Genomic DNA, 244,550 nt, shown 5'->3' on the forward strand with positions numbered 1-244,550 from the left:
TGGGTGGAGTCTTCCATGATGCTGTGGGCTTTTGTCCTGCACCTGCTGATGTAAATATCTTCAATGCAGGGCAGACCTAATAGCAGCGACTGGTTAAATAAAAAAATAAAAATAAAAAATACCCGCCTACCATCGAGCTGCAAGGTCAGATGGTTTCCACAAAGTGAAACTGGCTGATGAGTCAGGCTAATGGCAGTCCTGACCAAGACTAGAAACAACCTCATGAAGATGGGTCCCCAGCGCTTAGGAGATCGAAGGACGGGTCAAATGCGGAGGACAAATCTCTGTACAGTCACAATAGAGTGTCCCTTAACCTCACGCCACACTGAAGTAAGACCTTCATGCTTTGAGCTTATTTTTGGGCTTTATTAACCATTTGTATTCCATAACGGTCTAAAAACCTGAGTCTCTACCTCCCTCTTTCCTGCACGCTCATTCATGTTCAATCATTCATCATTACCTTCCTTAGAATCCTCAGCAGAGCCATCGCCTGATCTGTTATGAAGATGCGGACGGCTGCTCGTTTCATTAATGGACAAAAGCTTTGGCCTGTCCTTGAACACTGTCAGAAAAGCACAAATGACCGTCGGGCTGCTCAAGAGAGTCTTTCCTCGCCCAATTTTACCGTCAAATTCCATCGTTTAGTCCCTTTGCAGTCATCTTCCCAATTTATTAAGTCAATTATGTGCGATGATAGGAGCACTAAGGAATCTGTGAACTGCTGAGTGTGTTGATTATTATTGTGGGCTTTGAGAGACCGAGCGAGGAGGCTTTTTAAATTATAATTATGGCTTCATCAGGAAATGTAAAAAAAATAAAAGTCTAGGTCAAACTGATGTGTTCTGCAAAGTGGACGGTAAAACAACAGGGAATTAATGAGGTGCACTGTGTAACTTTTCTGGATGAAGGCTTGCATGTCTCGTCTCCATGGGGATGTTATTGTTTCGTTTGGAATGTTCCAGCGTATGGCATTTGACATATTACCGAGCTCCAATTTTCCCCAGGGAAAAGCCACTCAGACACGGGGATAATGTGCAAACTCCACACAGTAAGGCCTGGGGGACCTGAGGATTGAACCAGTAACCAGTAACCATGCATGCAGTGTATGGAAGGATGCAGGAAGCTTTATTCCTAATAAACTGAAAGCCCATTCTTTGTGCATTTGACAGATCAGTGATTGAGACTACACTCGAAATTGCAAAGTTACAAGTGTGGTTTGCCAAAAACAAATTGCCTGTAAATATCATGAAAACAAAAACAATGTTCTTTGGAAACCGTGAAATAAATTCGCAAACACAAATTAAAATTGAAATGTAACCATAGAAAGAGTACTTGAACACAAATTTCTTGTAACTCTTGACGACAAACTTTGTTGGAAACCCCACACTGATAAAATGAAAATTGTAGTCTCCTAAATAAGAAAGCCCTGTACATCATTGACTGTTCTTTTATATTACCCCATTTAAGTTACTGTGTGGAGGTCTGGGGAAATTCTTATAAAAGTAACAAAGACGTGTTGTTTAAATTACAATAAAAAGCAATAGCTCACTATATAGACACATAGAGAACATACGAATACACATTTTTGACAATCAAAGATAATGAAATTTGGGGACCTTATTTAAACAAATGAATTTTAAAAAACAATTCTCTCGAACCACTCTCAAAATCATGTGTGTCAGCAGACGTGGAGTAGACTTATGGAAAAGTGTAGATATCAAAGCTTCTAGTAACTTGGTGCACTTAAAAAAAACAATATAAATATCAAACCTTACAGAAATATCACATGCTTTTTTTAAACATTACCTTTTATTTTGATACGATCGCAAATGATAAATTTTGTGCCTTCTTAATCATTATTATTAGTTTGTACGACAATAAACGAAAACAAAACTGGCATCTTTAAAAAACGAAGATAAGGACTAAAAAAAAAAAAGAAGGGTTAATGTATGAAACAATCTGAGTGAAAAAAAAAAAAAAAAAGTTTAACGCTATAGAAGCCTTTAAAAGAGTATAAAGTGTTATGTTTTGAAAGATATAGAGCTCTGGAATGAATTAATATTGCATTAAATTTTGTTTGTTTAATTTATATTTTGTTTCATAGATATACAGTAAGTCGCAAGTGAAATTGTAAATGCAAACTTGCTGTTCGTACGCTGCCTTTCTCTCTTGTAATTCTGTCATTGTTTAAAAAAGTTAGGCATTAGAAGTACTTTTTTACTTCAGAATAAACCCTTTCGGTCATGATCCATTGGGTTGTAGTCTATGGCTACGTTTATATGGTGACAGAAGACGCAAAAGTGGCGTCGCATCTTCACTTTTTAGTCCGTATTTAGACAAGCTTTTTAGGGAGGAAATCTGCGTGCATACAGTGATGCAAAAGTGTTTGGACTTTGATTGGGTATGTATGCCAGGTGGCTAGGTGGTGACGCTAGGTGGAGATGTATGTGACGTAAAAGCATGAGCAGATCTGACCAGAGTTTTGCGTCTTGGGCAGTGTAGACACAAACGCTACGGCGGTGCGTATTCAACTTTTCCACTCTTGAGGATGGTTTCAGATTTTTGCATTTTTAAACCCCAAAAACGCTGCCCCCGTCTAAACAAAAGACACTTCCGATAAAATATTTTGTCGTTTTTACCCGCAAGCGATGTTGTTTTAACAGGCCCTGAGTTTTGTTTTGTAATGTTGCAAAAAGACCAAATAAAAAACTACTACTACAGATCTAATTCTTTTCTAAACCTTTTGGAAAGCTTGGGACTTATTGATATCTTATTGGCGAGTTTCATTGTTGACAAAAGCGTGTGTTGCATGCTGGGAATTATTTTGGTCGGTGGCAATAAACACTAATTCAACATGACGGATGGAGCGAGAAAGCACGTAAAGGGTATTGATCCCAGTTATTTATCCACTCTTAACAGCAGAGGACCCAAGACCATTTGACCAGAAATTATCATAAGCATCGATGGACGACAAATTTAACCCCTACAGAGCCTGGACCAAACCAAATTTCTGGTCAGAATCACCAACTACCTGGCTAAATATTCACTTTGGTGATATCCACAATGACTTGGTGGAAACTCCTGGGCCATTCACAGCAGAAAAGATGAAAACCTCCAAGAGTCTCGATGTGTTGTTGAACTTGTTGGAGTCCACGGTTTGTTAGGATCTTCTACGTTTGCTCTGCGAATGTTTGAAAGCCGTTTAATTCACCGTTAGCGGTTCTTTTCACTCAGAATACGAAAAAGACATTTTCCTTCTTCCGTGCTTCTATTTGTGCATCCGATAATACAGCAGGAATTTAACATTATCAGGGATAAATACGCGAGGTTATGCACTGTGTTTGACCGCTAGCGTGTTTCTTGCCTCCGACCAAAATATTTCCCAGCATGCAACGCGGCCTTTTAATAACAATGACGTCAGCTGAAACTCGCCTATTTAATATGGCAATCCTGAAACGGTTTGTGTTTTGTTCCATACTTCAAACCAAACTCCACCCCTGCAACCAGTTATTTGTAATCAGGGCAGTCTTGTGTGATGTCACCAGGTACTTAAACTTGCAGTACATGGCCACCGGAGGCAACACACACTGTACTTTGACCTAAAATTTCCAAAGCAAACAAACAAAAAAAACCTACTAGGAAGACAAGGAAATGCTATTAAAACACCATGTGCACAGTTTAGTTGCACAAAAAGTTGATGTTTTTGTTTACTTCCACTTTAAGCTTCCCTTTCTAATCATCAGTCTGCTGCCACCCCAATCCAGAGTCCCCCCTCCGAACCATGTCATTTATTAAATCGCCGGACTGAGTAAATCTTAGCTGCGAATTATGTTCCATTTTACAGCACATCTCGGGAGTAATTGGAAATTGCCAATTGTTCCTGCCCCTTCCAGCCCTTCAAAGAGTAGTATAGCGCGCTGGTGGCTAGTAATCACTGCTCCTCACCTGCAGGGTATTGTGGGTAATTGAGGCCAGAAGGAGGTTCGGAAGAAGAGGGAATTTCTGCCAGTGAAGCTTAATTTGGCTTATCACAGCTGAAGCACATGAGCTGCTCGAGCTGGTCCAAGCCACACTGACACTTGGAGATAGAAGTGTATACGAACCCGCTATATGTCATGATCTTCCCCCGAACTGTCGACGGACGCGCAAACTTTATAACGCTCAAGCTGAAATGTGCAGAACTTGGGCTGTGTAACTGACGGAATTTGAATTAAATCGAGATCCAGTAATAATGATGAGGTCCACAGCCGATCCTCTGGCAGGAAAAGCACCTAGTTTGGAGCAGAGTTCAGAATTTGGAAGAAGAAATTTGTAGAGAAGGCATTAAATCTCAATATTGATCTATGGTTAAGGTACACTTGAGGAAAATTTGTCCCTGCATTTGACTCATCCTTCAAAGATCTGGAGATGGGTCCAGATCTTGGGCTAGTCTTGGTCAGGACTAGGGGTGTAACAGTATCCAGATCTTTCGGTACGATGCTCAACAATAGGCTCTATTCACACTTACATCACAAACCAGGAAGATGTTTGGAAACATGCGATGACAACTTCCAGCTAGAGCCCTGCAATCCCACGGGACCCGACGCAAAACAGTGCGGCGCGGGACACATTTTGAAAGCTCACCGCGGTTGGGATGATAAACTGCAGTCCCAAGAACTAAATATGAGTGTAAAGTAAAATATACAAATGATGAATGTAAGCATATCGTGCATAATTTGTGCTGGATATTTTATTTGGCATTAATAAAAACATTTTAAGCAGCAGACCGTCCCCCTGTCCTGTAGGCCGCACGGACAGTCCTCCCCGTCTCACTAAACCAGAACTAAACCAGGACTAAACCAGGTCTAAAAACAGGTCTAAAACCAGGACTAAAACAGGATTTAGCCAGGACTTAACCATGCCAGCGGACCGCCTACCGCTCCTCCTCCCATACGCAGCCCAAGTCCTTTCACTTCTCCGTGTTTGATAGAGCTTAAGAAAGCAAAAGTTCCCGTCCTGCGGGACTTGCGGGCGGGCGCGGGATAAAATATCGCAGATGCAGGCGGTAGCTGGACTGAAAATTACAATTCTTTTCAGGAGCGGGACTGAAAAGCGCGCTCTTCCAGCATGCGGTAGTAAGTCTGACAAAATCTAGGAAAAATTACAAAATGTCCCAGTTTTCTTCATCGACTTGTCGTTGTAGCATTTCATTATGTTCGACTAATGAACAATTGCAACTGTACTTCAGTTTTCTCCAATTTCTCTCCTCTGACACACAACTCTGAGCGCACTGGGTACATGTGATTAGAAGAAATGAGGCACCAAACTCAAGATGATTCCAAACAGCACATACATAGGCAGTCTTCATTTTACCACTAATGACATTTACTTCAGTGGGTTTTATCACAGTCGGTTGGCAAGCCCAGTGTCGGGAACTACATCAGAAATTGCTTGTTATTTCTTCATGTAGTCTGTGCTGAAACGGAGCAAAGGATCATGGTCTATGTAGTTTGTGTTGTTTTTTTTGTTTAGCTGTTGCTGCACCATAACTATTCATTCAAGCAAAGAGACTTGTAATTTGATATATTGTGATGGCCCACGACATTATTGTGAGACTTTTGACGATACAATATTGCGATATTTCGGTTATTGTTACGTCCTATAGTCAGAAGTACCTTAGCTGTAAGTTTTGACCCACTGTGCATGTTAAGGGTTGATGGGGGAAAACAGTAACATGATTCTGCAGCATTAGGATTCGTTCGCTCGACAGTAGGCGGGTACTTTTTTATTTAACCAATCGCTGCTATTTAGTCGTGACGTATGTAATGCGCCAAATCCCATAGGAAGAAGAGCAATAACGTCTTTCCCCTTGATAAAATTCACCAAACATTCTCTTTGTTCCGGCTTTAAATCTTCGATCTCGGGAATCGTTGCCAACACAGAATGTAGATCCATCTGGGCCGCTTTGTTTACTGTTGTCCTGTACTACAAAAGGGACCCAGACAGGCGCTTGAGTTTGACGTCATGGCTTCACATCTTTGGTTGATCTTGTGAACCGTCTAGTGTATTCTGATTCCTGACTTAGTCGCTGGAGAGAAATGAAATTGAGCGGAGGCACTAGGCGGCACCAGCTTGACTAGGAAACCAGAGTGACAAAAGGAAATCCACGCAGACAAAGTGAGAACACGCAAACTCTGCAGAGAAAAGGCAGATGGTCATGGGAGTTAAGCTCAGAACCTTCTTGCTGTGAGTCTATAATGACTCTATAATGACTTTATTCATGGATGTTAAAAGAATCACTATGAATAGATGAAAGAGCTTTAAAAAAGAAGAAGAAAAGAGTTTAGTGGGCTTTCAATATATTTAATACATGAAAAAAAAGAAAGAAAAAGCTCCCATGTTTAGCTTCTCGTCGGTTGTTTATTTCTGATGTACCACTCGTTCACTAATTTACAAAAATCCTCTAATCTGTAAATATTTATAGATATAGTGCAAGCTGCTCTTAAGATAAAAATATGCCAAGCTCTTGATCCCCAATCCCCCTTTAACAGTTTAACCTGCTCCGTGTTAAGCAGACATTGTGTGGAGATTGTCTGTGTGCGCTTTATCATGACACCGGCACTTCTGAGTGTTTAAGTAATGTATGGATTTAGCTCTGAGGTCAAAGCTTCAGCGGAAAAGGCCACGTCTTCAGCAGCACAGAAGAGCGATTCGTTATATAGGGGTCTGCAGCCTTCTAGTCACTCAGAAATATAGGAGGTTTGTAAATGTTTCCCGTCATTTCCTTGCATCCATTTTGCGATGCCATGTGCAGTTCAAGAGTTAATCGAATGTCGGAAATGTCCATTTATCCCCTACGGAGAAAACGTAATCACAGAACGCCAATGCAGAGCTAAACATCCTCTTACAGCTAAGAACTACTGAGCGAAAATGAGATACAGAACAACTTAACGGTAATCAAAAAATCCCTCCCTTCTGAGACCGCCGTGTGCCGTCTGCATCTAAAGCCTTTTTTTTTTATCAGTGAAGTGCTCTGTTTGCATGCTAGTTGTTTTTTAGCTTCACAGTTATGGTCAAACTCTGACTTTGGAGTTGTGAAAAACTCGGCATAAATGAAAAACCCGGTTGTGGTGAACAATTTGAATAATAACTGAAGAACGGGCGTCAGTCGCTCAGTCGTTAGGCCGTTTGTCCGCTGACCCACAGGTTGGCGGTGTGATTCCAGCTCTCACAGATTAATGACCCACCTCGCCCCGATCTCTGTGTACACTGGTGTGTGAGTGTGTGTGTGAATGAGCGAGTGGTTCTTTTGTTGTATAGTGCTTTGAGTCCCTTGAAAGTGGAAAAGAGCTGTATAAAAATGTGACTATTTACCATTTAATAATAATTAGGATGCTCAAAAAGTATTATCATATCAGATTTATTTCTATAGCACATTTAGCTCACCCAAGTGCTGAACAACATTTACAGTGAAATAAAACATACAATAAGCAAAACAAGCAGAATAATAATAATAAAAAATAATAACAGCAAGGTGCCAAGGTGTCTCTTCCTTACTCTGGGCAAATGCCAAGGAGAAAAGGTGCGTTTTGAGCAGAGATTTAAAGTGCTCCTGTAACTGTGCAATGGCAAAGTGTTCCACAGTCATGGACCAACAACAACTGGAACATGGAGCTGAAGGAGTTCAAATAAATAGGAAGGTACCATGCCATTAAAACTCTTAAAAACAATCATTCAAATTTTAAAATGGATTCAAAAATTTGCAGGGAGCCAATGCAGGGATTTAAGAATAGGAGTGATCTGCTTCTTTCCAGTTAAAAGGCGAGCTGCTGCATTCTGGACCCCCTGATGGCGGATGAGCTGGGAGAGTTACAGTAATCCAGTCATGGGATCACAAATGCATGAATGACCATTTCAAAGTGCAGATGTGGAATGTACAATTTGATTTTGCTTAAAACTCTTAACTGATAAAAACCTGATTTAAAAACAGAGCTTACTTGTTTTTCAAATTTAAAATTGCAATCAAAATTCACATCAAGATTTCTAGAAAATACTTTTTCATAGGAGCTGAGAGGAACTATGGCACTGTCACAGTTCATCAACACATCACAATGACCAAAAACAATGATTTCTGTTGTCTTCTTATTTTAACTGAGAAAGTTTGACTATATCCAATCCTGAACACCCCCCCCCCCTCCAGAAAATATTAGGAAAGTGAGGAGTAACTTTGGACCATGGATACCGGTTATTGACTTTAAGACACGTTAGAATATTGTTATCTCATCAAAAACATACCTGGAGTTTTTTTTTTTTTTTTTCTTCACACGTTTGAGTAAATCTTTATTATTAGTTTGTCTACATCTCCAAAACTCAAACTGAAAAAGTTAACAGCTACATTTGACCTTTAGTCCAGCAGCTTTTGGGAAATCCAGGGCTGAAATCATCCAAATCATTATAGAGAGGGTTTATGGAATTTAAAATCACAGTGGATTTCCTGTATAACCACCTGGCACGTGTGTTTTCTGACAAGAACTCAGCCTAAATATGCAGGGGAAACATCATGTGCCCTTTCATTTTAACTTTCATTTTAACGTGTAAAAGTGTATTCTGGATTCTCTCATACTGGACATCTGATAAAAACATTGCAGTTCTGTTGCTCAGTTCTCTTGTAACACTCGTCTCCTCTGTTTGTTTCTCTTCAGGACCTTGGTGGAGTGAGTCCTCCTCAGAGGAACTGGAAGGGCATCGCCATCGCTCTGCTGGTCATCCTGGTGGTGTGCTCCCTCATCACCATGTCTGTGATCCTGCTCACTCCAGGTACACGCTCACACCGGAACACGAGCGCGATTAGTCACATTTAAAGCTCCTTTATTACGCAAAATTAACTCTTGAGAGATTTTAGCCGTGTTAGAATATTGTTACCTCATCAAAAACATACCTGGAGTTGTGTTTTGGTTCATACACAGTCCTGCATGTAAAAAACGGGGTGTCAAATACAGTCCAGTATATACAAATATTAATAAACTACACTGAAAAAACTAAAATCTTGCCAAGTTAATCGTTCATTTTATGTTATTGGGTTCTTTTTTCAGACCAAGAGTTTGTTTGTTTTTTTCAGACCAAGAGTTTGTTTTTTTTTTAGACCAAGAGTTTTATTTTTTATTTTTATTTTTTTCTGACAGTTTCAGGCATGAAAACAAATTCTTGGTCTGAAAAAAAGAACCAAATAACATAAAATATCAGAAGACCAAATGAACCTTATTGGACTTAAACGTATATTGTGTAACTTTTCTGTTGGAGGGTCAGTCAGACACTTTTCTTCGTGGAGATATTGTTTTGTCTGGAATGTTTCATGGAGACCAGACCAAGTTACAGGTCAGATCTGTGGAGAGGCGACCCCGCTCACAGTCAGAATGCCTGTTTTTTATTTTAGAGCTATAAAACCACCAGTAGTAAGGCAGAGCTGTTTAACGTCGCACTGTGGAATGTTCCAGACAAAACAATGATGGATTCCAATCAAAAAGTTACACAGTGCACCTTTAAAATGACTTGACTTAAGAAAATGTTATCTTGATTTGAGAACATTTCACATGACGAGTCAAATGACCCAGTGGAACAAAACGATTCATACTTAGAAGAAAAAAATAACTGTTGTTACACAGAAGATAAGAAAAATAACAACTCTTTGCACTTAAAATAAGAAAGTAAATCTTATTTAGTTTGAATTGAGGAAAAAAAAAGTAATAATAATAACATGCCAAGTCAGATCTACTGAAATCAAGTTAAATGTTAATGTTAATTTGAGTAGATATTACTGTTTGCAGTGTATGTAGGTCCAGCCCAGGGGTGTCAAACTCAAATTCACAGTGGGCTAGAATAAAAATTGTCGTGGGCCAAACTAAATATTTATTGAATGTTTTCTCTTCTTTCGAGATATGTAATGTTAAAATGTTTTCTTATTAAAATAAATGTTTAATAATAGTTTTGCTCAAACATTCTATCTAGAACAAGCAGAATATAAAATAATATCAAAATGTTCAATAAATAATGTCTCTATAGCCGGCGGGCAGCTCTAATACATATTTGATATGATCTCACGGGCCAAATATAATTATGTTGTGGGGCAAATTTGGTCCCCGGGCCTGAGTTTGACATGTCTGGTGTAGCCCATTGTTTCCCAAAGACTAGGTTGCGACCTTCAGGTGGGTTGCAAGAGATTTTTGTGGTCGCCTTGTCACAATCTGCATGTAGGTCTGCAATATAAAGTGATATGTGTGTTGGGCATTGTTGCATCCCGGTCTGGAACACGCTACAAAAACGCAGACAGGCCCAGCTATCTTATTAGAGATGTTGAAATGTTAAGACATGTTTTCTAATTTTTCACTTTCTTACGTCCATTTTGCGATGCCATGTACAGTTCAAGAGTTAATCAAATGTTGTATATGTCCATTTATCCCCTACGGAGAAAATGTAATCACAGAACGCCAATGCAGAGCTAAACATCCTCTTACAGCTATAAGAACTATTGAGCGAAAATGAGATACAGAACAACTTAACGGTAATCAAAAAATCCCTCCCTACTGAGACCGCCGTGTGCTGTCTGCATCTAAAGCATTTTATCATCTGTGAAGTGCTCTGTTAGCATGCTAGTTGTTTTTAGGTTCACAGTTATGGTCAAACTCTGACTTTGGAGTTGTGAAAAACTCGGCAGAAATGAAAAACCCGGTTGTGGTGAACAATTTGAATAATAACTGAAGAACGGGCGTCAGTCGCTCAGTCGTTAGGCCGTTTGTCCGCTGACCCACAGGTTGGCGGTGTGATTCCAGCTCTCACAGATTAATGACCCACCAAACCCCCAGTGTGTGCGTACACTGGTGTGTGTGTGTGTGTGTGTGAATGGGTGAGTGGTTCCTTACTGTAAAGTGCTTTGAGTGCCTTGAAGGTGGAAAAGTGTTATAGGTAACACTTTATAATAACTAAACCTTACTTAGCCTTAATAAAACATGAACAAAGACTTAATTAATAACGAACAAAGACTTAAACAATAATGATTCAGGCTTAGTAAATGCTTAATAAAGGATAATGTATCTTCACTTTAGAAAAACTCTCCAAAAGACTTACAGATAACAGCCGCCTGAATGATCATTGGATTGTATTATTAGTAAATCATTCTCTCATCGCTTACTAATGATTAATAAATGCTCAAATACTTAGTCCATGAGTAATTAAGTATGAAATAATTATGAGTAACTATTTACAGCACAGGCAAATGAAGTGCAAGTGCTAATTAAGGTAGTAATTAAGTAGTTACTAAGCGTGAATCATTATTAATTAAGTCTTTGTTCATGCTTTATTAAGGCTAAATAAAATGTGACTATTTACCATTTACCAATAATAGTATAATAGGATAATCAAAAAGTATTATCAAATCAATCATACATTTTTTGTAATTATTTTATTCACTATTTTGTCCCAATATTGCTGCTTCAATTAAATCTTGAAAAAAAAGAAAAAAAAAAGAAATGGGCTACATTTAATGTCTAAACAGGCGACTTGTGGATCCTTTTATTTCTGCTTCAGTGACTGCTTTTCGTTGTGTAAAACTTGAGTAATACTAATTGTTCAGAGACACGATCGCTCAGTCAACAATAAAATATCCACATTAATGCTCAAGAATGGTCAAACTAGGGCTGGGCGATATGGATCAAAAAATATATCTCGATATATTTTGCTATATTTCGATATACGATATATATCTCGATATATGTTCAAGAAAAAATAATCCCCTAAAACTGAAAACTGCAAAAACAAATCTGCCAATTCCACAAGGTCCTTTTTTTTTTATTGAAGTGTAAGAGGTCGGCAATTCATATAGGAACATTTAAGATTACAAAAAACCCTAATCACATAAATAATAATTTAACTGTAAAATAAAAGAAATAATACATATATCTCAACACAAGCTCATCTTTGCATTAACTCTGTTATCCAAACCAGAACCAGAACCATGAGCTCATTTAGCAGAAGAAACTCAGGATGTTCCTTATTTCAATAGATCCATGTTATTATCCAGCAGTAAGGAGCTCTGAGGTTTAATCTCACAATCCACTGCAGATCAAACCCAACGTTTCCAAACACTATTGTACAAGTGACACTGCAGCAGATTATTCATTAAAATCTTCTGCATAAATAAACTTGACAATATATAAAACATAACGACTATAGAGCCACATCAGCCTGTTTGAGATAATAATGTGTTTAATGCAGTTTTGCGCACGTGTGTTTACATTTAACAGAAACAAAACTTAAGCGCATGGCTCATTTGCATAAACAGCACTTCTCCTGTAGCTCAACTCGTTCAGCTTCTTTCGGGCTAAAGGACGCGACTCGGTGGAATATGAGGATGTGCTGCTGGTGGTTTTGTCTGTAAATGGTGGAAAAGGTTCGTGGTGCTTGAAGCTTTTCACTGGCACCAACTTTCTGCGTTCACGGCGACAGTGACGAGTGAAGGAGACACGAGCGAACAAAATCAGGGAGGCGGAGGCGACGAGAGAGAAGGTAAACAAGCGAAGCGGCGAAATCAAAATTGAATATAAGCATTATATCGATATATACGATATGTCAGAATCCATATCGAGTTTAAAAACTATCTCGGTATATTTAAAATATCGATATATCGCCCACCCCTAGGTCAAATCCATCTTTATTTTGTGATTTACCAATAACGTCTATTGACTTGGGTTGCGAAGGTTTGTGACTTTTAAAATATTGGTCCTGAGAAGATAAAAGTTTGGGAAACACTGGTCAACTTACTCCAATTTGTCTCGAAAATGGCTCAGCGTATGTCAGAAATAACATATACTCATTTGAACTATAATTTGTATAAAAAGTGCTGTTATTAAACTGTTATCGACTAAATATTCGTGTCCACCCCAGGTCTGCTCGCCTGCATAAAAGTCACTGCATACTGCTATTAACGCAGAAGCTCGTAAAAGCTGAGAGTTGAGATAATATATCCCCTTTAAATACATCGAGTTAGTCTCCCAGAAATAAGAAATAAGACAGGTAGAGTGTGTCAGTGGAGCCCATACGGGACTTTATGAGACAAATAAAAACTAACTACCGATTTAGCTCCTTCTCATTCATCACAATGTAACCATCCTTTAAGACGCCGCCGCCGTCACGTTTTGGGCGACAGGGGCTCAGGTGGTCGAGCGTTTGTCCACTGAGTCCTGCACGGGTTCGTTTTTGGAGACCTGCACCCGCTCGAACCCTCGCAGTTCAGCACCGCGCCCGCCCGTTAACCCGTCATTTGATCAAAGTTAGACCCGTTAACATTTCACCCGTTCCCCGCCCGTACCCTGTCATAAATCACACACAGATTAAAAGCATTCTAACTGAAACATCCACCAGAATACGAGTTGGAACGTTACGACTTCAAGAATTACAATCACGAAATGAAACGGTTTCGCTTTCTTCAGTACGAACACGAATTCACAGACGCGACTCGACTGTCATCACTTCACAGGGAGTATTTACTGAGCAGAAGAAACACTGATCGAGATGCCGGACTTTTGCGCCGCACACGTCACGGACTGAACCAAGACTAAACCAGGACTGAACCAGGACGGAACTAGGACTAACACCAGGACTTAACCAGGACTAACCCAGGACTGATTCCAGGACTAAACAGGACGAAACCAGGACTTAACCAGGACTAACCCAGGACTGATTCCAGGACTAAACCAGGATTAAACAGGAGTGATTCCAGGACTAACCAGGACGGAACGAGGACTAAACCAGGACTTAACCAGGACTAACCCAGGACTAAATCAGGAGTGATTCCAGGACTAAACCAGGACTAAATCAGGAGTGATTCCAGGACTAACCAGGACGGAACGAGGACTAAACCAGGACTAAACCAGGACTTAACCAGGACTAACCCAGGACTAAACCAGGACTAAATCAGGAGTGATTCCAGGACTAACCCAGGACTGATTCCAGGACAAACCAGGATGGAACTAGGACTAAACCAGGACTAAAACAGGACTAAACTAGGACTGATTCCAGGACTAAACCCGGACTGATTCCAGGACTAAACCAGGAAGGAACTAGGACTAAACCAGGAGTGATTCCAGGACTAACCCAGGACTGATTCCAGGACTAAACAGGATGGAACTAGGACTAAAGCAGGACTAAAACAGGACTAAACTAGGACTGATTCCAGGACTAAACGAGGAAGGAACTAGGACTAAACCAGGACTAAACCAGGAGTGATTCCAGGACTAAACCAGGACTAAATCAGGAGTGATTCCAGGACTAACCCAGGACTGATTCCAGGACTAAACCAGGATTAAACAGGATGGAACTAGGACTAAACCAGGACTAAACCAGAAATGAACCAGGACTCAGTGTCGGGACAGGTCTCGAGATAAGTGCAGCTTCGCGGACACCCTGCTCCACCGGCTCGGGGTTCTCTCTCTCTTAAGTCCAAGATTAGTCCTGGTTTAGTCCTGGTTTAGTCCTGACCCAGTTCTGACCCAGTCCTGACCCGCCCGTGTGTAATCACTCCCCACCCGCACACCCGCCTGTCAAATTCCACAACGTTAAAACCCGCCCGTTTCAGCAACTATTTGCCCGAACCCGACCCGGTGCAGGACTCTGATCTGACGGTTGCCCTTTCGAATCCTGCTCTCCACGTAAACACGATCGGTTGAGCGATTAAATCCACCGACCCGCAGGTTGAATGCCGTCACGGTGTCCTTGGGCAAAACACTTATCCCGCCTCTGCTCTAATGTCTGCGTTCCTTTCGTAAAAATGCGCTGAAGGTGGAAAAGCGTCGCATAAAACGTGAGTATTTGCCATTTTCACATCAAGGACAGCGGCGGTACAAACTCACACCGCACTCCAAACATTTACACGTAATGTACTTTTTCAAATGTTCAGCAGTGACAATAAAAAGAGTAAACGTTGTGCGGCCCGTCCTGTTTGCTCCGCTGAGACCTCGCGCTTGGTTAGGCTTCGCTCACTTCATAAACAAACCAACTGCTCCAGCGATGGGCACACGCCAACATGGCTGACATTCAAATCACTTGGCCCTCCTCTTCTTCTTCTTCTCTGTCGCTCTGCTCTGTCGCTCCGTCGCTCTCTCCCCTCTTTCCCTCGTCTCCGTCGTCGCCCTTTCTCGCCTCTCTGCCCCTCTGTCTCTTCGTCTCTCTCTCTCTCACCCTCTTCTCTTTTCTTCTTCTCCATCACGTCCCCTTCTCGTCTCTCTACTCCTTTATCTGTTTGTCTCTTTCTCTCTCTCACTTTCTTTTTTTCTTTTTCTCTGTCATCTCCCTTTCTCACCTCTCTACCCTCTATCTCTTCGTTTCTCTCTCTCTCTCACCCTCTTCTCTTTTCTTCTTCTCCATCACGTCCCTTTCTCGCCTCTCTACTCCTTTATCTGTCTGTCTCTTTCTCTCTCTCACTTTCTTTTTTTCTTTTTCTCTGTCATCTCCCTTTCTTGCCCCTCTACCCCTCTATCTCTTCGTCTCTCTCGTTTTCTCACTCTCTCCTCTTTCCCTTTTCTCTGTCATCTCCCTTTCTCGCCTCTCTACTCCTCTATCTTTTTGTTTCTCTCTCTTTCCTCTCTTTTCTTCTTCTCTATCATCTTCCTTTCTCACCTCTCTACCCTCTATCTTTTCATCTCTCTCTCACACTTTCTTCTTTTCTTCTTCTCTATCATCTCCCTTTTTCACCTTTCTATCTCTCTATCTCTTCGTCTCTCTCTTCTCTATCATCTCCCTTTCTCGCCTCTCTATCCCTCTATCTCCTCGTCTCCCTATCTCTCTCTTCTCTTTCCCTCTTCTCTATCGTCTCTGTTTTTCTCGACCCCTCTCTCTTTGTCTCTCTCTCTCTCTCTCTCTCGCTTTCTTCTTTTTTCTTCTTCTCTATCATCTCCCTTTTTCGCCTTTCTACCCCTCTATCTCTTCATCTCTCTCTCTCTCTCTCTCTTCTCTATCATCTCCCTTTCTTGCCTCTCTACCCCTTTATCTCTTTGTCTCTCTCTTTCACTTTCTTCTCTTTTCTTCTCTATCATCTCTTTTTTGTGCCTCTCTACCCCTCTTTCTCTTTGTCTCTCTCTCTTCCTCTTACTTCTTTTTTCTTCTTCTCTATCATCTCCCTTTCTCACCTTTCTTCCCCTTTATCTCCTCGTCTCCTCGTCTCTCTCTCTTCTCTATCCTCTCCCTTCCTCGCCTCTCTACCCCTTCTATCTCTTCTTCTCTCTCTCACCCTTTTCCCTCTTCTCTATCATCTCCCTTTCTCACCTCCTTACCCCTGTATCACTCCATCTTTCTCTCTATTTCTCTCTCTCTCTCTCTCCTCTTTCCCTCTTCTCTGTCATCTCCGTCTCTCGCCTCTCTACCCCTCTATCTCTTCATCTCTCTCTCACTTTCTCCTCTTTTATTCTCTCTATCAGCTCTCTTTCTTGCCTCTCTACCCCCTCTCTCTCTCTTTCTCTCAGTCTCTTCTCTGTCTCTCTTCTCTATCATCTCCATTTCTTTCCTTTATATCCATCTATCTCTTTGTCTCTCTCCCTCTTTCTCTGTCTCTCAGTTTCTCCTCTTTCCCTCTTCTCTATCACCTCCCTTTCTCGCCTCTCTACTCCTCTATCTCTTCATCTGTCTATCTCTCTCGCTCTCTCTTCCCTTCTCCTCTTTCTGTCCTTTATCCCTCCTTCTGTCCACTTTCCGTCCACTCCATTTCTTACGTCTCCTCGCTCTCATCCCACGCTTCCTTCTCATCTCTCCTCATTTGCCTCTCTCTCTCTCTCTCACTCTCTTTTCCTGTCTGCGTATTCCTTCTCTCTGTTTTCCTTCTCATCCCTCTCTCTTGCCCGTCTCTCCTTGGCAAAATGAAAAATGTTTTTGACAGCCTCAATAAAGGTCTGTTCAAAATCAAATATCCCTCTCTCCCTTTCTTCCTCTCTCTCTCTCTCTTTCATCTTTTATACATCTCTCTTCTTTCCTCTAATCCTTTTCACTCCTTCGTTTATATCTTCCTCTCTCTCCTCTTTTCCCTTTCCGAGCTATCTCTTTTCTCCTTTTGTTCCCTCTCTCCTCTCTCTCTTTCTTTTTCATCTCTCCATCTCTTCTCTCTCTCTCTCTCCCCTCTTTCTCTTACACATTTGTCTCCTAGCTCCTCTCTTGCCTCTTATAGTCTTTCCTCTCTTTCTCTCTCTTTACCGGCTCTGTCTCTCATTCTCTTTCCCTCTCTTTCTCTCTCCCCTCTTTTTATTTCCCCTTCTCTCTGTCCTGTCTCCCACTCTCTCTTTCTCTCTCCCCTCTCTTATTCTCTCTCCGTTCTGTCCCCCAACCCTCTCTTTTTCTCTTTTCCTCCTCAACTTTTCACTCTCTCTCTGTTCACATATTTTTTGTCTCTTATTTCCTCTCTAGTCTTTTTCACCTCTTCCATGTTTCTCTCTCCTCTCTCTCTCTCTCTCCCTCCCTCTCTTCTTCTCCCTCTCTCTCTCTCTCTTTTCTCTCTCTTCTCTCTCCCTCCCTCTCCCTCCCTCTCTCTCCCTCTCTCTCCCCCTCCCTCTCTCACTCTCCCTTTCTCTCTCTCCCTCTCTTTCTCTCTCCCTCTCTCTCCCCTCCCTCTCTCTCTCTCTCTCTCTCTCTCTCTCTCTCCCTGTCTCTCTCCCTCTCTCTCTCTTCTTCTTTCTCTCTCTCTCTCTCCCTCTCCTCTCCTCTCTCTCTCTCTCTCTCTCTCTCTCTCTCTCTCTCTCTCTCTCTCTCTCTCTCTCTCTCTCTCTCTCTCTCTCTCTCTCTCTCTCTCTCTCTCTCTCTCTCTCTCTCTCTCTCTCTCTCTCTCTCTCTCTCTCTCTCTCTCCTCTCTCCCTCTGTCTCTCTCTCCTCTCTCTCTCTCTCCTCTCTCTCCCACTCTCTCTCTCTCTCTCTCTCTCTCTCTCCCTGCTCTCTCTCTCTCTCTCTCTCTCTCTCTCTCTCTCTCTCTCTCTCTCTCTCTCTCTCTCTCTCTCTCTCTCTCTCTCTCTCTGTCTCTCTCTCTCTCTCTCTCTCTCTCTCTCTCTCTCTCTCTCTCTCTCTCTCTCTCCTCTCTCTCTCTCTCTCTCTCTCTCTCTCTCTCTCTCTCTCTCTCTCTCTCTCTCTCTCTCTCTCTCTCTCTCTCTCTCTCTCTCTCTCTCTCTCTCTCTCTCTCTCTCTCTCTCTCTCTCTCTCTCTCTCTCTCTCTCTCTCTCTCTCTCTCTCTCTCTGTCTCTCTCTCTCTCTCTCTCTCTCTCTCTCTCTCTCTCTCTCTCTCTCTCTCTCTCCTCTCTCTCCCTCTCTCCCTCTCTCTCTCTCCCTCCCTCTCTCTGTCTCTCCTCCCTCTCTCTGTCTCTCTCTCTTTATCCCCCTCTCCTCTCCTGTCGGCAGCTGTCCCGTTCGCCCGTCGCACATACTTGGCGCTCCTTCCTTCCCGAGTTCAGCCCAAAGCGTTGTGTTTTGTAATTAAAAAGAGAGAGTGAGAGACAGACAGAGAGAGAGAAAGAGAGAGAGAGAGAGAGAGGGGTAGATGTCCTGGGGCAGTGTGGCTCCAGGATTACGGCTCCAGTAATGATTGTGTTAATGAACATATGAAAATGCCGTTGGAGGAAGAGTCAAAAACGGCTCCATCTGTTGGTTTGGATGGTGAAAGGTTGCGGCGCTCACACGAGTTATGAAAGAAAAAAACAAAAAACTAAATATCCCCAAGAAAACACACAGCTGGGTCCGAGATCTACAAGTGAGCTCATAAATATGGATCAGGATTTGGTTTAAAGGTGCACTGCGTAACTTTCCGGCTGGTGGTTGGGAGATGTTATTGCTTTGACTGAACGTTTCCTTGTACGACATGAAATCTGCAGTGTCCTGGTTTCATCATGGGGCAGGTAAACACACAATCCCATTTTCAGTGTCCAGGATAAGTCACTATCCAGTTTATGGGAAACAGGGACTAATACAGGACTAAACCAGGACTAATACAGGGACTAATACAGGACTAAACCAGGACTAAACCAGGACTAAACCAGGACTGAACCAGGACTAAACCAAGACTAAACCAGGACTGAACCAGGACTAAAACAGGACTACACCAGGACTCAAACCAGGACTAAACCAAGACTAAACCAGGACTGAACCAGGACTCAACCAGGACTCAACCAGGACTAAACCAGGACTAAACCAGGACTCAACCAGGACTCAACCAGGACTCAACCAGGACTAAACCAGGACTAAACCAGGACTAAACCAGGACTAAACCAGACCTAAAACCAAGACTAAACCAAGACTAAACCAGGACTAAACCAGGACTAAACCAGGACTCAACCAGGACTAAAACAGGACTAACAGGACTCAACCAGGACTAAAACAGGACTACACCAGGACTAAACCAGGACTAACTACAGGACTCAACCAGGACTAAACCAGGACTGAACCAAGACTAAACCAGGACTGAACCAGGACTAAACCAGGACTAAACCAAGACTAAACCAGGACTGAACCAAGACTAAACCAGGACTAAACCAGGACTGAACCAGGACTGAACCAGGACTAAACCAAGACTAAACCAGGACTAAACCAAGACTAAACCAGGACTGAACCAGGACTAAACCAGGACTAAACCAAGACTAAACCAGGACTGAACCAGGACTAAACCAGGACTAAACCAAGACTAAACCAGGACTGAACCAGGACTAAACCAAGACTAAACCAGGACTGAACCAGGACTAAACCAAGACTAAACCAGGACTGAAACCAGGACTAAACCAGGACTACACCAGGACTAAACCAGGACTAAACCAGGACTACACCAGGACTAAACCAGGACTAAACCAGGACTACACCAGGACTAAACCAGGACTACACCAGGACTACACCAGGACTACACCAGGACTAAACCAGGACTAAACCAGGACTAAACCAGGACTGACGTAGCATCTGCAGTGAGTGGAAATGAAGATAACCATGGAGCTAAGTCATCGATCTGATCTGTGTATGTATCTATTGTAAAACTATTGTATAACTACTGTAAAACTACCAAAAGTGACAAATCTGATCAACAACTAAAAGGTTATAAAATTGATTTCTAAGTACAGTCGTCCAACACTTCTTCCACTGAGCGCTGACTTCAAATTCAAACACAACTCTGAATACATTTTGGCTCTACATTGTACCAAAATATAAAACTACCCCCTGGTCTTCTATAGTCAAATGAACCCGAGTTGTGTTCTCAAACCTTTGTTAATCAGATGATAATTCCATGCTAATACTATGTGTCCATGTCCATTGAAGTCAAGAGAAGCAGCAGTCGTATGAATTCAAACAAGTTCTGAGGTGCTCTCCCTTTTACAACATTCAAAAAGGAAATATTCATGAATGAGGGTCTTTATTCTTCTTTCTCTTTTTATCAGTAATCTTGTAAAATTCATTACTATTTGCCATGTAACTCCAATAAGTTTGTGTATTCAAAATTAAATACATTTACTTCATTTGGCTTCGGGTCAGTGGACGTTTTCACATTTTTAAACTGCTCTAACCTTTTTAAACGCATGAATATTTGAAATTAATTTGAAGTTGTGGAAAAAAAACAAAAAAACAACTGTAAATTGATTTTCAGGCCTGCCCGAGTGAAGTAAAACTGGGTCAGACTCCTCGCCCACGGGTTGTGTGATTTTAAACATATTCCCTTCTTTTCATGAATATTTTGACTTTCAAATGTTTACTTTTCGCATTTGTTAAGATGGAAGCACAGCTGGAGGCGGCATCGAAAAATAAGACATGGACAGGGTCTTATTAAACAGAGCATTTGTAAAAAAAAATAAAATAAAATAAATAAAAAAAAATAAATAAAACATAAAAAACATGACAAAAAATACATAAAATAATAATAATAATAATAATAATAATAATAATTGCTGTTTTATACAATTGCAATTTCATTTGACAACAAAATGGTGTACACGATCATATTTCAAGTCTTGTTTTTTGTTATTCCATGTCATGCTTGGATGTTATGTTAAAGAATCTGTGTATCATTCATTCATTTGTTTTTCAAAATAAAATCAAAAATAAGAAAATCAAAAAATATTATTATTTGTCTCTAAAACCAAAATGAAAAACGGATAATGATTTGTGTTTCCAGTTTTTCATTTTGTGTTTGAATGAATAATGGAAAAAAAAAAAAAAAAAAACCTGACTGAACCAGGACTAAAACAGGACTAAACTAGGACTGAACCAGGAAAAAAACAAAAAAAACTGACTGAACCAGGACTAAAAGAGGACTAAACTAGGACTAAACCAGGACTAAAGTAGGACTGAACCAGGAAAAAAACAGGACTAAACCAGGACTGAAACGAGATTAAAACAGGACTAAACCAGGACTGAACCAGGACTAAACTTGGACTAAACCAGGACTGAACCAGGACTAATACAGGACTACACTAGGACTAAACCAGGACTGAACCAGGACTAAACTTGGACTAAACCAGGACTGAACCAGGCCTGAGTGTCAGGATGCGCCTGCGCACACTGTCAGGTGAGCAGAACTGAGACCCGGACCAAACTGGGACCAGACCACAACTGAGACCAAGACTGAGACCGGTTTAGTCCTGGTTCAGTCCATATGCAACGCAAAAGTCCGGCATCGCAGTTTAAGTCACAGAAATGGGATGGCTGTTATCTTTTTTTTTTTTTTTTTTTTTTTTTTCATTATTCATTTAAACACTAAATTGAAAACTGAATAACAAATCATTATCTGTTTTTTCATTCTGACTTTGGAGACAAATAATGAAGAAAATAATTGTTTTTTCATTTTCTTTTTTCGTTTTATTTTGAAAAACAAATGAACAACACTTTATTCTGATCTATGTTAGAATGTTATTTCCTCTTCAAAAACAGATCTGGAGTTGTGTTTTGTTTCATTCACACAAAACCTGCATATTTAGGCTGAGTTCTTCTCTTACACAGAAAACCCTCATGTGGTAATACAGGAAGTGCTCCACTGTGTTTTTAAACTTCATAGTAGAATCAATAGAATCATTTGGATCTTTTCAACCCTGGAACTTCCGATCTTTACTGATCTAAAGGTAAAACTACCGCTTCATGACATCAGAAGGACGACCAGCGCATTCTGAGTTGTTGAGATGTAAACAGACTGATAATGCAGGATTATTCAAACATGTGTGAATGAAACAAAACAACTCTGGGTATGTTTTTGAGGAGCATTTTAACATGACTAAGAGCTTACAGGAGTCAATTTTGTGTAATATAGGACCTTTAACCCTCTCCAGGCAGGTGTTGCAGATTTTGCAACAGCTAAATTCCAGTTACCTACTTACTCCACATTCATACTCAGGAGCCTTTTCTCCCATCCATGCTGATAAACGTGGACGATGCAGACTGTGCAAGAATGGCTCCACGCAAACGGCCTGCCAGAAGTACAAAGTACTTTTTTTGTTCACAAAGGATAAAAAAGTCAGGATTGTATATTACTACCCCATAATATAATTTTCCCCAAATATCAGATTTTTCCTGATACTAAAAATGTATTTGAGCCTGAGAGGGTTAATGCTACTGGCCCCTGTTCTGAGCCAGATTTCTCCATTAGGACATGAAATAAGGGTCTGGTTAAGTGGTAACGGAGGGAAACAGGGGCACATTTTTACATTCAAATGTCTCTTATTCAGAAACTAGAGGGACTATTGAAATAAGTAAAGTATCAGAATGTAGGAAAGAGTTACACTCCAACAGGGTAAAGTTAAACCTGTGATATTCTTTCAAGTTGTTGACAAAAAATTAAAAAACTCATGTCGGTAGGTAACGGAGGGAATGAAATATGCAGCACTTTTTGAGCAATAAATACAATCAGTGATAACTCTTGGTTCTCACTTACATATCCTTAACAAACTGGTTTGAATATTTGCTTCATGTAGTTTTCTACCATATGGGACAAGATTAGGTTGAAAAACCTAATTTTTTATTAAAAAAGGTCATGGTAACGGAGGGAAAAGTAACGAAGGGAAAATTGTGCAAACAAGTAGAAGGTGCAGGATTTTGCATAATTTGTCAACTTTTTCTTCTGAATACTTTAATAATACTTCAAAATGAAAGGAAACTATTTCTATAAAATATGTCAGTCCTTCCAAGCTAATTTTTATCATTTTATATAAATTTTTTTGAAAAATCATGTACCTTCATCAACAGTTCAAAGATGGAATAACACAAGATATGATGAAATACATCAATTTATTGACAGGATTTGCAGGTCTTTGAAATGTGTGGGAAATAATTTTTTGTTCCATGTTTCATACATGGTCTGTTTAAAACATATGGAACTTTAGAACCAAAAATGGTACAGAAAAAAGGTCAACAGTTTCATAAACTAGAGTACATATGTATCTGTTCAATACATTTTTATATCAGATGCATTAATTTCAATTTTTGGCCTTGTGTTTACTTCTGCTTGACCGGGCCCATAAACAAAACCTGAAGTATACTCACTATCTATTTTTCTCAGTGAGTTTTGAAACAATTTTGGGTTATCCACTCAAAAGCCAGATTAATTTAGAGATACATCAAGTAGGCCATTTGTCTTGTCGTATCTTGTTATATTAAAAAGAGTTTGATGTTGATGTTTGATCACTGTTGAAATGGCAATAAAAAACAACCAAACTCCACTGTAATAAATTAAGTTTAGGTAACACATAACGTCTTTTCAGAGCAATGAAAATGATACTGTAGCTCTTCAAAATGAAGTGTTTGCCGGTTCTAATTCAAATTCTGTCTTTGCAGATGACAATCAGGCTGGCAGTGACACTAAGCTGACAGTGGAGGACCTGTTCAAACCGGAGTTCAAAGTTCACGACCCCGAGGCCAAATGGATCAATGGTGAGTGCCCTAACACATCAGCTTCTGTGGCTTATCCTAATACTGGCTTAAGCGTGGATTGACTCCTCACCATGGAAAGTCTTGTGGCAATTCTGAACATAGAAGCTACTGTGAGATTGAGTTAAATATCCCAAAGTCTAAACTGCTGTGATTACCTTCCTGTAAGTAGCATTAGGAATTTGAAGTTTACGTTTGACCCTCAGAGGCCACTGTTCCTTTTGTTTGGATTCTTAAAGGTCCTATATTATGAAAACTTGACGTTTAACAATCCGTGTATCATTCTTTCATTAGTTTTTCAATATAAAACCAAAAATAAGAAAATGAAAAAATATCATTTTTTTATTTGTCTCAAAAACTAAAATGAAAAAAACGGATACGATTTGGTTTTCCAGTTTTTGATTTGTTGTTTAAATGAATAATGGAAAAAAACAGATAACGGCTGCTTCCAGTTTCTGTGAATTAAACTCCGATGCCGGACTGAACCAGGACTAAACCAAGACTAAAACAGGATCAAACCAGGATTAAAACAGGACTGATCCCAGGACTGAACCAGGACTAAACCAGAACTGAACCAGGACTAAACCAGGACTGAACCAGGACTGAACCAGGACTGAACCAAGTCTAAAACAGGATCAAACCAGGATTAAAACAGGACTGATCCCAGGACTGAACCAGGACTAAACCAAGACTAAAACAGGATCAAACCAGGATTAAAACAGGACTGATCCCAGGACTGAACCAGGACTAAACCAGGACTGAACCAGGACTAAACCAGGACTAAACCAGGACTGAACCAGGACTGAACCAGGACTGAACCAGGACTGAGACCAGGGCTGAAACTGGGACCAGACTGGGACTGAGACTGGGACCAGACCAGGACCAGACTGGGACTGAGGCCAGGACTGAGACGGGTTTAGTCCTGTTTTAGTCCTGGTTCAGTCCAGCATCAGTTTACGTCACATAAACTGGAAACGGCCGTTATCCATATTTTGCATTATTCATTTAAACACGAAATCAAAAACTGAAAAAAAGTAATCATTATCCATTTTTCATTTTGGTTTTAGAGACAAATAATGAAGAAAATTGTTGTTTTTTCATTTTCTTATTTTTTGTGTGTGTATTTTGAAAAACAAATGAACTAATGATCCATGGATTTTTAAGCCATGTTAGAATGTTGTTCTCATCACCTCATCAAAAACATACCGAGTTGTGTTTAGTTTCATTCACACATTTGAGTAACTTTATTTACTATCTTTATTATTAGTCCGTCTACATCTCCAAAGCTCAAAATGCTCTGTTCCACCTTGTGATGTCATGAAGCTGTAGTTTTTAAGTTTTCAAGCTACCTTTTACCTTTTGATTTAGTAGAGATTAGAAATTCCAGAGTTTATTCTAAAGATTCTAGTGAAGGTGTATGATGTACACAGTGGAGCACTTCCTGTGTTACCACATGACATCACAGGGTGGAAGAGCGTGTTTTCTGTTAGAGAGAAGAACTCAACCGAAATATGAAGACTTTGTGTGTTAAATTTGTGAATGAAACAAAACACAGCTCGATATATTTTTGAAACACAGTGTGATGTGGGGCCTTTAATGTTTGCTTGAATGGATTTTTGACCTTGCCAGCTCCCGTACGTTGAATTTAAACGCTGAAAAATGCTTTCGTAGTTTGCTGCGTTGATAATTTGTTGACGCCGTGTGATGCAAACATGTTTTGTCTGTCCCAAGGTTGTTCGAAGCATCCATGAATTTCTTGAATAGTCATTTGACGATACATCTAATTACATTGCAAATATTAAGTATGATTGACACCTTGCTGCTGCTGCTGTTGTTTCTCTCTGGGTTTAAATGTGCATTGCTAAAGAGCTTTCTGCTACTGTTGCTAATGAAGCTTGATTTATTTCCAAATGCATCCACTTCTTGACTCAATGCACTGTTAACCAAGTGTGACGTTGTTAGCATGAAGATCTGGATAGCAGTGATTTGATTGACAGTTTGAACCCTGAGATCACCATGCTTTGGGACTCTACTTGATGATTCTTAGCACTTTTATTTTCTACTTAACATGGAAGAGACGGGAGTTATATTTTATTGAGTACAGCTGTCAGACCTGTGATGGTTGCAGACAAGGTTGCCCTCTCTCACCTTATATATTTATATAGCGGTTCAATTTGTCCTAGAAAATGTGAATATAATGAACTAGTTCTGTCATATGAGTGAAAAAGCGCACTGAACGTTGAATTTAAATGTTAAAGACCATATATTCTGCATTCTTGTGGCTTTAATTTCCTTTAAAACATGCTTTTGGTCACCTTGGGATAAGCATTTCACATTTTCTACTTAACTTAAAATAATGTCTGCATTTGGAAAATATATGAATATGAACTTCACCTCCATTTCCAGTGAGGCATTTAGGCTACGTTTATATGACGACGGTCTGAAAAGAAGACGCAAAAGTGGCATAGCATCTTCATTTATTACTCCGTGTTTCAGTGACGCAAAAGTGTGTGGAATTCGATTGGTTATGCATGCCAGGCGGTTCGGTGGTGACGTATGTGACGTAAAAGCGTATGCGACGTGAGCAGATCTGACCAGAGTTTTGGGTCTTGGGCAGTGTAGATGGAAACGCTACGGTGGAGCGTATTCAACTTTTCCACTCTGAAGGGTGGTTTGAGATTTTTGTGTTTTTAAGCCCCAAAAACGCCGTCACCGTCTAAATGAAAGGCACTTCCCATCAAATATTTTGTCGTTTTTACCCGCAAGCGTTCTCGTGTAAACAGGTCCTTAGAGGTTGGTGCTCCCCCTTCTGTCAGCAATGGAAATGAACATGGCACACTAAACAAATTAAAAATGCTATGTTAACAGTGTCATGTGTTTGTTGTGAACGCACATGATGAGTTCAGTGATGTTCTATGGGCTTAAAGGTTACACAAGATCGACTATTACAGCGTTGTCACCTCCTCAAAAACATACCTGGAGGTGAAAAAATGAGCGATATTGGAGTGCTGTACTGGATCCAAACTCACAAACACAGGTGCTCATCAGACCAGGAGGCTTGAATTCTTGCAGAGATAAAAGAGGATGGCAGAGGCACAGTGTTTATTTGTGGTCACGCCAACGGGTTTTGACTACTTATGAGTCTATCAGGGCTGATAGAATAAGCAGCATGTGTGACCCTGTTTATGGGACCCCTATAAATAGAATATTGTATGAATACAGACCATGAAAGTGGGGCCTTCTGACTTTTAGAGTTTTAAGCAGGAGGTGTCAGAAAAGTTGCCACAGGGATAAGCGGCTTGTGGCAGCCAAGCGTTCATAGTGACGTCACAGCATTAGGACGACGGTAGACTAGTATTTTTTTTTATTTAACCGATCGCTGCTATTTGGTTGTGACGTATGTATTGCACCAAATCCTGTAGGAAGAAGGGCAATAACGTCTTTCCTTTTGATAAAATTCACCAAACATTATCTTTGTTAGAGCTTTAAATCCTCAATCTTGGGAATCGTTGCCAACACAGAAAGTATGGCTTTGTTTACATCCATCTCGACCACTTTGTTTACTGTTGTGCTGTACCACAAAAGGGACCCAGTCATGGCTTCAGAGCTCTTTGCTGATTGGCCGGTGTGCGATCTACAACTTCTGGGGTTCTTACAAACCGTCTAGTGTATTCCGAATCCTGACCTAGTCACTGGAGAGAAATAAAATTGAGTGGAGACACTAGGTGGGCCAGCCTGGTTACACTGGATTTCCCCAGATTTCTCCAGTAGGACATGAAATAAACAAAATCTGAAATATACTCACTACTTCATTTTTATCAATGAGTTTTTGATCCTTCGATGTTGGCTCTTTCTATCATTGTGAAGCAGAATTCTCAAAGTGTTGGATTCTTGGTGAATTTGGTCAAACCCTATAAATAAGGTGTGACCAAATTATCAAACAAACAACAAAACAAATTGTCCATATACATTATAAATGTTGATTTCCAGTATTCTGCTCCAACACAACAAATAAGAAGCACTGTTTTGTATAGGTAGGAGTATAGTCAACAATACATATTTCCCTCAGGTTACACAGCACACTTCATGAATATTTATTTAGAAAGCAGCAGACATTTTGTAAGAAGTGTTTATCAAAAATACACGGGTATTTGATGACTAATTGTTAAGAGGGGGCTTCTTGTCTCCTCTTAACAATTGGCAACAACCTAATATAGAGACATAATATACTGGGGGGGGGGTGTCTTTATTGAGACCAGGGTGGACCGTAGCCCTCAAAGTATAAATCCAGAATGTTTCTCTTTGGAGAAGATGTTTTAAACGCTTTCCTCCACGAGGGTCTTGAGGGATGACCTCTGTCACCATCACCCCTGAGAGAGTTAGAGCTACTGTGCCAACCGCTTTATAATGTTTTAGCATCGGATAAAGTATGTTGTTAATTTTAATGGCATATTTATGTTCAGCCAGTCTCTCTCACAGCCACACTCTCTCTCAAAACAGCCACACTTGAATTTGAGCCTGTATACAGTTTAAGTTTAACTCTGATATGTGTAAATCTTATTGCTTAAAGGGTCTATCTCATGCAAAATCTAAAAGCTTTCTACTTCTAAGAGTGATGTGTGAGCCTTGTATATGTAGCCAAAGTGGTTTTTAGATTGATTCAGTGTTTTTTTTTAACAAATTGCAGCATATTTCTGACACCCTCCCACGTGACAATGAGCTAAAGCTGCTACAACGCTGACGCGCCAGATACACCAATGATGCGTTTGACGTAGCAGAAAGTACTTCGCACCTGCCCCCCTCCCCGCTCCACCGCCTCCGCCCCGCCTCCACCCCACATCGGCTGACAATTCCCACATAAACACCTAAACAAAAGCGACAACATAAGCTAATTGTTCTACACTGCATTGTACACGACATAATAAGTTTATCTACTAGTGTTTATTAATACTTTACCAATCAGTAATGTTCAGCTGACGCGGTGCTTGAGCTTCGTGCACCTCAAAGTCCTCATCCGGTTCCAGGTCCAACACATGCGGCTGAACGTGCTGTATCGCCATGATGAGTAAAAGTTTATTCCTACCGCTATCAGGGTGCACGCCTGTTTCCCCCTCCCTCCCTGAGATGGGCGGAGGAAGGGCGGCTCACTCAGAGCCTACGTCACGTTTGGAGGGTGGAGCCTGTGCTTTCTCAGGACGGGCGGGGGGATGAGCAATAGTCGGCCTTTCATAGTTCCTGGTCTGTGACTGCCTCCAAGAAATCAGTAAGATTTCATAACTACTGTGTAATGGATGTTCCAAAACCCAAATTGTGCTTGTAAATGTGCAGAAGATAAAATGTGAAAAGAGTTATTTTGCATGAGATGGGCCCTTTAATACATCTGTGAAGGTGTTGGATCTTAAGACATCACCGCAATTTATGCATTCCAGTCTTTTTTGACAGCCACGTCTCTCTTCTTGTCGGGGTGAGGTGGCTGGAGTTGTGTTTTGTTTCATTCACACATGTTGAGTTATTAGTCTGTCATCTCCCTGGCTCAAAATGCCATTCCACCTTGTGATGTCATGAAGAGGTAGTTGTCAAATTAGCATCTATCTTTTACCTTTTGTGCATTAGAGATGGACAATTCCAGGGCTTAAATTGTCCAAATGATTCTAGTGATGGTGTATGGAGTTTAACCACACAGTCCTTCCTTCCTTCCTGTATCACCGCATGACATCACAAATTGAAACAGAGTGGAACATTTGTGAGTTAAACAAAACACAACTCCAGGTATGTTTTTATCGATGATACAACTAAACTGCGAAAATGTAAACTGGCTATTTCGGGTGCAAAGACAATGCTGGATTAATGGATGAATGAAACAAGCATGAATGAAACTCCAGAAAATAAAACTCCAACTATGATTATAACATGTCTAAAAACTGCTAAAGGTGCTTAAAAGTGTTCTGTAAAACTTGTAAAAACATAGAAAATGCTGTAATTCTGAAGCTTCTGTATATATATTTTGTGACATTACTTCTTCTTTGCTATGTTGTCCTTTTATAATTTAGCCCAGATGCCCAAACGATGCTCTTTTTGCTCCCTCCATATCCAAGGACAAACACAGGATTCTTTTTCCATTTGTTTTTCACACCGGCAGCACTCACCATGTTCAGCTGTGGTGTTGTTTTGTGGCCCGTTTTAGTTTAGGACATCCAGGTCATGGTGACATTTCCAAAGATTTTATTTATTTATTTATTTTTTAACAATTTGTTATTTTTGCTGCCTGTCACTGTAACTGTGTGGTCATGTCCTTCCTAAATTACTGATGATGTTCCTTTTTGGATTTTACTAGATTAATATTGAATTAAACATTGCCTTTGTTAATGCTCGAATTGATATTAGTTTAGTCTTTTTTCTATTAAGGATCTAACAATGACCAAAATATCTGGATATATCGTCACAATTCTCATTATAATACCTTTATAATAATAATAATAACAGACTTTTTGTTGTAATACTTGATAAAAATGCACCGTCTTAGTCCAATGTGATGTCCATATCAAATAATAAACCAATCATTAACATTGAAAGAAATTATGGAGCTTCACATTCACTTCCATTATATCAATTGGAAATTTCTGAAGATCCATTTCAGCTGTTTAAATTAAAGGTGCATTTTGTCACTTTTCTGGTGGAGGGTCAATTTCTTTTCTGTATGGTGATGTTATTGCTTTGTCTGGAATGTTTCACAGTATGGTATTAAACATTTCTCTCTTCATGGAGACCAAACCAAACCATGTTGCAGATCAGATCTGTGGAGAGGCGACCCCACTCACCCTCACCCTCACCCTCACCCTCCTGCCTGCCTGTTTTCAAGGTATTTCTGAGCTATAAAACCACTTGTATATATCTGTATCTGAATAAATGTAAGGCAGAGCTGTGAAACATCACAAGCAGAGCAGTGACATATCCATAGAAACAAGCATGTGACGGACTCCCAACTAGGAATATGCATGATTAATTGACTAATCGATAATTGATCATTAAGAATTTCATCAGTCACGTTCATTTTTAATCGAAAAACTGAATGTAGGTTGCTGTGTGTAGCAAGGAGACGAGGCTGCGTCTGACACAAACACTGGAGTTGCGCCTCACAGTCCCATGTTTGGGCTCTGGTACACCTCCTTGGAGATCACTGTACCACTCAGTGAGTGTGTTTACATGCACAGTGTCCCGGGTATTATCGGGTTTTTTGAGTATCCCGGTTTTGTCATGGTGCGTGTATATATGCTGTATCCCAGTTATGCAACATAAAGTTGAGTGCGCATGCATCCAAAAGACAAACACTTTTGAGTCTGTTCATCATAACAGTAGCCAACATAAATAAAGTGACCAACATAAATAAAGTGACCAACATAAATAAAGTGAGTGAGTGAAATGACTGTTAATAAAGAGCTGCACTAAACCTGCACACGTCTGATCTCTGAAAATATGAACAACACAACACACACACACAGAACAGACTCACCATCATCATCATCAACATCCCTCTGTCACAGAAAAAACACTCATATTCCACTGAGTCGTGTCCTTTAGTCTGACAGAAGGTGACGCATCAGCACACAAAGAAAGAGATGTTTTTTTTTCAGTGCTTATAGTTTATACAAATGAGCCATGTGGTTTTAAATTTTGTTTCTGTAAAACATAAACAAATGTGTCAAAGCTGCATTAAACACATTATAATGTCAAACAGGCTGATGTGGCTCTATAGTGGTTATACTTTATATGTTGTAAAGTTGAGTTTATTTGTGCAGATTAGTAATAATAATAATAATAATAATAATAATAATAATAATAATAATAATGATCATTTTTTAATATAAAAACATTAATGATTAATCAAAAATTATGCTGTCTACGATCGACCAAAAAGTTACATCGTCCACCTTTAACTTTTTGGAACTTTTTACTATGTTATAACGGCTTTTAATCAAAAGCATGTCTTAAGATATTTTAAATGTCACCCATGCTTGTTTGAGTAATCTTGCGATTTCTCTGTTAGCTGTAAGATTCTGTGCGACGCTCCGCCCTCAAGCCTACACCACCCATGCTCCCACACATCCCAGTTTTCTATAAATATATAAAAGCATGATGTAAACAATCAGACTCAGAGCGTAACATACAAAACTGTAGCTTAAACTCTGCAAATATACCATTTTCAAAACCAGAAAAGGTAAAACTGTAATATTCGGTGGTATCTTCTCTTTAAGCCTGGCCACTCTTCGCTCCAAACAAACTGCAGATAAACCAAGTGAAGCATGGTGCAAGTGAATGTGATTAGGCCTGGCTGGGAGCGTATACTAGACATTATAAAACCCCCGAGGTAACAAATGGGGTGTATACAGAAGCCTCCTCCACCCCTCTTTCTCTCCTCTCCTCCTCTCTGCTGTCTGCGTCTTCCTCCGTGGATTACTCTGTTTGTTTTGGATTTCCTGCGCTGTGGTCTGCGTGACTTGTGCCGTGTGACGCTCCGGGCGAGCTAAAGCCATTCTGTCTGTCAATATCTCATTCCCAGGTGACATTTCTCCACTATCTCCACCTCGTCATTCCCCGATCTGACCCCGGGCGAGAAAAGGGAGGGTGTGAAAGGAAGAAAGAGAGAAAGCGAAAGAGGGGGCGGAGGTCGGGATACAGAGAGATCCAGCTTTTTCTGCTCCAATACTTCGATACTAGAGACTGAAAATACGGTATATTTATTTTCTTTAAAGGGCCCATGTTACGCTGTTTTATGATCAGTGTTGGGAGTAATGTATTACAAAAGTAACGAATTACAGTAATGTATCTCTTTTTGCTGTAACGCAGTAAAGAAAGGCGTTACAGGGGAAAAATTTTTAATATTTTACTCGGTACAAATGTCAGTAATGCACATTACAATGTTTTATTAACCTGGATTAAAGTGGTGGGTTTTTCTTCATACAAATTTGCTAAAATCACCGCGATATCAGCAGCGGTGAAACGCTGGAGACGCGGCCGCTTAGACCTTCAGGTAACCGCGGGCGAAAGGACCGACAAAGAACTCCACTCTGTTTAGACCTGGTTTAGACCTGGGTCAGTTGTGGTTTAGACCTGGTTTAGACCTGGGTCAGTTGTGGTTTAGACCTGGTTTTCAGTCATCCCTCGCTCTATCGCAGTTCACTTTTCGAGGTCTTGTTGTTTCGCAGATTTTTTTTTGTGCAATTTTGCATACAGTACAAAGTGTGTTCAGCTGCCAGATTTAAATAAATATTCAATCTCTAGCAGATTGTGAAATGCTGTATGTTTGTAAGTTTTCTCCCCGACAAAACCCACAATGTCGACGAAATGTTCTGCACCGACAAAGGCTCCTGCGCTCACACCCAAAAGGCAGAGGAAGATGCAAACCATCACACACAAAGTTGGTCTTCTGGACACGCTGAAGGAAGGTAGAAGTTACGCGCTGTAACAGAATCTTGCACCAGGTCTTGTACTCGCAAACAGTTGCTGAAATCAGGGCCGCGAGTCCGCGCAGCAGGGTGTCCGTAAAGAGCGATCGGGCGACAGCCGCTCTTACCTCCGTGAGGTGCGGAGCAGAGCCGCTCCTTTCTCCTGCGGTCACCTTCGAGCCCGTCCCTACAGTGAGTCCTGTTTTAGTCCTAGTTCAGTTCTGGTTTAGACCTGGTTTAGTTGCGAAAGTTCAGCATCTTTGCAGTTATTTTGGTGAGAGTAACTTAAAGTAATGCAATAGTAATGTAATGCCTTACTTTTTAAATGCAGTAATACTGTAATGTAAATGACAGTAATAAGTCATAAATAACGCATTACAGTTTTAAAGTAACTTGCCCAACAGTGTTTATGATTCATTCGAATAGGAGAAAGAGAGTGAGACAGGAGTGTGAAAAGAGGTGGAGAAAGAGAGCAAAGAGAAAGGTAGAAGAGAGTGTGAGATGGCGAGGGAGGGTGGTAGTGAAACAAAGAGAGAGCACAGGAGAAATTGACTGAGATAGATTGAGAGATAGAGAGGAGATAGAGAGAGAGGGGGAATGTATAGAGCCAGGGAGAGAGGGATGAGAGAGGGAAAGAGAAAGTTGCGTGTAGGAGGAGAAGGAGACATCAATAGAGAAGTGTGTATGAGAAAAAGAAAGAGAGAGGGGTGTGTGTGTGCGTGAGAGAGAAATGGATAGACACAGATTAATAGGTGAGAAAGATAGATAAAAAGAAAGAGAGTAAGAGGAAGGAGGTGTGTATGAGAGACAGAGAGAGCGGGAGTGCAAGAGAGGCAATAGTCGGGTTTATATGGGCTTTGGTTTGTGGATGGATGGGGCAAAATAGACTTCAGACAAATGGAGAAAGATAAGACGGACAGACGGGCCAGCGAGGAGAGATTGATCACCGGGATTTAGAGCAAAAATGTGATTTGGTTTCGGGAGCCGCAGCTTTGAAGGTTGCACCGAAGAGAGCGGCGTGTCTGCTGCACGACGTGAATGAGGAAATCCAAAATGTGATCGATCATTAAAGTGCAAATGGGGAGTACACAAGACGAGCCGCGGGGCCAAAACGCAGAGAAACGAGAGAATCCGAGGGAACGTTATGTTAAGTCTGAAATCCTAGAATCCACAGAGCTATAGGACGAGGGATGAGATGTTTAGAATATTAGTGATACAATTGCAGTCTAAATATTATTATCCTAAGTTAGTATATGTATATCCTTTATTATTTTGTGCTGTATTTTGTTTTGCCTCTTGTCTGCAGCGTAAACCACCATTTCATTTCTCTCCAGCGACTAGGTTAGGAAACAGAACACACTAGACCAGGGATCTCCAACCTGTAACTCTCTACCCCTTCCAAGTAGCTCGCCAAAGGATTTTTGAATTTTACGTATTATGCTCAATAGTCAGAGTTGGGGAGTAACAGATTACATGTACTGGCGTTATGTAATCAGAGTACAAATTATGAGTAACTGTATTCAGTTACAGTTACTGTTTCAGTGAGTGGTAATTGGATTCCAGTTACTTTGTTGAAATAAATGGATTACACGGTTTTCACATTTTAGACTATATCCCCCTCTTTTTTTTTTTTGGTAATTCCACTCATTGCTAGAAACTAAACCAGGTCTAAACTAGATCTAACCTAGATCTAAACCAGGTCTAAACCAGGACTAAAACAGGTGTAAACCAGGACTAAAACAGGTCTAAAACCAGGTCTAAACTAGATCTAAACTAGATCTAAACCAGGTCTAAACCAGGTCTAAACCAGGACTAAAACAGGTCTAAACCAGGACTAAACCAGGTCTAAACCAGGACTAAAACAGGACTAAAACAGGTCTAAACTAGATCTAAACCAGGACTAAAACAGGACTAAACTAGATCTAAACCAGGTCTAAACCAGGTCTAAACCAGGACTAAAACAGGTCTAAAACCAGGTCTAAACTAGATCTAAACCAGGACTAAAACCCGGTCTAAACTAGATCTAAACCAGGACTAAACCAGGTCTAAAACCAGGTCTAAACTAGATCTAAACCAGGTCTAAACCAGGATTAAATAGGATTTAACAGGATTAAACCATTCTGTGTGGACATGTCTCCTCTTCTATCAATAATATTTTTAATACCGTGAAGTAAAGTCTGGGCATTTTCTTTTCTTTTATCAGACAAATTATCTTATGTTACGATATATCTTAGTCTTTGCTTCTCTACAGCAAATCAAGTAATCCAAAGTATTCAGATTACGTTACTCACCTTAAATAACTTAATGGATTCCATTACAAACTACATTTTGGGGTATGTAATCTGTAATTTGTAGGAGAATACAGTTTAAAATTAACCTTCCCAACACTGTCAATAAGTAAAGTCTGATTGATTAAATGTAGGTGACCAGACGTCCCTGTTTACCCAGGACAGTCCCACTTTTGAACCCTGTGTCCCCTGTCCCAGCAGATTTATCCAAAACCATTGATTTTCCCAATTTTATACAAGAAATGTCCCAGATGTCCATATTTTTGACCAATTTGACCCCTGCCAACAGTAAAGAGAGACATAAATTGTTATTTGTTCAGGTAAAATACAGAAAATCTTAAAAACGGCCAAAACACAAAGAAAATGTGGCTGTTCTGACTCATGTTAGTCATGAATGGGCCGAGTGCAGAACAGTTCTCCTTAATTACACACTTGATTCACAGTTCACAAGGATGTCCTAGTTTTTGATTTTGAAAATCTGGTCATCCTAATTAAATGCCCATTACCACTGTAAATGTATAATCTTGATGCTTAAATTTGTACACTAATAAATGTTGAATGAATGAGTCTAATTGTACACTTCTAAGGCTCACCCTAGCTCTTATATTTATATTTATTTATTTCTTGTGACCCCTAAAGCTAGTAGCTCTCTAGCATTTTCGTTTTGTAAAAGTTGCTCACCGGAGGAAAAAGGTTGGAGACTCCTGCACTAGATGGTTCACAAAAAAACAATCAGTGAAGAGCCATTCATTCCGTGTTGGCAATGATTCCTGAGATTGAGAATTTAAGGCCGGAACAAAGAGAATGTTTGGTGAATTTTATCAAGGGGAAAGACGTTATCGCCCTTCTTCCTACGGGATTTGGGAAAAGCTTAATATACCAGTTAGCCCCATACATCACGACAAAATAGCAGCGATTGGTTAAATTAAAAAAGTACCCGCCGACTGTCGAGCGAACGAATCCTAAAGCGGCGAAGTCAGACGGTTTCTGAGGAGTGAAACCAACTGATGAATCTGGCTAAGGTAAACTACCTTCTAAAGAAAAAAAAAATAAATCTAAAATTGTATGTAGTATGCAGTAAATGAACGTTACATCTTCATTGCAATAACTTTTTCACATCTTAGATATTGTGTTGTGTTGTCTGTACAGTATATGCACCAAGTGTGACTATTTATATAAGAGCTGTAAAAATGCTAGTTTTCCTTTTTAAATGTTTTGACAGGATCTTAGTGTGAATCATTCTGGTTAGAATAGAAAGAATTAAGATTAAAATGCAGTTATTTTGTCATGTAGTCTGTACTGAAATGGAAGGATCGTGTTCTGTGTAGTTCCCTCTGTTTTACTGTATTGTACTGTAGATTATTAACCTAATTCATCAGACGGTTTTACTTCGTTTCACTTCGTACAAACTGTCTGACCTTGTAGCATTGGATTTTGTTCGCTCGACGGTAGGCGGGTACTTTTTAATCTTTGAATGAATCGCTGTTATTTGGTCGTGACATATGTAATGTGCTAACTGGGCTAACTGGTATATTAAGCTTTTCCCAAATCCCGTAGGAAGAAGGATAATAACGTCTTTCTCCTCGATGAAATGCACCAAACATTTTCTTTGTCCCGGCTTTAAATCCTCGATCTTGTTAATCATTGACAACACTGAATACATGGCTCATCGCTGATTGGCTGGTGCCTGAACTTGCACTTTTGGGTTTTTTGTGAACCGTCTAGTGTATTCTGATTGCTGGCATAGTCTCTGGAGAGAAATGAAATTGAGCAGAGGCACTATGTGGCGCCAGCCTGGCTAGTGTACTACTGTAGTACATTTGAGAATACCTCATCACAGTACTTCAATTACATCCAAGGTAACAAATAGAGAAGTGGGAGCGACATGTTCCAGTTTGTTCCTGTAAAATTAAGCACCGCATGTACCAACTGTAAAGAGAAAAGTATTTCTAAAAACACAAACTGTTATTATTTAAAAGAAGCATCAGGTGTTTTCAAGTCACGGGGCTCAAAACTGAGTCATGCCCCAAGTCATTGACCTTCAAGTCCAAGTCAAGTAACAAGTCTTAGTCCATTTTATCAAGGCTCAAGTCCTAAAAATAGTGACTTGTAAATCCCTTCCTCTGGCTATCGGTGCTCGAATCCATATTCTTTGGAATGGCCCAATCGCTTTTGTTGACAAGTCCATGATTGTTTTGCCGTTGCATTTGAAGTTGCCCATTGTTTACATTTTGTTCTAAGACTCTGGCCTCTCCTTGTTTCCTTGTACAGTTGCACAGAGCACAGTGGGACAGGTTAAATAGAGAAATGCCACAGGCGAGCTCCGTCCTGTGTGATGGATGAGTGCTGTTTGTGTCCATGTCATCAGCGCAGTCTGCCTCCAGGAGAGACGGGGAGACGGAGAGAAAGAGAGAGAAAAGATGGGTAGGACGTAGGGAGCGAAGGAGGAAGCAAGAGGGAGAGAGAGATAGAGTGAAGGAGACTAAGAGACGATGAAGAAAGATGGGAAGTAACAGAGAGAGAAACAGCAAAGGAGAAAGAGGGAGAGAGGAGAGAAAGATTGGAAGTACATGGGCAGGACATAGGGAGTGAAGGAGAAAGCAAGAGGGAGAGAGATAGAGTGAAGGAGACTAAGAGAAAGAGGAAGATGGGAAGTAACAGAGAGAGAAAGAGAAGAGAGAAAGAGGACATAACCAAAACTGGAGAAAGAGAGGAAGGAGGTAGGTAGGAAACAACGTAAGTAAGAGAGAAGGAGGGACAGACGGAAAGATAAAAGGAGAAAGAAAGAAAGACAGGACAAGACTGACTTTGACTTTAACAATACATTTATTATATCACTTATGACACAGGTGTCAAACATATGGTCCAGGGGCCAGATCCGGCCCTCCAAGACCTTTAATCTGGTCCTCAGCTGATTTTCGACTAAAATATTTTTATTAAATTTTCTATTAAAATATTGGTAATTTTCTGCGGTGCTGAGCAGAGCAGCGTCTCCAGTGTCTTTGTACGTGGCCCCTCCCACCAGAGCAGCACAAATGAAGACTTGTCTCTTTCCAAACGCTCTTAAAGGACGATCGTTTTGACTGTTGACCGTGACATCCTCATCAGAAAAATTCGAAAATGAAAAGTGCAGGATTTTCCAGGATGTTAAAACATTGTGTTGAAATTGCATTTTTCTTAAAGTTTCAGGTTGTTCTTAATATTATAATATTTTGTGAAAGAAAGAGTTCAACAATTAAAAAAGATTTCTGTAGTAGATTTGCGTTTCTCTGCACAAATATTTGAACTTCTTGTTATTTTTGGGGTATATATGCCATGAGTTTTCTGATCCGGCCCCTTTGGCATCAAAGTAGGTTGGATACGACCCCCGGACCAAAATGAGTTTGACACCCCTGAAGAAAACAACAACAACAACAACAACAAAAAAACAATACTCAATCTCCCAACCCTCCCCTACAGATGTAAAATCAACTGTCCCTCCCCCTCACTGAAGACAAACACCTGTTCACCGCCCACACTGCCACAAAATCCTCCACCTGCCCCACCAGTGCACTGTACATAAACTCCAACCTTGAGTCGTGCCCCCACCAGTCTCTTCAACAGGAGTTCACAGTCTGTACATCCTGAACCGACCATGTGGTTCCTCCTGCTGAGCCACACGCTTATCTTTGCCTGACCCAGTGTTACGACCCAGCTCGTTTGGGGTGAGGGAAGTAACAAAAACAACCAAGATGGAAAAATTGAATAAATGAAGTAATGTTTAATTAACAGGAATGTAAAAGTAAATCAACAAAACAGACTAAAATATATACAGAAAATAACCTAAACTAAGAAACAAAACAGCAGACAACGGGTTTTGTGTCACAAAACGGATTGCGCAGGCTTACACAGAACGAGTGGTTAAACTAAGGGACACACACTAAACTAAAACACAAGTTCCCCAAATTAAACCACGTAAGCCCACAAACAGAATCGAGTGACCAAAATAAAAAGAGACACGAAACAGAACTACACTACACACAACAAAATGGCAGACTGGTCACCAAGGCCAGCAGCCCCGATCAGGTGCTGATAATCTCCTTAAGTAGGGGGCGGTGGCTGGAGGTGAGGTGGGCGTAGACATGCCCCGCCAATCACGCGCCAGGGCTCCCACAGCAGGAATCAGGAGTGTTCAGCAAAATAATTTAGAACACACAAAACAAGTTACCCCAAGGACCAAGTTCACAAGTGGTACAGTCCCGCCCTGGGCCACAGAGAACTTGGGGCCAAACACAAAGAGCTCCCGGGTCAGTGTTTGGCCCAAAGTGTGCAGCCATTGGCCCAAGAGAGTAAAGAGGGGAGCCAGGCGGGGACAAGGCAGCCACAGGTGTTCTAGTGTCTCTTCTTGTTGTTAGAAGGCACAGTGTTTGTCTGATCTTGGGTCAAGGTGGGCCACGTGTCACCACCCTCCATCGGCGCAGCGTTTCTCTATGGGGGGGCCGGTACAGGGACCTCACGGAGAAGAACGTGACCACCCGGACTCTGGGACACCGGACAGCTCGGCTCCGTGGACGAGATGTAAAAGTCCTTTTTTCTTTGTTGTGGACATGTCTGAGAGGACGGGGGTGTCAAAGGACAAAATTCTTCCATTGCGGTCCTGTGACCCTCCGGCGGCTCGTACACGCAACGGACAAGGACAGGACTGGAGGATGGAGAGAGAGGAGACAGGACACAGGGAGTAAAGGAGAAAGCGAGAGAGGAGATAGGACACAGAGTAAGAGAGGGGGAGAGAAGAGAGAGATGAAAGAGTGGGAGAGACTGAGAGATGGAAGGTAAACGAGATCGGGAAAGAGTAAAGAAGAAAAAGGAGATAGTAAACAGTAAGAAAAACAGAGAGAGGGGAAAGAGTGAGCGATAAGGAAGACAGAGAGAAAGAGAAAAAGAGAGAGAATGGGGTAAAAGAGTAAGAACAGATGGAGAGAGAGAGAGACCCTGGCTGCTTTCTGCTGGCTGTGCTGTGAATGTAAACTAGCGCGGGCTCACTGCGTGTGTGATTTGAACATGACTTGGAAACGTTAAATTGGCTCTTTTCATGCGCTCATCAAAAAGTCGCCCCCTCCGCTGTAGATGTATAGTCGCCATGGAAACGGGATCGTCCTTTACACTGTCAGAGCGAGAAGTGAAGCAAAGGGAGGGGAGCAACAGGCTTTACACGACCGTATATTAGTGCATTAATGAACTCGATAAAGACATCATTAAGGCTACGGAACTGTAGACTGCGTAAAGAAGTGGACAGTCAAGTGAAGCTCATCGAGACCTGCGGTTATGGGAGCAAACTGGGAGCTGTGTTCCGTATTTGGAATTCCGACCGCGATTATCATAGCAACCAGAGAGCCAATCGAGCGAGGTTGTAGACGGTAACGCCCCATCCCGCCCACACGGCTACTTACTTAGCAACACTGTCAATCAAACTTCTCTGAAAGTAGGTGCCTAGTTTGTCTGTTATTAAAGGGACAGTTCGGAATTTTGGACATAGGACCTCATTTCCTAGTGAGACAGAGTGCTGGAGACATGTGGAGACACTTTTTAAAATATTCCATCCAGTCCTTGTATTTGCAGAGGTCGCTGGTGCTAGGCTAGTGCATGTCAATGGCCATAGTTATCCTGCCGCTAAAAAAAATCTTACCCATTCCACAAAGCACCCAAAGCAAATCTATTATTACGCCAGACTGTCGATGTGAATGTCCATGTCAATAGAATAATTTTTGAAGTAAAACCAACCGTACATTTGAAGGATTTATGTGTGAGCAGCAGCAGCGAGTTATATATACGATATATGAGAAAATAGTCCCTCAACATGCATCAATTCATGCGATGCAAGGTTAGTTTTATTTCAAACATTATTCTGTCAACACAGACATTTACATTGACAGTCTGGTGTAATAATTGTTATGCCTCGAGTGCACTGTGGTAGCCTGATGCATCAGCAGGTTTCACTTTATGGAAACCGTCTGACTTCACAGCATTAAGATTTGTTTGCTGGATTGGTACTAGGTTGGTACTTTTTTATTTAACCAATTGCTGCTCTTTGGTCGCCAAATTCTGTAGGAAGAAGGGCAATAACGTCTTTCCCCTTGATAAAATTCACCAAACATTCTCTTTTTCTTTCTTCTTTCTTCTTGAGTTTGATGTCATGGCTTCACCGCTCTTCATTGACTGGCCGGTGCGCGGTCTACAACTTTCAGGGTTCTTGCAAACATCTAGTGTATTCTGATTCCTGACCTAGTCGCTGGAGAGTAATGAAATTGACCTCTGTAAATACAAGAACTGGATGGAATATTTTAAAAAGTGTCTCTACACGTCTCCAACCCTCTGGCTCACTAGGAAATGAGGTTTGATGTCCAAAATTCCGGACTGCCCCTTTAATACAAACATTTTAAGACCAAAATGACAGCAGCAGTTACATAAAGAGGGTGTGAGTTTTTCAATAGAAAGTGAATTGGAGCCAGAGTCGATGGAGCCGGAAGCATGGCCATGTTCACTTCCCTTTTGGAACAGAGATTCTAGCGGGTTACCTATGTCCATTTAGACATACATCACAGTCTATGTAATCAAAACTACATGGTCTAATTCAGGGGTGCTCAATACGTCGGTCGCGATCTACCAGTCGATCGCCAAGGTCGTGTGGGTAGATCACCGTGTCTCGTCTCGGACTCGCGTTTGGACTTGGTCTTGTCTCTCATTCACTCAACAAGTGCGATCATATTTCATTACGGCCGCTGCTGTTGGCAATAAACTTGTAGCGGGGTGCAGGAGCGTGTGGGGCGTCTCAGTGCAGCCTGTGCGCTCATTTGAAACCCGCGGAGACTCTACGGCACATCACAAACACACACGCTCCCTATGCACGGCTCGTCTGCGACAGCGTGTGCCCTCGTGTACCAGCGTGCATCACAGGGCAGGTTCAACTTCCTAAACATCCTACCTGTTCATCTGCCTCACGTCAGCACGCCGCCCCTCGCCTTTTCACGCTCTCGCTCCTTCCTGCGTACAGCGAACACAAGCCCCTCCCACAGTGCGGCTGATTAGAAGAGCAAGACCAAACGTGAAGCAAAAACGAGTCTAAATTTGTGTTCCAGTGTTGGCACAAAGCAGGTCTACAGCATAGAGCGGATCTACAGAACAGACCTACTGCCACATTTGGCTGAAGTTTGCCTAACAAAAGTGCACAAATGCATCTGTGTTTGTCACGATGTGTGTTTGGTTTGGTAAATGTGCAGAGGCTGGTAAATATCACTGCAAAACCAGAAAAGAATGCAACTCCAGTTTGGAACTTTAAAAAACAGGTTTAAAAATCTTCCTTCACTTTTTTCACAGTTTTGTGTAAAGTGCTAGAGGAAGTTCTCTTAAAGAAGAGGTTCTCAAACTGTGGGTGAGGGTCCAAAAAAGTGGCACAGAGTGTTTCAGTGCAGTTTGTTTGACTTTGTATTAGGTAGATCTTTATATGACTTGGTCATTTTGTAAGTAGCTCGCATGCTGAAAAAGTGTGAGCACCCCTGGTCTAATTGGACTTGTTGGCGACTGTACGGTACATGAGACCCTATATAAAATACATGTTATTTGGAACTCATATTTCCCTGCCTTTTCATGTACATACCAATGATAGCAGCAAAACATTGAAGTCCCATCATTACACATGAAAAGAGTGTTATTTCCCTATTGGTACGCTCTATATACTGGTGCACACTGTGTAATTAGAGTGTTGGGGATGTAATCTTGTGTAAATGACTCGTTGAAGTGTAGAGGAGAGGAGAGGAGAGAGGAGGCAGAGACCCTACTGAAGCCTATTCACACCGAGGCAGCTTATCTGTACCATAATTACAGGCGCTGATGTCATACACTTCAAAGTACTGTATTTGCATATGTAACTGCGCAGCTTTCATAGCACACCACGTGGATCAATCAGGTTCATTTGGGATTCTGATAATTTATTCCAGATTTTTTTTTTTTTTTTTCAGACCTGTGTAAATTAGTTTTTGATACAGTGAATAGTCACATGATGTTGCTGTGACCTGTCTTACCTGCTGATTTACATGGGCTTTGGTGCTGGTCTTTGTGCCAGTAGAGGCAGGACGATAGCGCCACCTGCAGTCCGGCTTATTCAGGATTGTATCCCTTGTGTGTGTGAGTAGAAAGCCCCCTCGTCCTGGTCTATAGTCCTAGCCTGATTCATCAGCCGGTTTCGCTTCGTGGAAACCGTCTGATCTCGCGTCATTAGAGTTTGTTTGCTCGATGGTAGGCGAGTACTTTTTTATTTAATTAATAGCTGCTATTTGGTCGTGACGTATGTAATGCACCACTAACAGGACTAACTGGTATATTAAGCTTTTCCCAAATCCCGTAGGAAGAAGGGCAAAAACATCTTTCCCCTTGATAAAATTCGCCAAACATTCTCTTTGTTCCGGCTTTAAATCCCCGATCTAAGAAATCATTGCCAACACAGAATGTATGGCTCTTTGCAGATTGGCTGGTGCCCAGACTCACACTTCTGGGGATGCATTCCTATTCCTGACCTAGTCACTGGAGAGAAATGAAATAGTGGAAACCATCAAGATTTCACTTGCCTATATGTTTTTTGTTCTTTGTCCCAGTGATGTTGGCTCTCCATACTGTGACTTATCAGAACATACTGTATTTGGTCTTACTCACAGCGTTAAAATTATTTCATTCAATTGTAGGCGAGTACTTTTTTTATTTTACCAATCGCCGCTATTTGGTCGTGACGTATGTAATGCACCGCTAACGAGTCTAACTGGTATATTAAGCTTTTTCCAAATCCCGTAGGAAGAAAAGAAAGATATTCACCAAACATTCTCTTTGTTCTGGCTTTAAATCCCCGCTCTAGGAAATCGTTGCCAACACAGAATGTATGGCTCTTTGTTGATTGGCTGGTGCTCAAACTCGCACTTCTGGGGTTTTTGCAAACCATCTGTATCCGATTCCTGACCTAGTCGCTGGAGAGAAATAAAACTGAGCGGAAGCACTAAGTGGCGTCAGCCTGGCTAGTTCTCAATTGACTTATATGGTAAAATATTGAATAAATAAAAAATAAAAAATAAATACTTGTATTCATATGAAGTTCTTCAGAAGTAATTTGAAGGATAAATAACACAGTTGGATCTCTTGTACTAGTATCAATTAGTATCAGGTCTTGGCAGATACTTACGGTCAAAGTATCAATATCAATATCAGTATCAGAACTGAAAACGCTTCATCAGTATTAGATTTTGTGAGCGGTTACTTGTCCTCAGAATGACAGTGTGTAGCAGGAAGCTGAAAGCCTGTGTAAATGTATTGCGTTGCCACAGTGCATAAGTGATGGCGACAGGAGCAGAGTTACAGATGGATTGAGACTTGAGTGAGATTTTTCCTGCGCTGCAAAGTGACGTTAAAGCTCTAGATTAATCAGAGCGGCGCCGAGCTTTCACACTAAATTGGCTGCTCACCGCGATTGTACAACATATGTCATTCAACTCGTCTTCGATCCTGCCTCTGTCACACACACTGGTGCACGCCTGTCATGATAACCAATCTGAAATGCAATATATGGACTATAATACTGAGACTAATTTATGCCTCTGACAATAACCCTAAAGCAAAATTATCCCAAAGAATACTCTCATTTATCAAGCGTTTGCTCATGTGGAAACCAGCTAACCGTGCTAAAATTGGAACCAGTTCCTAAAAGGTGCAGCACAGTTTTACTCCTATGAATGAATGAATGAATATGCAAAACAAGGCATTTTGAAACAGAGGAAATGCAAATGAAGTGATTTAGCAAGCGCTCACAAATTTATTACAACTATGATAGCAAATACCGTGTGATAATATAGTACAGTAACCTGGACTGATAACTGAAGCCCTTCAGGAGCAACGCTGTTAGAAACAATTTAGAGCAGAATGAAGCACTTTTGTAGTGAGTTTACATCGGCATAGTGACTCATAGATGTCATTTAGAGATAAATAACTAAATGTTCTGCACTGGTACAAAGAAAAAGTATGCACGATAAATACTGACCCCCACCCCCCTAGAAGTCCAGTTGTCCAAATGTTGTCTATAGAGATATATTCTAAAAGCAGCTCTGCTTTGTGACCAAGTTTCAGGACAGACCTGTGGAGAGGCGACCCCACTCACAATCACAATACCTGTTTTTCAAAGTATTTTTTGAGTTATTAAACTACCTGTAATTCAATAAATGTAAAGTGTAACTCTTTAATATCACACTGTGGAACATTCCAGACAGAGCAGTGACATATCCTTAGAAACAAGCAGGTGATGGAACCCCAACCATAAACTTACATAGCACATCTTTAAGAGTCAAAATGAGATTGCTGTGTGATTTCTGTATCCAGAGTGTCTTTATTGGCTGTGAATCAGGAAGTAATGCTGGTGCGCTGTTAGCATGCTCGTTGTTCAGTGAGATTCTGTGCCGGCGAAAGTGAGGAATGCGTCGCGACGACTGTTGTTTTGCGAGGATTGACGTGGTTCGGAGGGACATAGTTATTTGTTGTCAAATAACTACAAAGCACTGCAGGAAACAATGCCACCCCAATCACGCATGAGTTCCCTCGTGAATATTAAAGAGCAAAGCCTTTTGTGTAGCTACACATGTAGTGGCAGAATGTAAACACACACAAATTGCGCAAATTCACTCATGCACTGCCCTGCACCGAACTGCACGTCCCGTACCAAACAGTTTGGCATGAATACATGAACTGTTACACTCCTCTGAACTAGTAATATATTTTTCTCTGATATAAGCTTTTAATGGCTTGAGCATCAAGTGTTGGTTCTGATAATGTGCATTTACTATTGCCTGTACGTGGGCGTTAATAACATACTGCTCAGTTGGTACATATAATGAACGGCAATTATGAATACTTTCTTGGGAAAACTAAGAAATTATAAATTAAATTACTACAATAAAAGGTTTTCTGAATACTTGTGTACGCCCACTCTGTTGTTGACAGTTAACAGCTGTTACCAGTTAGTTGATATTGAAATTATTCCTGCATTATAAAACACAGCTTATAATATAGTGCAGGATACTCACATTTCAAATTGGTCTTGATACTCAACTCCTGATTCCAATACTACCATGAGAAATAAAAACATTTTTTTAGACAACAGAATGTCATTTTCAATATTAAATCATAAGTACTCTCTTTTATATTACCATGTAATCTTATATGTGTGTAATCCTTCATTCGTTCAGGTGGGGTCCATACTGGTCCATGGGCGTATACAAGTTTATTTATTATAATATTTGTACTGATACAGCTCAAGATCAGTTGAAAACTATTCAGAAAAGGTTCATTTCTGTGCTGTGAATGTGACTTTTTTAGTATCAGTATCTGTTCAAATGTGCATCTAATTTCGATACTAGTTTTAGTATCGATTAGAATCTGATTTGTCTCAAGATTCATATGCTATTAAGAAATTCTTTTAGCAAACATATCTCTTGTTTGACTGCTTTTCTTATTCTTTTCCTTCTTTCTGTGAGGTTACTTTGGTCACTACAGCCAAAATACATGCTGCCATTGTGTTGTTGGGCAAGACACTTCACCCTCTCCACCTCATATGAATTGAGGACCCCTAAATCACAGTACGTCAAATTGAATGAACAATAGAGTTATGAGTGTGAGAAAATCAATGCCTCATTCTTTTTCATCCGTATGTTTTTTTGTATTCTTGAAGGAGGGTTAAAAAAAAGCATAAAAAAGAGCAAAGATCTGGTGCTGATGCAAGTGCTGGTAACATCAGAACACCACAAGACAACATTTAATCAAACACACTTTTAACATTTAACTGGTCTTGTTGGATATGCAGTAATCTCTCCGCTGTGAAGGCCGTCTCGAGCCCTGGAGCAGAGTGGGCGTTTCTCCTCATTGTCGGGCTCCGGTTCCGTGGGTGTGGACGTTACTGATGCCTTCACACATCAGAAAGGACTCATGCTCATTTGTGGAAGTCACGATCTTCTCCAATTTTTTCTCACAAAAGCGTTTAAAGGTGCATTGTGTAACTTTCTTAGTGGAGAGTCAGTCGAAAAGTTTTCTTCTTGGACATGTTATTACTTTGTCTTTTTCTAGACCTAAGAGCAATTTTAGTAGATTTGTCCTTGCCTAGATTTTTTTTTCTTAATTTTTATATTAAAACTCCCCCTTTTAACCCTAATGAAGTGTTATATGTCCTTTTTTATCAGTACAACCAGTTATTTCACAATCTGTATGCTGTAGTTGTGTCATATGGCTGTAATAAAAGCTACAGGACCATAAATACAAATGGAACAAATAAAATTCATACTCTTTCATACAAAACACACAGCAAATATGTGTAAACAACTTTTTGGACATGAAAAATGCTTAATTTAGGGCCTTAGCTACAAAAGTGCAAAATATCAAGTATGTAAGTAAATTATAAACATCTTCATTGCCCTCAAAACAGAAAAAAAATGCAATGGCCCCGTGACTTTCCTGATATCAGTCATGGAAACAGCTGGTGTCAGGTCCAGGGCACAGAGCCACATCACTTCCAGCATTTCCATGGTGTTTTTTTTTTGTATTTGTACATTTAGTGTGAAAAAAGCTTCCAAATAAAAATAACAAGGGACACACAGTTACGTAAACCAAGATGCATAATTTGCCATTTATTTGAGAAATAACTGCACTTAGACCAGATTTTTCGATTGTTACGAACACAGGCGCTCAGAGCAGTCGACCATCTTGACTCACTACACTCTTTGGCAAAGTTTGGGCCAATCAAAATGGATAGAGCACATGTGTTTGGTGGAAAACAAAGTTCCTATTGAACACTCATTTTCCCTACATCATCACGCAGCATGTGACGTAGAATAATGCCGGAAATATGTTCGGAAAGCAAAAAAACAAGCAAGTTTCTATCTTTTATGGTTGGAAAGTTATGTGTGGTTATATAAAACATATTCCCAGGTATCTTATTCAATAAGTAATAAAAGTGAACTGCGATAGAGGGAGGGACGAGTGTAAACCAGGTCTAAACCAGAACTGACCCAGGTCTAAACCAGGTCTAAACAGCGTGGAGTTCTTTGTCGGTCCTTTCGCCCGCGGTTACCTGAAGGTCTATGAGGGCGCAGCTCCGGCGTTTCACCGCTGCTGATATCGAGGTGATTTTAGCCAATTTGTATGAAGAAAACCCCACCACTTCAATCCAGGTTAAAAAAAACATTGTAACGCGCCTTACTCACATTTGTACCGAGGAAAATATTACTACTTTTTCCCCTGTAATGCCGTAACATTACTGCATTACAAAACTGCATTACTGCAAAAAGTAATGCATTACTGTAATTCGTTACTTTTATAACGCGTTACTCCCAACACTGCAAACATACATATACACATCATAGATATCCAGTAGATATACTCGATATAAATGTTTACACACATAAGCATATCAACATATACACACATACAGAAACATATTTTCGTTTGTAGTCGTACAAACTAATAATAATGTTAATCTAGGCACAAAGTTTATCGTTTATGATTGTATAAAATAATGGTTCTATAAGCTCACAACAATAAAAAAACAAAAACAAAAAGCAGTTCTAGTAGGTGTGATGCTGTCACCTCCATATTTGATACTAAAATAATAAGTTAATATCTTCGCTGTCGTCCGGTTGTTGTGTGGAGCTGCATTTCCCTACAACAAAGTCACATTAACCCGACTGTACCACGTGAGCTCTGCCTCCTCTCCTCTCGACTCCATCCTCATCCTCTCCTCATCCTCTCAGGGTCACTGACAATCTGCTGAGAGGAGAGAGGGAGAGAGAGTGGCAGAGAGGAGAGGGGGTGGAGAGGAGAGAGAACAGAGAGCAGGAAGAGGAAAGAGATGAGGTGAGATTGATAGGAAGAGAGGGAAATATGGAGAAGAAGGAGAGGAGATAGAGGGGAGAGAGAGAGAGAGGAGAGGAGAGGAGAGAGAGAGAGAGAGAGAGGAGAGGGAGGAGAAAAGAGAAAGAGAGAGTAGTAGACAGGGTGAGAGAAAGAGAGAGAGGAAACAGAGAGAGTAGTAAAAAAGGGGGAGAGAGGAGAGAACGAGAGAGAGGGAGCGAGAGAGAGAGAGAGAGAATAATAGACAAGGGGAGAGAGGAGAGAAAAAGAGATAGAGAAAGAGAGAGTAGTAGACAAGAGGAGAGAGAGAAAGAGAGCAAGTAGTAAACAAGGGGAGATAGGTGAAAAAGAGAGAGAGAGGTAGACAAGGGAAGAGAGGAGAGAAAGAGAGTAGTAGACAGGGTGAGAGAAAGAGAGAGAGTAGAAAACGGAGAGAGAAAGAGAGAAGAGTAGTAGATGGGGAAAGAGGAGAGAAAGAGAGCAAGATAAAGAAAGAGAGTCGTAGACAGGGGGAGAGAGGAGAGAAAGAAAGGGAAGAGTAGTAGATGGGGAAAGAAGAGAGCAAGAGAGAAAAAGAGGGGAGAGAGCAGGGAAAGAGAGAGGAGAGAAAGAGAAAGTAGTAGACAAGGGGAGAGAGAAGAGAAAGGGAGAGGGTAGTAGATGGGGAGAGAGGAGAGAAAAAGAGAAAGAGAGAGGAGTAGTAGATGGAGAAAGAGGGGAGAGAGAGAGTAGTAGACAGGGGAGAGAGGAGAGAGAGAGAGAGAGTAGTAGAGAGAGAGAGAGAGAGAGAGAGAGGAGAGGAGAGAGAGAGAGAGAGAGAGAGAGAGAAGAGAGAAAGAGAGAGAGTAGAGAAGGGGAGAGAGGAGAGAGAGAGAGAGAGAGAGAGGAATAGTAGATGGGGAAAGAGGGGAGAGAGAGAGGAGGGAGAGAGTAGTAGGACAAGGGGAGAGAGGAAAGAGATAATTGTAGACAAGAGGTGAGTGAGAAGGAGACAAGCGGAGAGAGGAGAGAAAGAGAGAGTGACAGACAAGGGGAGAGAGGAGAGAAAGAGAGACTGATAGACAAGGGAAGAGAGGAGAGAAAGAGAGACTGATAGACAAGGGAAGAGAGGAGAGAAAGAGAGAGTGACAGACAAGGGGAGAGAGGAGAGAAAGAGAGAGTGACAGACAAGGGAAGAGAGGAGAGAAAGAGAGACTGATAGACAAGGGAAGAGAGGAGAGAAAGAGAGAGTGATAGACAAGGGAAGAGAGGAGAGAAAGAGAGAGTGATAGACAAGGGAAGAGAGGAGAGAAAGAGAGACTGATAGACAAGGGAAGAGAGGAGAGAAAGAGAGAGAGATAAAGAAAGAGAGTCATAGACAGGGGGAGAGAGGAGAGAAAGAGAGAGAAGAATAGTAGATGGGGAAAGAGGAGAGCAAGAGAGAAAAAGAGGGGAGAGAGCAGAGAAAGAGAGAAAATGATAGAGAGGGAAGAGAGAGAGGGAGAGAGAGAAACACACACACAAAGACATAGAGACAGACAGATAGAGATAGAGAGAGAGAGCGAGGGCCCCCGCTGTGGCCCATCACAGCACATAACACGTCTGTGGCTGGTTTAAACTCCTCAGGCTCCCACATCCAGAGACACAGAGACACAGGAGACACAGGGAGCACAGGGAGCACTCACATCAACTCAACACACGGGCTTTGTTTGCACGCTGCACTATACACACGTCACATGTCATCTTTTACACTTCCACTTTCTATTCACTATATTTAGTCTTTCTGTACGTACACATTTTAGTAGACGCGGTTCGTGTTTTTGTGTGAATTTCGCTGAAGGGCCCATACCACGCTACTTTCTGATCCCAGTTACAGTAATGTTGTTTCCGCTGGAGTTGTGTTTTGTTTCATTCACATATGTTTAACACACAAACCCTGCATATTTATTTAGAGTTTTTCTCTCAAACTAAAACGGCTCAGTAGCAAAAGGTAGCTGTTAACTTGAAAACTACAAAATTAATACAGGAAGTGGAACTATACACTAAATCACCTTTTTCTCTTCACTAAACTATGAATATTGTGGGGTTTTTTTTGTTTTTTTTTTAGTATCGTCCATCTCGTACACTATGTATCTTTGCAGCTGTCTGGTCGAAACACGTAAAACTGGATGTGTGCTGAATCCAGTGGCCACTTTACTTTCAAGTACTATGTGACATTACATAAGACTGCCCTGTTTGAAGTGTACAGTGATATCCATTAGACTGATCACACTGTTCTTTTCACCTACAGACCCCCTTACTCTTCTCTTTAGTCCTCCAGGTACTGCTCAGTTTGGCAGCTTTATTTGTGTTTTTATTTTTAGTCCCATTTTTAACTGACAACGGAAATACCGCATTTTAGTATTTAGATTCTAGTAGAAATGTTTTAATTTTAGCATGATCATGACTATTCATGTATAACACTTACTGTAATTTCCGGACTACTGAGCACACCTGATTATAAACAAAATTTTAAAATTGTACATATATAGGCCGCACCTGAGTATAAACAAAATTTTAACAAAATTTTAAAATTGTACATATATAGGCCGCACCTGAATATAAGCCGCAGGTGTCCACGTCTTCAGTAACATTTTGAAGTTCAGGCCGTCTGCTTTTATCCCCCATGAAAGCTTTTGTCGTCTTTTTACACCGAGTCAGTTGAGACCTCTGACCATTGACTCATTGATGCCGAGCTCACGTGCAGCAGCTCGATTTTCTTCTTCGACAGCCACATCAATTGCCTTTAACGCAAAAGCTGCATCATCTGCATTCCTTTGTGTGTTTTCCATGAGGAGGGTCGAGGGTGTGTGCATGAAGTGCAAAAAAACTGTTCAAAACACAATCAAACTAACATCTTTCTCGACGCATCACCCCCGTCTCTCCCTGCGCATGTCTCCTGCAGATAGAGCCACCATCCTGTCTGTATCATGTGAGTGTCTTGTAAGATTTCAGCAGATTTCAGGCTTTCTTGGGGGCAGGGTTATTTGTATCGATCAGGTATGAGTGGATGTCCGACTACTGAAGTTTGAACTGTTATTTCTCGTCATTTACGCACCCACCTGCATTTAACACATATGGGTAAGACGTATCCCCCTCACTAATGTTTATTTAGCATCATAAATAAACTTCTTGCAAACCCTAGATCCATGTGTAAATCGCACACACAGCGGCGTTTTCTGCACTCATATTGCGCGCACATACTCTGTGTTTCCAAACCATCGGCCGTACATATGAATGGACAATGTATCAGATAAATAATCCATCCATATATCGTTCGTTTTATTAGTCGCAGGGTTCAAAGTGTGACAAAAAAGTAGCGGCGTATAAAAAATGACGGTATACGGTATACACTGAAACGCTTGTCTCATCTTTATCCCAGCTCTTTTGATTTTGAATTTTGACTCTTTGTGAATTGCGATTTTTCTGACAAACATGATCTATTTTAACCCATATCTCTTTGTGTTTTACTATGAGGAATGGTACAGTCACCCATTTGAAGTGTGTTGCTCAAAGAGAAGGTCTTGCGCTCGCTTATGTTCTTTGCCTTGTTTGTCCTTGATGTATATAAATGGATGCTGTCTTTGTTAAGGACCATATGCTGGAGGCTATGTTCTTCTGACATTCAACCATGAGCTTGCCAAGCACAATGCTGCACCATGTATATACTGGTTTCAAAGGCAAGGACACACTATTCATGTTAGAAAGGTGTCTGTCGCTGCAAATTGTGGTGCTATTCCAGATTATGACTTAAAATGACTTTATATTTAAGGGTAAGATACACTTTAATGTCTCCGCAGAGAACTTTATCTGCTGCATTTGAGCCATCTTTTAATCCGGCTGGGGCATCTCCTCAAGAGCACCCATCTCCAGATCTTTTTGCTCGTTTTGGTCAGGATTCCCTTGAGTATTTGACCCATGATGCATGTTTAACATTGATGGTAGAAACCTGAGTGCCTGGAGGAAACCCACCCAGAGACAAACATACAAACTCTGCACAGAAAGGCCCGGGAATCGAACCTGGAACCTTCTGCCACTGTGTCGCAGTTCCAGTTATTCCTCACTTATCTTTTGCATTTCAACAAAAACAGGTACCAACAAAAAGCATTCTAATTCACACTTCCTGATTATCAGTAAAATGCTTTATTCAAGGGACAGTCTGGAATTTTGGACATAGGGCATCATCTTCCTAGTGAGCCAGAGTGTTGGATACGTGTGGAGACACTTTTAAAAAATATTCCATCCAGTCCTTGTATTTGTAGAAGTCGCTGGTGCTAGACTAGTGCATGTCAATGGCCATAGTTAGCCTGCCACTAAAAACAGTCTTACCTACTCCACAAAACACCCGAGGCAAGACAATTATTATGCCAGACTGTCAATGTAAATGTCTGTGTCAATAGAATCATTTTAGAAGTAAAACCAACCTTGCATTTGAAAGATTTATGTCTGAGCAGCAGCAGCAGCGAGTTGTACTTCCTGATAGAAAGCTTGGCAGCGGCTGACTGATATATGAGAAAATAGTCCCTCAGTAGTCCCGCGACTGTTCATGCGATGCAAGGTTAGTTTTACTTCAGACATTATTCTATCAACACAGACATTCACATTGACAGTCTGGCATAATAATAGACTTGTCTCGGGTGCTTTGTGGATGGCGTAAGAGCAAGTAAGTAATGTTTTTACTGGCAGGCTAACTATGGCCATTGACATGCACTAGCCTAGCACCAGCGACATCTGCAAATACAAGGACTGGATGGAATATTTAAAAAAGTGTTTCCACATGTCTCCAACACTCTGGCTCACTAGGAAATTAGGCCCTATATCCAAAATTCCGAACTGTCCCTTTAAATGAAACCCGGGCACAAGAGACAACAGACTTTGCTTATACAATATATGGAACGGAACCATAATACTGTTCATTCAGTACTCTAGTGTTTACTATTGGTTTAAATGATGTCTCTATCTATGATCTTTATATGTCCTCCACCTTACACTGCACATATATAGTACACCACTCTATCCACGGCCGTGTATGTTGCTTCTCCCTCAAAGCAGCAGCAGCAGCAGCTTCTCTCATTGACAGTGGAGTCCATACCTGTTTTCCTTTTTATTTTGAATCCATTTAGCGATCAATACTTCAGATACTGCACACTTCACCTCCTCTCTGCTCATCCATGGGATCTCTCAAAGTGACACAAACACTTATGTCAATCCAATAGTGCTTTTAGCTGTCTGCCTTTATCTGCTAACACGCACTCAGACGTAATAGAGCAGCCAAGTAAGTGAGAGTAAGTAAGAGTACTGTTTCTTCAAAATAATATTTATTAAGTAGGCTAAGGTCCAAGAATTTACTCAAGTACCAATAAAAATATTTGGGGAAACTTTTACTTGAGTGATAGTAAGAATAACTGTAACTCATCTGCTCATTATAACCAGTTAAATCTTCTTGTTTGGCTGCATTGTGGCGTAATCATTTTCGTAATCCGTCACCAAGTGCCTCTGCTCAATTTCATTTCTCTCCAGCGATTAGGTTCAGGAATCAGAATACAATAGGCAGTTTGCAAGAACCCCAGAAGTGTGAGTCTGGGCACAAGCCAATCAGCAAAGAGCCATACATTCTGTGTTGTCAAAGATTTCCGAGATCCAGGATTTAAAGTTGGTGTGGTGTAGAATTTTGACCCCGCGGTGAGGTGACCCCGTTGTCAACATACCATATAGCGTTTTGGGTCAGAATCCTATTATGGTCTGTTGACCCCCCCATAGAATATTGACCACCCCATGAAAATCTATATTTTATTAATAAAGAACTTGAATTCTATAGAAAAAAAAAAACGTTGAATATTAATACAATATCTGCAAATTAAAACATACTGACATATTTAAAGTGTTTTTTGAAGAACTCAGATGCATTTTTTATGTTGACTATAACTTTTGAAATTACTTGGTTGTTTAAACACATGAAAATGAGATAAGTAGTTATTAATGAGTTTGGTAATCAAAGTGATGTATAATGATTTGGAATCTTGTTAAAGGGGGTGATCAATTGAGTAGTTAAATAGGGGAAACCTATGGCTATAGTAATCTGACCCTGCAATATGTTTATTATATTTATGATGATGTAAAGTGAGAAGTAATGTTAGTTGAATATTGAAAATGATCAATTATATATTGTTACGGCCTCAGGCCTTAGTTCTAATATTTCTGCAGAGTTCTCTTGATTCCTGCTGCACGAGCCCTGGTCCGTGATTGGTGGGGCAGGTCGACGCCCACCTCACCTGCAGCCACCTCCCCCTATTTAAGTAGATTACCAGCACCTGTTCGGGGCTGCTGGCCTTGGTGGCCAGTCTGTCATTTTGTTTTGTGTGTGTGTAGTTTAGTTTAGTTCTGTTTTGTGCCTTTTTTGATTTGGTCACTCAATTCTGTTTGTGGGTTTATGTGGTTTAATTTGGGGAACTTGTGTTTTAGTTTAGTCTGTGTCCCTAAGTTTTACCACTCGTTTTCTGTAAGCCTGCGTGACCCCTTTTGTGGCACAAAACTCTGTTTATTCTGTTGTTCTGTTTCTTAGTTTAGGTTGTTTTCTGTGTATTTTTTTGTCTTTTGTTAATTTACCTTTACATTCCCGTTAATTAAACATTACTTAATTTATTCCATTTTACATCTTGGTTTTTATTTTTGTTACTTCCCTTACCCAAACGAGCAGAGTTGTAACAATATAAAAAAAAAAAGGTCAAAATCCTATGACTATAGTAATCTGACTCCCCAATATGTTTATTATAACACAACATGACGACAACAAATTCAAGATGATTATTCTTACAAACCATTGCCTAAATTGACATTATGATTAAGGATTATCTGAACATGGCAAACTAAAAACCATAACAATGTAAAATACAATATAAAAAGTGACAAGATTGCTGTGTATATGCAATTTTAATATGCTACATTTACACAAAATACCAAGTCTTTATCATCAAAACATTCCTAAAAATACTTTAAAGATAGTGAATATGTAGCAATATTTAATAAAAGTAAATGACATGAGAAATAATAATCAGAGAACTAACTACTGAAGAAAAAAGTAAGGAGAGTCAAAATCCTATGGGGGGGGGTCACTTTACTATAGCAGTATGTTGACCCCGGGGTCAGTATACTATGGGGGTCAAAATAATATCTCACACTAGAACAAAGAGAATGTCTGGTGAATTTTATCAAAGGGAAAGACATCATTGTCCTTCTTCCTACAGGATTTGGAAAAAAGCTTAATATACCAGTTAGCCCCGTTACACACGTTACATACGTTACGACCAAATAACCAAATAGCAGTGATTGGTTAAATAAAAAAGTACCTGCCTACTGTCTAGAGAACAAATCCTAATGCTGTGAGGTCAGACAGTTTCCACAAAGTGAACCCGGTTGATGAATCAGGCTAGAAGCTTCCTGTTTTGCCTGCCATATTAAAGGATATATACAATGCAAATTACTTTACAATTTCCTGCTGTCAGTCTGTGCCATCTGCGCCTCAAATCACCACCAACTGCTCATAACCATGGATTAAATGTGTATATAACCTTTTGTATTGTCTGAATTATAATGTCTTTATGAAACAAGTCTATTTAAGTTTAATTTTATTTAAGTTCTGTTGAAGTGTTCTGCTTTAAACAAATATTTCAGGATGTGAAAATGTCAACGCAAAACATATTTTTTGTGTGAGATCTTTACTGAACTGTACACAGCTCTGAAAGGGAAGTATTAAAATGAGATCTCTGATGCTGGTTCAAATATAATAGTTTAGTAGATGACATTTGTGAGATGTAATTTAATATGGCCTTGCAGCTGGTAAGTGCTTTAATTTTGTCTAATTACTGACATTAAATAATTGTTCATGCATCAATGTAACTGCACTCCCACATAAAGCGACCACACTACCTGTGATACTCCAGAGACCAGTCTTCTGCCTTTCAATTAACACAATCCATTATAACGACCCCAAAGAAAATATGACTTTTCAGCTTAACTGTTAGAATAAACTGTTATACATTCATGGGTTGAATTATGTATATTATATATATTTATAAATGACATTTTTTGAAGGATTTTGGTCATTCAGATTTCATATTTAGTTTTGAATGGTGTCAACATACATTATCTACGGAAGCCGAGAGGGGTCACAACAAACGCAAACGCCGCAACAAATACAAATACCACTGCTGATGGTTTTATATTATAAATACACTAAAGCCATTCAGCCTGGTCTGCCACCGTTCCTCGAAACGACCAGGAAATGGCACTTGTTTCCAGGGCAACGGACGTCCTGGATGCGTGTCAAGTACTTTTCTCCCGTTCGTCATTCATTTGATTCACTTGACCCTTCCGTGTGTAATCACTACCCGCCTGTAAACCTGCCCATAAAATTCCAAAACGTTAAAACCTGCAAGACTCTGTTCCATGGAGACAAGCAGGTTGCGAACCCTCTACCAGACAAGTTACATATTGCACCTTTAAAACAGTATATATCCACCATCTTCTCACTATTATGCTACAACAGTGTAAAAAGTCCGTTGGCGTGCTGGTGTGTGTGCGTGCTTGGAGGTGCAGTGTCCCTGTGTTGACCCAGGGCTGAGTACAGTGGAGATTCTCACTGGCCTTGTGCATTATGCATGTGGACATAGTGTATACTGGAGGCTACGGCCTATAGAAATATACAGCACGGTGGCTCTGAATGTGAAAGGGCGTTCTTATCATGTCGGAGATAATGGTTGAGTCAAATGTCATGATTGTGCTTCCATGTAAATCACGAGAGAACATTTATTATGTGTCACATATACACAGGTTGTCTAAAGTCACTGCATTGTTAGTTTTATCCTCAGAAATGCATGTAATAGTTGTTTTTTATGTTCCTTTTTTAAAAAATCTTTTGGCCTTATCCTTGTATTCACTCAGGGTTACCAATGAACAGTACTTTTAAAGCAGATGCCCTTCCTGTCAACCAGCTGTCTACTGTACTGCAGCAACCCTAAAAGGCAAAAATGGAAATTGTGGTTTAAAAAAATACAGTAAAATCATGAAATTGTTAAAGCTGCACTATGTAACTTTTGGTGGGTGACTGTAATCTGCTTGTCTCCATGGAGATGTTGCTTTCCCAGGAATGTTCGTCAGTATGGCACAGAACCTATCTATCTTGGCCTTGGCATCACCTGCTTATGAAAGATAACACCCTACACACACACACACACGCATGCACGAACGCACATGCACACATGCACGAACGCACACACAAGCATGCACACGCACGCACACACACATGCACGAACGCACATGCACACACGCACACACACACAAGAACGCAAGCACACACACACAAGAACGCAAGCACACACACACGAACGCACATGCACACACACACACACGAACGCACATGCACACACACACACACACGAATGCACATGCACACACACACACGCATGCACGAACGCACATGCCCACACACGCACACACACGCACACACACAGAGAAGAAAAGTTACACAGTGCACCTTTAAATATGCCTCTGCATGTGGAATAGAAAATGCAGTAGTTGATTTGGAGCGGGCTTTCACACAATGTTCACCAATAAGGACTTGAATAAGACTAATCAAAATCCACAGCAGGACTAAAATGTGTTACGACCAAATAACAAGAGTGAGCGCTCCCTTAGTCTTCATGACATTCTAATAAATGGCCCCAGTGAAGAGTACAAACAAGTGTTTGGATGTTTGAGAGGGAGACCGAAGAGTGTGTGTGAGAATATATTGTCAAACATGGATAAATCTCTTTTATCTCAGACTGACTAAATCAGATCTTAATGAGAACTAGACCGGATTGGATTTTGAAAAATAAGTAAACTATAAAGTGTGTTGCAGTTATGTGTCTGTGTTCTAACATATGGAGAGCCCACTTTGTTTGGAGGTCCAGATTGTTGCATGAACTTCCAAAATAACTAAAAACATTCTCTGTATACAAAGTCTGTCTAATTAACAGCACCATGTAAAGTGCATATGAGGAGGACAGATGCTTAAAGAATCCTCCAATCCTTTCCTTGTCAGCATCTGTTTTCAAGGGGCAGGATGTGCTACGTTTTATGCTAATCTCTCCTGTGTTAAGATGAATTAATTAAAAGATGTGATTTTCTGTCACTCTTTTTGTCATTCTTTTTTATGATATTATGGACAAATGTGAAATTTTACACTATGACTCTTCATGTCATCCCGATCAAAAAAGTCATTTGAAACCATATGGGATTTTTCACTAGGTTGCCATGGCAATGCACAATAGCGCCCATGTTATCCTAATGGCAAAATGTCCTACTTTTCTTTATCAAAGTAATAAAACAACTTATTAGTTTCACTGAAGAATGTGAAATTTGGAACAGTGACTCAGATCATCCTGATCAAAAAGTCTGGGGAGTCACACATGTAGTGTGCACAGTGTTTCCATGGCGATGAAGCGAATCAGCATACCTTCACGTGTTGACTTACTCTGTCCAGTCACAGATACAGTTCAAACCCGCAATAACACAGAGACAAGTGGAGCATAGGTGCCATCCTTAATAGTGAGTCCACTGAGTGCGAAGGGCGGCCTCCGAGGATCATTCGATGCAGCTTTAATTTTGTTTTTTTTCTGTTCTTCACAAACTGCCACTTAGCTGATGTAAAATTCTGTTGGGTATTTACCACAGGTGCCGTCCCACCAAAACAAGTCACAATTAAAAAAATATATTTATCTGTCAAATCCACTTGAAATTGGTTTGACCACTGAGTAAGACTACGTTCAGACTGCAGGGCTAAACGCTCAATTGGAATTTTTTTTGTGAAATCCGATGTTTTTTTGTGAGGTCGTTCACATTTCCAATTAAATGCAACTTAGCCTTAGGCTTAGGCTACATTCAGACTGCACCCAAATCTGATTTTTTGGCCCCTATGTGACCTGTATCTGATCTTTTAATGACAGTCTGAATGACACAGATCCGATTTTTTTCAAATGTGACCCAGGACACATGGATATGTGCTCCTAAAACCGATACATATCCGATCTTTTGAAATGCGACTTCAGTGTGAACGGCCAAAGCGCATTCATCCACCTACACGTTATCAACACAAACGTCACTATTCTGCGCTGAAGTAGGCGAAAATTGTTAATGAACTCCGTGTCACTGAAGCGAAGCACATCACCACTCACCACTCTTGGCTCCGTCTCCACATCCACACGTTCCTTTCAACAGATGTTGCTCCCACAAAACGCCATGGCCAAAAACCTCGTCCTTCTTCTTCTCTATCTCCTCCTTAAAACAAATAAGTTGTTCATGTTCTGACTTCAGTACGAGAGGAACTTTAAAATCACCAGGTGCTCAATGCTCGCGTCCATGTTTGGACAACGTCCGTAAACACAGAGCACGCTCGCTGTGGTTGACGTTGTCGTGTCTCCAGTGCACATGCGGGACACTTTTGGGCCGTTTAATGTTCACACTGGAGCCACATACAAGTCGCATTTAATTGGAAATGTGAACGACCTTGCAAAAACCGAGCGTTAAGCCCTGCAGTCTGAACGTAGCCTAAGAGCACAGCCATTACCACAGAGGCAAACTAACTTTAATAGAAAACCGTACAACTGTAGTATTAGCATTTTACTGTCACCCCATTTTCAGTTCTGTTCAGTTTCTTAACTAACCAAACGATCATGAAGATTATTCTAAATTCCCTTTGCTTTGAGCTCAGGTAATGTTTTTTTCTTTCGGTGATGGAGGCCAGTGAACTGCAAAATGGCTGGTAATGTGTGGATTGCTGACAAAAGCTGAGTCTAAAGAGCCAAACGAGGATGTGCAGTTTTAGCCTTTGCATGTCTGCGCAGTCATTTTCGGGGTTAATTGGGAATCGCACGCTCCACCGTCTCTCATTAATTAACATTAGAGCCTCCCTGAGCTGCGCTGCCAAACAGCACGAAGGCAGCAGTGCGGTGAGGGCACAACATGGCAGCTCTAAGCAGGTCTGAGAAACTTACAGCTTAACGTTATTACCAGATTTATTCATTTGAGATAGTTTAAAGAGAGGGTATTATATTTTGGGTATTTGTTGAGAAATCATAACATATCAAATTGAAAAAGCTAGATTTGTTGAAAATGACATATTAAAATATATATATTAATAATGTTCAGTTAAATTTTTTGGCCTCCCTTTACTCTTCCTTCATAGCATTACAATAAGCATGCATCCCACCAATGACCTCTATGTCAGGTTTGTGAAGTTGTAGTGTATTGTTTTGTATATTTATGGAAATTGTCATGTGGGAGCAGTGATGACGTATGTTTGTGCGCTGAGCATTGGACAGAATCTCACGGCTTTAACTGTAAGGAGAGTTTGAATAGTGCCTGGGAGAGATTGCTATATTACTCAAACATGCATGGATGACATATAAATCCAATTCAGGCATGTTTCTAACGAGGAAACAACATAATAATATGGTAGAAAGCTCCAAAAAGTCCATTCTGCATTATAACCTCTGATTAAGGGATATAAGTCGCTCCAGAGTATAAGTCACCCCAGCCAAAAAATGCATAATGAAGAAGAAAAAACATATATAAGTCGCACTGGACTATAAGTCGCACCTTTTGGGGGAAATTCATTTTATAAAATCAGAGATCAGAAACCAACATTTCATTTTGAAAGACAAATTACAGCAATAGAACAGAGAACAACAGACTGTTAACGTCACATATGAACATTTCTTCAGATAACTATAACATAAACAACAGAACAAAACAAGTTTACCAAACTGTGCAGAGCACCGCTTCCTTTTCTGTGTAGCTGTCGTCAGACTTAGCTTCAGTTCCAGTTAGAATTATTCCGACCTTTCTGAATACTGACAAGATGGTTTCAGTTGTCACTGAAGTCACTTAAATTTGACATTTTCAGTGATACAGAAGTAATGGTGTGATTGACTGACATGGTACAGACAGGACAGTGGCTCTTTCTGCAGGAGACATGCACAGTAGAGCTTGAAGTGACAGTGGTACAGGAGTAACAGAAAGAGCAGATACTGAGACACAAGCCTAAAGTTCCCTCTCGCGGCTGTCAGTGTGAAAGTCACACCCGGAGTATAAGTCGCAGGTCCACCCAAACCATGAAAAAAGTGCGACTTGTTGTCCAAAAAATACAGTATCTATTGGATGTAATAATATAATGACATTTTCAACACAAAATCAGTATAAAGAGTAGTTGTTTTTTTTGTATGTGTTCTTATATAGTATTGATATAGATTGACTTTTGCAGTATTTCAGTCTATGTTCAGTACTACTTTGGATACTAATTTGAGATATTACAATTTCTAAATGGTTTCCCCTGCCCTGCCCTGGCTTACTTTACACACATTGTACATATTGTATCTACTGAATTAAACTCCTCATGTTAAAACAGCGCACCTCTATTCTTCTACTCTCTTTTTTCCCCATTCAATTTCTCTTAGTTGAGTGTATTTTTGACGGGACCATTATCAGAGCTCAGAGCAGCCGGGGACAATGATTAAAGACACGTTGAGTTCACACTGTGGATCTGTGAGCAAAAAAAAAATCAAATAAAACATACAGCCCAACTCTGCTATTAGACTAATATTAGCACTATCACTCTCCAGACGCTTGTATTATCCTGAGTGGAGTGGTAGGGGTGCCAAAAACATTTCACAAACACGAAAATTGGTTTAAATTTGAGTTTCGGAGCAGGTGTGGTGCATGCTGGGAGAAATGAGGGACTCTGAACAACTGTGCTTGAATTTGAATGAGCGCAGGAGGTATATTTATGTACTTAGAGCTTCCAGTTGTGTAATCATAGTATTTGTATATAGACTTTGCAGCTGATGTCATCAACACTCCCTGGAAGTGTGAAGCTAACTGAAGGCACTGCTCTGTCTGAAGCTCGGATACTAAAGTTAGAGTTTAATCTGAGCTTTGTTTTAACACAATCTGACCAGAAAAGAACTGACTAAAGTGGATAGTTGAGCTGATTTGGTGGTGAGCTGGTTGGTGCTGTTAAACAAGTCTCTCACACATAAAATTACAATAATAAGCTACCAACAGTTGTTCAGTTAGTCACTCTCACCTTTTTGTTGAAAATCAAACTCCTAAACAGGACTATGAACACTTGTATTTATCACAGGCAACTGAAAATGTGTTTTTGAATCCATTTTGTATTTTTTTTTTCTTGTGTTTTTGGCAGTGTTTGCTAGGGGTGTCCAAAAAAAAAACAAAAAAAAAAATTGATATATCGTTTAATGTGTGAGTATGGATATCGTGGGCTGCTGTATTGATATATCACCAAGATTATGTTTTGGTATATTTTACTAAAATTAATTAAATTTACTAAATTACTAGTTTTGTTGTTTGTTTAGTGGAAGGAAGCTCGTTTATGCGACACATTTGACATATTCACTGTTTTGATAAAATGGGCGTGTTTCATTAGTGCCTCCACTCAATTAAATTTCTTTCCAGCACTAGGTCAGGAATCAGAATACACTAGACAGTTTGCAAGAACTCTGGAAGTTGTAAACCGTGCTCCGGCCAATCAGCAAAGAGCTGTGAAGCCATGACGTCAAACTCAAGCGCCTGTCTGGGTCCCTTTTTGTGGTGCAGCACAACAGTAAACAAAGTGGTCGAAATGGATGTAGATGAAGACATACATTCTGTGTTGGCAACGATTCCCCAGATCAAGGATTTAAAACCAGAACAAAGAGAATGTTTGGTGAATTTTATCAAAGGGAAAGACGTTATTGCCCTTCTTCCTACGGGATTTGGCGCATTACATACATCACAACCAAATATCAGCGATTGGTTAAATTAAAAAAAGCGCCGCCTACCGTTGAGTGAACGAATCCTAACGCTGCGAGATCAGACAGTTTCCTCGAAGTGAAACCAGCCGTTGAATCAGGCTTGTGTTTCGTATGAACTTTGCACAAGAAGTGGTTTAACAAAGACTTTTAGTATCACAGCCACGATTCAGCCTTTATTTTTTATTGAACCGTAACAAAATTATTTGAAATATATCGCATCAGATCGAAAGTGCACTGTACGGTATGTAGGTATCGTATCGGAAACTTCTTAATTGATACCCAGCCCTAGTGTTTATTAATGTGTGCATTGTGTTACCATGATAACCGCTGATCATTCCACCATACAGATACATGTAGAATACCCCCAACGAGATGTCACTGCAAAGTATCTATAAACGAAATCTTGAAATTGTAGCCATTAACCTGATTTTGGAAGTTGCCTTGGGTTCCACCAATGTCACTGGAGTTGTAGGATTTGGTATAGGGCTGCTAATCTCATCAGCAAATACGTTCTATATAGACTACAAAGCCAAAGCACCCAGAAAAAGGTGCATTGTGGACTAGTTGGCCCATGTGAACATTGTTTTGCACAAACCTTAGAGAGAGAGAGAGATTTTATTGATCCTGAGGGAAATTCAAGTTTTACTGCAGCATGGTTTCCACTGCGCTTCTCAGTCACTTTTGTGTCTCAGTCAAAGTGCAGTTTAACAGGAAGACTGGTCAGCTGGTCTGCAGCTTCACAGGTCGAACCAGATGAACACAACAAGAAAGGCCTCACTTTTACACCGCTCTGTTGGTTCAATTAGTGAAGAAATGATTAATTCCCTCAAAGTATTTCTCTGGAAGGTCTCAGAGTTGATTCTTCTGGACATGTTTAATATGTGAACTTTGGACAGAATCCTATAAAAAAATAAAAAGCATGTTATGAATGTATTGGTCAATGTTTGATTGTCTGTACATCTTGTATATTATGAACCTGTACCTCAGTGAATAATGTGCTGTACCAGATCCAAATGGACCATATGCACCAAATGTTTGTCTAAAATGAATAAATAGTAACTTTAAGACCAGTAAAATCAAATAAAAGCAAAACAGAAAGCATATACAAAATATAAAATAAATAAATAAATAAGACCCCATGTACCACCAGAAGTAGATTGCATATAGTTTTGACAACTACTGCCTCACACTACTGCACTTTGTCGCTGATTTTCATAATGCCCATGTCTGGGTCCCCTGTATATGACACCAGTGCTGTGACCTCCTCTGTCCTCACCTGAAAAGCCCCCTTCATATTTGCCCCTGTCCCTTCAAGATCTCTAAATGTCACCAGAGCCCTGAAGAAAAGGAGAGGCTGACAGCTCAGATCTTATCTCTATGAATACAAGGATCACGCAAGTGTTCAGGAAGGATCCATCACTTTAGGTTTTACATTCTTTTTCATTTTTCTCTCCTGAATAAAATCTGCGACTTGTTGAATATAATAAAAATGTGTTTCATATATTTATGTATTATTAACAAATATATGTTATGATTTTTATAATTAGTTGTTGCAATAGTAGATGTAGTTGTAATACTAGTACTGTATTTTTCAGACTAAAAGTCTCACTTTTTTTCATGGTTTGTGGTCCTCTGACTTCTCCTCCGGTGTGAGTTATATATTCAAATGTTCACATTGAGAGTCGTGAGAGGCTCGAGGCTAGTGTGCCGGTATCTGCTACTCCTATTACTCCTGTACCATTGTCACTTGGCTCTACTGCGCATGTCTCCTGCAGAAAGAGCCTCTGTTCTGTCTGTATCATGTCAGTCGATCACACCATGACTTCTGTACCACTGAAAATTTACAATTTAAACAAACTTATTAAGACAACTGAGAAGAATGAACACAAATGTTCCCCAAAAGAAATGTATATTTTACAGATTACAAGCTGCAAGTAGCCAAATCTGCAACTGAAAACGATAATCGAGCAGCAGAAAGAAAGAGGTCATGGAGTTGCTCAGAAGTGACACCGAGGATGAAGAATTCAATGGATTTAGTGATTTGGAGTGAGATGGAAGGTTTACAAAACTTGTTCTGTTCTGTTGTTTATGCTATAGTTTATCTGAAGAACTGTTCATATGTGACTGTGTTTCTCTTTTTCTGTTTTTATTTCTATAACTTGCCTTTCAAGATGAAATGTCGGTTCCTGGTCTCTGATTTTATAAAATACATTTCCCCCCAAAAGTGCAACTTATAGCCCGGTACAACTTATATATTTATTTTTCTTCTTCATTACATATTTTTTGGCTGGTGTGACTTGTGACTTATAGTCTGAAAAATATGGTAGTGCCTGTAGTAGCAACAGCAGCAGCAGTAGTAGTAGTAGTAGTAGTAGTAGTAGTAGTAGTAGTAGTAGTAGTAGTAGTTGATGGTGTGGGGTTGTCAAAACTCATTTCCCAAATACTAACTGATTCTAAAACAACTGATTTAAGGTGTATCAACAACAAAACATACACACATATACACGCACATAAATGGGAGAAATTTGTGCCTTTCCTGAATATTCTTTAGAATGATCTTGATTTATATTAGAAATGATACAGTACATGGCAATATTTAAAAAGCTAAAAATAAAAAAAATACATTACAAACATTAAAACATTATAAAAACTTTTCAAATCCATCATAGTAGTAATCATAACAGCACCAGTATTTATTTTTATGTTCATTTTCTTTTCTTATGTACTTTAACTTCTTGGGTTCTTTTTAAAGACAATACAGTAAAGTGTATTTACCTTGTTGACATGTTTCGGCTGCGAGCTGCAAGCCATTTTTAGAACTGTCACCCCGTTTTGTTCTGTTTCTGTGATTTTTCTCAGCGTTAAATTGCATACCCATTTATCTGTAGCCTTTGTTAGTGAGGTTCTGATTTCACGGTGTTTTGAGCCATGAGGTGAACAGCAGTTTCGTTATATATGTATTTTTTGCTATTGTATTTGTTTCTGTAGAGTAAAATAAGACCTCAGTTGCCGTTTGGCCCGTGCTCTGATAGTGGCATGATGGAGTTGATCTGTATCGAGCTGTAGCTGATATGAATGTCATAATTAGATCACACGTGTCCGGGCCAATCACGACGCTGCGGGAATGGTGCGTTTTCAAGAAGGACGTTTATCGATCGACCGGCCTCCACCTGCAGAGGAAGAGAGATGGACGGAGAGACAGAGCAGAGGGAGGGAGAGAAAGGACAGACATACATACCTGCCACATCAGTTTTAAAAAGTCCTTTGCCTCTAAGTCTAAAAAACCCTCACTTAGAAATTTTCCAGGATTGTAATGTCACAGTTAGAGATCCTGCACAGTTTTTAAGTCCATAAATCATATCCAGGTTTGTCAAATTTCATCCATTACTACTGCATGCTTAGATAAACATATAAAACATGAGTTAAAAAGACACATTAGTTATCTTACTGTAACACTGATTTCTGATGAGAACATTATTCTTTACTTGATAGAATTCCTGCGTCATGACAAGAAGGTCACAGGTTCAGTTCCCTTGTTTGCAAAATGACAAAAGCATGTGTTTCATTTCACCTAGTGTCGTAGTACTAGTGTCGTAGTACTAGTGTCGTAGTACTAGTGTCGTAGTACTAGTGTCGTAGTACTAGTGTCGTAGTACTAGTGTCGTAGTACTAGTGTCGTAGTACTCGAGACTCGCTTTTATACAGTCTTGGTCTTGCCTTGGACTCCAGCACATTTAATGTCGGTCTTGTGTCGGTCTTGATGGTGCTCAGTCTCGGTGTTGTCTCGGATTCGAAGTCTGAAGCTCGACGAGTGTGATCGTATTTCATTACAGATGGTAAATGTGCAGAGGCTGTTCAATATCACTGCAAAACCAGTAAGAGAATGTAACTGTAAATGTTATAAACTTCCATTCTTCCATTTTCTTCCGCTTATCCGGGGCCGGGTCGCAGGGGGCAGCGGTCTAAGCAAGGACTCCCAGACTTCCTTCACCCCAGACACATCCTCCAGCTCCTTCTGGGGGACCCCAAGGTGTTCCCAGGCCAGCCCAGAGACATAGTCCCTCCAGCGTGTCCTGGGTCTTCCCCAGGGCCTCCTCCCGGTGGGACATGCTCAGAACATCTCCCGAGGGAGGCGCCCAGGAGGCATCCGGAACAGATGCCCGAGCCACCTCAACTGGCTCCTCTCGACGTGGAGGAGCAGCGGCTCTACTCCGAGCTCCTCCAGTGTGACTGAGCTCCTCACCCTATCTCTAAGGGAGCACCCAGCCACCCTGCGGAGGAAAACTTATGAACTTGAAAAAAACAAAACAAAAAAACACTTGATTAACTTTGAAGTTGTTTCTGTAAAGTGCCAGTGGAAGTCGGATTAAAAAAGGGCTTCTCAAACTGTGAGTTAGGGTCCAAGTTGAGTGAAGTTTAGGTGCAGTACAGTTTGCTTGGCATGTTTTAAGCCTAAATGAACATTAACCAAATCAGTTGAAGATAGATTTATAAAAAAAAAAAAACATTGATGTGTCAAAATGTGAAAAAAAATATAAAATACAAATAAATGTAGAAAATGGCAAAGATGGTCTCAATTTGGTCTCGTCTCAGTCTCGACCTTTAAAAGTCTTGGTCTTGTCTCGGTCTCGGGACCTGGTCTTTGACTGGTCTTGGTCTCGATTAGTGCGGTCTTGACTACAACACTAATTTCACCTAATTATTTCATTCGTCTTCACTGTGACTTCGTTGGTATGGTCAGATCAGATTCATGTCATGTTTACAAATTTCCAATAAAAAAATAAAATACAGTTATGTTTTAATTTGAAAGCTGTATTTATTTATTTTATTTATTTATTTAAGAAAATAGGGACAAAACACATTAATGAACATATACATGATATGTAAATATGTTATCAGATTATAGCCCAAGGCTAATTTCCATCTGCTGTCCCTAGGCAGGTTGATGTAATCATAAAACAAAATCACAGTAAAAACAATACACCCCGACAGACAATACAATAATACAAATAGACAGACACAAAGAGCTGGTCAGTCACAAGATCACAGACACGTCAAGCAAAGGATGTTGGATTATTTGATCAAAATTGCACGCTGCCTTGTTTAGTTAAGATGCCAGTGTATAGATATTGCACACAGCCCATTGCTAAAATGACTATAAAGTGCTTTTCTACAATGTATTGCACGTGCCCTCGAAGGTAAAATTCTTTAGTATATTACATACTGCCCGTAATTTAAATATTAAAATACTTAATTAATAGTATCTTCTTTTCAAGTTTCAAATTACAGGCGCACAACAAATCTAGCTACAGACATAAGGCTTGGTGGTACCTTGAAACTTTTTAGTTTATTCAGATAACGCAAATGGGTCAAGTGGTAACGGAGGGAAACAGGGGCAGATTTTTGACATTCAAATGTCTCTTATTCAGAAACTAGAGGGACTATTGAAATAAGTAAAGTATCAGAATGTAGGAAAGAGTTACACTCCAACAGGGTCAAGTTAAACCTGTGATATTCTTTCAAGTTGTTGACAAAAAATTTTAAAACTCATGTTGGTAACGAAGGGAATGAAATATGCAGCACTTTTTGGGGCAATAAATACAAACAGTGATAACTCTTGGTTCTCACTTACATATCCTTAACAAACTGCTTCATATAGTTTTCTACCATATGGTACAAGATTAGGTTGAAAAACCTCTTACTTTTTGAGTCATGAGATTTTTTATTAAAAAAGATCATGGTAACGGAGGGAAAAGTAACGGAGGGAAAATTATGCAAGTAGAAGGTGCAGGATTTTACATAATTTGTTGCTTTTTTCTTCAGAATACTTTAATATTACTTCAAAATGAAAGGAAACTATTTCTATAAAATATATCAATCCTTCCAAGCAAATTTTTATCATTTCAAATACATGTTTTTTTTTTGAAAAATCATGTCCCTTCATCAACAGTTCAAAGGTCGAATAACACAAGATATGATGAAATACATCCATTTATTTACATGATTTGCAGGTCTGTGAAATTTGGGAAATAATTTTTGTTCCATGTTTCATACATGGTCTGTTTAAAACGTATGGAACTTTAGAACCAAAAATGGTACAGAAAAAAGGTCAACAGTTTCATAAACTAGAGTACATATGTATCTGTTCAATACATTTTTATATCAGATGCATTAACTTGAATTTTTGGCCTTGTGTTTACTTCTGCTTGACTGGGCCCTACTATCAAATTTTGTGTAGTTAGAAAAATAGCAGATCGCGGCTACAAGTGAATGGACAAAATGAGTTTCTTGTGCAGGGTGGCAGGGCACTCCCTTAGAAACAGAGCGAGGAAAAGAGCCGCTGTGTAGAGAGGAGCAGCTGAGGGGAGGGCATCTTATTATCATTATTATTTTAATGTTATTATTCTTTTCTCTTTTTTTTCAAGGATGGAGTCTCTCGTTGGACAGGTCAGGTTAGATTTGGCGATTAAGTTTTAGACGAGACTGTAGGTGCTCAGCTGTGCTTTTGTCTGATGAAAACCACTCTGGAGTTTCAGGTTCTCATTTAGTGCACAATGAAATCAAATTGGATTAGTATTAGTCATTAGTTTCAGGAAATCAAAGCCTTTGTTCCTTTCTCAAAACAACCAAGTACAACACGAGGGTCTTTAGAACGAAAGGGTCACTGCACACAATATCAGTCTCTCTCTTCCTTTATCCATTTCTACTCTCTTTTCTCTTTCACTCCCTTCTTTCCAACATCTCTTCATGCACCCATCCAGTTTACCCAATATTGACCGATACCAGTGAAAAAATGGGGAATGGCGCTTATTTATTTAACATATTACACAAGAAATCCAATTGTGTTATGCAACTTCAATTTATTCTTCAAGTTCAAACGTTACGAGACGTTCTAGTACAAAATAAGTCTGGAAATGTATTACATCACAGCCAAATCACAATGTTACAGAACCGATCGGTGCTGATATTCAATCCCAGCATCAGTACCAGCCAGTGTTGGGGAGTAACAGATTACATGTACCAGAGTTACGTAATCAGAGTACAAATTATGAGTAACTGTATTCAGTTACAGTTACTGTTTCAGTGAGTGGTAATTGGATTACAGTTACTTTGTTGAAATAAATGGATTACACAGAGGGATTTTCCTGTCTAAACTAGATCTAAAATTAGATCTAAACCAGGTCTAAACCAGGTCTAAACCAGGACTAAATCAGGTCTAAACAGGACTAAATCAGGTCTAAACCAGGACTAAATCAGGTCTAAAACCAGGACTAAACCAGGTCTAAACCAGGACTAAATCAGGTCTAAACCAGTCTAAACCAGGTCTAAACCAGGACTAAACCAGGTCTACTAAACCAGGCTAAACCAGGACTAAACCAGGACTAAACCTGGACTAAATCAGGACTAAATCAGGTCTAAACCAGGACTAAACCAGGTCAAACCAGGACTAAACCAGGTCTAAACCAGGAACTAAACCAGGTCTAAAACAGGACTAAACCAGGACTAAAATCAGGTCTAAACCAGGACTAAACCAGGTCTAAACCAGGTCTAAACCAGGTCTAAACCAGGTCTAAACCAGGTCTAAACCAGGACTAAATCAGTCTAAACAGGTCTAAACTACAGGTCTAAACCAGGTCTAAACCAGGTCTAAACCAGGACTAAATCAGGTCTAAACCAGGTCTAAACTACTAAACCAGGTAAACCAGGATAAACCAGGTCTAAACCAGGTCTAAAACCAGGTCTAAACAGGTAAACAGGTCTAAACCAGGTCTAAACCAGGTAAACCAGGTCTAAACCAGGTCTAAAACCAGGTCTAAACCAGGTCTAAACCAGGTCTAAACCAGGTCTAAACTATGTCTAAACCAGGTAAACCAGTCTAAACCAGGACTAAACAGGTCTAAACCAGGTCTAAACCAGGTCTAAACCAGGTCTACTAAACCAGGTCTAAACCAGGTCTAAACCAGGACTAAACAGGTCTAAACCAGGTCTAAACTATGTCTAAACCAGACTAAACCAGGTCTAAACCAGGACTAAACCAGGTCTAAACAGGTCTAAACCAGGACTAAACCAGGTCTAAACCAGGACTAAACCAGGTCTAAACCAGGACTAAACCAGGTCTAAACCAGGACTAAACCAGGACTAAATCAGGTCTAAACCAGGACTAAACCAGGTCTAAACCAGGACTAAACCAGGTCTAAACCAGGTCTAAACCAGGTCTAAACCAGGACTAAATCAGGTCTAAACCAGGTCTAAAACAGGTCTAAACCAGGACTAAATCAGGTCTAAACCAGGTCTAAACTATGTCTAAACCAGGACTAAACCAGGTCTAAACCAGGACTAAACCAGGTAAACCAGGTCTAAACCAGGTCTAAACCAGGTCTAAACCAGGACTAAATCAGGTCTAAACCAGGTCTAAACCAGTATAAACAGGTCTAAACCAGGTCTAAACCAGGACTAAATCAGGTCTAAACCAGGTCTAAACTAGGTCTAAACCAGGACTAAACCAGGTCTAAACCAGGTCTAAACTAGGTCTAAACCAGGTCTAAACCAGGACTAAACCAGGTCTAAACCAGGTCTAAACCAGGTCTAAACCAGGACTAAATCAGGTCTAAACCAGGTCTAAACCAGGACTAAATCAGGTCTAAACCAGGTCTAAATCAGGTCTAAACCAGGTCTAAACCAGGTCTAAACCAGAACTAAATCATGCTGTGTGGACATGTTTCCTCTTCTTCTATCAATAATATTTTTAATCCGGTTCAGTAAAATCTGGGCTTTTTATTTTCTTTTATCAGACAAAACATCTTATGTGAAGAATTTCTCGTCTTTGTTTCTCTACAGCAAATCAAGTAATCCAAAGTATTCAGATTACGTCACTCACTTTAAGTAATTTAATGGATTACGTTACAAACTACATTCTGGGGTCTGTAATCTGTAATCTGTAGGGGAATACATTTTAAAAGTCACCTTCCCAACACTGGTACCAGCGCGTCCCTATTTATCTGTTTCTTTCTCTCCTTCCCTTTCCTTTCCCACTGTCTTCCCTCCCTCCTTCTCCCTCTCTCTCTCCATGTCTCTCGGTTGACAGGGGGACACAGAAATAGCTGTTAATGGCCCCGTCACAGTGACATAAATGACACATGGTCCTGATCTGAGCTTTGGTTCTTTGTGTTTTTTTACCCCAGAGCTCGGTCGGATCATCTCCAACCACACGCTGGAGATCGGACTGAGGTTCTAGGCAGTTTAACATTAAGTTTTAACAAAGTAATCCACCATTAATGAGTAAAATAATATGTTTTAGACCAATTTGGAACTCTATTAAACTGTAAGCGCCACTTTTCTTGCATAAAAAGAATTAGTGTAATGACGGTGAAATTAGCACCTTACATTTCAATCCAATGGGTGTTGTAAGTTAATGAGATGTTTAATTAATTCATATTTTTAAATGGGATTGTGAAACGTGGAATGGTTAAAATGGTGAGTAAGGACACTTTGCAGCTGGAGGCCCTGCTCTGTCTGAAGTACACTGATCTGAGTTTAATTTGAACATGTTCTGACCGGAAAGAACGGACTGACCACAACAGGGCCGCGCCAAGACTCGTTACGGATCCGGAGGTGCGCCCGCGTAGACCGTTGGGGGACCACAGGCGCAAGGACCGACGCAGAGCTCCGCCCCCACGAGATTAAGCGCAGCCGTCGCCCGATCGTGCTTTGTGGGGACCCGGCGTAGGCTTGGGGTTCTCTCTCTCAAGTCCAAGATTAGTCCTGGTTTAGACCTGGTTTAGACCTGGTTTAGTTCTGGTTTAGTCCTGATTTAGTTCTGATTTAGTCCTGGTTTAGACCTGGTTCAGTTCCGGTTTAGTCCTGGTGAAGACCTGGTTTAGTCTCAGTTTAGTCCTGGTTTAGTCCTGGTTTAGACCTGGTTTAGTCCTGGTTTAGATTTAGTCCTGGTTTAGACCTGGTTCAGTTCCGGTTTAGTCCTGGTGAAGACCTGGTTTAGTCTCAGTTTAGTCCTGGTTTAGTCTTGGTTTAGACCTGGTTTAGACCTGGTTCAGTCCTGGTTCAGTTCTGGTTCAGTTCTGGTTTAGTCCTGGTTTAGTCCTGGTTTAGTTCTGGTTTAGTCCTGATTTAGTCCTGGTTTAGACCTGGTTCAGTTCCGGTTTAGTCCTGGTGAAGACCTGGTTTAGTCTCAGTTTAGTCCTGGTTTACTCCTGGTTTAGACCTTGTTTAGTCCTGATTTAGACCTGGTTTACTCTTGGTTTAGACCTGGTTTAGACCTGGTTTAGACCTGGTTCAGTCCTGGTTCAGTTCTGGTTCAGTTCTGGTTTAGTCCTGGTTTAGATTTTGGTTTAGTCCTGGTTTAGTCCTGATTTAGACCTGGTTTAGTCCTGGTTTAGTCCTGGTTTAGACCTGGTTTAGACCTGGTTTAGTCCTGGTTTAGTCCTGATTTAGACCTGGTTTAGACCTGGTTTAGTCCTGGTTTAGTCCTGGTTTAGACCTGGTTTACTCCTGGTTTACTCCTGGTTTAGACCTGGTTCAGGTCTGGTTTAGTACTGATTTAGTCCTGGTTTAGTCCTTATTTAGACCTGGGTTAGACATGGTTCAGTCCTGGTTCAGTTCTGGTTCAGTACTTGTTTAGTCCTGGTTCAGTTCTGATTCAGTCCGTATGCGGTGCAAAAGTCCTGCATCTTCGCTCGCTGATTCTGTAGAAAAGCTTTGGTCATTGACGTTCAGTGACTTTGGACCATGGAAGCCCAGTACCAAGATGGCGGCAGTATTAACACATGCCAAAACAAGATCTGCCATTCAAATCTATGAGTCACTCTCACCTTTTTGTTGAAAATCAAACACGTAAACAGGACCATGAACACTTGTTTTGGTCACAGGCTGATGAAAATAAATTGTGTAAATCCATTTTGTCTTTTTTCTTCATGTTTCTGAAAAAGGGTGACCAGATTTTCTCAATCAAAAACTGGGACACCCCCGGTCTGTGATGGCTCTTAATAATAAAATTGAGAAACAAGTGCATAATTACGGAAAATTGTTCTGCTCTTGGGCAATTCGTGACGAACATGTGAGTCAGTATAGTCACATTTTCTTTGTGTTTTGGTCATTTTTAAGCAGCTTTTCTGTATTTTACTTCAACAAATAACAATGTATTCCTGATTTTACTGTCGGCAGGGGTCAGATTGGTCAAAAATAGGGACACCGCGGACATTTCTTGTATAAAACTGGGACAAATCATTGGTTTTGGATAAATCTGCTGGCACAGGGGACACAGCTTTCACACATTTGGCAGTTTCAATCAAGAACTTGTATAATTTCTCAAGAAACTATACAGCCATCCACTTATAAACTGCTGGAATATTCATGCAGACATTGTGTAACTTCTGGTGTAAGGTCCTCCAGGTCCTCGACTCCGTGGTGATGTTATTTCTTCGCCTTGAGCTTTTTTCTGTCTGGCATTTGCAGTGTTGGGGAGTAACAGATTACATGTACCGGAGTTACATAATCAGAGTACAAATTATGAGTAACTGTATTCGGTTACAGTTACTGTTTCAGTGAGTGGTAATTGGATTACAGTTACTTTGATGAAATAAATGGATTACACAGCGTTTTTTTTTTGTTTTTTTTTTGTCGTCTGGTAATTCCACCCATTGCTGGACACTAAACCAGGTCCAAACCAGTCCTAAACCTGGTCTAAACCTGGTCTAAGCCTGGTCTAAAACCAAGTCTAAACTAGATCTAAACCAGGACTAAACCAGGAGTAAACCAGGACTAAACCAGGACTAAAGCAGGACTAAACCCAGGCTAAACCCAAGTCCAAACCAGGTCTAAACCCAGGTCCAAACCAGTCCTAAACCTGGTCTAAACTAGGTCTAAAACCAGGTCTAAACTAGGTCTAAACCAGGACTAAACCAGGACTAAACCAGGACTAAACCAGGACTAAACCAGGTCTAAACCAGGTCTAAACCTGGTGTAAAACCAGGACTAAACCAGATCTAAAATCAGGTCTAAACTAGGACTAAACCAAGTCTAAAACCAGGTCTAAACCCAGGTCCAAACTAGTTCTAAACCTGGTCTAAAACCAGGACTAAACAAGACTAAAGCAGGACTAAAATCAGGTCTAAACCAGGTCTAAAACAGGTCTAAAACCAGGTCTACACCAGGTCAAAACCAGGTCTAAAACCAGGATTTAACAGGACTAAACCATACTGCGTGGACCGTGTCTGCTCCTCTTTTATCAATAATATTTTTAATACGGTTAAGTAAAGACTCTGTCTTTCCGTTACAAACTACATTCTGGGGTATGTAATCAGTAATCTGTAGGGGAATACATTTTAAAAGTCACCTTCCCAACACTGGGCATTTGTATCATATAGCTTCCGTTTACATTGTGGCTTTCAAAAATCAATTCTTTGCGTGGGTGATGTCATCTCTCCTCAGATCTGACCTGTAACCTGCTGCTCTTCACTCAGATAAACAAGTGTAAAGAAAAACTGTGGAATATTTCAGCCAAAGCAAGAGGTTTAAAGATTCTTGGTGAGCTTTAAGTCGTGTTATGATGTTAATACCTCATCAAAAACAGACCTGGATTCACAAAACAGAGTCATATAGACGCTTTAAAGTAACAAACAGGTGGCAGACCTTTATCTAAATACAGACGCATAAGTTTGATGTCTCTGTCTCTCTGTTGTCGTCACTGTTGTTTGTTCCATCTCTGACAGAAAAGAATCACAGCAGGACTCTTTTCTGTCTCACTATACCACACATTTCACACACTCACTTTTACACCGTTAGTCGAGCTGGACGACGTGAGAGACACACAACTTTCAATTCAGTCTCTCTCTCTCTGTCTCTCTTTCTCCCTTTCTCAATCTCTCTCTCTCTGTCCTTCTCTCACCATCTACCATCTCTCTCTCTCTCTCTCTCTCTCTTTCTCCAGCTTGCTCTATGTCCTTCTCTCATCTCTCTCTCTGTGTGTCTCTCTTTGTCCATCTGTCTGTTTCTGTCTTTTTCACCATCTCCCTCTCTGTCTCTCTTTTTCTCATCTCTCTCTGTGTCTCTCTCTTACCATCTCTCTCATCTCTCTCTTTCTCTCATCTCTCTCTCTGTCTCTCTCTTACCATCTCTCTCTTCTCTCTCATCTCTCTTTCTCTCTCTCTCTCTCTCTCTCTCATCTCTCTCTCTGTGTCTCTCTCTTACCATCTCTCTCTTTCTCTCATCTCTCTCTCTGTCTCTCTCTTCTCTCTCATCTCTCTCTCTGTCTCTCTCTCTCTCTTTCTCTCATCTCTCTCTCTGTCTCTCTCTTACCATCTCTCTCTCTCTGTCTCTCTCTTCTCTCATCTCTCTCTGTCTCTCTTACCATCTCTCTCTCTCTCTCTCTCATCTCTCTCTCTGTCTCTCTTACCATCTCTCTCTCTTTCTCTCATCTCTCTCTCTGTCTCTTCTCTCTCTCTCTCTCTCTCTCTCTCTTACCATCTCTCTCTCTTTCTCCCTTCTCTCTCTGTCTGTTTCTCTCTGTCCTCCTCTCTCCCCCTCTCTCTCTCTCTCTCCCTGTCTGCCCCCCCCATCTCTCTATCCTTATATCTGTCTGTCTCTCCCTCTCTCTCCCTGTCTGTCTCTCTGTCCCTCTCTCTCTCCCTATCTCTGTCTCTCTCTCTGCCCGTCTGTCTCTCTATCCCTCTCTCTGTCTCTCAGTTTGTCTCTCTCTCCCCCCATATCTTTCTCTCCCTCTTTCTACCGTCTCTCTCTCTCTTTTCTTTCTCTCTCTGTGTTGTCTTCATATAGAGAGACATTCATACACCTCTCTGTCCTCGTACCTCACTTTGGACCCGTGACATTTCCCTTCATTATGTTCCCCCACGTCAGCTTCTCCTCTGCACACGGCACTACGCACACACACTGCACACAGCACTACACTCGCGCTGCACTGACAAAAATGGACCCGAAACACAGAATTCCCACAGGCGACAAAACATGTAGAGCTTTGTACACGAGATGGTCCAGTGACACGTCTTTACTGTTCTGAATGACAGGGAATGTTGTTCACAGGAAACTACCATTTTGATCAGTAAATAAAACTTTTCAAATAGTAAAGCGCAGCAGTAACAGTTCCAGCATGAAGTTTTACTCAATCTTTATATTTCTGACAATAAAAAAACTAACTTGTCCACATTGTCTACAGTAAGTGCAGATCTGCTGTAGTTACATTGAGTGTGTATACATGCACATCAATAACCCGGTTATGATCGGGTTTTTTGAGTATCCCGGTTTCTTGATGGTGCATGTATACGCAGTAACCCGGTTTCAGTAACCCGGTTATGGCAGTATCCCGGTTATTAGAAACCGGGTTACTGTAGCTGGTTTATTCCAATAGTAACCAGGTTACTTGTGTCATGTATACGCAGTATCCTGGTTACTGCAACATAAAGCTGAGTGCGCATGCGTCCAAAAGACACTTTCCAGCCTTTCACCACAACAGTAGTCACATAAATAAATTGACCAACATAAATAAAGTGACCAAATGAGTGAAATGACTGTAAAATAAAGAGCTGCGCTAAACCTGCACACGTACAATCTGCACTCGTACGACCTGCACTCGTGTGACGCTGAAAAGCTAAAACATGAACTATCTCCTAAACTCTATACGCACGAAACACACTTACCATCATTAACACCTCTTCTGTCACAGAAATAACACACATAATCCACAGAGTCGTGTCATTTAGTCCAAAAGAAACTGATAGCATGATAGGAGCGAGTTGTTTTTATCGCCTCTAACAGTTTATGCTAATTAGCCTACGGCCTTAAGTTTCGTTTCTGTAAAACATAAACAAATGTGATCACAGCTGAATTATATGATCAAACAGGCTGATATGGCTCTATAGTGGTTATGGTTTATATGTTGTAAAGTTGAGTTTATTTATGCAGAAGATTTTAATGAAGAATCTGCACAGTGGATTGTGGGAGATCTCGTAGCTCCTTAGCTTCTTATGCTAAAGGAGCTCACGGTTTGTATTTTTCCTGGTTTATGAAATTGATTTAAGTTAATTTTTGCGCCTGCGCATTTGTAAGATTATGTCAAGAAACCGGGATACTCCATTTGATCATGTATACGCGAATATGAGTATCCCGGTTTCTCAGTGCGCATGTAAACGCAGTAACCCGAATACTGACATAACCGGGATATGGCTAATAACCGGGTTATTGATGTGCATGTATACACACTCAATGTCCCCAGAGGTTGAAAATTTCCTTTCACTAGGGACAAAGGTCGCGGGTATGGGGGGCAGGCGGAGATTCTGTGCCAGTGAAAGGTGAAAGTGAGGACAGGGGTCAAAAAACATGGTTAATAATAAAATATTAATTTTTCATTTTCTATTGCTGCTACATGCACAGAGATATGGCCATATAATTTAGTATATTTTTCTGTATTTTTCCTTATTTCAGTGTACAGTATAAGGAAGTAAAAAACGCACTTACTTGGGTACCACCTATGACATCACAAAGTGCATTTAAGTTTTGATCTTTGTGTAAACACAACTCCATGTATATTTTCTTATCTTGGGTTTAACATTGCATAGGCCATTTATAGGTCCTATATTATGCACAACTGACTCCTGTGAGCTTTATGACTCTTAATGCTTAATGCTGTTCAAAAACATTTAATGCTTAATGTCTTTAAAAACACCTGTGGAGTTGTGTTTTGTTTCATTCTCAGATGTTTGCGTGACCCTTTATTATTAGTCTGTCTACATCTTCAAAGCTCCCAAGTTAACAGCTACATTTCCCCTTTTGTTTAGTAGAGATTGGCAATTCCAGGATGGAAATTATCCAGATCATTCTAGTGTAGGTTCATGGAGTTAAAAAAAACAGCAACAACAGTGGAGCACTTCCTGTATTACCACATGACATCGCAAGGTAGAACATAGTGTTTTCAGTTTGAGAAAAGAACTCAACTCTAACCCTCGATATGCAGGATTTGTGTGTTAAACGTGCGAATGAAACAAAACACAACTCCAGGTAAGTTTTTGATGATGAAACAACATTACAACATAGGCCCTTTAATTTCTATTTCCTAGTCTCTTTCTCCAGAACCCAGCGCCCGCGTGATCGGCTCCTCTTGCTTACCTTGCGCAGGCCCGGCTGAGCTGTCACTGTTTACACGCTGCTCCTTAAGCGGGGCTCAGTCAGATGCACCAGTCTGACAAACACACTGTAATAGAACTAATGTGGAGCCGTGGAGCATGTCTCAGCCACCTGTCCATCTCGAGCGCAGAACGCACGGGGGAGGGGTGATTTACATATTCATCACACAAAAGGGACCTTTGTAAACACGCCATTAAAATGAACTGACCGTAAAACGCATTGTAACATGAATCTGAATTGATATAAATGTAAATAAAAATGGATGTCTTTACCGTGACAACACAAGTCCGCTCTGATATAACGATGCTGTACCAGAGATCTTCGAAATCTTTGGTTGATTCAACTTTTGAAGGATGAAGGGTGAACTGGTTTTGAGTTGGTTCTGTCTGTTCGCTTTTTCATCACATCTGTCCCGCTCTCTTTCTCATTTCTCATTCCCTCGTCTCTCGCTCCTTGTCAAACTGCACAAACGTCGGCCTGGATTTCGTCGTTTCTTCTTGGCTACACGTGAAGAGTTCCATTACAGCTTCACTTTTAAGCACAGCGGAACCTAAACTCCGAACGTACTATTGCAAATCGGGAAGGTGTCAGGAAACTTCATTCCCCGGGCGTTATTAACCAGGCTCTGCACTCCACAGCCCGCCTCCTCTCTGTCCACGGAGCGACCAGGAGAGAGGAGGGGGCAGTCCTGTCTTTCGTCTCGTTCCTCAGATCAGAATGACCGGAAACGTTCCGTCGCCCAAATCAAACTCTTGTCCTTGCTCGCTGTGGCTCTTCTCTCGTTTAATCCGATTATTAAAAACGTCACACTTTGAGCCCGTTTTCTGTGATGTCGTTGCTCCATTGCTCTGGTCTTCTAAGAGTCACCACTTAAACTTCAGGCCTGAAATAGCTTTGGTCACACTCAGGCTTATTTCTGTCATGGAATGAGTTGAGGTTTAAACTGGAGATGGAGCGAGTTTCGGCTCAGGATTTCAGGATAAGCCTGGACTTTGTAAGCGACTTCTATAGAATACTAGCCTGATTCATCAGACGGTTTCCTCGCAGCGTTGGAATTCGTTCGCTCGACAGTAGGCGGGTACTTTTTTAAGTTAACCAATCACTGCTATTTGGTCGCGATGTATGTAATGCGCCGCTGGTATAGAAGGGCAATAACGTCTTTCCCCTTGATAAAATTCACCAAACATTCTCTTTGTTCTGACTTTAAATCCTCGATCTCGGGAAACGTTGGCAACACAGAATGTATGACTCTTCGCTGACTGGCTGGTGCCTGGACTCGTGCTTCCGGGGTTTTGAGGTTTTTGTGAACCGTCTAGTGTATTTCGATTCCTGACCTAGTCGCTGGAGAGAAATGAAATTGAGTGGAGGCACTAGGTGGCGCCAGCCTGACTAAAGAAATACCTCCCTAGTATTGAATGTACAATAACAGAGAAGCTATGTTTAAACAAGATACTAGGCCCAATTTAATATCAAACTAAATGGTATGCCATATATATAGTCAAGTCCATGCTCAAGCTCTCCATTAGTTTGGGAGTGCCTGGCCTGAAAAACGCTGAAGACCCCTGCTATATACAGTAGGGTGACCAAATTTCCGTTTGTGAAAACCCGGACACCTTACCGGGGGTGGGGGGTGGAGCCTCGACATTGAGCTAGTCTCACCTCGCAAACTGTGCACATGGCCTCCCACTTGAAAACGGGGAATTTCTTGTAAAAGTCATTGTTAAACGTGCATTTGTGCTTCAACATGTTGCAGACTGACCGACTGTTTGTGTGTGCTCGCTTTTTCTGAGTGCACAGAGAGCTACAAGAGCCGCTCCGTTTAATGGCACCAATGAAAGATCACGAAAACCCGGACATTTACATCACTTAAAAAAAAACAAAAAACAGACGGCCAGGAAAGACGCAAAAAACTGACATGTCCATTGAAAAACAGACGGTTGGTCACCCTAATGTACAGTATTACGCAAAACGGATTCTTGTGAGCTTTAAAGGTTGTATAGAAGATTTTCCAAGGAAAGAGAAATGCAGCGACTGTTTGTCCATTTTCAAATGTCACGCTTCGCTCCTCTTCCCCTTCTCCTCTTCTTTCAGAGACGTCAAAAACAGACTTTCTTTTGTGGCAAACTGGTCGTGAATTCTTGTCTGCCATTACAGCAAACTTTGTGTGAGAGGAAGCTACAGTTCGAAAAAGACGCTAAGAACCGCTGTGTTGGTTGAGTAAACAGCATCAGTGCGTGAGCGGCGAACGTAAACCACGTAATCCCAGCGCACCGGCAAGTCAGTGACGCTAGAAATATAGGGAGTTTGACTGACAACCCAGCAGCCAGTAGATAAAGAGGTGGCCTTATTTTGTATTGGCTGATGTTTATCTGCCCCCACCATGTCCACAGTTGATGGATTTTCATTCTTTTTTTTTTGGTCATCATAATTACAAGGCTGCTGCATCTCTATAATTTTATTTTGAACTTTCATCGACAATTTGAAAAAAAAAAAAATCCTCCATACAACCTTTAAGTCCTGTTCTAATGCTGTTAACTCCTCAAAAACATATCGGGAGTTGGGTTTTGTTTCTTTCACACATGTTTATCACACAAACCCTACATATTTAGACTCTTCAGCTCTTCCTAAGCAAAAAACACCCTAGTCCACCTTGTGATGTCATGTGGTAATACATGAAGTGCTCCACTGTGTTTTTTAAACTCCATACACCTTCACTAGAACAAGAAGAGAGACTTTAAAATTTTGGAGATAAACAAACTAATAATAAAAAGTTACTAAACATGTGAATGAAACAAAATACGACTCCAGGTATGTTTCTGAGGATGCAACAACATTCTAACATGACTTAAAGCGAGTCCATGTTACGTAATATAGAACCATTACGTTAATTAAGAGCCCACACTGACGCCAACATCACACATTCCACGAACAAATCAATAGAATGATTTGTATTTTAGACGAACATGAACCTGGACTCATTTACCGCCACGTGCGAGCCTCAACACTTAACTTCTCCCCGCACCAGCTTTCCCATGATGCAGCGGGGCACTACATAAATAAGTCATTGTTGAGTTTGATGGCTGCCGCACAATTACTGGTGAAATTGCGTTGTCGACAGGCTGGTTTTATTAGCTTCCCGGGCGCGCTGCTGTGGAGTGGAGCAGCCCCAGATAAGAGCGCTCTCTTTTACTCACGACTCTGCACTCGCCGCTGCTGGGAACTAGAGCATGCAAATCTGTGATAAAACTCCACCTGTTTAGATAGAGCTACACTTTCCAACTAAAACTGTAGAAATAATAACAATAATAATAAAATAACTTGATGCTGTAACTTAACAAAACATTTACGTGGTGATTGTTGGATTTTCCTTTTACAACGTGTTATAATCGAAGAAAAGCTGTTCAATACAAATGTTGTGTACTATTTTTAGGACTTGACTTTATAAAATAGACTAAGACTTGGGACTTGAAGCTCAATGACTTGGGACTTGACTCGGACTTGAGGCCTGTGACTTGAGAAGACTTAAGCTTCTCCTATAAATGCGTTTTTTTCTCTTTATAATTGAGATATGTGGTGCTTCATTTTACAGAAACAAACTGGAACATGTCTCTCCCACTTTTGTTTGGTACTTTGGATGAAACGGAAGTACTGTGATGTGGTATCCTCAAATGTACTACAGTAATATACAGTACAATGCAGTAAAACATAGGAATGACATAGAACATGGGTGGGCAAACCTTTTGACACATGGGTCCTAAAATTTGATGGAAGGAGTTTTTTGGTAATCTACCTCATCAGAGAAAAAAGAAAAAAAAAGAAATGTCCCATAATTGAAAATCATTACAAAGCCTTACAACAAAATATCTGTCTTTCAACGGCATTTACTATTTATTGAAATGACTTTTGAAACACTGAAAATTATTATTATTAATATTCAAGTTCAGTGTGACGGATTAAAAAGAGTAATGGACCGCATATGGCTCCTGGGCCGTAGTTTGCCCACCCCTGACATAGAACATGATCCTTCCATTTCCCTGCAGACTACATGACAAAATAACTGTTATTAAGCAACTCTTACATCTGAATTCTTTCTGTTCTGACTGTAACGATTCACACTAAGATCTTGTCTAGACATTTAAAAGGAAAAAATAACATTTATACGACTCAGTCTCATATATAAATATACCATGACTTTTGAAGTACAATTTAGTTTCAAATTCATATAAATTGCAAAAAAATCTAAAGACTTGAAATGACTTGAAGCTCAAAGCAATTGACTTGGACTTTCTTATATTTATGGGTCATTCACTCGAGACTCGACTTGGACTTGCCTGTCTTTGACTTGGGACCTGACTTGGTTTTGAGGTGAAAGAAAAACTTGAAGACTTGAAAAACTTGAGACTTACTTGAGACTCGTAAAACGACGGCTTGGTCCCACCTCTGGTTACGATGCTATAGCCTGACCGTAAACTTGTGATCTTATTGATACTTTGCAGCTGATGTCGTCAACTTTCCATAGGGATGTGAGGCTAACTGGAGGCTCTGCTCTGTCTGAAGCTCTGTTACTCAATAGTCCAGTGAGGTTCATTTGGTCTTCTCATAATTCATGTTATTAGGTTCTTTTTTTGGGGGTCATCCCTGTATTCCCTCAGCCTTATGTTCCCTTACTTCTCCCTTACTAATGTCTAAGCTTTTTTCTCAAAATTTAAATTTAAATCTAAATCTTTTTTTTTTTTTTTTTTTAAATACCGTATTTAAAGAGATAATTCAGAGTCATTTCAACCTAGGATCCTTTGAACCATGACCTCTACTTTACATCTGTAGTCAGTGTTGGGGAGTAACAGATTACATGTACAGGAGTACAAATTATAGTAGAGTCTGTTAGAGTAACTGTATTCGGATACAGTTACTGTTTCAGTGAGTGGTAATTGGATTACAGTTACTTTGTTGAAATAAATGGGTTACACGGCGATATTTTCCTGTTTTCACATTTTGGGCTGTATTGTAACCCCCCCCCCCCCATTGAATTCCATTCATTGCCGGAAACTAAACCAGGTCTAAACTAGATCTAAACCAGGACTAAAACCAGGACTAAATCAGTACTAAACCAGGACTAAACCAGACCTGAACCGGAACTGAACCAGGACTGAACCAGGAGCAAACCAGGAGTAAACCAGGACTAAACCAGGTCTAAACCAGGACTAAAACCAGGACTGAACCAGGTCTAAACCAGGTCCAAACCAGGTCTAAACCAGGACTAAAACCAGGTCTAAACTAGATCTAAACTAGGACTAAACCAGGTCTAAACCAGGTCTAAAACCAGGTCTAAACCAGGACTAAAACAGGACTCAACCAGGTCTAAACCAAGACTAAACCAGAACTAAACTGGGACTAAACCAGAACTAAACCAGGACTAAACCAGAACTAAACCAGGACTAAACCAGGACTAAAACAAGATTTAACAGGACCATGCTGTGTGGACGTGTTTCCTCTTCTTCTATCAATAACATTTTTAATCCGGTTCAGTAAAGTCTGGGCTTTTTATTTTCTTTTACCAGACAAAACATCTTATGTTACGATTTCCTAGTCTTTGTTTCTCTACAGCAAATCAAGTAATCCGAAGTATTCAGATTACGTTACTCACTTTAAGTAATTTAATGAGTTACGTTACAAACTACATTTTGGGGTATGTAATCTGTAATCTGTAGGGGAATACATTTTAAAAGTCACCTTCCCAACACTGTTTGTAGTCAACTGCTGCTGGAGAATAGGTTGGGTGTAACTGACGACCAAATTGGGAGAATTGAGGATAAATTCTGATGCAAATTCATGATAAAAGAAATGTGGGAACATAGGGCCTAATTTTGGAAAGAGAAAAAAAAAAAAAAACTAAAAAATTAGGGTTGGGGGAACATAGTCACTCTATCCTTTTTTCAGACCAAGGTTACGTTTACATGATGACGGTCTGAACAGAAGACGCAAAAGTGGCAACGCGTCTTCACTTTTTCTTCATTTTTGGGAGGAAATCTGCGTACATACGGTGACGCAAAAGTGTGGAATTCGATTGGGTATGTTCGCGACGTGAGCAGATCTGACCAGAGTTTTGCGTCTTGGGCAGTGTAGACGGAAATGCTACTTTCACTTTGGAGGGCGGTTTTAGATTTTTGTGTTTTTAAGCCCCAAAAACGCCATCACCGTCTAAACAAAAAGGCACTTCTGATCAAATATTTTGTCATTTTTATCTGCAAACGCTCTTGTGTGTAAACAGGCCCTTAGATCTGGTAATACTTGGAAATCTACATCTCTACTTTGGTCGTACTTGTTGTGAAAAGTTGGAGTATTTTTCAGTATTCATTTTATTTGTGTACGCGGTGAAAAGCTTTAGAAAACACTGGATGGGAATAAGTTACCTTACTGTACTCTGAGTTAATTGTACAGATGTTTTTTTGTTTTTTTTTGCGTGTGTTTTAGTGTTTTATTTTGTGGACTGTTGCCGTGGAAACACATGATTACAGGCTCCAGCTCAGTCCATCAGTCAGCTTTAAAACATAGAGGAAAATATAGTGAATTAAATGGGCTGAACTGAAAAAAGTGCTTCACCTTTTGCATTTTGGTCTTTTTGAAATCACTGTTTTGGTGTTTTGTTTTAAGTTGTTGTTGCCCTGGTACAGATATATTGTAGAATCAGCTCTCTCTCTCCTCTCTTTTTTTGGTTTTGCAGTCATCTCTCCGTTCTCTGCTTCGCTCTCTTTCCTTCTCTCCCCTTCTATTTGTCTCTCTCCTCTTCTCTCTCTTTGCTTCCCTCCCCTGTCAACCTCTCTATCCTTCTCTACCCTTTATCACCTCTTCCTCTCTCTCTCCCTCCTTCTCTGTTCATCTTTCCTCTCTATCGCTTTTTCTTCCTTCATCACCTTTACAACCTCTCTCTCATCTTCCTTCCTCTCTCTTTCCTCCTCTTGTCTCTCTCTCCTCTCTCTCTCTCTCTGCTCTCTCTCTCTCTCCTCTCTTTCTCTTCCCTCTCCTCTGCTGTCTATCATCTCTCTCCCTCTTCTTCTCTGCTTTCTTTCTCTTTCTCTCCTTCCTCTCTCATCTGCTTTCTCCTCTCTCTCTTTCCCTCTCCTCAGTCTCTCTCTCTCTCCTCTGTCTCTTCTCTCATCTGCTTTCTCATCTCTCTCTCCTCTCTTCTCTGCCCTCTCGTATGCTTTCTCCTCTCTCTCTCTCTCTCCTTCTCTCCTACCCTCTCCTCAGACCTTTCTCCTCTCTCTCTTCTCTATCTCTCTCCTTTCCCTCTCCTCAACTCTCGCTTCTCGGTCTCTCTCTCCCCTCTCATCTGATTTCTCTTCGCTCTATCCTTCCCCTCTCCTCTCCTCTGTCTCTCTCTCCTCTCCAGTCTCTCTTCTCCCTCTGTCTCTCTCTCCCTCTCTCTCTTTTTCCCCTCTCATCTGCTTTCTCCTCTCTCTCTCTCCTTCCCCTTGTCTGCTTTCTCCTCTCACTCTCTTTCCCCTCTCCCCAGTTCTCTCTCCTTGGTCTCTCTCTCCTTTCATCTGCTTTCTCCTCTCTCTCCTTCCCTCTCCTCGGCTCTCTCTCCTCTCTCTCCCTTTCCCCTCTCATCTGCTCTCTCCTCTCTCTCCCTCCCCTCTCGTCTGCTTTCTCTCTCTCCTTCCCCTCTCCTCAGCTCTCTTCTCTCCTCTCTTTCTCCCTCCCCTCTTGTCTCTCCCTCCTCTCTCCTCTGCTTTTACCTCTCTCTCCTTTCCCTCTGATCAGCTCTCTCCTCTCTCTCTCCTTCCCCTCTTGTCTCCTTTCTCTCCTCTCTCTCTCTCCTCTGTCTCTCTCTCCCTCCCCTCTCATCTTCTTTCTCCTCTGTCTCTCTCCCCTCTCGTCTCCTTTTTCCTCTCTCTACCTCCCTTCCCATCTGCTTTCTCCTCTTTCTCTCCTTCCTTTCTCCTCAGCTCTCTCTCCCTCCCTCTCCTCTCATCTGTTTTCTCTTCTCTCCTCTCCTTCCCCTCTCCTCAAGTCTTTCTCCCCATTCCTCTTCTCTCTATCTCCTTATCTCTCTCTTCTCTCTCTCTCTCTCTCTCTCCCTCCCCTCTCGTCTGCCTTCTCCTCTCTCGTTTCTCTCCCTCTCCTCTGTCCTCCTGTTCTTCCTCTCTCTCTGTACCAGTCGTAGCGTGGCAGTGGAAGGACCTTGAGTTAATGAAAATGTTTGTTCGGTTGGCACAGGGGAGAGGCGTGGCGCACACTCAAGTGCTGAGTGCACACATCCAGACGGAGGCAGGTGCGGCCCGGACACTTACCCGCAGAACGGGCTCTCTTGTGGGGACGCTTTCGGCGCTGCGCGGGGCTCTTCTGGGACAGCTCCGGAGCCCCTTTAGCATCATTACGTCTCGGGGGGAACGCGCTGTGCTTTTGGGGGTGATGGAGTTAGAGACAGGAGCAAACATGTAATTGGTTGTTTTTCAGATGGTGCGGGGTGATGGGGCCCCTCTGTCAGTTCAGGGAAGGACCGAGGATGTCTCTAGCCATTACATGTTATTTTTATTAGGCACGCAATAGAAAATAGTTGAACCAGGTCATTTTTGAAGCAAAGACTGTGCCCGAATGTCTCCCCCACAAGACCCTAACCTCTCCTCAAACTCACTTCACCAAGGGCCACATTTGGATCATGTTTGTTATCAAAGAGCCTGTTGTAAAGTTAAGACTGCAACTGTAACTGTAATATCGGTATGTTACAAAACTGTTAAAAGTCTCTGCCACCAGCTGGACATGAGGAGGGAATACTGAGGACGTGAGGAGGGAATAGTGAGGACGTGAGGAGGGAATAGTGAGGACGTGAGGAGGGAATAGTGAGGACGTGAGGAGGGAATAGTGAGGACGTGAGGAGGGAATAGTGAGGACGTGAGGAGAGAATAGTGAGGACGTGAGGAGGGAATAGTGAGGACGTGAGGAGGAATAGAGGACGTGAGGAGGGAATAGTGAGGACGTGAGGATAGTGAGGACGGAGAATAGTGAGGACGTGAGGAGGAATAGTGAGGACGTGAGGAGAGAATAGTGAGGACGTGAGGAGGGAATAGTGAGGACGTGAGGGAATAGTGAGGACGTGAGGAGAGGAGGGAATAGTGAGGACGTGAGGAGGGAATAGTGAGGACGTGAGGAGGGAATAGTGAGGACGTGAGGAGGGAATAGTGAGGACACACAAAGCCATTCAAAGTGCTTTACAGAAAAAAAAAAAAAAAACATCAAAATCACAATACAAACAAATCAAAACATAAATAATGATTATAAAATTAAAACGAGAGAGACATTAAATTAGAGAGAAAAGTGCAGAATGAAAAATGAAAACCTTTCAGCCATACACAGCTAAACAAAAACGTTTTGAGCCTGGATTTAAACAGTCAAGGTAGAGGCTTTCAGTAAGACTGCTCCAAGTTTTAGCTGCATGAATCTGAAACACTGACTCCCCGTGTTTAGTCCTGACTCTGGGCACCAGTAGGAGACCAGTCTCTTAGATCCTCAGAGTGCGAGATGGTTCATATGACACTAACATGTCACAGATGTATTTTGGTGCTCGGCCATGGAGAGACTTGTACACAGGTAGAGTTGCTTTAAAGTCTATTCTCTGAGCCACAAGAGCCAGAGACCTGAGCACAGGACGCATGTGCTCGTACTTCCTAGTTCGAGTCACGACCTGAGCTGCAGCGTTCTGGAGGTAGTGCATCGTTCTGGAGGTACTGCAGCTGTCTCACAGCTCCTTTGGAGAGGCCAGCGAGCAAACCGTTACAGTAGTCTAACCTACTGGAGACAAACACATGGATAAGTTTCTCCAAGTCTGCTTTAGACAGTAAACCTTTGATTTTTGCGATGTTTTTAGATGGCAAAAGGCTGCAGATATTATTGATTTGATGTGACTGTTAAAGTTCAAGTCTGAGTCCATTATTACTCTTAGATTTCTAGTCTCTTAGATTTCTAGTCTGAAAGTTGTTTAAACAGTTTTGAGAGAGAGAGACTGATTTGATGTGGCTGTTAAAGTTCAAGTCTGAGTGCATTGACTCTTAGTCTTAGATTCTAGTCTGATTTGAACGTTTTAGAGAGAGAGACTGGAGGTGACTGCTGACACTGTCCCTTTGTTTCTGTGAGCCAAACACTATGACTTGTGTCTTGTCTGAGTTTGACTGGAGAAAGTTGTTTTGCATCCACACACTGATCTGTTGGACTCAGTGGCAGAGTAATAATAATCGTACAAGTTTTTGTCACATTGGATCTCATGGAAAAGGACTGGATTATTCAGTTTTATGTCTGAGATGAAACTATTGATCCTTTAACAGCTTGAGCTAAGGAAAGTGGATACTGCTTGCACCTTTACACCATAACAGTTTATTTAAGAGGTTTTGTTTTTTTTTATTATTATTGATAATCAGGATCAAGAGTGCCATAAGCCATAGCTTCGGTTAAAGACCCGTTTCTGTCCACTGGTGTTTTTTCCGAGTCTTGCAGTGCATTATGGTCTATTGACTGATCTAGTGGCCACTGACATGAGGAGAGAATAGTCAGGACATGAGAAGGGAATAGTGAGGACGTGAGGAGGGAATAGTGAGGACGTGAGGAGGAATTAGTGAGGACGTGAGGAGGGAATAGTAAGGACGTGAGGAGGAATTAGTGAGGACGTGAGGAGGGAATAGTGAGGACATGAGGAGGGAATATTGTGGACATGAGACGGGAATAGTGAGGGTGTGAGGAAGGAATAGTGAGGACATGAGGAGGGAGTGAGGAGGAATAGTGAGGACGTGAGGAGGGAATAGTGAGGACGTGAGGAGGGAATAGTGAGGACGTGAGGAGGGAATAGTGAGGACGTGAGGAGGGAATAGTGAGGACGTGAGGAGGGAATAGTGAGGAGGGAATAGTGTGGACATTGGGACAGAGTCAAAGTCTATTATCCAGGTGTTTGTGTGCCTCATATTGTGTTTCAGACGGCATCCCAGCATTCTATAGGCCAACAATATTTCATACATGAGTGCAAACAAAATTATTCAGCCGTTACTATTATTTATTTATTTATTTTCACTTTTTCTGGGGCTGGGTTGAGAAAGCAGCAGTCTAAGCAGGAGAGACTTCCCCTCCACAGACACGTCCTCCAGCTCCTCTGAGAGTTGTAATACAGTGAGTTCTGAGCTGTAGTTAATAATAGACACGATCGGGTTCAGTGACCTAATGCTGGGGGTGGGACGATTCCAGTGTTGAGGGGACAGAAAACTAGCATTAAGTGAGATATGAGTCTAGCTGAGTAAAAACTGCACATGCATTATCTCTTAAAAAATGGCTTTCTAATTGTTTTGGAAGATAAACAAGATCTTTAACCATCTCAATTCACCACAAAAAAAATAAAAAATGCTTCCACTGACAGAGGATTCACAATGGTTTCCATATTTATTAACATGTGATTGCGCAGAGCAAGTTAAACTGTATCTGTCAATACAGACTTATAATCTCTTTTCACAAATATATCGACTGCACTGACCGTTTTATGATTACTGCTTTACATTACTATTGTAGCAGGAAAATTGCAGTAGTAGTAGCAGCAGCCGCAGCAGCCACAGTAGTAGTAGTAGTAGTAGTAGCAGTAGTAGTAACAGTAATAGTAGCATAGTAGCAACAGCACTAGCAGCAGCAGTACTAGTAACAGCAGTAGTAGCACTAACAGCAGTAACAGTAATATTAGTAATAGTACTATGAGTAGTAATGGTTGTAGTAGTAGTAGTTGTAGTACTAATAGTAGTAGTACTAGTAACACTACAGCAGCAACAGCAGCAGCAGTAGTAGTAGTAATAGTAGTAGTAGTAATAGCAATAGTAGTAGGACTAGCAGCAATAGCAGTAGTATTAGTAATACAGCAGCAACAGTAGTAGCAGTAGTAGTAGTAGTAGTAGTAGTAGTAGTAGTAGTAGTAGTAGTAGTAGTAGTAGTAGTAGTAGTAGTAGTAGTAGTAGTAGTAGTAGTAGTAGTAGTAGTAGTAATACAGCAGCAACAGTCGTAGTAGTAGTAGTAGTAGTAGTAGTAGTAGTAGTAGTAGTAGTAATACAGCAGCAACAGTAGTAGTAGTAGTAGTAGTAGTAGTAGTAGTAACCGTAACAGTAGTAGAAGCAACGGCAGTAACAGCAGCAGCAGTAGTAGTAGTATTAGTAGTTCTAGTAATAGTATTAGTGGCGGTAGCTTTACTTCATATGCCAATTACAGTATTACATGCTATATAATACCTACTGTATATTTTTATACTTCAGTCTTTAATACTTTCACAGCTCTAGCTCATTAATCATGCATCTTTATCAGTACAGTCAGTGTTATAATCTTTTCACAAACTTGATTTCTTATAATTATATTTACTGTGGCAAGTTTACTCTACATACACTATACTATACACACTATACACACTGTACACACAATCTCTCATTACTTTGTCCATTCCAAACATAAACAAACCTGACTTGTATAGACTGCATTGAGAGTGTTATGATTACTGTTTTGTATTACCCCATAAATACACTTCCTTACTTTACATCGGCTCTATTTACCGAGCGCACACACAATCACACAATCACGCAATCACGCCGCCCGTCAACGTCAACAAGTCCATTTAAATCACCGAGAGCCCGCTAATCACGAGCGAAGCAATTAATGAAACATATTATGGATGTTGTCTAAAAGGGTGAAGGTAGAGCTTTGCCGCTAATCTGTCTGCTAATCTTGTTATTTAATCAGGAAGTGAGAGGCGTGCGTTTCTCTTGAGGTATGAAACAGACTTTGTAGATGTTGGCTCGAGGGTCTGGGGGCGCCGGGGCTAATTTAAGGTTCTGTCTGCGCTGGTTTTGTCAATCACGTTCGATTCGGCGCTCCATGTTAGAAGAGAAAGAGCCAGAGCATAAGAAATCAACACGGACGCAGTACTATTGTTGTGTTCTTTTGTCATGCTAAATATACAGACATTTGTGGATGTTATGAATGGACACGGGTCAGAGTGAGTGTGGAGAATGTGACAGCACTGTCTGATACACAGAATTAGACAAGAATGACTTCACAGATTAAGATTAAGATGTTACATTTGGCGAGTATTTACTGTGTTGTCTGTTCTCTGCACGATACAAGTGGTGGTATCAGTAGTAGTAATAGTAGTAGTAGTAGGGGTGGGCGATATCTCGATATTTTAAATACAAAATGGATTCTGACATATCGTATATATATTGATATAATGCTTATATTTAATTCCGGTTTCGCCACTTCACTTGTTTGCCTTCTGTGTGCTCCCCCCACGTCTTTGATTTTGTGACCCTTGCCCTCATGTGGTGTCTCATTCACTCCTCACTACTGCCCTGAATGCAACAAAATTAGTGCAACAAACCTTTTCCATCATTTACAGACTCACCATCAGCAGCACATCCTCTGTCACAGAGAGAACACTCATGTTCCACTGAGTCGTGTCCTTTAGTCCGACAGAAGCTGAACCGCGTCAGCGCACAAGGACAGAGCTGTTTTTTTCACCGCTTATAGTTTATGCAAATGAGCCATGTGGTTTTAAGTTTCATTTCTGTAAAATGTAAACAAATGTGCGCAAAGCTGCATTAAACGTGTTATAATCTCAACAGGCTGATGTGGCTCTGTAGTGGTTATGCTAAAGTTTAGTAAGGTAAAGTTTATTTTTACGCAGAAGATTTTAATGAATAGTCTGCTGCAGTGTAGAACTTGTACAATAGTATAGTAGTTTTTCTTGGAATTCTGTCTTTGTTTAATAGGGTTAGACATTATAAGTACTTTTAACTTCAGCCTAAACCCTTTCAGTCATGATCTATGGGATTAGGTCTATGTCATGTTTTGTTTTGTGTTGTAGTGCTGCAAAATGACCAAATAAACTGCTACTAATACTACTACTACTACTAAAATTTTGGGTTTGATCTGCACAGTGTTGTGGGATACCTCATAGCTCCTTACCACTGGTGAGGAACATGGATTTATTGAAATAAGGAACTTCCTGAGCTTCTTGCGCTAAAGAAGTATACTGGGATTTTAAATTTTTTATGTCACAGGAGCATTTCGTTCCTACATGAACTGTCCAACTCTTTGCACTTCAATAATAAGACCTTGTGGAATTTGGCATATTTTTTTTTGCAGTAGTTTTTGGAGATATATATTGTATATCGAGATATAACAAAATATCTCGATATATATATTTTTGCTCCATATCACCCAGCCCTAAGTTGTAGTAGTAGTAATGATAGTAATAGCAGTAGTACAACATTGCATTAGGTTTTGTACAGTTTTCGCATGCTAAGTAGTACCTACACTTTTATACTTCAGTAGTGATTCTCATAGAAGTTACAGTTATTAGAGAAACAGCGGTGCAGTTTATTTTGCTTTACTTTACTTTGCATAATTAAGAAATCTGTAAAGGTGCAATGCTGGTATTTTGAGCTGGTATTTGTCTTGGAGATGTTATGGCTTTGCCCAGAATATTCCACATTATGGCATTAAAGTCAGTTGTCTCTTGCATTGATTCAGTTACAGGTGTTTTAATGCTCAAAAATAACTTCCAAAGCGTGCATTTGCGTTGTGAGTATAGCTCCATCTCCACAGATCTGACCTGTCACTTGGCCGGATGGTGTCATACATTTGTCTTTATGGAGCTAGATAAGTTTAATGTCATAACTTGGAACATTTCGAGGTAGGCTGATATAAATATGTTCTCCACCAGCCTCCTTTTTTAAGAATGGATGAGGCGTACAAAGGCCTGTCTCTGCGCACACCCACACCGGTCCAGTACAGATGAGCGGGGAGGCTCTGATTGCTCCTGATGGCGCTTCCTCTTGAGATCTGGCTCCGTTTCTCTGCTCCATCTGTGTCCATTGTCTCCAGACCTGCCACATGACCCCTCTCATGTACACAGGTGTCCTTTTCACAAACAAACACTCTACAAACATGCGGGGATGAGAAGAGGACGAGAATGCGCTTTGAATTCCGATTCAGCCAGCATCTTTCATATTTTAGCTATTTAATCTTTTGTCGCTTGTATGTTGTGTGTTGTATGTTGGAGGTATTATTTCACAGTATGAAAATAAGCTTGGTCATCACAATGGAGACAGATTAATTGCCAGATCTATGGAGAAGCAAGCCTGCACTCTGTTTTCTTACGGTATTTTTGAGCTATAAAAATATATGCTGTCAGTTAAAAAGCCATAAGTTTGTGGAGAGAGTCCCAAAAACATAATGTTCATAATTTCTGGATCATAACTTTGCATATTTCTTTTAAAAACAACAAGTCTAGTATTCAAGGCCTCTGCCCTACTTTTGAAATTGACATAAACATGAACGCAACCTAGTCTTGGTCAGAAATACCTTGCTGCAAGAGGATTAGCCCCATACAGATCGACCTTTAAAATGAAGCGTTGCAATAAGGAAATACAGTACAGAGATAACAAAATATATTATGACAAATAGGGGATGTAACAATAACTGAAATATCGTGATATCATATTGTCAAAATTCTCACAATAATATCATGGACTATTACAATATATCAAATTACAAGTCTCTTTGCTTAAATTAAGAGTTATGGTGCAGCAATATAAAAAAGACAGATGATCCTTTGCTTCATTTTAGTGTAGACTACAAGAAGAAATAACAGTTCTAAGCACTTTTAAGTCTTTGTTCTTTGGAATTAAATCTTGTCAATAATATTATTATTGTTATTGTTGTATGATGGATATTGTTACATCCCTAATCGTGAGCCTCCCCGCCATATCGTGAGCTTTTCCCACGATATCCCCATGATTTTTTCAGAGTTTATTTTCATACCTGACAGTTTCAACTGCTCACTAGCAGTCTTTCTCAGAGTGGTTACATGATGTTGCTGTGACGTGTCTGCTCAGCTGATATATTTATACAGTCTTTCTACCGGTGAAGGCAGGACAACAGCACCATCTGTAGTCTCTGTCCGCGACTTGGGACAGAGGAAAACAAACACAGTCGCTGGATTAAAGAGGCAATTGAAATTCAGAAACCTGCAAAGGGGACAATAAACCGGGACGAGGGGGCTTTTTCACTCTCACACACCTGGGATTCGGTCTTGAGGAAGTCGGACTGCAGATGGCGCTGTCGTCCTGCCTCCACCTGTAGGAAGACAGCACCAAAACCTGTATACATCAGCTGATCAGACATGCCTCAGCAACATCACGTGACCACTCTGAGGACGACCGCTAGTGAGCAGTCTAAACTGTCAGGTATGAAAACAAACTCTTGGTCTGAAAAGAGAACCTAATAACATAAATTATCAGTGGACCACATTAAACTCTGTAATGAATCCATCTTGTAAATTCAATTGCAAGTATTTTATCACTTTAACTATTGAAAAACAAGTATTCTCACTGTTAGTGGACTAGCCTCTCCACGGATCTGGCTTGCAACTTGGCCACCTGCTTCTCTCCATGGAGATCAAGAAGCTAAATGTCAAAAAGCTTCCAAGTCTTGTTTATTAAAAGTCTGTTTCCAAACCCTTGCTCCCCGCAGAAGAGGACTGTCAAACCCACCTTCGAGCGAGGGACTTCCTGCGCACTTGTGGATTATGGACGGTGGCACCAGCCGGACGAACTTGTCACAGTCACAAAGCAGATGCGGTTGCGAGCGGCAGAGTGGTTAGCCCTGTTTGTGTGTGGTCTTTGGAGGGCTGTCGTCATGACGATGCCACCTCATTAATCTCCGTCTGGATTTGGCAACTCTTCGGCCGGGCTCATTTTTCCACAGTCTGAGGGGAAGAATATATTAGGAATGAAACCAAAACATGACAGATTTAGATCAAATTAATTATAAAAATGCCATATTGTAATAAAAATGTTACACAATGAAAGAAATATCTAATTCGATCGTTTAAAGCCACAATATGGAAGTGCAAAATGAGAAATGTAATCGTAGTGCAGAAAAGGAACAAAAACTCGCCTACTGGTACAAAGACAACACACCTAGGATAAAATATTGACCCCAAAATAATACTTCAACAATAAGTCTATATAGTAATGTGGTGACAGGCATAGTACAGCAGCCATCTTGTGTCCTGTAGAAACAATAGAGTCGATTCTTTTGTGCTGTTGACTGTGAGCAGCTGTGACACGGTGGTGACCTCGGGGACTGCAGACAGATCCACTTATGTAACTTGTTCAATTATTCATCCACACCTCTGCATTTCACATCCAGCTAAAACCTACCCTCCAGATCCGTCTCCTCGCTCGCTTTGCTTTGCTGCGTTTTGCTTTGTTTAAGGAGATAAAAGAGGTGAAACTTTTTTTTTTGTTTTCGAACAGTGAAAGTTTGGGTGGTCTTGCGATGTTAAGGGTCTTATATGATGCAAAATTGACTCGAGTTGTGTTTTGTTGAGGTTTTTTTTTTTATTATTATTAGTTTGGCTTCATCTCTCATGTTAAAAATGCTCTGTTCCACCTTGTGATGTCATGAAGTCGTTGTTTTCAAGTTGCCTTTTACCTTTTTTTCAGTAAAGATTGGCAGTTCCAGGGCTGAAATGATCCAAATGATTCTAGTGGAGGCGTATGGAGTTTAAAAACACAGTGGAGCACTTCCTGTATTACCATATGACATCATGAGGTGGAGTGGAGTGTTTTCAGTTTGAGAGAAAAACTAATCTTAAATATGTAGGGTTTGTGTGTTAAACATGTGTGAATGAAACAAAACACAACTCCAGATATGTTAGTATGGGCCATCTAAAGCTGCACTATGTAACTTTTCTGATGAGGTGTCCACCGTTTGCTTGACGCTATGTGGAGATGTCACTACTATGTCAAGATAGAAGGTTACACAGTATTTAATGCATTTATCTTGTATTTTTGCAGTTAGGGTTGTTTTTTTTGAATGAGGTTGGCACATGTAAACTGGCCTCACCTGCTTGTTTCCATGGAGATTTACATAACGTCCTTGTGCGGAATATTCAGCGCAAAGCAATAACATCGCTGTGGATACAAACAAGTGGTAGATCCTGTCATTCCACAGTTTGAGTCAGAGTAAAATTTGGGTCAAAACGTTTACTACACTTACTACAGCAACACATATTCTATCTATTTTTATTCTTCTTTAGAAATTATTTTAAGTTAAATCTAAGCCCAGTTTTGTGTTAACACCACATTTAACCCTTCTAGACCGACGGTATCGAACACCTGATACCTGGGAATATGTTTTATAACTTTCCAACTGTAAAAAATAGAAACTTACTTCTGACTTCTGTGGGCTTTTAAAGCATAGCCCCGGCATTATTCTACGTCACTCGCACACTGCGTGATGACGTAGGGAAAATGAGTGTCCAATATGAACTTTGTTTTCTGCCAAACACATGCGCTCCATCCATTTTGATTGGCCCAAACTTTGCCAAAGAGTGTAGTGAGTCAAGATGGTCGACTGCTCTGAGCGTCTGTGTTCGTAACAATTGAAAAAGTCACTCTAAGTGCAGTTATTTCTCAAATAAATGCCAAATTACGGATCTGGGTCTGTGTAATTGCGCATCACTTGCTATCTTTATTTATTTCACTCAAAATGTACATATCCAAATGTAATAATCACCATGGAAACGCAGGAAGTGATGCGGCTCTGTGCCCTGGACCTGACACGAGCTGTTTTCATGACTGACACCAGGAAAGTCATGGGACCATTGTACTTTTTTGGGTGTTTTGAGGGCAATTAGGATATTTTTTGTTTACTTGCAGACTTGATATTTTGCACTTTTGTAGCTAAGGCCCTAAATTAAGTGTCTAAAAAGTTTATACATGTTTTCTGTGTGTTTTGTATGAAAGAGTGTGAATTTGATTTGTAATTCTGGTCCTATAGTTTTTCTTAAAGTCATATGACACAACTACAGTAGCAGATTGTGAAATAACATGTTGTATTGAAAAAAAAAAGATGTATAACACTTCATTAGGGGGTAAAAGGTAAAAGAAAAAATCCAGACGAGGACAAATGTACTAAAATTACCCTTAGGTCTGAAAGGGTAAAATGCTACGAAGCTGCCGCAAACAGAAACATGGAGGCTTACTGATTTGACTGTAATATTACTATATATCATGTCTTTTGTAGATATAGACAACATTTTTATCTGTTTTTGTTGAGTAAAATACTGGAAATACATCACACTAATGGCTTGCATGATGAACGCAAATGTAGCTCTCATGCAAACTACAAAATTACAAATCCTCCTCCAAATGTATTATGTTTTTTTGCCAGAACATGATGCAAAAACATTTCCAGGTAGTGATTAGCTGGAAATACTCTCTACTCTGTATAATTATAAAGTATAATTTGAGAACCAAAGTACAACATTTCATAAGAATATATACAAAGAATAAAACATTTAAGCACTAAATGAACTAAAATCTTTCAAATTAGCAAATTCAAAAAGTATCAACACTAACATACCTTTTGTCACGCCTGCTTAAAACTATTTTTTAATATATTTTCGAGCCTGACCCTCTATTTCTCTGTCTCTCTGGCTGCGTTGAAAGTCCTCACTGGAGAATATTGTGCTTTGATTTATAATGCATAAAAGTAGACTCTAATCTAGTCTTCAAATAAACTATAGATAAGTTTCAAGGACAGGCTGCTGCTCAGAGACGGGACACTCTGAATCTTGAATTTCACTGCCGCAATTTCGTTCAATTTGGCTCAGGTCAGCGGGCGGCCATGTTGGAATGGGCTGCTCCGATGTTCACTATTTTCAGAGGGGAAATCAAATAGTGTTGAAATGGGGTCAGGTGGGTGCATTATGAACACGCAGCTTTACAGATGTGCTCTGCTTGGGTTAGTTTAAAGAAAGTAAGAAGAAAAAGTTATATTTTGTACTTTTTAATATCTTGTTGTAAATGACTGTTAATATAAATAGGCATTGGGAATGACTTTAAAGGCCCTACAGTAAACAAAATGGACTCATGTGAGCTTTAAGTCATGTTATAATGTGGTATTGTTACTTCCTCAAAAATATACCTGAAGTTCAGTGTGAAAACTCCCTCAGTCATCCAGGTAGAATCTGTGGCAAAAGAGAAAGTTAATTTGTCAACTGGACAAAGTTTATTTGGTCGAATACATTTCTTCAGTTCTGGTCAGATTGTTGGTGGACACTTCCTTATATTTGGCTGAAGGGAGGAGCTAACAACACTGAAACTACTCTGAAACTAAGACACCTACCTTATTTTACAGGCTATTAGACACGCTCTTCAGCCTTCAACCCCCTCAAAAAACGTCAGCGCGCCCCACAATCCAGAGCACCCCATACACGAATCCACTCAGGTGTCCCAGCATGACTTCAGTAAACTACAAAGCCGCACCACCTGCAGCGCACGCAAACACACACGGAGCAGACAGCGTCCGCGCAGCATAACACACCCGCAGCCACACTCATCACTCCACGTGGACGAGGAACGGGGGAACGAACCGAAAAAGCGAGTGCGATGTGCCACTTCTAGACACAACTGAACAATTGAGTCACTGCGAACACGCCGACAATCCAGTGGTCCCAGACAGCACCCTCCCTACACACCACAACTGAACAAAGCCCAGAGTCACTGTGAACACGCCAAACAAAGTCCCACTCACCCATCCAACTGTTGTGTTTCGTTTAAAGTCCAGTGTGGTTTATTTGTGAAAAAAGACAGTGTGTCTTATAATCCAGAGCTCCTAATAGTGCGGAAAATACAGTACTTGTTTACAGTTTCTGTTAGTTAGTTAGGCCTATAGAACTGCACTGATTGTTGAGTCTTATTAGCATAATCATTCAGGCCCCTGATAGGTGCTTTCACACCTGTGGACCTGCCCCGCCTATCCCTATTGTTCTCTTGTTTGTTTTGATTTACGTTTGAGGATGGAGATAGATGGTGTCTGAGTCCTTCGTTTTTGTTTAGAAAATTATTCTTTTTCTTCACATGGCTTCTTTAACTCTCAAATCAATTATTTTCTCTGGCTAAGATCTGTACCTCAGTGTCCTCAAAGGAGTGGCCCGTGGATGTTAGGTGGAGATGTACAGCAGACTGAGGTCCACTATTGCTTTCTCGTCTGTGTTCGTACATCCTCTTTTAAAGTGGCTGTTTTGTTTCTCCAATGTAGCGTTCACTGCAGTCTTCACTACGCTGAATGGAGTAGGCCACATTGCTTTGTTTGTGGCTCGGTGTTTTGTCCTTTGGGTCGACTAGTTTCTGTCTTAAAATGTTTGTAGTTTTGAAATAGACTGAGATTTCATGTTGTCTGAAAATCCTCTGTAGTTTTTCAGAAACACCAGCCATGTAAGGAATAGTTACACCTGAAGTTAACAGCCTGCTCAGTGACACCGCTACCTACAAATGAATAAAACAAGACCCCATCAATGGGTACAAAAAGAAGATCACTGACAGCTTGCAGAACCTGGAGAAGGAAGAAGTCTTTGATGGACAGATGTATTACAGACTGTATCTTGGTGGCTCCATTCCGTGCATCTGTGGCCTCCCAGAGATTCACAAACCACTCAGGCCCATTGTTATAGCAGTATTTTCTGTTTGAGAGAAGTATTCAGTCTAAATATGCAGGTTTGTGTGTTAAACATGTATGAATGAAACAAAACACAACTCCAGGTCTGTTTGTGATGAGGAAACAACATTACATCAGAAAATAGCACAATACGAGCCCTTTAATATGTTTATAATTTAATAAATGGGATCTTTTGGTTGCCTTTGTATCAGTATTTTGTGTTATAACAAATAAATCAAATGCACAAAAAGCAGAAGCAGGTGCAAGAACTCTGTGAGTAGTTTAAAGGTGTACTGTGTAACTTTTCTGATGGAGGATCTGCCATCTGCTTGTCTTGATACTGAGATTTTCCACTGTATGGCATTAAACTATTTTTATTTCTCAAATCTACCATAAAACATGCATTAGCAGTATATATTATGTGAGTAGGCCCACTTCTCCGCAGATCTAACCTGTAACTTGGCCTGGTGCTGGTTCAATTAAATTCCAGAAAGTTGCTTAAATTGCGCTCAAAACAATAGCTGCTTGTTTTGAAGTGTTTCCAAACTGCATAGAGAAGATGTATCGACTTTGGACTTCAATACTTCTGATTGAACAATGTAATAAATGTTGAAAACAAAATCTCACTGGAGGTGTATATATATCGAGTAAACTTGATTCCCTCTGTAGTCTATAACTGCTGTACCTACCTGAAAACTCCAATCCAATATTCCCCCACATTCAATCATTGCACAAAATGTTAAAAGTTGTGTACTGTAAATTCTGCGGACAACGATGTATTATTTAAAACCCCGTTGGCTTCTAGTACTTCAAATGACTTTACACCACTACGCCTTCCAGCAACGTTCAAACAGGTCCAGCCCTATATAAAATGTGTACACTTTTTTTTTTTTTTTCTTTCCCTATAATGCAGTAAATCTATGGAGTTTACAGGCTTGTGAAGGCAGAAGTTGTCAGACTGGAGATTTAAGGTACAAAATCTTGCCCCGGGCTCCAAATTGGTCTGAGCCAGTTTCAGACCAGAGGGATCAGTGACAGTGCCAAGGAAAAGTGGAAATATGAGACGACCGTAAGAAACAGTGTGTCCCTATAGTCACAATACAATGTCATAATAAATGTAGACTGATGCTTTAAAGGGTTCATATTATAACGTTTTCTGATCTATGTTATAATGTTTCCTCCTCACAGACATACCTGGAGATGTGTTTTTTGTTATTAATAGTACCGTATTTTTCAGACTATAAGTCAGACTTTTTTCATGTTTTGGGTGGTCCCGCGACATATACACTGGTGCGACTTATATATTAAAATTTTCACACTGACAGTCTGAAGAGGGCGCTCTAGGCTTGCTACTCCTCCGCATGTCTCCTGCAGAAAGAGCCTCTGTCCTGTCTGTATCATGTCAGTCAATCGCACCATTACTTCTGTACCACTGCTAATTTTAAAATTTAAACAAACTTATAAACAGAACTGAGAAGACTGAAGACAAATGCCCCAATAAGAAAATCGTATTTTGCAGATTACAAGCTGCAAGTAGTGAAATCTGCAGCCTTTAGAACTTCAGTGACACTGAAACCATCCTGTCAGGATTCAGAAAGGCTGGAATAATTGTAACTGAAACTGATGCTGAGTCTGACGACAGCTACACAGAAGAGGAAGGGGAGCTCTGTTTACCTCCAGAGGTCGCAGAGTTGCTCAGAAGTGACACTGAGGATGAAGAATTCAATGGATTTAGTGATTTGGAGTGAGATGGAGAGTTTGCTAAACTTGTTCTGTTGTTTATGCTATAATTATCTGAAGAAATGTTCATATGTGATGTTAACAACCTGTTGTTCTCTGTTATGTTGTTATTACTATAACTTGCCTTTCAAGATGAAATGTTGAGTCAGCCAAAAAGTGCGACTTATAATCTCGTGTGACTTATATATCTGTTTTTTCTTCTTCATTATGCATTTTTTTTATGTGACTTATAGTCAGAAAAATATAGTACATGTTTAACACTCAAATTCTCTAAATTTAGGCTGAGTTCTTCTCTTACACAGAAAACACTCTGTTCCACCTTGTGATGTCATGTGCTCCACTGTGTTTTTAAACTCCATACACCTTCACTTGGGTAAGTTTAGCCAGGAATTTGCCAGTCACTCCAGCACTAAAGGCAAACTGTATGTGTTAGCTTGAAAACTACCACTTCATGACATCACAAGGTAGAACAGAGCATTTTGAGCTTCTGAGATGTACACAGATTAATAATGCAGGATAACAAAACAAAGCACAACTCCGGGTATGTTTTTGATGAGGTAACATCATTATAACATGACTTGAAGCTCACAAGAATCAATTTTTAGATGGTGCCAGCTAAAATGAATTTATTATTAAAATGCATTGCGTAACTTTTCTTGTGTAGGGTTTGTCAGATGCCTTTTTACCATAGAAATCTTATTGCTTTGTCTGAAATGTTTCACAGTATATTACTGAACCTTTCTATCTTCAGGTCAGATCTGTGGAGAGGCGACATCGCTCACAGTCAGAATGCCTGTTTTTCTAGACATTCTTTAGTTATAAAACCAACTGTAATTGAATAAATGTAAAGTTGACCTGTTTTTTGTCATACTGTGGAGCAAAGACACATCCATAGAAACAACAAACCAACAAGTTACACAATGCAGCTTTAAAATGGAGGTTCAACACTTGTGAATTTTCTTTAATCAATGGCGACATCACATTCGACCATCTTAAAACCGCCTTTTAATAAAGTCGCAAATGTGTGATTGTTATGGACTGGAAGGGCATCTGGGTTAAATGAGCTTCCACGCCCACGCCCGCACCGTTTTATCACCCGTCAGTGCCCTTTAAAAGTGTCTAATTAAAATCACTGTGTCTTTACTGTGTCCCATAGTGTGTAATGAGCCCAGTTATCCTTTAATACTGCCTGAAGAGCCTCGGACATATTCATCTCTTGGTCCTGACAGCTCAGACAGTTATGTGGGCTGCAGTCTGCGCTCTCAAACCCCCAAATATAAATCTCCACTTTTCAAACTGGAAATTACATGGGGTCTTTGGGATTTCGGAAGCCGTCATTAAAACCGAGCTATTATAATTCTCCTCCAGGCCTGTCAGGATCACAGAGTTACACTGCGATAAACGATAATACTGAAACTCATTTTGCCACTCATATAATAAAAATAATGCTTGTTTTCCCAGGAGATTTGTTGGAATGTTTCACAATATGGTATTAAATCTTTCTATCATCATGGAGACTGGACCAGACTGAGTTACAGGTCAGATCTGTGGAGTGGTGACCCCGCTTCAACAGGCAAATTTTAAAATATAAAAAATATTAGTTTCTATTGAACTTTTTCAAATATTTCCCATGTTATGTAGGTATAAATCTGTGTTTAACATTCATATTAAGTGTTTTTAGTGTTTTTTTATGTACATGAATTGACTACGACTTTAAAAAATGTCATGTGTTTGGGATATTAATCTAAGGTTATGTTTACACTGAAAGGAATCACCATATCACTGTATTGGAAACAATTTGAGTTCAGACACGTCGTTTCTGTTTCCGCAAGCCTTCCCTGTCCACACAGCTTTGCGCATATTTGTTTACATTTTACAGAAATTAAACTTAAAACCACATGGCTAATTTGCAAAAACTAAGCGTTCAAAAAGACTGCTCCTTGCTCAGCTTCTGTTGGATTAAAAAGGACACAATTCAGTGGAATATATGGTTCTTTCTGTGACAGAGAGGTGTTCTGCTAATGTGAGTCTGTTCTGTGCAAGTAGTTCTAGCTATGCTGCTTCCCGTTTGTCTCTGGTTTGTTTAAATCAGGAGTGTCCAAACTTTTTTCATCAAGGGCCACATATCTAAACACAGACGAAGCAGAGGGCCGATTGAGGGCAGCAGACTGATGCTCAATACAGGGAGTAATTGAAATGTGTGCATGTTTAACACGTTAGAATGAGCCATCAGCCTTTAATCATGCTAAGATCGTTAAAATATAAAATAAAAGGTCCTAAATATTAAATATTGGCTTTATCAAGGTAGATTTTTAAAAAAAACTTGCAGTAAATTTTTTTTTTTTTTAAATTGATGCAAGGTAATTTGGACCAATTCACCTGGAAGCCTGAGGGCCAAGAAAAATTTGTCTGAGGGCTGCATTTGGCCCCCAGGGCATAGTTTGGACATGTTTGGTTTAAACAGTTTTCTGCAATAGCGTCACATGACTGATGTCACGAACCCAGTGAATCACGAAGGAGCAAGTCACAGTGAGGTGGTCCAATAAGGACGGTAACTAGAGCTCCGACATCAGCATATCAACGTTTTCAGGCATCCACATGGTGCTGGATCAGATCTGTACTAAGATGAATTCGTGGGAGCCGGCGGCCCCAGATAATTTCGGCTCTGGAGCCGTTTTCCATCGGATTAGTGTGGACGAACACTGTATCCGCAATGAAAACGACTTGAATACATACTAGTGTGGATGGGCCTAAGTTCTGAGTAATATGAAGTGTATAGAAACAAACTGTTGGCATTTCTTTTGCTTTTTGATCCATATTGATATTTTCTTCTTTGTCACCTGCTTGCGTTTAATTAACATAGTAACATGAGTAATGGAAAGTATCCTACAATGGCCACACTACATGATGTTTTTTAGATTCAGTCCATGTTTACAGGCAGAGCATTAGCCACTGCAACAAAACTGTCTGGTGTCTCCCAAAAGGTCACCTTCAACTATATTATCAAAATATACATTTGTAAATAAAACTTCATTATTGTTTTCTTTTTGAGGTCATACTACATGACATCCAAATATGGCAACTGCGTCCCGGCTCTTAACAACATGACTTTTTCGGTCATGGTAAATCTCGAGCCCCAAGATGTGATGTTCCAGATTTCATATATTAAAGGCACACTCTGTAACATTTCTAGTGGAGGTTCTGCCATCTGCTCCTGCTCCTGTCCCCATGGCGATGTTATTGTAGTGCTGCTCGGTTATGGAAAAAAATCATTATCACGATTATTTTGGTCAATATTGAAATCACAATTATTCAAATGATTATTTTTTTTGTTACACTTTGCATTAATGCATTTATTCAGCATTTCACTCTCAAAAAAACCCACTTTGATATTGATAATTTACACAAAACCTTCAAATTGAAAACAAATATAGGCTACAAATATTAACCTTAGAGCAGTTTTGTGATGTATAAAACATAAAATAAATAAAATATACTTTGAACATGAAATAATGCATAAAAAACATAAATATATCCAAAATAAACTATATATCCAGCTGTTCTACACTCTCTACTTTTAAAAAATAAAATAAATATACTTACACAAATCGAAATTGCGATCAAAATCCAATTAATTGCACAGCCTTATGCACCTTTAAACAAAAAGTTGATATAGTAATTACCGTGACAGGCCTATTCTCCTCATCCACTTTGAAATAAATACTGACTTGTTGTGATTCTAAAGTTATTGTAGTTATTTGTGCTTTGGCCAGTAGTTAAAGTGACAGCCTCCATTTTTCTGTTCTTTCTTTCAACTGTACCACTAATGTGTTTTTCGAAGTATCCCCATTGTCATTATATATATGTTTTCCTATTACTTTTGGAACCTCGTCCTTATGCGTACTATGGATTACTCTGAACTACAAAGAGCTGTCAGGGAGCGTGGAGTTTGTACGTTTCTTAGGAGGTTGTTAAGATGCCTTCGGAGACACTTGAATGATTTTCTTGCTTTCAAATAAACAGGGGAGACTGGCAACTATCCGCCATACAGTAATTGTGAGTGAGTAAATGGCCGGTGCTGTCTGCTCCTTTCTCAGAAGTCTGAAAGCTTGTTTTACTTTCACATAAATTATTCATGAAGTATAGATTTTTCTCCTTAAATTCCGACTGAAATTACCGTAGCGATTTGACACAGGATTGCGTGCACGTAGGAGACTGTACTGGATACTTGGACTGCTCGAGCATTGTTTAAAGCTCCTACAGATCACAAAACGAACTCTTGTGAGATTCAAGACATGTTAGAGGGTTTTTATCTCCTCCAACAAACATGGAATTGTGTTTTGTTTCCTTCACACATGTTTGAGTAATACTTTATTATTTCTCTGTCTACATCTCCAAAGCTCTGCTAGGAGTAGGAGCAGTAGCACTAGTAGTAGTAGTAGTAGTACCAGTAGTAGTAGTAGCAGTAGTAGTAGTAGTAGTAGTAGTAGTAGTAGTAGTAGTAGTAGTAGTAGTAGTAGTAGTAGTAGTAGTAGTAGTACCAGTAGTAGTAGTAGTAGTAGTAGTACCAGTAGTAGTAGTAGTAGTAGTAGTAGTAGTAGTAGTAGTAGTAGTAGTAGTAGTAGTAGTAGTAGTAGTAGTAGTAGTAGTAGTAGTAGTAGTAGTAGTACCAGTAGTAGTAGTAGTAGTAGTAGCAGTGGTAGTAGTAGTAGTAGTAGCATTAGTAGTGGTGGTAGCAATAGCAGTAGAAGTAGTAGTAGAAGCATTAGTAGCACAAGTAGCAATAGTAGTAGTAGTAGTAACAGTAGTAGTAGTAGTAGTAGTAGCAGTAATATTAGCAGTAGCAGTAGAACTGGTAGAAGAGGCAGCAGTAGTAGTAGTCGCAGTAGCGGTAGCAGTAGAAGCAGTTGTAGCAGCAGTAACAGTAACAGTAGCAGTAGTAGTAGTAGTAGTAGTAGCAGTAACAGTATTAGTATTAGTAGTAGTGGTATTTGTATTAGTAGCAGTAGAACTGGTAGTAGAGGCAGTACTAGTAGCAGTAGTAGTAGCAGCAGTAGCAGCAGCAGTAGTAGTAATAGTAGTGGTAGTAGTAGTAGTAGTAGTAGTAGTAGTAGTAGTAGTAGTAGTAGTCACAGTAGCAGTAGTAGTAGTGGTATTTGCAGTAGTTTTAATACAATTGTTCTATTTTAGGCTCAGTTTCTACTATAGTCTGTCTACATCTCAGAAGCTCAAAATGCTCTGTTCCACCTTGTGATGTCATGAAGTGATAGTTTCAAGTTAACATTTCTTTTTAGCTTTAGTTCAGTAGAGACTGGCAATTCCAGGCCTGAAAAAAGTCAAAATATGAGTTGTTTATTACAGTTTTCACCTCTGTTGCATTGAAACAGATGGAGCAGCACCATGGACAGCTCCACATATGCTCCAAGTGTACAGGTGTATTTTACCAGAGCATTTTTGCATGTAGCTCATTGTATTTTAACATGACACTTTTCATGATCCTTTTTTTTTTTTTTTTTTTTGTGTGTATGTTTGGTTTTTTGTTTCATTTAGAAATATATTATTTGTAGATATACCTGGACAATTTGATTTATGGTCATTTATAATTCTCTAACACATGAACATGATCAAATCCCATGAAATGAAGCTTTGAATTTAAATTATGAACAATATAATCAAGGTGATGAAAGACAGACGTATTTCAGGTTGTTACAGCAGCAATACCAGTACTAGTAGAATTAGTAGCAGCAGCAGTACTAGTACTAGTAGCAGTAGTAGCAATAGCAGTAGCAGTAGTAGTAGTAGTAGTAGTAGTAGTAGTAGTAGTAGTAGTAGCAGTAGCAGTACTAGTAGTTGTAGCAGTAGTAGAAGTAGCAGAAGATGTAATACTAATAGCAGTACTAGTAGTAGCAATAGAAGTAGTAGTAGTACTAGTAGCAGTAACAGTAGCAGTAGTACTAATAGCAGTAGCAGTCGTAGCAGCAGTAGCAGTAGTAGTAGTAGTAGCAATAGAAGTAGTAGTATCATAGTAGCAGCAGTAGTAGTACTAATAGCAGTAGCAGTACTAGCATTAGTAGCAGTAGTAGTAGCAGCAGTAGCAGTAGAAGATGTAGTAGCAGCAGTGGTAGTACAAGTAGCAGTAACAGTAACAGTAGCAGTATACTAGTAGCAGTAGTAGTAGTAGTGCTAATAGCAGTACTAGTAGTAGTAGTAACAGTAGCAGCAGAAGTAGTAGTAGTAGTAGTAGTAATAGTAGTAGCAGTAGTTATAGTAGCAGTAGTAGTAGTAGTACTAATAGTAATAGTAGTATTTTTAGTAGTACTGGTATCTGCAGTAGTTTTAATAGAATTATCATATTTAGACACATTTTACACCAAACAGAATCAGATCTAAAGCAGGTCTACATTTCTTTTATAGACCTGCTTTAGATCTGACTCAAAAATCCAAGTTTTTTTCTTCCACGTCCTTTGAGTATGAGCATGAGATCAGCAGTACAGTATATTCTTGGATCCGTTAATATTTAGTTACTCACTCGTCTATAAATAACAGCAGTACAAGTGGTGCATCATAGACCTCGTGTTTATACATATTTAATACCCGTCACACATGGACACGTCACTGCTCCTCTTCCTCACATGTGAACGCCGCGCACGCTCGCCTTATTACTGCCCCGGTCCGGCTCATTTGACCAAAGTATAAAGCAGAAATAGTCCTCTCTTTACATAATTCACAGGGTTACAGACGTACAACATTACTTATACATGACAGTCTTAACTCGCGCTTTTTTACCACCAAATCTCCATTATTAAAGCGGACAAGTGCAGAGCCGAGTGAACCCGGGCCCACGCTATGTTTTAATGATTACAAAAATGTCTGTCTTTTTATTAGCCCTAAATATTCATTCTGGGTCCCTGCGGCGATAGGCAGGCTTCTGGTTTTTAGCTCTGCAGGCTGCTCAAATTATATTATAGTTATGTTTGGGTAGGGTTATTGTTTAGTTTTTTTTTGCTGTGTTGTTTTCGTTTTGCGGTGTGGTCTTGTGCTAGTTTCGATGTGCATTGAGTTGGCTTTGATGTTTGATGTCAATCAGGTGTCGTTTTGGATGGTTTCATGATTGTTATTCGGCATTGGTGCAAATTGGGATGTGTGTCCATTTTTAATTCTGGTTTAGGTTTGCCTGAGCAGCCAGTCCCTTCTACATTCTGTTTAGAATCCAGAAGGGTCTGGAACAATACAGAGTGAAAATTCTCCGCCCTAATTTGATCAAAGTGTAGCTGCTAATAGGTTCTTCTCATGCTTACGTCACAAAGCCGGAAGAAACATGTGGATCACGACTTCCTTTGGCTCTGTTGGTGAGAAGATGTGAGTATGTGGGCAACAATAACTCATGTATATATGTACCGAAGTGCATTTTTACTATGTGATGTTTTAAAAATTAATAAAAAAATAAAAAATAAAAAAAAAAGAAATGAGAGGAAAAAAGTAGAGAAGACTATAAATTTATAGTAAGTTGGTTGATATATAAAAAAAAAAAAAGTGAATTAGATAGTGGCCCAGTGGTTCAGTTTGATTTCCAGCCCTTTCCCAACATGCTCGTACAGATCACGACTGTTAACTCTGAGTTGTAGCGCTGATCTGTTCAAATGCAAAAGTCCGAAGTAGCACCCAGTAGGATGTAACTACACAAAAGTCACAGTTCGGTATGTACCTCAGTTTTGAGGTCATGGTTCGGTTCATTTTCAGTACCATATCGGAACAAAATGCAAAACCATTTGTTTGTTTATTAAACCAACAATTTGTTTTAACATTATACAAATGGGAAAATAAAATAAGTGCAAAGTGCTGCTTGGTAATACCCAACCCCAGCCCTCCGTGAGACAGTCTATATACTGCTTTTTAGCTTTTATTTGACAATTCCTCTGTTCTTGTATAGGTTGTTTATTGCTCTCTGTAAAGGACGTTGTGATTTATTTTATTTTATTTATTTACTTTTTTCAGTGAAAGGTGCTATATAAACAAAGGCTTACTTACTTACTTACTTAATACTAATAAGTGAAATAAAATATTCTCAAATAAGCAACAAATGTTTGAAATTGATTAAAATTATTGTAAACAGTAAACAAAACTTTTCTTAAAGTAAAGAGCAGTACTAACAGTTCCAGCATGAAATTTTACTCAATCTTCATTACTCAACCTTCATACATATCTTCAATTGTTGTCAAGGTGGTCTCCCTAACTATAAAGCACTGCGGGAAACACTGCCACCCCAATCACGGACGAGTTCCCTTGTGAATATTAAAGAGCTGAACCTCCATGTAGCTGCACATGTAGTAGAGGAATGTAAACACACACAAATTGCACAAACTCACTCGTACACAGTCCTGCACCAAACCAAACGTCCTGTACTGAAACAGTTCAGCACAAATACATGTACATCACTCGGGTGCACTGCTTGTAAAGAGGCTATGTGTCCTTGGGCAAGACATGCCGTCCAACCTCTGTGTGTGAATGTCTGAGTGTGTCTGTGTGATTGGTGATAGTTAGAAATGTAATAAAAACATTTTACATAGAGCTGTAGTTCTTGTGTTTTCAGACTGCAGATTGAATTGCGACTGTGATGTTCTGCCTGTACTTGTTTCTACACTTCCTGACTCATCGTAGAGACCTGCTTTTATTGTATTTCTTTACAGATTTTTTGTGCCAAGCCAAGGGAAACTAGCACCAACCCTGTATGCCAAGACGCTCGGTTCATTTTATGTGCAAGTCATTGTTGTCTGTAGCACAGCGCTGCAAAGAATCAGCTCAAATATAAATGAACTAAATGAATAAACGGTTGTAAAGAGAAGGCAGATCTTCTCCTTTTTCTAACTGAATGGCAAACCTCACCATTCTAGTGTAATGGTGTTTATTTTAATCAATGATATTTTTTTAAATTTGCAAAACAGAATTATAGTGGTGGCCTACATTTATTTAAGTAAGAAACTGTACTTTTCTAGCAGCATACTTTTACTCGTACTTGAGTAATATTCATATTGAAGTAATAACAGTATTCTTACTTGAGAAAAAGTTTAGTTTTTCTCAACAAATGACAACAATTTGTTATAATGTGAAATGATTTGAACATTGTTTCTTGCACTGCTCCCACACATATGTTTGTGTTTGTCTCATTTTTGTGTCTATCCTCTGAAAACACCAGATTGTGTGTATTATTTAATTACACACACAATTTACACAAATTATAATTTGTTTTGTTCTTTACATTACATTAAATATAAATAGGACTGAAGTGGGTGGATACGCCGTCCACCCACTTCTCCTGACATGGGAAAGTAAATAATAACAAATATAACATAGCTACAACTTAAATGTTAAAACGGAGCTACTGGCACTGGTGAAAACAACCTGCACAGACTCATGATATCTGCACTACTGAGACCTGAAGCATGAGGGACCAGGACTAAACCAGGACTGAACCAGGACTATCAGAGGACTAAACCAGGACTAAACCAGGACAAAACCAGGACAAAATTAAGTCTAAACCAAGATTAAACCAGAACTGAACCAGGTCTGAGTGTCTGGACAGGCCCGGAGGTGTGCCCACGTTGTCCATCAGGTGACCGCAGGAGAAAGGACCGACACAGAGCTCCATGCCCGTGGGGCTAAGCGTAGCCGTCGCCTGATCGTGCTTTGCAGACACCCTGCTTCCCACACTCTGGGTTCCCCCTCTCACTCTCAAGTCCAAGATTAGTCCTGGTTTAGTCCTGGTTTAGACCTGGTTTAGTCCTGGTGTAGTCATGGTTTAGTCCTGATTCAGTTTTGTTTTAGTACTGCTTTAGACCTGGTTTAGACCTGGTTTAGTCCTGGTTTAGTCCTGGTTTAGTCCTGGCGCAGTGGCGCAGTCACGGTTTAGTCTTGGTTTAGTCCTGGTTTAGTCACAGTTTAGTCTTGGTTTAGTCCTGGTTTAGTCCTGGTGCAGTCACGGTTTAGTCCTGGTTTAGTCACGGTTTAGTCTTGGTTTAGTCCTGGTCTAGACCTGGTTTAGTCCTGGTTCAGCTCTGGTTTAGTCCTGTTTTAGTCCTGGTTCATGTGTTGTAGTCTATGATGTTTGTTCTGTAGGTGATTATAAATGGCGTCAATGTTAATAACATGATTCTGAATCATTCTGAGTAAAAAAAACACATCGTATTACAATTTTTTACTGGGCTGGTGCCTTTATGTTTGTTTTTTGGGGGTGGGGTCAGGTGGGCGGGATTTCTCACATCAATGATATCACAAATCGCGTACCCCCACTTAAAAAAAAAATCCCCACTACACAAATCATTTGATGCTATAACTTGACATTTCCTCTTGAAGTTACTTTTACTTGAGTAATACCTTTCTCAAACACTTTTTTAGTCTTGAGTGATTTCTGGCCCATTACTTTGTATTTTTAATTGAGTAATATTATTTCAAAGTAGCGTTACACTTACTTGACTATAATTTTTGCCACTCTACCCACTTCATTTATTAACGATGCTGACGAAGACGTTTCTTTCTACTATTCCAAGTTTTATTTAAGATCTGGTTAATTCCGCAAAGTGTTTACTGGAAATGACACGCTTTAGGGCTGTTATATTTTTGTGTATCACTGCAGTACTTTCTTTTGCTGTGTATTTCAAAAAGACAGAGGAATTTGTATGTACTTTATGATTCTCTATTTAAGCCAAGTGTCTGAGTAAAGTGCTGACGGTGCCTGTATCCTTCGCTGAGTCAGATTCCGTTCCTTTGAGCTCCATATTGTTCTAATACAGATGGCCTGTTTACATTTGCATTACTCGTTTTACACAAAGGCCCAGGGCGTCACACTTACAGTCTGCTACTCGCTCTCATTTTGTTCAACTGGAAAACATGGAGCCGTTTAACTGACTGTCATCAGAGCAGAAGAGACATGGACGCTGAGAGGAGTGGACAAAGAAGCCGTGTTAACAAGTAGAGCACGGCTAATTTGACACTGGACGATTTTAGACACTGACAATTGTGAAAAAAATACACAATATCAAAAGAAAAGAAACATATTTATTTGATAAAGGTTCATATTGCACTATTTTCTGATCTGTGTGTGTCTATAATGTTGTTTACTCATTAAATCACAGACCTGGAGTTGTGTTTTGTTCTTCACTTAAGCTGAAAACACTCTGTACCACCTTGTGATGTCATGGTAATACAGGAAGTGCCCCACTGTGTTTTTAAACTCCATACACTTTCACTAGAATCATTTGGATTATTTCAGCACTGGAAATGCTGATCTCTAATTTAAAAAAAAAGATCATAAAAGGAGCTGTTAACTTGTAAACTACTTCTTCATGACATCACTGGGTGGAACAGAGCGTTTTGAGCTTTGGAGATGTAGATAGACCAGAGTACTGGACTAGGTCAGGTACCCAGGCAAATAGTTGCTGAAATGGGCAGATTTTAACGTTCTGGAATTTTATGGGCAGGTAGTGATGACACACGGGTGGGTCAGGTGAATCAAATGAACGACGAACCAGTGAAAAATACTTGACATGTGTCCAGGATATTCATTGCACTGGAAACAACTGCCATTTCTCAGTCTTTTCCTGGAACGATGACAGACCAGGTGGAGAGAAACTTTAGTGTATTTATTGCATAAAACACATCAGCGCAGGTGATCAGATTGGCAGCTGATTCAGTCCTGGTTTAGACCTGGTTTAGACCTGGTCCAGTCCTGGTTTAAATCTGGTTTAAATCTGGTTTAGACCTGGTTTAGACCTAGTCCAGTCCTGGTTAAGTCCTGGTGATCGGTTTGGCACTTGTGGTGTGTATATATTTATGCTAATGACACTGGTTTAGTCCTGGTTTAGTGTGGGTTTAGACCTGGTTACGTCCTGGTCCAGTCCTAGTCCAGTTCTGGTGTAGTCCTGGTGATCGGCTCAGCAGTTGTGGAGTGCATATTTTTATAATCTGCTAATGACACGGCGTAGGTTCAGTCCTGGTTTAGTCCTGGTTTAATCTTGGTTTAATCCTGGTGTAGTCTTGGTTCACTCCTGGTGTAGTCTTGCTGTAGTCCTGGTTTAGTCCTGTTCTAGTACTGTTTTAGTCCTTGTTCAGTCCTGGTGTAGTCCTGATGTAGTCCTGGTTCAGTCCTGGTGATTGGCTCTGTTTATATTTATAATCCTCTAATGGTTCAGTCCTGGTTCAGTCCTTCTTTAGTCTTGGTTTAGTCTTGGCCTATTGGGCTGTTGGACTAATGGGCTGACCCCGATTTATCACGGGCGAGTAACGGGTGGGATGTTAGCAGGTCCAGGCGGGTGCGGATTTAACTTTGATATAATCAAGTAGGTTAATGGGCGGGTGTGGTGCTGTACTGCTCGGGTGCGGGCGGGTGACGGTCTCCAAAAATGGACACATGCACGACTCTGAGACAGACTATTAATAAAAATGTACTCAAACATGTGTGAATGAAACAAAACACAACTCCGGGTATGTTTTTGATGAGGTAACATGGTTTAGAGCTCACAAGAGTGTGTTATACGTGACCTTCCAAGCAAAACATTTACTCCTAAGACAGTTGCCTATATTAAATTTTGTATATTTGGAAACGATTTTTACATTTGGACTAAAGCCGGGTGAAGTGTCTCGCCCAAGGACACAATGGCGGTATGCATGGGGCTGAGCGGATCTAGAACCAGCAGCCAGAGGGCAAACCGTGCTCCTGCTGAAGTGTCCTCATCGTACTGAATATTTGCTTCGAAAACCGCGGCATGCTTTTGTACGGAACTGTAATGGACTTTTAGTTGGAAAATACATGAAGTAGTGAGTAACTGTGTTCAGATGTACTCTTTGTGTGTGTCCCTGAGAGTCATGGATGGCACTGTTAAATAAAATCAATAATAAAGAAAAGTATATGACTAAAGGCCTACTTATGCTGCTACTGTCTCCATGGAAACAGGGAAGTTCAATGACATACATACCAGTAAAGATAACTGTGTGCACGATTGTCAGCGGAATGGGTGCTGTTTTCCTCTCTTTGTCGAAAAGCGTTCTTGATAAATGGCATGTGCAAAATGAAATGCTTTGATTACTTTACTACTTATATTAACCTCCTGCACCCCTCGGTACATTTTTGTACATCTCAACTTTTCTTTTTTTGCATAACTTTGGCTATATACTGCACCAAATAGCCCCAGTTTGTGTATTTTGTGATGTATTTTTAATTTCTGTTTTTTTTTTTTTTTCAAGATCACATTAATTGAATGGACTATAATCAAAATACTCACACCCGTGGTCCTTATGTATATAACTTTGCCAGTATAATTTAACTTTTTGATTTATTTTGCATTCTTTGGTGTTGAAAACCCTTCAATTTTTATTTATTTATTAATTTTTTAGTTTTAGTGTCTTTTTGAATGTTTTGATGTTTTTCTTTTTGCTGTGTATTACAAGGTTATATCAACAGAAAGACATTTGTATATATTAGTCCAGACTGAAGGTCAGAGAAAGATATTTGAGGTTAAAGTGGTATGGGTGTGTTATAGAGGAGCCCTGAGCCTCTCATAATCCTAACACACAACACAAACAAATAAAAAAATATTTAAATTAATTAATGAAAATTTTTATGCACATAATTTGAGATGTTGCTGTCAAAAATGGCATTTAAGGGATTAAAATGTCAAAAATGCTATATAATATTTGGTATGTATGATTAGGGCAGAAGTAAATGAAGACACTCATATAAAAAAGTTGGACAAAAATCCGTACTGTGTAAAAAAATATTGTAGTATTCTTTTCCAGTGTACATTTTTGTCATGAAGGACTACAGGGTGTGATCATTTTAAAAGAGTGTACAAAAGTTAAATATATCAATAATCTCAATAATAAAGAAGATTTTGTGCTTTATTTTTGTTTTCTTTGTGGACATACTGGCTTGTCAAAGTGTGATCCCGTCAGATCTCAGAAGCTAAGCGAGGCCGGGTCTGGTTAGTTCTTGGATGGGAGACCACTGAGAAAAACAGGTGCCACAGTGGGGCACCAGTCACAAAAAAGTGTCACTGTGTCCTTAAGCAAGGCACTTCACCCACATCGCCTAGTGCGTGAGTGTTTGTGGTGGTCGGAGGGACCGATGACGTCGATTGGCAGCGGTGTTTCCGTCAGTCTGACCTAGGGCAGCTGTGGCTACAAAGTGAACGTGTGTCAACGATTGCAAAAACGTACGTACATTTTATAGCCCACATATGCAGGACAATAGAAGCACACGCTGACATACATCGAGAAAGTTTCAGCATGCTCCAAATTTTTCGATGACCTTGCCGCATGTCGCCTTATGCCAGCAGCTTCAGAGTGCTGATAACTTACACGAAACTTAAGCTATAACTTATCCGACGTACATTAGTTTATTTGCCAATTTTTTCATACGTCGGCATACACTGGCTAAATTGTCAAGGTGTGACAGCCCCATTCACACCACCGGGTATGAATGAATAATGACCTGTGAAGCATCTTTGTGACATATGTCTGTGAAAGAGCACTATATCAATAAAAAACTTACTTACTTAAACCTATTTGTTTTTATCTAAAAGATACACAATTGCACTACCAAAATGAGTAAAAGTGATTTATTCCTATTATCTTCATGCAATGCCTTTTCTTTGCTGGAGTGTTTCACAGTATGGCATTAAAAGTATCAGGCTTGCATTTATAAAATTTTTAATTACAAAAAAAAAAAAAAAAATACTGTGAACCAGGTTGCCTGTCCACAGACCTTACCTGTAATTTGCGTCTATGGAAACAAATCATTTTAATACCATACTGTGGAACATTTCAAACAAAGTAAGTAAGTAAGTAAGTCTTTATTTATATAGCACTTTTCACATATGTCACAAAGATTCTTTACAGAGCATTTTTTCATACATTCATTCTTCTTTTTCTCCACACCTGGTGATGGTAGAGTTACAGCTGCCCTGGGGCACACTGACGGAAGCGTGGCTGCCATGCCAATCAGCGACATCGAACCCTTCAACCACCACTAACACTCACGCACACACCACTTTCATACTAGGCAATGTAGGTGAAGTGTCTTGCCCAAGGACACGATGACAGTTTTTTTGTTTTAGTTTTTTTTTTTTGTGACTGGCGCCCCCCTGTGGCACCTGATTTTCTCAGTCCTCTCCCATCCAAGTACTATCCAGACAGTTCCAGCCGGTTCCTGTCGCATATTAATCCAATCTCTGGAGGTAGGATTCAAGCGCCCACAGTTGAATCCTGTCATTGTGTCCTTGAGCAAGACACTTAACCCATTTTGCCCCGATTGTCTGCGTACACTGGTGTATGAGTGTGTGCGAATGTGCATGAGAATGGGTGAGTGGTTCCTTGATGTAAAGCGCTTTATAAAAACAAGACCATTTAACACAATTCATTACAACAGATTTAATTCAAGTTGGAAGTATGTTTTTTTTGGTGTTATTTTCTCACCTGCATCGAAAAACGTTCTTGATAAATCACACCTGCCCTGTCCACAGTCTGTTTGGCTTCCCTTCGCCTCCTCTCATTTGAAACAGGGGCCACTCTTTGGTTTTTAATTGCTCTGTTTTCTGAAATTTGGCTGGAGCGGCGGTCCAGCACAAGCACGCTTTCCCTGCCCCATCTGTTTCGGTCTCGCTTTACTGGAGAATGATCTGAAGTGAGAACCATATGCACACAATGCCTTGGCTTTCCCGAATGCTTGGCGTCGACAATAGCGACAGGAGCAGCAGCAGCACTAAGCGAGCGTACAGTCACCTGGAGAATGAGAGGCAGATTTGTGTTTTGAGGTTTTCTGAACACAAAATGACAAGTTAGATCCACGTGAATAATCACATTACATCACCAAAACTTTGAGGCGATTATTGAGTTCAAAATGCACTGCAATAACCAATATTTTTCTATAAATTAGACCATTTTAGTGTGTTTAAAGAAATGTATTTTATCTATCAGAAACTTGTAAGAGCCATGTGCGCGTTATCGTAATCACACTTTAGGATGAGGGTTTTTAAATGAAATTTGAAATCAATTTTGAGATACTGTAGGTCTGTTTAATTTCAAGATTTGTTTTCAATCAGAAAAAATGTCAAATTATTAAAAGTGCATTAAAGGTTCACTGTGTAACTTGGCAGTGGAGGGTCTCTCAAATGCTTTTCTTCCGTGGAGATGTCATTGTGCTGCCTGAAATGTTCCATACATCCATGACATTAAACAGGTCCAGCTTACATTTTCGAAATTATAGGGGTGTAACAGTACACAAAAATCTGAATTCGGTACATACCTCGGTTTTTAGGTCATGGTTTGGTTCATTTTTGGTACAGTATGGTAACAAAACGCTAAAATATTTGTGTGTTTATTAAACCAACGATTTGTTTTAACATTATACAAACGGGAAAATAAAATAAATGCAAAGTGTTGCTTGGTAATATTATGAAGTTCAATAAAATATTCTCAAATAAGCAACAAATGTATGAAATATTATAAAAAATAAATTCCTGATAAACAGTAAACAAAACTTTTCAAAAATTTAAGCGCAGCACTAACAGTTCCAGCATGACATTTTACTCAATCTTTATATTTTTGGCCAGAAAAAAAAACAATTTGTCCACATTGTCTGAAGTAGGTGCAGATCTGCTGGCAGTTAGAATGTCCCAGCGATTAAAAATATCCTTTTGCTAGGACAGATGGTATGAGGAGGTATCGGGAGTGAGGTGTAAATTCCGTCATAGTTTTGCGAGTATTCATGTGGTTCAGAGGGATGTCGTCGAGGCAATTGTGAATATTAAAGAGCCGAGCCTTGTGGGTAGCTGCACATGTACTGGAGGAATGTAAACACACACAAATTGCGCGAATTCACTCGTGCACAGCCCTGCACCGAATTGAACGTCCTGTACAGATACATGTACCATTACACCTCTCTACTAAATTACAGGTGAGCTGTTAAAAAAAAAAAAAGTAGATCAGATTTGTTCTGGTTTGGTCTCTGTGAAGATACAAAGGTTTAATACCATAACCACGAAAACATTCCTCCAGCAAAAAAAATTACACAATGCACCTTTAAGTGAACATGTTTACCCATTTCGAGAGCAATTTTCTTTCTGCATGTGTAGATAATCTGGATTAAACATTATAAAAAATTTAAAAAAAAGATAAATTATATGTCCAAAGTAACATGGAAAAAGTCAAATTCACTTTGACATTAAAACAGTTGGACTTTTTCAGTGTATGATTCAAATAACAGTGTTTTCAGCTACACAGCGTCTTGTTTTACTCATCGTTTTTGCCTGTAATTTCCTTTGACTAAATCCATTCTTGTTTTCTTGTGTCTTTTCAGACTCTGAGGTGATCTACAGAAACAGCGATGGACACGTCATCAAGTTCAACATCCTCACCAACGAAACAGACATCCTGCTGGCCAACACCACTTTTGTACGTCTAAACGATACACGTATAATAAGTACTGGTACATGTGGGGTAATAGGTTGTGGGTTCAATACCGGGGGAAAAGAGCAATGGGTAGAGGAGCCAATATTAACGTTACTTTAAAATCATACGACTCAAGTAGAAGTACAAAGCAGTGGCTCGAATAATTGGAGTAAAAAGTATTTGGAGAAACTACAACTTTGTAATTAGACAGAGACAAATAATTAAATAATGCACAGAATAGACACAAAAGTTACAAAATGAAATCATATCATGCAAAAACGTGCACATTTAAAACGTACTTTTGTACTTTCTTAAAGCTTTTGTCGCTTGTAGACTTACTCACAGTGGGGAAAAGAACAAAAACTTTTACTCTAGTACAATTACTTCAAACAAAATATGACCGAAGTAGGAGTAAAGGTATGGTCAGAAAAGTACTCTAAAAAGCTACAGGTGCTTAAGTAAACGTAACTGAGTAGCAGTGGTGGAATGTAATAAAGTAAGAGTAGTAAAGTACTGTAGTTAAGTATAAATTTGATAGTTTGAGACCTGCTGGAAAGTCTGGGGGTTTATTTGTAACACATTTATAGTTTGAGCAAACACAAACATACAAAAGAGAAAAACTCTAGGAAAAAACAACAGATTTAATTGTTTCTTTTGAACAAAATTCAGCTCAAGTCTGTATCGAAATCATCACATTTGAAGCTTTATTAGACCTCAAACTCTGTGCAAATACTTAGACTTTTTACTCTTTCAGTACATTTTTAAACAGATACTTTAATGCTTTTACTGAAGTAGATGTTTCCATGTGACACTTTTACTTTTGACTGAGTATTTTTTGCTCTGGTATGTGTACTTTTACTTCAATAACAAAAGTGAGTTCTTCTTCCACCACTGTTGAGTTCTACTGCACTTTTACACAATTTATGTCCTACTTAAAATAGTGATTCAATGTAATTTCACTGGTATTCAATGTCCTTCAAACTTGATTCTACAACTTTAAATTAAACCTTTATCAGAATCTATGTTATTGGATTGCTAAGTCCTTGCTTGGAAAAAAACATGTTGATTTTGAGTTTCTGGTGAGAAGCAGAGGTGCAATGATTTCCAAATCTAATCTCACAAACCAAAAATGACCAATGTTCTAATTTACTGAGATGCACTTATTACATATAATTACTATTGACAACACTGTAAATGATGTTTTAACTGAAGTTAATTAGAATAAATTGAGCTTAACTTGTGTTTTGTAAATAAATCAAACTCATTACGATCATTTCCATCTGTTTTCACCTTTTACATTACAGCGTGTGACACATTCATATTTTGCTCTCATCTTTTTTTCATATATTCACTGAGTTTCAGCTTTTTGCTTTAAGTAACATTTTGAGGACTTTTTCATAATCAAAAGTTACCTGGCCAATCAGTCTGGGCACCTCTTACTTTTTCGAAACTTAAGCCAGAACCAAACGTGACCGTACATTCAGATTTATTTCAGTGACACATGCAAAACTCATTGGTCACTCGTCATTTAGAACAAAGGTACTTTTCTCTCACTTCAGATTTATAAGGAAAGGAATATAAAGCCTGGATATGGAACTTTTCAAAAATCACTGATAGCCCTTGCCAGTGTTCTACCTGAACGCCTTCACTGAACAATAGTTCATGAACTCATTCATATTTGGGGCCAACGTGAACTGAACACTCTGTCTTCCTGCCTGATGAACGAACTGTGGACGTGTTCATCTGGTGTCTATGAACAGCATATGGAATCTATTCAACTTTGTTCAACAGGGTGCCAGATTTCTTTCAGTGTCCAGGAGAAACCCGGCCCTTAATATTTAGTGGAAAAACTTTCAATCTGGCAACGACACTAGCCACTGCATGCTTCATCGAAACAAGACAAAACCCAAAATATGGATTATCAGAGTACGTCACTTGGTGCTCTACTGTGGATGTCTCCTACAGACAGAGCCGCTGTCCTGTCTGGTATCATGTCAGTGTCTTGGATTTCAGCAGACAGTGATGCTGTAATAAAATGTTTTAGTGCACTGACAATAGCTTGTTAACTCCGCGATTTCATGTTAACTGCACAGACAGCGGCATTTTCTACACTCTCGCGTCTATACTGGAGGGGTGAAAGCTGCAGTTGCTCCTCGTGTGGACTAAACGGAGAGCAACACTCGGGAAATGCTGTTCCCTAAATACTCATGTGAACCCTGGTTGGATAAGGATACAAAATGTGGTATATAAATCTATCACATAGTTTCATTGTTAAAACTGATCAAATAATTGCTGTCTGTGGTTCTATATGGATTTTGACGATGATATTGTCCCTGATTGGCTAGTCCACCTGTCAATCACACCTATCTGAACTCTGAGAGACTCACCGCTATGAAAACATTTTTATTTTTCATCACTCTCATCTTTGAACACTGGCCATGTTTACATTATGCTTTTAATTGTGAAATAATAGTTCGGAATGAAATAGTTCGACATTTAAACATTCTCCTTCAAGTTTACATGGAAATAATAATTCTGAATTGAGATTTCAATGGAAAACATGTTAAATTGCCTTTATTTAATTCCACTCAACATCTGGGAATTGGGAAGGGTTCTGATAAATACTAATATATGTACTTCTATCAGAAGAAAACACACACTTCAGCTGCTACTGACTTTTTTCTCATCTTGGTTTGTCGTTACGCCATGGACACAAACACGATCCAAACTTTTTTCTCAATCGTTCCGATGATAATTGCGCAGCAGCTGGAGAATTCTCTCATCACTCTTTACGTCTGTCAGCTGAGGAGGAGAAGGGAGGAAGAAAACAAACTGAGTCGACGGCTGCTCTACCTCAGCCCACTCCCACATCCAGCTCACAAATCCAAAGAGACGTGGATAAAAGTCTGAAGCCAGGACTGGTGGAGCCGGATTGTCCAGATCGCGTCAGAAGGGCGACACAACGAGCATGTGCTGAACGACCAGAATTATTTTTAAGAAGAATAAACGCTTACATGATTGAGAAATAAATTAATTCAGCTTTAAAATGGGAATAAACCACCTACTTACTTCATTCTGAATAATCATTTTCATTAGGTATTAATAGTTTTCATGGTCTTTTTAAAGCTGAATTGATTTTTATTCAGAATTTAATCATGTTTATTCAGTATTAACGCTCTCATGTAAACGTGGCAACTGAGGAATTTAACTCACAACCATTACAGGAACGATAGACAGACGAACCACTCATGTGACATTTAACACATATGTTGTTTTTCATTACGCAGAAAATTAGTCACTGATGTATGATTCATCTATTAGTCAGTTTCTTCCATCCTCCCCCTGTTGTTAAAGGAAGTACACAGTGTTCAAGTCAATGTTATTTTTCTTCTTTATTTCTCTCCTTTAGATCAATTTCAACGTGGCCAAGTACTCCCTCTCTCCTGACCTCAAATACGTACTGTTCGCGTACGACGTCAAGCAAGTAAGAGACACTCACCATTCACCGCATCTCCACTCTAGAGCCATACACTTCACACTTCTATGGGAATTAATGAGAGTCCATTCAAACAAGAAACTAAATGATACGTTCCTTTGATGATGGTTCTGTGAGGTAGTGTAGTGGCCATTTTTCACTGCCAGGCACACGAACACCGAGCGTATAAGCAAGCTGTCCGTGTAAAAGCAGATAACAGGTTTGATCATTCTCTAATTTTGATTATAATTGTACTTTTAGACTGATTAAGAAGCAATTTGGGGAGAAAAATTGAAAAACATGTTGAAAATGACAGGAAGACATCGCAGCAGGAAGAGTTCTACCCAAAAATTAGTAACAATTACCCGCTAGAAACAACCAAATGAAGGTGTTTTGTTATATATTTTTTGGCAAATATTCATTTTTGTGTACATTTAAGGGGTTTTGGCATAGTGGAAAATATGGTTGCTAGGTAACAGCTGTAGAATTCCCTATTGTGACGTGATGATTTCCAACAAGGAAGTCAAATTTGAAACCTGAAAAAAATTCCAAACTGGGGATATATATAATAATAATTATTATTATATATATATTTTTTATATATGTTTCCGCATTCTATATACATGCATACATTTATAGACATATTAGGGATGTAACAATATCCAAATCTCTCAGTATGATATTATCACAATATGCATCTCACGGTACAATATTTATTGCAATATTTGGAAGAGGCTAATGTAATTGTAGATAGGACACTTTTCTGATTTTGCTGTGAATTATTTCTGTCATAATCCCAAGAATTCAAGTAAAAAACATATTTCATCATGTTGTTTGCACTGAAATGAATCATGGGATATGTAGTTCCCGATGTTTATAAGCTGTTGGTAATGGGTCCGATCAAGTGGTAACGGAGGGAAACAGGGGCAGATTTTTGACATTCAAATGTCTCTTATTCAGAAACTAGAGGGACTATTGAAATAAGTAAAGTATCAGAATGTAGGAAAGAGTTACACTCCAACAGGGTCAAGTTAAACCTGTGATATTCTTTCAAGTTGTTGACAAAAAATTTAAAAACTCATGTCGGTAACAGAGGGAATGAAATATGCAGCACTTTTTGGGGCAATAAATACAAACAGTGATAACTCTTGGTTCTCACTTACATATCCTTAACAAACTGGTTTGAATATTTGCTTCATGTAGTTTTCTACCATATGGTACAAGATTAGGTTGAAAAACCTCTTACTTTTGAGTAATGAGATTTTTTATTAAAAAAGGTCATGGTAACGGAGGGAAAAGTAACGGAGAGAAAATTGTGCAAACAAGTAGAAGGTGCAGGATTTTGCATAATTTGTCGCTTTTTTCTTCTGAATACTTTAATATTACTTCAAAATGAAAGGAAACTATTTCTATAAAATATGTCAGTCCTTCCAAGCAAATTTTTATCAATACTTTTTTTTTTTAAATCATGTACCTTCATCAACAGTTCAAAGATGGAATAACACAAGATATGATGAAATACATCCATTTATTGACATGATTTGCAGGTCTGTGAAATTTGGGAAATAATTTTTGTTCCATGTTTCATACATGGTCTGTTTAAAACGTATGGAACTTTAGAACCAAAAATGGTACAGAAAAAAGGTCAACAGTTTCATAAACTAGAGTACATATGTATCTGTTCAATACATTTTTATATCAGATGCATTAACTTGAATTTTTGGCCTTGTGTTTACTTCTGCTTGACTGGGCCCTACTATAAAACCATGCATTTAAGCAAAAGAACTTATGATTTGATATACTGTGACAGCTCTCGATATTATTGTGAGACTTTTGATGATACAATATCATGATCATTCGTTTATTGTTACATCCCTAACACATATGTATGAAGTCAGATATATGGAATTGTGTAAGAAAGAAAAAAAAGGTCAATAAGTCTATTAATAACTTAATATATATATATATATATAAATTGTTTACATTTTATATTGTACAGAATAATCCTGCACACCGTCCTACTTGCAAACTGTGGGATTTATCAGGACAATCTGTGCAACAGTTTGGCACTAGGCCTTCATCAGGAAAAGAGATGTTTCCCTGATAAAGGAATAGTGCCGTCTTAGTCAACATTCTCCGGGGGTGTGATGCTAACTGTAGGCACTGCTCTCATTTAGTAGAGTTATTTTCTTTGCATGAGTAATAGAGCTTCAGACAGAGCAGTGCCTCCAGTTAGCATCACACCCCCAGAGAATGTTGATGACGTGAGCTGCAAAGTATTCATAAAACTTATCTAGCATTTATTCAGTTAAGTTATGTGTTCATATTGTTAAAGAATGACCTTGAAAAAGACGCATTGTCACTGTGAGCAGGGTCGCCTCTCCGCAGATCTGACCCATAACCTATCCAGCTGTTCACCTGCTTGTATCCATGGACACAATGAGATAAAAACATGGCAAAGCAAATACTTCCCAAAGTATGTAAAAGTAGTCCAATGCAGTCACAAAAGTGGAATAGAAAGACAAATCTAAAATGGCATAAAGAGAGAGGATGATTGACAGCCAGCAGGAGCCTCATGTCAGTACACATTTTCATATTTTCTCATGTGAGATAATCCACTCCCTCTCACTCGAAATGATGGGCTATTGTCAGATTTGTATGAGGTCTGTCTGTCATGAACAAGTGAGCTATTTCTAAACACTCAGAAGAATTCAGCTCTTCTGATTTAAAAGGTGTTCATGTGTAAAAGTCCAGACTAAAGGTGAACTGCACATTCAAACGGCCTCCTGCACTTTGTCTGATCTATGTTATAATTCCTCATCACAAACAGACCTGGAGTTGTGTTTTGTTTCTTTCACACATGTTTAACACACAAATCCTCCAAATTCTACTCTCAAACTGAAAAAACAATACGCACGTTAAAGCAGCAGGTTAAAGCAGGTTAAAGCAGGTTAAAGCAGGTTAAAGCAGGTTAAAGCAGGTTAAAGCAGGCTGAAGCAGGCTGAAGCGGGTGTGATTGATAGTTCCTCTTTATGTCTGTCTCTGCGCACAAGGAGCTGAAAATGTAGCACCATCGATCATGTTATATCTGACTGAATGAGCAATTGCTCTGACTAACTTTGGCATTTCTTCACTTTGGTGTTAGAGCAGGGGTCCCCAACCCCCGGGCCGTGGACCGGTGCCGGGCCGTAGGTCGTTTGGTACCAGGCCGCGAAAGCGCGAACTCCTCTTCCCATACGCCGTGTGGTCTGCACCTCCTCCTGTGCTCCACGTAGACCACGCCTCCTCCCATGTTTCTTGCACCTCTAAACCAGGACTAAAACCAGGACTAAACCAGGTCTAATCCAAGTCTAAAAAACCAGGACTAAAACCATGACTAAACCAGAATTAAACCAGGACTAAACCAGGACTAAACCATGACTAAACCAGGTCTAAAGCCATGACTAAACTAGGACTAAACCAGGACTAAACCAGCTCTAAAACCATGACTAAACCAGGTCTAAAACCAGGACTAAACCAGGTCTAAACCAGGTCTAAAACCAGGACTAAAACCATGACTAAATCAGAATTAAACCAGGACTAAACCAGGACAAAACCATGACTAAACCAGGTCTAAAACCAGGACTAAAACCATGACTAAACCAGGACTAAAACCAGCACTAAAACGAGGTCCAAACCAGGTCTAAAACCAAAACCAGGTCTAAAACCAGGTCTAAAACCAGGACTAAAACCATGACTAAACCAGGTCTAAACCAGGTCTAAAACCAGGACCAAAACCATGACTAAACCAGGACTAAACCAGGCAAAAAAGGTTGGGGACCTAGATTAAACTATTAAACTTTTTTTTTTTTTTTTTTTTTAATGATGATGACTTTACTTTACTGTTTATATTCTCATTTCATTCATAGTGCATGTTTATGATATTTTTGTGTACATTTTGACTGTAACTTTTCCCTCATATGGAATTCTGCAGACCGTACCCAGCTGAAGGCCATGCCGTGGAACATTTTACGCATAGCAATAACATCTCCATGGAGACTAGAGTTACACAGTGACTAAACACCTCAACTCCTCCCACAAACACATTTCAAATAGATCTGCTAACGTGGGCTGTACTTGGAGGACTAAAGGAGAGCGGGAGGGAAAAGGAAGAGAGGGAAGAGTCAGGGGAGTCTTGTGTGACGTCACATAGTACTTGAAATGGCCTTTGGAAGTAGGACACACACAGTTTTATACAGTTTTGACCAGAAATATACATAATTTTCGCTAAAATTGTCAAGGAACATTATCAAAACAAAAGCAAAATATATTGTTTAGTTCCACTTTCACCACAAAAGTCTAGCCAGGCGCGAATTGACCAAAAATTATAGTTAGAACAATTTTGGAATAACTTCACATCCATGTTTATCCCTAAATATTTAGACAAAGCAAAACATTAAGCGGGTATTAGAATTCTAGAGAGGCAGCCTGGTAATACCACAATCACCCACGTTCCATTAGCCTGATGTAGAATAAGATATGCAAATGGGCCCTGCACTGTGGAAGGGATTAGCTCTGAGCATTAGCGACAGCCCTATTAATCATTTGCATTTTTAGCTTCGACGCAGATCTGGTACAGTCAAGCCCAGAGTCATATGTCCAGTCTATTTCTGCTCCACCCAGAAGACAACCAACGAAGGGAGGGGGTATTTTTATAGATGACATTCCTTTATATAACCAAGAAAAAACTGCATTTAGGTGATTATTGCTGTATTTGAAGGTCCTGTATTACGTCAAACTGACTCTTGTGAGCTTCAAGACATGTTAGAATGTTGTTACCTCATCAAAAACAGACCACGAGTTGTGTTTGGTTTTCAAGTGAACAGCTCCGTTTACCTTTTCTTTATTAGAGTTTGGCAATTCCAAGGGCTGAAATCATTGAAGCGATTTATGTTGTAGAGAAGAAATTAACTTAAATATGCAGGGTTTGTGCGTTAAACATGTGTGAATGAAACAAAACACAACTCCAGGTCTGTTTGTGAGGAGGAAACCACATTATAACAGATCAGAAAATAGCATAATATGGCATAATATGGGTCCTTTAAACTAGCCACCTAGTGCCTCCTCTCAATTTCATTTCTCTCCAGCGACTACGTCAGGAATCAGAATACACTAGACCAGGGGTAGGCAAACTTTTTGGCTCGGGGGCCACATAGGGTTCTAAAATTTGACTGAAGGGTCGGACAAGAGACAGGACATGACGTGTTAAGAGCCCGGCTCCATTGCACTCATATTTACACTCATGTAGGATGTATTCTGCACTACACGCTGCAACTTTTGGACACGGAAGTTCCAGAACACATGAAAAGAGAGTGAGATCAGCTCCACCACACACCACATGCGAGGGTGAGTCCTGAGCGCTTAGATCTCGTTGAGAAACTGAGCCCATGCCACGAGCTTACATGTGTAAACACTCACGCGTGCAGCATAACCAGACCCGTAAGACATTCCAAATATTTAGACTTGTAACACTGTGTCTGTAAGTTTTTGGATTGTGCTTTAAACCCTGTCAAAATCGAAACAGTGCAGCCTTATATCTTGAACATTACCTCACTCATGGTCCGAATAAGCCGCACGAAAATGACTCCTGTCACTTTCCCATAAAGCATTGCGGCCAGCATAATACGCCACACCTCAATGTATATATATATATATATATATATATATATATATATATATATATATATATATAGTGTGCCATCTACTGGGAAATGCCACAAATGCAGGGAAAATAAAATGTTTATTAGGTTTATTATTGTAATTTATTCAAGTTCGGCTGGCCGGATTAAAAGGTTTAAAGGGCCACAAACGAGATCGAGGATTTAAAGCTTGAATAAAGAGAATGTTTGGTGAATTTTACTAAGGGGAAAGACGTTATTGTCCTTCTTCCTATGGGATTTGGGAAAAGCTTAATATACCAGTTAGCCCCGTGCGTCACGACCAAATAACAGCGACTGGTTAAATGATAAAAAGTACCCACCTACCATCAAGCAAACGAATTCTAATGCTGCGAGGTCAGACGGTTTCTACGAAGTGAAACGAAGTAAAAACGGCTGAGGAATCAGGTTACCTTTAAACGAGTACTGTGGAACATTTCTAGTCATTGTGCTTGTCTCCATGGAGATGTTATTACTTTGCTTGAAATGTCTAACAGTATGACATTAGAAATACTTACCCTGTGTTCGATTAGCCTTCCAAATTGGTTTTCCGAAGAAGTTGCCTCGTTACACCCGTGACACGCCCCTTTTCCGTGGACAGCACGACTTGGACAGAAAAAGTAGACCATGCAAGGATTCCGAGTCACAATCCAAGATGGCTACGCCCACTGTAACGTGTAACTATGAAGTGTTTTCATTGTGTTTGGACACTTTGGTGGTTTGAATGACAGTTTGAGTCACTCATATTACTGCAAAAATGTACCATGTCTGTATCACAGCCTATAGGTTTGGTAGTCGGTGTTGTGGTGAGGCCAGTATTGAACAAATGCTTGATTTAATGGGCATTAACATCCCTAAGGTTGTAATGGAAGAGAAATCATAACATAAAATGCAGTGCAAATTCCAAAAAATTTAATCAATTAAAGTGGCAGTGTTTTCATAAGATGAGGTAATAGTCATAATCATAATCCACGGAGTCCGACACTCGAAACATACTGTATTTTTCAGACTATAAGTCGCTCCTGAGTATAAGTTGCAATGGTCAAAAATGAGTAATGAAGAAGAAAAAAACAAAAAAGTCGCCCCAGACTATAAGTTGCACTTTCTGGGGGAAATTTATTTAATAAAATCAGAGACCAGGAACTGACATTTCATCTTGAAAGACAAGTTCTAGTAATAACAACAGAACAACAGACTGAATAGGTTCCCTCACAAGTTTCTCGCTCACTCCAAACATTCTCTCTGCTGCCTGATTACCGTTTTCAGCTGCATATTTCACTACTTGCAGTAGGACAGTGGCTCTTTCTGCAGGAGACATGCGCAGTAGAGTGAAGTGACAGTGGTACAGAAGTAATAGGAGCAGCAGATACTGACACACAAGCCTAGAGCGCCCTCTCACGGCTTCAGTATGAAAATTTTAATATATAAATCGTACCAGAGTATAAGTCGCAGGACGACCCAAACCATGAAAAAAAGTGCAACTTATAGTCCAAAAAACACAGTGATAATACGCTTCAATCTCGGACGTGACATCAAATCCGAGGTCCAAGTGGGAGTCGTAAGATAATCGAACGTAGGGATAATTTATGTTGTATATTCAATTGCAGGACCTTTTATTGCTTAAAAATACATTGAAAATATGCGTTCTTACTGTGAGTGGCTTGTCTATCCACCAGTCTGTCTTGTAACTAGGTCTGGTGGTGTTAGTTTCTTGTCTCTATGGAGATTTGTTAAATGGTCCATATTATTACTGTTTTCCTCACTAGAATCATTTGGATGCTTTCAGCCTTGGAATTGCCAATCTCTATTGAACTAAATGTAAAAGGTACTGGTTAACTTGAAAACCACCTCTTCATGACATCACTAGGTGGAACATACAGTAGCATTATGAGCTTTGAAGATGTACACAGACTAATATTAAAGGCAGAGGTGGGACCAAGTCATTGTTTTGCAAGTCTCAAGTAAGTCAAGTCTTTAACCTTAAGGCCGAGTCAAGTCCCAAGTCAAATACAGGCAAGTCCAAGTCACGTCTCGAGTCACTGGCCCATCAGTCCAAGTCAAGTCCAAGTCATTTGTTTTGAGCTTCAAGTCATTTCAAGTCTTTTTTGTAATTTATATGAACTAAATTGTGCTTAAAAAGTCATGGTATATTTCTGTATGAGTATTTATAAGGTTTATAGAAATGATAACATTTCCTTTTTAAATGTGGTGACAAGATCTTAGTGTGAATCATTACGGTGAGAACAGAAATAATTAAGATTTAAGTGTTTTAATAACAGTTATTTTGTCATGTAGTCTGCACTGAAATTTAAGGATCGTGTTCTCTGTAGTTCCCTCTGTTTTACTGTATTGTACTGTAGATTACTGTAGTACATTTGAGGATACCACATCACAGTAGACAGGCTGGCGCCACCTAGTGCCTCCGCTCAATTTCATTTCTCTCCAGCAACTAGGTCAGGAATCTGAATACACTAGACGGTTTGCAAAAACCCCAGAAGTGCAAGTTCGGGCACCAGCCAATCAGTGAAGAGCCATATATCCTGTGTTGTCGGCGATTCCGAAGATCGAGGATTTAAAGCCGGAATAAAGATAATGTTTGGTGAATTTCATCATGGGGAAAGACGTTATTGCCGTTCTTCCTATGGGATTTGGGAAAGGCTTAATATACCCGTTAGTCCCGTTAGTGATGCATTACATACGTCATGACCAAATAGCAGCGATTGGTTAAATGAAAAAAGTACCCATCTACTGTCAAGTGAATGAATTCTAATGCTGCGAGGTCAGACGGTTTGTACCAAGTGAAACAAAGTAAAACCGGCTGATGAAACAAACTAACATCACAGTACTTCAGTTACATCCAAAGTAACAAACAGAGAAGTGGGAGCGACATGTTCCAGTTTGTTCCTGAAAAATAAAGCGCTGCATGCACCAGCTGTGAAGAAAAAAGTATTTTCTAAAAACGTATATTTTTAGGAGAAGCATCAAGTTTTCTCAAGTCACAGGCCTCAAGTCTAAGTCCCAAGTCACTGACCTTCAAGCCCAAGTTCAGTTCCAAGTCTTAGTCCATTTAATCAAGTCAAGTCTCAAGTCCTAAAAATAGTGACTCAAGTTTGACTCAAATCGAAGTCACAACTTGCAAGTCGCCACCAAATCATCAATCAAAACAAAACTCCAAGTCTGTATTTAAGGAGGTAACAGCATTATAACATGTCTTAAAAGTCGCAAGAATCTATTTTGTGTAATATCAAACCTTTAATGTGGAACTTTCTTGGTAAAACAGCAGCGTCTCAGTGGAAACAAGCAGGCAGCAGAACCTCAAAAAATGTCCACAGTGCAGCTTTGAACGTGATGATATTATGCAGACCCGGCCTTTTGATAAAGCTTTTTTTTACAGACATTAGGAGCTCTGCCAAAACTGCAATAAGTAAAACAATTATTCATAAAAAAAAAATCGAATTTATTCTTTACATATGACTGGGAGGTGGTTAACATCTTTATAAATGAATGAAGCCCACTGCTCGGAAATGAAACATAAAACGCTTCATTTAGATAACACACATTCACTTTTTTATTCTTTTAAATGCATTTTAGATGAGATAATTGTTTTTACTTTTTATGGCTGGAATACAAGATGTACACCGCTCTGTTACTATCTCTAATGCGCTCATTGATTCTATTTTTAAATACAAAAAAATTATTTCTATGAAGCATTTTTCTGAGCTTATTAAGAAGAAATAAAGAAACAAGCTGTTCCGAGCATTCGCCGTTTACAACAGCAAACCAAGAAATGAGTTCACAGCTTCCCCTGAAATGTCTATGGGCCAGTTTGCGACTATATACATACATATAGGGGGTCCATCACATGTTTATCTGATTTGTCTGGAATGTTCCACAGTATGGCATTAAACTTATATTTGCATTTAGATTTAGACATTACGTGCATTCTTACTGTAAACAGGGTCACCCAGCTCAACTGATCTGACCTGTAAGTTTGCCCGGTTGTGGCACCTGCCTGTTTCCATGGAGATGGATAGATTTAATGTCAACCTATGCAAAGTGAGAACATCTGGAGAAAAGCAGGTCACAGAAAATAAGACACTTTTAAGTAGCTGTTTTATGTTTGTTTGTTTGTTTGTTTTTTTCTGGGCACAATTACATAATCACAATTAGTTACACAGAACTAAACCAGGACTAAATCAGGACTAAAATTAGAATTAAAATCAGGACTAAACCAGGATTAAATCAGGACTAAAATCAGGACTAAACCAGGACTAAACCAAGACTAAACCAGGACCAAACCAGGACTAAAATGAGAACTAAATCAGGACTAAACCGGGACTAAACCAAGACTAAATTAGGACTTAAACCAGGATTAAACCAAGACTAAATCCGAACTAAACCAGGACTAGAACCAGGACTAAATCGGGACCAAACCAGGACTAAAATCAGGACTAAAATCAGGACTAAAACCAGGACTAAAATCAGGACTAAACCAAAACTAAAACCAGGACTAAACCAGAACTAACCCAGGAATAACCCAGGACTACAATCAGGACTAAAAACAGGACTAAACCAGAACTAAAACCGGAAGTAAACCCGGACAAAATCAGGAATAAACCAGGACTAAACGGAAACTGAACCAGGACTACAATTAGGACTAAAACCAGCAATAAACCAGAACTAAACCCAGGAGTAAACCAGGAGTAAACCAGGACTAAAACCAGGTCTAAACCAGGACTAAACCAGGTCTAAACCAGCAGGTCTCTACTGGACACAACCATACACTTTTAGCTTGGTTTAACTACTACAATATTTGGGAAATGTTCAAATCAGGACATAAACCGCTATTCCTGGCGAATACTTTTGGGTGTAGATTATAATTACGATTTTTTTATAAGAAAGTTATTTGTCTCGTGGCAGCAGTAGCAAGAGGATGTTTTGTTGTTTGTAGTATATTTATGTCACATCTGTGGCACACCTGTGAGACCACAGACAGCACCATGGCCTAGTTTACTGCCTTATTAAGAGAAAATATATTTAGCATGTGTACTACAACTTCAGAAAGTTTTGGGATCATGGAAATGCAGTAAGATGAAAATGTGGTTTCAAATAGAACTGAAACAGAGCCAAGCAAAAGCAAAAGTCAAATACAGACTGCTGTTGTTGAAAGGGAAGTTGATTAGTTAATTGCATCATGAGTACATCAATCACATATTTTTTCATCATGTTACTTAATCATCTCATGTTTATTTTGAGTGTTTATTGAGCACCTGCGGCCCAGACCTCCATCTTTGCTCAATTAAGAGAGAGATCTTTTATTGATCCAGAGGGAAATTAAAGTTGTGCTGCAGCAACATTTACATCGCGTTTCTCTGTGGCCTTTGTGTCTCAGTCAAAGGTCTCAGGTCAGTTTAACGGGATCTTGTCAGGGAGGGTCAGCGGGTCTGTGTCAGGGCAATTTGAGGAGAGGAAGAGCCAAAAGTGTCACCGCAGCACACAGCAAAAACTGGAGGGTTAAAATTTTAGGCTAAAATATTTCAGAGTTGTTTTTAACACCAAAAGTGTTATTTTAACTATTTGAAAGTTAAATGGGGGTTCGAGTTGGGGTTATTTGCCAGAGTTGATGTGGTTGAGGTTAATTCAGCTTCCCTTAGTGTTAATTCAACTTCCCTTAGTATTAATTCAACTTCCCTTAGTGTTAATTCAACTTCTTAGTGTTAATTCAACTTCCTCTAGTGTTAATTCAACTTCTCTTAGTGCTAATTCAACTTCCTCTAGTGTTAATTCAACTTCCTCTAGTGTTAATTCAACTTCTCTTAGTGTTAATTCAACTTCCCTTAGTGTTAATTCAACTTCCTCTAGTGTTAATTCAACTTCCTCTAGTGTTAATTCAACTTCCTCTAGTTTTAATTCAACCTCTTAGTGTTAATTCAACTACTCTTAGTGTTAATTCAACTTCCCTTAGTGTTAATTCAACTTCCCTTATTGTTAATTCAACTTCCTCTAGTGTTAATTCAACTTCCTCTAGTTTTAATTCAACTTCCTCTAGTTTTAATTCAACTTCTCTTAGTGTTAATTCAACTACTCTTAGTGTTAATTCAACTTCCCTTAGTGTTAATTCAACTTCCCTTATTGTTAATTCAACTTCCTCTAGTGTTAATTCAACTTCCTCTAGTGTTAATTCAACTTCTCTTAGTGTTAATTCAATTTCCCTTAGTGTTAATTCAACTTCCTCTAGTTTTAATTCAACTTCCTCTAGTGTTAATTCAACTTCTCTTAGTGTTAATTCAACTTCCTCTAGTGTTAATTCAACTTCCTCTAGTGTTAATTCAACTTCCTCTAGTGTTAATTCAACTTCCTCTTAGTGTTAATTCAACTTCCTCTAGTTTTAATTCAACTTCTCTTAGTGTTAATTCAACTTCCTCTAGTGTTAATTCAACTTCCTCTAGTGTTAATTCAACTTCCTCTAGTGTTAATTCAACTTCCTCTAGTGTTAATTCAACTTCCTCTAGTGTTAATTCAACTTCCTCTAGTTTTAATTCAACTTCTCTTAGTGTTAATTCAACTATTCTTAGTGTTAATTCAACTTCCCTTAGTGTTAATTCAGGTTCTCTTAGTGTTAATTCAACTTCCTCTAGTTTTAATTTAACTTCCTCTAGTGTTAATTCAACTTCCTCTAGTGTTAATTCAACTTCCTCTAGTTTTAATTCAACTTCCTCTAGTGTTAATTCAACTTCTCTTAGTGTTAATTTAACTTCCCTTAGTGTTAATTCAACTTTTCTTAGTGTTAATTCAACTTCCTCTAGTTTTAATTCAACTTAGTGTTAATTTGGCTCCTCCCATTCACCACTTCAAACTCTTGTAAGAGAAGACCAGTTTGAACCAGTTTTGTACATAATTTCATCTTAAAAGAACGAAAATAAAGTAAAAATTAAATAAAACGCCTCTGTGTGTTGTTTAGCTAAATCAGGATAATTCTGCGAAGTGTTATCTGTTTTCTCTCAACGTGAATGTAACTCTGGATTTCGGGGTTAAACAGTAACTTTGGTCCAGTGTTACTTAATTAACATTTCCAAAAAATGTTATATTAACTCTAGAACAGACTGGACTCATATAAACTCTGAGAAAATGTTAAAATTGATTCTGTGAGAGTCAATTTTAACACTCCACTTTTTGCTGTGCAGTGTCCATGATGAGCCAGGTGAACCCAACAGGAAAGGCCTCACTCTAACTTCGCTCTGGTGTTTGGGTTGGTGATGAAATGGTCCATACCCTCAAAAGATTTCCTCTGAAAGGTCTCAGTCTTTCTTCTAGAACACAGGTGTCAAACATGCGGCCCGGGGGCCAGATCCGGCCCTCCAAGACCTTTAATCTGGCTCTCGACTGATTTTCTACTAAAATATTTTAATTCTTTTTTTTATTAAAATCTTGTTAATTTTCTGTGGTTGGAGGGGCCACGTACAGAGACGCTGGAGATGCTGCTGTGATAAACACCAGAGCAGCACAAATGAAGACTTGTCTCTTTCCAGACGCTCTTAAAGGACGATCGTTTTGACTGTTGACCGTGACACCCTCATCAGAAAAATGTCCAACATGAGAAAAGTGGAGCCGAGTGCAGGATTTTACAACAAAAATTTACTTATTCCTATTTCTACAAGTTAATTTTAAACAAGTTCATGTTAAAACATTGTGTTGAAATTGTATTTTTCTTAAAGTTTCAGATTGTTCATAATATTATAATCTTTTGTAAAAGAAACAGTTCATCAATTAAAAAAGATTTCTGTAATAGATTTGTGTTTCTCTGCACAAATATTTGAACTTATTGTTATTTTGGGGTTTATATGACATGAGTTTTCTGATCCGGCCCCTTTGGGATCAAAGTAGGTTGGATACGGCCCCCGGACCAAAATGAGTTTGACACCCCTGCTCTAGAAGGTCTTCTGCCACAAAACATCTTAAATGTCTATAGCTGGCCTCTTGCACAGTCTCCATGGATGCAGGAAGGACAAACAGCTCATGTCACACAGAAGTGGGACCAAGTTGTTGTTTTGCAAGTCTCAAGTAAGTCTCAAGTCTTTGACCTCAAGTCCGAGTCAAGTCCCAAGTCAAAAACAGGCAAGTCCAAGTCGAGCCTGGAGTCACTGGTGCACAAGTCCAAGTCAAGTCCAAGTCCATGGCTTTGAGCTTCAAGTCATTAAAAGTCTTTAAACCAAATATAGATTAGATTTGTAATTGGTACTGGTATTTTAAATTGTACTTTAAAAAGCCATGGAATATTGATGAGTCATGAGTATTTATATAAGATTTGTAGAAATGCTATTTTTTTTCCTTTTTTATTAAGATATAAATGTGCTTAATAACACTTATTTTGTCATGTAGTCTGCACTCAAATGGAAGGATCATGTTCTCTGTTCTCTCTCTTTTTTTCATTTATTTGTTTGAGCAAGGTAAAACAAAATGAACAACTAACAAAAAAAACAAAACGAGGATATGCACAAGGATATGTTTTTAATATGTCATATTACTGTAGTACATTTAAGGATACCATCTCACAGTACTTCATCCAAAGTAACAAACAGAAGTGGGACGGACATGTTCCAGTTTGTTCCTGTAAAAATGTATCAGTTGTGCAGAGAAAAGTATTTTCTAAAAACATATTTTTTTAGCAGAAGCATCAAGTCTTCTCAAGTCACAGGGATCAGTCCCAAGTCATTGACCTTCAAGTCCAAGTTGAGTCCCAAGTCTTAGTCCATTTTATTAAGTCAAGTCTCAAGTGCAACTGCACATGCTGCACTTCTTGGTTATAATCCCATGATATGATGTTAAAAACTGATCTTAAAACACAAAAAGCTTCAAAAAATGCTCAGTGTCTGTGCCAGGTCACCACATTGAGTCTGTAATGATAAAAACTATTAATACTAAACTGGTCCCAAGCCTGGATGAATGATGAATGTTGTTGGCGGTGGCACATCCGGTGTAATTAAAATAGTAAAAAATAAATAAAAATAAAACCTGTAACACAAACTGTATATTTTTCAGCTTGGTGATTGATTTCCTCACATTTTTAGAGTATTCCTGTCATGCGTCGCAACTATTCAGCTTGGAGTGTCTCTAATGGCGCTGTGATAATAATAGGCTTCTAATGGCAGACATCCATCCATCACTTGTGAGTTCAAATGTTAAAGACTTCGGCTGCTGCAGAGCCATCACAGACCCATCTGTCAAGAACAAGTCAAACTCTGAGGAAAAACACCCTTTTGACAGAAGATGACAGGATCGGAGCATGGAAAAAAAACAGCCTTGCAGTCTAAAATGTGGGCGAAATTGCTACAGTGAAGCCAAGTAGGAGAAGCAATTTTAAGTGTTTTTCTTTCTAATTACGATTTCTTGGTTTGGTAGTACAGTACCAGTGGTAAATATTTGTCATTATTTTGCGTCGGTTAAATAATAGTTTGTCGGAAAAAAAAAATAAATAATAATACAGTAAAAATACAAAAACACAGGAAGTATGCAAAATTCAGATTCAGATTCAGACAACTTTATTGATCCCATAAGGAAATTCATTAGCAGCATCTCAGAAACAAATTCAGAAACAATTTATGCACAGAGAAGGTGTTTCTCTAGTCTAATCATATATAGTGCAATTTAGAGAAATGTAGGTCCTGGTCAACATTGTGGTTGCCAGGTAACAGTTACGGAATAAGCTCTGCGTGTATCATGTCTGCTGCCTGTGTCCAATCAGTAATTTTAATTGGTCATAATGTTTAGTTTAATACAGACACACAGAACACAGCAGAGATGGGGACGTGCAAGTCGTGACTTGGACTCGAATAAGACTTGAGTTACTATTTTTAGGACTTGAGACTCAACTTGATAAAATGGAGTAAGACTTGGGACTCAACTTGATAAAATGGAGTAAGACTTGGGACTCAACTTGAAGGTCAATGACTTGGACTTGAGGCCTGTGACTTGAGAAGCACTTTTAAATCCAAATTCTTTCTATGCTGATGTGACGGAGCCAGTCCGTCTATGATTTTAGGTGGCGTTTCCCCCCCTACACGTAACCGCGGTCTGCACTGGCGTGTCCGCGCGCACACACGCTGAGTCATCCCGCACACACGAGTTCATTCCCCGTTTCCCCGCTGTTTCATTCATTCACGCCGTATTCACTATTATCGCCTTCTCCTCTCTTTCCTCCGTTACTAATTCGCCAAGGGTGCACACTTGAGCGCGTTAGTAATTTATTTCATACTTGTCTCGTACCTGTCCGATGACGCCGTCTCTCTCCTTCGACGCGGCGCCTCTGCCAAACCGAGCCTTTATTTCCTGGTAGTTGAAATAGGCGCTGTTCGCGCCGTGGTGTTGACCATGTGACGCGCATTATGTAATACAATTTTCTTTACGTTTTTCAGCTATTATTTTTGACATGTAATGTAGATTATTACTGTGTGCTCAACGTAGCATAGACAAGGTAGGTTTATGGTTAAATTGTTTGTCTTTAGAATGATTTTGATATATTGCTCAGTGGGAGGAGTCAGGTGGTATAAAGGGGAGCTGTTCCTGGCTGTTAATCAGTCTGCCACCGGGTACAGAGCAGGTAACGTCGGTGTGCTGTACAGATTCTTAAAGGGGACAGTTAACGCAGAACTCGACCCTGTTTCTTCAACGTAAATACTTTTTGGATTGTTTTGCTCACTGTAAATATTCTGCACTGTTTTTGGGATTTTTGCACTTTGGACACTTGCACAATAAACCACCTGCACTCAGAATCTCGATCTTGCCTAAGTTTTTGATAGAGCCCCGCCACAGCTGACTGCAATGATTCACACTAAGATCTTGTCAAGACATTTAAAAAGAAAAATATAAATACATTTCTACAACTCTTACATACTCTATAAATACTTAAGTACAATTTATCTTAAAAGTTATATAAATTGCAGAAATCTAAGCTATATTTGTTTTTTTTGTTTAAAAAATTGAAATGACTTGAAGCTCAAAGCAGACGACTTGGACTTAAGGACTTATGGGCCAGTGACTCGAGACTCGACTCGGACTTGCCTGTATTTCACTACTGACTTGACTCGGACTTGAGGTCAAAGACTTGAGACTTACTTGAGACTTGCAAAACAACAACTTGGTCCCACCTCTGGCACACAGTACAGCCACTCACTTAAGGGCCGGTGTGGGGAGGTACGAGGCGGAATGTTTCCACTGCTTAAAGGGATCCATACCATCCCTTTTAGGTGTCCCAAGTGGACTGCTGGAGGTACTATTTTCTAAGAGTCTGGAAGACTTGGAACCTAGGACCAGCTCGTGGTCCAAAAACACATCAAGTCTCCAGTGCAGGGCCTTCACAGTGTCCCAAAGTCCAAATAATAAATTCACATCCAGTCAGAGTCTGCAGTGTCCGTGTAAAGTTGAACCAAACTCTACCAACATCCTCCTCTTCCTCGGTCTTAGTAAAAGTGTAATTCCCAAATGTAGTGTATTAAATGTATCCAATGTGGAGCATGTGTGAGTAAAGATGCAACCTGGCAACACCGAGTGCAGTTCTCCATAATCCTCCCTTGAGTAAAGTTATTAAGAGCACTACATCTTCATATAGCATATACAGAGAAAACAAATGTGAAGCTTAAGTGTGTGTCAGTCCGTGTCTGTGTGTCCATATTGGTATAGCATTGGTCTTCTGATATCTAGACCTACATTGAGTGTGTCTGATAAGCTACGTTCAGACTGCAGCCTGAAGTCACCCAAATCTATTTTTTTCGCCATTATGTGACCTGTATCTGGTCTTTTAATGACATTCTGAACAACACAGATCCAGTTTTTTGAAATGTGACCCAGGCCACTTGGATATGTGCTCCTAAAACTGATACATAACCAATCTTTTGACATGTGACTTAAGTCTGAACGGTCAGGTTGCATTCATCCCACCTGGCCGGCTATTGTGCAAGCACCTGTTGCAAGACAATACAGCCCAATGCCAACATGCTGAAGACATGTTTCCTCCTGCAAGAGTGGTGCAAGTATGCGCTCACAAATGTACACAAACGTTCTTCTCTTCATATGAAAATTGTGTATGAACTCCATGTCAGTGAATTAGCGAAGCACATCGCAATCCCACCACTCTTGGCCGTGACTCCACACCCACACGTTCCTTTCTACGGACGTTGCTGCCGCTGCCCCGCAAAATGGCCAAATGGCCAGAAACCTCGTCCTTCTCCTTCTCAATCTGCTCCTTAAAACAAATAAGCTGTACATGTTCTGGCTCCTGTAAGACAGCTACTTTAAAATTGCCAGGTGCTCATGTTTTGGCTACTTCCGTAAACACTGAGCACACTTGCTGCATGTGACGTCGTAGTTTCCTCCAATATGCATGTGGGGCACTTTTGGGGCGTTTAAAGTTCACACTGGAGATCATATACAAGTCGCATTTAATTGGAAATGTGAACGACCTTGCAAAAAAAATCAGACTTCACAAAAAAATCCAAAATGCGCATTAAGCCCTGCAGTCTGAATGTGGACTTGAAGGCTATGTAGAATGTAGGCTGCGTTCAGACTGCAGGACTTAATTCAGATTTTTTGTGAAATCCGATGTTTTTGTGAGGTCGTTCACATTTCCAATTAAATGCAACTTGTATGTGAACTCCAGTGTGAACATTAAATGGCCCAAAAGTGTCCCGCATGCTCACTGGAGGAAACAACAACGTCAACCACAGCGAGCGTGCTCTGTGTTTAGGGAAGTTGTCCAAACATGGACGCGAGCATTGAGCACCTGGAGATTTTAAAGTTCCTCTTGTACCAGAGCCAGAACATGAACAAATTACTTGTTTTAAGGAGAAGGAGAAGGACGAGGTTTTTGGCCGTGGCATTTTGTGGGCAGCGGCAGCAATGTCCTTTGAAAGGATCGTGTGGATTCAGAGATGTAGCCAAGAGTGGTGAGTGGTGATGTGCTTCGCTTCAGTGACACGGAGTTCATTTACAATTTTCACCTTCTTTAGCGCAGAATAGTGACGTTTGTGGCTTGTTGATAACGTGTAGGTCGGATGAATGCACTTTGGCCGTTCAGACTGAAGTCGCATGTCAAAAGATCAGATATGTATCCGTTTCAGGACCACATATCCATGTGTCCTGGGTCGCATTTGAAAAAATTTGATCTGTGTCGTTCAGACTGTCATTAAAAGATCAGATACAGGTCACATAGAGGCCAAAAAATTGGATTTGGGTCACTTCAGGCTGCAGTCTGAACATAGCCTTATAAACCTGTGTCACGCCCAAAGAGGTCTGGGCACATTGTACCGCACCAGTACCACATTCGTACTATGCAAGGCAGCTGAAGTACATTGCTCAAAAACACAATGACAATACACACTTGTCCAAGCTGGGATGAATACCAAGACTGACACTGAGCATATGTTGTTTCCATCAACAAATCTCTTATCTACCTTCTTAACACGTCTGATTTCTATTTTATTTCAATCCAAACCCATTTCTCATTCCCAGGTGAGTGTTCTGGTATCTCCGTGCATGCCCTCACCTCCAGATGCAGGATTACACAGTGGCCTTATCACAGTAGCATCTGCACGTGGAGAGATTAGCCCCATAAAAGCCCCTGTAATCTGCCCCAGTCCTGTTTGTCCCGCTACACGCCTCTTGTGTCTTTCAGCTTGTAGACGCTTGTAATTCTCTCTCACAGCTAATCCCCCAACCTGACAACACCGCGAGATGACACGATCCTGGCATCAGGTACTTTCAAAGAAGCCAAAACTCACTGGATTTTGTTAGGTGGAAAAATGAAAAATATGTGCTTAAAGCTGAGATTTTCAAAGCGTGAAAGGAGGAGGTATTTAAAAACATCTCACAGCCCAGTCGATCAGGTTTTTCATTTTAGTTCGATATTATGTGAAGTTTACCCTTGTGAGCTTTAATATGTCCTCAAAAACATATCCGGAGTTGTTTTGTTTCATTTAAATTCACAGGTTTGAGTGATCAATTAGTATTAGTCTGTCTACATCTCCAAAGCGCACAATGTTCTGTTCCATCTTGTGATGTCACGAAGCGGTGGTTTTCAAGTTAACAGCGCCTTTTACCTTTTGTTCAGCAGAGTCCCAGGATTGAAATCATCCACATGATTCTAATGAAGGTGTATGAAGTTTAAAAACACAGTGGAACGCTTCCTGTGTTACTACATGACATCAGTTTGAGAGAAGTCAACCTAAATATGCAGGGTTTGTGTGTTAAACATGTGTGAATGAAATAAAACACAACTCCAGGTCTGTTTGTGATGAGGAAACAACATAACAGATCAGATAAGAAAATAGCGAAATATGAACCCTTTAAACATTAAACTGATCTTGTTTTTCAAGGTATTTAAGTATTAAAACACATGCAACTGAATGAAGTTTAAAGGGACAGTCTGAAATTTTGGACATAGGATCTCATTTCCTAGTGAGCCAGAGTTTTGGAGATGTGTGGAGACACTTCACAAATCTATTATTACGCCAGACTGTCCATGTGAATGTCTGTGTTGATAGAATAATGTTTCAAATAAAACTAACTTTGCATCGCATCAATCCTCACATGTTGAGGGACTATTTTTTTCATGTATCAGTCCGCCGCTGCCAAGGTTTCTATCAGGAAATACGACTCGCTGCTGCTGCTCAGACATAAATCTTTCAAAATGCAAGGTTGGTTTTACTTCTAAAATTATTCTATTGACACAGACATTCACATCGACAGTCTGACGTAATAAAATATTTGCTTCGGGTGTTTTGTGGAGTGGGTAAGTTTTTAGTGGCAGGATAACTATGGCCATTGATATGCACTAGCCTAGCACCAGCGACCTCTGCAAATACAAGGACTGGATGGAATATTTAAAACGCAACACTCTGGCTCACTAGGAAATGAGGTTCTATGTCTAAAATTCAAGATTCCAAGATTCCAAGATTATGATTTTACTTCCTGGTTGGACATCTACAGAGATATGTTACCTAGCAACCCTGTTAACAAGGACCAAATGTGTCTATGAGTATGTTCAGACTGCAAGGCTTAATGCTCAATTTGGATTTTTCAATTAAATGCAGCTTTAAACGCCCCAAAAGTGTCCTGCATGTGCATTGGAGAACACAACGATATCATGCACAGCGAGCGTGCTCAGTGTTTACGGAAGTCGCCTTAACATGGAGCGATGAGCACCTGGCCATTTTAAAGTTGCTGTCGTACCGAAGCCAGAACATGTACAGCTTATTTGTTTTAAAGAGGAGCCTGAGAAGGAGAAGGATGAGGTTTTTGACCATTTGGTGTTTTGTGGGGCAGTGGCAACAACATCCATAGAAAGGCACATGTGGGTGCGGCAGGGATTGGTGGGATTGCGATGTGCTTCACTACTACACCGACATGGAGTTCATGCACAATTTTTGTTTTGTATACATTTGTGAGTGCCTACTCCTACCACTCTCAAGGTGGAGTGTAGGTCAGATGAATGCAACCTGGCCGTTCAGACTGAAGATTTGTATCAGTTTTAGGAGCACATATCCAAGTGGCCTCGGTCACATTTGAAAAAATCACATCTGTGTGGTTCAGACTGCCATTAAAAGATCAGATACAGGTCACATAGAGGTGAAAAAATTGGACTTGGGTCACTTCAGGTTGCAGTTTTGAATGCAGCCTAAATTACCATATTTTCCGGTCTAATAGACGCGCTCTTAAGCCTCTAACCCTATCAAAAAACGACCGCGCGTCCCGCAAGCCAGAGTGCACTATACACGAATCCACTCCGGTGTCCCAGCACGACTTCAGTAAACTACAAAGCCGCACCACCCACAGCGCACGCAAGCACACACGGAGCAGACAGCGACCGTGCGGTGAAAAACACCCACAGCCACGCTCACCACTCCACACCGACGAGGAACGAACCGAAAAAGCGAGTGCAATGTGCCACTCTGAGCCACAACTGAACAACTGAATCACTGCGAACACGCCGACAATCCAGCGGTTCCAGACAGCACCCTCCCTACACGCCACAACTGAACAAAGCCCAGAGTCACCGTGAACGTGACAAACAAAGTCCCACTGACCCATCAAACTGTTGTGTTTCGTTTAAAGTCCGGTGCAGTTTATTTTTGTGAAAAGAGTTCAAAAATAGACTATTTAATTTAGTGCGTTTTATAATCCAGAGCGCCTAATAGCCCGGAAAATACGGTACACAACAGTCACAATTTAACAAATAAATATAAATATCAACACCATGAAGGTTTTAACAGTCAGAAAAATGCTTTACTGAATGTGAATCGTCTTTGCATTTTGGACAACAGTTGTAGAAGTATTCTGTTTTTCACTGCTACTTTCTGTATTTTTTTGTTCTTTACTTTTCTGCCCACAAAATTCCACCATACCACGTAAAAATCTGAGAAACAGATCTGCCAAATGCGCTTTAAATTAAGTTCAACGTTGCCTTTCGAGAGCTACAATCACTAAGTATGATTTTTTTTCTACCTTTTGTGCATTTCAATAGACTCGTCATTGTTCCTACCTTCTTCAGTCCCGGTGTAAGTCTCTTGCTGTTCTTTATTACACATATTATTCTTATTCTATGATTCAGGAAAACATTAAGTCGCTCTAAGCTGAGGAGAAGTGAGTGGGTTTGAAGCTGCAGAGACATTGAGTGACAGCATGTTTTGTTTTAGCGCTAAATAGTGAATAGTTTCTTTTCAACACACCTACTCGGACACATTCCCCGGCACTGGTTACAAAAAGAACCATTTTCATCAGATTTCTGTCAGCAGACTTTTCTCATTTGAAGCCCGCTCCTTGAGGCTAAAGCGCTAATGAAAAACAAGTGATCTAAAGTGGCAAATGCAAATCGCGTGTCGAGGTTGTAATAGCGGTATGAAATGCGAGCGCAATTTCTGTCCAGATAAGTTTTTGTTGTTTTCGGAGATAGGGGAACATATTTGTCATTCATGTATTGTGTTAGCGTGCACCTGCGGCCCAGACCTCCAGACAGTTTGGACAGTCTGTTTCTAAATTGGAGAGAAGAAGAGCTTTTGAAACTGTCAAATAATATCCCAGGATTATACTCCAATATATTCAGCCCCGCAACCTCACATAAAACTGTCAGTGTTTCTCTTTCAGACGTTAAAGGTCCTACGTTACACAAAATTGACTCTTGTGAGGTTTAAGTCGTGGTATAATGCTGTTATCTCATCAAAAACGTATCTGGAGTTGTGTTTTGTTTTTTCTGTTTCATTCACTCATGTTTGAGTACTGATAGTATTTGATGTTAAAGCTCAAAATGCTCTGGTCCACCTAATGATGTCATGAAGCTCTAGTTTTCAAGTTAACAGTTACCAGGGGTGTAGTGAATGTGGTGCGTGGGGGTACATCGTCCACCCACTTCCCCCGACTTGAGATATATTAAAAAAAAAATAATAAAAACATAAAATAGCTACAACTTAAATGTCAACCCAGAGCTTTAGGCAATGGTGAAAACAAACTGCATAGACTCATGATATCTTCAGTACTGTCCTTTAATGACCTGCCACTTGAGGGACCAGGACTGATCCAAGGACTGAACCAGGACCGAACCAGGACTAAACCAGGTCCAGGTCTGGTTTAGTCCTGGTATCCTCCAGAGGATACACAGTAGATGGAACACAGTGGTGCTCTTTGAGGAAGGGAAATCAATTTAAAGATGCAAAAAACCCAAAGCACTCACTGGTTAAAATAAAATGACTTTATTAATTTATGGGATGTCTTAATGGACAACTTACAAAGTCCCGACACATCCTGTTTCAGCCTGTGACTTTCCTTGGGGGACAAACAGTCATATTTTTTTTTTTTTTTTTGCATCTCTGTTTTAATCCTGGTTTAGTCCTTTTTTAGACCTGATTCAGTCCTGCTTTAGACCTGGTTTGGATTTGTTTTAGTCCTGGTTCAGCTCTGGTTTAGTCCTGGTTTAGTCCTTGTTCAGTCCTGTTTTAGTCCTGGTTCATGTGTTGTAGTCTATGATTTATGTTCTGTAGGTGATTATAAATGGCTTTAATGTTAATAACATGATTCTGTATCATTTTGAGCAAAAAAAAACATCAGATATTACTGATTTTTACTGGGCTGGCAGGTGGGCAGGATTCATCACATCGATGATATCACGAATCACGTACCCCCACTTAAAACATCCCCACTACACCACTGACAGCTTTTACCCTTTACGCTGTTCAGGAGAGATTGGCAATTCCAGGGCTGAAATTATCTAAATGATTGTGTTGTACCTTCACTACAATCATTTGGATAATTTTAGGATGGAGTTTAAAACCCTGTAGAGCACTTACTGTATTACTACATGACATCACAAGGTGGTACAGAGTGTTTTCTGTTTGAGAGAAGAACTCAGTCTAAATATGCAGGATTTGTGTGTTCAACATGTGTGAATGAAACAAAAACCCACATCCAGGTCTGATTATGATGAGGACATAACATTATACCATGTTTTACAGAAAGGATTAAAGGCACTGTACCTTAAAAAATAAAAATTCAAAAGGCAGACCTAGTTCATTTTAAATGCTTCTCAGTGGTCCAAAGTTATTCCTCACTTACCTTTGTTACGACCCAGCTCGTTTGGGGTGAGGGAAGTAACAAAGAATAAAATCAAGATGTAAACTGGAATGGAATTAAATAATGTTTAATTAACAGGAATGTAAAAGGTAAATTAACAAAATACTAAAAATATACAGAAAACAACCTAAACTAAGAAACAAAACTACAGACAACAGGTTTTGTGCCACAAAAGGGGTCATGCAGGCTTACACAAAAACAAATGGGAAAATTAATTACACACACGAAACTAAAAACAAGTTCCCCAAATTAAACCACATAAACCCACAAACAGAATCGAGTGACCAAATCAAAAAAAGGCACGAAACAGAACTAAACTAAACTACACACACGAAACCAAAATGGCAGACTGGCCACCAAGGCCAGCAGCCCCGAACAGGTGCTGGTAATCTCCTTAAATAGAGGGAGGTGGCTGCAGGTGAGGTGGGCGTCGACCTGCCCCACCAATCACGGACCAGGGCTCCTGCAGCAGGAATCAAGAGAACTCTGCAAAAATCACACAAATTAGAACTAAGGCCTGGGGCCGTAACACCTTATGCATTCTGAGACCACTAACCACAAACTTATTGATGCTCTGATTAGATTAGATGCAGACAGTACACAGTTTACTTTTGTTAACATTTTTTTTTTATTTTATTATTTTGTTTTAAAGGTCCTATGTGAAATGGACTTTCGTGCTTTAAGATGTGCTGTAATGCTGTTACATATGGAAGCCGAGACGGGTCACAACAAACGCAAATGCCTCAATAAATACAAATGCGACAACACAACAAAAAGCCACAACAAACCAAAAAAAGTCACAACAAACCAAAAAAAGTCATAACAAACCAAAAAAAGCCACAACAAACCAAAAAAAGCCACAACAAACCAAAAAAAGCCACAACGGAAATGGCCGCGGGACTCTATTTTAATGCAAACGCCGCAACAAATACAAACGCCACAACACAAATGCAAGTGCCACAACACATCAAAAAGCCACAATGGAAGTGACCGGGGGACTCTATTTTCCGACTGACCGATCAAGCGGCAAGTGAAGAAGAAGAACTACAATGACTTTTTGATGCATTGTGGCTTTTTAATGTGTTGCGGCATTTGCGTTTGTGTTGTGGCGTTTGTATTTGTTGCGGCGTTTGCATTAAAATAGACTCCTGCGGTCATTTCCGTTGTGGCTTTTTGTTGTGTTGTCGCATTTGTATTTGTTGAGGCATTTGTTGTGACTCCTCTCAGCTTCCGTAGTTACCTCACTGAAAACTTTCCTGAAGTTGGGTTTTGCTTCATTCACACATGTTGGAGGAATCCTTTATTGTCAGTCTGTCTACATCTCCAAAACAAAATGCTCTGTTCCACCTTGTGATGTCATGTAGAGGTAGTTTTCAAGTTAACAATCCCAGGTCTTGAAATCAGCCTAATGTTTTTGACGAGATACAATATTATAAAATGGATTTGAAAATAGTGTAATACAAGCCCTCTAAGTAATCTAGGTATTGCTAGAAAGTGTCTAAAAATTCGAAGTTCATGTTCACAAATTCTTCTACTTACTCACTTCCCCAGATTTCTGCCCTTACTGCTGTTGGACACAGTTTTCAGAGCTACAGTAAATCTCAGTGTGTCCCAGTGCAGCCTCTCACACAGAGCTCTGCTAAAGGTTAAAATCTGAGGGCCATCACTGTAAATACACCCACAGGCCATGTCTCCATAGCAACCGGCTCGCTCATAACCCACAATGCATTGCTGTAGTTTGTAGTTATTTGCCATTTGTCAGTTTCCCGGTGAACAACTACCCAGGGAGATGCTCTTATTCTTTTGTATTGATTACATTTTTTTTTCTAGGAATAGACTGTGCCTCCTATTGTTAGGAGTCCAAGTCTCTGCTGTTTCCAGAGGAGTTTTTAGAAAGTGAGACAAAGCCTGTATACACTTACTCCCAAACTCCATTTAAAGAATGACAACGATTCGTCAGGTCATGGTTCTCTCTGTGTGCCGCTCCCACATATACACCTTCTGCCTTCTGATCGCTTAGCCAGTTTAAAAGTGAGTCATAGGAGATGTCCACACAACACAGTATATAACACAATTTACAATGTACATCATATAACATAAACCATTACCCAAGTCCATCAATCATATGTTGGGCAAGTACATTACATCCAAAATAAATATAACATTATAAGAAGTCTTTCATTTCATATTCTTGATTCAGGCCCCTAGGATTGTGTAGACCCTGTAGATGCCCATTTTAAAGCAGTGCAGTATCCTACCTCCTGCCCTCAGTATATTGGGATAGAGCAGGTGAAGCTCCCAAGAAAAGGAGGGGATATAGGGTCTAATCACGCTTACGTCACAAACCCAGAAGACGTTTGGAAAGATGCGATTACAACTTCCCAGGCCCAGTTTTCTTCATCTCCATGTCATTGTAGCGTTATGTTATGTTACAGCTAATCAACAAATACAACCACACCTCAGTTTTTATTATTTCCCCACTGACTTACGACTCCTAGCGCACTTTTTGATTTTGATCATTAACAATTTTGTCGACCATGTTCATTTTTAATCGACAAACCAAATGTAGGTTGTTGTGTGCAGAGGAGACGTGGCTGCGTTTGACAGTACAAACATGTTTGGGCTCTGGCACCTCCTTGGGGATCACTGTACCACTCAATGAGTGTGTTTACATGCACATCAGTGTATGATCGAGTATTTGGAGTATCCTAGTTTCATCATGGTGCATGTATACGCAGTACCCCTCTATCACAGAAATAACATTTATATTCCACTGAGTCGTGTCCTTTAGCTGCTGGCCATGTCAGGACACAAGGAGCGAGCTTTAAGATTCCTTTCTGTAAAACGTAAACAAAGCTGTATTAATCACATTATAATCTCAAACAAGCTGATGTGGCTCTATAGTGGTTATGGGTTATATGTTGTAAAGTTGAGTTTATTTATGCAGGTTAGTAATAGTAATAATAGTAATGATGATCAATTTAATATAAAACATGTTAATGATTAATCAAAAATCGATTGTTAATTCTCCCAACAATCTCCCATCCCTCATTCTAACATGTATGAAATTCCTCATTTAGTTACTATTTACTGTATGTGAGAATAAAATGAGACTAAGTTTGTAAGTTTTGTACTTTTTGTTTGTTTGTTGTGGTATTTTTGGTATTTATATGTAAAAAGGCAGATTAAACTCATGATTCACAAGTTGAATCTGGTTAAATACATTATTTCCTAGTGCTTGGTAGAGCATGTTTTTAGTCGATCAATCATTTCTTTCGACTGCAGTTGTACTTGAAAACATTAAATATAAGGTGATGGAAACGCAACTAAGATGTCAGAGGGTTTGTAAGAGAGAGATATATTCAGATACCAGTTTCATATGGATGCATCCCTCATGAAAATGTTGGTACAGCTTGTGATTTAATGATTATATTTTTATATGTGTCATCTTCTCATGGATGGAAATGTAGCCTGGCCTGATCTCAGTTCAGCACATTATGCACTCTGCGGTACGACCTCAAATTAAAGTTAACGACAAACCCAACTTTTCCTCCCAGACACAAGTTTTTACAGTTATTTCAGCATTTCCCAGAGGCTCCGAGACAGACAGAGGAATCACAGAAGGAATACTGATGAGAGCCCCAGTCTCCCTTTGGACTTTTCAGCAGCACATCTCCAAAATGTGCCTGTGTCATACGGAGCACCTATAGACTCAGTTCTGAGGAAGAGGAGCAAGAGAAGGAGGGAGGGAGTCGATTTAGAGCAAAACGGTGATTTCAAATGTCCAAAATATATATAGTAGTACTGTATAATATATCAGACAAAAGTACAACAGATCTTCTCTAATGACAGCAAGTGAGGAGATGTATTTGTTGACAGGATGTAGTACTTTGTTGACATGTTTTGTATTATTGTCAGTTGTAGAAAATCTCATGTCTATTTTACCCCATTTTGCCAAAAAATCCACATTATAACGATTGATCAGGAAGTGACAGCTGCTGTATATATTTTTGTTTGTGTCAAAATTTGAGTCATATACTAGTATCAAGTCTCATAATAAAATATTACTTTATTAAATTTAAGCCAACTGAGTCTCTCGTCTATCCATTTTATAACATTCTCTAGCGATAGAGTAACCTTTTTTCTTTTTTTTTTAGATAATTATTTGTATATGTTATTTAATTATTTGTGTATATTGATTAAGTATTAAACCAGGACTAAACCAGAACTAAACCAGGACTTAACCAGGACTAAAGGAGGACTAAACCCGGATTAAACCAGGTCTTAACCAAAACTGAACCAGAATTGAACCAGGTTTAAACCAGGACTAAACTAGGTCTAACCCAAGATTACACCGGGTCTAAACCAGGACTTAACCAGAACTGAACTAGAACTGAACCAGGTCTAAACCAGGATTAAACCAGGTTTAAACCTGGACTAAACCAGGTCTAAATCAAGACTAAACTAGGACTAAATCAGGTCTAAACCAGAACTAAACCAGAACTAAACCCAGTCTAAACCAGGACTAAATCAAGACTAAACCAGGACTAATCTTGGACTTGAGAGCGAGAGAGAACCCAAGCACTTGGAGTCGGATGTCTGGAAAGTGCGATCTCCTGTGGTCACCTGACGGTCTACACAGGCGCACCTCAGGGCCCGGTTTAGACCTGGTTTAGACCTGGTTCAGTCCTGGTTCAGTCCTGGCAGGTCACTATAGGACAGTAGTGCAGATATCATGAGCCTATGCAGGTTGTTTTCACCATTGCCAATCCCTACGGTTTAACATTTAAGTTCTAAGCTATTTTATGTTTGTTATTTTTTTTAATATCTCACGTCAGGAGAAGTAGGTGGACGGCGTACACGCCCACTACACCCCTGGTAGCTGTTGTGTACTTTATTGATACTAAGGGGATTCCAGTTTTGCTGTAGCAACATTTCCACTGCACTTCTCTGTGGCCTTTGTGCCTCAGTCAAAGGTCTCACTTCAGTTTAACAGGACGACTGGTCAGGTAGAGTCAGCAGATCTCATGTCAGGGCAGTGTGAGGAGAGGAAAAGCCAAAAGTCTCCCTCCTCCGTGTCCAGGGGGAACCAGGTGAACACAACAGGAAAAACTCTTTTAAGTCTCATTTTTCCTCCACTGTGTTGTTTCAGTTGGTGATGAAATGCGAGGTCTCGAAGTCTTTCCTTCTGCCACATGATGTAAAAGCCACATTTGGTGTAAAAAGTCTGTATCTCCAAGGTCCATAGCTACCTTCATTGCCTTTTACACAGTCTCCATGGATATCCGTCCTTTACTGGCGTCCTTTGAACTGCACATGCCGCACTTCTTAGTTGGTTAAATTCCCATGATATGATGTCAAAAACAGCTCAAAACACAAAAAGCTTCAAAAAAATTGCACAGCGTGAGCCAGGTCGCCACATTTCCTTGGCTACGGGAAACAATTATCGTATGTTTTTATTGTGTGGGTTGTGAGATTGTACACATTATAACCACGTTTATGAATCATACTTCAATGATTCTTCCTCTTCCTCCCTCCCTCTCTTTTACTCTCCAACGCTCCCCCTCTCTCCTCTCTCATTTACTCTCCTTTCCACAGTGTTATTGATGCGGTCAGCTCATTGTATTAGCTCTATCTCAGTAAAGTGGGCCTCCGTCCAAACCTCGACAGACTGTTCCTGTCCATAGACCCCCATACGTCTGTGTCAGGGAGATTTGGGGGAACACTGTCAGCAACTTTTGGGGCCAGTTTTAGTCTTGTGCCAGTTCCTGATTTTGTTGTCGATTTGTAAAGAGTCGTGTTTATTCCTGAAACTACTGTTGTAGTTTGTCAGTGTACAAATGAATACAGATGGTAGATCTCATTTAAACTGCGGTGTAAAGTCTTTTAGGTGTTTTGGTGATTAATTATGTTATATTAAAGGTCTTATATTGAGCTTTAAGCCAAGTTTTAATGTTGTTGCCTCCACAAAAACATACCTGGAGTTGTGTTTTGTTTCATTCACATGCGTAACCCTTTATTATTAGTCCATCCATTATGTTCTGAGCTGTTATGTCTTTGCACTGAAGTAACTCAAATAAAGATGTATGTGTATTCTTTAAGCAGCGGGTCATTCAAGACAACATCAGCCTCTAAAAAGTGCAAATACTGGCCTATCTCTAGTTAAGGTAAAATTTAGTTTTATCTCTGTAGGTGTAATTTGTCCTCTACAATTTATCCATCCTTCGATGCTACTGGGTCTTGTTCAGGATTATTTTAGCTGGATGATTTTACATATTGTGCATGTTTTTGCAGTGAAAACCATCTGGGAGTCAAACCAGTGACCTTATTGCTATGAGATGAAAATAACCACTCAGTCACTGTATTTCCAATTTAGGTTAGTTTGCTCAGAATTAATCAAAAAACACAATCCATTAATTTATCTTTGTTTGGGACTGTGTGAGTGAACAAAACAATTACCGTATTTTTGGACAATAAGTCGCTCCGGAGTATAAGTTGCACTTTTTTGGTGAAATTTATTTTATAAAATCAGAGACCAGGAACCGACATTTCATCAAAGGCAAGTTCTAGTAATAACAATAGAACAGAGAACAACAGACTGTTAACGTCACATATGAACAGTTCTTCAGATAAATATAACATAAACAACAGAACAGAACAAGTTTACCAAACTCTCCATCTCACTCCAGATCACTAAATCCTTTCAATTCTTCATCCTCGGTGTCACTTCTGAGCAACTCCGTGACCTCCAGAGGTAAATAGAGCGCCGCTTCCTCTTCTGTGTAGCTGTCATCAGACTCAGCATCAGTTCCAGTTAGAATTATTCTGGCCTTTCTGAATCCTGACAGAATGGTTTTGGTTGTGACTGAAGTGCAGGTTTTGTCGCTTGTAAGAAAGTTGCATGTCCCTCCAAACTTTCTTTCCACTGCTTGATTTTCTTTTTGGGGGCATTTGTGTTCAGTCTTCTCAGTTGTCTTTATACGTTTGCTTAAATTTTACATTTTCAGTGGTACGGAAGTAATGGTGTGATCAACTGACATGATACAGACAGGACAGAGGCTCATTCTGCAGGAGACATGCGCAGTAGAGCCAAGTGCCAGTGGTACAGGATTAATAGGAGTCGCAGATACTGGCACACAAGCCTAGAGCGCCCTCTCGCAGCCGTCACAGTGAAAATGTTTATATATAAGTCACACTGGAGTATAAGTCACAGGACCACCCAACCGTGAAAAAAGTGCGCCTTATAGTCCAAGAAATATGGTAACAATTAAATAAAATTACATACATTTTCAAGGCAGTTGTGTGGTTTTATTATATTGGCCATGGAGAAATGAGCTAGATTCAAACTGTTGACCTTCCTGTTACATGGCAAATGCTCTACCACCTGAACCATCAGTTTATTTGAGTCTATTTTGAATGTTTTTTATTGTTTTGCTTCACTGTTTGCATTCCTCCTGACTTCTTGTGTGTACTGAACATGAGCCATAGACACTCGGCCTCCCTGCTGTGAGCGGCCCGAGGAGCAGGTTCAAATAAATCCTTTTGTGTAGACGTCTAACACAGCGGAGGGGACTGAGCTCTGCCCGGGGCTGATCCCTCCTCCAGGTGTGTACAGGTCTGCAAATGCTCATGCTACTCTCTGTGGTACGGAGAGGGCCAGGGTCACGCCAGGACACAGGGGCTGGGCTGGTCAGGTCAGAGGGCCATTTTGAAGAATCGGCTCTATTCACACTTACCAGAAGACGTTTGGGAACATGCGGACTGCTCGCCCCACAGTCACTAACCTTGGCATCACTTCAGACACTGATTTAAAATTTGACAAACAGATCAGTCGCGTTTTAAAATCAAGCTTTTATCATTTGCGCAAACCTTTTTTTATCTTTTAAACTTTTTGAACAAGTCGTGCACGCTTTTATTTCATCACGTCTGGACTACTGTAACGCACTTTATTCCGGCATCTTCCAAAACGCACTTTACCAACTACAGTTTGTCTACGGCACGACTTTTAACAGGAGCCAAAAGAAGAGAGCACATAACCCCAATCCTTGCATCTTTACACTGGCTTCCTACTCATTTTAAAATTGATTTTAAGATTTTATTGTTTGTTTTTAAAGCTTTGAATAGACCTGCCACACAACACGTCTCGGACCTTTTCCAAATTTACACTCCCGCGCGTGATTTGAGGTCCGAGGGCCAGCTCCAGCTCATGGTAGCCAGGCTGGCACCACCTACTACAGGGGTGGGCAAACTTTTTCACTCAAGGGCCATAAAGGGTTCTAAAATTTGACGGAAGGGCCGGACCAGGAGCAGATGGATGGAGTTTTTTTTTTGTAATCCACCTCAGAACAGAAAAAATAACATGGGATATGTAAAAAACAGATCCCATGTTATTGAAAATATCCATATGTCATAATCATTACAACAAAATATCTGTCTTTCAAGTCCCACGATGTTTACTATTAATTGAAATGACTTTTAAATCACTGAAAATTATTATTATTACTATTATTCAAGTTTGGAGGGGCGAACTCTTTAAAAAGATTATATGGCTCCCGGGCCGTAGTTTGCCTACCCGAGCAATTAGGTCAGGAATCGGAATACACTAGACAGTTTGCAAGAACCTGGGAAGTGTGAGTTCGGGCACCAGCCAATCAGCGAAAAGTCATATATTAAGTGTCGGCAACGATTCCCGAGATCGAGGATTTAAAGTCAGAACAAAGCGAATGTTTGGTGAATTTTATCAAAGGGAGAGACGTTCTTCCAAATAGCGCCGATCGGTTTAATTTAAAAAGTACCATAGTTTCCGAGTTATTAGAGGCGGTCTTGAGTCTCTAACCGCATCAAAAAACGACCGCAAGCCAGCGCGCCCCATACATGAATCCACTCGGGCGTCCCATCATGACTTCAGTAAACTATAAAGCCGCACCACCCGCAGCGCACGCAAACACACATGGAGCAGACAGCGACCACACAGCAAAACACACCCACAGCCACACTCATCACTCCACGCCGACGAGGAACGAAATGAAGGAACGAACCGAAAAAGCGAGTCCAATGTGCCTTTCTGAGTTACAACTGAACAACTGAGTCACTGCGAGCACGCCAAACAATCCGTTGGTCCCAGACAGCACCCTCCCTACACGCCACAACTGAACAAAGCCCAGAGTCACCGTGAACACCACAAACAAAGTCCCACTGAGCCATCTAACTGTTGTGTTTCATTTAAAGTCCGGCGCTGTTTATTTGTAAAAAAAAGTTTGAAAATAGACCATTCTATGACAGCGCGTCTTATAATCCAGAGCACCTAATAGCCCGGAAAATACGGTACCGTCAAATGAACGAATCTTAATGCTGCGAGGTCAGAAGTGAAACCAACTGATGAATCGAATGGAACGAGACTTAAAACCAGGGGGGACAGGGTCTTTTTTTCCACACTTCGGTGCATTGTGTACCTGTTGTGGTTGAGCGTCCGTCACCTGCTTGTTTCTATGGATATGTCATTGCATTTACTCAATTACATGTGTTTCTATTGCTCAGAAACACCTAGAAAAACTGGCCTCTCAACAGATCTGACCTGTAACATGGTCTGGTCTGGCCTCAGTGAAGATAAAATGGTTTAATAGCATAGAGTGAAGCATATCAGACAAAGCAATAACATCTCCATGGAGAAAAGCTTTTTTTTTTTTTTTTTTTTTCACAGACCCTCCACTAGAAAACAATGCACCTTTAAATAAGAGCATCCCATTTATTTCTGTCCATTACTAAATCCGACCAGCGCACGTGTCACTGTTTCTCGCCGTCTGTCCATTGAAGCAGAGAAGTGCACTTGAACATATTTTATCCATGAGTTGTCACAAGTACCTGCATTAGAGCCTCGATCTAAGTGCCTTTTAACTAGCCTCTCGTCGGTGCTTGTTCTGGACACTGTGTTGCCATACTACAAAATACCTGGTGCAAAAAGCTGCGCCGGATTTAAGCCCTGACCTTTGCGTTGAGTTGTAGCTGTCTCCCACTGTAGTCTCTAATGGATCACAAAATGCTACTTGGGCCTCTAAATCAATATTTGTCGTGGTTCTCGAGCCTAAGATAAATTTCAGGTCCAGTTTTTTATTTGGACGTCAGCGCGGATTTTGGACACCGGTCTGCTCATCCATCAGGTTTATGTCCAAGTATATTCTCAGGTCAAACAGCTCGGCGTTTGTCATGGTATTAGAGCTGTCCCGGTGTAACCCTGCGAAAGTAAAATGCAAAAATACTTGATACTTTGCTGTGACGACGACTGGGGGTGTTCTGCATGTATCTTTATGGGTGGAATGTTCAGCAGATACTTGGGTCGTAGTACTCGAGTTGGGTCTTGGTCTCGAGGCTCGCTTTTTAACGGTCTCGGGCTCACCTCGGACTCAAAAGTATTTGGTCTCGGTCTTGTCTCGGACTTGAGGTCTGTGATCATACTTCATTATGGTCGGGAAATGTGCAGAGGCTAAATATCACTGCAAAGCCAATGTTATGAACATGAAAAAACACGCTTGATTCACTTTGAAGTTGTGTTCTGTAAAGTGTCAGTGTCAGTTCTCTTTAAGAAGGGCTTCTAAAACTGTGGGGTGTTTAAGTGTAGTACAGTTTGCTTGGCTTATTTTAAGCTTAAATGAACATTAATCAGGTCAAATGGAGATAGATTTATAAAAAAACATAACAAAAACATGAATCTATATGTGCTAAAATAACTGCAAAATACAAATACAAACGTAGGAAATGACAAATATGGTCTCGATGGGCTATGGTCTCGGTCTTGTCTCGATCTCAGTCTTTAAAACTCTTGGTCTCGTCTTGGTCTTGACCTTCAGAGGTCTCGGTCTTGTCTTGGTCTCTGGTAGCCTGATTCATCAGCCAGTTTCACTTCGTAGAAACCGTCTGACCTTGTAGCATTAGAATTAGTTCTCTCAATGGTAGGCGGGTAGTTTTTATCATTTAACCAATCGCTATTTATTTGTGACATATGTAATGAGCCGCTAATGGAGCTAACTGGTATTTTAAGCTTTTCCCAAATCCCGTAGGAAGAAGGGCAATAACGTCTTTCCCCTTGATAAAATCACTAAACATTCTCTTTGTTCCGGCTTTAAATCCTCGATCTCGTGAATCGTCGACAACACTGAATATATGGCTCTTCGCTGATTGGCTGGTGCCCGAACTTGCACTTCCGGGGTTTGTCATCACTGCTCTGCTCTGTTTTTATCTCCATAAACTCACAGAGGAGCACAGATCATAAAAGAAAGCACATCGGCATCACTATTTAATAGATATTTCTGTCGCACAACATATATTTTTTTTTCCCCACTAAAATTGTTAGCGCATGTAAACAAACAGCACCATGTGATGACATCATTGGGCTGTGGCCTGGATGTGCAAGTGTGGGTGTCTGTTAGAGTGTGGGCCATAGAACCCTACGCAATCGTGCTTGAGCATAGCGTGGTTCTAAAGTCCTAGTGTGACCTTAGTGTCCAGAAAGACGATGAGAGAGAGCGCTGTGGGGAGTGTGGGAGGAGCTATGTACAATCTCTGCTGGAGGAGGGCAGGACAGCGGACACAGGTGTGTGCACACAGGGAGGCTCAGGAGGAAAAGAAATCATCAAATCATCATCAAAGAAAGAAAAATGTTATAGTGTAGCTCCCCTACCACTTTATATATGACTGAATATGTTATAAAATATTAAATAGCCTGAGAAAACTGTTCTTATTTTCACTGAATAAAAATGCTGAGCTGTAAATTATTGAACCAAATAAACAAAACTCTTCACATATAAACTCCAGCTGTACAGTCTTTGTGCTGTAATGTGCTGTATGTTTCAACATCAGACTGTTATTATATTGTAGTCATTATAGTCATTAGCAGAAAAAATTACATGAGATTTATTTATTTATTTATTTTTGCATTGTAACAGTTACTAGGGTCGTAGTACTCGAGTCTGTTCTTGATCTCGAGCTTCGCTTTTTAACAGTCTTGGTCTCATCTCGGATTCAGAGTATTTAGTCTCGGTCTTGTCTCGGATTTGAGGTCTGACACTCGACGAGTGTGATCTTATTTCGGTAAATGTGCAGAGGCTGCTCAATATCACTGCAAAACCAGTAAGATCATGTAACTGCAAATGTTATGAACTTGAAAAAAACACCACTTGATTAACTTGGAACTTGTTTTCTGTGTCGTGCCAGTGGAAGTTCTCTTAAAGGAGGGGTTCTAAAACTGTGGGGTGTTGCAGTACAGTTTGCTTGTCTTATTTTAAGCTTAAATGAATATTAATCAGATCAAATGGAGGTAGATTTATAAAAAACAAAACAAAAACATGAATCTATATGTGCTAAAATAACAGTAAAATACAAATAAACGTAAGAAATGACAAATATGGTCTCGATGGGCTATGGTCTCGGGCTTGTCTCGATCTCAATCTTTAAGACTCTTGGTCTTGTCTCAGTCTTGGCCTTCAGAGGTCTTGGTCTTGTCTTGGTATAAATAAACTAAACACTTCACATATAAAGTCAAGCTGTACAGTGGTTGTACTGTTGTACTGTTGTACTGTTTCAACATCATACTGTTATTATATTGTAGTCCAGGGGTGCTCACACTTTTTCAGCATGCGAGCTAACTTCAGCCAAATGTGGCAGTAGGTCTGTTCTGTAGATCCGCTCTATGCTGTAGACCTGCTTTGTGCCATCACTGGAACACAAATTTAGACTCGTTTTTGCTTCACGTTTGGTCTTGCTCTTCTAATCAGCCGCACTGTGGGAGGGGCTTGTGTTCGCTGTACGCAGGAAGGAGCGAGAGTGTGAAAAGGCGAGGGGCGGCGTGCTGACGTGAGGCAGATGGACAGGTAGGATGTTTAGGAAGTTGAACCTGCCCTGTGATGCACGCTGGTACACGAGGGCACACGCTGTTGCAGACGAGCCGTGCATAGGGAGCGTGTGTGTTTGTGATGCGCCGTAGAGTCTCCGCGGGTTTCAAATGAGCGCACAGGCTGCACTGAGACGCCCCACACGCTCCTGCACCCGCTACAAGTTTATTGCCAACAGCAGCGGCCGTAATGAAATATGATCGCACTTGTTGAGTGTCAGACCTCGAGTGAGAGACAAGACCAAACGCGAGTCCGAGACGAGACACGGCGATCTACCCACACGACCTTGGCGATCGACTGGTAGATCGCGATCGACGTATTGGGCACCCCTGTTGTAGTCATTAGCAGAAAAAATGACATGAGATTTTTTTTTTTCCGTCGTATTGAAATCAAATCGATATCGTGACCTGTATATCGAGATATGTATCAAATCGTGGGAAAACCGTTGCATCCTTATCCTGTTTGCATTTCCAAACATTGAAAACACACAAGGTGAACGTTTTGTCTTTGGAGTCGACATGTGGCTGTCTGAACATGGGTAACGCGGGTTGCTGATCCGTCTTGCCCAATGACACGCCCACTGTCTGAACTTGTCAGAACGGGATTTGAACCAGCCACCTTCTGGTTACAGGAGCATCCCTCTAGCACCTGAGTCATTATCTGCATCAACCTTGTCAAAACAGTAACAGCCCCTCGTCCCCCGATGTCCTCCCTGTCACAGCTCCTCTACGAATGTCTCTGCTCAACATGCTAATGTGTTTGTGTGTCACCCCGAGATCTATTACCACGTCAGGAGAGGAAGAGGAGGAGAGAGAAGGAGGGAGGAGGACAGAGGAGAAGAGGAGAGAGGACGAGAGAGCGTGTATGCGTGTGTGAGGGGATGAAGGATGAGAGTTTAGGGTGGGAGATGAGGGAAAAGGACAAGAGAAGAAGGAGAGATGAGAGGGAGGAGAGGGAAGGAGGAACGAGGAGAGGAGAAAAAGACAAGAGTGTGCTTGGTGGGGAGGGGAGTGGGTGAACGAAGAGAGGAGGGAGAAAGAGGGAAGAGAGAAGATGAGGGAAGATGTAGAGGAATGGGGAAAAGAGAAGAGAGGAAGGAGAGATGAGAGGGAGAAGGGAAAAGGTGAGTGGAGGGGGAGGAGAAGAAGAGAGGGGCTAGAGAGAGAGGAGAGGAGGAGCAGGAAGGAGGAGAGAGGAGAGGAGGAGAGTGTGTTTATGTGTGTGTATGAGAGGGATGAAGGACGAGAGTGGAGGGTGGGAGATGAGGGAAAAGGAGAGGAGAGGAAGGAGAGATGAGAGGGAGGAGGAGAGAAAAGTGAGTGGAGGTGAAGGAGGGAAGACGAGAGGAGGGGGGAGAAGGAGAGAGGAGACAGGAGGAGGAACGGCGGATGGTGAGAAGAGAGGGAAGAGATAGATGAGAGGGGAGGATGAAAGAGGAGAGGAGGAGAGAGTGGGGGTGAGAGATGACGGAAAAGGAGAGGAGAGGAAGGAGAGATGAGAGGGAGGAGAGGGAAGGAGGACAGAGGAGAGAGGACGAGAGTGTGTGTATGTGTGTGAGAGGGGGATGAAGGAGGAGAGGAGGAGAAAGAACAAAAGTTGGGGTGGGAGATGATGGAAAAGGACGGGAGAGGAAGGAGAGAAGGAGGGGAGAAAAGTGAGCGGAGGTGAGGGAGGGAAGACGGGAGGAGCGGGAAGGAAGGAGAGATGAGAGAGAAGGAAGGAAGCGGGGTATGAGAAAAGAGGGAAGAGATGGATGAGAGGGGAAAATGAAAGAGGAGAGGAGGAGAGTGGCAGAGAGATGAGTGAAAAGGACAAGAGGGGAAGGAGAGAAGAGAGGGAGGAGGAGGGAAAAGGTGAGTGGAGGGGGAGGATGCTAGAGAGGAAGGGGAGGAGGAGGAAGAGGAAGAGAGAGGAGGAGAGAAGGAGAGGAAAGGAGAGATGAATGAGGGAGAGGATGCTGGAGGAGAGGAGAGGAAAGAGGGAGAGAGAGGAGGGAGAAAGAGAAGAGAAGAGAGGAGGAGAACGAGGGCAGGAGATGGAGAGAGGAGGGAGACGGAGGGACGGGGAAGGATGAGAGGAAAGGGGCTAGAGAAGAGAAAAGAAGGTGAGAGGAGAGGGAGGAGAAAAGGAAAAGAGGAAGAAGGGAGGAGAAAAGAGTTGAGAGAAGGAGGAAAGAGGAGTTTTCTCGGGGTCTTTTTCTTCTGGCCCTGATGTGGTGATGATGGCTTTTTCACATGGAATTAAACTGTCAACAATGCAAATGAGCTGAGATGCTATCATGGCAAACAACCAGCATGCCCTCTGTCTCTCTTTCTCTTTCTTTCCCTCTTTCTTTCTGTCTTTCTTTCTTTCTCTCCGTCGTTGTGTCAAACCGCTAAATTCTCACTGTCTCCAATATTTATCTTCTGACAGACTTATAATAGTCTGTCCTATTCAAATCCCATTCACAATAAACCTATTATGGATACTCTGAAATGACACTACGTGGGGGTGTTCTATATGAATGTGTATGGTAAAATCTTTAGAAGTTACCATAGTGACATAAGGCACACATTAAAAAACAAGTGTGTCAGCAGGCGTGGCTTCAGTTTGCCTTAGAGCAGTTCTAGTTATAAAGTGGTTTAACATGTTTGTGAATGAATAAAGTAAAGGTGTTTTGATTAATCCCTGTATCATTTGTTCGTTTGTTTTTCAAAATAAATGAAAAATAAGAAAAAATAAAAATCTCCAAAACCAAAATCAAAAAAACAGATGATGATTTTTTTTTTTTTTCAGTTTTTGATTTTGTGTTTAAATGAATAATGGAAAAAACAGATAACCGCTACCGTTACCCGCTTCCATGTCTTAAACTGCGATGCCAGACTTTTGCACCGCATATGGACTGAACCAGGACTGAACCAGGACTAAACCAGGACTAAACCAGGACGAGTCACCCACTCGTTTATGCGAGCGCACCTATGGGCCTGTCCTGTCACTCAGTCCTAGTTTAGTCCAGGTTTAGTGCTGGTTTAGTCCTAGTTCAGTCCTGGTTCAGTCCTGTTTTAGTCCTAGTTCAGTCCTGGTCTAGTCCTGGTTCAGTCCTCCTGGTTCAGTCCTGGTTCAGTCCTGGTTTATTCCTGTTTTAGTCCTAGTTCAGTCCTGGTTTAGTCCGTATGCAGTGTAAAAGTCCGGCATCGCAGTTTAACACTGAAACAGGAAATGGACGATATCTCTTTTTTCCATTAGTCATTTAAATTTTTTAAATTTTTTTATTTTTTATTTTGGAGATAAATAATGAACAAATGATACACAGATTTTGATTGTCCAAAAATCCACATAAGACTAGTTTGTGTGTTAACGTCACCTCATTTCTCAATTTTGTCTTTGTGTTTTGTTTTAGGTTTATCGGCACTCCTACATGGCATCCTACAGTATCTACAACATCCACACAAGGTCAGTGTATTTATATGACTATATTTCAGTTTTGTTTTTTTTTCTTTTTCTTCTAGATATACTGCCCTACAAAGGCAAAAGGTTTTAACTCGCCAGAGTGTGAAACTGAGAAAAATGACTTCAAAGGTTAATAAGTGTAGTGTATAATAGTATAATGGGTAGGGCTTAAAAAATTTGACACTAGTTGCTATGATGAAGAAATATTTGTATGTACTGAGCTCAGAATTGACCTTTGACCCTTATTTGTCAGTTCCTGTACTCTGTCTTTGTATCATGAGCCAAAAATAAGGAGTCGTGCAAAGGCAAAAGGCAGAAACTGTAACTGACATGATCATTATTTACTTATTTTCTCCAGACTTCCGTCCATTATAAGAAAAACACCTCACCAAGGTCGAGTCATCATGGGGTTTGTTTGAAATAATATAGAAGAGCTTTGGATTTCCTGTTTATTGCTGATCAGGATCATGCGGCGACACTTACACAGTGAAACAGTTTGACAGACAAGTGACTTGAGTACAAAAGGCCACAACAAAAAGGAGACGAGAGGTTGGATTTTAAAATAAAATATATTTATGAACTAAATCACAAACAAAACGTACACTGTTACTGCCTTTTGACTTTGAACGACTCTTTATTTTTGGCATATGATTAGTGATGGGTGAATGGAGCCTCGTGAAGCATTGACACCTCAGTCGCAATATTGTCTCAGATGGTTCGACATGTCTGAGGCCTCGGAGAAACACTGACCTCTAGTGGACAAATTTAACCATTGTCACGCAGGTGTCTCAGCACCGATGAAGTATTGTTAGTGTAACACAATACTTGTGTGCAGAGCGACACCGTACCTAACAACAACAATAATAATGATTTAAAATAATATGTAAAGAGCAACATAAATAGTATGATGTAAATAAGAAAGTAGGTGTACCTTGTTAGGTGGAATTAGATGAAAGTGATCCCAAAACATGGATCACTTTTTTCCACTTGTAGATGCCATCAAAAATGAAACAAATGCCAAAAGTCGCCAAAAGTCACCAAAATCACCACTAACGTCACACAACACTCCTCACCACCCAACATTTTTTAAAGAAATATTGGAGCATCTTTTATACTGTAGCAGTTTAGTGCTTGTCAAACCACGGAAGTGCGCTGAACACTCTGAAGCACTCTGAACCAATCACAGAGCGGAACATTCGCTGAGCCAATGAAATGGTTTGATACATTGAAGCGACTGACACGCAGAGCGAAGCAGTAGGGGGAGGGACCCACACTTGGACACTTCGGTCACGTGAGCGGCTGCTGCGAGACGAGCTCCGAGGCAGCGCGTCGGAGCAATTTGTTTCAGAAAGAACGAGACGTGCTCCGGAGCTCCATCTCATTTGCCCGTCACTACATATGATACAAAGACAGAGTACAGGAACTGCTAAATAAGGGTTAAAGGTCAATTTTGAGCTCAGCATTTTTCACGATATTTATTCACATGATAAAGGAGATCTCAAGTACAAACAAAAGAACTCATTTTTGACCAAACATGATGTTATAGTGTTATGTGGCTTTGTAGGACAGTATACATTTCTATAATTATGGCTTATTTGAACCCAGTCTCTTGCTATTTTTTTTGCTACTTATTTAGAATTTATTTTAACCATTTTTAGTTTTTCTTATTCTTTGTTATATTGTGATGTTTGAGCTACTGTGTCTAAGTAATTTCCCTTGTTGATCAATAAAGTTTGTCTAAGTCTAAGTAAAAATATTATTATTATTCAAAATTGTCTACTTGGCTTTTATAATGTTTGTTTCTCTAATCTCTTTCTCAAAAACACACCTTTAGTTGTGTTTAGTTTCATCCACATGTTTCTGGTTCGTTGTTTTCAGGGAGGTTTGGGCACTGGACCCTCCGGAGGTCGGGAACTCTGTGCTGCAGTACGCGGCCTGGGGAGTACAAGGACAACAGCTGGTCAGTACTTTTCATGTATACTTTTAACTACCATCAAAATCATATTTAGTTTGTATCTTTGCTTTTTTCCTGTGTATTTACAATGTTTGTCATTGTGAATCTGTGAGTAGGTGGAGCAGAACAAACATTGCCCATGGTCAGAGTAGCTTCAATCGTACTAAAATATTGTTACTTTAGAAACAAAAGTAGTATGTAATGAAGTCAAGTACACAGAAAATTACAGCTCATTTTCAAATAAGTATTGACATCTTCAGACAGACAATAAAAGAAGCAAAAGTACTGTTTCAGATGATTCCAATTATGTTAAATTGTCTTCACTTGACAAGAATGTGCAAATTTTATATTAGAAATTTACCAGACAATATAATAATGTACTTTCAGAAAATCAAAGAGTAGATCAAAAGTACTGTTTCAAATGATTCAAACGACGTCATGAGTTTTTCTGTACAAATCTGTGTACAGCTGAAATAATATACACATTTTAGTAGTAGTTATTAGTAGTTAAAGGTTGTATGGAGGATTTTTTTTTGTTTCAAATTGTCAATGATAGCATTATAGAGGTGCAGTAGCCTTGTAATTATGATGACCAAAAAAAAGAGAATAAAAATTCATCAACTCTGGACGTGGTGGGGCTAAACATTTGCCAATAGATAACGACACTGCCTCGTTATCTGTTAGCTGACAGGCTGTCAATCAATCTCCCTATGTTTCTAGCGTAACTGACTTGCCTGCGTGCTGCCGGTACGTGGTTTACGTACGCCTGTCACGCAGTCCACAGACGCAAGCCGCACAGACGCTGTTTACTCCACCAACACAACAGTTCTTAGCGGCTTTTTTTGACCTATATCTTCCTCGCAGTTCGCACAAAGTTTGTTGCAATGGCGACAAGAATCCAGGAGCAGTTCGCTGCAAAAGAAAGTCCGTTTTTGAGGTCGCTGAAAGAAGACGACAAGGGGAAAAGCAGCGAAACCAAACTAAGGTGATTCTAGAAGATTCATTCCAGCGATGGCGCGACTGAAGCAGACGCAGGGTCTAAAGACTGACGCACTGGTCGCCAAATTACTCCTGGACAGGTCACTTCTGCTTATTATGAAAACGTACTTTATTTCCAAGAGCTAGTCAAACGTTTTTCAGGACACGAAAGCGATATCCTATGTCTGAAAACGTAATTTTCAAGGCAAAGAAAGAGTCCGCTTGCTGCTGCGTGTTAGTTCAAGCTAGCTTCATCTCCCGCACGGAATCTCCGCACTCCTCACTTCTCGTCCGCACTCACCCGCTCCCCCGCTCCTCACTTCTCCGTCTTGCCTAACCAACACTGTAGTTAGTTGTTTACAAGTCATGTGCAGCACCGGCTGTAAACAAACCTGTTTCTGGCGTAAAGAGGAGGCGGGAGAAGGCATTTCTACGTAGGAGCTGTAGGGGAGGGGGGGTGGTTTCACGCATGCGCAACATTTGAAAAAGGACAAACAGTCGCTGGATTTCTCGTTCCTTGGAAAATCCTCTATACAACCTTTAAGTTAATTTAGTTAGTTTAGTTAAGTTAATTAATTTAAGTTAGTTAGTAGTTAAGTTTTTATATCACTTTTTTATTTACTTGGAACCAGATCACAATTTTGATTTTATTACAGTTCTTTAGTATCTATTAGGGATGTAACAATAATTGAAATATGTGATATTGTATCATCAAAAGTCTCACAGTAATATCGTGGGACGTCACAATATATCGAATCTCAAGTGTCTCTGCTTAAATGCATTGTTTTGGTGTAGCAATGGCTAAAAAACAGTGAGAACTACATAGACCATGATCCTTTGCTGTTTCAGTCCAATCTACATGCTGACATAACTGTTATGAAGTACTTCTAAATCTGAATTATTTGGATTATAATGAGAGAAAAGTAGCGTTCTCACTCATTCTTCTCATTCTTTTTTTTTGCCTCCACGAACAATAATAAATATCATACTGTGAGATGGATATAGTGATAATATCATATCAAGAGGGCTGGATGTCGTTACATCCCTAGTATCCATTTATCGCCTATAAGTAATAGCTAACATACTCTTCTCTGAAAACTTCACACTTTACTATGATTGGGTAATTCCACCTGTCACTCACTCAGAGTTAATCAGAAGTCAAGTCAAGTTAATCAGAAAACACTGAATTACAATGACTATATCACCAAAAGTCACATGGATTTATATTCAGTTAGATTTTTATCACCATATTGCCCAGTGCAACTAAAAATAATACATATTTATGTTATTAGGAGTGTAACAATAACCAAAATATCATGATATTGTATCTTCAAAAGTCTCACAATAATATCGTGGGCCATCACAATACATCGAATTACCAGTTTCTTTTCTTAAATTCATTGTTACGGTGCAGCAATAGCTAAAAAAACAGAGGGAACTACATCGACCATGATCCTTTGCTCCGTTTTGGTGCAAGCTACATGAAGAAATAACCGTTCTAAGCACTGTTAGCATCCACAAAGTATCGCAATAAATATCGTACCGTGAGATGTATATTGTGAAAATAATGTACTGTGAAATCTGGGTATCGTTACATCCCTATTATTAATACATATTTATTCAAAATACACTTTAAATTATGTAGGGACCTTTATTTGTGTCTGGTCAGCTGATTTACTTGGAGTAGTAGGACTGCAGCGCCATCTGGAGTTCGACTTCTTCAGAACTGTATCCTAGGTGTGAGAGAGTGTGGTGTGCCCCATCATCCCGATTCACAGTCTGGTGGGTGCTTTTCCACATCTCGATAGTTTGATAGTCTCCCTGAGCCAGTGATGGGACTTGTTGCTCACTGTGCCTATGACCTTCGTGTTCCCATTTCCCTCTTGCAGTGGTTTGACATTGCAGTCTTGCACAATAAAAAAAACAACGTTATTTTCTGATCTGTTATAATGTTGTTTCTTCATTACAAACATACCAAGAGTTTTGTTTTGTTTCATCCACACAGTTTAACACACAAACCATGCATATTTAGCCGAGTTCTTCTCACAAACAGAAAACACTCTTTTCCACCTTGTAATTTCATGTGATAAAAAGTGCTCTATTGTGTTTTTAAACTCCATAAACCTTCATTAGAATCGTTCAGTTCATTTCAGCCCTGGGGTTGCCAGTCTCTACCCAACTAAAATTGAAAGGTAGATTGAAAGGTAGCTGTTGATTTGAGAACTACTTCTTCACGAAATCACAGGGTGGGACGGAGCATTTTGAGCTTTGAAGTGAAGGCATCCTAATAATCCAGGATTACTTAGACATGTGTGAACTGAAATACAAAACTCTGATTATGTTTGTGATGAGGTAACAACATTCTAACATGGCTAAAAGAGTAAAAAAAAATATACAAAAAATAGAGTACATTTTGCGTAATTTAGGACCTTTCAGTTGTTCTTGGTGGGTTTGATGTTTAGTAACTTGGGTGCACGTTTTAGTTGTTTAGTCCAACTTCTCACACCTGGTAGCCAAACTGCAGGTGGCTCTGTCATCCTACACGCTGTTGTTGGAGCCAAAGTTTAAATCAGCTTACCAGGCACTGCACACTTGATTCATCAGATGGTTTCACTTTGTGAAAACTGTCTGACCTTGCAGCATTAGGATTCGTTTGCTCGATGGTAGGCAGGTACTTTTTTTTATTTAATGAATCGCTGCTATTTGGTCGTGACGTACGTAATGCGCCAAATCCTGTAGGAAGAAGGGGAATAACGTCTTTCCCATTGATGAAATTCACCAAACATTCTCTTTGCTCCGGCTTTAAATCCTCGATCTCAGGAATCGTTGCCAACACAGAATGTATGTCTTCGTCTACATCCATCTCGACCGCTTTGTTTACTGTTGTGTTGTACCACAAAAGGGACTCACTCAGACAGGTGCTTGAGTTTGACCTCATGGCTTCACAGTTCTTCGGTGATTGGCCTGTGTGCCGTCTACAACTTCCAGGGTTCTTGCAAACCATCTAGTGTATTCCGATTCCTGACCTAATCGCTGGAGAGAAATGAAACTGAGTGGGGGCTCTAAGTGACACCAGCTTCTACTACTGCACACTGTCATCACTGACATTTCTAAAACTGTGAGTGTATGAAATAAATAGAAGTCTGTACATAAGAATCTAAAGTATAATCAATACAGAAGACCTAATAAACCTAATCTGACTATTTATTGAAAATAGTTACGTGACACAAAACTAATTTAACTTTTTTTGTTGACTAATTAAAGGTTTATCTCATTTTCTCTCCTCAAAAACCGTCATGAAACTGAGGGCTCTTAATTAGATGCAAATGATTTCCTCTCACGCGCTTTTGTTTATCCACTCTGCACATGCGACCATGTTTGTGACAGGAAAAGGCTAAAGTGTAGCAGATTTGAACATGCAGAAGTCATTATACATACAAAACCCGAGCAGACAGCGGAATAAAAACAGGATTTGTGATGAGGAGGATGGTGAAAAATGAGGTAAAAGTGAACGATGAAAGGCCGCAGATCAGCACAAGCATGAATCATTACACAGATGTTATAGTGGTGAGTGAGTGCTTAGGATAACACACAAACAGCAGCGATGATCAGCCGAAAAATGGAGAGAACGGACAGAGATATTTGGAAAATCGTTCAGGAAAAGGTTTTAGTTTAAATGGTAGTTTTACTCTTAAAGGGACTGTCTGGAATTTGGTACATAGGTCTTCATTTCCTAGTTAGTCAAAGTGTTGGAGACGTATGGAGACACTTCTTTAAATATTCCATCCAGTCCTTGTATTTGCAGAGGCCATAATCTTACCCACTCCACAGCGCACCCGAGGCAAAACAATTCGATGTGAATGTCTGTGTCGATAGAATATTTTTAGAAGTAAAACCAACCTTGCATTTGAAGGATTTATGTCTGAGCAGCAGTAGCGAGTTGTACTTCCTGATAGAAAGTTTGATAGTGGTGGACTGATATCACCTAGCTCCTGTCTTACTGGCAAAGTAAAATTCCGTTGCTGCTGAGAAAATAGTCCCTCAACATGCAATGATTCATCCTATGCAAGGTTAGTTTTATTTCAAACATTATTCTATCAACACAGACATTTATGTCAACAGTCTGGTGTAATAATAGATTTGCTTGTTGTGGTGTTTTGTGAAGTGGGTAAGACTGTTTTTAGTGACAGGCTAACTATGGCCATTGACATGCACTAGCCTAGCACCAGTGACCTCTGCAAATACAAGGACTGGATGGAATATTTAAAAAAGTGTCTCTCAACACTCTGGCTATCTAGGAAATGAGGTCCTATGTCCAAAATTCCTGACTGTCCCTTTAAAATGAAGTTATGTTTTGTATTCATCATTTGCACATTTGTACATGGTTAGAGATTACAAGTGGAAACCAGTCTTTCTGTGATATTGCGTATTGTCTCTACATATACAAAAATTAGACCTTAGACCTTTTGGAAAAAGTACATTCCCTCGCTGAAAGCATTTGGAACCAATGATTGGAGCTTTCCAACAAAGACTTCACGTTGATTGGTGGTTGGTTTGCATATCCGCTAAAACAGGGCAAAGTACTTCTGTCAGCGTCGACATGTTTGTTTTGGTTTGTTCGGCTCTGGCTTCCGCACAAACCACAGTGCTGCCCTGTGATTGGTCTGTTTTTGGTCCTGCCCACCAGTGATGGTCCAATCATTTGCAAACTCTTCAGCTGGAGCAAGAATTTGTGAACTAAGGAGAATTCATCTTGCTGGCAAGGCTGGTTTAAAGGTGCACAGTAGGGAAGTAACAATATCCAAAATTGTGAATACGCTACTTTTTCCTCTTAAAATGCCTCGACAAGACTTAATTCAAATAACTAAGTTTTAAAAGTGCTTAGAACTGCTATTTTTTTTCATGTAGTTTGTACCAAAACAGAGCAAAGGATCATGACGTTCCCTCTGTTGTTGTTTTTTTTTTTTTATATTGCTGCATCATAACAATACATTTAGGCAAAGAAACTTGTGATTCGATATAATGTGATGGTCCACAATATTACTGAGAGACTTTTGACGATATGATATCATGATATTTTGGTTATTGTTACACCTCTAGCACACAGTGTAACCTTGGTACGTCATTGGCTTGTCTCCATGGAGATGCTATTGCTTTGCCTAGAATGTTCCACATTATGACATTAAACATTAGCCTGATTCATCAGCCAGTTTTGCTTTGTTGAAACCATCTGACCTTGCAGCATTAGAATTCGTTTTCTCGATGGTAGGTGAGCTTTTTTTTTTATTTAACCTAACTGGTATATTAAGCTTTTCCCAAATCCCATAGGAAGATGGGCAATAAAGACATTCTCCTCGATAAAATTCACCAAACATTCTCTTTGTTTCGGCTTTAAATCCTCAATCTAGGGAATCGTTGCCAACACAGAATGTATGACTCTTCGCTGATTGGCTGGTGCCGGACTCTCACTTCCGGGTTCTTGCAAACCGTCTATTGTATTCTGATTCCTGACCTAGTTGCTGGAGAGAAATGAAATTGAGCAGAGGCATTAGGTGGTGGCAGCCTGGCTAGTTAAACATGGATCTAGCACTTATTAAATTACAGGTGTTTCTCCACAGATCTGGCTTGTAACACCTGCCTGTCTCCATGAAGACAGAAAAGTACAATACTGTACTGCAGAATATTTTAGCCAAAGAAATACCATTTCCATGAGACAAGCAGGTGACAGATCCCCAACAGAAGGTTCCATACTACATCTTTAAAGGCACATCAACATTGGAGAAAACATAACTTATCCATCTGGCTGAACTTGTTTGTCTTTCAGTAGTTATAATCCCAAAAACTGAAATCACCTCAGCGAATTGAACACATATCTTGACACAGTGCACACATACACACACAGACTTCTCTTTTACTTGAATAAGTTTAAAAACACTGCAGACTGCTTCACCTTGGAGGAGACAAATGTCCAAAGCACTTACACAGATCCCAATGATAAAGGGAGCTCTTATTCCCCAAAGCACTTTCATAAATCACAATATTCTTCTGTTTTAATCAAATCTGTGGCTCCAACACCGAATGGATGTCGCACAGTCAGTTTAATTAGGCTTTTTATTTCACCACCAAACTTCCTGCATGAAGAGCCGGCTCAAAATGTCTGCAAAATTATGTCATAACTTTGCAGAGGAGGAAGTCAGAGTAGAGTTACTGCTCAGGAACATCATCCTAGTAAAAGTAGCCGCTCTACCAAGAAGTTATATAGAAAGTAAACCTGGAGAAGAATTATTGTTGTCATGATACTAACATTTCAAACTCGATTTCAGTACCAAAGAATAGACTAGATTTGGAAATGTGTTGTTTAAATCCAGTGTGTATTTTTTCTTGAGTGTTCAGGCTATCACTGCTGAACATTCCACCGTTTGAGTTACACGTAGAACACCCTCAGCGCAAAGTATCCATACACTAGTTCTGTTACAACTCAAGATGAAACTTCAGGAAATGTCAAATGTGATCCTGTTTGTGTGATCTATTTATTTATTTATTTATTTTGCACTGATTCTTGCTCAAATGAGTATCTAGTTTCGATACTAGTTTTAGTATTGATTATCTGATTTCCGATACTTTTGCCAGCCTTAATAAGAAGTATATGTGTAAAGTCCCTCAGTCATCCAGGTAGAATCCATCCAATTAATTTCTCCTTTTGCCATTAACAAGAAGTATAGTAATCACATCAACAATTGGTAGGTTGATAGTTTGTTAACAGTTTCTACAAATAATAATATTTACAAATACTAACCCTGCAACTACGAGAACTACCATATTTTATGGAGTATAAGTCGCACCAGCCAAAAATGTGTAATGAAGAAGAAAAAAACATCTGTAAGTTGCTCCGGACTATAATTTGCACTTTTTGGGGGAAACATATTTTTTATAAAATTTGAGACCAGGAACCAACATTTCATCTTGAAGGTCAAGTTCTAGTAATAACAACAGAACAGAACAAGTTTACCAAACTCGCCATCTCACTCCAAATCACTAATTCCACTGGATTCTTCATCCTTAGTGTCACTTCTGAACACCTCTGCGACCCCAGAGGCGCCGCTTCCTCTTCTGTGTAGCTGTCATCAGATTCAGTTCAGAATTATTCCGGCCTTTCTGAATCCTGACAGGATCTTTTTGGTTGTCACTGAAGTCCAGGCTTATGCTTTGTCCATCCATCCAATGACTTCCAGGAAAGTTGCATTTTCAGATGCATATTTCACTACTTGCAGTTCATAATCTGCAAAATATAATTTTCTTTTTGGGGCATTTGTGTTCAGTCTTCTCAGTCATCTTCATAAGTTTGTTTAAATTTAATGTTACAGAAGTAATGATGACATGATACAGACAGAACAGTGGCTCTTTCTGCAGGAGACATGCGCTGTAGTGCCAGTGGTACAGGAGTAATAGGAGCAGCAGATACTGGCACACAAGTCAGTGTGAAATTTTTAATATATAAGTCCCACTGGAGTATAAGTCACAGGAAACACCCAAACCATGAAAAAACTGTGACTTATAGTCTGACAAATACGGTCATTGTGATAAGGCTGCTACTACTACTACTACTACTACTACTACTACTACTACTACTACTACTACTACTACTACTACTAACGGCTAGTGTTAGTACAATTTCAGTTTTTCTTTTTTAATGATAAGAAGGTAAAGACTAAAATATGTTGTGTACACACACACAGAATGAAATAAGCTTTACTCAGTGTTTAAGTGCATGCAGATAAATGACTTAAAGATTCACTGTGCAACTCTTCTGGTGATGGGTCTTCCACCTGCTTGTCTCCAATGAGATATTATTGCTTTTCTTTACTATGTTTGTCTTCATAGCATTAAACCTATCTATCTCCATGGAGACAAGCAAGTTATGACATCAGACCAGGTTGCAGGTAAGATCTGTGGAAAGGCGATCCTGCAATACAGTGCACATTTTTAAAGGTAGTTTTGAACGTTAAGACATTGTTAATGAAATAAACGGCTGCTCAGATTTAATCCCATACTGTGAAACAACAGAGGCAATAACATCTCCATGGAGACGAGTTTCACAGAGCTCCTATAGTGCACAGTTTATTTCTAAGACTCTTCTCAGAATCATTAAACCTCATATTGATTGTCTTCATGTTATGCAATCCTTTACTCACAAAGACCCAGTGGACGATTAGATTACAGCAAATGACCAGAGTTCCTTTGCTCAAGTGTGTATGTACAGCCAAGACTCAATTACACACAGAGTTTAAATAATACTATATAATAATAATAATACCTCCTCACCGTGTTCCCCTGAGAGTTACCTAACACCACTTTTACATTATTGACTTCTATGCAGATAATACACCCACTATATGAGTTTTATTCTTTATCAACAAACTTAACATGAGTTTTACAACAGGCTCTGCATTGCATTATTCATCATGTTCAAGCTTCTATATTCCACTGTCTTGAAAAGGCAGATTATTTGTCAGTTGTTAAAATGCATGTGAGAGTGAATTTTGTGTTAACCCTGCAACTAACTCACCCTGAGGAAATGTATTTTTTTGCATACAAGGTTCTGTATTACTTAAAATGAACCCTTGTGAGTAGGGATGGGCATGAGTCGATTAATCGATAATTGATCATTAAGAATTCCGTTGATCATATTCATTTTTAATCGACAGATTGAATGTAGGTTACTGTGTGTACCGTTAGGAGACGAGACTGCGTCTGACAACACAAACACTGGAGTTGCGCCTCACAGTCCCATGTTTGGGCTCTGACACACCTCCTTGGAGATCACTGTACCACTCAGTGAGTGTGTTTACATGCACAACAGTGTCCTGGTTATGATTGGGTTTTCTGAGTATCATCATGGTGCATGTATACACAGTAACCCGGTTACTGCAACATAAAGTTGAGTGCACATGTGTCCAAGAGACAAAGACTTTTCAGTTTTTTCATCACAACAGAAGCCATAATAAAGCTATAATAAAGTGACCAACATAAATAAAGTGAGTGAAAAAGAGCTGCACTAAACCTGCACACGTCTGATCTCTGAAAACATGAACCATCTCCAACGTGATACACACGCACAGAACAGACTCACCATCATCATCATCAACATCCCTCTGTCACAGAAAGAACACTCATATTCCACTGAGTCGTGTCCTTTAGTCCGACAGAAGCTGAACCGCATCAGCGCACAAGGAAAGAGCTGTTTTTTTTCAGTGCTTATAGTTTATGCAATGAGCCATGTGGTTTTAATTTTCGTTTCTGTAAAACGTAAACAAATGTGTCAAAGCTGCATTAAACACATTATAATGTCAAACAGGCTGATGTGGCTCTATAGTGGTTATACTTTATATGTTGTAAAGTTGAGTTTATTTATGCAGCTTAGTAATAGTAAAAATAATAATGATAATTTTAATATAAAAATGTTAATGATTATTCCACAGCACAGTAGTAAACATATATATCTTGCATTTATTCAATTATAGGGTGTTGTTATACCATCTAAAACATGCATTCTTACCTTTAGTGGGCTCGCCTTTCCACAGATTGACTTTTATTATTTTTTTTATTTAATTTTTTCTTATTTATTTAATTAAATTTAGGCTGGTTTTCATGAAGGTAGTTAGATGTTGTAGATGATGAGTGACTGAATCGTACAGTTATGTATGTATATTTGCTTGTATTTTCCAGATGTACATATTTGAGAATAACATCTACTACCAGTCTGATGTGAAGAGTAACTCACTGAGGCTCACATCTTCAGGCAAAGAGGGCGTCATCTTCAACGGCATCGCAGACTGGCTCTACGAAGGTATGGCTCTGTCTATGGAGTTTTATTATTGTGTAACTGTGATGGTTTAACTATACCAATCAAACCAGCAACATCATCAAATTGTAAAAGTCTCTTACCTACTGACCACTTTGACATAAACAAATACAGTGCCTTTTGTTTAGACGGTGACGCCGTTTTTGGGGCTTAAAAATGCAAAAATCTGAAACCACCCTCCAGAGTGGAAAAGTTGAAAACGCTCCGCTGTAGCATTTCCGTTTACACCACCCAAGACAAGACAAGTCAGACGTTTACGTGACATACATCACCACCATCACCACAGAACAATTCTTGGACATCCATAGGCTCCCTTAATATAAACACACATACCGAATGTACTATACCCCACGCACAACATGGTTTAGTCCTCTGTTAGACCTGGTTTAGTCTTGGTTTTAGTTTTGGTTTAGTCCTGGTTTAGTCCTGGTTTTAGTTTTGGTTTAGTCTTGGTTTTAGTTTTGGATTAGTCCTGGTTTTAGTTTTGGTTTAGTCCTGATTTAGTCCTGGTTTTAGTTTTGGTTTAGTCCTGGTTTAGTCCTGGTTTTAGTTTTGGTTTAGTCCTGGTTTAGTCCTGATTTTAGTTTTGGATTTGTCCTGATTTAGTTCTGGTTTTAGTTTTGGTTTAGTCCTGGTTTTAGTTTTGGTTTAGTCCTGATTTAGTCCTGGTTTTAGTTTTGGTTTAGTCCTGGTTTTAATTTTGGATTAGTCCTGATTTAGTTCTGGTTTTAGTTTTGGTTTTAGTTTTGCTTTAGTCCTGGTTTTAGTTTTGGTTTTAGTTTTGTTTTAGTCCTGGTTTTAATTTAGTTTTAGTTTTGGTTTAGTCCTGGTTTTAGTTTTGTTCTAGTCCTGGTTTAGAGATGAGCCCACGCTGTGCACGGAAGGAGTCGCAGCCCACCCAGCGTACTCGAGAAGACATAGTCCACGCGGCGTACGTGTATACAAGATTAAAAAAAACGACACTCCAGACTATGAGTAGGTTGTCAGAACGGCGACATAATTTTACAGTTAATACACACACGCACAATTACCGATATCAGTTCTGCTGCAGATGTGTACAGATGTGGACCTTTATTTTTTCTTCACGTGTGTGTCTTGTCTTCTCAGTGGCTCTTTCACCTCACCTATTGAAAACCGATGTACTATACCATGGAAAGAGAGAGACCTTTTAACAATAACACACGCACCAATTGGTACTGATATTAAAGGAGCTGTATGACAATCCATGTAGTGGCTCAGATACTAGAAAACAATAAACAAAAACTATTTCCCATCTAATATATGTATTCATTTGATTTGAAACTGTTGATAATTGTCTGTATGTGTGTGTGTGTGTGTGTGTGTGTGTGCAGAGGAGATCTTGGAGACCCACGTGGCTCACTGGTGGTCCCCCGATGGAGAGAGACTGGCCTTCCTGGTCCTGAACGACACTCTGGTCCCAAACATGGTCCTGCCTCGCTTCACTGGGACCACCTACCCCCGGGGCAAGCACTACCCCTACCCCAAGGTCAGAAGAGTGACAGACAACGATTTAAGACAATACAATATGGACAATACACACACATGTTTATATCAGAATCAAACCAGGCCTGACCAAGGACTAAACCAAGACTAGACAAGAGCTAAACCAGGTCTAACCTACAACTAGATCAAGACTTGACAAGTACTAAACCAGGTCTAAGCCACAACTAGGACTACACAGACTAAGACTACAGAACTAACCAGACTACAAGACTAGACTACAGGACTAACTACAGACAAGACTAAGACTAAACCAGGTCTAAGCCACAACTAAACCAGGACTACACAAGGACTAAGCCAGGCCTAAGACAGAACTAACCCAGGACTAAACAAGGGCTAAACCAGGTCTAACTCACCAGGACTAAACCAGGTCTAAACCAGAACTAGATCAGGACTACACAAGAACTAAACCAGATATAGCCCAGAACTAAACAAGGACAAAAAAAAAGGGCTAAACAAGGTCTAACCTAGAATTAGATCAGGACTACATAAGGACTAAACCAGGTCTAGGCCAGAACAAAACCAGGACTAAACAAGGACTAAACCAGGTCTTACTTAGATCTAGATCAAGACTACACAAGGACTAAACCAGGTCCAGGCCAGAAGTAAACCAGGACTAAACAAGGACTAAACCAGGTCTAACCTAGAACTAGATCAGGACTTCACAAAGACTAAACCAGATCTACGCCAGAACTAAACCAGGACTAAACCAGGACTAAACAAGGGCTAAACCAGGTCTAACCCACCACGACTAAACCAGAACTAGGCCAGAACTAAACCAGGACTAAACAAGACCTAAACTTAGTCTAACCTAGAACTAGATCAGGACTACACATGGACTAAACCAGGTCTAAGCCAGAACTAGAGCAGGACTAAACAAAACGGCTAAACCAGGTCTTACCTAGAACTAGATCAGAATTACATGAGGACTAAACCAGGTCTAACCCAGAACTAGATCACAACTACACAAGGATTAAACCAGGTCTAGGCCAGAACTACACCAGGACTAAACAAGGGCTACTCAGGTCTACCTTAAGACTAAACCAGGTCGAAACCTACGCCAAGATAACCAAGGACCAATCTAGAACACTGCTAATCCAGTACTAAACTAGGTCTAACCTAGGACTAAGCAGGGTCTAACAACTAACTATCAGGTCTAATTAAGGACTAAACCAGGATTAAACCAAAGCTAATCAAGGTCTAAACCAGAGCTGAACTAATGCAGGGCTGAACTGTGGTACAGGTACTTCGTTTTGGTCTAGACTAGTCCACAAACTGTTCACATACTACGCATCAAAACCTGGACTAATCCTGGACTAAATTTGGACTAGACCTGAATTTAAACAGGACTTAAACAGGACTAAACCAAGTCTAACACAGGCCAACCAAGGAGTAAACCAAACCACCTTAATCAAGTCTAAACCAAAACTTAAAAAGGACCATACCAGGACTGAATGCAAATCAAGGACTAAGCAATTACAAAACCCACTCTAACCCTAAACCAGGTCTAAACCACCTCCAATACACTCTCACCACACATTCACCAAAACTAAACTAAATTAAAAACAAAAAAGTAAAAAGTATTCTCTCCTTTTCTTCGTAAGCAAACTTAATATTTGACTTGTAAGATCCCATTCAGTAATCATGTTAATAGGCCTGGCTTTGCCGCAGTAATAATTCAATAAAGAATGAGGCTGAAATGATCTTGTTGTTTTTCATAGACCATATATTCAGGCTATATTCAGATAACAGCATTACCACACAGCTAATGCTAATTAATTTGTGGGATTAATTTTCCACCAATAGATTACATTATATAATTACCCAAATGAGAAGTAAAATGGTTCAATGCAAAACACCGACTCCACCAAATGATTACTGCTCAATTCATGTATTAACGTCTTGCTCAAAGTGCGTGGAAATAGCTTTTTTTTGGCTAATGTTGGTGTTATTTGAGTGCCTGGTGTAACGTGGTTCATAAGAAATGCAGAGACAACCTACACATCTAAATTACCATATTTATTACGTTTATCCAATGCAAGCCTGGGATTCATAACATACTGCTCAATTATTAATATGAGGGTTTACGTTACGTTTTCTGCATATGAATTTGCCACCTTTTTCTTTGTGAGGTTCTCAAACTGTGTTACAGGTGTGTAGTTCTGGTTTAGATTAGTTCACAAACTCCACATCAAAACTGGGACTAAACCTGGATTAGACCAGGACTTAAACAAGACTTGAACAGGGTTTAGTCCTGGGCAAAACTGGGCTCAGGTCCCAAACAGAGCAGTGTGAATGTATTCTTAGATCTGCAAGTCCCGGTTTGAACTCGTTGAGGCTCTGGTTTAGATCTAGAACTGATTTATGAAGTAAAGATGACGGTTAGACATAGACTGTATAAAAAAGTGGGCAAAGGGAGTGTGATGTCATAGCGTTTGACTCCAGGTAAATGGAGCTCATTTGGAATTTGGATTTGCATTTCATATTAGGAATAGAAAATTTATTTATTAATTTAACATAGTGAAGTAAAAACGTAAAATTGGAATTGATGGACCCCTCCTTGACTGCCACCTTAATGTGATGGAGGGGTTTGAGTGCCCAAACAATCATGGGATTTATGTTGTCGGAGGCTTCAAGCTCCTGCTAGGGTCACCCAAGGCAAACAGGTCCTGGGGTTGGGTCAGTCTTAAAGCAGTTCAGAAGCCCTTTATGAAGGAAAACACAGAAAGGCCAGTTACGTCACCCGGAATTACATTGCTGGGGCCCTACCCTGGAGCCAGACCTGGGGTGGGTGCTCAACAGCAAGCGTCTGGTGGCCAGGCCTTCCTCCATGGGGTCCAGCCGGGCACAGCCTGAAGGATCAATATGAGGCCGTCCTCCCATGGACCCAGCACCTGCAAGAGGATCCATAACGCTGCTCCTCCAGATTGAGAGGAGCCAGTGCTGGATGCCTCCTTGACACCTCCCTCGGTAGGTGTTCCGGGCATGTACTACCTGGACGAGGCCCTGGGGATGACCCAAGACACGATGGAGGGACTATGTTTTTTGGCTGGCCTGGGAATACCTCAGAGTCCCCCCGGAGGAGCTGGAGGAAGTGTCCAGGGTGAAGGAAGTCTGGGACTCCCTGCTTAGACTGCTGCCCCCGCGACCCAGGCCCGGATAAGTGGAAGAAAATGGATGGATGGAGTTGGTGGAGCCAGAATGCAGGGGCTAGCGGGTTACCTATGTCCATTTAGTCTATGAGGTTACCATAAAAATGTACTTACTTCCTGATGTTGTGAGAAGATGTTTTGAGGTTGATAAAGTCGTGCTTTGTTTTATTTTGTCTTGTGTCTCATGCGTCTTGTGTCCACAGGCAGGACAGCCGAACCCCGCAGTGAAGCTGTTTGTGGTGAATCTGTACGGACCCACCCACACTCTGGAACTGATGCCTCCAGAGAGCCTCAAACTACGGTGAGACCTACAAACCTGCCAACTGTGTGTTATTTGTGCACCATTTTACAGTTTATAACATTTTCACAAAACTATATTATTTCCTCAAGTGGATTTTGTTATGTTCCCCCTTTATTTTAAGGAAGAACAAGTTGTCTCAGCTCCCAAACACTGTGACTATAGAAGTGGATTACGAAGCAGACAGATGACAGACTGCAGCTGGTGAGGGTGGCCAGGTGAAACATTGTGAGAAAAAGGAAAAAAAAAAAAAAAAGAAGAAGTTCAGTTCACCTAAAAATATTGTTTGAGTGTTTTCATACCTGGATGAGTAAAAAGGAATGGACTTTTAAGTAATGTTTACTTACAACAGTCTTAAAGGTGCACTGTGTAACATTTTTAGTGGAGGGTCTGCCACTTGTTTGACTCCATGTACATGTTGTTACTACACTACATTACAGTTCAGGTCTGTGGAAAGTCGCCCCTATTCACAGAAGGAATTATAATATTTTTAAGCAACAGAAGCACCCGTAATGAATAAAAGCTAGGTGGACGTGTTTATTATCATACCATGGAACATTCCAGGCAAAGTATTCACATCTCCATGGAGACAAGCAGGTAGAGGACACTCCACCAGAAAAGTTGCGCCATGCAGCTTTAATTATTCATGTAGAAAAGGAACATAAAACATAATAAATAGTCAAAGGGACAGTCCAGAATATTGAACATAGAATCCTTCCTAGTGAGCCAGAGTGTTGGAGACGTGTGGAGACACTTTTTTAAATATTCCATCCAGTCCTTGTATTTGTAGAGGTCGCTGGTGCTAGGCTAGTGCATGTCAATGGCCATAGTTAGCCTGTCAATAAAAACAGTCTTACCCACTCCACAAAGCACCCGAAACAAATCTATTATTACGCCAGACTATCGATGTGAATGTCTGTGTTGATAGAGTAATTTAAAAAGTTAAACCAACCTTGTATTTGAAGGTTGTACTTTCTGATAGAAAGTTTGACAGCAGCGGACTGATATTACCTACCGACAAAGTAAAATGCCACTGCTTCTGAGAAAATAGTCCCTCAACATGCGACGATTCATGCGATGCGAGGTTAGTTTTATTTCAAACATTATTCTATCAACACAAACATTCACATCAACAGTCTGGTGTAATAATACATTTCCTTCAAGTGTTTTGTGGAGTGGGTAAGACTGTTTTTAGTGGCAGGATAACTATGGCCATTGGCATGCACTAGCCTAGCACCAGTGACCTCTGCAAATACAAGGACTGGATGGAATATTAAAAAAAAAAAAAAAGTGTCTCCACACATCTCCAACACTCTTGTTAACTTGGAAATGAGGTCCTTTAATGATGATTTTGCCCCTTGTTTTGATCATATTTTCATTGTGTAACTTTTTGGTTGGGGATCTCTCACCTGCTTGTTTTTATGGATATGACACTGCTCTGCTCTGCTCTGGAATGTTCCACACTATGACTTTAAACAGCTCTATCTTACATTAATTCCATTAGTGTTTTAAGGTGGTTTAATAGCTCAAAAATACTTTAAAAAAACAGGCATTCTGACTGTGAGCGGGGACGCCTCTCCACAGATCTGACCTGTAACTTGGTCTGGTTTAGTCCCCATGAAGATGGAAAGGTTTAATACCATACTGTGAAACATTCCAGACAAATAATAATAATAATAATAATATATAAAGCACTTTTAAAAACAAAGTGCTGTACAAGCAACAAAGAACAATACAAAAAGCATAACAATAGCATATAGAAAGCATACAAAAACAGACAATGAGGTAAAAAATCCAATACATTAAAAAAAAAAAAAAAATAGAGCTAAAACCAGTTAAAGGAAGGCCAGCCGATAAAAAATGAGTCTTTGATTTAGGTGATTTAACAGATGATACTGGTGGTGCGAGCCTTATCTCCTCAGGCAGGTCGTTCCAAAGCCGAGACACCCGGACTGAAAAGGCTCGATCAGTCTTCATCCAGATCCTGGACTTTGGAACAGCCACAGGGACCTGTCTGTGGATCTAAGGCTGCATGAGGCTCGTACGGGGTTAAAAGTTCTGAACGTAACTTTGTGCAAAACCAAAACGAGCTTTAAAAGTGATCAGTAAAATCTTAAAATAGATTCAGCCAGTGAAGGGAAGTAAAACAGGGTCATGTGTTGGTGTCTGGAGTTTTGATTTTGCTAATTGTGCAGAGGTGTAGAAAACAGGATTGGGTGACTTTTTTGATGTGAAGGCGGACGTTGAGGTGAGAGTCAAAAATTACGCCGAGGTTTCTGGTGGCAGAGGTAATGTTCGAAGCGAGAGGGCCGAGATTTTTGCTGATATGGGTCTTGGATTGGGGGGGATTGATTAAAATGATGTTAGATTTGGAGCTGTTGAGTTATAGGAAGTTCTGTACCATCCAACTGTTCACATCATTGAAGTATTTTAACACATCAGCCAGGTTCCCAGGGTCGTTTGAACTCAGCGGGATGTAGACCTGTCGTCGGCACAGCACCCTCCACCTGAAAAGTTACACGATGCACCTTCATTTTAAACACCTTAGACTTTCTCAGTGCAAACACTCCTTCTCAAACTCTCTCTTTGAAGGCTCCATTTCACTTTGTAACTTTGCGATGTTCACTTAAGCTCGGGCGCCTCTTTAATTGCACTCTGCTGTACTCTGGCCTGTGTCCTCGCCCTGCAGTCTGCTGGAGCCTTTATTTCCAATGCACAGACCAAGGACGAAGCACACCAGTAAATAAGAGTCTAATATTATTCAGCCCATAGAGCGCTCGATGCTATCTGCTCCTCATATCTCACTGTTTTCAAAAGTGCAAGGGAAATCTGATTTAACCTTATGAGAGAAAAGGACTGTGCCTCCTCTGCAATTTTAAACAGCGGAGGTTAACTCAGCAGAAACTATTCCAACTTTTACAATAATAATGTATATTCTACTGTGAGGAAAAGTGTATTAGGTCGGTTCAAACTATTGCACACTTAAAATTGAATGTGATATGATGTATGTTTTCCACACTTACAGTTATTGTAAAGGTTCCATTGATTCCTGTGAGATTTAAGACCTGTTAGAATGTTGTTACCTCCTCAAAACCATATCTAGAGTTGTGTTTTGTTTGTGATGAGGAAACAACATTATAACATAGATCAGAAAATAGTGGAATATGGGCCCCCTTATCACTGTTGGGCAAGTTACTTCAAAACTGTCACTATCATAATTTGTTACATTACAATATTACTGCATTTAAAATGTAAGGCATTACACAACTATTCTCACCAAAATAACTGCGTGAAGATGCCGAACTTTTGCGTCGTAAATGGACTGAACCAGGACTAAACCAGGACTGAACCATGGACTGAACCAGGATTAAACCAGGAATAAACCAGGACTAAATCAGGACTGAGCCGAGGACTGAACCAAGGCCTGAACTACGGACTGAACCAGGACTAAACCAGGAATAAACCAGGACTAAATCAGGACTAAACCAAGTCTAAATCAGTACTAAACCAGGTCTAAACCAAGACTAAACCAAGTCTAAACCACGGCTAAACTAGGGCCAAACTAGGACTAATCTTGGACTAGGAATTAGAATTTAGGACCACCCCTGGAGCAGGGTACCCGCAAAGCACGATCGGGTATCAGCTGCAATTAGCCATGGTCACTGGATGGTCTACAGGGATGAAACCTTCGGCGTTTCACTTCTGCTCATACGGTAATTTTAGCGAATTTGTATGATAGAAAAAAAAAATCTAGGTTAAAAAAGCATTGTAACGCACCTTACTGACATTTGTACCGAGTAAAATATATATATATTTTTCCCCTGTAATGCCTTATATTACTGTGTTACAGCAAAAAGCAATGCATTAAAGTAATTTGTTACTTTTATAACGTGTTACTGTTGTAAATGCAGCTAGTATTGTCATAAACATATACAAAATAACTTTAATTACTATAGAGTCTTTTTACTCTGCAGAGGCAAAATAGTGACATTTATACTGCATAAAATATATTAAAAAGCCTTACCTAATCTAGTTCCAACATTTGTTTTGCCGCAGTACAGATATATTGTATAGGCAGCTCTTGAAGTAAAAAATAAGACAGCTTTGTGCATCAAATGAATGAATCTAGCATCAGTCAGGTAGTGCTTGGTTAGCATGGTAGCTGTTGTTGGCATTACTGTGATGGCAAAACTCCACTCTGGCCTCTGAAAAGTGTGAAAAGAGCTTAAAAACTGGTCACCGTGAATAATTAGGTGCTCAGTCAGAATGAAAACCATTGTCAGGAAAAATAAGTCACAGGCTCTTAAACTAAAATAATTCAACGATGGGTTGCTTGTGCCCTCAGTATAGAGTTATGGGAAAACAGAATAAACTACCATATCATAATTTACTGATAAATATTTCAAAGTTGCCTGAATAATTGTTTTTAACTAAGTCTCTCTTCACCTTGAGCAGTCTTGAGAAGAATGACATTGTTTATAAGACTGTAAACACACTTGAAAACAAGTGCTTATCTGGCAACCTTGATTCAAGTTCAGCTTCAGACGTTACACTATTTTCCTTCAGAGTAAGTTTTCTTAAAGCGCTTTAGTTTGTCTGCTTCTTTCTCTGTATCGGGGGCCACTCAATCTCCTTTGAACCACAGACAGACCCATAGTAAATAATATATAAGGTTTTCTTCAGTATAACCAGCAGCTGTGCAAGTTTATTTAAAGTGGAAATAAACACTAAACCAACTTGTTTCACTACTAAATTGTGGATCTGGTGTTTAAAGAGTGTCTCATCTTGCTTGTCCTTTTTTGGTAATTGAAGTTCAAACTAGATAAATGTGCTAGTCAGGCTGGGATCATTTCTCTCCAGCGACTAGGTCAGGAATCAGAATACACTAGACGGTTTGCAAGAACGTCAGAAGTTGAAGACTGTGCACCGGCCAATCAGTGAAGAGCTGTGAAGTCATGACGTCAAACTCAAGTGCCTGTCTGGGTCCCTTTGTGGTGCAGCACAACAGTAAACAAAGCGGTCAAGATGGATGTAGACGAAGCCATACATTCTGTGTTGGCAACGATTCCTGAGATCGAGGATTTAAAGCCGGAACAAAGAGAATGTTTGAATTTTATCAAGGGGAAAGACGTTATTGCCCTTCTTCCTACGGGATTTGGTGCATTCCGTACGTCACGACAAAAGTACCCTCTTACCTTCAAGCGAACGAATCCTAATGCTGCAGACGACGTTCCCACAAAGTGAAACCGGCTGATGAATCTGGCTATAAATTTGCTGTTTTGTTCTAAAAATGTATTAAAATTGGTGTGACCTGGCTCCACCCGCTGATGCAGTTTCAAGTAGTATGTGACATCACAAAAGACTGTCCTGAATACAGCCAACACCTGGCGTCAGGGGCGGAGTTTGAAGCACGGATACCTGTTAGACCAATCGCAGTTCCTTATTTCTCCAGACCCCGTCCCTCCTCCCCCCACACTCCCCTCTTTAGGGTCCGTTTAAACAAGAAAGTTTGCAGGTAAAAAGGACAAAATATTTTATCAGAAGTGCCTTTCTTTTAGACCACAGGTGTCAAACATAAGGCCCGGGGGCCAGATCCGGCCCTCCAAGACCTTTAATGTGGCCCTCAGCTGATTTTCTACTTAAATATTTGAATTATATTTTCTATTAAAATATTGGTAATTTTCTGCGTTGCTTAGCATAGCAGCATCTCCAGCGTCTCTGTACGTGGCCCCTCCCACCAGAGCAGCACAAATGAAGACTTGTCGCTCTTAAAGGACGATCGTTTTGACTGTTGACCGTGACACCCTCATCAGCAAAATGTCAAAAATAAGAAAAGTGGACGCTGAGTGCAGGATTTTCCAAGAAAAATTGGCTTATTCCTATTTGCATACAAGATAATGTGAAAACATTGTGTTGAAATAGAATTTTTCTTAAAGTTTCAGGTTATTCATAATATTATAATATTATGTAAAAGAAAGAGTAAAAGAAAGATTTCTGTAATAGATGTGTGTTTCTCTGCACAAATATTTGAACTTATTGTTATTTTTGGGGTTTATTTGCCATGAGTTTTCTGATCCGGCCCCTTTTGGATCAAGGCAGGTTGGATACGGCCCCCGGACCAAAATGAGTTTGACACCCCTGTTTTAGACGGTGGCACCATTTTCGGGGCTAAAAATGCACAAATCTGAAACCAGCCTCCAGAGTGGAAAAGTTGAACACGCTCCGCCGTAGCGTTTCTGTCTACACTGCCCAAGACGCAAAATTCAGATCTGCTCACGTCGCACCAGCAAGCCACCTGGAATGCAAAACCAATCGAACTCCACACACTTTTGCGTCACCGTATCCATGCAGATTTCCTCCCGAAAAACACTTAACTCTAAATGCGGAATAAAAAGTGAAGGCGCTTCTTAGCCGTAGTCCTACAGGTACTGCACAAATTTAGCAGCTCCGTTTGAAATGCGGTTGTGGGCGGAGTTTAGGTGTTTAGTTCCACTTTTGGTAATTGTACAAATGAAGGAATACACCAGCCTTACGAGGGATCGATTATAGCTCAATCATTTCTGATAAGTCCACTATGCAACGTTTTTCTGGTTGATGGTTCCCCGACTGCTTTAAAAACATTTTCTAATTTTGTGCTTGTAAAGCGAGCATGTTCAACAGCTCGGATATTCTAGATACGTTTTTGTGTGTGTGTTTTTGGTTCTCAGGTGAATTACAAAACAAGAAAGAAGAATGAGCCCCTTGTTTTGGGTTCCCAGATCCTACACTTTAACTTTTCAAAAAAACATGATGTCCTCTCAGTGTTTTACAGCCAATGGGATCTCAAGTTCAGTTGCAGTTGTTCTGGTCTTACTTCCTTTAACACTGTACTAAGTAAAAGTACAGATACAGAGGCAAAAAGTCAATTAAGTAAAAGTATTAAAGTAGCTGTTTAAAAACGGTCTTTAAAAGTAGAGATTTGCAGTGATTTTGATAAAGAATTTGGCTGATTTTAAGTGATTCACTAGATTTCTTAATTGTTCTTGTGTATTTAGTTTGCTCAAAGTTGAGACATGAACTGAAATTAGTGCTAAAAATAAGTCTCCTTAAAGAAAAGTACTTTTTACTTTTCATTTTACACATAGTATTGTTATTCTTTTTTTTTGTTTGTCTGTTTGTAGGGAGCATTATGTGACCATGGTGAAGTGGATCAGTAAGACGAAGACCGCAGTGCGATGGCTGAACCGGCCTCAGAACATCTCCATACTGACTGTGTGCGACACCACCACTGGGGCCTGTGTCACGGTGAGTAGAAACTATGAAGTACTCAGTTTTGTTACTTAAGTAAAAGTACAAATACAGAGACAAAAAGTTACTTAAGTCAAATAATAATAATACATTGGACTTATATAGTGCTTTTTTGGACACTCAAAGATGTGAAGATATTAAGAAGAAAAGTATTAAAGTAGCTGTTTAAAAATGGTCTTCAAATGTTAAGTATTTTGCAGAGATTTTTTGAACAATTTAAGGATGAAATGTAGTGATTTTGATAAAGAAATTGGCTGATTTTAAGGGATTCAATAGATATTTAGATATTTAGTTGAGACATGAACTCAAAATTAGATGTCCTAAAAATAAAACTCAGCCATTTCAGCAGGTCTCAAACCGTAAAGAAACGTACTTTTTACTTTTCAGTCCAGATCTAAAATGTATGTAAAGATCCAGTCCAGATCTGAAATGGAGTAGAAAGTACAAATGTGAAGTAGAAGTAAAAAGTACCCACTGTAAATTGCACTTAAGTAAAACACAGATACCTAACACTTGTACTTTTACCTTTATACTTTGTTATTTTTCTCTGCTGGTAGAAACTGCAGGCACTTCTTATTTTAAAGAAGCTATACCTGATTTTTTTTTTCTTTGAAAACAAGTTCATCTGAAGCAGTTTGCAGCTGTCCAAACATATTATTCTCTGTCCATACACATTCCTCTAGTGATGTGACGTTCATGAATAAGTCGAGTCGTCTCTTTTGAACGGTTTCTAACATGAACTAGTGGAACCGGATCTCTTTTTTTTTTTAAACAAATCTTTTTCTTTCTAATTTCTATGCATTTTTACACCGATTATACACTGAACCAACATAGTAACACCAGCGAGTGAGAGCTTTGTACACACACACACACACGCACACACACACAAAAAGACAGATGTGGCATTAAAAGAATAATTTGGTTTTTCGATGTTATTGTGGTAGTGCAAGACATCATTTCAAAGGGTAATCAGACTCCCACTCTCAGTTGGAACCATTTGATCATTTCTTTCTGTGATTATTTTACAGACAAAATTCTTACATTGGCGTCTGTCATATAAATAATACACAAAGAGCAGATCTTTTGAAAGGCTCTTTGACATAAACGGATCCAAAAGATTCGGAAAATCCCATCACTGCATTCCTCACATCCTCACTGAAATGTCTTCAAAAGCTGGAACTAAATGTAAATGTCACTTACTCCTTCTAAAATGGTTCAGTGTGAAAAGTTATTAATAAGTAATCACAATGGAAACAAGTTATTGGCCAAGTCTACGGAGAGGTGACCCAGCATACACTAAGAATATATTTAACATCTTCATGGAGACTTCATGGTCGTCGGATTCTCCACAAGAAAAGTTCAGTAGTGCACCTTTAAGTAAACTTGGCACTGTGATTTGATGTCCCATAAACAGAGGTATGTAGAGTGGTCAAAAAATGTAATCAAATAAGAGTATTTTTAGTTCAGAATAGTATTACTCAAGTAGAAGTACAAAGTGATCCAAGAAATTATTATTATAAATTAGTATTACTTAAGAAGTACCATATTTTTTCTGACTATAAGATGCTCCAGAGTATAAGTCGCACAGCCAAAAAAGGTGTAATGAAGAAAAAAAAAAACATATATAAGTCACATCGGACTATAAGTTGCACTTTTGGGGGTAAATTTATTTGATAAAATCAGAGACCAGAAACCGACATTTCACTTTGAAAGGACAAGTTATAATAATAACAATAGAACAGGCGGTTAACGTCACATATGAACAGTTCTTCAGATAAACTATAACATAAACAGCAGAACAGAACAAGTTTACCAAACTCTCCATCTCACTCCAAATCACTAAATCCATTGAATTCTTCATCCTCTGTGTCACTTCTAAGCAACTCAGCGACCTCCAGATGTAAATGCACCAGTTCCACTTCTGTGTAGCTGTCGTCAGACTCAGCGTCAGTTCCAGTTAGAATTATTCCTGGCCTTTCTGAAGTTTCATGGTTCACCCTCCCGGTTGTCACAAGTTTCTCACTCACTCCAAACTTTCTTTCTGCTGCTCAATTACCATTTCGGCTGAATACTTGCATCTTGTAATCTGAAAAATAGGATTTTCTTTTCGGGGCATTTGTGTTCAGTCTTCTCAGTTGTCTTTATAAGTTTGTTTAAATTTTAAATTTTCACTGGTACAGAAGTAATGATGCGATCAACTGACATGATACAGACAGGACAGAGGCTCTTTCTGCAGGAGACATGCACAGTAGAGTGAAGTGACAGTGTTACAGGAGTAATACGAGTAGCAGATACTGACACACAAGCCTAGAGCGCCCTCTCGCAGCCGTCACTGTGAAAATTTGAATATTAAAGTCACACCGGAGTTTAAGTCGCAGGACCACCCAAACCATGAAAAAAAGTGAAACTTATAGTCCAAAAAAGATGGTAACTAAGAATAAGAGTAACTGTCAGGGTATAAAATCTGATTTATAATTTGAAAGACAAAATTTTATATAAAATAAATGCACAAAATCTGGTATTTTAAAAGGACAGACTTAACCCTGCAGTTGAAAATTAGTACATAAAACAAAAAACTAAACTAAAAGAAAAAAAAACAAAACACAACTTTTGATGAAGTGTAAGAGCACTGCTGCTGCTGGGAAAAGTACTCTGAAAAGTACAGTTTATAAAGTATTTGAGTAAATGTAACCATCCACCTCTGAACATATGTAACTTTTAAAACACCTTTAAAAACTCTGTCTCAGTCTAATTTGCATACACGTAATCTCATCTCTCTGCGTGTGAGATGGAAATGTCATTACCTGCGAAATAACATCCCCATTTGCTCCTTATATTAGGTTTACATTACATTAGTCTTTGTCCGGGCTCCTACACAAATAATAAAAAACTGATTTCATTTCAAAACTCCATGAGCGCTTTTATCTTTCCCCATTTTCTCCCTCTTTTTTTCCCTCCTCTTTTGTCAGGTTGAGTAATCCCTTCATTTTATGCGGCGAGTGTTCAGTATTGGCTTTGTAGTCACGGGCTCGATTTGGGGTTTAATTCAAAGAAAGAACGGCGTTATATCTTTTATTCATGTTGCCGTGGAGATATAAGTCGCAGGGGTATTTGGACTGACACTTATTAACCTCTGTTTAAGAACACGGCCCCTTTACTCGCTCTTATAGTTTAATCAAGATCTACATGCCAAAACAAGATAAGAAAAAGTATTTTCAAAAAGTTGCACGGAAAAGTCAAGTGGCACTTTTTAGTTAATTATCATTAAACGCGCGATTTTTTATTCATGCTACTTTCTGATTTATATTTTAATGTTGTTTTCTCATCAAAAACAGGCCTGGATTTGTTTGTTTTTCAGTTTTTTGTTTTTTTTAAACACACAGACCCTCAATATTTAGGCTGAGTTCTTCTCCAAAACTGAAAATACTTTGTTCCACCTTGTGATGTCATGCGGTACTACTGTGTTTTTAAATTCCATACACCTTCAGTTGGATCGTTTGGATCATTTCAGCCATGGATTTGCCAATTTCTGCTGAACAAAAGATAAAATGTAGCTCTTAACCTGAAAGCTATCACTGTATGACATCACAAGGTGTAGCAGAGCACTTTGAGCTTTGGAGATGTAGACACGTTAATAATAAAGTATTACTCAAACATGGGTGAATGAAAATTGAGTGTATTGAGTCTAATTTTTGAGACATTCAGGATGGGATTCAGGACAACAGCGTAGATTTCAGGACTGTCCCAAATTTTTGGGGACATCTGGTCACCCTAAAAAGTGAGCATGGGGGCGCTTACGACTCCATCAAGCCGCTTTCTCTGTAACTGCTGCTGTGAGCCTCGTCATTTTGGTCTAAAAATGTTTATATTAACCCGCTCTTCATGACCCTGGTGTTTTTATTTCACTATTTTGTACATAATTCGATTCCAATTCACTCCCAATTGGCCCCTAGAACCGCTACCATCGTGAGCTTCATCAGAGTGGAGTCGTGTGCTATGGTTGACGTCACACTGCCTTAGTCCACTTCTTTATGTGGTAATTTTGGTACAAATATAAATAAAAGTCTGCTGCTTGTTAGTGTAATGTGCAGCTGTCCATTGGAGTTGCTGACTCTTTGTTGTGATGATGTTTACAGCAACATCAGCTCCCACTGCGCACCACAGTTTACCAACATAGAAGTCAGCATTTCTTTTATTTAGTCATTTTAGATAAATGATAATGATCCACCGGTCTATGATCCACCGGTCTAATGATCCACCGGTCTATGATCCACCGGTCTATGATCCACCGGTCTATGATCCACCGGTCTGTGATCCACCGGTCTGTGATCCACCGGTCTATGATCCACCGGTCTATGATCCACCGGTCTAGCCCGACTCATCAGCCCGTTTCACTTTGTAAAAAAACGTCTGACCTCGCAGTGTTAGAATTCGTTCGCTCGACGGTAGGCAGGTACTTTTTTATTTAACCAATCATTGCTATTTAGTCGTGATGTATGTAAAGCGCCACTAACGGGGGTAACTGGTATATTAAGCTTTTCCCAAATCCCATAGGAAGAAGAACAATAACGTCTTTCTCCTTGATAAAATTCACCAAACATTGTCTTTATTCCGGCTTTAAATCCTCGTTCTCGGGAATCATTGACAACATAGAATATATGACTCTTCGCTGATTGGCTGGTGCCCGAACTTGCACTTCCGGGGTTTTTGCAAACCATTTAGTGCATGGGTGTCAAACATACGGCCCAGGGGCCAGATCTGGCCCGCCAAGACCTTTAATCTGGCCCTCGGCTGATTTTCTTCTAATATATTTTAATTATATTTTCTATTAAATTATTAGCATAGCAGCATCTCCAGCGCTTCTGTACGTGGCCCCTCCCACCAGAGCAGCACAAATGAAGACTTGTCTCTTTCCAAACGCTCTTAAAAGACGATCCTTTTGACTGTTGACCGTGACACCCTCATCAGCAAAATGTCAAAAATGAGAAAAGTGGAGCCAAGTGCAGGATTTTCCAAGAAAAAATCCTATTTGCATACAAGTTCATGTTAAAACATTGTGCTGAAATCGCATTTTTCTTAAAGTTTCAGGTTGTTCATAATATTATAATATTATAATAAAAGATTTCTGTAATAGATTTGCGTTTCTCTGCACAAATATTTGAACTTATTGTTATTTTTGAGGTATATATGCCATGAGTTTTCTGATTTGGGATCAAAGTAGTTTGGATACAGCCCCTGGACCAAAATGAGTTTGACACCCCTGGTCTAGTGTATTCCGATTGCTGACCTAGTTGCTGGAGAGAAATGAAATTGAGTGAAGGCTCTAGGTGACACCAGCCTGAATACCACTGGTCAGCCTCAAACACAATATGTGTTCTTTAATTGGATTATCTAATTATCAGATTTTAACTGATTATAAAAATGTGATTTGAGTATAATATTAAAAATGGTTGTACTGAAAACATTCTTTATAAAGCATTGGAGAGTTTGGTAGAATATGAAATCCTTTCTGACAGTATTTTTGTCTTTTTCAGAGGCACGAGGAGAGCTCTGAACTTTGGCTGTCAAAGCAGGTAGGTCCTTCTGAGCCCATCTGTCACACTCACATGTCTCATCCTTAAACTCAACACTGGAACACTCAGACGTGCTGTGTGTTTATTCATAATCAATTTCCTTCTCTCGCCATAAAAATTTGTAGCCAGCGCAATGTTCTGACAGGAGTTTTACTGCAGCTCTGCCTTTGCCAAAGAGACCAATAAATAAAGGGAAGATGTGAGACCAGAGCTTCATCGCCAATAGTGGGTGATTGGGTCAGATATACTGGGCTGACATTATCACATCTTTTCAGAATCAGAATCATCATTTATTTCATCATTTTATCATTTCAGTATAAAAATACACAGAAACGAACCACTGTACTCAGGTTAACAACAGCATAGACAATATTAATAAATAGATGCAGCGTTCAATGATAATGTTATCCACTCAGCAACAATGACTATGGAGCACCAGAGCCAGCCCCCTGTCTTTTTTCCTATGGCATTGCATTGGTCCGCAAAAAATAGCAAATGATCAATTATCAATATTTTTCACGTCTATGAATGTAAATAGATCACAGCATAACAGTATAATACATAGTTTAAATATTGTCAATGTCTTTAAAGAGCTCATATTCTAATTGCAAACGTGCCTGGAGTTGTGGTTTGTTTTATTCACACATTAACTAAAAATAAGCCTCAGCTATTTCAGCAGTTTTTTTTTGCAATGTCAACAAAACCCTTCACCCTCCTCTGCAACTTTAAATTACTGCAACTTTTTGGCTCTAACTGGTCATTTGTGATCAGTTTTGTCAGTGGTAATTGTCAAATACATGCACAGTGGGATGCACAGACAGGGTTTGGGTAAAAAGCAAAGTTATTTAAGCAGATAGAAGCGAGAAGTTAGCATTTGTGAGGTTACCTGACTGCAATTTAGACCCTTGTTTGTTACAGCAAGATACAGCATAACTGGTAACAGATAGAGGTTTTCTGATTACGTCAAGGTATACTATATTTTCTATGGTCCACACATTAAAAAATATATCTCTTGAGATTTTTTCCTTTAAATTAGACAAAAAAAAGAGTTATTCAATTTGAGAATCAGTAGTTGCAAAAAGCATGCTGTGCTACAATGACTGCTAAAGTATTATATAAAATACCGTATTTTTCGGACTACAAGGTGCACTCTTTTCTCAAAAATCGACAGTGCGCCTTATAATCCGGTGTGCCTTATTAATTCTGGTTGTGCTTACTGACCTCGAACTGATTTTATGAGATACAGGGCGCTCAAAACTCTGTCAAAATGTTTTAGTATGACTTTGGTAAGCTACAAAGCCGCACCGCTTGATGGATTGTCGGAGCATTACCGTAGTCAAGAGTCTCGCAGAGTAAAAGGCGAAGTATAGTTCTGCGTCAGCATTTATAGAGAATATATGTCTATTCATATATACGATCTACGCGTATGACCTGCAGGCTTAGTCCGACAGAAGTTGACTGCATCAGCAGCGCAAGGAGTGAGCTGTTTTTTCAGGGCTTATAGTTTATGCAAATTAGCCATGTGGTTTGAAGTTTCTTTTCTGTAAAACTAAAACAAATGCTGCATTAAACATATTATTACTCGATGTGTATTTGAGTCCTCCTTGTAGAAAGCATCCATATCCACCCACATTCACATTCATAATACACATTCACCAAGACAGGGACGCTGGGCGAGTTACACCACGATCTGCCAATGGATCGTGGATCTCAAGTGTCGTCCGTTTGTTTTGCTTAATGCACCTTATAATCCAGTGTGCTTTATGTATGAAAATAGACAAGAGAATTCAACATTACTGATATTGCACTTTATAATCCGGTGCACCATACAGTCCAAAAAATACAGTAAATAAAAATAGTGAGGCCAAAATTGTGAAATGGATTGCACTACCTATTATATTAAAATCTCGTTTTGTCTCGCTCTCGCTTTCCTAGTTGTAATGCAGTGAGTTTTTGGGTCTAGTCACAAATAGAAATTATTCAGCATTCAACATGGCTCAACATTTGTGAATTTTGAATTTACTTTTTGGATATTTCATGGTAAAGTACGATGAAATCAATATTAAAAAAAATATTGATGCTCGCATCTAGGAGTATGACAACATCACATTCTCGAATCTGAAAACCACCAGTATCACGTCCTTTCTCTTTTGATTTCTAATGAAAGCGTGTATTCATTCTGGGAACTGGTGATTCATCTAACGTGAAAACAAATGTACTTTCTCCTTGAAACGCTGAACTCACGGTTGAGATTTCAATGAGCACTACTGTAGTTTTGTAGTGGAAATGCAGTCTTTCTTTGTGCTCCACACTCATACACATAGATTTTTGAGTATTAGATAAATGAATCTAACATATTGTATTTTTGTTGCCAGACGCAGGAGCCGGTTTTCTCTCGGGAAGGCAACAGGTTCTTCCTCACTGTCCCGGTCAAACAGGGAGGAAGAGGGGAGTTCCATCACATCGCCATGTTCACTACACAGGTATCTCAATATAGTTTTTACAAAAGAATATGAGCATTTTACTTAACTGGCAACATACATAACAAACCTACAAAAATATAACCATAAGTATGATTCTGTTAACAGTTCAGAGCAGATCAGAACGAAGTGCGACATCTGACATCAGGAAACTGGGAGGTGACCAGGATCGTGGCTTACGACGAAAACTCCGACAACCTGTGAGTCTTTTATAAGCTTCTGGGGAGTTCCCTTTTACAAGACCCATACAATTGTACGAACTATTCTAAATGTGTGTATATGTTTTGTAAATAAATACATAAAAAGTCCACTGGAGCTGCAACAACTAACTGGAATAATGGTGAATTAGGGATGTAACAATATCCAAATCTCTCAGTACGATATTATCGCGATATGCATCTCATGGTACGATATTTATTGCGATATTTTGGACAGGCTGATGTAATTGTAGATTGGACATTTGTGCGTTTCTGCTTTTAAAATACCATGGCAAGATTTTGGTGTGAATTATTTCCGTCATAATCCCAAGAATTCAAGTAAAAAACATATTTCTTCAGGTTGTCTGCGCCGAAATGAACCGTGGGATATGTAGTTCCCTATGTTTATAAGCTACTGTAAAACCATGCATTTAAGCCAGGCATGTCCAAAATATGGTCCGTGGGCCAATTGCGACCCTCAAAAACATTTTTCTTGGCCCTCAGGCTTCCGGTTGAATTGGCCCAAATGACCTTGTATCAATTAAAAATGAACTTTTTACTGCAACTTTTTTGAAAATCTACCTTGATAAAGCTCTTCTTAGCGTGAATAAAGACTGATGGCTCATTGTAATGTGTTAAACATGCACATATTTCAATTATTCACTGTACTGAGCACCAGTCTACAGCCCTCGATCAGCTCTCTGCTTGATCTGTGTTTACATATGTGGCCTTTGATACAAAAAAAAAAGTTTGGACACCCCTGATTTAAGTAAAGGAACTTGTGATTCGATATATTGTGACAGACCACGGTATTATTGTGAAACTTTTGACGATACGATATCACAATATTTCAGTTATTGTTACATCCCTATTGTGAATAGTCGTGACTAATGAAAAAACACACTGCAAAAGAGGGTTTAGAACAAAGGCAGCTGCTTTATCAAGTCAAAATGCCTTCAAAAAATACATAGTTTGGTTTTTCATCAATATTACAGTTAATTTGAAAATATATAGTCTGTAGAAGCCTCCAGTCAGTATATTTTGACTTTTATCTGGTTAAAAGGGTATTTTTAAAAAATAAAATAATCGTTTGAGTAATTGAAAACAATGATTCCTGACTACTTGATTGCACTATTGAAATAACCATTAGCTGTATGTTTATGTATTATTTCAGTAGCTTTTGGCTTTTCAGATCATAAATACACGTGTAATCTACTTATAATAAAATATAATGTTGTATATAATGTTTTAAATGTTCCATATGAGCAGTGATGGAACATGTACTCAGTTTTGTTACTTAAGTAAAAGTACACATACGGGAGCAAAAATATACGATAAATACATGAAAAGAAACATAACAGAAACAGAAGTAAAACTAATAATGTACCTGTTTAAAAATGTACACAAAGAGTAAAAAGTAAAAGGTATTGTACACAGAGTTTGAGATATAAATAAAACTTCAAATGTAGTGATTTTAATAAAGATTTGTACTTTTTTTTTTTTTCAACTTTTGGGACTTTTAGTTTGACTTTTTTCTAGCTTTTTTTTTGCTAGCTTTTTTTTTTTTTTTTTTTAACTATAAACGTGTTAAAAATAAACTGTTAGCAGGTCTCACAGAATAGAGTACTTTCTAACTTTCTTACTACTTTCAAAGTTCAAAAATGTTGTGGAGTAGAAAGTACAGATACCTGCTCTCAAATGTTCGGAAAAAGTATATTTAAAATTTGCTCAGATACAGATACCTACAATTTTGACTTAAGTACAGTACTTTACTACTTTTATTTTCCACCGCTGTGTATGGATCCCTTGGATTGTGAACTAAACCTTGATTTCTATTTGTTTCTTCACAGTTACTTCCTGAGTACAGAAGGCTCTCCACGCAGACGGCAGCTCTACAGGTCAGACTAATGTACAAATCTTTTCTTGGACAGCCCTTACTTACGTTCACTATAGAAACAAAAAAAAATTACTTCTAAGAGCAACTGTAGCTACAATTCAGTGAGATTACGTTCAAGTGTCTTTAAGTTTACTTACATTGTACTGTTCTAAACTCCCCCAAAAAGAAAATAAGTAGCTTTGCCTCTGAAAACACCCCTTATTCTAAATGTCTTCTTCCTCATTATTTTATACTTTTGCAGTGTAAAAACAGTGGGTCTGTTTCCACGGCGATGCCTGACCTGTGACCTGAACAAGGCTCACTGTCTGTACTTCGACGCAGACATCAGCCCCTCCCACCAGCACATCATCCTGCACTGTAAAGGTAACATACTGTCCTGTCATGTTACAAATTTAATGGTGTAGTAACTTTCCTGGTAGAGTCCATCGTGTGCTTATCTCCATGGAGATGTTATCACTTTGCCAGGAATGTTCCACAGTATGGCACTAAAATGTTTTGTATCCATCGAGATAAGGAAGTGACGCTGCCAGGCCTAGGTACAGATGTGTAGACAAGTGTTTTCTTTGTGTGTTGCAATAAAGACTTCTGTAATTGAATAAATGGAGGATAAGTTTAATGCTATACTGTGGAACATTTCAAAACAATAACATCTACATGGAGACAATCAGGCGACAGAGCCACCAGAAAATTTTTTTAATTCAAAGATTATAGCTCTGGAAAAAGTCACCTGTTACAAGTCAGACAATAGTGAGAATACTGGTGCGTCATTCTGAAGTATTCCGGGGGGACAGCAGCTCAGACGGTAGAATATCCGTCCTCTGATTGTGTCCGGTGTCGGTCTGAATCCACCTTTTGATATAAACGTCATTGGTTCAGTGGTCAGGTCCAGTGGTGTGATTCCAGCTCCCTCAGATTAATGCTGTTGTTGTGTCTGTGGGCAAGACACTTAACTTACCACTTAATCGGTCCCAGTGTAGTGTAGTAGTACTTGAGACCAGTCTTGGTCTAGAGACTGGCCTCGAGACCATTTTTTTTCTTGGTCTTGTCTCGGACTTGACTGTGTTTGGACCTGGTCTTGTTTCGGTCTTGAAGGCGTTTGGACTCCGTCTTGTCTCGGACTCGAGGTCTGACACTCTGCTGTCGGCAATAAACTTCATACCTCGACATGTGGTTGAAGTTTGCTTAATAAAAGTGCACAAATGCATCTGTATTTGTCGCGACGTGTGTTTGGTAAATGTGCAGAGGCTGGTAAATACCACTGCAAAACCAGTAAGGGAATTGAACTCCAGCTAGAAACTTGAAAAAAATGCTTAAAAATCCCTCCCACTTTATTACATTTCTTCAGAGTTTTGTGTAAAGTACCAGTGGAAGTTCTCTTAAAGAAGAGGTTCTTAAACTGTGGGTGCGAGTCCAAAAAAGATGCTCAGAGTGTTTAAATGCAGTACAGTTTGCTTGGCTTATTGTAATCTTAAATTAACATTAATCAGTTAAAATGGAGATAGATTTAAAAAAAAAAAGATATATTTTGTGCCAGATACAAATAAATGTAGAAAATTACAAAGATGGTCTTGATTTGGTCTCAATAGGCTGTGGTCTTGGTCTTGTTCCGGTCTCGACCCTCAGAGGTCTGTGGTCTCGGTCTGGTCTTGGTCTCGATTAGTGCGGTCTTGACTGTAACACTACCCCAGCGTGTGCGTACGCTGGTGTGTGAATGTCTGTGTGAATGGGCGAGTGGTTCGTTGATGTAAAGTGCTTCGAGAGCCTTGAAGTTGGAAAAGCGCTGTATAAAAATATGACCATTTACCATTTAAAGCTGTTTGTGCTGTGATTGGAAAAGTACAGTGTGAATTCAAGAAAACAAGAAAGAAAATGCGCAGTATGTAGCGTGAATGAAGTCCTAAAGGTTATTAAAGCCCATACCCATACTATCTTTGTTCACTTTTATCCGAAAATAGCCCGGATCTAAATAGAGCCTAGCGGGTATTTAAATTTTCAAAGCAGACATCTTTCTTGTGACCTGTCGGAAGTCTCATCTTAAAGCCTTTGATTCATGACACTGACCCGCTTAGACACACCGGGATAAAAATACAACCAGGTCTATTTCAAGAGCTGCCTGGATGTAAAGATGCACTGCGTAACTTTTCTGATTTATGGGATGCTATACTCGGCTCCGTAGATATATTACTGCTTTACCTTGAACGTCATCCTGAGTCATTTTTCCACAGATCTGACCGCTTTCACCACTCACTCCCCCTATTGGTCAGCCTCTGTCGTGATGAGTGAGTGACAGGTGGATTTGACCAATCACAGTCAAGTATGAACTCACAGAATAAATATATAGACTTTTGGTTAAGTTCACAATGATTCTGATTTGATCCTAGTTTGGGCCTAGTTTAGTCTTATTCTGGACTTGGTTTAGTCCTGTTCTAGTCCTGGTCAAATCCAGTCCAGTCCCAATTTTTTATCTTAAAGGGCCCACCTGATGCAAAATCAACTTTTCAGAGCTTTCTACCTTCTAAGAGTGATGTGTGTCGCCGAAGTGTTTTTTAGATTGATTCTGCAATTTTTTTTAAAACAAATTGCAGCGTATTTCTGGCACCCTCCCACATGACAACGAACTAAAGCTGCTACAATGATGACGCATTTGACATAGCAGAAAATGCTTCACACCCGCCACCTCCCCCGCTCCACCTCCTCCAACCCGCATCGGCTGACAATTCCCACACGAACACCTAAACAAAAGCGACAGCATAAGCTCATTCTTTTACACTGCAAGTTTATCTACTAGTGTTTATTAATACTTTACCAATCAATAATGTTCAGCTGATGTCGACGTGGTGCTTGAGCTTCATGCACCTCAAAGTCCTCGTCCGATTCCGGGTCCAACACATGCGGCTGAATGCGCTGTATCACCATGATGAATAAAAGTTTATTCCTACCGTTATTAGGGTGCACGCCCGTCTCCCCCTCCCTCCCTGAGATGGGTGGAGGAAGGGCGGCTCACTCAGAGCCTATGTCACGTTTGGAGGGCGGAGCCTGTGCTTTCTCAGGACGGGCGGGGGAAGGAGCAATAGTCAGCCTTTCATAGTTCCTAGTCTGTGAGTTCCTGGTCTTGTGTAATTGATATTCCAAAACCCAAATTGTGTTTGTATATGTGCAGAAGATACAATGTGAAAAGAGTTATTTTGCAGGAGATGGGCCCTTTAAAGCTGCTTTGTGTAACTTTTCTAGTGGACAGTCCGTTAAATGTTTTTCTCTTTCTTTCATGTAGATGTTACTGTTTTGTCTGGAAAGTTTCACAGCATGGCATTAAACTTTTCTATCTTTATGGAAACCAAACCAGACTAAGTTACAGGTCAGATCTGTGGAGAGGCGACCCCACTCACAACCAGAATCCCTGTTTTTTGATGTTTTTTTTTAATTTAATTTTATTTTTTTTAGGTATTTTTGAGCTAGAAAACCACCTAATAGTAATTGAATAACAGCAAAGTAGAGCTGTTTAATGTCATACTGTGGAACATTCCAGGCAGTGCAATGACATCTGACAGACTTTCCACCAGAAAAGTTCCACAATGCACCTTTAAACGTAATGACTGTGGACCATCTTTATCTACCTCTTAAAACAGCTCTAAATGCTGTAAAATTGCGATATTATTTTGACATATTACCCACTTCTGTTTAGACAACATTTTATAGATTTGACGAGATATTGTGATTAAACACGTTCTATTATTACATCTTATTGAGTGTGAATTTGTGGAGACAGATGTTAGACTTATTACAGAAATCAGTCACGCTCCAGCAGCTTTGTATCATTTGTTTTGGCCGAGAGGCGTCAAATTAAATCTACTAGCTTCAATATTGCTTTCAGTTTTATTTAAAGGGCCCATATGACACTATTTTCTATACTATTTACTGTTTTATGTTATAATGGTGTTTCCTGCAAAGACAGACCTGGAGTTGTGTTTTGTTTCATTCACACATGTTTAACACACACACTCTCTCTAAGGCTTTAACCCGACTCTTGCTGTGTTATAAATGAGTGTTTTATGTGCAGGTAAAGCTGTGAGAGGAGAGGAAAGACACTGGTTTGAGGAGGTTATACTGAGTTTAGGGAGAGAGTTTAGTAAAATGACTGTTGAGTTGAATACTACATGACATCAGAAGGTGGTACAGAGCATTTTGATCTTTGGAGATGCAGACAGACTAATAATACAGGGTTAGTCAAACGTGTGTGAATGAAATAAAACACAGCTCCAGGGATGTTTTTGAGGAGGTTCCTGAGGGAGGCGCCCAGGAGACATCTGGAACAAATGCCCGAGCCACCTCAGCTGCTCCTCTCAACGTGGAGGAGCAACGGCTCTACTCCAGGCTCCTCCTGTGTGACTGAGCTCCTCACTCTGTCTCTCAGGGAGTGCCTAGCCAGCCTGCAGAGGAAACTCATTTCGACCGCTTGTATCCACGAGCTCGTCCTTTCAGCCATTACTCAAAGCTCATGACCATAGGTGAGGGGAGGAACGTAGATTGAGCAGTAACTCGAGAGCTTTGCCATTCAGCTCAGCTCCCTCTTCACCACAACGGTTCGATAGAGCGACCGCATCACCGCAGATGCTGCACCGATCTGCCGGGGGAGGCTGGGGACATGGAATTTGAGTGGACTATGTTCTTGGCCTCTATAATCGATGAGGCCGCTCGTAGCTATGGTCATAAGGTCCGTGGTGCCTGTTGCGGTGGCAATCCCCAAACCCGGTGGTGAACGCTGGAAGTCAGGGATGCAGTCAAGCTAAAGTCGGAGTCCTATCGGGCCTTGTTGGCTTGTGGGACTCCTGAGGCAGCTGATAGGTACAGGCGGGCCAAGCGTGCTGCAGCCCATGCGGTTGCGGAGGCAAAAACTCGGGGATGGGAGGAGTTTGGAGAGACCATAGAGGAGCACAATCGTCCAGCGCCTGAGCTGTTGACCTCGACTGGGGATGTGGTCAGACAGTGGAAGGAATACTTTGGGGATCTCCTCAATCCCATCGTCACGTCTTACAAGGAGGAGGCTGAGGCTGGGGGCTCATTCAATTACATTTGTTTTTATTACTCAAAAACATCTCTATAGACTTCTCTGTAGATGTGTAACTTAGCTTGGCGGCTTCACATGATTCTTTTTTATAGAAATAGACACATTTAACACCATACTGTTGCACAATCCAGGCAAAGCTATAACATCTCCATGGAGACAAGTAGTGCGCAGACTTCACACCAAAAAAGTTACATGGTGCACCTTTAAATCAAGGTTTTAACTGCCAGAAAATACCTTCCTTTCGTATAAACTGTCCCTGAATTTTAGATGGAATTTTCTGTATTGATGACATAGAGGGATCTGTTTTAGAGTTCATTGCTCGTTTGTGTATTTTTGTATTTTTCCCCAATGTTTTTCCACAAACTGCCTCTTAACATATGATATAAAATTAAGATACATTATTATAAAAACATGAAAACTCATCATACCCACTTTAACACCATTGGAACTTTGACTTTATTGAACAGCAGAAACTTTATATATGATTTTGTTTGAGTTTATTCTCCAGTGTCCAGAGCAGAACATTCGTGCATGGGCTGAGCTGATATACTGAACAATAACTGCGTATGTGTTTCCCAAAGCAATAAAAATAATAAAGGAAGTAGTGACAGGAGAGGCAAAGTTCACCGCGCCCTGACTGTTCCAAGTTTTAATTTTCAACATTACGAGAGAGTTACCGGGGCATTCTGGGAAATATAGTCTTTAGCTATGACCCTAAGGGGAAGGAGCAAGTAAAGGTCAGAATGAATGTAGTTGGACAAAGATAGTATATTACAGAAGGGCCAGCGTTTGGGCAGCTGTTAGAATGTAGTTTATGATAGCAGTTTGTATTAATATTTAAGATATTTCCAAACTGTGGACCAGGGCCATTGGATAGACCATAAAAGAACTGCACGGGGTAATAAGTGAAATTGAAGAAAAATTTACTGGCTAGGACTCATTTAGTACATTACTTATTAATGCACCTTCAACTTAAAGGCACTGTACCTGAGTTTTATTGTCTTAAAAAATCTGAAAAACAGTTTGCAGTGGTCTAAAGTTATTCCTCGCTTCCCTCATGCATTCAGAGCATCCTCACCATTCCCCGTATTACAACTCTCAGAGGTCAGAGCAGAGCAACAACAACAACTAGCACACTAACTGCACACTTCCTGATTCTCAGACACTGAAATGCTTTGTAATTAGATGCAGACAGCAGGCAGGGGACTTATTTTTATTACATCGTCTTTCTGCTAAGCTGGTGTAAAGTAACAGGCTCAGCTTCTACAAAAATTCTATTAAAAACATATTACGTTTTATCTATTCAAGTAAAATGCATTTCAAAACACCACTGTGAAACTAATCTGACATTCCTTTATCTGTATAGCAAGAGAAGCTGACCTTCGCCCCTTCACTGACTCTGTTATTGCGAATTTAGTGCCAGTAAACAACAACATCTGGAAGCTGCTGGTTCATTGTTGTTTATCGTATTTTCTAGACTATAAGTCGCTGTCACTGTAGCATAAACAACGAACCTAACAAGTTTATTAAACTCTCAATCACTCCAAATCACTAAATTCATTGAATTCTTCATCCTCATTGTCACTTCTGAGCAACTCTACGACCTCTGAAGGTAAACAGAGCGTTGCTTCCTCTTCTGTGTAGCTGTCGTCAGACTCAGCATCAGTTCCAGCTAGAATTATTCTGGCCTTTCTGAATCCCGACAGGATGGTTTCGGTGTCACTGAAGTCCAGGCAGGGGTGTCAAACCCAAATTCACAGAGGGCCAAAATTAAAAACTGTGACTAAGTCATGGGCCAAACAAAATATTTATTGAACAATTTCAACAAGTACATGTTTTTTCTTCTTTCGAGATATGTAATGTTAAACTTATTAAAATAAATATTTAATAATAGTTTTGCTTTAACATTGAATCCAGAACAAGCATAATAAAAAACAACAACATTTTAAATAAATAATGTCTCTATAGCCTATTTGTAGCTGGCGGGCAGCTCTAATACAGATTTGATATGATCTCACGGGCCAAATATAATTATATCACGAGCCAAATTTAGCCCCTGGGCCTGAGTTTGACAAGTCTTGAGTCCAGGCTTTGTCGATCTATCCAGTGACTTCCAGGAAAGTTGCATGGTGCACCCTCTCAGTTGTTACAAGTGTCTCGCTCACTCCAAACTTTCTTTCCAGTGCTTCATTACTGTTTTCAGCTGCATATTTTGGTACTTGCAGCTTGTAATCTGCAAAATATGATTTGTTCATTTGTGTTCAGTTTTCTTACAGAAGTAATGGTGCAATCAACTGACATGATACAGACAGGACAGTGGCTCTTTCTGCAGGAGACATGCACAGTAGAGCTCCAAGTGACAGTGGTACAGGAGTAATCGTAGCAGATACTGGCATACAAGCCTAGACCAGTCCCGGCTGTCAGTGTGAAAATTTTAATATATAAGTCGCAGGACCACGCAAACCATGAAAAAAGTGCAACTTATAGTCCGAAAAATGTGGCACTTATTTATATATTCGTTTATTTATTTATTTATTTATTCATTAGGGGAGACAGTAGCTCAGTTGGTAGATCATTTGTCCACTGATATGAAGGTTGCCGACTCAAATCCCACTCTCGACATAAACATCATTGACACAGCGGCCAGATCCACTGACGCAGAAGGTCAGAGGTGTGTTTCCAGCTCCCACAGATGAATGCTGCTGTTAGGTCATTGGGCAAGACACTTAACCCACCTCACCCCCTGTACACTGCGCACTCTGGTGTATGAATGTGTGTGTTTTACCATGTATTGTGTGCTCCAGTAACTCTTGAATAAACCACAAATACATGAGATAATAGTCAAAATGTCTCTCAGCTTCATCAACTACTTTTCAACACAATATCCTGGCAGGTGAATAATAAATAACGTACCTTTTCTTGTTCTTCCAGGACCCGGAGCTCCGACTGTCATCCTGCACAGCCTCAATACATCAAGTAAGCACCATTTTAATCATATATTGTTTTGCATTCACATTTCTGCGCAATCAAACACAAAAGCAATTAACTTGATTTCAATTATAATTCAAATTTTTTAGACAGAAAAGTTCCAAGTATTTTTTATCACTCTCTTGTTTTTAGTCCAAAATGAAGCATGTCATTGTCTTCTCGATGATGAGCATAAATTAGGAACAGTGACAGGCACTTTGTTCAAAAACAAGCTCTCAAATCATGGTTTAAAAATATTGTTAGATGTTTTTTTGTCTGGATCAAAAAGGAACAATGTGTCAGAATTTTCATGTCTAAATCTTGTGCAGGGTAAAAAAAAAAAAAACAAGAAACAGTGTATTTTTTGAAAACAACACAAAAAGGTAAAAAGGTGTTACATGAAAGCCACTGATTTCATCAAAAAATGAATTGTGTAACTTTTCTGATAGAGGAACCAGCAAATGCCAAATTTCAATAGAAATATTATTGCTTTGTCTGGAATGTTTCACATTATGGTATTAAACCTTTCTGTCTTCATGGAGACCAAACTAGACCAAGTTTAGGGCTGGGTATCATTAAGAAGTTGCCAATGTGATACATATCTCGATACATAGGCCACGATACGATACATATCTCAATACAGTGATCTTACAATTTGATACGATACATTTCAAATCGATTCAATATAGTTCAATAAAGAATAATGTCTAAATCAGGGCTGCGACATTAAAAGTCTTTGTCAAACCACAAAGTTCATATGAAACAAACATTTTACTCCTCAAAACAGTGAAAATGTGAAATGTGCTGCATACACAAGTTTCCTTCCACTAAACAAACAACAAAACTGTAGCGTTGTAACAAAATAAACAAAATATACCAAAAAATACTCTTAGCGATATATATCGATACAGCACCCCACAATATCAATACTATATCATCACATTAAACGATACGATATATCGATATTTTGATATTTTTGCACACCCCTAACCAAGTGGCACCGTTCACAGTCAGAATGCCTGTTTTGCTAGATCTTTTTGACCTATAAAACCACCTGTAATTTAAAGGTTGTATGGAGGATTTTTTTTGTTTTGTTTCAAATTGTCAATGAAAGTTTAAAATATCATTACAGAGATGTAGCAGCCTTGTAATTATGATGACCAAAAAAGAATGAAAATGTATCAACTGTGGACGTAGTGAGGCCAGATGAACATCAGCCAATAGAAAACAAGGCTACTTCATTTTCTATTGGCTGTTAGGTTGTCAATCAAACTCCCTAGTGTAACTGACTTGCAGGTGTGTGGGGATTACGTGGTTTATGCAGAGGTTCTTGGAGGCTTTTTCAAACTGTAGCTTCCTCGCATTTTGCACAAAGTTTGTTGCAATGACGGACGAGAATCCACAACCAGTTCGCCGCCAAAGAAAGTCCGTTTTTGAGGTCGCTGAAAGAAGAAGAGAAGGAGAAAAGGAGCGAAGTCAATCTGAGGTGATTCTTGGAGATTCCTTCCAGCGATGGTGCGACTGAAGCGGACAAAGGGTCTAAAAACTGATGCATCGGTTGCTAAATTATTTCTAGACAGGTCACTTCAACAGTAATTCTGAACGCGCACTGGCTGTAAACAAGCGTGATTTTTAGAGTAAAGAGGCGGGAGGAGGTGTTTCTACTGAGGGAGATGTGGAGGAGGAAGGTAGTGTCGTGCACAAGGACTGTCGCTGTATTTCTCTTCCCTTAAAAAAGTCCTCTATACAACCTTTAATAACTGTCAGGTTGAGCTTTTTAAAGTAATACTGTGGAACATTCAAGGCAGAGCAATGACTTATCCATAGAAATAAGAAGGTGACAGACCCCCCCCCCCCCAACCAAAAAAGTTACGTAAAGCAACTTTAAAAATATGCATTGTGCTGTACAGTATATTTTGTTTCCAGTGGTAAATGGTTAACTTTCACATAACTGCAAAGGTCATGAAGTTGGCCCCCCATCAAACGCACACCTACACAAAAACTATGTCAGTTGCTTCATTTGTGTTGTTTTTTGCTGCAGAAAGTTTTGTTTGTGCTGTTTTAGTTTTTGAGATATTAACAATTCTTTTATAGGTCAAATTGGGGTCAGCCAGCTCCCAGGAAGCTTCAAAATGCTCTAAAATTGACCAAAATTGTGTCACTCGTTTGTGTTTCATTTGTGCTGTTTTGTGTTGCGAAAAGTTTTATTTGTCCAATTATGGTTGTTAAGATATTGGCAGCTTTATTTTCGGCCGATGACGTCATCCAGCCCCTCAAAATGTTAAATAGCCTCAAAACAGGCAGAAAATGATATGAAATGTTTGTATTTAATTTGTGCTAGTATATTTCTAAAATGATTATTATTTTTGTGGAAATTATATGTTGACATTTCCGCTCGGCTGACAGTGGCAAACTCCGCAACACTAGTGAAGATAAATGATCTCAGGCTGTGGAAAAGTCTGTATTATTATATAAAAAATGTATCAAAAGCAAGTTACTAAAGACTGATACGTACATTTCCTGAGATCATTTCTCTTCACTAGTTTTGTTTTGCTAGTTTTGCTAAAGCCGCTGCCGTCAGCTGAGTGGAAATGACGTCATATAATTTCCACAAAAATAATAATTCATAATTACAATTTTTTATATACTCGCACAAATGAAAATTACAAAGTTTCATATCATTTTCTGCCTGTTTTGAGGCTATTTAACATTTTGAGTGGCTGGATGAGCCGGTTTCACTTCGTAGAAACCATCTGACGTTTTATCTTACTTTATCGTACTTTTTATCATTTAACCAATGGCTGTTATTTGGTCGTGACATATGTAATGTGCCGTTAATGGGACTAACTGGTATATTAAGCTTTCCCAAATCTTGTAAGAAGAAGGGCAATAACGTCTTTCCCCTTGATGAAATTCACCAAACATTCTCTTTGTTCCGGCTTTAAATCCTTGATCTCGGGAATCGTTGACAACACAGAATATATGACTCTTCGCTGATTGTCTGGTGCCCGAACTTGCACTTCCGGGGTTTTTGCGAACCGTCTAGTGTATTTTGATTCCTGACCTAGTCGCTGGAGAGAAATGAAATTGAGCGGAGGCACTAGGTGGCGCCAGCCTGGCTACTGGATGACATCATCGGCTGAAAATAAAACTGCTAATATCTCAAGAACTATAATTGCACAAATGAAACTTTTTGCAGCACAAAACAGCACAAATGAAGCACAAACAAATGACACTATTTTAGAGCATTTTGAAGCTTCCTGGGAGCTGGCTGACCCCAATCTGACCTATAAAAGAATTGTTAATATCTCAAAAACTAAAGAAGCACAAACAAAACAAAACACTTTTCAGCACAAAAAAAAAAAAAAAAAAAAAAAAAAAAGATTAACATAGCTTTTGTGATTTAGATTTGATTTGCGTTTGATGGGGGGCCAACTTCACGCCGGTAAGTTTATGTGGTAATTCTGATTGGTTGGTTAGTCTGTATTCTTAAATTCATACAATAGTCAAATTAGAAATAAGAAATGTCAATAACGTAACATAAAAAGTGTGTATTACACATTTTTATATACATTTTAAGGTTTCTATGGCATCCTTCGTATTTGTCACTTCAGATTTGGTTAAACAGTGGCTAAATCTCTCGCCTCACTCCAAGAAGGTCCCGGGTTCAATTTCTCAACTTAACCATGTAGTTTTACAAAATATCTGTTTACAAGCACCTGCTTTTACAAATGCATTATGAGAATTATACAGAAACCAAACAGCCAGTTACCAAAGCTTTGCCTACATGTTTCATTCCCGACTGTATTTTGATTGATCCTTCTCCATTTGCTCATTTCTCTGTATAACATACAATTACCACCCCAGCTGCCCGGACGCATCTCACCACCTGTTGCGCTAAACCACTGTGAAAGCTGCCACTGACAAAACCAGTTGTAGCCGCCTCGAGTTCTCGTATTTAGGCATAAAATGTGAGCGTGGAGCTTGTTAGTTTTAGCGGCTAAATTGTGATTGATGTGGCAGTTGAGGCCTAGTCTATTACACTGTAGTGCCTTTACACTCCACTACATCTAATTGGGTTTTCCCATTGGAGCCCCGGAGACTAGCCCAGTAATCTGCCTCACAAATACACATTACTGTCCACTTCTCTCTTCTCTCTAAGCATTATTCACAGTGTGTTTGGACTCAAGTCAAAATAAATGGGAAAAATACACAAATGGATTTACAAGTTCATGTTTTAAAATATCATCATTTTGATTTTGAAGTAATTTCATGAATAGAGTCGCTTTGCTTTTTAAGACTTTGAAGATGATACTGTAAATTTGAATTGACGTGAAAACACATGGTCAAAAATGCTCTTAAAATAGTAGTAAGTGGACTTAATATGACAGAGTATAAGTCGCACCAGCAAAAAAAAAAAAAAAAAAAGCTTAATGAAGAAGAGAAAAAAAAAAATAAAAATGATAACCCTGCTTTCCACCAGTCTGTCACAAGTTTCTCACTCACTCCAAACTTTCTTTTTGCTGCTCAATTACCGTTTTTGGCTGAATATTTCACTACTTGCAGCACTACAGTGGCTTTTTTTGCAGGAGGCATGCGAAGTGACAGTGGTACAGGACTAACAGGAGTAGCAGATACTGGCACACAAGTCTAGAGCGCCCCCTCAAGTCGCAGGATCACACAAACCATGAAAAAAAAGTATGACTTATTGTCCGAAAAATACAGTAACTGAGATTGAGGAGCTGGACCAGGTCTCAACCTCCACTTCAGCCAACCACAGCTTATCGCAACCACGCCTTCAATTACCCAGAAGCCCTATTTATACGGCCTTTCCCGACAACACCATCTGTGTTAGCGCTCTCTCTCAGGCCAAAGACCGCATCGTCAAGGTGGAAGAGAGGTTCCAATTCAGATGTGTGACCATTTTGGATTGGAGATTATACCCCCACCCTAAGTCACCCCCAATGATCAGCTCTATCCACCGTCAATAAATAACTTTATTGTATTCCATTGTTGTGGCGTGGTAGCCAGATTCATCAGCCGGTTTCACTTCGTGGAAACCGTCTGACCTCGTAGCATTAGAATTTGTTCACTCTATGGTAGGCGGGTACTTTTTTTTATTTAACCAATGGCTGTTATTTGGTCATGATGTATGTAATGTGCAGCTAACGGGGCTAACTGGTATATTAAGCTTTTCCCAAATCTCGTAGGAAGAAGGGCAATATTCTGTTTGTTACGGCTTTAAATCCTCGATGCCAACACAATGTATGGCTTTGGCTACACCCACCTTGACCGCTTTGTTTACTGTTCTGCTGGGTCTGGGATCCAGTCTTGGATTGACGAGCTCTTTTCTGATTGGCCTGTGCATGGTCTACAACTTCCGAGTTTCTTGCAAACCGTCTAGTGTATTCCGATTCCTGACCTAGTCCCTGGAGAGAAATGAAATTGAGCAGAGGCACTAGGTGGCACCAACGTGGCTAGATGTGTGGTCCTTATTAGTGAATAGTAATTAGGGATGAACCGATACAATACTGATATCGGATATCTGTGCTGATATTGACAATGTTGGTAGATGGGCTATTGAAAATATCAGTTCATCCAATATTCCATTTTGGTCTATAAACTGGTGTAATAACTCGATTTATTGGTCAAAAATGTTTCATCATATTAAACTCGGATTTTTACAAAGTAGTTACAAAACACATTTAATCATTTTTTACCTTATGCTGTGTTTAAAGGAAATCAATTTAATTTTCTGTGTGTCTCTCTGCCCTTGAATGGGTTGATTGTGTATTGGCAGGTACTTAAAAAATATATATATAAAGATCTAACATCAGAAATACAGTTGGTAGAGATTTTCTCCAGATAACACAGGTTCAGTTCCTGCTATCACTGCGTACGATTGTTGTTTCCTTTAGCAAGGCACTTCACCAACCTCACCTGCATTAATGTGCTAGTCTTATCCATCAGTAGTTAATGGCATGAACATATAAAACATTCATGAGAAAGTATGAAGGGCAAAAACTAATGACTACATGAACTGAGCAGTGAATACTGACATTTCATTTTCATCATACTATATATGTGAAATCCAGTCTGAGAAATGTGCCCTAAAAATACCCTAAAATCTCCCATTTGCATACTTGTGCTTGATTGCTTCATGTGGAGAGTGCGCACATAGAGCAGTGGTGTTTCTGACATGTGTGAGCTGGAGTGTGCTTTTTGCCTGGGGAGATTTGGCTGGGGCACTCTGCACAGCTGGGAACTCAATGCCCTCAGCTATTTATAATGAGGCCAAGATCCATTTGGGGTTTTCCATTAAGAGATGCTGGACCAATTCCATTTCCCTTGTGAAAAATAGCCAGAAAATGAGAGAAATTATTTGTGAGTTGAAACCAGCTGGAGTCCAATGGTGAAAAACAGTATGATTATTTGAAATTGTGCATTTCACAGTTGACAAAGTTGTATTTCAAGCCTCCAGTTTTTATTTTCAATATTATTTTCTGGTAGGAACATACATAAGACGACATAGCTTAATGACCACTCCACACAAGTATTTTGTTTAAAATAAAATAAATCCAAATTACAGATTTTGTAGGAATTGGTATAGGATAAAGGAGTAATCACATTATTTTTTGATCTATGTTCTAATGTTGTTTCCTCATCACAAACAGATCTGGAGTTTTGTTTTGTTTCATTCACACATAACACACAAACTTTGCATATTCAGGTTGAGTTATTTTCTTAAACAGAAAACACTCGTGGTGTCATATAAAACCAGTACACTTTTAAAACATTACTTGTTACTCCACTTTTGCCTCGGGAGCTCCAATCGACAGGACACCTGTTGTGAACACAGGGCCGTGGGGTTTAGAATAGATCTAGCTTTTCCCTCATAGTCCCACTTCACTGTGGGCCGTTGAGTGGAAAAGGGTCATTGTATCATGCACGGGAGGCTCTTTGATCAGAATGATCAAAATTATATCATGGTTTTGTGTTTTCTGGCTCTGTTTGTGCAGTAGACTCAGTACCACTGAACTCAGCTTGGATGTCTTAGACTTGATATATATATATATATATACAAAGGTTTGGTCCTGGTTTAATCCTGGCTTGGTTCTGGTTTAGTTCTGGAGTAGTCCTGGTTCAGTCCTGGTTTATTGCTGGTTTGGTCCTGGTTTGGATCTGGATTAGTCCTGGTTTGGTCCTGGTTTGAACCTGGTATAGTCCTGGTTTGAACCTGGTATAGTCCTGGTTAAGCTTAGCTGTCTTTAAAATGTACAAAGTTTGCACTGTATCACCTAAAAGTTGATTAAAATCACTTGTGCTGGATTAGATTTATGACTCATCCTTTTTTACATCAAATAATTGGAAATAACTAAGTAACTTTTCCTCAAATTACATTTTAAATGAAGTATTTTTTTACTTTTACTCAAGTAGATTTTTAGATGGTTAATTTTACTTTTACTTGACCAGGAATTAAAGTACAAGATACTTTTACTTAATTGCAGTTTTTCAGTACTTTTTCCATCTCTGGTCACGTGGTAATACAGGAAGTGCTCTGCTGTGTTTTTAAACTCCATACAAGTTCACTACAATCATGTGGATGATTTCAGCCCTGGAATTGTCAGTCTCTACTGAACTAAAAGCAAAAAGTAGCTGTTATCTTGAAAATACTCCTTGATGACATCAGAAGGTGGAACAGAGCATTCTGAGCTTTGAAGATACAGACAGACTAATAACAAAGAGCTTCTCAAATGTGTGAGAACACGACTCCAGGTCTGTTTTTGATGAGGCAACTGTTACGACCCAGCTCGTTTGGGGTGAGGGAAGTAACAAAAAATAAAACCAAGATGTAAAATGGAATAAATTAAATAATGTTTAATTAACAGGAATGTAAAAGGTAAATTAACAAAAGAGACTAAAATATACAGAAAATAACCTAAACTAAGAAACAAAACTACAGACAACAGGTTTTGTGCCACAAAAGGGGTCATGCAGGTTTACATAATAACGACTGGTAAAATCAAGAGACACACACGAAACTAAACACAAGTTCCCCAAATTAAACCACATAAACCCACAAACAGAATCGAGTGACCAAATCAAAAAAAGGCACAAAACAGAACAAAACAAAACTACACACACAAACACAAAATGACAGACTGGCCACCAAGGCCAGCAGCCCCGAACAGGTGCTGGTAATCTCCTTAAATAGGGGGAAGTAGCTGCAGGTGAGGTGGGCGTCGACCTGCCCCACCAATCACGGACCAGGGCTCCTGCAGCAGGAATCAAGAGAACTTGGCAAAAATCACACAAACAAATTAGAAGTAAGGCCTGGGGCCGTAACAGCAACAACATTATAAATAGGGGTGTGCAAAAATATCAATATATCTTATTGTTTAACGTGATGATACAGCATCGGTATCAAGGACTGCTGTATCGATATATCACCAAGAGTATTTTTGATGATTGATTAAAATGGGTGTGTTTCATATGAACGTTGCGCAAGAAGTGGTTTAACAAAGACTTTTAGTATCCCAGCCATGATTTAGCCTTTATTTTTTTATTGAACCGTATCGAATTGATTTGAATTATATCGTATCGAACCGAAAGCGTACTCTAGTCAAACTCTGTGCAAAAAAATCCACACCTGACCAGAGAATTGAACCTGGGACCTTCTTGCTAAGAGTCAGGAATTCTTGTATAACCCATTTCTCATGTTAAAAATAGGTGAGTTCAATTTGTTGATGTTCCCTCCTTGTGCTTTCAGACTACTACATCCTGGAGAATAACTCTGTTCTGAAGGCCACTCTCAGATACAAGAGGATCCAGCTGACTGAATTCAGAACTGTGCCCATCGAACATTTTGGTGAGTTCTCAAGTGAAAGTGAAATGAAATTGAATGTTTCTCTATTGTCAGAACACATTCACGGTGATGTTATTTTGTCTTTACAGATTTACCGTTGATGATCTCATACCCACCAGACTTCTCAGACTCAAGACACTATGGACTCCTGTTTATCATGTATGTATCTATACGTAACTGGCTTCATTCGTGCCAAATGTAGAGTCAAATAAGTAATACTTTTCTTCATGTGGCATGAAATCTTGTTCTATCTAACTGTTGCCGGCAGACTCATCATTTTGGTCTTAAAATGTTTATATTTATAACCCACTCTACATGATAATGGGGTTTATCTCAGTATTTTGTCCAGAAATCAAGATATGAACATTAAAAAACAGACCAAGGAGCTGCCTTTTGTCACTCCTGCTAGTGTTAGGAACAGGTTTGATTGACAGCGTTACTAAGCGTCCACACCCTGCCAAACCAGCCTCCCTTCAGATTGGTTCTTTGGATGCTTTGGAACTCATCTCCAAATGTGCCTTTATAACTGACAGTTAGAGGCGGGGACTTGCAAGCCACGACTTGGACTCGATTCAGACTTGAGTCACTATTTTTAGGACCTGAGACTTGAGACTCGACTTGGACTTGAAAGTCAGTGACTTGGGACTTGACTCAGACTTGAGGCCTGTGACTTGAGAAGACTTGATGCTTCTCCTTAAAAATATGTATGTTTTTAGAAAATACTTTTCTCTTTACTGTTGGTACATGTGGTGTTTAATTTTACAGGAACAAACTGGAACATGTCCCTCCCACTTTTTTCTGTTACTTTGGATGTAACTGAAGTACTGTGATGTGGTATCCTCAAATGTACTACAGTAATCTACAGTACAATACAGTACAATACAGCAATGTACCGTACAATACAGTAAAACAACTGCATTTCCGTGCAGACTACCTGATAAAATAACTTATTAAGCACTTTTAAATCTGAATCTTTCTATTCTGGCTGTAATGATTCACACTAAGATCTTGTCAAGACATTTAATTAAAAGGAAAAGTTGCATCTCTACAACTCTTATATAAATACTCATATATAAATATACCATGATTTTTTAAGTACAATTTACTTTCAAAGTCATATAAATTGCAAAAATCTGGTACTTTGGTTTAAAGACTCGAAATGACTTGAAGCTCAAAGCAGACGACTTGGACTTGACTTGGATTTATGGGCCAGTGACTCGAGACTCGACTTGGACTTGCCTGTATTTGACTGGGGACTTTACTCGGATTTGAGGTCAAAGACTTGAGACTTACTTGAGACTGACAAAACAATGACTTGGTTCCACTTCTGTTGCCAGCCTTGATAAACTTCACTCTACTGCTGACGTCACACTCCCTTCTTTTTACAGTCAATGAGTTTATCATGTATAGCTTTTTATTGCACAGTGTCGCTACCTGTGGTCAAACACTTACATATCCTCCCTCTTGTCCCTCTTCTTGTGTTCAGTGACAGCGCCCCCGGTGGTCAGGCGGTGAGTGAGCTCTTCTCTCTGGGCTGGGACTCTGTGCTGGTCAGCTCCGACAGTGTGATCGTGGCTCGTCTGGACGCCCGGGGCAGTGGATTCCAGGGACAGAGACTCCTCCATGAGCTGCACCACAGGCTGGGCACTGTGGACCTGCACGACCACATCACTGCCGTGGAGTGAGTCTGCACACTTACCACCACACATTTTAACATACAGTTAGAGATCACTACAAAAACACACCAGTATCTTTAAAGAGATGCAAATGCATGGAGGAGGAAACACAATGGTCAAACCGAAAATTCTGTTTTGTTTATTTTAACTTCCCAAAAATGCTAAATTTGCCTTATTTACCTGTAGGCTCTATTCACGCTTACGTCACAAACCAGGAAGACATTTGGAAAGATGCAATGACAACTTCTCAGGCCCAGTTTTCTTCATCCACTTGTCATTGGAGTGTTCCGAGATGTTCAACTAATCAACAATTACACCCACACCTCAGTCTTCATTTTAATTTCCCCACTGACACACAACTCTGAGAGCACTGGGTCCATGTGATGAGAAAAGATAAGGCACCAAATTTAAGATGATTTCAAACCGCACATATGTATGCGTCGGTCAGCGAGCCCATTATAGTCTTTAAATACACTGGAAGTTGTCATCACATCTTTCCTTGTTTGTTACGTAAGTGTGAATAGAGACACATTTAAACGTATTTAAAGAATGAAGGTGGATAAGGGTTCAGATAGTGTATTTTTGATCATGATCAATGCATGCCTAATCTTTAATATTCAAATCTGCCAATAAATCTTGCCAGTTTTGGTATGTGCATATTTTACACACTAAAAGTCCTAATATAAGAACTCTCTTTTCCATGCACAGTACATTCACAGACCTACCTTGTACCCTACTGTACATTTCTAACTTTTGGTTCACTATAATCATCTGAGACATCCAGGAGTCCATCACAAAAGGTTTCAGAGGTGGTCATCTGAAAACATAGCCTTATTCATCAGCCAGTTTCACTTTGTGGAAACTGTCTGACCTCACAGCATTAGGATTCATTCACTCGACGGTAGGCAGGTACTTTTTTTATTTAAACAATCGCAGCTGTTTGGTCGTGACTTATGTAATGCACCACTAACGGGGCTAACTGGTATATTAAGCTTTTCCCAAATCCCGTAGGAAGAAGGGCAATAATGTCTTTCCCCTTGATAAAATTCACCAAACATTCACTACTTCTTCTTGTTCCAGCTTTAAATCCTCAATCTCAGGAATCGTTGACGTCACAGAATGTATGGCTCTTCTGACTGGCTGGTGCCTGAACTTGTACTTTCAGTTTTTTTGCGAACCTTCTATTCCGATTCTTGACATAGTTGGAGAGAAGTGAAATTGAGTGGAGGCACTAGGGGGCACCAGCCTGGCTACTGAAATCAAGGTTCCTATCCAGAATTCAGGGTCCAGAACAAGAGCAGAGCAGTTTCAGTCTAAAATTCTTCCCTTTTAAGGCAGGACGCATTCAGCTCACTGTAGTATCAACCCTAGTGTCTCAAACCAGTACCAAAATGTAATGGCGTTTGGATTCTGGAGTCGAAATGCTTTCATTTTTAAAAACAGTACTCAGATGACTACCTCTGAAAGCTTTCCTAACGCAATCATACCCAATCAAATCAACAAATTCAAATTTTGAGATTCACAAAATATCAAAATGCAAAATAATTCCAAACTGGAGTAGTATTATTTCCCAAAAACACAAATTAAGTCAATGAGAGTGTTCCTTATTGTAACATTTATGCAACATTCAAACACATCTAAGCGTGAGTGGATTTTTTATTTTATTTTTTTTCATCGAAAGCATATTCCAATATTGGCTGAATAAATGCATTTCCTCATTAGCTGAAAGTCATCGCAAAAACATGTTTTATTTATTATCAGTGCCAAGCCATCCATATGAAACCTATGCGTGCATTTTAACCACGGCCTTATAACATTTCGTGTGTTTTCTTGCAGGTACATGCTGAAATTTCCATATATCGACCGCACAAGGATAGCGCTGTTTGGGAAGGTGAGCTGTGGTCCTTGATTAGGTGGATTCTGTCTAATTTATTCACATACATTATACTGGTCATAGCTGCAGGCTGTGTACTTCCGCTTGTGTGAAGTATCGAGGTGCTTTATAATGCAAACAAGATAACACGGGTTTATGCTGTTATGATTAAATAAAAGGTATAATTGCCAGTGTTTGTGAATTGTAATCAGGGAGACTTAATGGGATATTGTATTTGTATCTGTTTTTTTATAGAAGATAATGGAAAATATAGATTTGAAGAGCCATTATTATGCTGTTTTCTGATCTGTGTTCTAAAGTTTCCTCATGCGAAACATACAGTACATGAGTTTAGTTTGTTAGACATGAATGAAGCAAAACAAAACCAAACGGATCCTGCATATTTAGGCTGAGCTCACAAACTGAAAACAGGTCCACCTGATGTCATGTTGTAATTTAGAAAGTGCTCCACTGTGTTTTTAAACTCCATACTCCTTCACTAGAGACATTTGGATGATTTTAGCTTTGAAATTGAATTCTACTGAACAAAAGGTAAAAGGAGTTGTTAACTTTAAAAATAACTTTTCAGCCATGAAAGATAGAAACTTTTTGTTCCTTGAAAAGTTGACAGTTGAGTGATGGTGTGGGGAAAACAACTGCCCAATAGGAACTTTATTTTCCGCCAAACATGTCTGCTCTATCCATTTTGATTGGCCCAAACTTTGCCAAAGAGTGTAGTGAGTCAAAATGGTCGACTGCTCTGAGTGTCTGTGTTCATAACAATTGAAAAATCTGGTCTAAGTGCAGTTATTTCTCAAATAAATGGCAAATTATGCATCTTGGTCTGCGTAATTATGCATCCCTTGCTATTTTATTTGAAAGGTTTATTTCACTCCAAATGTACAAATCCAAATGTAATATACAAGATGGAAATGCAGGAAGTGACTGGCAAGAAAGTCATGCGGCCATTGCACTTTTTTGTTGTTTTGAGGCCAATAAGGACATTTTTAGTTTAGTTATAGACTTGATATTTTGCACTTTTGTAGCTAAGGTTCTAAATTAAACATTCAAGTTGTTTATACATGTTTGCTGTGTGCTTTGTATAAAAGAGTGTGAATTTTATTTTCAGGGGTTTTTTTTGTTACTTTTTTTCTTTGTATTTCTGGTCCTATAATTTTAATAGCAAAATTAAGAAAAAAAAATCCAGGTGAGGAATAATGTACTAAAATCACCCTTAGTTCTGGAAGGGTTATTAATAAAGTATTACTCAAACATGTGTGAATGAGGCAAAACACAACTCCAGGTCTGTTTTTAATGTGGCAACAACATTCTAACATGGCTTAAAGCTCATAGGAGTCAATTTTGCGTAACACAGGATCTTTAAGGAATCTCAGACTTGCTTTTTTTTGGTTTGATTGTTTTTTATTTTAACATTTTCTAGCAAAACCAGACAGACATGCCTTATAACAATAATTTTACTTATAGATATATGTATGCCAAACAGCAGAAACATTGGTAAATATTGCAATACATTTCCTAAATTCAATTATAATTTGAATCTTTTCTGTGAATGTGTGTTGTTTCCAGGGTTACGGCGCGTACCTGGCCTTGATGCTGATGAAGTCCACAGACAGTCTGTTCAAATGTGCCTGCGCCATGTCCCCTGTGACAGACTGGAAGCTCTATGGTGAGAACGATATAACCATGTTTTATGAATTCTTTCCAAACACACAGGGCAGGTCCAAAATAAGTGAGAGGTTGTTTCATTTTTCAGTTCACAAAATGTACAGTTTGTGTCCATTGCCCTTCCAAGGTGATTCTTTAGCGGATAAGAGATGTAGAAGTTTGTAGCAGCTTTCCCTTTGCTTGAGATATTGTGCCCAACGTCATGTCCGTACATTTTTCCGTGGAATATTGTCAGTAGAGTCGGGCTGCTCTCAGTGCATGAGTAGGGCTGCGTTTGGGAGGTGCACTTGTGGTGATAGTTGCTCTTTTTCCGCGGTGACTCATCAAAAGGCAAGTTTAACTGAAGATGAAGCCAAGTAAGTTTTTTGAAAAGTTTTTCAAAGTTTGGTTTGCACCGTTTTCACTCACGCCTGCTCAAGCCGACATCTTCAGGTGCTGGCCCTGGGTGCTGGCCCTGGTGCTGGCCCTGGGTGCTGGCCCTGTCCTGCCGCTTCCCCAGTTTAGGCTCCTAGCTCCACTAATGACATCACTCTGTTGCAGCCAATGTGCCAAAGTGGCAGTAGTAACCCTGTCATCATATCACTGAATACATCTCAGAATGTCTATTAAACAAAATGTGAACTAAAACGTGTTCAATTAATACTACTGAGTTTAGAAAAATATCTGAATAAATGTATATTTGTGTTTATTATAATAAGATACAAAATATTGGTAGGGACTATTTTGTCTTCCCTAAATATTTGCTGTGACATGTCCCCACCATCCCTATGCAAACCTGCACCCTTGGGTCAAAGGTCAATTTTGAGCTCAATATTTTTCACAATATTTAGTCACATAATAAAGGAGGTCTCAAACACCCCCAAATGACACATTTTTGACCAAATATGTTACAGCGTTCTTCCTTTGTAGGGCAGTACAGTATATTTAACCACCTCAGTGTGTGGAGTAAATGAATGGTGACATTGCAGAGCTTTGAGAGGCTGTAAAGCACATTACAAGTGTGCAGCAACATTAACATAACTGAATAGTCTTTATTAAAATGAATCGTTGCCGACAAGTTTATACGCCGATTTATATGTAGTTTATAAATTGCATAGTATTTTCAAGAAGTCGCTGTTTTGCAAGTCTCAAGTAAGTCTCTAGTCTTTGACCTCAAGTCCGAGTCAAGTCCCAATTCAAATACAGGCAAGTCCATGCAAGTTGAGTCTCGAGTCACTGGCTTATAAGTCCAAGTCAAGTCCAAGTCATCTGCTTAAAAAGTCTGTTACTGTTTTATAACCGTGTAATAACACTGTTGTGACTTCTATCTGTAATTAGCGGAGTTGAATATCAGAAGATCCAAGGAAGGCAGGGGCAGTAAATTGAAAAATGAATAATGTGTATTATACAGGGAAAATAGTGAGATAACAAAATATACAGCAGCTGCAGCAAACAAAAATCAAGCAACTCAATCAATTCAACGTCCTTGTGGACCGGGTATGTTTGCCCAGGGTGGAAAACGGAGTCCAAGCTACTTCAGAGTCCAGTATTAATTATTTTGAGGGGGTATGGATGTCCATCAAGCGCAGTCGATTGTACAGTTAAGCAGTGGAGGTAGCTGGAGTAGGTGGGAGATAGAGGACAGGTGGTTAGCCTCCTACCAGACCGAAGTTCTTTCAAAAGGACAGTTCCTGGCTCGCCATCAAATTAAACCCAAGTTTGGGCAACCTGGCCTGTGTGCACATTAAGAAAGGCCTCTTAGAACATAATAATGTTTACAGTTAGCATTAGCATTAACATTAACATTAACATTACAAGAGTTCATAAGTCACAATCTGTCATAAGATTACAAACCGATCACTTGGAGCACATGTTAGCATGAGCATGCTAGCTGTTAGCATGCTAATGCTAATCTAACCAGCATTGACATGGGCTACATGGAGCAGGACATGGGGCCCTGACAAAATGGTTGACCTTAGCATTAGCACCAGCATGAAAAGCCAACAAGAATAAAGTCATTAAATAAATAATAAATTGGTTTCAGTTCTAACTTATCAGTTCAGTATTGGTTCAATGTACTGAAATGCCCAGCACACATGACAATGTCACACAATGGGTCTGGTTCTAAAAAGGTGTGAATGGTGAAGTTAAAAACGGGAAACATGAGAATTTGAAATGAAAAAGTGTAGATGTAGTGAGCTTCAAAGCTCTGTCCCCTGATTCTATCCCACAACTGAGGAGAGACAAGTCAGGGGACCTTATATACTCTGACTGGTGACGTGTGATTGGATAATTGGTGAAATGGGCGGGGTGATGGGTGGTGACAAGTCATGTGGCGTGGGGAAAAACCTGGGTTGGATCTGGATAATGGGATTGAATTTTACCCTGGTTGCACATGGTATATTTATATATGAGTATTTATATAAGAGTTGCAGAAATGCTATTTTTTCCTTTTTAAATGTCTTGACAAGATCTTAGTGTGAATCATTATGGTGAGAACAGACAGAATTAAGATTTAAAATTGCTAAATAACAGTTATTTTATCGGGTAGTCTGCATGGAAATGGATGGATCATGTTTTATATAGTAATTTTGTATAGTCCTTAATATCCTTGTTTTCCTGTATTGTACATTATATTAGTGTATTGTACTGTATTGTACTGTGTATTACTGTAGTACATCTGAGGATACCAAATCACAGTAGTTCAGTTCCACTCAAAGTAACAAACAGAAGTGGGACACGTGTTCCAGTTTGTTCCTGTAAAATTCTGCACCGCATTTATCAAATGTAAAGAGAAAAGTATTTTTGAAAAACATATATTTTTAGGAGAAGCATCAAGTCTTCTCAACTCACAGAGCTCAAGTTCGAGTCAAGTCCCAACTCACTGACCTTTAAGTCCAAGTCGAGTCCCAAGTCTTAGTCCATTTTATCAAGTCAAATCTCAAATCCTAAAAATAGTGTCTCAAGTCTGACTCAAGTCCAAATCACGACATGCAAGTCCTCACCGCTGGTATATATATTTGAAACTAAATTGTACAGGTATATTGCAAAATTGGCATCTAATTTGAACTCATTTTGTCAGGTACAGAACCTTAAAATAATCTCTGAAAGGCAGTGTCTTGTTCCAATGCAATATCTGACTCACACTGCCATCTTCACCTCCCTCTCTATGTCTCTGTCTATCTCCCTCTCTCTCTTTCACTGTCCCCTCCCCCTTCTCTTTCTTTTCAGCCTCCGCCTTCTCAGAGCGATACCTGGGTTTACCGCTACGAGACGACAGCCGATACCAGGTACACGCTTTTATCTGTGTCGCCGTTTAAAGACATGTTCTTACTGTGTCCTACCATCTACATATCAAAACACATCAAAACCCGAACCGTCTCTCCTCCTCTCCTCCTCCTCCTCCTCCTCCTCCTCTGCGTCTCCTTCTCTCTGTAGGATTCTGTCATTCTTCACAGCTTTGAGCATGTAGCATAGGCCTCCCACATAGAGCCGATCTTTAGTGTAAAACCGTGCATTTGTTAAATCAGCTGGAAAGAAACAGCAGGAGGAGCAGAATTATTTTATCACAAATGTCAAAAATACCAGAACAAAAGGAAGCAAAGGTACAAGTGGGATATTTCTGGTGGATGTTTTGATTTGTTTTTCCTTTCAAAGATATAATATTTTATTAAATGTGCGTTGTGTAACTTTTCTGGTGGAGAATATGCCACTTTTTAAATGTTTTGTATGTTTTTGTATGTTCCACAGTATGGGATTCAAACTCTATTCAGCCTTTGTTTCACTGGAGGTGATTTTATTGTTCTAAAATGCCTTTAAGTCCATGAATTCTTGTGTGAACAGACTTACCTCTCCACCGAATTGATCTGTACATTGGCCTGCTTGTCTCCACGGAGATAGATACGTTTAATGCATTACTGTGAAACATTCCAGGCTGAACAGTTAAGTACATGTACATCAGAGTTCTGCACTGGTCCATTTTTGGAGACCTGCACCCGCTGGCACCCGCACCCTCTCAGTACAGCACCAAACCCGCCCGTTACCCCGAGATTATATCAAAGTTAAACCCGCACCCGCTTGGACCTGTTAACATTCCACCTTTTACCCGCCCATGACCAAACCACACACAAATTAAAAGCATTCTAACTGAAGCACTTTATTTTTTTCCGATGCGCCTCTCAGCAAACGACGCTAAATGAGAATTGAATAGGTGGTTTGAATAGGCAATATTTTGGAGTAAGAAAGCTTTCAGAAATATTCATGGTCATAGGATAGAAATCTGTGCATATTTGTCTGTAGTTGAGCGTAATATAAATATTCATAAACTCTCGAATGAGTCCAGTCTTAAATAAAATGTACTGTGTGTATTTTATCCATCAGAATGTGAATTGAAAAGTTACCACATCAAGAATTATAATCACGACATAAAATTAAACGGTTATGCTTTCTTTAGTATGAATACAAATTCACAGATGTGATTCTACTGTCAGAAATCCGTCATCACTTCACAGGTGTTATTTATTGAGCGGAAGAAACATTGAAACATTGATGATGGTGAGATGCCGGACTTTTGCGCCTAACACACCACAGACTAAACAGGACTAAAACAAGACAAAACCAGATCTGAACCAGGACTGACTGTCGGGACAGTGTCAGGGCAGGTCCACCCTGCTCCAGGGGTTCTCTCTCAAGTCCAAGATTAGTCCTGGTTTAGTCCTGGTTTAGACCTAGTTTAGTCCTGGCGTAGTCCTGGTTTACTTCTGGTTTAGTCCTGGTGTAGTAATGGTTTAGTCCTGGTTTAGACCTGGTTTAGTCCTGATGTAGTAATGGTTTAGTCCTGTTTTAGTCCTGGTTTAGTCCTGACCTGCCCATGTGTCCACCCACATACCCGCCCGTTAAATCTGCTGGGTCGGGTACCCGAGATGACCAAACCCGGTGCAGGACACTAATCTACATGGAGACTGGTTTCTGGCGTACCCTCTCCAAGAACTGGGGAACATAAAACAATAACATCTCCATGGAGACAAAGAGATTCCCTTCACCAAAAAAGTTACATATTGCACCTTTAATATAGTGAATTTTCCATACAGTGTCATCTGTTCCTCCACTCCAGCTTAAACTAAAATATAACCAAATAGTAAAACGCTTAAAGGTCCTACGTATATTACCCAAAATGAATTCTTGTGAGCTTTAAGCCATGTTATAAAGTTGTTACCTCCTCAAAAACAGACCTGGAGTTGTGTTTTCTGTCATTCACTCACACATGTTTGAATGAATGTAACAAAACACAACTCCAGGTCTGTTTGTCAGAAAATAGCGTAATATGAGGCTCTTCAAAAACAAATTAAAATGCAGACTATTTGTTATTGTCGTTGTAGAAAAGTTGTACTAGTTTGTATTAGGCTGAATTATTAATGGATTTTTGCCTAATCTTTGTGTCTTAGTTTTCGAGTGTACTGCAGAACGCCCAGGCTTTCCGGGATCAGACGCTGATGCTGGTGCACGGGACAGCAGATGGTGAGAAAAGAAACTATAACCAAAATGAAAGAGTTTGATCTGTTTTATCATCTCTGCTGAGTCACTGGCATCACAAAGTCAATGAGGAGAATGTGCTACCAAAGGAAAAGATCACAAGTGCCTAACTGAATAAAAGTCAAACTCTGTCTGTGCTTGAGTTTAGACAAAGCAAGAGTACTGCTGCTACTGTTACTCGAGTAGAAGTAAAGTCAGTACTCTTCAGACAAAACATGTACATGTTTACAGCAGCATACATGACAACATAACATAATATAAAGACAAATGCATCATTTATATAATGGAAAATGCCAAATGTGTCCCTCAGACTGATTTTTGTTGGCACTCAGGCCTCCTACAGAACTGGCCCCCATCATTATAATCAGTATTTTTTGCTGGAAAAGTACAACTTTAACCTCAGTACAATCACATTGTATTGTTATACTGGCCTAAAATGAGTGTCTCAGAGGTACTGTGACTATGAAAAAACTATATCTGATACTTCCATCTGAAAGGCTAGCAGTTTAGACCACCGGCCCTACAAGAAGCAGACGTCTTTACTTTACTTTTTTTCTATGTACTAGGGTGGGTGTATTAAGCAAAATACACTTTTTGGCACAATCTACCATGTTATAACATTGTTCCTTCATCAAAAACATGTCTGAACGTTTCAGTAATGTAGTGATCTCTCCTAGTCCCTATTCAAACCCTCCTTACATTTAGCTGTATGATCTTGTCCAAGAAAAGTAATACACAGTGATGTGTTGATTAGAGGAATGATGCTGCTGATTGTGTTGTGATAGTGCTCTGAATGGGGAGTGACTTATGTGGGAGCAAGGAGATTCAGAGCATCAAATACAATCGTAGACTCCTAGGACCTGGCATCCACATAACACATTTTGGGTTGTTCAGGCACTTAATACATAGTTTTTGCAAATCATTATTCAATTGTGACTTTACGTTCCATCAAAATGATTAAAACATAAAATGACAAAAAATGTAAGTCTTTGTTTTTGCACTCATCAGGTCCCAATCAGCCCAAATAACAAAAACAAATCGATAAAGCCATGCAAGAGTTCAGGTGCCAGGGTTAAACTAACTGAACATTTGAATATGTTGCTTTCAGAGAAGTAAATATGTTATTTTGTTATGATAATGTTGTTGTTGTTGTAATCCTCCTTCTTTAACTATAAAACTGATGTGTACTTTAATTAGTACTTGCTACTACTGACATATTGCTAATACAATCGTTACTCCACTACTGTTACTATTTACTCTGTACTCTCACTGTTATTCTGAATAAACTGCAACTACAAATACTCAAAGTAGTAGAGTCAAGTAAAAGCAACCATGTGACAATGTATATTTCTAAATGCAGTTGTGGGTGAAACTTAGCACTATACTCACGTAAAAATACTTTAAATATCACTCAAGTAGAAGTACAAGTACAAAGTCGTGTTCCAAGATTAGTCACGAAATTGTGAAAATGTTTTGGAGAAATGACTATTTAATTAAGAGTTATGCAAAGAGCAAGTGTCATGACATAACATCTGGTTTATAATTTGTTGTCGGAAAAAACAAAATGCACAAAATCTGGTGTTTTAACAGAACAGAACACAAAAATCTGAAAAATGACAAGTGGAGGAGTAGTGAAAGAAACACAAATGTTCAGCTTATTGTTCAAAGTTTTGTCAACATAAAGCTTTTGTCACTTGGAGATAGTGGGAGTAACCAAAACTTTTATTCAAGTAAGAGTACTGTTACACTGTCAAATATATTAATCAAGTAGGAGTAAATGTATGATGTCTGAAAACTACAGAAAAGTAAGTTTTACCTATTTAGACAGAACTTTTTTAATCCACATTGAAAAAGACTTGGACACAGTAGCTCACATATTACAGTATAATGCAGGAGTCACCAACCTTTTTGAAACTGAGAGCTACTTCACGGGTATTGAGTCATATGAAGGGCGACGAGTTTGATACTCTCTTCTGAAATAACACATTTATAACACATATATAGTTATACATTATTAATAATGATCCATGATAATCATCTATGTGAAGACACTGATCACGTTAATGATTTCTCACAACAATTATGAACAGTGACAGCAGAAACAGAGCTCAATATTCAGCACTTGAACTTTATTCATCTCAGTCATTGTACATTTTTAAGTCCAGTGTTAGTATTAGTGTGTTTACATGCACATCAGTATGCCGGTTATAAATGCACTATCCCGCTTTCTTGACATAATCTTCCAAATGCGCAAGTGCAAAAAATATATATTTAATAAACCAGGAAAAATACAAACAACCATGAGCTCCTTTAGCGTAGGAAGCTCAGGAAGTTCTAACCAGTGGTAAGAAGCTTTGACGTATCCCACGATCCACTGCACAGATCCACGTTTCCAAACACGATTGTACAAGTTCTGCACTGTAGCAGACTATTCATTAAAACAGGGGTGTCAAACATGTGGCCCAGGGGCCGGATCCGGTCCTCCAAGACCTTTAATCTGGCCCTCGGCTGATTTTCTACTAAAATATTTTAATTATATTTTCTATTAAAATGAAATGTTCTGCGCTACTTAGCATAGTAGCGTCTCCAGCGTCTCTGTGTGTGGCCCCTTCCACCAGAGCAGCACAAATGAAAACTTGCCTCTTTCCAAACGCTCTTAAAGGACGATCGTTTTGACTGTTGTTTTGAAAGTGGATTCTGAGTGCAGGATTTTCCAAGAAAAATTGACTTATTCCTATTTGCATACAAGTTAATTTTAAAACATTGTGTTGAAATTGCATTTTTCTTAAAGTTCAGGTTGGTCTTAATATTGTAATATTTTGTAAAAGAAAGAGTTCATCAATTAAAAAATATTTCCGTAATAGAATTGCTTTTCTCTGCACAAATATTAGAATTTATTGCTATTTTTGCGGTTTATATGCCATTATTTTATTTTTTATTTTATTTTATTTTATTTCCGGTCCCTGGAATCAAAATAGGTTGGTTACAGCCCCCAGACCAAAATGAGTTTGACACCCCTGCATTAAAATCTTCTACATAAATAAACTCAACTTTACAACATATAAACCATAACCACTATGGAGACACATCAGCCTGTTTGACATTATAATGTGTTTAATGCAGCTTTGTCACATTTGTTTACATTTTACAGAAACCAAACTTAAAACCGCATGGCCAATTTGCATAAACTGTGCTGAAAAATAAAAACAAAAACATCTTGCTCATCTAAATCGCTCATCTAAACTTCATGTATCATCAATATACTTTTCAGATATTGTCATTTTTAAATCTATATAAATGCAAATGTGAATGTGAAAAAAGAATAGCATCAGAATAAAATTAAATATTTGATGCAGCTCACTAATGAGTCGTGCTGTTTTTATTACCAGCCTGATATAATGTATGTTTAGTTTAGAAATGTTCAGGATACAGTTTGAATCAGGATATGATTCAAATCTCAAAATAATTCAAGTGACAAATTGGACGATAAACAATATAGGCGAGTTTCAGCTGACGTCATTGTTATTAAAAGCCCGCGTTGCATGCTGGGAAATATTTTGGTCGGAGGCAAGAAACACGATAGCGGTCAAACACAGTGCGTAACCTCGCGTATTTGTCCCCCATAATGGTAAATTCCTGCTGCATTATCGGATGCACAAACAGAAGCACAGAAGAAGTAAAATGTCTTTTTCGTATTCTGAGTGAAAAGAACCACTAACGGTGAATTAAACGGCTTTCAAACATTCGCAGAGCAAACGTAGAAGATCCTAACAAACCGTGAACTCCAACAAGTTCAACAACACATCGAGACTCTTGGAGGTTTTCATCTTTTCTGCTGTGAATGGCCCAGGAGTTTCCACCAAGTCATTGTGGATATCGCCGAAGTGAATATTTGTCCAGGTAGTTGGCGATTCCGACCAGAAATTTGGTTTGGTCCAACTTTTGTAGGGGTTGAAAAGGGTGATTTGGCGTCCATCGATGCTCTTTCTGGTCAAATCGTCTTCGGTCCTCTGCCGTTAGAGTGGATAAATAACCGGGATCAATACCAATTACGTGCTTTCTCACTCCCTCCGTCATGTTGAATTCGTGTTTATTGCCGCCGACCAAAATAATTCCCAGCATGCAACGCACAACTTTGTCAACGATGAAACTCGCCTATACAAATCTCACGGTACAATATTGTCACGATATCCATCTTACAATACGATATTTATTCCAATATTCTAGAGATACTTTTAAATTTGAAAAAGCCTGGGCATGATCATAATCCAAAAAATGTAAATAGAAAAGTTTTTTGTAACAGTTATTTCTTCAAGGTGTTTCTGTGATGTAGCAGAGGATCATGGTATTTGTAGTTTAATCTGTTTTTTTTAACTGCTGTTGCCACAAAACAATGTATTTAAGCCAAAAAGTATAATTTAATATATTGGAACAGTATAATTTTGATATTTCAGTTCTTGTTCCGTCTCTAGTGACAAAAGTCTTGTGTAGAATAAGGCTCATACAGATATACCGGTTTGGAAGTATTTGGAGGTATAGTAGTGTACAAATTACTGCCGGCCTGGGCCTAAGTGATTCTGTGCGTGTTCCAGAGTCTCTTTCTCTCCTCTTTCTCTTCTTCTTCTTGTGTCTGTTCTCGCGCCGCTGTTGGAATTGAGTGTGGATTTTGTGCTGACGGCTTTGATTTGTTTTGCAGCGAACATCCACTTCCAGCACACTGCCGAGCTGGTCAAAAACCTGGTCAAAGTGGGAGCCAACTACTCCATGCAGGTGAGATCTGACAGAGAGGAGAGGGGGGAGAAGACGGGAGGAGGGGAGGAGAGAGAGGAAAGAGAGAGAGAAGAGAGAGGTAGAGAGGGATGAGAGGAAAGAGAGGTAGAGAGGAAAGAGAAGGAGAGGGCAAAGAGAGGTAGAGAGGGAAAGAGAAAAGAGGTAGTGAGGGTGAGAGGAAAGAGAGGGAGAGATTGGGAGAGAGGAGAGAGGAAAGAGAGGTAGAGAAGGGGAGAGGAAAGAGAGGGAGAGTTTGGGAGAGAGGAGAGAGGAAAGAGAGGTAGAGAAGGGGAGAGGAAAGGGAGGGAGAGAGGTAAGAGGTAGAGAAGGGGAGAGGAAAGAGAGGGAGAGAGGGTGAGAGGAAAGAGGTAGTGAGGGTGAGAGGAAAGAGAGGGAGAGATTGGGAGAGAGGAGAGAGGAAAGAGAAGGAGAGAGCAAAGAGAGGTAGAGAGGGTGAGAGGAAAGAGAGGGAGAGATTGGGAGAGAGGAGAGAGGAAAGAGAAGGAGAGAGCAAAGAGAGGTAGAGAGGGTGAGAGGAAAGAGGTAGTGAGGGTGAGAGGAAAGAGAGGGAGAGATTGGGAGAGAGGAGAGAGGAAAGAGAGGTAGAGAAGGGGAGAGGAAAGGGAGGGAGAGAGGTAAGAGGTAGAGAAGGGGAGAGGAAAGAGAGGGAGGGAGAGGTAGAGAGGGAGAGAGGAAGGAGAGGTAGGGAGGGAGAGAGGTAAGAGGTAGAGAAGGGGAGAGGAAAGGGAGGGAGAGAGGGAGGGAGAGGGAGAGAGGGAGAGAGGAAGGAGAGGTAGAGAGGGAGAGAGGTAAGAGGTAGAGAAGGGGAGAGGAAAGAGAGGGAGAGAGAGGTAGAGAGGGAGAGAGAGAGGAAAGAGAGCAAGAGCAGAAAAAGAGGGAGTGAGGAGAGAGAGAGGAAAGAGAGGTAGAGAAGGAGAAAGGAGAGAGAGGTACGGGGGGATAGGGAGAGAGGAAAGAGAGGGAGATAGAAGAGAGAGGAAAGAGAGGTAGAGAGGAGAGAGAGGTAGAGAGGGAAAGAGAGGAAGAGAAGGAGAAAGAGGGAGAGAGGAAGAGAAGGAGGAGGGAGGGGCAGCATGAGAGGGAGAGAGATAGAGAGACACAAGAGGGAGGGAGAAAGGGGGGGAGAGAATCAAGAGAGAAATAAAGAAAGGGGGCAAAAAGGGAGGGAGGGAGGGAAAAAGAAGGGAAGAGAGACAGAAACAGGTGGAGAGGGAGGGCGAGAAAGGAGGGGGGAGAGAGGGAGGGGCTGAATGAGAGTGAGAAAGATAGAGAGGTATGAGAGGCAGGGAGGGAGAGAGAGAGAGAGGAGGGAGAGAGAAGCAAGAGAGGAAAAAGAAACGGGAGAGAGGAGGGAAGAAGAGAGACAGAGATAGAGAGGGAGGGAAAGGGAAGAGATAGGTAGAGAGGAAGGAAGAGAAAGGAGAGAGAGAGAGAAAGGGGGACGAGGGCAAAAGGGAGGGAGGGAAGAAGAGAGGCAGAATAGAAAGAGAGAAGGGCAGAGAAAGAGATAGAATGACTGAGGGGGAGAGAGAGGAGTGAGAGGGATGAAAGAAAGAGGTAGGGCAGGTGAGAGAGAGAAAGAGGGAAGAGAGAGGGAGAGAGAGGAGCTGAAATGTCAGGTTTAACAAGGTTGGGATTAGCGGGCTCAGAGGTACGTGTGTGTGGTATTATAAAAGTACATGTTAACATCCGTCTCCTTGTGTGGGGATGTTCAGACGAGGTTTAAGCCTCACTCCAGAATACACAACCCTGCTGTCGCTGCTGACTCCACACAATGTCCAACCCACTGTGTTTCTGCAACACATTTCATAAACTACAGCCTCCAGTAAGAAGACAAGACAAGTACAAGCACATATACTACTACAAGTCAAAAGTTTGGACACTCCATCTCATTGTTATTTTGTTTTGTTTTTATATATGTTTACTACTTTCTACTTGTGTTAAAATGCATAAAGCTAAAAATGATAAATCAATGAATCAAATAAATAACAGATGACCACACAACTCGCACGGTGTTGAGACAAGATTTAGGGCCTGACATAACGGCTAAATATTTTATTGGAAGTGCCTTTCGTTTAGACCAGGCATGTCCAAACTATGGCCCGGGGGCCAAATGCGGCCCTGAGGCAAATTTTTCTTGGCCCTCAGACTTCCAGGTGAATTGGCCCAAATTACCTTTTTTACTGCAAGTTTTTTGAAAATCTACCTTGATAAAGCAAATATTTAGTATTTAGTGTGTGGTTTTAAGGATTGTAGCATAATTAAAAACTGATGGCTCATTCTAACGTGTTAAACATGCACATATTTCAATATTCTCTGTACTGAGCATCAGTCTACAGCCCTCAATCGGCCCTCTGCTTCATCTGTGTTTAGATATGTGGCCCTTGATGAAAAAAGTTTGGACACCCCTGATTTAGACGGTGACGGTGTTTTGGGGGCGAACCACAAAGAAGTCCCTGTCCCCCCTGGTTTTAAGTCTTGTCTTAGGCACCATGAGCTGGAGCTGGTCCTCGAACCTCAGGGGAGTAAACCTGGATGAGGTCCGAGACGTACTGTGGGGCCAGTCCATTCAAAGTTTTAAAAACAAATCAACTCTAAGGGCCCGTTTGTGAGTAAAAATGACAAAATATTTTATCGGAAGTGCCTTTCGTTTAGACGGTGACGGCGTTTTTGGGACTTAAAAACACAAAAACTCTGTAACCACCCTCCAGAGTTGATAAGTTAAATACACTCCGCCGTAGAGTTTCCATCTGCACTGCCCAAGACGCAAAACTCTGGTCAGATCTGCTCACCAAACATGTCGGATCATTTCCATGTGTCAGACCTTCAAGTTGTTCTGGCAGCTCTAATAAATTTACAGGAAGTATCACAACAAATGTACAGAATATGCACAGATATTATTAGTGAAGAGAGGATTGGCAATTACCTCAAATTCTGGATGCACCAGTTCGTCACAGGCGAACCAGACAACTATGGATGAGACCTGGAGAACCAGTCAATGATGAATTCCTCACACTTCTGCGTCACTGTATGCATGCAGATTTCCTCCCGAAAATGCTCATCTAAACCTGGAATAAAAAGTAAAGACGCAATGCCACTTTTGCGTCTTCTGTTCAGACCATCATCATATAAACGTAGTCTTGAAACACACTGTGGGAGCTGTTTGGACGTGGAGGGGCAGAGCGTTCCAGAGCTTAGGGCGAACCACAGAGACGTTCCTGTCCGCCCTGGTTTTAAGTCTCGTCTTAGGCACCATGAGCTGGAGCTGTCCCTCAGACCTCAGGGGAGTAAATCTGGAAGAGGTCTGAAACGTACTGTGGGGCCAGTCCATTCAAAGCTTTAAAAACAAACAAAATCTTAAAATCAACTCTAAGGGCCCATTTGTGAGTAAAAAACTACAAAATATTTTATCGAAAGTGCCGTTCGTTTAGATGGTGACAGCATTTTTGGGGCTTAAAAATGCAAAAATGTGAAACCACCCTCCAGAGTGGAAAAGTTGAATACGCTCCACCGTAGCGTTGCCATCTAAACTGCCCAAGACACAAAACTCTGGTCAGATCTGCTCACGTCACATACATACAGTACACAGAAAGCAAACATGTCGGATCATTTCCATGCGTCAGACCTTCAGCTCTAATAAACTTACAGGAGGCTCCCAACAAATGTACAGAATATACAGATACTATTAGTGAAGAGAGAAGGATCTGCAGTTACGTCTGTGGATGCAACAGTTCGTCGCAGGTGAGCCAGACAGATATGGACAAGACCTGGAGAACCAGTCGAAGGTGAATTCATTACACTTTTGCGTCACCGTATGCATGCAGATTTCCTCCCGAAAAACGCTCGTCTAAACAGGGAATAAAAGAATAAAAAGCTGAAGACGAGACGCCACATTTGCGTCTTCTGTTCAGACCGTCATCAAATAAACTGGGGGGCTGTGGAGGGGCAGAATGTTCCAGAGCTTAGGGCGAACCACAGAGATGGCCCTGGTTTTAAATCTCTTCTTAGGCATCACGAGCTGGAGCTGGCCCTCGGACGTCAGGGGAGTAAATCTTGATGAGGTCAAAGACGTACTGTGGAGCCAGTCCATTCAAAGCTTAAAAAAACAAACAATAAAATCTTAAAATCAACTCTAAATCGAACAGGAAGCCAGTGCACAGACGTGAGGATTGGTGTGATACGTTTTCGTTTTTTTGGTTCCTGTTCGAAGTCGTGCGGCGGAGTCCTGGACTAACTGCAGACGGGAAAGTGCGTTTTGAGAGATGCCCGTGTACAGTGCGTTGCAGTGATCCAGACGTGATGAAATAAAAGCGTGCATGACCTGTTCAAAAAGATTAAAAGATAAACAAGATTTGACTTTGGATCAAAACCGTAAATGATAAAAACTTGATTTTAAGATGCCGTTTATCTGCTTATCAAATTTAAAATCACTGTTTAGGCTGAGAGGACATCAAATATATGTAGAAAATAGTACAAATAAAGACAAAAAATTAATTACTTTCTACATTTCAGATGAATAGAAAAGACAGCAAATAAATGCAGCAAAATATATGAAGTTATGTAGTAAAGAAAAAGTGAAATAACTCAAATACTTAATAAATATGAAGCAAAGGGGGGTTACTTTGAATATTTGAGCATAACATATATATTTAGGAGTTATTTAAGTTATGTTTTATGTCTTCTGTGTGCATAAAAAATGTGGAAAGTCGTAAACATATAGAAAAAACTGAATAAGTTGGTGTGTCTAAACTTTTGGCTGACAGTGTTTAAAGTGAACCCGGTGTTCATTTGTTTTCTTAGCAGTGCATGCACAGACTTACTTAGCTGTTGGGCAAAGAAATGTAATTGGAATCATAATTTAAGTTTTGTTTTTATTATTAATGAAGGATAAAATGGCTGCTAAGTTCAGTTTAGTGAAACGGTTATAGCCCGAAGTGATAATGCACCTGCTCACACATAAATATGCATATTCACTTTGCATGCAGGTGAGACCTTGGAAAAATATGTAAACTTCAAAGTATCAAGTGTATTGGGAGTATTAATAAGTACATACTTTTGTGAACATATTCTAAATTAAAACTAAACTTAAAATTTCAAGTTAGTGTTGTCACAAAAACTACAATTTCAAACTCAATACTTGATACTGATTCCAATACGACCATGATCATTTCTTTAGACAATAGAATGTGATTATGACAACCCTATGTAAAGGAGCACTGTGTAACTTTTCCAGTGGAGAGTCCTTCATCTGCTTGTCTCCATGGAGATGTTATTCCTTTGCCTGGAATGTCCCTGTATGGCATTAAACTTATCCATCTTGCGTTTGCTCAATAACATGAGTTTGTATTGGCCTAAAATCTTGCATTCTTACAGTGAGTGGGCTCGCCTCTCCACAGATCTGGGATGTAACGTTAACCAGGACTAAACCAGGACTTAACCAGGACTAAACCAGGTTTAAACCAGGTCTAAACCAGGACTTAACCAGGACTTAACCAGGACTAAACCAGGTCTAAACCAGGTCTAAAACAGGTCTAAACCAGGTCTAAACCAGGACTAAACCAGGACTTAACCAGGACTAAACCAGGTCTAAACCAGGACTTAACCAGGTCTAAACCAGGTCTAAACAAGGACTAAACCAGGTCTAAACCAGGACTAAACCAGGACTTAACCAGGTCTAAACCAGGACTTAACCAGGTCTAAACCAGGACTTAACCAGGACTTAACCAGGTCTAAACCAGGACTTAACCAGGACTAAACCAGGTCTAAACCAGGTCTAAACCAGGTCTAAACCAGGACTTAACCAGGACTAAACCAGGTCTAAACCAGGTCTAAACCAGGTCTAAACCAGGACTAAACCAGGACTTAACCAGGACTTAACCAGGACTAAACCAGGACTAAACCAGGTCTAAACCAGGTCTAAACCTGGACTTAACCAGGTCTAAACTAGGACTGAGCCAGGTTTAAACCAGGTCTAAACAAGGACCAAACCAGCATACTAATATAAATATATACATGCCACAACCGCCGAACCGCCGAACCGAACCAGGACTGGACCAGGACTTAACCAGGACTAAACCAAGACTTAACCAGGACTTAAACCAGGACTTAACCAGGACTAAACCAGGAGCGCAGCCGCTGAGCCAATCATCTCCGCTGATGGATTTATGTAATAAAAGCACTAAAGTCACTCTCTTAACCTGGTCTGCCATTGTTCCAGGAAAAGACCGGGAAAAGGCACTTGTTTCCAGGGCAGTGGACGTCCTGGACGCAGTGGACGTCCTGGACGCAGTGGACGTCCTGGACGCAGTGGACGTCCTGGACGCAGTGGACGTCCTGGACGCAGTGGACGTCCTGGACGCAGTGGACGTCCTGGACGCACGTCCATGCACGTTTTTCTCCCGTTCATTGTTCATTTGATTCACTTGACCCTCCCATGTGTAATCACTACCTGCCTGTAAAATTCCAGAATGTTAAAACACACCCGACACTCTGGACTCTGGACTCCAAATAGCTAGATAAGAGTAATGCCATACTGTGGAACATTCTAGGCAACATTTCCATGGAGAGAAGCAGATGACAAACCCCCCATCAGAAAGGTTACACAGCGTAGCTTTAAAACCATGTCAAAAAGCAATTATTTATGTAAAAAAAAATAAAAAGACCACACAGATTTGACACAGATTTATCTCCTTTTGTAATCATTTCATGTTTTCATTTTTAAATTATGATCGGCGTGATAAATATCGGCCTGTTCTAATCCTCCAAATATGAATACTAAAAATGTACCATCTCGTATGTGTTCAGATCTATCCAGACGAGGGCCACTTCCTGTCCGAGGTGAGCCAGCTGCACCTGTACTCCACCCTGACCAGCTTCTACAGAGATTGTCTCAAAGAGGAGCTGCTACCACCGTCCGACGAAGACGAGGAGGAGGAAGAGTGAACCAAACCAACGAAAAACACATTTTACAAACTCCCAAAAAAACGCCTTTGGACCAAGAGTTATACCAGACTCAAACCATTTTGGATTTCCAGAGCAGGACTATGAGCTCTCAAAGTGTGCGTGGTTGCTTTAGTGAGAATGCCTGAGCACTTGTAAGTATGTAAGGATGAATGTGGAGTTGTAAAATATAAGGACACTTGTTCAAACAGTGGCACTGACGGAAGCTTGGAAGGACTAAAGGGAGCCAGCTAGCTAAAATGCCAGATTCGCGTCGCTCCGGTTGTGGATAAAGCACATTGAACGCATCGCTCCGGACTGTTTCGTCAACTCTCAACCAAATGCATGGTTTTGTTTGTCACTTTTGTCAGCCATGTAGACGTAGCACAAGGGTGGAAATGACTGTCACAATGTCACTTTTGCGTATTTCAATTTGACGTAGGCTAATAAGGGTTGCCGTTGTAAACCTGGATTGGTGATAGAGATGTTTAGAAATGCAAAACTTTAACTTTAAAATGATAATGTGTGTACTTTTAGTTTATAGTTTTCTGCGTTTGACTATTTATTTGCTAATTGTATTGTTGTACATTTATTTCAACTGGAAAATGATTACAGACTTTGTGTCAGTTTTGTAGCCTGCCCAGCAATCCAATCCTCATTCTCCATCTTTACCAAAAATAGGAACTCAAATGTTTTTATTTTTAGCAGCTGAATAGTAAAATGTAACACGCTCTAATAAATACAGTTGAATGAATCTTAGCCCATTAAAAAACTAACAGCAGCAGTAGAAGTATGGGGCAGTCGAATTGGAGAATTTTTCAAAATCAATCCAATTTAAAGGTACGCTATGAAACTTTTCTAAATGTTATTGCTTTGCCTGGAATGTTCCACGGTATGACATTAAACTTACCAGTCATTAACAGTCCGTGTACCATTCATTCTTTTGATTTCAATTAAGAACGAAAAACAATAAAATGGGAAAACAGTTTGTTATTTCATTATTCCGTTTTAGTATCAAACAAAAAACTGATTTTGATTTCTATTTTAATTTAAATTTTATTTCAAGTAACACCAATCAAAAAACAGTCTTGGTGACTATTTTAATTTTGATATTTTATTCTCTCTGGTTTATATGCCCCAGAAGTTATGTTTATCTCCTCGCTGCGTTCTGTTTCTCGTCATGGAGTTCAACATTGACTTTCTAAAATGCAAAAGTAAACACGTTGCTATAAGACAGACATGTCAAACTCAGGCCCGGGGGACAAATTTGGCCCATGATATAATTATATTTGGCCCACGAGATCATATCAGATATGTATTAGAGCTGCCCCCCGGCTACAGATAGACTATAGAGACATTATTTATTTAAAATGTTGTTATTATTTTATATTAAGCTTGTTCTGGATTCAGTGTTAAAGCAAAACTATTATTAAACATTTATTTTAATACAAAAAGGTTTAACATTACATATCTTGAAAGAAGAGAAAACATGCAGGTGTTGCTAACATTTTTCAATAAATATTTAGTTTGGCCCACGACTTAGTCTCAGTTTTTAATATTGGCCTCTGTGAATTTGAGTTTGACACCCCTGATATAAAAGGACATGTTTGTCCACAAAATTGCAATTATTTTTCAGGTAAGTCCTTCTAGCAGCAGTACTTCGGGACAAATAAACCAGAGAGAATAAAATATCAAAATTAAAATAGGCACGATGACTGCTGATGTTTTTTAATTGGTATTATTTGAAATAAATTTAATGAAATGTTGGAAATAGAGATCGAAATCTTTTTTTTTTTTTTTTTTTGATTGACACTAAAATAGAAAAATTTAATAACAAACTGGTTTCCTCTTTTATTGTTTTTTGTTCTTAACTGAAATTCAAAAGTACAAATGGTACACGGACCGGAAGCTTTCTCACTGTACGCAGATCTGGCCGTACAATACAATACAATACAATACAATACAAGCAAAGCAATAATATTTCCATGGATACAATTACTCGACCTTCCACCAGAAATGTTAGCGCACTTTCAAACTTTCAAGAAGAAAATATTCCATTTACAAACACACACTTTTTTCCCCTTTAAATATCGACGACCCATAATCTATTGCTGAGAAAGTGAATGGATTTTGATGGTCAGGCTTCGTCCAGTGTGCGTAGTTTTTCATTTTTGACTTTTCTTTATGATTCTATTGAGATAATTACCCTCCCTGATTATTGAAAAAAGTGGGGAAAAAAAAGAAAAATCCCAAACTTCTCACCTCAACAAGTGCAATTCCCGCTTTGAACTTTCACCTGAACACTGACCTGCAGCGTGTGAAGCCGTGCTCCTGTACATCGCCCCCTACTGGTGTACATGTACAACGCCTCATACTGCAGTGTCGCGACGGTCTCATTTAACCTTATTAATGTCAACTCAGGTCGAGACCCGTCATCCATGTCCAGTTACTATAGTGATTAGGATGAGGTGTTTCTGGGTGCGCTGTCCTGATGTGTAAGTAACAAGGTGGAAATGCAGTAGTTTTAGTTTAAAGTCGCTCTTCTTCTACCTTAAAAGCCACAATGAAACGCATGTACACAAGTCACATTCTTATAGCATTAACTGCGCGAATATGAATGACCATCACATAACATCTTAGCTTATTAAAAAGTCCGTCATTTGGGAACGTAATATATTTTTGCAGTATTTGGTGAAATTAAATAGAAATACACAGATCACTTTAGAGGCTTTATACATTAGTAAACAAAGTGCTATTGTATATGATGTATGCTTTTATTGTATATGAACCCAGTGAGGTGATCCTTTCCTGTCCCTAAGAATAAAATTGGCCCTGTCTTCCCTCAGAGAAGCAAAATCATTGAATCTTTGCAGCTGATGTCACCAACATTCTCTCGGGGTGTGATGCTAACTGTAGACACTGCTCTGTCTGAAGCTGTTACTGAAGTTAGGCAATGTTCACACTGCAGGGCTTAATGCTCAATTCGGATTTTTTTGTAAATTTTTTTGTGAGGTCGTTCACATTTCCAATTAATTTTGACTTGTATGTGATCTTTAAACGCCCCCAAAGTGTCCCAAAAGCGCATTAGAGGACACGATGATGACACAGGCAGCGAGCGTCCTCAGTGTTAACGGAAGTCGCCTAAACGTTGGGCTTGTCTCTCAAATTACGGTCCAGTTGTTGGTAAAATGGACAGGTTACACGTCCATGGCCACTTCGTCTGTTTGAGTCTTTAGCCTCCTTGTATTTGACTCGCAGGTTGAGGACCGTCTGTAGCCGCACTAAGCCATTACTTTGGCAATCGTTTCAAAAACTGCCCGGTTTCGAAAAGACCTCTCCATTTTGGCCTGAATACAGCGATCCCCCCAAATATTTATAAACACGCTAACCTCGCTTTCCCTCCAGTGACTAAACTCTGAGCCTGACATGTAAGTGGGATGAATGCGACCTGGCCGTTCAGACTGAAGGAGCATGTCAAAAGATCAGATATGTATTGATTTTAGGAGCACATATCCAAGTGGTCTGGGTCGCGTTTGAAAAAATCAGATCTGTGCTGTTCAGGTCATTAAAAGATCAGATACAGGTCGCATAGGGGTGAAAAAAAATCAGATTTGGGTCACTTGAGGCTGCAGTTTGAACATAACCTTAGACTTTAGTATTGTTTTCATACAATCTGACCAGAAATAACAGACTTAGTTCGAAGTATATCATAAGATAATTTGTGCTCTTAAACAAATCTCACAGGCTCCTGAAAATATATTGTTTAATCCATTTTGTATTTTCTTGGGTTTCATCTTAAAACTTGGGACCATCCTGAAACTGTTTTGCATGCGTCGTGTCTCCATGGTAACTCCTAAACATCCCGCCATAGTGATACACGTAGAACACCTCCAGCATGACGTCTCTGCAAAGCATCAATAGTGTAACTGTGTGTAATTATGGATTTGGGAAACTCAAAGAAGTCACATTTTTAAGCAGTGTATACTCTTTGGTTCCTATTTGACTTATATTAAAGCTGCACTGTGTAACTTTTCATCACCTGCCTGTATTGATTTGCTGTAGGACTCCTCCACAGTACAGCGTTAAACTTTACTGAACTATGGGTGCTTTTGGTGCTCGAAAACATGCTTTCTTATCGTGAGCACGGTCTCCTCTCCACAGATCTGACCTGTAAATTGGTCTAGCGGCACTTGACATATATGAAAACAGTCCCGTGCCTCGAGAAAAGTTACACAGTGCAGCTTTAATACAAATGGAAACTACAACTACAGTAACTCCGCACTTACTTGGACGACATTTTAAGCCAATTTATTCACACTTTCCACAAATGTTTTAGAATAAATGTGTTGTTAGCATGCCACATTAACCCCTGTATCATATTATAACCCATTGAAAACAGTCCATAACCCACTCCACACCAACTATTGTTCACGGAAGACTCTGGACTAGGCTCTCAAGGGTTATCGCTGTTTCTCTTTTTAAAGCGCACATACGCCTGATAGGATTTCCCGAACTTTGAAGACTCCCTAAAGACGTTGTGATGGTCGTCGTGGTGATAATAAAATAAAATGTGATCGAAAAGGCGTGGTTTGGGACAGGTGTACAGAGCGTGGGGCGTTGCATGTAACAGGGAAATTAGTGTTGC

The 244,550-nt window shown here is 39.9% G+C and overlaps 1 protein-coding gene across 1 annotated transcript; it reads left to right on the top strand.

The window, feature by feature from the left end:
- Nucleotides 1-7,625: 7,625 nt before the first annotated feature.
- LOC110158188 (inactive dipeptidyl peptidase 10) lies at nt 7,626-239,908 on the top strand. The gene is made up of 26 exons (XM_055150252.1): nt 7,626-7,679; nt 8,682-8,796; nt 23,791-23,886; nt 121,145-121,239; nt 124,646-124,720; nt 165,283-165,335; nt 167,211-167,292; nt 177,991-178,111; nt 179,479-179,633; nt 183,003-183,100; nt 190,258-190,381; nt 195,919-195,957; nt 198,333-198,440; nt 198,546-198,637; nt 200,485-200,532; nt 200,773-200,894; nt 208,528-208,572; nt 217,334-217,432; nt 217,519-217,588; nt 218,916-219,110; nt 220,942-220,996; nt 222,566-222,665; nt 225,875-225,933; nt 228,088-228,160; nt 232,872-232,945; nt 239,771-239,908. The coding sequence occupies exons 1-26, from the start codon at nt 7,626-7,628 to the stop codon at nt 239,906-239,908; spliced, it is 2,385 nt and encodes a 794-aa protein (XP_055006227.1).
- Nucleotides 239,909-244,550: the final 4,642 nt, after the last annotated feature.

The sequence above is a fragment of the Boleophthalmus pectinirostris genome, unplaced genomic scaffold (genome assembly GCF_026225935.1).
Source record: "Boleophthalmus pectinirostris isolate CB_2022bp ecotype Guang Dong unplaced genomic scaffold, ASM2622593v1 HiC_scaffold_1, whole genome shotgun sequence".
Taxonomy (NCBI): domain Eukaryota; kingdom Metazoa; phylum Chordata; class Actinopteri; order Gobiiformes; family Gobiidae; genus Boleophthalmus; species Boleophthalmus pectinirostris.

Bases quoted from the DNA above. Each gene is read 5' to 3' on its own strand.
- LOC110158188 (XM_055150252.1), top strand. From the start codon at position 7,626: ATGGACCAACAACAACTGGAACATGGAGCTGAAGGAGTTCAAATAAAT. The intron at 167,293-177,990 runs GTCAGTACTTTT...TGTATTTTCCAG, and splicing joins GAGTACAAGGACAACAGCTG to ATGTACATATTTGAGAATAA. The intron at 222,666-225,874 runs GTGAGAACGATA...CTTTCTTTTCAG, and splicing joins GACAGACTGGAAGCTCTATG to CCTCCGCCTTCTCAGAGCGA.